Raw genomic sequence first — 284381 nt, forward strand, 5'->3', positions numbered from 1 at the left:
TTTGAATTTATAAAAGAACTGTTCTTTTAATTCCTTTGTTATTTCTTCTAAATTGTTTTTTGTACCTTTGTTTTTCATCAATATGATTGCTGCTGTTGAATCTTTTATTAAACTGTCCCTTGCCTTTTTATGTCTTACATCAAAAAGAAGCAAAAAGACAAAAGCTGTTTTGATGTTGTTCATGCATAAACAGCTAAAAACATTTGAACGATTTCATTAATTTATTTTTTATGAAATTTTTAACAAGAATTCTGATATATAAATTAATAGATTACATACCCGAGTGACACAATCGACACATTATGCTGATGTAGCGGTACTCAAACGATTTCTTTGCGTGCTCAAACGGTCATTTGTAATTTAAATTATATTAAATTTAACATAGTTGTTTACCCCGCTTCATACAAATAATCAGTATGTATTAGAACTTCAAACAATAAACATCTTTTTTATTAAATACAGCCGTGTGACCTATTTTTGCCCAGTGAATTTATAAAATTGTGCTGATCGGGATAAATTTCATTTCTTTTTTTTCAATTTCTCAAATGATAAAAAACATTAAATTTGAAATCCTTTTGGCATTAAGCGAACGTAATAACAGTATCTTATCACAACAAAATTTGATGTCATCAAGAGAACTCGAGAGGTGAGAAAAATCCATTAAAATTTATTATCATTACCATTGTCAGTTATTTCTAGCTATTTCGCATTCCCAGTGGAATCATTTGAAAAAATACTGAAAATCCCGGCAAAAAGTTACATCTGTGCGGTAAAAAAAATGTTATCAATGTTTAAAAACGCCCTCCTACGTACAACATCTACATCCTTCCATCTTCATCATCATTGTTTTAGCAATTCACATCGTAAACCAAGTCAAGCGTTATAAAGCAGATAATGATGTTTCTTGCTTTCAGAACAAAAAAAATTATGCGAAAGTTATGTGAAGTAATTTTATTCATCAAGCAATGAGATATGAAACGTGCACTGACTTTTGTCTCATCTCATTTTTATCTTCGTGATTAGCAAACATCAAAAAGGAAAATGAAATGTGGCTGATAAATAAAATGAAGGAAAATGCCACGGGCTTTTCAGTAAACATGAAGTTGACAATCTCATTTGTGTTCCTTCTTTGTTATTGTTGTAATGATGATGAAATCACATCCATTTATAATACTACATCATGCGAGCATAATAAAAGTACATGATTTTGTAGCTTTAATCTCTCTTCGAACCTGTAAGAAGCTCTTTTTCTAAGTCTAGGGAAATCATATTTCAATCAATACTATTTACTTTCAATCATGACGAAATTAGAACAAAAACAATCAAAAAAATAAAAGATGCACGCAAACGATAAAAAAAGCGTCAGTAATTTTACTAAAGCGCTGAAATTAGTTGAAATTGCCTCTATACTTAACATGATTGCGTCACATAAAGATACATAGATAGAGACAAATATATAATACAGACTTTTATGTTGTTCATTCTAGTAAGAAGCTATTTGTTAAGAGAATAAAATTAAGGGATAAAGAGGATGTATGGACATTCTGGTAGAAAAAAACATCGTTTAATATTATTTACTATTACATGCTCAAGTACGTGTAATATGTGCATCTAACTCATGACTCCATATGAGTTCATAAAAGTTGATCATCTACATTAAATTTAAATACTTATTCTAATTATTTACTCATCTTAATTGTTAATGATTCAACAAATCCTTCACTTCCAGATCAGATATACATTTACTAGTAAATAGTTTCTACCAATATGTCAAACAGATTATCTACCAATTATTCACTGCAGGGGTTGTATTAAGTACAGTGCATTGAAGGGGAAAAAAGTATTGAAAATGTTATTCTGCTTACTATTGTTCTCTGTTGAAGCAGTTCCAGTAAGGGTGAATCAATATACAATCACTGAATGTTTTTATTTAACTGAATTGTATTGTTATTTCGCTTATTATATAAAATGAATTTCAAGTGCTATGATTTTGATATACTCGCAACAGAAGCACTTATCTGTTACTGCAGTTTTTGAAAAACATTTTTAGAATATTCAGATACGTGAATAAATGGGGTGAAAGTTAAGAAATTTAGAGATAAACTTCATCATTAAATCATTAAATGATGCTAAGCAGTCAAAACAATACAATGAATATGTTTTAAGGAATCAGGCATTATTTTTTTTAATAAACTCATTATGGCTTTATGTATGTTGATTCTAATAGGAGCACGAAGCATATCCATCTTAAAACAAGGAATGCAGAAAATAATAGAAAAACAGATAACAGAGCATGTGCAAAGAATTTTATTGAGTGAGTTTGATTGAATTTGTTTGATGGACCGATAAATGGCAGCTCGAATGTCTCTACTGTATAACATGAATTCTAGTTCCAAGCAGTGATTAGTTTAATAGCTTTTCCTTTCAATCTCTTTATTCTTTCACTTTTATGATTGATTTTCGATTATCTTCTTTTATGATGCGCTCTTGATTCACTAAATCGCACCCTCTTGATATAAATTTCGTTACTGCTCTTTAATGTTAAATGTATGTAATATCTGAATTAAAGAGCAATCACAACATGTGTTTATTTGGTACCATCATCATAATTTTTAGTCTACAAGTGCAAAACTTTCCATTTCATAAAATTTAATCGATCTTAATCAAAAATCGACCCCGGGAAATTAAACATTTTGAAATTCAACACCGACCACAGATGTCAAATTATTGTTGATTGTTCGTTGGAAATAAATTAATACAGTTTATTATCAGCATAATCATTCCACGATTTTCAACATTATTTTGATAATCTAATTTTATTTAAATCTAAATATTATGAATATCATCCAGTGGATAGGACAAATTTGAATGACTTTTAGTCTCTTTCAATTAAATGCACTTTCATGATTCATTTACAGTCACAGTATTTAATCGGAAATGAATAAAATTTTCCTTTAATCATTTTAATAACATCAACATTGTCGTCAAAAAGTTTACATTCACATTGCAGAAAAAACATTAAAATTGAAGCCTTACAGAATACAACAAAAGCCGATTTATGCACATGAAAAGAGTGTATATGTGTGGAAATAAATTGATGCTCATTCATTCAATATTGAACATCAGTAAAATTGTAAAATGAATCGATTTTGGCGCTTTGTAAAAGTTCTCTAACAATGCAGTCGCAAATGTAGATGACATTTTATAAAAATCGACAATAGGATCGAGCCCAGGAATAACGAGGCGATTTATGGACATGGAAATTGTGACAAAACATGAGTTCAAAAATTTATTCTGTGTTTAACATTCATGCGAAATAAATGTTGGGAATATTTAAATAATTAATGTTGGATATCCCTTCTCACTTGTTCATTGTCCTCGTCATTCTCAAGTTTCCTATTCACGAATTAGCCTCAAAACATTTTTTTCTTAACTTTTCTTAATTTTCCTTAATTTATTTGGACAAATCACCACAGTTTATAAAGCAAGTAAAAGAATGAGGGATGAAGGAATAACGAATGGAGGGAATAAAAAATGAGAAATTTTACTTCTTTTGTACCATCTCCGATTACTCAAGAAATTTCTTTAAATGAGATTAAGATTTCCTCTGTCTCCGTTCCTTTGAAGAATTTTTTCTAAAGTTGCTTTTTCTTTTTTTTCGATCCCCAAATTGGGAAGTTTATTTTACAATTTATTTAAGTGGCATTTAGACACTTTTTCATTCATCAAATCAAGGAACAGATTTACTGGTCCTTTAAATTTTCATTCATTTCAAAAAAAAAATTATAATAATTAATTTGTTCAAAAAATGTTTTGTTGGAACCGGAAGTCAGTACTTGTTTTGTAAACACAAGAACAAAATAAGGATAAGTAAGCGTAAAATATGTAACACGTGACCATGGCAATGAGAATCTCTTCAAACATGTAATTAAATTATAGAAATGTTGCCAATGAGAATGAGCATAAGGTTGGTGCTTATGTGTTTTGACTGTTTATTTATGATGATACTTCATTTTTGAAAAGCCATTGAGAGCACGCACACTCAATAGAATCATTTTGTTCTGTATGTAGGTTAAATAAATTTATATTCCCATAGATTTCTCAGTCAAAATATTTCGAGATTTACAGTATGTTCCAAGTTCCAACAAAAAAAAAAAATCAAAAATTTAGACAAGATAAATTTACATTTTTTATGGAAACTAATCTAAAGTAAAACTTTTAGTTGTCTAATAAATCCATCACAAAAAGCCAATCCTTCTTCTATACAAATGGAATTTTTATTTAAGTTTCGTGCTTTCGAGCAATTTGTCAAGCTGAACTTTTTACTAAAATCGAGTCATTTCAAAGATGTACAAAAAAAAGCAGGAAGGAGTTGTGGTATAAAATAGATGTTAATTTTGAGTGTCCGCTTATATTTCCCCACATTTCATCCACATTGTTTCACGCATTCGTTAATGTCCATTTTAATTTTTACTATAGCTGATTCACCACTTAAATTAATAAGGCTAATTATTAATGTTGTCTCTTTTATTTTTAATGCTCTTTCTTTATTGTTTTAGTATGCTGAAAGGATATTTTTTTGAAAAGTCATTTAGTATCCATGGACTCGGCATGCGATACTTGGCATTTCCGAAAACTTACATCCGCGGCACATAGTTTGGACAACACTGCACTAGTATGTTGCAAACCTTTGAGGAGCATCGTGTAAATTTTGATCAAATCTTCACTAAATACATTGTTCCTGTTTACTGTGTCGCGTTCGAAAAAGTTTGAGAAACATGGACATTGACGACAGTCTCAAAATTGCACCTGAAAGTCATCATCAGGACTTTCTAAAACCAAAAATGCTTAAAATTGTATTTATAACAACAAATGACATGCCAAAAATTTTATATTCTAAAATAGTATTCAGAAATAAATTTTAGAAGCAATTTTCACTCAAGAATTATGAAGCGCTTATAGGATTTCAGGAAGAGTATTAAAAGTATGAAAAAATATGATAAAAACAGAAATACAAACAAACAAATTAATTTTTTAAATGCACCTGCAAAAATTCTTTTTAATCTTACTCTATGTTAGTTCTGTTCATTCTAATATAGACTCAACATATACAGAGTCAGGAGAAATCAGGATGAAAAAGTACATATTTCACTCTTTTTTGATATCGCCTCAATGGATTTGAAGTATAAAAATTGTAATGCTGTTAAAAGCCTCAGTTATGAAAGCCAACGTTATGATGCTTAAAAAGTCAGTAAGAGAAATAATAAATTTTTATGTCTGTGTTCATCTTTCTTATATATGCTTTGTGGAATACAAAAAGGGGAGATTTTATTTTCATAGAAATTTATGATATGAATGAAAATAAATGTTTATATAAACTGAACTATGAAGCATGTTAGTGTAGTAATCTTTTTGACGTGTAATGAATAAAATTTTTGTTTATTTATCCTTTCGCATATGTATGGGTAGATGAGGACATTGCATAGACATAGGTCAAATGGCAGAACTTTTATTATTTTACTTCTCGTCATAAATGTAACTTATCATTTCAGTGCACTCAGCACAGTCTATTTTTTCGTTTTTGGATGGGATGTCTAAATGATAAAGTTTAACTTATGGAATCAAGTCTCGCTCTTAACATTGGTCTTCCATTGTAACGAAACAGACATAGCACTACCAGTGTTGTACCTATACCGTTTCGTACCGTACCACTATCGAAAAAATCGGTCCAGATTTCAATGGAAGGGGTGTTTTTGGACTTTTGGAGTCCGGTCTCTAAGTATGATTTCTCAAGTTCTAGTAAAGTCTGTTAAAAATAAAATGTTAAATTTGAAATGATAAACATTTGGATTTGTGATGCTGAGAAAGTCGAGTTAAACTCAATTTTTATAGAAAAAGTTCGATGGTCAGCCTGATCATAGAGTAAAGAAAATAAATTTCAATTTTTCATAACATACAGAACATTTTTTTTGAAGAAATTATTATGTATGTAGGCAGCAAAAATTGCATAGAGCATCAAAATGAAAGAATCATAAAAATACTCATCATTCATAATCATATTTCTCTTTCATGACTGCTCATATTCATACACATTACTTTTATTCTCTTTTTAAAAATCTGCTTTAGAAATCAGGAAATTTTTAGCAAAGCCTAGGGTAGTTCCAGTCTATAATGTAAGAATGAATGTAATATCGACATTTAATTAGTGTTAATGCATCATCAATTATCTTCGTACAGTGTACTATATTTTCATCTATCTGTACCTTTACTATTATATGTATCGCATTTCGCAATGCTATCAAATTTCATGAAACTAAATAAAAGGAAATAACAATAGACTGAATAGAGGAGAGTATTTATTGTAATATATTTGAAATCAAAAACAATACTCTGTCTTACGTGTACGAACTCCTAAAAATATATTAGTAGCTCTTCCATTTGACAATTTGACTGGATCATGTAATAACATTATTAATCTTCTACGGATATTACTGGATTGCAAACTTTACTTGCTACAAGGCAAATGCGCCTTAGGCTGAATCCATACACAGATACAAAATTTTAAGCTTATGGTCAATATGATAAAGAAAAGTATGATTTATTGTTATCATTAATACAGATATTGCACATTTAACTTAAATGAACGAAGATTGCTCTATTGATGTATGCCCATATGTTATGATAAAAAAGACTCACATCTCTTAATGAGTTAATCTTGTAAAAGCTATTCCTCATGCCATTATTTTAACTACATATACTTTTTTATTAATTTCACTCTGTGGTCGATTGTGGTGAATTGTAGTTTTATGACTAAATGTCATTTAAATCGAGGGTCGAGAAACTGGTGCAATAAACACGTCAAATACCTTTAGAAATTTCGAACATATGGCGCTATTTTAGATTCTTCTTCCTAGACAACAACACATTCTAGAAAATGTGATAATTTTTTAATAAACTTTAGGGGTTGAACTTTTGGAACTAAGTGGTTTAGGATGTTTTTTGAAATTTATGTTATGATCATTAATGTTTGTTTTGAGAAAGGGCTGCTCAGTGATATAATTTTTTACCAGAATTTCCATCCCTTGTGTCTTCTCATCTATACGATCGCATTTAATTACTTGATTGCTGTTAAAAGGCTCGATACTTCCCCTCAAAACAGAATATAACACAATAGTTGAGGAGGAATTTGACATAAAAACTAGAAAAACATGTCATTTACGTTAAATTAATTTATATATTTTTTTAGCATAATTTTATTTATTCGTTCCTATCTCGTCAGCAATAAAATGTAAATAATAATTTTCTAATGTCCAAAAAATGCTTTATGCGACATAATGTTTCATTTAGAATTTAAAAAATGACAAGCATCACGCAATGAATGAATTCTTCCTCTTTTTTCAAGTGAACATTGTCAGATGTGCTAAACTTTATCTTAAATGCAAGATATTCATACCAATTCATACTACATAGGCTATGCAACACTGATGAAGATGGAAATAGGATTTAAAAACTAAATTAAAGATTGCATCAAGTTTCATTTCATCTATGTAATCCTCATTTCTTTGTCATCACATTAAGAAATCATGTTTATGGCAAACAATCGATAACATCTTTTCCTCTTCCTTTATACCTTTATTTATGTTACAAGAATTATGTTTTTAGCACTAAATTGAGGCATGACGAAGAAAGGTGTCATCATTATATTATATGTAAGAAAAACTTAAAGTGTCAGTTTTCATTTCAGGAAAAAGGTAGACACAATCTTTTGTGACAGAATATTGCATTTTGTTGAAACTCAATCATTAATTGAAATGGGATAACAGAGACACTTAAAATATTTGTATTAATAAGGACTCTATTCATAAAATTGTCTGTATTTCGATTCCTTTTCATCATTCATACTTAATTTAAAATGATGTCCATGTTTCATGTTCATTGATAATGATGAATGTAAAGTTGTTTCATTATGAGAGAAAATGCAATGTTCATCTCTTTGAGGCATAAAGAAGATCAAAAGATTTTTAATCAAAAAAAAATTTCTATGATGTCGACATTTTCCTCATTCAACTGAAACTTTTTCATCATGTCCATAAATTAGCAGTTTTTTATGTTATTTTTTTATAAATCAAAAAAAAAAAAACTTTTATGCTTGTAAATTTGAAAGCATAAATAAATTTCTCAAATTTCCTTTTTTGCAACATGAAACTCAAATCACAGTTCTTCTTTTCATTGCATTCAATTATATGCTTTGAAATTAGATTAAATTGACGGAAATTCTGTAAATTTAATTTAAAAACAATTTATCCTCTAATCCAGTGTTGTCCAAACTTTTTTCCACCACGGTACACCTTGGTGGTAAGTTTCGACGTAAACTCCATTCAGTATATGGTTTATAGCACTTCCATGTGTACACTAGTATCGCGGCACACAGCTTGATCAACACTGCTCTAAAACAGCAATTTTCATTTCATTGTTGAAATTTTATGAGGTATGATTTAAAGTATATGGTGACAAAATGCCTCAGGCAATGCTAACTGAAAGAAAAACTTAAAATTATAGTAAACGCGCTAGGTAGTCTAAATCTATTTTATAACAAAAATGGGTGGAATGGACTTGCATAACCATGCAGGATATCCTACAATTAATAAATGAAATTACATTTGGCATGTAGTAAATATATTTTGCATTATTTATTTCCATACAATCATAATGTATATAACAAGGCAATACATATAATAAAGTAAACATTTCATTTTTTTGAAAAATAAAATAAAAATGCGACCAATTTTCTCACACAGACATTAAAATATCGAATATTATTCTATTTTTAATAAATATATGATTTTTATTCATACTTCTCTTCCTAACATCTTTTAATTCCTGAAGCATTGGGATGACAAATAATGAATTTTGGAATATAATTAAAATTAGAATTTTTAAAATTATGGAAATTATGGCTTTACTTTTAATTAACATAATTATTCACTGGCTTTTAATTATTTACATAGTCATTTCTTATCTCAATTTTCTATATATTTTAGTGGTAAATTTATTTACATTTTATGTCACCTTTTGCTATAAAAAATTACGTTCATTTAATTTCAAACGATAAAGGATATCTGTCATTTCCTTAATCTAACAATTTTTAATGATTCTATACAAGAAGTCGGCTCTGAGCAATATTTTTAGTACTTGTGATTCAAAAAATCGTCAACCCGAACAGGCAATGAGAATTTTCATGAGTATACTCAAAAAACTGAGCATGCTCAATTATATCAGTATGATCGATGTCTGTTAAGGTAAGGTACTAAAAATGTTTGATCTCATCGCCACCGAATAATTTCAGCTCACAAATAGATTAAAAACAATTAAACAAAGTGATGCTCGATTCCCTACCAAGTGGACAATTAGTCATCAACTAGACAGTAACTTGCTTTTAACTGGTTATAAATAGGGTTCCAGTCCGTAAGCCTGTATTTTTTGCATTTTTGATGTACATGTTTGAAATTTTCAGGCTGCAGTTTTGGACAAACCCTAGTAATAATGTTTTTTAGTCCACTCGAGCCTAGACTGACAAATCTTATAGGATGACAAAATCTGTAAATAAACTTCCAATTTAAACCACAAAAATCTACAATTTTATAAAATTTACAAAAGCATTTAAGCCTAAATTTTTTTCGTCATTCATTGTACTAAGAACCTTAACGTTTATTTTCTTTACATTTGTTTCTATTCTCTATTTATATTTACAATAAAAGAACTAAATGTGGAAAAAAATATCCATCGCATATCATTAACTAAAGATGATACAATTGTAATTTGAACTGTATAAGACAGAAAGAGATATATGTATGTATAAAGAGAGCACATAATTAATTAATTCATTAAATGGTCAGATGTGATATGAATAGAATTTTTTACAACTCTGACTTTACATAGATGTTTCCACATCTGTCGAATATATTTTTTTTTTTCTTTTTGAGCCTTAAATTTTAATTCTTCACTATAGTCTTTAAACTTTTTTTCATAGAAATGATAATTAGAAGCCATTTAATTAGTCAAACGTTTACCAAATAACGTTTTTGCACTTTAATATATTGTTGTCCCGAGAATTGACACACGCAGAGCATGAATTTAATATTTTAAAAATGCTTAATGTTAGAGCAATTGTCATAGAAAATGTAAATTGCTGTTGTCTCGCTTATTTGCTCGTGCATACATAAGGAGTGTTAAAAATATATTTTAAAGCATTTTTTATCGTCCGAAAGTGATCAAGTACGGCCTGGGGGATAAGTTAATTTGTTGGTGACAATTATTTCGGTTTCTCCTAAACAAGCGACGGCAATTGAGGTCTCGGTGGGCTGCTGCTCCTTGAATAATTAATATAATGCGGCTGAGGTGAAACAAAGTTTTGACCTTCATGGTAGAGTACTGGAACTCTTACTAGTCTTTGTGCTGCATGTGCCATATTTGCCATATTCCTATTTATGAAAATGGAAAAATAAATTGAAAAAATTAAGAGATTTTCATAAGAAAATATTCATAAATTACTTACGCTGCTTCTAATTCGGCTGCAAGCTGCCTTTTCCATTTATTTCTTCTATTTTGAAACCTAAGATTATGTACATGAAATATTAATAATACAAAACTTAATGCATTTTCATATAAATACTTACCATATTTTTACTTGAGTCTCTGTTAGTCGTAGTGATGCTGCTAAGCCGGCTCTTTCAGAAGAACTGAGGTATCTGAAGAAGGAAAAAAGGATAAATAACATAAGGGTTAGAAAATATTTTTTATCGTTTCACTTCATGCTGTCGTCTTACCTTTTCAAATCAAATGTTGATTCCAATTGAAATACTTGAGCTCGTGAAAATACTGTTCGTGTTTTTTTCTTACGTTTATTCTGCAACGAATTCGGCGAAGCATTATCATTTGCTCGACCCTCCGTACTGTCTTCATCATCTTCTTCAATTATTTCATGCTCGTCATCTGACTCAATACTCTCTTTTTGCATAAATGCGGGATGTGGCTGAGGAGATTTCGACGATGCTGATGGAGGAGGTGTTAGTGATGGTGATGTGTTTTCTGTATTGTTTGTCAAATTCTCTGAAGGTTCAAAACGAAATAGAACGAAAAAAATCAATTTTTATGAGCACAAGAAAATATTGTGTGCAGTTTTTAAGTGCTTTGACATGACTTTGTGAAATGTCTATATCAAGTTTCTGCAATTTCATACTATATACCATTGTTTTAATCGTTTTTCATGTAAGCAATTCTAATTCTAGACACGAAATTGCATGAAGCCTTTCAAGTTCTCCATCGATGGGGAACTAATCTAATTATTGCTTAATATTGCTGATTCTATTTCTTTATTTGATTTCTTGTGCACTTTACATGAACATTTAAAATTGCAATAGACAAAGTCAGCTTAAATTGAGTGTTTATTGAAATGTAATTCAATATGCTTGAATACATATGGGGTTTTTGTGAAAATGGGATATCTGCAAGGCATTATTCCATTTTTTTTTATTGATACATGTCATTTTATATTCCTCAATAAGCTTGTGATTGAAACAAATGAATGAGAATGTAAAAAAACTTACCATTTGAAGGACTATGGAAAGGCATTCTTTGTGCTGAAGCTGATGACCATGGAAAACCAGATGGATAAAGTGCTGCTGCATATCGATTGGCAATTGCACCCCATTGTGATATAAATCCCAGTCTGAAAATAAAATGAAAAATTGTTTATCAAAAAAATTTAGTGAAATTTTCCAAATGAATTCAATTGATATAATTTAAATTGATGGTGTGAAAATTAAACCTCTTATTGAACCCTTCTTATAAGGTTATTCATTCGTAAAAAATAGCCTTGTGAGTGCTAATATTTGTATTTTGTAGTGCCTCAAATCTCAATCGATTTACGAATTTATTTTACTCAGTTTGAACTTGAGGGTTTTCTGATTGTTATTTTTGCAGGATGAAAAATTCCTTGTGAGAGAAAATTTACATCCCTTCCAAAGCATTCAATAGCTTTAAACAAATTCTCTATTAGTAATTATAATTTATAAAGATGATTAAAATGTTTTCAAGTGGAAAATAAAAATTGTGGCTTTTAATTCACAAGAGATTTGGTGAAGAATTAGAAGATTATTAAGTGCATTGAATCACAACACTTTATATTCCAGATGGTTTTCATTAAATGCTCATTTTATTGATTACTGACTATATCAGCTTATCACATTTGATCCCGATTGAATTATTCCACTTTTATCCAAACTGTGTTTCGCGGTACAGTTGTGTGGGTTGACATTTTTTAAAAATGCCATGAACAGCTACTTCAGACCATTCTGAACAGTTAAAAACGTAAATTTAGTCACAATAGATTCAAAATTAATAATTCACTATCATCCCACACTTCATTAACTACAAAGTGTGAATTTTCACATTAAATATTTCCGCTTCCAATAAAAAAGTACATCATGTTTACATAAACGATTTATGGGGTGAAACCACAGGAAGTGGACGATAAACGGAAAATTTCCGGTCATTGTCGGAAATTGTGTTTTGCTTAACATTTTGATTTTTATGCTTTTATTTAATTAATTTTTGAATCTAATTTAAAAATCAGAATAGGGGTTCAAGTATGTATATAGATAAATTATGATCCTTATTATTATAGTATATGTAACCCAAACATCACAAAGTGTTCGTTAGGATATCGTAGCATCGGTGCTTGGGTAATAAAATGATTTTTGTTAAATTGGTCGATTCTGAGTCAATAGTATTGAGTACAAAGTAGAAAAATGTTAGAAAATCCAAAAAAACTGATTTGTTCATGAAAACGGAATCCTATCAATTGTTGAAAATCAAATAATTTTAATGCATAAGACTCAAAGAAATTGATGAAAAAAATTTAATTTTCGGAAAAATTCAAGAAGCTCAAAATGAAAAGGTTTCATTTAATTCATTCTCAAGTGATTAATTTTCATCATTGCGGGTGCCGATTGATAAAATCAGGGAAAAACATTTTTTAATCATGATTAAATTGCATGTACAATTGTACACAGTTTAGTCAACACATGTTCCCTTTTTTGTTGTTATTTCTGTCTATTCAAAAATCAGATTTTTTTCTAATCTGCTCATTTTTCCTTTTGAATTATACAAAATTGAAATGAGATGTTAGGCAGCAGTGAGTGAATGAATTGATTGAGTCATGAGGATTGTGAACAATACAAAAGACGAGAAAATAATTTTCAATAATGTTATTTTAAAAAGAGAATGAAATGAATGAAAAACATAAGTGGATGAAAAGGGGATTAATGTTGCTGCACATTTTGATATAATTTTTCATTTCACAATTTGATGATGCTCGTATTTCGAAAACTACATAAAATTTATTGACTCTTTCATTTATTCATTAGAATTTAACATTAATGTAGCACGCGATCATAATTTTAATGATGATTATCTAAACCCAAAAAAATTATTACTAAAACCTATGGTTATCCAGCTAATTTTTCATTCCACTGTACTTCTAAGGATCTTATCACATTAATAAGATCTCAAAAGAGAACAGGAACACACATCGTCAAATGAATACAGAAATTAATTTTTTAGGCACTGATGCGCTTTAATGGAAAAACCAACAAACAAAGCGCAAGCACGGTATCACAATAAATTATATGCAGTTCACAACAGCAAAAGGGATCAAAAGAGAATTAAATGATTAAAAAGTGGAATAAAAGAGATAAAGAAAGGGAATAAAAAGAAGTCGGTTAATAATTACAGTTAGATGTCCATAAAATGAAACATTTACCACAACAATAAGCAATGCTCGTTATGCAATTTCACAGTTTTTCTTTCCTTCCTCTTATACTTTACGCAACATTATTTAAGGTTCTTCAAATAAATTATATTTCCACCCGTAATCCGATTATCTTGCAATAAAAATTTATTAAAATAAATTTTGGGTAGATTAAAAGGCATTAAAAATTCTATTAAGCATACAACAAAATGTAATAAAGAATATCCATTTTTAGTTTGACTGACATTTATTAGCTCTCATTTAGCACTTCAAAGCAATGTGACTGAATTCATAAGATTGAATCCATTATGGTGAATATTCTAATTTAAATAAGGACACTCCAGTTGACATTATAGTCCTTAAAATTCGGATAAAAGGTGTGTAACCTCAGGCACTTTCAAATAAAGAGACAATCCACATGGAATGAGTAAATACTGGGTAAATACTTAAGAAGATTTGAAAATCTATTATTTGTCTCCATTCACTCATTCGGCAATTCCAGAACAATTGTTTGTTGTTCTTTCATTTCACTTAAGCTAATTTGAAGTGATTTAAATCGTTCTTAGAAATTTAAGATTTTCTGGTGCTTCTTATTTTTTTATACCGTTTAATGATTTATTTATTTTTATTTGAGCTTCTTTTGTGATATTTGAGACGATTAGCAAAGATACAGAATGGGATGAAAATCGTTTTATTTATAGCCACTTTTAGAAAAACTCCGCGAGGATCAAATTTCACCGACGGTAGTAAAATAAAGGAAGAAAATCTCACCTGGAAATCATTGCAGCATCTTGAGTTCCATTCATGGGAAATGATGGGATTGGTGCAACAATTTTCTTAGCATTTGGTGAATCCTGACGACTAAGTATGCTTGATATTGAAAAACTAGTAAATCCAGAATGCGGCGTAGTTGTTGAGGGAGATAATTTATTATTTACACTATTATTGTTTGTCTCTGGTGTTCTAGGTGGACTTAATCGTCCACATTCAGATGCACTAATATGGTTTTCCTTATTATGATTACTATTAATATTATTATTGTTATTAATTAAACTATTGCTTAAATGATTATGATATTGATTATTTAATAACTGAGCACTATGATTTTGTAAGTTTTGTAACGTAGATGGTGATAAGTTTGCGGTCGTTGTGAGCAATGAGGCTGCAATCGTAGCAGCGGAGGTTGTTGAAGATATTGGAGAGCTTCTTGATGTCCGAATTTGATGATAATTTTGAAATGATTCATCATCTGTTGTGTTAGCTCTCGGGCTATGTTCTGGACTTGATACTACATCAATATCAACATCTACATCATCGTGGGAAGACATTTTTATATTTTTTTAATTTTTAATCCTTTGCAATATTTTTTTTTTTCTTCTTTAATTTCACAAACTTTGTTTCCACAAAAAGTATTTAACAATAAATTGCACAAATCAATGATAGGATTTATCTACAATGTTACAAATTGCTTTCACTACACGAAATTCCTTATCCATATTTTTTTCTTATTTTATTTTCTTCATCAGATTTTTTTATTTTATTTTAAATTTTATTCCTTGGTTTTTCTTTTATTTCCGCTCTGTTCAACGTTCAATTGCTAAATGAAAATCTGATACACAAAAAAGGCAGGAAAAATTTACAAGTCGATTGCTGTTTCAGAAAAAAAATGAAACATGATTAACCCCTCACTTGATTGTTTCGAGTGCGTTTGTTCTTTTTTCACTATCTTCTTTTTCTTCTTATTTCATCGCGCGAGTAAATATATTGTCTCTGTCCTTAAACGTCTTTGAATTCTCTTGCAACAAATAAAACAAAATTTTATCGTACAGAAAAAAATGTGAGAAAAAATATTTTTTCTGTGTGAACTGCTAAGGTATGAAAATAAAAACTTTTACTGTTTGCGTTGCGATTGTAAATGATCCTTGGAAAGACGATTGCCTGTAAAGTATGTTTATTTTCAAAAAAAAAACTTCCACTCACTAACCCCACTTAAATTTTTTTTTAACATTTCACAATGATATTAGGGGTGTGTATTTGCTATCTGCGCATATCCAATCAGCATGTAGTCTATTCCGTTTTCACCCCTCTTGAGTAAAATGCTTTTACATCTGTATTAGTGTCGATTAAAACATGATGGCTCTTCTGATATTTCTCATATATTCCAAAGTACAAAGAACCTCACCTTTTTAATCGTACTGTGTAGCGAGAGCTAGGTAAAAATTTCCCCATGTGATACTTTTATACATTCAGTGAATAAAAAGCAACAATAAAAGTTTCAGTTGAAAAAAATATGTAGAAAGCCATTAAAAAATAAAAATCGTTTTTGTTAGAGTGGTTTTAGTTGTTTTTCTCTTGTATAATCACTTTTTGCAGACAGTTTTGGGATTGTAAATTGTAATTAAATGGTGTGAGAATAATGACTACTCCCTTCGTAAATTAAAAAGGTGTAAAGGCAATTTTTTCATGTGTACAAGCAAAATAGTTTAAATAATAATTATAGTTTACACATGCATCAATTCTGTATAGCCTAATTGTTGATATTGTATATTTTCATGTGTTTTATATATTTTTGCATGAGTGAACTCAATTTGCTTATTCATAATTTGAAATTTAGTTTAATGTTATCTACTTCATTTAATAGTTTTGTTTAACCAACATTTCGTTCCCGAGCAATACAATATGTTAGCTAGGGCACCGCTAAAAGCTTAGGCAAAGTCAATTTAGGCTACACGCTAAGACGTTGCGGATGTAACGTGATAATCCGCCGGGTAGATAAAATCATAATAAAAGAAATTAAAGGACACCATTATCAAGGGTTAAGGCAGAATAGACAACATTTTGAAAATCGCAAAGAACAGGAATTTCACAAGATTCCTTCCAAAAATTTTAAGATCCTGATTTAAGATCCCGGCACCATGTCGGCCTGCAACGGATTTTGTAGTGATTATCGGCTTGTCCTTGCACAGTTTTAATTAAAAAGCTATTTTGTGATGCGAAGTAAGATATATATTATTCTGGATATGATTGATAAATAGCAATTTGAAAAGGATTCGTCAGAATTCGAAATGAGAAAAAAGCATACGAAAGAAAAAAAATTGTTCAACACTAATTAGGTTTTTTATGTCAGTTCCAATAAAAATCTGATTTATTTCATTCAAGCCAATTTTATACTTCACAAATCTTTCCTCAATGTAGATAAAAATCTTATACAATAAAAATAAAAAGGAAAACTTTTATGTACAATTCGGAAAACATAATCTCAACCTTTTTGCCTCATTTCAGTATTTCACATATACACAGATACTTTAGATACAGCGTTTAATAACATATCGAATCGATAAAATGAAAAAGTTTGACTACAACATCTACTGCTAAAAGGAAAGTTTTCTCTTTTTATTGAAAATGGAGAAAAAGTTTATCGCAAACATCGATAAAATAAACTTGTGCAAAACCCAAATGCTCTATATCGATTTATTTACCCCAACAGAATAATTTTCTCTCGAGAGAGATAACTGAAGTAAAAGATATATAAGTATGTTGGTAAATGGAAAGTGGATTAAGTTTCGAAAATTATGATCCCTTTTTGTGAAGGGTCACTTAATGCTTGCTTGCTTGTATGTAAAGAGGCTATGCATACTGACCGAAAAGGAAAGGGAATAATAATTTTTGGTACTAAATTGTTTTATTATTTTTTATCTTTTATCATTAAATTGGCATCTCAAACTGTTACAACTCATCCTCAATTTGTTCATTAGAAAATAACTTTACTTTTGTTTCGCATGATTAAATCGGCTCCAGATGCCGTTTTTAAAACCCAGACAAAAATTATGATTGATCTGCGAATTCTTTTTTTTTTTTTGCAAAAGGCCGCACAGTCTGCATTCGGTATTAAAATACAAATAACTGAAATAATTTTTATAATCTGATAATTTAAGTATTCTACTTTGTTGCAATTTTAAGTTGTATATTGCTGTACATCTAAATACCGACATTCATTTTACTTTTTATACTCTTGTCGAATATACGTGCAATAAAAATTGTTAAACCTTTCATTTTCATCATATTTATGCATTCAATATTGAGAGTTTAATTACAATTGATCGATTTATATTTTATAAAATGAGAATTTTAATAAAATACCTGATGAGAAGTAGAGTTGAATTTCCACATATTCGACCATCAATATTCATTATTTCGAAACATTGAATAAATTGTATTTTCACCAATAGCATTTTATTGCAATAAATGGAGAATGAGAATTATCATATAGATGCACATTTATTCAGATTACGAACGAGTAATTAAGAATTAAATGATGAAAATTTATTGGATTCTTCTCATTCCATTTATTTGCTTATAAAAAGGGTTGGATGTCTACTAATTCAATGTTTTTTTTATTTCATTAACAATTTATGTGAGCTATGTCCGGTATACTTATGAAATGTAAAGAAAGGATGAAAATTTCTTTGAAAAACATTTTCTTAAAAGCTAATCAGTGAAGTGGATAAATTTGAAGGAGTTTCTCAAACGATGTTCTATTTTTCTTTACACATTTATTTACATCTTATAACTTATTCATCATCTTTATTTCCATTACATGAGTAATTGTGATTTTTATCAGGATTTGAGGGAATTAGGAATGTTTGTCGGCAACATTTAGTGTGTGTGCACTTCAAAAATGTCATTTTGTTAAGAATTGTTGACACAAAAGCTACATTTGCATCTTGATGAAGTCCTTTTGAATATTCAATAATCCAAAATCAACTAGCACCTCCTAATGCGCTACTCATCTTCTATTTTGCAAAATGAAAGAATGGCACAATAAGAGTATACTTAATGGATCTGCCTTTTGTTCCATTTGACAATGTTTATATATCTTCTGTCCTTTAATTCCATTGTGCAATTCACCAAACAATAAGAGATCATGGTTCATTCGGCATCTTTCTTCCTTTACACTCACTCAGCACTCATCAATGCAAATCGATTTAAGTAACAGAAGCAAGAATTTCAATTCAAAAACTTTTACATTCATCTGCTAAGACGATTTTATGAAAAGGAAGAAATATTTGAAGCAAATTTTCTTCTATTATAACAAGAAAACAAGCAGGAGATTAAAGGATCACTTTCATTGTATGTTTTGTTTCCTAAAGTAGCTCATTGTATATCAGTAGCTCCGTCGAATCTTTCATTTTATTTTTTTAAAAAATTTATCGACAATTATTAAGAAAGCTTAACATCTTCAAAATCCTTTTAATAAAAAGAACTCTTTTAAACTTGAAGTAGTCTCAAAGTGGTTCACGATTTCTGTTTGAAAAGTGGAGAACGACCACCCTGAAATCGATATGATACAAAAGTCGCATGTATTGTTAGTATAAAAGAAAACAAATATCTTTCATCAGACTAATCAAATGAAAAAGCCTTGATTGTAAAAGCAAACATGAATCACAGAACAAAGAGAATATTCAATCATAGACAATCGGCACGCATTCGACTAGAAAATATGAAATAGTACTATTTTACTTCAGATTTTCGGCTTATCCTATTGATGATGGAAAATATAAAGAGAAATAATCGCTATTTAGGTGCCTGGTGGTATTAAATGTAACTAGTTATGGGAATTGAGGCAAAAAATGGATGAATAAAAGAAAACAAGCGGCGCAGTCAGTAGACTTTATGAAATGGTGCACGGCAGGGTGTTTAAAATATTTTTAGATCCTTAATTGTAATATATGCTCTCATGCACTTTAAAAGGAACGATTTTCACTGTTGCTATGATACATTAAATAATGAATGCTACCGATTGATGACATGCACCATTTGTTATTTTAAGCTTCTCATTTTATCATCTTCTATCATTTCCAATTAAATTTCTCATGCTACTCTATACTCTGCTATTATATAAACACAACACAAATAAAATGGCAAATGGATATAAAAAAAAGGAATCACAGAAAGATTAACGAAATTATGGTGAATGAGATGATGGAAGTGAAACGCCATGAGGGAATTTTTTTTCTCATTCTTTCATGTTTCATTCAAAATAAGTAAATTGCATTTATATTTTAGGCATTAAGTTAATGTCTTTTCATGATATCCTTTTTGTCTTTTTTGCGAATCATATTCACCCTTCTTTATTGAAGGAAATCTCGTTTACATTTACTCACTTATTTATTTATTTCTTCTTCATCTTCTTGCTTTTCTTCTTCGTTAGCAATAATATTTTAGTCCTGAATTCTATTTATAGATGGATGTCCAAGAAGAAAATAATTTTGTAGTATTATACTTCTTTTACTGTGAATAAAAACTTTGTTCTAGTCATAAGATATCTTAAATTCTCAGCAGATTCAAAATATCCAGGATGTTTTAATGTGTTTTAATTAATAAATTAGATGATGATGTTTATTTATTCGAGTTGAAAAACAAACTGACATTTTATTGGAAATGAGGTTTCAACTATGTTCAATATGTATTATTCAAATCTCAAATGAACGTTATACATAATGCGTTTCATATTGGCTTCAAATACCATTCTTAACTTTTCTATATCAGGCATATGAAAAGTTCATGTAATAACATAAATAAATCAAAACATTATCAACATATTTTGCTAAAATTGTTGTAGAAAGGAAAACTTAGAGAGGGTGAAAGCCTTTAAGGGAAAACAAAAAAAAAAAATCTGAAGATTCTTAATAGAATCATTAAATAACTCATGAAAGCATGAAACCAGAAAACGAGGCATTAAGTAGCAATAACAGAATTTTCCCTTGTTGCTATTTCCATTCATATTTCAACATTATTCGAATAAATAGGGAACAATTCCCTCGACATATAATTGGTGTGCCGTTTTTTTTTCTGACAGATTGATGATGCTTTATGTTTATTGTTAGTGTACTGTGACTCGTTTTAGTAGAGCAGTTTTCATGTAAGATAGATGAAGTCATAGTACTTAATGAACATTTCAGTTCATTTTTATGTGACGCAATCATGTCATGTTTGTCCATTTCTTCTAAATTACTGGTCCACAAAATGTAAAGAAAACATTTTCGATGTATGCTTTTCATTTCTTCAACCCGAGCAGCCAATTTTCGTGTTTTCGTCATTGAATTGACTCAGTGCTGCTCGGACAAATGTTAAAAATCTGTAAATAAAACTTAAAATTGCCTGAAATGCATCAGAATAAAAATTAATAAATGTGGGAGATACATAAGGTAAATAGGGGAGCACATCAAATGAAATGTGTTAACATCTTGATAACAATATCAGTAACACAGAGAGAAATAAATAAGATTGTCAATGGTACGTTTTTCAGAGCCTGTGGCTTTTCTCATTCAGTTCATTTACAAGTCATGTTTCATTTCTCTTTATGATGTTTAATAATGATGAAAATGAGATGAGACAAAAGTCAGTGCACGTTTCATATCTCATTGCTTGATAAATAAAATTACTTCACATAACTTTCGCATAATTTTTTTTGTTCTGTAAGCAAGAAACATCATTATCTACTTTATCACGCTTGACTTGGTTTACGATGTGAATTGCTGATACAATGATGATGAAGATGGAAGGATGTGGATGTTATACGTAGGAGGGCGTTTTTAAACATTGATAACATACTTTTTTTACCGCACAGATGTAACTTTTTGCAGGGATTTTCAGTATTTTTTCAAATGATTCCGTTGGGGATATGAATCGGGATGGTAATGATAATAAATTTTAATGGATTTTTCTCACCTTTTGAGTTCTCGTGATCCCATCAAAATCTGTTATTATAGGATTCTTCTTGTCGTAAGGATTTGGAATTTAATGACTTGTGAAATTGAAAAACATGAGAGTTTTTATTGCTATAATGTTGAATTTGAAACCACATTTGTTCTATGTATAATTGCAATGTGAAGAAGTGCAGAATTTACATATAGAATTACATTCTAGGAAGAAACTTTACGGTTTATTTATTGCTCAATCAAGTGACATGAATGTGTCATGTAATCAATAAAAAAGTGAATTCTTGCTTTTCCAGTGGTCTTTATAGTATGAAAGAAGCCCACAAATGAATTGTCTTTGTTGCTGTAGCATGTACTGTAATGTAATTCATATCGAATTACATGCGAATAAACACTCAATTTAAGCTGACTTTAACTATTGCAATTTTAAATGTGCATGTAAAGTGCACGGAAAATCAAATAGAAGAAAAATGATAATCAATACTTATGTATGTTCCTTAATGGTATTATTTCAACTTTTACTTAGTGCAAGTGTACATGTACTATTGTAGAAAAACATTACTATGGCTTTAAAATATAGCATGTCTAGAATTAAAATTTCATGTAAGTAATGCAAACGATTAAAAAGGATTAAAAAAGGGAACAAAGTGATGAGTTGAGAATTTGAAACTTGATTCGATAATTGAAAAGCCACTTAAAAAGTTATTTTCACTCAAAGTTATGACTTATGGGAATAAAAATAAATAATTTAAGGACTCTAAAACATTTACAATCAGCATTACAACTTCAAGATAAAGAAGTACACGAAAAATATAGGATTCGTTCAATTATGATGTCTTTCAGTCAGTTTTGTTAAACAAAATTTTTATAACTATCATTTGAGATTTGAATAATAAATTTTTACACATAGTTGAAAACCCCTTTTCCATAAAAAAGTTCAGTCTGTTTTGAATTTGAATGAATAAACATTTCATTTATTTGTAAATCTTTTAAGAAGTCGTTTTAATTAAACTACATTTGCACAATTACAAAATAGTTAAATCCAGTTACATTAAATAAAGGAAAATATGATTTAAAACGTCATTAATGAATATATTCCTATGAATGTCATAAAATGTTTTAAAGTGTCGATTATCTCATTCAGTTCCAATTTTTTTCAATTGTTGAACAATCAGGAAGGTTTACAAAACTTAGACAAGCAATTCTCATTCATAAATTGCATTCTAAGAAATTTGAAACTTTATCTTTAATTTAACAATAATCAGAACAACAATGACAACTATATTTTTTAAAATCCTGTTAGTATTAACATCATCGACTTAAATTTGTGAGATTGTTTGTTAGAAACATGATTTTTTAATACAATTTAGAGGAATAAATGATATCTGATTCCATGATTTAAAAAATTATGCTGCAGGCATACCAAAAACTACTTTTATAAAATTAAAGTTCAATGGGATCTTTGTATCGTCTGTCGAATAGAACTACCAATAATTTGTTTTGTATACCAGCGACATAAAAATTTTAAAATTCATCCCTTGAGTAATTTATTCACTTCAATCTTCTCTATTTTACTCACACATTTTGAAACAAATGAAATTGGATTTTTTTTTCTACTCGAATTGCGCTGCATAAAATATTCAAAGGTATAAAATAAAATTCTATGAAAACGACGAAGAGCTTTTCATGAAAATTGGAATTTTTTTTCAAACCGTAAAAAAAGTTTTCAGAAAATTTTCTCATTTAAATTCATGAGAATGTCGACAATGTGAAAATTGAGTTTTCAGAAATAAGTATATCAACGTTTTTGTTATTGGAAAAGTTTTACCTTTTCATGAAATGTGGAAAATGAGAATCATGACTATGTGTCATACAACGCCCTACAATCACATTTTATATCAATTTTGACAGCATCAAATTGGAAAATCATTGTTAGACATTCTTTGTTTATTCGTGCACTTCAGCACTAGTTGATTGGCTTTAACAAAGTGCACATTTATTCTATCATATTGTTATGTTTATCAACAATAACTTATTTTGTTTCGGTGACATCGATACATGACAACGGGTACAAATAAAAAAGAATATCATTCATTAAATAGATAAAGTTTGATAAAGTTATAAAGAACCTATGACTATTTTTTTTATAAACCATTAATTAGGTATTGAATAAAAATTTGGCGGAGTTTTACTCAAAACTTGTGAGTAAGTTGGAAGTGTTGGGTCTGATGATTCCTGATTTTCGACGGGCTCTGGTACTTCTGAAGAAGTATCATTGTTGATTGTACTTGACTCATTTTGACGGCATGTACAAGATGCACATCTTTGTGAATTTGTATTATTAACAATAACATGAGGGTTACTTTGAGGAACTGGTTCTGTAGGTACTGTATATATCCTCAATAAATCATTTGTTGATGGCTGATGAATTGCCATTCGAGTACATACTTCATCTGAAATATTTATTAGCTTAAAATTTAAAGATTCTCAAAATTTAAATTGACTTACTTTTACGAGCCTTCCGTTTTCTTAAGCCTATTTGTTTTTGTTTGAAGCAATAAACACATAATCCATAGATTAATACAATAGGGATGATCACCAGTAAGAGTAAAGAAATGAATTCTAATAATTCATCATCGTCATCCTCCTCACGTTTAAATTTATCTCTTTCACCCATTTTTAAGAACAAGAGAAGTGTTATTCATTAACTGAGAGTATAGTAGGAACTGAATAATTTTCGGAGAAAAGTTGTAGAAAAACATTTGCTTATCATGTTGTTATACGTTATCAGTTAAATTAAAAGATAGCAATTGCAGGTTGTTGTCATAATGAAAATAACTAGTACATTAATAATTGTAAGCAATTTAATGTATGATTCATGGGTTTTTGTAGAACTTTTTCTCATTTACTCAACAGACAAGGAGCATGAGTATGTCCACAAAATTGAGCACACTCAATTGTATTGACGGAGTATACTCACGAGTACGTTCATTAATGTGAGTATTTATTGTCTATTAGGGAATGAGATTATGATCTACGACTCATGAATCCTAAATAAAACTAGGACACTCAAGTGCTGAAGTGCACTTCCTAAGGCTCTTATTTAATAATTTAAATTGTGGTGAGTTCTAAACGGATATCCTAATTGATAGGAACTTATGCTTTTTAGTCACGTGTTTGTGATTTTTTTTAATAAATGGATGTGAACTGATTAAATTGATACATGTAAGAATATTGTATTCACTCCATCAAAACATATAAAGACCCTATATTTTAGATACATATTCTCATTCTCACTGTGTAACATTTCCATAATTATATTAAAAGTATGAAGTGATCATCATTACTATTCATTACTATGGACACGTGTCACATGTTTTGCGCTTGTTTGTACTTATTTTATTACTTTGTTTGGAACACAAAAATAGACTTCCGATTTCAAATATGTTTTATTTGTACGAAAATTGATCAAATTATAATTATTGAATTTTATCACGAGAAAACTTCAATCAAGTTATAGCGAACTTGAAGGATGAGAAAAAAATAAGGAACAGATTTAATTAATGAAATTAAAAAAGGAAAAAAGTGTCTAAATGCCACTTAAATAAATTGTAAAATAAACTTCCCAATTTGGGGATCGAAAAAAAAAAGAAAAAGCAACTTTAGAAAAAATTCTTCAAAGGAACGGAGACAGAAGTAATCTTAATCTCATTTAAAGAAATTTCTTGAGTAATCGGAGATGGTACAAAAGAAGTAAAATTTCTCATTTTTCATTCCCTCCATTCGTTATTCCTTCATCCCTCATTCTTTTACTTGCTTTATAAACTGTGGTGATTTGTCCAAATAAATTAAGGAAAATTAAGAAAAGTTAAGAAAAAAATGTTTTGAGGCTAATTCGTGAATAGGAAACTTGAGAATGACGAGGACAATGAACAAGTGAGAAGGGATATCCAACATTAATTATTTAAATATTCCCAACATTTATTTCGCATGAATGTTAAACACAGAATAAATTTTTGAACTCATGTTTTGTCACAATTTCCATGTCCATAAATCGCCTCATTATTCCTGGGCTCGGTCCTATTGTCGATTTTTATAAAATGTCATTTACATTTGCGATTGCATCGTTAGAGAACTTTTACAAAGCGCCAAAATCGATTCATTTTACAATTTTACTGATGTTCAATATTGAATGAATGAGCATCAATTTATTTCCACACATATACACTCTTTTCATGTGCATAAATCGGCTTTTGTTGTATTCTGTAAGGCTTCAATTTTAATGTTTTTTCTGCAATGTGAATGTAAACTTTTTGACGACAATGTTGATGTTATTAAAATGATTAAAGGAAAATTTTATTCATTTCCGATTAAATACTGTGACTGTAAATGAATTATGAAAGTGCATTTAATTGAAAGAGACTAAAAGTCATTCAAATTTGTCCTATCCAGTATGATATTCATAATATTTAGATTTAAATAAAATTAGATTATCAAAATAATGTTGAAAATCGTGGAATGATTATGCTGATAATAAACTGTATTAATTTATTTCCAACGAACAATCAACAATAATTTGACATCTGTGGTCGGTGTTGAATTTCAAAATGTTTAATTTCCCGGGGTCGATTTTTGATTAAGATCGATTAAATTTTATGAAATGGAAAGTTTTGCACTTGTAGACTAAAAATTATGATGATGGTACCAAATAAACACATGTTGTGATTGCTCTTTAATTCAGATATTACATACATTTAACATTAAAGAGCAGTAACGAAATTTATATCAAGAGGGTGCGATTTAGTGAATCAAGAGCGCATCATAAAAGAAGATAATCGAAAATCAATCATAAAAGTGAAAGAATAAAGAGATTGAAAGGAAAAGCTATTAAACTAATCACTGCTTGGAACTAGAATAAATGTTATACAGTAGAGACATTCGAGCTGCCATTTATCGGTCCATCAAACAAATTCAATCAAACTCACTCAATAAAATTCTTTGCACATGCTCTGTTATCTATTTCCATTATTCTGTTGATACTTCTGCTAATTTCTAAGTAAAAAACAAAATGATTGCATTAATTTTATGTTAATTAACAAACATATAGAGCTACAAAATCCATTTTCTCTCCTAATAATTCTACATATTTAGCTCATCAAAATAAAATCACGTATATTAAGCACAAAGAAACAAAATTACATCCCTAGATTAAAACATTATCATTTAAATAATTATCATAAAAATAAAATTCTGTTTTCACGAAACACGATACACAGTACTTCACTCAAGAGCTTTTTTATTATGCTGCACGAACCCTTTTAAAAAGTCATGAAAAAACGTTTCGGAGTTGAAGAAAATATAAATAAAATTATCATAATGATGTTAAATTCTCGTACACGCAAAAAACATCAAAATTAACTTAACGAAATAAATGTTTGTCGTATCATCGTTCATCATATAAGGCAGGATGAGTAAAGTAATCGGGAGTAATTGGAATGAGACATCAACCCCAAGATATTTTTGAATAAGCACGAAACAAGTTGGAATAAGGATGAGCTCAGTCGTTCCTCTGTAAAGGTACGTATATAGTCCTAGCTCTGGTATCATGATTACTTACTTAACGTGCATACCAAATATTATTTCTGATGATCATCAATCTTGAAATCAGGTAGTTAAGTTGACTAACTTTAAGCTGAGACAAAGTGATGAGCCGAAGAGCACTTAACAGAGGAAATAATGTGACAATTGAAAAACCTGAAAATACCATTAAAATGATGCCAGAATGTGAAGAGTAATATCTCGTTACACGTATGCGTTGACTTTTCAGATAGAAGACTTCCCTCTACACATCTTTTCAATTTCTTTGGGGAGTTTTATTGAATATAAGAAGAATTTAACCATCGAAGCTTAATGTCGATTCGCACATATGAGCTTAATAGGAGAAATATTAATTGATGCTACAAATATTCCATTTACGCTATTTGGGTGCGGCAAAAATGGAAATTACTGCGGTACGATATTAAAAGCAAACTTAAATTATAATTTATGTTACAATAAAACCTTTTCCATATTTTTTATGACTTGACAAGCATTGAGGATTATTAAAAAACATTTTGTTAAAATACTTAACTGTTGTTGAGCACGTGAGCATTAAGTATCAGAAAAGAAATGGAAAACATCAAAATTAGCAATGTAACATATAAATTGCATACTTTTTAGGCGTTTTCAAGCAATTCCACATAATGTTAGTTCCAATTTGTACATTTTTTCATTCCAATTATCTCTATTGATCTCTGAATTGAGATATGAAGAAAAGAATTTATGCATGAGCAACAAAAGACGGTTTTTGTTGTAGGAATATGATAGACATGAAATAGCAAGGGAAATGAAGTAATGAATTGTTTGTTAGTCTATAAGGAATAAAACAAAAAAGAAAAAAATATGAAAAACGATTTAGGGAAATAGTCAACAATAGACTGTCAAGTTTGGTTTTAATTCTGTGCTGTTTAAAAAAACATCTTTTCATTAAAATGAGGCAAAAAAAGACAAAATTTAAAAACAGAAGTTCACAAATGTGGAAACAATTTGCAATAAAAATGATTGTTCATCTCACAAAATGTTCATCGAGCGCAATGAATGAAAAACCATCAAGTAATTGCAGGATATGAAAAACATTTAAATTCAAGTGCAGCATAAATGTGTGTTATGAATGGCATCATTCATATTTTTACTATACTCATGATGAGCTTTGATGAGATTCCTCTTTTAATTTAAGTTCCTGATATTCCTGAAAAAACAACAAATTTTCCCAAATGAATTGGAATAAAATTGACAATGAATGCTTTAGTTCTTTCATGAATACGATACAATTCATTTTACAGATGATTGAATGATTGATCATGAGATCTTGTATTGCTCTCTATTGGAGCTCCATTACATTTTACCAGGAATACATTTCAGATATAAGAGATAGATAAAATATCAAGGCAATCAATATTAAATGTATTTTGTTGAAATACACTTATATTGCTATCATTTTCTTATTGCTCTTCTCCTTTCCACAAATTTTCTTCCTTCTTCTCCATACTCCTTAAAAAACACATTTTTATGTGTTTGAAGGCGTGGTCTAAACTTTGTATTGGAATACACATTTTTCCTCTTTGTCAGCTCAACATTCTGATTTCTTAATTGCACTGGGGAAAATATCGCTTCAATTTTAGATAGATGGAATAGCAATAATAAGAATATGAACAGAGTGGAAGATAATAAAAATCCATTAATTTTTCTTCTTACTCGAGCTCATTCTTTCCTTCAACTGTGCTTTATTTTTCTTTTTCCTCAATCTTCCAAGCCATTAAAAAGGGCGAACGCTTTGGGGAAATTTGAAGTGAACGTAAGTGGCACAAATAACAGAAGTAATTTATTGATCAATCAACTTAAATTCAAACTTTTATTCTACTTTCTTAATTAGGGTAAAGAATATAATTTTTGTGGTAATATAATTTTTGTGGTAATGACATTTTTTTGGAAATTCTATTTTACACTGCTTTTCACTTCCAGAAAGGTAAATAAATTATGAAAGAATGCTATTAAAATGATATATGTTTAGTTTTATGGAGCTTTTAGCTTACTATAACTAAGTTTTATCGATCCAAAAATTTACCCTAAAAATTCAAGTTTTTACTACAATTTTCAATTAAATATTTTCTTAAGGAATTATCACTGATTCATTTAGGAAGTGGACTGATATGATAAAACAAACCATATATTTTCACAATAATTAGTATTAAACAGTTAAAGTTAATTAGTTTAACTAAAAAAACACATTTAAAATATGTAAACATTGAATATAATTTTTGTGTAAAAAAATCTAATTTTTGTGGTATTTTTTCTAAGAAATTTTTGGTTGATTTTTATAAGGTTGATGCTCCCCTATCTCATTTAAAATTTAAAAATTCGTTAAATTTTTTTCAACTTTTTTAATTAATTTATCATTTTCCACATGCTTTGCAGACTTAAATTGAACTTAAATTAGTTGAATATAAGCCTGATAATAAATTTACCCAATCTTCTTGAAGAATTAAGCTGCAAATTCTCAATTTATTATTACCACAAAAATTATATTTTTTTACCACTAAATTATATTTCATACCACAAAAATTAAATTCACTAATAAAATCAGTTTTTCACGAAAACTGTTATTTTAGGATAAATTTTGATTAGCTTATAGTAAATTTCCTTGTTTCCTGAATATTTTGCCGAAGAAATTGTCCTAAAAGAATTAACACGTGAAAAGTTATGAACTTTTAAAATCTTGAAGATTGAAATTACCACGAAAATTATATTCTTTACCCTATTAATGCCAAGAGTTTTGAACATGCTGAATAATCCGGATTTAGTAATTTTCTGTGAAAATTTATATGGGCATAGATAGTAGATTATTAGAATCGTATCTAAAATTTTTTAAGCTTAATAATTTAAGAAATTTGAGGATATTGCTACATACATCCAGCATTTGAATACAACTTCCAATGTGTTGTTTCTTCCCGCAAATTTTTTAAACAAAAACATTCGAACAACGATTTCGAAAACATTCGATTCAACATTGAGGAATGCAATGTTTTGATTATTGTCATCTTAAAAGACACATAAATATCTTTAAAAATAAATAACAAGCTAGGCTAATTATTAAAATGGAGTTTAAAAGAATTTTCGTCACAGTTGGAACTACAGAATTTAATAATCTCATAGAAAAGTTGAGCTCAAAGGAGGTTTATGAAGTATTAAAATGCCGATTGAAATGCAAGGAACTAATAATTCAAAGAGGAAATGGAAAAGAGATTGATTTTAGTCATTTTAAGGAAATAAATGTGCAACAATTTGATTTAAAAACTTCAATTGAAAGAGATATAACAGAGGCTGACTTAGTGATTTCTCATGCTGGTGCTGGAACATGTATAGATGTATTAGGAAAAAAGAAACCTTTACTGGTGGTTGTCAATGACACGTTAATGAATAATCATCAAATTGAGTTGGCAGAGCAGCTACATAAAGACGGATACTTAGTATATTGCTTCTTATCAAATCTTGTAGAAACTTTAGAAACGTTTGATGCTTCGTCATTAAAGGAATACGAAAAAGGAAATTTAAATCAGTTTATCGAGTACCTTGATGATTTCATGGGCTTCATTTAATTTAATAAAGTTGCATGTTTGAGTTCAAAAAATTATTTTTATTTCATTTTGGGTATTATTCAACAAATTGTATGTTAATATTAATGCATATTATTGTTTACTCAATTTTGAAATCTTCATCAAAATCATAATCAGCACTTCCTGAGGGTTTCAATGAAAAACTCTCCAACACATCAGCAACATTTGAAATTTTCTTTTCATTCTTTTCGCGTTTTTTCTTCAATTTTTTGACAGCATCCTTGTTCTGTTTGTTTAAAGAAAGATTTCCTTCAAGTTTAAATACAGGATCACTTTTGATTTTTTTCGTTTGATATTCATCGTCATTTGCCTTTCTCTTTTTCTTTTTATTCTTGTCAGTCTCCATAATAACTTCTTCCTGATCATCATCATCATCGTCATCGTCTTCGATAATATCGGCATCACCATACGATTCTTTTGATTTCTTGTTCGTTTTCATGGAAACTGGACCTTTTGTATCAACTTCCATAACTGTATCATTTTCTGCAATTTCATAATGCTCATTTAATTGATTCATAAACTCATCTAAATTGTCAATGCTGAATTCTTTTTTGTCTGATGTATTCGTGACAATTGAAGCACTAAGATGAACGTCCATAGAATTATCTTTGGGTGGTTGTGTGCAATATTTAATTTTACCAGTATTCCAATCTTGAATTAAACTACGAGCTGCTGATCTGACATCAGGTACACCACCTCTTATTAATTTTCCCATTTTGATAGCTTTCTTTGATAAAAATTCTTCTGGACTACGATATTCTGTAATGTCATAAAGCTTACAAAAATACATGACTGTGGCACGTTTTAAAATATCACATGCCAAAGGAAATGGATCTTGAACTGTGTTGACATGTTGTGCATTTTTAAGTGCAAAAAATTCATCAGGTGATTCATTTTTTGGACGTTGGAAAATAATTCCAGGACTGTCAATGAGCTTAATATTTGAATCAATTTCAACTTCCTGCATTGATTTTGTGATTCCAGGCGTTGCTCCTACTTGACAAGCTCTGCGTCTCTTTAACGAGTTGATTATTGAACTTTTACCAACATTTGGAATTCCAACGATTCCAACGCGAATAGATGTTTTGATATCTTTGTTACGACAATAATTAGCAAGCAGTGACATAAGTAAATCAGCACCAACGCATGTTGACAATTGATTATTTTGAGGACGACTTTTATTAAATCGACGTCGACCAATATTCTTTTTCTGTGCCTGTGTACTTGCTTTAAATGGAACAACTGGACCGTATTTCCTCAAATACTTAATCCATTTATCGAGATTTTCACGAGGTATCAAGTCACATTTGTTTAAAATAAGAACATGCTTTTTTTGTCCGGTACTCTCACGAATTATCGTTGACACTTCATTACATCTTGTTCCTAAAATAATAATAATAAATAATTTTATATTTTTTTGAAATGTTTTAACAAACCTAAAGGATCTCTTGCATCGCAAACTTCCAAAATAACATCGGCTGCATCAACGACTTTCTTAAATTCCTTAAAATAAGATTTAAGTGAATTTTCTTTAGTTCGTTGTTGGCTGGCTTGAAGATTGTCTGCTTCATCTCCCTTTTCAACGTGACTTTCAGCTCTTTGCTCTGCATCTACAACCATAGATTCCAATGTGTGCTTTTTCTTTGCTTCTTGTCGTTCTTGCTTAAGTTTCTCAATTTTCTGTTGCTTTTCTTCCTCTCGACGTGCCTTATCAGCCTCAACTTCTTCAATAATTTTTTCTTTGAATGGACAGACATTTGGGATTTGAATAAGCTTTTGTTTGGAACTTCTTTTAGGTAACTTCTTAGCTTCTTTCTCCTTCTTTTTCTTGGATGCTGCAATCTTCTTCAAAATTTTATATCTGCGAGCTGCTGGAACTCGTCTTGACTTTCTGTCTAAAATTTTATTTGTTTGTTAATTATCATAAATTTCATATTGATTTATCTATTAGTGCTCTAACTGTAACATTTACTTACTTTTTAATCCTTTTAAAGACATATTTATCGATTTTTCAAAATATTTAATAAAACACGCGTTTCTGTTTACTAAAACCAGTTGAATTCAACGTTATTCTTTGAAAATTATGTATATTTTTTACTGAATTCAAATCTTAAAATTCCGTTAAATATTTTTCAAATAAATTAAGGTTCCTGTTTTGATGTTTCCTTTTTATAATAAGTTAAGTTTTATTTCACTTTAGGAAAAAATAAATCTAAGTTTCAAATAAAATTGATCGATAATAATTTCATTCACTAATTAAATTTTTATTTTCATATTTTTACAGCTAGCCAGAAAATTTTACAATCGTCTCTGTTTTCTGGATCTTGGAGGATTCCATGAAACTCTTGTCATATCTGTGATTGAAACAATATTCAATCCTCCCATTTGAAGACCTTTAATTGCTGACATTCGACCTGGACCGATTCCTCTGACAGTCAATCGTGCTGTTTTAATTCCTCTTTCAACTATTTTGCCGCAAAATGTGATTGCTGTTGCTTGGGCTGCAATATTTGTGCCTTTCTTGGTGTTTTTAAATCCTTCAATACCACAAGATCGAATCATTTGAATAATTCCAGTTGAATTGGTTAAGGACATTACGGTATTATTTTTAGTCACACGAATATGAACGATTGGAAGGTCTTTGAAAGGAACTCCTTGAAATAGCAAATTTGGCGTGTTTTCATCTGGAAAAATATTTCCTTTCCTAAAATTGAAGCTCGTAGTTATTTCAAAAAATTAATAAATTTTATAGCAAAAACTTACCCTTTAATCAGCTCATCTATTTCTATCGTTTTTTCACCTTCTGTTCCTTGATCTTTTTTTGGTGTTGTGGATATCAAATATTTGCGGTCATCTGCCTTGAAGCATGTTGTTGTGGTGCTTAAACTATTTGTAAAAAGCCTTAAAATATTGGAAGTTTTATTCAAGATTAAATTTTGTGTTATTTTAATCATTTTTCCTCTCTTTTCTCAATAGCTCTTTCTGCAGAAACTATTCACTTGATTTATTAGCAGTATGTCCGTTATGTATACATTTTTAACATACACTCATTTATTAATTATTAAATTATGAACTTTAATGTTTTCAAGTTGTTTTAAATTTATTTTATCAATTTTAATTAATTTTAAATAGTTAAATTACTAAAAATGCACTTTAATCATCAAGTCTCGTAATTTAATTTTTTTACTTACTTTCTGGCAGGGTTGCACAATTATTTTTGAGCTTTTTCTTTAGCAAACGAAGCTATTCTCCTAATTTTGTCTCTATGTCTGTAAACAATTTCCTCAAATTTCATAAAAATTCAAGGCTTTGCTCAAAATTTGGACTCGCCTCAAAGTAGATTTATTCTTTCTGATAGAGTGTCTTCTAGCATACATGCAATTTGGAGTTTATAAACGATATTTACAAAATGCGCCACTGTAGGCTTAAAATGAATTGAAGCTTACATGAATCGCAGTGACGAAAATCTTCTGAACAGCTACAAGATAAATTTTCACTGGCTCTGATTAATTTTTAATTTTTACATAGTTATCGGGCAGATTAAATGAAATAAAGCGTTTAATTAACTGCTTAAATACGTTACCATTAAAATTAAGATGAAGAATTAGTAAAAAATATTGTGTGAAGTGAGAAAATTCAGGAAAATAATTTTTGCAAAAAAAGTTCTATCAAATAAAGTAGTGAAGGAAAATCCCGGAAAAACAGTGGGAAAAATCAATAAAAATGTGGATTGAAAATCGTAAATGTGGAGTTGGTGAGCAATTGTCTTCTTTTTTATTATCTTTAAATTAACTATTTAAAAAATTGAGTGAAAGTTAATTGTTGTGTATATAAACTGCGTCAAAAATTGATAACGAAATTTGTTTACTATTATTGCGATAAGAAAAAAGAGGACTATGCGTAAAAATCAGACATATTGGACCGCAAATTCATTCATAACTACAAGTTTGGAATGAGATATTTTCTTCTTTATTTGCATAAAAATATTGTATGATGCACGGTATCAAAATTTTTGTAAACACTTTTATTATTCATACTTCAACCCTCCGTAATCGCTTTTCTCAGAGGATGTAAAAAAATGATAAAGATCTTTAGACTATAAGTGTCTCAGATGTCCATTATTTTATTAAACTTTTTATCATTTCAATCGTCTTTCCTTCCTTATGACAAACGTAATTTTTTCATAACTTCACATATTGTCTAAGTGTGTGTTTGCAATGTATGAATGAATGGATATTAATTGAGCATATTATAATATTAATAAATGACAATAATAAGTATAAAATGACTTAATAGTTTAATACATTGACAATAAATTCATTTTTATTTTAAATTCAATTCACGTTTTGTCAAAAATTTTGCAAAATTTTTCTGATGTAAAATTAATAGCTCTTTAATGCATAAATTGATTTTTTAATATATACAAACGAATTCGGTGAATGCTGTTTCTATATGATTTTGAATAACAGATTATAAAGGAAATATGCGTGTAGAAAATTTACAAAGAATAAGAGAGAATAAACAGAAATTAATAAAAGAGAAATATATCGAAAACAACGCTCGACTATTTCCGGTGCACATTTTGATACCAGCAAATATGTCATTTTGTAATCTTTATTCCATCACCATCACATGTTGGTGCCAACTATCAGAATGGCAAACAAAATATATAAAAGAAACCATTCATATTCTGATTGAATATTTTTTTCTCTAGTATTACTGAAAAGAACAAATAGAACCTTTGGGACATTAACTGCACATAAAATTTTATCTGTCGACAATGAAAAGTTTTATGATCCCTTCACGTCACTCATCGTTTTCTTTACACAACCATTAAATTTTCATTTGTTTAAAAAAAAGAAGTGAGAAAAAATGGATCATGAGAAAATTTAAATCATGAGGATCATATGGTTTTCTTAGTTCTATTAGTTCTAGAGACATGAAGAGAAACAATAGAAATAATTATTTATTTATTTTATGATACCACACATGAATTTCTCACGAATTTCAATTACTAATCTCATTATTTTAGATTAATCATGCATGATCTGAAAATTAAATCGTTTCCTCTCTCGAGACATATTTGCAGAAAATGTCTAGAAAATCTTAATAGATTATGTACATGTATATAGTTCAACATGTGTTTATTAAAAATGATTAATAATTTACGTAATAATTTAAAGTTATTAAATATTTACGTAGATGACACAATCTACGAATTGCTTCTTCATGAACTTTAAAACTAAAAAAAAAAATTGAATCATTAAAAAGAAATCATTGTAATCAGTGAACTCATGGAATGTTGATTTAATGAGCCATGAAAATTACACTAAATTTATTGGTGTTGTGACCCATACAAATTCTTTTTCAAATTTTATGGACAAAATTTTAATGTTTTATGTACTTTATTTATCTAATTTTTTTAAAGCAATCCATAATTGGAATGGAAAAGTTACTCATGGACTAGATCTTGATGTAGGTGATTTTGTTGAGATATTTGAAGAAAATGGAGCTTGGTGGAGAGGAAGTTGCACACGAAAACCACGTTCTGTTGGAATTTTTCCAAAAAGCTACATTCATTTAAAAGATCCATTGAAGGAAGATCCTGTGGTTGCAGAATGCACACAAGTTTTGAGAGAATGGTCAGAAATTTGGAAAAAACTGTTTGTGGTATGAATGTTTGAATTACTAGCGACATCTATTGAGGAGTAGTAAAAATAATATTTTATTTTAGGAACGTGAGACTTATAAATTTATTACTTTACGAAAAGTAATATTATCATTGCTTGAAAGTCGTCGTGGTAAGTGTTGAATAATCCTAATAATAATGCAATAATACAATAATAATTCTTTTTTATAGAACTGCTGAGTGCTACACTTACACAGGATCAAACACTTGATCTGCAAATGAATGTCATCTCAAAAATTGATTGGGGCAACAGGTGAGTTAAAAAAAAAAAACATTTTATCGACTTATTAGAATTAATCACATTTTATTCATTTGTCTTACAATTTCTTCTCTTAAAACAATTTAAACTCTCACATTACACGATGAGTCATTGTGTTTTATTATATTTTTCATTCGATTAGATTTCTTAATTTTATATTAGATTACTTAAATCTTGAGATAAGTTCGCAAAATTTTTTCGATTCAAATAAATCTTTTATTTATTTTTGATACTGCAAAATATGCGAAAAAATACACGTTTAATCTTAAGAAAATGAGATTTGTCGTTTAAAAGAGATTGTAAACTAATTATTATGGCAAAATTCGTTCTTTTATATAAATTCAAAAGTGAGCTTAAAAATCATTCATTTTGATTTTTATTGTACAGATATTTTTTTGCGAGATTTCTTTAATCTAAAAATCTTTTTTTATCACTCCTAAGACACATTAAAACTCTTCATACTCATTATTTTGTCTTTCTTAATTACTAACTTGTTAAAAAAATAGAGAAAAAAAAATATTAATTAGAATAATTTCTTCATTTTTGATTAAACGCGTAATGTAATATACGCACGCAATAATTTCCAAAAAAAAATATATATACTATATAGCTCAACATTCAGCAAATAATTTTGATCCATTCACTATTTAACCGAAACAGTCTTTTAATACATAAGAAAAAGTTCTTTTGGAAATATGTAGAAGTAGTATAAAAAAGAAAAGGAGATTACGAAAAAAAAAAAAAATATTAGAATATTTCGCGCACTTATCGCCTAATATATAAATTCTCACAATTTTGTTTATGTTTTCACTAACTGGAAAAAAGTTTTGATGATCTTTGAAATTTCACCGGCACATGCTAAATTCTAATACTTCTTTACTTAAAATGGTGGGTGGCAGTGCAAGTACCGATTCTATTCTTCTACTTTTGATAAATTAATCATAATGCACGAGATAAACTTTTTCTTTGCACTTTATGTTTCACTTTCCTTGCCATATTTGGTAATTTCGGGATAAATTGGTGCCATTTCGAGAGTTGAAGGTGCTGATGGAGTGTCTCCGTCCCCACACAAATTATGGAATAATGACGATAATATTTCACTATATGATTTAACATTAACGTTTTGTCCTAATAGATGTAATATGAGAAAATCTCCAATTTGAATGCGACGAATCAAACGCTCAATTCCATTTGGTGCTTCGCGTAAACGACGACGAAGAACTGCCTCGCGTGTTGTTGGCATCATGAGAATGACCATTGAATAAACCAAAGCTAAAACGGTTAAGGCAGCAACGAAGAGGAACCAAAACCTAAAATGAAGAACGATTTGAAAAGTTAAAATATAATTTAATTGATCGAGTTCGTTTCGTATTTGTTATGCTTACCATAAAAAGATGTAGATTTTCTCATTGAGAATGTTGAGTGCAAGAACACATATTGAGTCTGTACACAAAGAAAAGAAAATCAAAAGTTATCGATTAATAAATTATGAATTCAATTTAATTTCTTACCATGCTTCTGAATCGATCCGGATGCACCATATTTATGGAATGTACATTTGGTGATTCTTGGAAATATTTCAATCATTGGATCCGAACGATTTTCTTGATTCATATTAGAATATGATATGACATCTGTTCCATATCTCAAAAAACTTCCACCCAAAAATTTGTCTACCAGAATTATGTTAATAAACTAAACGGATATAAAAGTTTTCTCTTAGAATTTTAAATCAAATAAATCATGAATATTGTTAATTTTACACATACCACGTTACAAACGTTAAGAAATTCGCAGAAGAAATAGCCAAATGCATATGTATTATGCGTTCTCATACTGTCAACTAAATAACGTACTAAGCGGTTTTGTCGAGAACGTCTGTCTTCCTGCGACATTGTGAGGACACCTCTCAATCCATCAGTTATCATTCGCATTCTACCTTCTTCCCAGTTTTTCCAAATCCAATGAGGAATATAAAAAAGTATTCCCTAAATAAGTAAAAAAATGTTAATTATATAGTCTAAACCTTATTGATAAAGTTCAAAATAATTACTTGAAAGAACAGACAAAATGGAACCCATTGGTAGTAACTATGGAAAGTTCTCTCTTGTCCATATTCATTTCCTAATCCTGAACTTGCTACATGAGTTCCTACAGGTTGACCATGCATTCCTGGTAATGTATACGTGTACGTAATCCAACAAAAAGTATTTATTACGTGTGTTGGTATCGCTCCATCATTGATGCAGTTAATAGGATCGCCTAGTTGTTTGCCGTTATTTAAAAATATATTAAGCACGTTTTTTTGTAAATCAAGATGAAAGCTTACCGATTAAATTATTGGCAGTGACAATAATACAACAAACGAATAACAGTGCACTTGTTATTCTATAATGACACCTAAAGATACTATTGTCGATGACAGCTTTATCAACTAGGTATCGTACTTTAACGAAACCCGCGACTGCGGAAACTAGGCCGAAAACGGACATGATGCTGCTTACGCTTTGTTATTTTTGATAATTAATTTCTTCCTCTATTCTTTCCAATGTTTTATTATGATGATGATGATTTACAACAAAGTTGGATATTTGTCGTAAATCTCACTCTAAAAAAAAAAATAAAACAAACAATGAAATCAACAATATGAATAAAAAATCATCGCGTTTAATTTTTTTTTCAAAAATACAGTAAATATAAATCGTTTTTTAAAATGTCAAAATGTCAACGTAATCGTTAATTAAAACGTATCCATTGAGTGTATGCAAATACAAAAGCATCAATTGAATGAGTATGTATATTGATCATGAGAATAGCGGTTAGAAAATTAGTTCAAGAAATTGAAGCACATTCGATTTTGATTGAGTAGCTTTATCACAGTTTCATGAAAATGTATTTAATAAAAAGTATGACAGTAGCATAAAATGTCATGTTCTTGACCCTCAACTATTTGTGATGCAAGTGAATTAGTTTTTCCTCTAAACAATGATAATTCGCTACAGATTATCAAGTGCACGTTTTTTCCATTATCATATGCATTAAATCTGATAATGTATATCACTTATTCGGTTTTAAATCTTTAATAAAAATGTTTATGTTATGTCCAATCATGTGGAACACACGGGCGAGGTAGCTTTTATTAAATGATTAATTTGCATTCGTTATTGTATGCAATTTTGCATGGTATATATGTGTATTTATGGGAATTACAACAAAAGCTCATATAACCGGCTTGGGTTCACATGTGTATACAATTTATGGCAAGCGATAGTGAAAATCAAATTGCACACTTTACATCTAGATGACTTCTTATTACTTATTTAATGTTTAACTGTAATAGGAATCTGCCAAAGGCTAGTCATAACTTCTGAAGTCTTAAATTTAATATATTAGTGTTTGTCGTGTGGGTACAAAATATCAAAAGATAAAACCAAATGTTAGAATCAGAGAAATGCTAAGAAAAATAACATGACGACTCTCGAACTTGTAATATAATGCTTAACCAAATAATAATATCCATATACTGATATAGTTTATTAAGTCATAAAATATTAAAATTTTTATATCATAACTACGGTGACAAAAAGAAAATTTATATTAAGTTGTGCATTTGTGAAGTAAACTGGAAGACAGACGAGTAAAATATTTTTATTTACTGTTTGACTTTATCATATGCTTATATAAATATTTAAACTCTTTCTCACTATATCTAAGATAGCAATCTCTTCCAAAAAAATTTACTTCATTCATCGACTTGTAAGATATTCTTTCTTTTCGACTAAACTGTCTAAAAAGTTCTTCAATATTCTACGATTAATGATCAAAACTCATTAAAATTTATGACCATATTGTCATGTTTATTGTTATTGAAGAATATTTGATATGCTTTATGTATGGGCAGTATGAGAAAACTGAATAAACAATGGGAAATTTATACATAACAAAAAGTTATTTCGAAAAAATATAACAATAACTCAGTATATGCATGGAGCTGAATAATAAAACAAATAACTAAAAATATGACTTTGAAAGTATTAAACAATTTATGTACGAATCTTAAAGGAAATTGATAATGAGAAACTTAAAAAAAGTATCATATTTTCAATTGGAATACGTCATTTTTGCGCATCTCTTCTCTTCATGCGTTCAATTTTTCTGATTTTTTTCGTCGAGGATGTAGAAAAATGTGAAAAAAAAAAATGAATACATAATGATAAGCCCAAAAAATTATGTTGGTTCTAATCTTTTGCATACAAACGAAACTAAACAGAAGGAAATAAGTAAAACTGGCAACGTCGCTTTTAACATTTTCTGTTTTCTCTCGATTCTTTCTTTGAGTCATCTTCATCACATTTTTTGGTGTCGAAAAAAAAAATATTCTTTTGTGTGCTATTCCATTTTATTTTTGAGCACTTTTAAATGGTGTAAATTTTTCCTCTTTTTTCTTTCAACATGTTCATAATACTAGAGATAAAGAAATATACACATATGTAAATCTTCTCAGCAAAATTAACAGTTATATTAGAGACCCACTTGAAGCAAATGACGACTGATTGATTTCTGCACGTAGAGATTTATGTGCTGAAGAAAAAATATTTATAATCATAATTTCAGGCCTCGGAGCTTGCATATGATCATTGCATCAGTGAATATGATAATTACCATAAAGCTAGTGAAATGAGTTTCGTTCATAAAACAATGTTTACCGAGTTTTTTTTTTAAATTTAAAAAATGTTTGGTATACGCTTAAAGTAAATTGACAGCTGAACATGTATTTGCGACCCGCAGCTTTATTTATTTTCGCAATTATTTATTTTTTTTTTGTTCACATTATAAAATTAACATAAATTGATTGTGAAATGTGCTCTATAAAGAGTTGAAAAACTGATAAGCGTCGTGTGCTGGAAATTTGTTATTAGTTGTAGAAAAGAGGAAGCAATGTCGATCATGTTAAATTTGATGGCGCCAATTTTTCCGTACAAATTTCCATTCTATTTATTTTTAATTTCCAAAAAAAATGAACCATTGGTGATTCGAATGAAATACATCCGCGTACATAAAAGCATTCACTTTTTCTTTCATTTACTGCTTTGTTATTAAAAATATTGAATGAATCCAACCCCTCAGAAATAAATTCATAGAAAGGAACCATCATGAATGTTTGTTAAAACATAACAGAAATAACTATTGCAATGACGCACATATTTATGTTCTAGTATATATACTATAATGTAATGGAGAATTGAATTAATGAAATTCTTGCCCACTTATTCATACAAACATGGTCAATCAATTTATAACAAATAATTGTGAAATACCCAACAAATCTTAAATTTTTTTCTACATAAATTGGATGAATCGGACAACAAACGAGCATCAATAATGTATGAATCATTCTTCGCAATTCCCAGACTAAACAAAATACGCATGAAAAACAAATGCTCAGGTATGCTTGCGAGAAGAAAGAAAAAATAAATAAATAATTTTAAAAAAAGGTTCTTTGGCCTTCCACTGCGTGTAGATCAGTTCAAAAATTTTAACAAGAAAAAAATCATCATGATCTTGTCGCCATTTTATCATTAATACAAAAAGTTTAAAGATTTCAATTGATCATAAATCTATACAACATTTTTAATTTCATATCTTGTCACATATATTTCAACTTGTGACTAAAATGTGGAAAGCAAAGCATCAACCACATTTGGCTTTATTTAAATTTTTTTTTCTTTTTATTTCTGTCAAATATTTTTTTTCTTCTTAATTTCATAAGTAGATGCTGCGATAAGCACACTTTGAAGTTTTTTTGCTTCACATTTAATATACACTTTTTACTTGTTTAAAAAATTTATTTCTCTCTCATTTCTTCAGTTCTTTAAATCTCTTCTTCTTTCCTGCCTTTCATTGCTTCACTACTCAAACATTTCTTTTTCTTTTCTTTCTTTTCATATTCATTTTCTTCTTTGTATGTTAAAGATGCTTCTTCATTTTTTGCAGAATTTATAAAGTTAACACTGCTCTATCATTTTTATTTATTAAACGTATAACGTTTTTTTTTTAAATGCACGTTTTCCTCACCTTTAAATTTTACTTCTTATTTTGATTAATAATTTTTAATCACTCAGATATGTAATAAAATGTTTATTTTTTATCTCTTTTGTTAGAAGAAACGATAATAATATTAAAGTGAAATTAAATAATTTTAAAAGACAAAGGAAAGTAGTTATAGGCTCTATATATTTCACACTCGATGCATTGCTGCTAGTAATTTTACGTTTACGCTCTAAAGAGACACGATGGAAACTAAACGCGAGCAGTTAAAAAAATTATAAGTTGTGTCTGTTTACTCAATTCTATATTTTACATATGCTTGTGTTAGTTGTTATGGAATCAACATTAAACTGGAATAATATTGGAAGTATAATGAGAGAGTGAAAAGAAGAAAGACGTAATGTGTTCAAGATAAAAGTATGGGAGAGAGAGAGAGAAAGAAAAATTAGATGCAATTCCATACAAAAGGAAGATGTTCAAGAATTGAGATTCAAATGAAAAGGAAAGAAATTCTTGACTGTTGGTTCTTGTATGAGCAAACGATTGTTGAGAAGGATGGGAAAGAACGAAAAGAGAAAAACGAAGCGACTTCTGGGTTGTCAAACAGGTTTTCTACTCTCTTGCGCCGCTACTTAACCCCTTCATGCACGATCGTTGTTACTTTTAATAAAATATGTGTATAGTTATAATATCGATTGCATTTGAATATCAACACATATACAATAACGTTCTCATATGTACATAATAGGTATTTGTGGCTAAAAAAAAGAAATAAAGTAAAATGAAAAATCTCTTAATAATGTTCAAAGTTAAATGCCTTTAGAAATGTCGAAGAGACAGAGAGAACAAATAAGAAATGACTTGCGATCGATTTCGTAGAAAAACCAGCCTCTTGATTTTTCCTTCTTCATATTGTGGTTATTATTACTTTACTTTTTTTTATTTTATATTCACTTTGCTTTTTTTTTTTCTTGCCTTATGCTTTAGTGATGTATTCGTTGAGATAATGATGTCGTTCCTTAACTATTCGAACTACTGTATATTTAAAAATAAGCAGTAATATCTTTTTGTATTGTATATATTCTGGCCCTCACTTTTTACCTTCATTCTTGAAAATATGTTTAGTTGCTACTGCTCTCTCATACAGGTATCATTCTCATTTTCTCCTTGTATTGTTAAATAAAATATTATTATTGTTTGCGTATGATACAGATGAGCTACTTGCTTTTGATTTTCTTCTCTTTCTTCCTCTATTTTATCATCAATTAAGTTCAGTTAAGTGTCTCATGCTGGAAGCTAAAAGTTAATTTATAACACCGACTCTTATGATTTATTATTATTTTTTTTCCACTTGATTGTCGTTTAAAAAAATTTCATACATCTGAAAAAGTATTAAATGTGCATTTTTTTAGAAATTTGTTCTCGTTGCATAAATAATACCATGCTAATATTCTTTCTATAGAAATATTGAGAATAAACGGAGCAACAAAGAATAATTAAATTTCATTTAACGATTTGCACATAAAAGTCGTCGCGGCAAATTCACAATATGAAATGAAAGAGTACAAAATATATTTTATATTTCAATGCATGGAATTATTATAAAGGCAATGCATTGTTATGTTAAGTTTCTTCAAAGTTGTAACAGAGAAAATAAGAAGAAAATTTCTTCATAAAAAAAAATTGAAAGATTTATTTATTTTCACAAAACAAAAAGCGAGCAGCATAAAAGAGGAAAACCGAATGCGAGCAAGAAGGCACGGTTTCTAAGATCCCAAATGAGCAAAGAACATGAAAAAAATATATAAAAGGCAATACAAGTCAATGGCCGTTTACAGTCATCGTGGTTTTTCATTTCATATAAATATTTATTGTATATGCCTTCAATACAACACATCTATCTTTTTTACTTAACTTCAACTCTTCGAAGGAATAAAAAGCACATGATGTAAAACAAAAGTATGAGCAAAAAAATTTAAAGAGTTAGTGGGTATCTTTTGAGGTTTCATGAAATGAGCTTTCTCATATCTATACTATAGGACACCTTTGATCACGTACTTTATATATACAAGTATCTATTCTTATGTGGGACTTTAACACAATATTATTACTATGTTAATTTTTTTCATTCACATTTGAATGTTAATTAAAATTTATTAGTAAATATTTTTTTCTTCTTTGATAGATGAGAATTTTTTAAAGATTTAAGATTTAACGTCCAATTAGCTTGATTGCTTAATTTTGTGTCATTTATTTTCAAAGTGCCAAAAATTCTATTTTCCCCTTTTCAACATGTTAAACTCATTAAATCGAGCACATTTTTATTTTTTGCTAAAAAACTTCTTGTCTTGTCCATTTACGACTATCAAGTTGAGACAGGTTCAAAAATGAAAAATATGATCAAGAGAAAATATAAAGATAGATGGTAAAAAGAAGTAGCTATAAATTTAACGACGTTCACTTAATGAATAACAATTTATCAGTGAATATTATTGGGTAATCAATGACAACTTTTTATTCAGTAAATAAATAATTAGTCAATACTTAAAATAGGAAAAGATTTGAATTGGTGTGAAAGTTTACGACCTTTCACCAATATTTTAACCATACCTTTACAATGTTTGTGAAAAGTCTTTAAATTGGACACTCCATTTAATGCATAAACTCTTATTTCACCACCCAAATTTGAATTTAAGTTAATGCCTAGAACTTTTAATTTAAGTATCTGATCAAATGATCGATTTATGCTTTTGCATGGTAATAATGCTGAGAAATTTTTTCAGTTTGATCAATTGCAAACAATCAGATCAGAATGATTTATATATCATGTTTTATTTCATAAAGCATAAAAATTGTTGCTACCCATCAAGCAGCTATCATTAACGCTTTACAAGAAAGAAACGAGCAAAACGGAAAGTGCGATCAAGAAATTGAATATTTTTTTCTTCAAAATTTAATTAGACTTTGAAATGTTAAATATAGTTTGGAATGTAATGATGTTTCATTATTGCTATCGTATATTATTATATGAACTCACAGCTTCCATAAGCTATATCAAAGTTTTAACGCCAATCGTGGGAAATAATTATGAGTAATCCAATTATGCGTTATCATGATGTGCTTTAAATTTTAAAATAAATATATATTTTTCAAAAAAAAAGGAATTAAATTAATCATAGCTATAATTTTCATACAACTTCTTTTGTATCATCTTTGTTTCTAAGCAACAATTGTTTTTCATTCATCGACATTTCGTGCTGTTGTGAAACAAGAAAGATCCTTTTCGCTCATTTCTTTTATCTTTAAATTCTTTCTCATTTACTCAATTTCAAAGGCAAAGGTTAATGCGGGTCAAGTTGGCTGAAATTTTGTATATATACCAACATTGCATGTGCCGGGCGATGATATTCTCATCGTCTGAATAATCCTCATGTGGTTTAAACCTATAATAATGATTCTTCTTAATGTAAAAGTAGAGACTTCAACTACTGGTTAGTACATCATGCTTAATTAAGGAACTTAAACTTCTTTTTATTCGCTCCTTCTTTTATATTTCACAATGTTCTGTCTGGTTTTGTTTAAAATTTTGTATATTCTTCTGCTTTTTAAAAAAAAATGTGAATTTGTTATGTTCTTTAATTTATGTACATTTCAAAGAATTATGTTCTCAATTGAGAAAAGAGGAATGAAATAATGTTATGCACATAAAAATCTTACAAGCTCAAATTTCACACAAACCAAGTGTGAGGTCAACATTGAAAAATGAAATGAAAGATTCTTTTTCCCTCAAGTACAAAACAAGTTGTAGAATTTATGCACAAAAAGCCAAAAGTGGTTAACGCAATTATAATAATAATAACAATAATAATAAATGTCGTGAAGAACATAACAAAAAGCTTACATGGATATTTCGATAAATTTCAATACGTCGTGAGTGTTGTTTCTCTTGCAAAATGTTTTGGTAATGCGAAACTGTTGCGGTTACAAGATATCTTCTATGCGGTTTTCAATTCCCATTTTATATTCGATTTTATGGTTAACGAAAGAAAAAAAGTTACAGAACATAAAATAAGTGTTTGCCAATTTTTTACTTAAAATTATTACTTTAAATTGGAATAATTTAATAATGGATTGAAAACATTTTTATCAAAGGAAATATCATCTGTGAATGTTCCGCTTTAACTCATGTAAACATCAATTTTTTGAGACTAAAACAATCTTATCAGTAAAAAATTAAATACAATCGTACAATTTTCTCAAATGGATCATGATCATGCGACAAACTTTAGTATCGTAAATCTCAGTTTCATTTAGAATTTGCATCAGTAAGATATATGTGTAATTACAGTAATTAAATAATTTGAAATTAAAAAATGACGTTTTACATCAAATTAAATTGTAGACGGTAAGGTCAAAATTTTATACCTACTGTATGATCTACATTAACCTTACTTATTTGAGAAATCATCAACAGCTATATTTATTTATTACTTTGGAAATTTACTTAGTGGAAGTGAAAATATAATAACCAAATGTCATTATTTCACTTAACTGCATATGTTTTCATCATATCAGAAGAAATTCAGTAATATCTCACTTCATTTCTCTAAAGATCTCTGATGTTAACAACATATGTAGGTCATTGCATTTTATTTATTTTTTTATGAATGAAAGAAAAGTCTTATTCATTCCTTTAAATATTACTACTGCTGTTATTTCGTTTGTGGGCTGGTAATGATCATCATGCTCTGAGTATCAGTAGCAAATTTGTATCATTCTTTATTTACCTTTTCTTTGCCTGCCCGCTTTTTCATTATTATTTACCATTGCTGATCGTGAAACTTGCCTTCAAGAGAAAATTGGATTGGACAGTTTATGAACAAATAAAAGTTGGCACTTGGCAAAGTTTTTAATTTTATGGTTGATGCATTGTTGTCAGTTTTTTTCTCAGTTTCATGCAGCACTAACATGCACAATAAATGCTTAAAATTGCTGATCGATAAAATTTCACAAATATTTTAATATTCACATTCATGCTTTTAGGTATTTTTGATAATAATGAAATAAAAAACAAATTGATAAATAAAAATTCTGGGGAAGTTGTGGGACAATTCCAAGAAATATAAAAAAGAAGAAGGAGAAGATTACGATCAAGTTTCATAAGAAAAATGTCGAGCAAGAGACCAACTCTACATGTATGAACATGAGTAAAACTCATCTTTAGCGATGTTAATGGATTATAATGAGTCATGATGGCACATTTTATGAAGATGATGAAGCATAGCAAGTAAAAAAATGAGTGTTACGCTCAAAAAAATTATTGTGTTCGTTATAACTTGTTGCTGCCTGCCTGCATTGGAATTCCAATCTTTTACTTTGTTATATGCATACCAACGAAAAAAATGGAAATCAACGAAAGATTAGCAAAAAAAAGATTCCAAAATATATGCATGGAGATGATTCATACAATGATAGTCAATTTTTATGGCTGTAGAAAATTTATGAAGGCATCTAAAAATTGACTTATTTTTTATGCTAAAGATCTGTTATCATTTTATGAATTTAGGTAAATAAAAGTCCTTTTAACAATGAATTCTTATGCATTGAGAATTATTTGTGACCAATAATTTTATATAGTACTAAAAACAAATGTGGAAATATTCGATAAACGTCTAACAATAAATTCGAAAAGTTTTTTATCTCTCCTTTTTGTTAATTCTTCTACTTCTCATTTTTCTACGCCATCACATCAACTTGAATGTCTTAATTTATTAAACGGATTTATTAAACTGATTGGAGTATTCAGGAGTGCTATAATAAGATACAAGAATGAAAAAAAAGTTATTAATTGGTATGCCTCCATTGCGGCAGCACAAGTTGAAAAGAAAAAAAAAGAGAATTTCTTCACACGTCTTGTAAACTTAAACAAAAAAATTGGCTGATGAAGTCAATAAAATTTATATTTATTCTTTTTGTCTGTTTCTGCGGTTCATGATGAACTGGTTTTGCCAATGATCATAAGATTCTTTTGCGAATTGCTGAATTTCGCAAATTGATTCTTATTATTTTCTTTCTTTTCGTTTTACTATTGTCCACTGCATCCTTTAAGTGTATGTATTTAATATGTGTATCGGCATTTTGGAATTTGAATTTCGCAAATTGATTCTTATTATTTTCTTTCTTTTCGTTTTACTATTGTCCACTGCATCCTTTAAGTGTATGTATTTAATATGTGTATCGGCATGGATTGGAAAAAGAACAGAATGAGAAAATGTAGAGTGAAAGAGTAAGAGAGAGAGGGAGAGAGATATATAGAGAAGAATGTTGATGAGTCAAAAGAAGAAAACTGGAAATAATGAAGAAGATGGAAGCAATAAAAAAGATTTTCATGGGTGAACAACAGGCGAAAATAATTTATTTGAAGAAAAAAAAGAAGAGAGTTAGAAACAGCAGAGAGAAGGAAAAATTATCAGTTCTTCGGCATCTGGTATTTACTTATTTTGTTCATCCACCTCGTGGTTATTTTTCTGCAGTCTACTGTTGCCTTAACATAATGTTTTGTTTCTTCTTTTAAATTGCTGATTGGACCATAATACATTTGCTTTTTATGGGTTCTAGCAAAACATGAACTTGAGAAGCTTCTCATATGATCTAAAGCATAATCAATTATTGACCGGAGAAAAAGAAAATCGAAGCAAAAGGAATGAATAATTTATGAAATTCAAAACTGTTAATATGGCAAACGAGCAATGAATCATCACAAAATAATTTGTTGATGTTGCGAAAAAAGAAGCAGAAATTAGAATTTTGCTGATTCTAGCAACAAAAAAGTCTGCTGCTGTTGTTTGATTAATTTCAACTTTATTCCGGTAAAATAGCGTTTCGTAAAAGCAACTGCCAAAAATTAATTTGACAGAAGGAATGTTTCTTTTGAAAAAGCTTCTTAATCATCCACAACTTCTTTTGCCAGAAAATGATCTAAAATTACCATCATTGAATGCTAATAAGGTAGAATGACACACGAAATATTTTATGCTAAGTTCATTGTTCATTGAAATTTTTTTGTTGGACGAAAAAACTTTTTTTATGTCAAGCGACAATTGTAATTTATAAGGTTTGCTTTTCTTAATAAATCCGGTTTATTTTGTAAAGAACATTTTGTTAATTAGTTTATATATCGACAATTTATTGATGATCGTTACCGTTACATTTAGGAAATTATTAATTTAAGACGTAATAATGCAGAAAATTTTAAGAAACACCTGCGTTCTGCTATGGATTGAGTAGATCAAGTATAGCAAACAATCATATAAACGTAATCTGTTCAGACATCAACATCACTTAGAGTAAAAGATGAAAGAAAAAATATAAAAAAAATGTATGGAGAGTGAAACAAAAATTCCAAGAATGGGGATATAAGCTGGAAATAAATTTCTTAATGCCCAATCTGCTACTACTTTTTGCTACTGTTCATTTTATTTCCACATCTCTCCCAATCGTGCGTCGTCTCTTGGATCAAACAAAAGTTTAAGGTCCAGACAGTACAACAACAAACATTTCTTATTAAAATAATTCTCTCTTTCTCACGTTTAATACACACGAAACATTCACCAATACACGTGAAAAAGCATAGTACTTAAAAATTGAAGAAAATGTTTTTATGTCTCAAACTAAAAAAATCGCTTCATTTCATGCCATGTTCAATGTACATAGAAAAATAAATGCTGAATATGCTTACTGTGTGTAGAAATGGTATGCAAAAAGAAAAGGCATAAAAGACACAACGATGAAGATGATGATGTGAAAAAGTAAAATAAAGAAACTTTAAGAAAGAATTTATTCTGTTTTTTTCTTTGTGCAGAAATTCACTAAACGTTATGTGTATCTCACATAAGTGCTTTTAGCACACATAAAAAGGAAATAAGAAGAAATTGCGCGAATCTGTTGAGATTTAATTGAATTTTAATTGGATACGGAATTCGCTTCTGGAATTGATTTTTTAAATTCAATCATAACGCTAATTGATTATGTTTTGAGGAAAACTTACCAAGTTTCAGATTTTCATAATCCATTATGTTCATGAAGGCGTTTATCCATCAATTTAATTTACAAAGATTTAATTCTGAATGATTTATGTGTTTCATAAATGTCTAAAAATATTAATGGTTATTTTCCTTTAATTCCTTTTAATTTAGGAAACTCGGACTTGATTTGGTGCCCCGAGTTGGACCTTTGGCCGTTAGTCCTCCAGAAGTTGGAATTGTTGCTCTACATAATTTTCACTCATCAAGTGATGAAAACACAAAAAATACTTCTGTAAGTCAAGAAATTTAGTTATTCATTTAGATAATTTCAAGATTTTTCGTTTATTTTTCTAATAGAGTCGAGGAACTTTAAGAAAAAAGTCACCTAAAAAGATTCTAACTCATCATTTATATTTATGTATGCGAGACTTTAGTTATCGAGTTTGTGAGGACGCAGAAATATACTTTTATATATATGACGCCCATCCATCACGTCAAAAACAAATAACTGAACGATTTCTGGTCAGAATAACCAAAGATGGATTTTCCACATATGACGTTGATATGCCACATAGTAATTGTACAGTTTTTACAGATCTAGGTAAGTTGTCAACTGAAATATTTTGGTCAATTCTTCTTATTGTTTTACTTTCTATTTTTTTTTTTCTTCTTTATATCAATTGTAATTTAGGTGAGTCGGAGCTTAATTCCGATTTATATATAGTAGCCAATGTTATGCGAGTTGGTAAAATTCAATTCTCTGATACATCAATGAGAAAAAGTGTTGATAAAAGCGCTATGTATCAATATTATCGGCGTCCATATGGTATTGGAGTGTTACCAATAACTGATTTACGACAATTTGATTGTACCCTTGAACCCGAAGAACGTGAATCAACTTTCAAATTGTATACTTGCGATGAAAAAGATTATTACCAATTACATGAATTAATTATTAAAAAAGCAACTGGAAAATTTTCGCCAATAACGGCCACTGCTTCAAATTATGGAATCTCTGTTTCAATGAAACTGATTTATGGAGGTCTTGGTCAAGCTCAAATAGATCAACCTTTGTTATTTCAAGGAACTAATATTACACGGAAAATGGGATTTCCTGATGTCGTTTTACCCGGTGATGTACGAAATGATTTGTTCTTAACGTTAGATCATGGAGAATTTGAACGGGGTGGTAAATCTACAGCAAAAAATATTGAAGTCAGTGTTCTAGTTTGTGACTCAACAGGTGGTATATTAAGTGACTGCTTAAGTGGTGGCGCTGGAAGTGAAAACACAATGTACCACCGTTCAATGATTATTTATCACAACAATTCACCTTCTTGGAATGAAACGCTTCGATTGATGGTGCCTATTGACAAATTCGCTAATTCACATGTTCGGTTTGAATTTAGACATTGCTCAACCAGAGATAAATCAGAACCAAAAATGTTTGGGTTTAGTTTTGCTCGTCTAATGGAGCATGATGGTGCAACAATTGCTGATGGTGGACATGAACTTTTTGTATACAAGTGTGAAGATCATTCTAAATTACAAGGTGGGCATTATTTGAAACTTCCATGTTCAGTTTCCGATGAGCAAGCTTCACCAGATGTTATCCCAATGTTTGCAAGAAGTAGCAAGGAATCAGTTTTCATAAAAACACTTTTATGCTCTACAAAATTAACACAGAATGGTGATTTGCTAGCTCTACTTCAATGGCGTAATCATCCAGAAAAAATTAAAGATTCATTAGCTCGCGTTTTACGATTGAAGGATGAAGAACTTGTTAAGTTTCTTCAAGATGTTCTTGATGCTCTCTTTGAATTGTTCTCCACTGAAGATGGAAACAGTACTGAACATTCCGGTCTTGTATTTCATGTTTTAGTTAGCATCTTTAGCTTGCTAAAAAGTAACAAGTTTCAACATTTCAAACCTGTAATGGATGCGTATATAGAAAATCATTTTGCTGCTGCACTTGTCTACAAAGGACTTTTGTCATCTGTTCAACATTGTGCAGAATGGTTAACTACTTCAGACAGACCAGAGCCAATAAAAAAATGCTTCGAATCGATAGAATATGTTTTTAAGCTCATTACTCAGTCTAGAAAGCTTTTTGCGGAAGCAACTGGAGGACAATTTGAAGAATCATTCCGGCGTGATTTACAAATGGTTTTTGTATCACTCGATAATATGCTAAGTGTACCAAGTTCTGAAACAACTTTACCGACACAAGAAGCAATGCTTGATGCAGTTGGAGTTGTTATGGAACAACTAGAAAATACATTATCTCCAAATGAAATTGGAATGCTTATAAAAAATCTCATTGATGCCATCCCAAGAGATAGCAATCCAAACTTAGTAAAGGCAAAGCTAAGAGCATTAAAAGATCTTGTTAGTGGAAAATTATTTCACAGTGATGATACACGATCTATTATTCTTACTATCGCTTGTGAACATCTCTCATATCATTTGAGTAAACGTGATGAACTGAAGTTATGTTCAGAAATGCTTGGAGAAATTTTGATTCACTTGAATAATTTGAAGAATCAAAAACAAGAAAATATTGATATTGAATTATTTGAGCTGTGCAGAAACATTCTCGGTGTACTAACTGAGACAGTAATGCTAATTTTAACAACTTCATTAAACGTCCTCAGCTCTTTAATTACTGTTTTACTGGGATTGCTAGAATTGATGGAAGAAGATCATTATAAAATGGTGTTTGATGATTTGAGTGTCAATGGAGAAACCAAGGACTTTCTTCATCGTTCTTTGCTCGTATTCAAGGAACTTTTATCTCAAGATATTTTCCCAAGTGATTGGCTCGTAATGAAAATGTCTGCTAATAACATCATTAAGAAAGCTTTAGAAGAATTTGCAAAACCATTGGTTTATCGCTTTTTAGGATCCAATTCGTTCGATTCACAACTATGGTGTTCTTACTTTAGTCTTGCTGTAACTTTTCTGACACAACCAAGTCTTCAGCTAGAACAATATCACGAAGCTAAACGCCGTAAAATATTAAACACCTACGGTGACATGCGAGTTAGTATGGGTCTTCAAATACTTTCAATGTGGAGTCAACTAGGAAATCATAAACTCCATTTCATTCCGTCGATGGTTGGTCCATTTTTGGAAGTTACTTTGGTTCCAGAGCCAGCTTTAAGAAAAGCAACACTTTCAGTTTTTTATGACATGATGCAATGTGAACAAACGGCTAGAGGAAGTTTCCGTCTTGTTGAAAGTGAACTCATTGACAAATTAGATTTACTGATTAGCGAGAATAAAGGAGACGACGAGTATCGAGAACTCTTTAGTACAATGTAAGTATGAATTCAATGAAAATAAAATCTACGCTTATAATGCATAAATGTAATGAAAATGATAAAAATCAATGAAAATTCACACAATTTTAACTTTATATTATCTCAATATTCATTCCTCGACATCTCGTAACTTAATCAATAATTATTAGGGAGGATCTCAGTATTGCGTAAGTTATAACATTCCCTCAACATTCACGAGTGTTTTTGTAGATTTTGAAAGTTCCTTTCCTGCACTTTTTCTAGTTTACACAAAATATTTTTGACGTAGTAATTCCATTCACTTTTTTGCTTCAATTGCCTTGTTGATTTTGAACAATATTTTTTTCAAACATTTTTTAAATTCCTTTGTTTAAGATATTCATTGAAAAGTTTGACCCCTTTAATAGAGTTTTTATATATTTTTACCAGGTTGAATGAGCATGTTGAAGCTGAAAACCCTACATGGAGAGAAACCGGAATTGCATTTATTAATTCAGTCACACAATTATTGGAGCGTCTCCTCGATTATCGCAGCGTAATGCAGGGTAAATTTATTATTATAATATGTTAATACAATCTATTGATGCTTAATATCTAATAATAGGTGATGAAAATCGTGACAAACGTATGACATGCACTGTAAATTTGCTCAATTTTTATAAAACACTTAATCGAAAAGAAATGTATTTGAGGTAAATAGATTTTAAAATATAATAAAATTGGATTGAATTTTAATTATTACTTCTAAAAATTATTAATTAGGTATATCTACAAACTTCATGAGTTACATGTATCAAGCAGCAATTATATTGAAGCAGGCTTTACATTAAAATTGTATGCCGATATGTTGAACTGGGATAATGATACTCTAACCTTCTTACCTCATGAAAAACATGATTGCACTGGTCACCCTGAATGGAAAAGAAAAGAAAAGCTGTATCAACAAATTATTAACTATTTTGATAAAGGCAAATATTGGGAAGGAGGAGTTCCTTTATGTAAAGAACTAGCACAATTTTATGAAACGAAGCTATATGATTATAATAAATTAAGTGAAATACTCACAACGGAAGCCAAATTTTTCCAAAATATTTTAACACAAATAAGGCCGGAACCTGAATACTTTAGGGTATTTTTCATTGGAAAAGGATTTCCATTATTCGTTAGGGTAATTTAATTTTCTTAAATTTATATGACCATTAGTAAACTGATATCTAAATATTCTTTTTTCGATAGAATAAACAATTTGTGTATAGGGGATTGGAGTATGAAAGAATAGGAGCATTTACTCAACGCTTACAAACAGAGTTTTCATCAGCACAATTATATACCAAAAATTCTCCACCAGATATTTCAATAATGAATTCAAATGAACAATTATTTCAAATTAGTACAGTTCGTCCAATTAGTGATCGTAATCATCTCAAAAATGCAACAAATGTTGTCCCAGAAAAGATTTCTAGATTCTATGAAGTTAATGATGTAATAAGATTTCAACATGATCGTCCAGTAAGAATGCAATTATGAATTGACTCTTAACATTTTCTAAACTGAATATTGTATCTTTTCAGATTCACAAAGGGCAATTTGATAAGAATAATGAGTTTAAATCATTATGGATTGAACGGACAACAATTGAAGTAGCAGATCCATTACCAAATATATTACGATGGTTCGAAATTAGAAAACAAACAGTTCGTGAACTGCCGCCAGTTGAAGTTGCATGTGAAACTCTTTCAAATACTCTAAAGGAACTTGAAGATCTAATTAATCAATATAAATTGGATAATAAAAGAAATCTTAATCCATTCACTATGAGATTAAAAGGTACCATTGATGCAAACGTTCAAGGTGGTATTCCAAAATATCAGGAAGCATTCCTTTCGGAAGCATATTTAACTTCTCCCGAGGGAAAAGATCCAATTGTTCAAAAATTAAGAACTTTAATAGTAAATATAATTCAAATACTCGATAGTGCACTCGAATTGCATGGAAAATTAGCACCAACAGAGGTTCAGCCTCTTCATAAGCTTCTTGTTGAACGATTTAATCATTTCCGTGACAATTTGAATTGTTGGGGAAAGGTACGACGTCAGAAATCAGAGAGTATTATTAATACACCTCTCCCGCCTTTACCAACTTCAATTCCTCGAAGTGATTATGATCATGATGATACATATTCGCAAATTAAAAGCAGCAATTATAATGGATATGGAAGTGTAAACAGAAAATCATTAGAACTTCCTGAAATTGGATCGCAACCACCACCACGTCCATCAAAAAGCAGCTTTGAATATGTTAATAGTCCAGAAGTTCCACCCAAATTAGTTTTCAAACAAAATAATGCACCACCTTTGCCGCCTCGTTATACTCCAGACAAGAGAATGTCTAATCCACAATTTTTCGACTCTCCTGGTGACGGTCCCAATGTTCGAAGATCTCAAAAACTTCCTTACGAAATTGTCGATGTTTATGAAGACTCTTCAGAAATGGATTATGATGTGGAATCAGATATGGTGCAACGAGATTCAGGAATTTCTACAAACTCCCAAGAAGTTCAAAATCCATATTCTGCAAGTACTAATTCACTTCCTATGATAAGTGGATATCATTTACCGTTACGTGGACATCAAAAAACAAGTTCCAATCCTGAAGATTTTGTACGACAAAAACTTCGACAAGTAAATTCTACTGACTCAATAGAATCAAACCCTGCACCAGCTCTTCCTCCAAAGAATTTTATGATTCAAAATTATGAAGACAACGAGAGTTTTACTAATTCTGATTCTACATCTGAAAGTTTACCTCTTCCTCCAATTCCACCAATAAAGCAAATGCATATGTCCAACGGAAATTGTTCAACCGTGCCATGCTGCGATTATGAGATTAATCCAGAGAATTTACAGCCATGCTGTGTGCCAATTCGTGACGAAAATATTGATTGTGAGGAAGTCTGTTATTGTGACAACCCTCCACCAAATCAGCCATGCTGCTGAATTTTGACTTCAGCTTTTATTTTATAAAAACTTATATTTATTCAAAATATTCCTCAAAGACAACTTTAAATGCTTTTAAATTAAAGACTTTTAATTTTTTATCACATGATAACAAAATATATGATCTTTTTATTCCAAAAATCGTATGAGATAGGTATGAGAATTTTAAGTGTAAAAATGTTTTGAAATGAAAATAATATGAATTGTAGTGATTGAGAATGAGACATTTATGACAAGATTTATATGATATAAAAAAAAATATTTTAGTCATTTTTATATTCCAAAATATACCTTACTGTAGTTCTTTAAAATAATATAATTATAAAGTATTAAACCTTAAATGGTTGATATGGAATTTAATCTCATGTAATATTTTTATTACTCTTCCAAAAATATTATCCAAAAATTTAAGACAAGGAATGTTGTGTGATTTTCAAATTATTGTGAAAACTAGATGAATTAAAATTGATGTCTTAAAAAAAATGAAATAAATTTCTGTAGACGAACAGTAAACGTACTTTTGATATTGCAAGTGGTCTACAAAATCGATGATAATTAAATGGTTTTCACGCTACTAAACAAGTGTAAAATCGAAGTTCTTACCGTATTGTCAAAATTTCATACTTTAATTGGTAATCGCTAGTCAAAGAGTTTTGAATAAAGATGGACTTTTTAATACCAAAAAAATTAAAGCTACCCAAGTTGGGTTTTCCCAAGTTCTTACTAATTTATAAAGTTTTTATTTTTCAGTTCCGATTTGAGTTATGAATTTACTCAGTTTCTAATCGGTTGTTGATTTAAAAAGACTGTGTAATACGACAATGAAAAAAATTATTTTTTTATTTCTAAGTAAGTTCTTTGTCTATAAAAGAGAACAATAATGAAAATATTTTTTATTCTGAAATTTAGCTCTCACAATCTTAAGCCTAATTCAAGGACAAGAACAACTTCCATGTTATAAATGCACTACAGAATATAAGCCGATTTGCGGACGGTCAGTCAAAAATGGAGAATTGAAAACTTTTCAAAATATATGTATTATGAAGTCAGAAGATTGTGCAAAATATGAACCACGTAAGTTTTCTACACTTTATTACCGATTAAAGTTTCTTGTTAATGCAAATGACGTTAATTGTTTATAGAAAATGTTTTTGTTCACGATGGAGAATGTGACAGCACCAATTGATGTCGTTGATTGTTTTGTTAGTATAAGCAATCAAAAAATTCACATGTCGTAGAAGATATATGTGTGGAGTTTCATATAAATTATAAATTTCATAATCTTCGTGTTTATTTCAATCGTAGAATATTAATAATTTTACACAAATTTCTGTCAACAACAGTCTCTATATAAAGGAATTCATAAAGTTTCTAAATTTTAAGGATGAAGATTTTATTTTTATTAGCATTGGGTAAAGTTTTAAATATTCTTTAAGCTTTTGTGCTTAATTTTATCCTTTTTGTTTCCAGTATTTTCAATTGGACTAGCACAACAACTACTCCCGTGCTTTACTTGTTCTGCAGATTATGAACCTGTATGCGGGCAATCAATACATGGCGGCAAGCCAAAAACATTTCAAAATTTCTGTGAAATGAGAGCTCAAGATTGTGGATATAGTAAAGAACGTGAGTGCAAACTATTAATTAAGAAACTATGATACTTATTTCTGTATTATTTCAGAATTCGTCTTGCTTTATGAAGGGCATTGCAAGAAAAACTAATACTTTGATGATCAATGAACGACTAAGGAAATTAAATTTATATTTTTTTGATAGAGGCGTCAAGTATAAAAGAAGCTTAATAGAGATTTTGTAAATCTATTTTGGAATAAAATTAAATGATAAGGAAATTGTATAAATTAATATAGAAATAAATTAACATACTCAGTTTGTTTGTTCACAGCGTCAAGTAATCATGAAATTATTGTGCTTGATAATCTCACGTATGTAATTTTTAGTAGTATTTTTTGTTGAAATAAAAATACCTAACGGAAATATTTTTAGTAATCATAATTGTAATTGTGGATTCACAAACTTTACCACCTTACAAAGAGAGACATCCATTGCCATGTATATTATGCGCAAATGAAAATAAACCAATTTGTGCTGAGCCTTCTGCTGGTGGAAATCCTAAAACATTTCAAAGTATTTGTTTAATGCAAGCTATGGACTGTGGACATTATGAGCAACGTAATAATTTCTTAAAAATTACAATGATCATTTTCTAATCATTTTTATATTTTCTTATAGAATACAAGTTTTTATACAACGGAAAGTGTCACTGATAAATTAAAGCTAATAATTTCATGATTTATTCAACAATTCATTAAAATAATCTGGTAAAAAAGGTTTGATAACATAAATTTATGTTGGCTTGTCAAATACTGTAATTTAATGTACTTATAATTTGTTTTCTAAGCTAAGTACATAATCAATAAACTTATCCCATGAAGTTTTGAAAACTACTGCTGCATAAGTTCTTTCTTGTTGTGACATAGCACTATATTTCAAAGAATTCCATGCAAGTTGTTTAAGTACTTGAAGTCCACTATCAGCTGGAGTAAAAGCCATAAAGGCATAATAAAAGTCATAACTTAATCCCCTAGCATTCCAAAATCCTGGATCGTCATTGGCAATCTAAAAACAAGTAGATTGATTTAATTAAATTTTAAAAAATAAATTTGAAAAACTTACGACAATTGGAACATTCTCAGAAATATAAAAGGAAGCAGGATGATTTCGTAAATCTTCTACTAAATGAAGAACTTGATTTGATATTGGACTAATTTCGATGGCAATGTCTTTTTCTTTAAATGCTTCCCATAATACTGGATGCTTGTAAAGTGAATATCCATGTCCTATTCTTTTTGTGTTCATCAATATTGCGTCAATTAAGTTGACATCAGCATCAGTGTTGAACCAATTTGTTTCTAAAGTTTACATAAAGTTCAAAATTTTTAAAATAAATGAATAAATAATTTGTAGGCAATACAAACCTCCAGCATGGAAGAAGAATCTACCATTCTGTGATATTTCTTTCAACTTGTCTACATATGATGAGAGTGGTCTCCCGATATCTTCTTGACCCACTAAATCAAATCCAACAACTAAGTTTGGATACTTTTTACGCAAGTCTAAAAACCTTTCTACTTTTTGTTCAAATGACTTTTGATCAGAGTTTCTTGGAATAGCCAATATGACCTTTACACCCAAAAACAATGGATGATCTTTTTTGAAATCATCGACTAATTTTAATATAACTTCAGCCATATCTTGACTACTCAGCTTGTTTCCATTTTCGTCAATCACCTATTGAATTTATTTTTAATTAGCGAAATTATTCTAAATGTACAGGACCGTCATTCAGCAATTCAAAAAAAGATTGGCTATGAAGAAATCATACCCATCATTTCCGAATGACACCTTTGTAATTCTTTATTCTACTTACGCCACCCATTCCTGTTCTCATTTCTAGGTACATAACGTTATCTGCATATAATTCTTCTAAAATTCGTTGATGATATGCTTTATATGTTGGCAAATAATCAAAAACACCTCCAACAACATTGAACATATTTTGGAATTTTTTCCATACAGTGTTAACTGGTTGATGCAAAATAAGGAACTGTTGTAATTTTTTTATATGCGTAAAAACCCATCTTTATCTTACCGTCAGGAAATTCTATCTCAGGTTGGTGTGTATAAAGATTAATCAAGCTTTCTAATGATTTATCAAAATCCTTTTTATTAGCTGCTTCTCCTCGTAACTTATTAATTGATACAGCTTCATTGGCACAATGCTTTGATGGACTGAAATCAATTGGAATAAAGTTAAAAATAATAATTTAATATGTTTGAACTTTCTTACACAGTCAGAAACATTTTATAGCCATCATTATGATTACAAATCATGACTTCATCTCTGTATGTTAAATTCTTGATGACCCATTCACTTGATGCTCCAGCAGAGTTATGAAGATGAAGAACACCACCTTTTGGAACCTTCTGAATAATTTCAAAAATTGGATCCTGTTCTATCAAAGGTTTGGCATGGAAAAAGTGCATTGATGGTGCATAACTTCCCGAATCGATGATTCCTCTTTGAATGGCTTTCTCCTTCATACTCAAAAGAATCTTATCAGCTTCTTGTTCTTTTGGCGAAAGATAAATGTTTCCGCCAGTCCTGATACTCTCTTCAGCTGCGATGATGTTGTTTCTGACTTCTTCATAATCTTTTTAACAAGAAAACAGAAGAATGTAAATAGACATGACCAAACAAGATTTCTTAAAATAACTTTTTACTGCCTTGACAAGGATTTTGTCTATTTTATAAAGTCTTTATCTTTTTTCTATTTTTTTTTTCTTTTTTGGTTTGAACTTACTTAACTGATTGTTTAAAATTGATGCACAATTTACAATATTCAACCCCAGACACGTTAATGAAATTGTAATTGCATATACAATTTTAATGATCATCTTTACAAGATTACTCAATGAATTTTTTTTATATTTAGCGTTTTTCCCACTTAACAACGTGCTGCTTTTGTTGAATTTCCGATAGATACTGAAACAAAAATAAAAAAATATGAAAAATTCACCACAGGAGAAAAAAAAAATCTTCACAAAAAAATTATAATCAAGTTTGTTTGCGGAATGAGAATCTCGTTATTAGTTGTTTATCAATGTTAAATTTCTTGCGTTAACATAAATTTTAAATAGATGCCTCTTCCATCAAGAAAAGAGTTTAATCTATTCAACTTGATTCACCATTTGAGTTAATAAACGCTAACTGAGTTCTGTCAAGCGAGGAAAGTGAAAAATGGGATATAAATTATAATAGCACTTGTCAACTAATGTTTTTATATTAACTTTGTTGTTATAATTTACCAGAGTTGATTTCTTGAAATGAGCTTTTGTAAAATCTTTAAAAGGTTCAGGACAAAACATTCGATTTGTTTATAATGCACACCAATAAAATAAAATGCTTACTATTAAGCTCTAAAAACATACAACTTGTTAAAGATATGTTAATGACTAGTTGTAATGTTTTTATTAAGAATATGTCCGAGTGAACTAAAAATAAACTATGTATAACTTGTTAAATATAAGTTATTATCCAGTTAATGACTCGTTGTAACTTGTTTATTGAGAATATGTCAACTGCCGTTTAATATTCAAATTATATTTGCAGCTTCAATTAGTTGATTTTCCCTTTTTATAGTTGTTAACCCCTTACTATGAATATTTTAGTCGGATTTAGAACTTCATAGAATAAACATCATTTTTATCAAATCCGTAAGGAAGTTTTTGTTATTATACTTATCAATCTTGTGGTTAAGTTTTTTTTAGCTAAAATTTCAAGAATTGCCAATGGCAAATTGAAAGCTGATTTATGTTAAAACTTTTGTATCAACCCGCATCAATCATGCATGCGACAATAAACAAAAAAAAATCGAAAATATTTCCTACATATTTATTTCTGAATGTGCTTTATAGAGAACACTTTATATAATCAAAAGTTCATTGTTTTTTCAATCAATAAAACATTTTATTCGTGTCTTCTTGTTCACTTGGAAATTCACTTAATAAAATAGCTTTCAAATATTGTTTTAATTATTGAATCTTTTTTTGATTTAAAGTATAACTTTTATAATAAAAATATTTAAGATTTAAATCTCCAAAAATGTTTGATTGTGACACATTGTTTTGCAAACCAATTTATTGTTTAATATTTTAATTAATTAGTAACTTATTTACCTTGTTTACAGAAGAGCTAAACACAGAAATTAACAAGATTATTGTTCAAAGAAGAGACTTTGTAGACTAAAAACATGTCAAATTAATTTTTGAGTTGAAACTGAAGAATGTATAGATTTAAGTGTCCTTGATATTATATTATCTATCTATCTGTGATGAAAAAGCCTGTCCGTAGACTAAAAATTTTTAAAATGCGTAATATCTTTGACCAAAATATCTTTGCTATGAAGATTCCAAACAGAAAAATTGTGTCTTTAACCTTATGGATGCTAAATGTGAACTGTTCAAAAATCGTGAGAGAAATAAGACTCTTAAAAAAATAGGATTGAATTAATCGTTGATGTTTTTTCCCACAGAATTCCCAATTGTTATTACGCCAGAATTTCATTTCACTGATAAAAAGTTATTGCCATAATTAAAGAAAAATACATGACTCATTCTAAACAGCAAGTTTACATAATTATCGTTCTGCATTCTGTATCAGCATTTTATTTTCTAGCTAATTGAGCCCAAGTATCAGCTAGTGCAATAACTTGGATTTTCATTGATGTTTCAACGTTGTTGTTTCCTATATATTGTAATACATTTATGACAACAATATCAAGTATTTCATGTGCCAATGTGATCCCATTAATATTATTGATTACACCCTAAACTTTGAGCTCTTGAAGAATTTCTTGTTTTTATTAACTCTTTTTTTCTTAATTAATTTTTCTCAATCCTAATTATCATTCCTCTTTTTTAAACTTGCTGTCTTTTTTTAGCCTGTCGTAACGAGCGACTCTTATAGAGATTTATATAAAAAACATTTTCTGCACGCGTCAGGTGACCGAAGCTCAAAATGATTTTAAAAAAGTTTAGGACCTCAATTTAACTAAAACCTCCCCAACCCAGTCTTCGTTCCTGATGATTTTGTTACAAAGCGTTACAGTGGAGGAAAAGGAAGTCTGTTTTTAGCGTGAAGTAATTTCCAAGAGTTCCCTAAGATATGAATAAGCTACATTACTCACATGTTCATCGTTGATTACAGACCAAATTGATTAAAATTCTTATTTAATTTGCTTTCATGTTTGTTTGGACAATAATTCATTTTTATTGGGGGTCGTTTGCTTTTTAGGAAGTTCTCATATTATGTTAGGTTATGAACTTTATGAAAAATCTCTTTCTTTAAAAAACAGTTTCAAAATCGCAGATCCAAAATGAAAAGTTTTAAACTAGTGGTGAAGGAATGAGTGGTTTGGAATGAACGGTCCCTTATTACAATTCAATGTTTTTATTGACATAATTTATTATTAACCATATATATCCATATAGGCAAACAATGATTTTTTCATTGAATAATTGTTTAATAATAAATCAACACCCTAAAAATACGATTTCTAAGAAGCTTGACTCGATATTTACTAAATAAATTGATCTCATAAATATGTATTCGGAACCAATGTATGAAAACTATTAGAGTCCTGAGATTTTTGAATTGTCTTGGCAAATGATAAATTGCTTTCTATTTTAATACATTTTGTATGCAGGTATGTAGCCCGTGCGACACAAATGAAGAAGTATATTGCTGCCAAACTGACCCGGCTTCCATTTGGAATTAATAAAAGCTTATTGGGGTCTTCTTCATTTGTTTCGGTCGGGTAGATATTTTTCATTGTTTTTAAACACCAACTTACCCGGTTTTAATTTAAATTTTAAGGAAGGGTTATAGGATTATAGTATTAAATTTTAGGTACATAAAAATTCTTTAGAACTTGAAAATGTTAAGCCAAATAAATATCGGTAGAATGAAATATCACTTCTGTTGTAAAACTTTATAAATCAAATAAATGACCAGAAAGTTTCTATCCAATTTAGGTACTCTAATAATATTAATTCCTACACTCTGTTGACAAATTTGGTGTGAATTATTTTGTTTGAAAGATTTATTAAGGATTTATTTATTTGTAGTAAAATAGAACATACATTATGCATTCCTTATTAATCATTCATTCTTAAGTATATTTAGTGTTGTATCAATGAACGTATGAGTTTCCTGCTCTAATGGTCAGTTAATATTCAAGAAAGAGCACAATCAGAATGGTCGTGCCGAAAGTTTTTCAATGTATAATATTACTTTCAGTTCTTGTACTTTTTGTTGATACAAAATTTAATGGAATTAAAATTCAAAAGGATTATTTAGCACTGAGTGAAACAGCATTAAGTTTAATTTCATCCTTTTTTACAAAAACCGGCTATTTATCTCTTACAGTTAACGTTGCTATGTCAAATAATTCAGACTTGGATGGATCTGATATTGGAAATGAAATACTTAAGGGAATTGGAATGAATTTTAGAACTATTGTTCGTGGACATCAAAGAAAGTTTAGAGAATTTGATAAAAGACGATCACCAATTATTCTAATTTTAGACTCAATCGATTCATTTAATGCAATAAAAATCAAACTACGGAGAATATATCCAAAGTACTACCTCATTGTCCTTGCAAAAGGATTGTTTAAAGAGATCCAAGAAATTGTAAAAGAATTATGGTCAATGTCCATAGATAATGTAAATTTTTTAACAAGTAATGCGACCCATGGATTTATTTATACTTACTTTCCATATGACCATGAAAAATGTGGAACTGATTTATTGTTACATCTGATTAATATTTATGATTATAACAGTGGAAATTGGAGTAATTCAAATTTTTATCCTGAAAAAGTTCAAAATCTTAATAATTGCACATTGAAAATTGGAGTTACTGAATCGGTTCCGATGGTTATGATTAACAATGGATCAGACGGAACAAAAACATTTGATGGTATTGAAGTTCTTTTGATACAAAAACTTGCACTAGAATTTAACTTTACACCAAAATTTGACATATTCGAAAGTGTAGGAGTTGCTCGAGAAGTAAATTCATCTGGTGTTTTAGGATCTTTACATAATCGGAAATGTGATGTTGCCATAGGAAGCTTATCACTTCAAATTGATCGAACAGAATATTTAAGTGCAACTAGTATGTTTGCATCAATTCCAATAGTAGCAGTTATACCACCATCAAGTCAAATTTCAGCATTTGTAAAATTGTACCTTCCATTTGACTTTCCAACTTGGATTTTATTATTTGCTACGTTCCTCATCGGTTATAGTGTAATTTTAATTTCTAAGTTATTTTCAAAAACAGTATATAAATTTATTGTTGGACATAAAGTGAATTTTCCATTTACTAACATGATGATAGCATTTTTTGGAGGATCTCAATCAACCCTTCCTAAAGCAAATTTTTCAAGATTTTTGCTTGCTAAATTTCTCCTGTTCTGCTTAGTAATCAGAGGTCTTTATCAAGGAAAGCTATTTGACATAATGAAGAAGGACATCTTTGAAAAAACTCCATTAACATTTGATGATTTGATAGCAAAAAATTATATATTTTATACATACGAGAGTTTAAGTCGTAGAGTACGAGGATTTAAATTTGCTGATAAGTAAGTTTAAGCTTAAATCATTAGGAATCCTTTGTAAATTCTGATTAATAATTTTCAGGGTTAAAGTCATCAAAAATTCTGAAATTGAACTTTATCGACATAAAACATTAGACAGCTCATTTAATGGTATAGTTTTCAGCTATGAGCCACAAGTTATATACGCAAACTTAATCCATATGAAAGAATATTCATATTTAATATTAAAAGAAAGATTTGTCACGAACCAAATGGTATTTTATCTTCAAGAGAATCACTTTCTTTCTGATCACTTGAGTGAAAAGATTGAATGGTTTCGTGAATTTGGCATTACTAATTACATTCTGGATGAATTTGTGGATAATGATCACATTCATATCTCTACTCAAGATAGTAGTAAGCCATTAAAACTCAGCGAATTGTCTGCTATTTATACCATCTGGATTATCGGTCTAGCTGCTGCAGCGTTTACATGTCTCATAGAAATTGGAATAGGATTCAAACGTTCACTTACAAAAATATGGAATAAGGGTTCTGAAAAGAAAACTAGACTTAATGCTCATAAATCTGTAAAAACTGTAGAATGAATAATTTACAAAAATCATAAAGAGTTGTTAAAGCTCATGAATTAAAGTCTAGAATGAATTGCTGCACATAAAAGGATATATTTTATTGAAAATGTACATAATAAAGCATTGCATATTTGGCGTGAATCTATAAAAATTTTAATGCAAGACAACAATTTTCGTTCCTTAATTTTTTCTCGCAGCAAACCATCCATGAAGACATTTTGGAACTGGACCTGGTAAGTCTTTAAATTCACATCTTCCTAATTCTGTCATATTTTTTGCATCGAGTACAAGCAACCCAACATGATTTTCGTCACCTTCACCCCAAACCATTGAGGCTAAAATAACACCGTCATCTTCTGTTTGTGGGTTTGGACAAGGAACAAAAATTGGCTCGCTTGGATAAACATTTTTCTCTCCCCAAGTAATTTTGGTTTTATTGTAGACATCAACTTTTATCAATGTTCCTGGAATATCTGCATCAACATCTGAACTTATAGCATAAAAATATTGATAGTCCATGCCCAGATACTTCTCATAATGAATTCGAGGTGTTTCACACCCTAAATTACATAAGAGTTCTGGTTTGCAAAATACTGATCCATCAGGTAATGAAAATGCAGAAGCACTCGAATTTTTCAACTTGACAAGATTGTTATCAAAAGTATTAAATGTTTCAGCATCACAATTCCATGTGAAGAAATTTGACAATGATTTTGTTTTTGGAGGATATTTTAAAGGAAGAACAAATCGTAATGGACGACCTCGAAAAAGACGTGCATAGTCTGGATTACTTTGCATTTTCTTCATGCTATCAATGTACATGCAATTTAACATTTCAGGATCCTTGTAGCAACTAATATCTAAAACCACGTGATCATCTTTTTCGTATTGATTTATTATATGAAGGAAGAAGAAAGCTTCAGTTTGATATGTGTGACGCAATTCTCCAGTGCTTCTATCAACTAAATAAATGAGTGTTGGCTTATCAGGAAACCATTTTAGACATGTTATCATTGGTTCGTTCGTTAATTGTGATTTTATAATGGATGGCACGGAAACAGTTAGTGGCTGTTCAACAATAATGAAATAATTTTCTGTAATTCCAAATGTGTGCATATATGAGGGATGTAATTTCCATCTAGTGGGAATTTCAGCAACAATCTTTGCGTCATCAAAAATTCTTTCTCCTTTTGGGAAGTGGAGGACCCCATAAGCAGGTCCAGATTTTGTAATAGTCAATCCAACATTATATACACTCCCATCATTCATAACATGAGGATGTGAAGTATGATTAACAATTCCTATACGTTCATGCAAGTTCATTCTTTCAATTGTGTCTAAAGTATCAATATCGATTTTGTGTATGACTGGACTTTCAGCAAAAGCAAAATATTCATCATTGAATGGATAGATGGAAATCATTGCATTATCAGAATTGGCATCTGCTGGCTTGAAAAGCGTAGCGACTCTATTAAATTAAATTTTATTTAATTACTTTATTTCATGTGAAATTTTTATCTTAATTAATTACCTTTGAAATATACTCTGACATGGGTCAGGCGCACAAGCAGTTCCGAATTCAGAAACAACGACACGATTTGCTGCCCAATTTTTCTTATATGAATCAGTTTTGAGGAATCGACATTGATATGTTACATTTCCATTTTCAACATTAAAACGGTGAAGGAGTGCAGAACTATCAAATAGATGATTAAATGTCATTGATCCAACTTTTAAGCTTCCAGGACCATTACGAAGCAAACATCCATTTATCCAAGACGGAATCGACCCACTTAAAGTCCCATTAATTGGTTCAATAATTTCTTGTTCACATGAACGAAGCCATACATTAACATCACAATTTGGGTAGTAATTTTGCTTGAGAAGTATTGGAGAGTGACTTCTTGAACAGTTTTTATAGCGTTCATCATCATCGTCATCCAGATCAATTATTTCAATCTCATCATCGTCGTTTATAATCTTTGTTACAACAAATTTATTATCTGTGTCAGTTTTCAAATTTTTTATGGAATTTGGCTTATTAATTGCATGCAAAGAGTTGAAAGTGGTTGCGTCATTACTTCCCGTTGATGTGCGCCGTTCTTTAATACTTAATTGAATATGGGAAAATTCGTCAGAAATGGATTGCTCATAACATAAATCAGAAGCTAAACTTTTACGTCTTTGCACATCTTCAGGATTACTTAAAACAGTTTTATAGCGAACTGGAGTCGTCGCATTTGATGAATTTTCACTACAAGGGGTACTCGCGCCAGAAACTGGATAAATGGTTCCTTCGACACTTAATAAATCCAAAGATTTTAATACAGTAGTAGGTGTATGGGCTGGTGATTTATCAAAATGTGAATTTGTACAGGGTATATTTAAGGATTCAGACATTTTCACTTTTATTTGGCAATGTGTTGCCTGCACAAAAGGTAAATGTAAACTAAACAGAGCAACTGTCAATTTAATTGTATTTATACGGAATTCACGTGCTTCATTGACTTACGAAATATTGTTAATTCTTACATGAAAATGATTGAAGCAAAAATATTCTTTTGGGGATAGTTACGTGTCCTTTTTCATATATACACGAAATAGCTTTCATTCAGATTATGTGACGAAATAGTACCTTTGGGGCTTCATTGCGTTGCACCGGACTACTGACCAAAATCTTCATTTTATTAATTAAACTTTTTATGCTACCTATTTGAATGCTTCTTATCTGTACTATTGTAATACTGCTTTATTAGTCAGTAAACAATGAGTATAATTGATACCAGTAATACTTTACGTACTGGTATTTTTTACTCTCATTGACTATAATTTCAAAACTACCTGATGACATTTATATTTAATTCCAAAATTACGTCTAAGTGTCACTGACTTTTTATTCAGATATATCAATTTGAATCTAAAGTTTAGACACCTCATTAACAAACAATTCCTACCCATTCACTTGGATAATCATCACCTTTTGATATTGGACACTACTTGTTACGGCAATTTGTATCAACTCGTGCTGCCACTAATTTACATGCTTATTATTATGTGATATGTTTATTTTCACCTTTTTTATTGAGCCTGATGCCAAAAATATATCATCGATTATATCAGAAACAAGTCTTATTGGAAAATCAGCTTCGTCATCGACAAAAATTGTAAGCATTTTTGAATTTTTATTACTTCCTTTAAATTGAAGATGTAATCTTATTCAATGCAAAGATAAAGCGATACTAATCTTATAGCTGATTTAATAAAACAATTGTATTTTAAATTTCATTGATTGAACAAGATGAATAAGTTCTCATGCTGCAATATAAATTGATGTGTGAATTGTGACAATTTAATAATTAATATACGAGAACATTTTAAAATCCAATTGAATAAAATTTATTAGGTATGCAAACTTTTTTGTTTTCACAAAGAGTGCAGATTGGAACTAGAACCAAATTTTAAGTAAAGTGTATTAGGTGTTATAAGAAAGTAGTAAAATAAATAATCATATTCACACCAAATTTTGAGCATGTAGGAGTATCAGATAGCACATGTGCTTTGTTCTGATAACTAAAAAGGCTCAATTAATACCTATAAAAGATAACAAAGGCTTTTACTTATAAAGAAATAACAAAATAATATTAAATTAATAAAAAAAAAGAATAATACACAACAATAAAGGAACATTAAGTTTGAATTAAATATGTTTGCTGCAATAAACTTTAACTTTCTATCTATTAAACGATCGATTTATATTATTTTTTTTAAAAGTTCACTGGATCTTAGAAAGTACTTCCCAACTTTCATGTAAAACAAAAGACAACAGGAATAAAAATAAAATAAATTTGATTAATTTCTCTTGTACATATACGTTTTTGGTAACTGTGAAATGCTTAAATTAATTAAGGAATGGCAAATATTTTTAAAGCATACTAATTAAAATTCCTTTGGTATGCGATCGCGAAGATAAGACAAAATAGATGCTGTTCCTTTTTCAAGGATTTGTACGCGTGGACTTCTGAAGCTATTTCCATGCAAAAGTAAACTATTTATTTGAGTCATATTCCCCAAAGTTGGTGGAACTTGACTTATATTATTATTTGATAAATCCAAAGTAGCTAAACGCTTCAATGCTGCTAATCCACTATCTGACGCATCTATTGCTTCAATTTTATTGTCGCATGCAATAATAATTTCGACATGAATCAATTGATAAATGCATTTTGGGAATTCTATAAATTTGTTATTAGCAATGTTGATCTCGCGTAATGTAATTAATAATCCAACTTCATCTGGCAACGTATCAAGCTGATTACAGCTTAAATTCAGGTACTTAATGTGATCAAATTGCGAAACAAATGGCTGAACTTCAATCAATTGATTTCCATTCATATTCAACTCCGATATTTTTGAGCTTAAATGAGTTAATCCTTCTGGGAGTTGCTTTAATTTATTTTTGGAAAAATCAACTATGGAAATATCTGCCTCAACAGCATCCAAAAATACCTGATCTGGAATTTCTACAACTCCCTTTCCACACAAAGTGAGACTTCGTGTTTTCTTCAATTGATATTTATCAGGAAATGGATTTTCTGGTATTGTTGGCGAATTGATAACTTTGGGATATCCATTGCTGTTTAATCCTTTATCACGATCTTTTAATGTTTTCAAAATACGCTGTGTTCCACATGAAATTATGTCTCTTCGAATCGATTTTATTGGATTTCCATCGACTTGTAGGCTTACTAAATGCGCTAAAGTACACAATGATGTTGGCAAACTTGTTACTGAATTATTTGAAAGATCAAGCCTCATTAAATTTTGCAGCATTGAAATTTCATCGGGTAATTTGGCAATTTTGTTGTCTCGAAGATCTAGGACCTTCAAGTTGGGTAGCTTTTCAAAAAATCTCTCTGGTATTTCTGTAATGAAATTATTTGAAATATGGAGTTCTTGTAAGTGCTCACAACCGTCCAAGTCTGGCATTTTATCGATATCATTATGTTGTGCATATATAAACTCAATTTTACGTAAATCTCCCATGTATTCAGGCAGAAACTTCAAGTCATTGTGCATTATGTCCAATTTGTGAAGATCTGAAAAATCGTTATTATAAAAATGTTAAACACAATTTGATAGGCTAAAGAGCGTGAACTTACTTCTCAAATTTGTAATATCATTTGGCAAAACTTGTAACTTATTGTGATGCGCGGATAAATCTGTTAATCGTGTCAAAAATCCAATTCCACCAGGCAATGATTCTAATTTATTGTTAGACAAATCCTAGGTTGTTAAATCATATTAGTATTAATTCATTTCCGAATTATTTACATTTAAACTACTTACAAGAATTTCAAGATATACTAAATCGCTTAAATCAGCCGAAATGTCAGTTAAACAGTTATAGGATAAGTTTAGGTATTTTAATTCGCGTAGTCGGAAAAAATCGTTAGGAAGTTCGTTTATTTTGTTACGGCTAAGATTTAGCTTAGTTAATTTCTCCAATTGACCAATTTCTTTCGGAAGGGTTGTTAATGCATTATCTTGTAGCTATATTACATATTTTAATGATTAATATGTTATGTTAGTTTTAAGGACAAAATTTAACTTACATTTAAGACCGTCAAATCGATGAGATTTCTGATCTCAGGGTTAATTTCAGTTAGTACGTTCGACGAAAAATCTAAATGAGTTATATGCCTCTGATTCCACCACAAGTCATCTTCATTAGGTGTATTATTCAAGTCTACTACATTATTATTCACTTTCTCTTGATCTTGTATGTTGAACACTTTTTCAGGAACTATTAAATGAAAAGAAAATTTTATTAATTAATTTATATGACCTTGATAACTGCTCATTATTCAACTTTTTATCTTAGTGTATTTTCTTTCTGGATAAACGTTGAAATTACGTCTGAACATGTTGAACTCTTCAATTGTATAATATTAAAATGTATAAAGCTTCATGCACTGGAAGTTTAACTAACTTTTGTAATACAATGCCATCATTTGAGCGTAAAATTGAAAAATTAATAAATTCATAACAATTGAATGTCAGCACTATTCAAATGATTAATCAATAGAGCATTATTAATTCTCTGTTGAACTTGACATTAGCATTAAATATTAATCGATTTCTCAATATATCCTTACTGTATTTCAAGTTTTTTCCAACAAGTTCTATTTTTCCTGTTTTTAATGCTTGCTTTATGAGTTGTGGTGTTAAAATCTTGTCATCTTCCGTTTTGTCTTTAAAATGAAACACGGGATTTAAGTCTTCTTTCTTTATTCTTGATTTTACATTAAATTTTTTCATTTTAATGAATATTTTGAAAAATCGCAATTTTCAATTTTGTAAACAAACCAGTTAGGGTAAAAATTACACATTTAAAAATAAAAAAGTCGTTACATTCATGTAGCATCATTTCCATATAGAACGCCTCGTACACCATTTTCCTCATAATCTTGTCGCGATATACTTAAATTATCGAATTCAGGATCATTAGCCAAGAATTGTGAGCCATACCATGCATATGTAAGTGGATCATCGTCAGGAATAGAAACGCTAACTGTAAATATTTCAGGTGCCATACATCGAATATCTTTTTGCAAACGATTTCTTAAGCCAGGAAATTTGGAAGAACCTCCCATGACAATAATGTTCGAGTATAAATGCGGTCTTGTTTCTTCTGGACAAGCATTAATTGCATCAATTGTTGCTTCAGCAATTCCCATTTGATTGATTCCAAGATCAGATGGATGAAAAAGTATTTCAGGAACGCAAAATCGTTCATTATTCAAACGAATCACTTGATAGTCATCTCCTTTTTTAGCGGTTCCAGGTGTTTGCAAATATCCACGTCTTATTGTGGTACAATCTGGAAGTACGTATTCACGGACAGTTTTATTCTCGGGGTATTTTTTCCTGGCCATAGCTATGTCTGCATTGAAATCTTGTGAAACAAAACAGCTATCTTCTTTCATCTGATTAATTACAAAGGACTCGTCCATTACATTTAAAAACCTGTATGATATGATTTCTTTAAGATGATTTGTTAATAATTTGCCACCAATATCAATGCGTCTAATAGCTGATAAAACTTTCTTTCCTTTAATGAATGGGACAATATGACTAAAACTGTAACCAATATCAATTACAACACAGCACAATGGAGGTTCGTCGGGATCTTGAGTATTTGTGTATTGATATTGACAAAGATCCGGTGCAGTAGTTTTTGTTAATGAACAGCAATCGTATTCTTCAAAGAAGATTTCCACCATGGCTTCTTGTATTATTGGAAAATTAAAAAGTGGTTCAGTAATAATTAATTTTGTGTCACTAAAGTTGACTGGAAATTCTGTAGAGAATATGTAGTCATAAATGTTCTTCTGCACCTCCCAATTTGTAATGTATCCTTTTGTAAAGCCAAGGATGTAAAATATGCCTGATATATCTCTACACTCAGAAATTTGATTTCCTATAAAAGGTCTTCTCTTCTCACTTTTGGCCTTCATTATACAATTTGGAATAACTCTAAAAAGATAATTAATTAATGAAAAAATTAAAAAGCCGATTAACTTGATATTTAAGAATTAATACTTACAATGGTTTTTCATCAGTGATATTTCCTATTTTTATGTTACATGCTCCATTATCAATACAGCAAATCTTCTCCATTTGAAAGGAATTTCTGGTATTTAATTAATTTTTTAAAAATATTATTTAGAGTTTTGTTTGTTGACAGATTTTTTGGTGGTCTTCGAATTGAATAATATTGACTTAGATAGAATAAAGGGGAACAACAACTATCAAATTGGTTTTTTTTCTTCTGAGAGTCCCCTGTATAGCAGTTGTTTAAATTTGAATTTATAGCACATTTCAACGGAAAACATTTGAACTTTCATTTTCAATAAGAATAACTTTCATTGTTATTTAATTTAAATTACTGACCTATTTTGAAGATAAAAAGCATCATGTAGGTACGACGAAATAATAAAATATTTGTCTATCGTCTAATTAAAATGCTTAAAAATTAAAAAGCAATTCTTTTGATAAAATTTAATTTCTTAGTTTTTACATAATATTTGCAAAATCCATTAAGTTAATTGAAGCAAACAAATTTTCGGCATGAATAAATCGCGTTTTGTTTATTTAATTAATTTATACGATTTTCCACTCATTTAAGAATGAATGAAATTCTCAAATTGATCTTAATTGCTCATTGTGGCTCATTGATTAATTTGTATGACATCGGTAAGCGTAATCATTCATGCATGTAAGCCGCATGTTTCATGTGATGTATACAAAACATTACAATAAAATCATTTATATACAGCAAAAGTAAATAAATGTTGCATTAATGACCTAAAATAAAAAGTATTTTAAATAGTATACCGCATTGTCGGCAATAGAACAGTAATAGGTGTGTATCCCAAGTCATGTTAAAGCAGATGCTTCCTTATCTTTTCAGGCATCACTTGATCCGTCTTTTTAATACATTAGCTCACTCACTTATTAGAATAATGCTTATGATTTATTGGATGTTAAATCTCAACAGGCAATTAATTTACTATAAATAATGACTTGAACCGTCTATGACTTCAAGCATCCAAAGTTCAATCAGAAAATCGTATTACATAAGCGGATATGGAAGGTCAGAACTTTTATATCTTCAAATGTAACTCATTGCAAAAACAAATTGTAATAAAATCACACAAATAAAAGTGTTTTAATTCCAACATTTCTAACATTCCAAAAGCGACAGTTCATATTGCATAAAAAATTTCACATCAATATTATCAGTATCGTCTCTCTGTATATAATGTATGAATACGTCGTCTATTGTTCTCTCGCTTTTAATTTCAGCGGTTTAACATTACATGCAATTTAAATTAATTTTTATCATACCTTGTGGTCTTGATTGTAAATGATGTGATCCTATATTTATGCCACTTGCTAATTTTTTTTGGCAGAATCTGCAACTCGATTAGGTATCAGAAAATCAGTCATGCTTTCCAAGAATTGATATGGTAATAATCAATAAGTTTTCAATACATCCTTAATAAATTGATATATACCAGGAACTGTCAGATTTTATTAACATCTTTCCATCTTTAATTTTGATTAATATTTTTTTTTTTTTGACGTACATGAAGAACATTTCCTCCAACATCTCATAGCATCGATAATTACGCTCGGTCATAATATTGCTGTTGAGCTTAACGTAGTGTGTTTAGCATTACGCGAGTCTTATTTTCTCAGTCGTGCGCGCTACAACTGTCTGAATAGAATTCCCAAAAAAATCATCATCATCAAAATCATTATTCCGCATTTTATTAACAGACATCACGGCGATCACCTGTACAAAAATAAGTTGTTATTAAATTTAAAGGGAAAAGTCGGGAAAAGTGCAAACACGTGATTAATTGATAAATTTCTAGCCTTGACTTTGTTAGATTGTGAAAAGCAAAAGTGATTGTGGTAAAGTCATAAAAGTGCTGATTTTTTAAAAATAACTAATAATTGTTTTTACATGATAAAGGAACATGTCACTAAGCTAAAATATGACGGTGAACATTAACATTTGTTATTTAGTTGTTATAATTTTAATTAAATTTACAAATGCCAATTCGATCAGGCAATGTCCAGACTATCAAATTCAGTTTGAAAAGATTCTTGGATATCGTCCACCACAAATAGTTCTGTCCAACAATTATGGATCAGCCACTGGTGAAAAAATACTTTTAAAGTACCATGATCAAGTACCGTCTGTGATTAACTTATCGTGTATGGAACTGTGTAAAAATGATCATAATTGTGAGAGCTATGTTCTTAACTTTAATAAGTCTGAGTGTTATGGCTATACAAGCAATGAGAGACAATTGGATACACACAATTTTCGGCGATTTGATGATCATGAACTTGTAGAGGATATCAATGTTATTTATTTTGTTAAAACATGTCTAAATAGTAAGTAAATTCCCATGCATACCAACTGATTTGGTCATCGTAACTATATACCCGATTATATATTAGAATAAACAAAAACAATGATGAATTTTATTATTCTTTGACTTTTGGCTTAACGTCCTTGCTTAAACGAATTGTTAATCGTACGTGAAAATTATTTTAAGTAGATTTTTAAACATTTTCTCGTGATCGTGCGGTTCTCTACGATCATACATAAAAATGCTTCATTGTGGGAAAAAATCTGAAATAAATTTTCTGTTCCTCTATTGTATTTCTTTAACATTTGTTGCCATGATAGCTTTTTAGAATTTAATCAAATAAAGAATAAATCAAACAGAGTTTAGGGAAGCTTTTTAATTCAAGTGAAGTGATGTGAGGTCGCTAAGGTCAAAATAATGATTTGAAAGTATCAAGACTAGTATACCTAAATGAAAATGTTTTGTATCTGTAAATAATTTGATAAATTTATAACACATTGTAATCTCATTTCAGTTCCACTTAATTGCAAAAACACACTATATCCAATTTTGAGAATTCCTGGGAGTATTTTGATTGGAAAAGGATATTTGACCATAAATAAGCTTTTAACAAGGAGAGAATGTATTGAACGATGTCTATTTGAAACGACCTTTAAATGTCGATCAGTATCTTTCCAAATATCTCAACGCAATAATATTGTTCGAATGGGTCTATCCAATATTCTGAATAAAAATATTATGGGAAGATGCATAATGAGTAGGGACGATAAAAACCTTGAACCAGATTCATTCCGAGTAGCACCGATTAATGATGAATATATAGAGAACAATTGCCAAGTAGTCATGAATGGAGCTAATGAACAATTTTTAGATGACTTTTGTTCTTATGAACATTTCCCAGATAGTGCATTAACATATGCTGAACATCAATACATAGGACTTACAGATCACGAATGTCAAGAAAAATGCTATAAAGAGAAAAAGTTTTTCTGCAAAGGAATCACATATCAGCACACAGATAGAGTTGATGACTCAAGATGTTTCATACATTCCGAAGATCTTATTTCATTAGGACCACGAGCAGTAATTCCCATGTTGCGGTCATATTACCTAAAAAGAGTACAGTGTCTAAATTGTAAGTGCTACTTGAACTATCACACACTAATGATCTTTAATGAGTAATAAAATTTATTATTCTTTATTCTTATTCTTTGTATGATTATTTTAGTAAATGTAAGATGTACACATGATCAGATGATTATTCGATACAATCCACGTCAGTTCTTTCAAGGACGAATGTATACGGAAAATCATCCTGAGGAATGCGGGGTGTCTGGAACTAATTATGGACCGACTTTCTTAACAATTCCAATTGGAACAGAATTAAAAGAAAATCGATGTGGTGTTGCACGTGCTTTTGATTATGAGTCGTTAAATCGTACTTTAATCTACGTTTATGTCATAATTCAAAATAATCCTTTAGTCATGATGCAGAGTGATCGATACATTAAAGTTGGATGCATTTCCAAATTTAACAGACATGGCAATGAAGATGGTGTGCCTGATTATGTATCGTTAGAGACATCAATGGAATTCAATGGAAAGGATTATGATGGAAGCGGATCTTTAGTTATTGATAGTGGTGGTGATATACCTAAATTAAGAATTTATATCGTCGATCCTATTGATAATGTAAAGATTAAGGAAGCTCGAATTGGACAAATACTTAAATTTGTTATTTCTATGGATTCTCATTATGAAAACTATGACTTGAGAGCTGTCAATCTTACTGCCACATCTAGTTATGATAAACTAGAAATGATTTCATCAAGTGGATGTCCAACAAATGCTGCCATTTTTCCAGGATTTCAGCAAGAAATTACAGATCGATCACGTCGACTTTATTCAAAATTTAAAGCATTTAAGTTCGCATCATCAGCTCAAATAAAATTTAGTGTGTCTATACAGTTTTGCCACAAATCGTGTATGCCTGTAAATTGTGGATATGGAGTGGTATCTAATGGTCGTAAGAAAAGAGCAACCAGTGCGGGTATCGTTAATAATCCGCCACCAACAATTCCATTAAGTAGAATTATTTTTCCTGATGAAACAACTTCATCAAACAAAGAAGATTCAATGAAATTATCCACAACAACAGCAGCTCCAATGGAACCAATTAAATTTCCACAACCAGTTCCAGAAAAATTAGTAGATGGCACAATATCAGTTGATAATATTTATAAGGGTTTTAGACAAGATGCGTATGGCTATCCACAAGGAATACAAAATTATTTCGGAGGCTTAAAGGATGAAGATAATGAAGTCGAAGATGAAGACATTAGAGCTAAAATTAAAACTAAAGTCATTACAATTCCACTTGATATAACACTGAATGTGATTGAAAATGGTGTAAATGGAACTGATCGACTTGTTATTGGAGATAATGATCAAATTATTGTTGCTGGATTAGGTAAATGAATATTTGAAGTTATTTTTTTAATAGAAGTTAAATTAAATTTTTTGTTTCAGCCAATTCCAGTGGTTTTTGCTTAGATGAATCTTTAGTTATAGCAATTTTTATATTCTGGTTGATTTTTCAAATTCTAATCCTTTTTGGATGCTGTTTAATGGTTCAGAGGTACAAGAAAATGACATCTTTTGACGATGACCGATCTTTCAACAATTCCGGATATTATCCTGATTCGTTAGAAAATCGACATGTTAGATGGGCTGACAACACGATTAATTATCCACGTGAAACATATTATCAATAATACCAAAATCATTTTTTATAAGGCATAGATTTTTACTTTTTAACAAAATTAATAAAATAGTCAATCGATCAAATGTTACCAAAATAAATAATAATTTCAATCAAATGTCTAACAGTCAAATTTTATTTAAAAACATCTAGTTGATTTTCCCCTGCAGTGTGAATATAATTTTGTTCAATTGTGTACCATTTTTGTAAATATTTTGACGGACTATTTTTCTAGTAAAAAAATAAAAACAAAGAAAAAGATATTTTTTTGATTCGTGAAAATTTCATTAAATCATCAAAATGGGACGTATATTTCTAGAGCATATTAATGGAACTCAAAAGTTGTACAACTGTGCACAATGTGACACAAACTTAACAAACAAAAGTCAATTGATTTCGACAAGGTAAGCAAATTAAAAAAAATAGATTTTTTTTATGGAATTTACAGGATATTTTTTCAGATTCACTGGATCAACAGGAAGAGCTTATTTGTTTAAAAAAGTTGTTAATCTAACGTTTAGCAATGTTCAAGATAGAGTTATGCTTACAGGACGTCATATGGTGCGAGATGTTATGTGCAAAAATTGTAAGAATAAGTTGGGCTGGATGTATGAATTTGCAACAGAAGAAAGTCAGAGATACAAAGAAGGTCGAGTAATTCTAGAACATGCATTGATAACAGAATCAGAAGGATTTAGTGAGTTCCCAAGGCCAAGAAATTATGAGGAAAATTAAGCTCATCTTTTTATAAAGTAAGATTATCATTAAGCATAATTTTTAAAAAATTCATGTGTGACTACATTTCAAAATCATAAGTGATCAATGTTATAGTCGGTGAAAATTTGTCGTTAGATTCACTTAAAATTATTAATAATAAATATCTTTTGAATTTATCTCTTTAAAGCATGTAATAAAAATTTAGGCACTTTATTAAAATGACTTCTTTTAAGTGTAGGTATATTACAATAAAATTGTGTAGCAGATAGTTTAAATGCATTATTTGACTTGTCTTCCATCTACAAAAACATTAATTATGTTTCTGTCATCGCCAGTGTAAATGAATTTCTGTAGTAACTTTTCAAACTTATCAAGTGATGTTAAATGATCAGTTAAAGACTTTGGCAATTCAAACTCATCAATTGCACCAGCATATGCGTCAATTATAAGGGCATCAAAAGATTTTCCAATTTGGAAATTTCCAGTTTTATCATCCATCGCTAATGCTTGAGCACCGCCTAATGTAGCTAAAAATATGGCCTGCTTGTAATTAATTGGTTCATAGTTTAAATTTTCTTCGCTAGAAGAAACTTGTCCAGTTCCGAGAACATTTTGCTTTTTCATGAAATTTAAATGATGAGAAACATCTAAAGCAGCTCGGATTGAGTCAAGAATGCTTATCCTATTGCCGCCAGAAATATCTGTTCCAAGACCAACTTTTAATCCACCATTAATCAATCGTTTAACGTCACACAAACCAGATCGTAAATTTGTGTTAGAATTGGGACAATGTGCAACTGAAGTTTTTCGCTTAGCAAAAAGTTCAATTTCTCTGTCCTCAAGATGTACACAATGAGCCATGATGCATTTGTTGGTCAATAATCCAGCCGTATCATAAACTTCAGCGTAATTTTTATGACCCGGAAATATTTCCAGAGTAAATTTGATTTCATCAAGATTCTCTGAAATATGAGATTGAATCGGAAGATCATATTTTGATGCTAAACTTGCTAACTTTCTCATCATTTCCATGCTACATGTGATTGCAAATCTAGGCGTTATTATCGGAGTTATTAAATCAGATCCTAGGCTTTTAACATATTGAATAAACTCCTCATTATCTCTAATTGAATCTTCCAATTGTTCACTAAAATGTACGAGTAACATAGATAAGACTTGTTGATAAGATTAAGTTATTTTAAGAAATTCTAAAATTATTACATATAATGATCCGGACTATATTGATTCATTGCCACTTTCCCGACCAAAGCTCGTTGTCCTTGAGAATGTGCTTCATCTGCCAAAATTGCTGATGATGTTTTGTGAATAGTTGCAAAATAACAAGCAGTAGTTGTTCCAGAACTCAATGTTCGTTTCTGATATTTGATACAGTTATTAAAGTTCAAAACGATAAGAAAGCATGTTTAGAAAAACGAGGTAATAAATTTAATAAAAAGATGCTGCTTTTTGTTTACTTACAACAACTTTTTCATAAACATTTTTAGCAAAAGCTTTATCCTTAAATTCAGTTTCAGTTGGAAATGTGTAAGCGTTAAGCCATTCCATAAGAGGTTTGTCTAAACCCAATCCAATATTTGGCACTTGCGGAGCATGTATATGAGTGTCAATAAATCCAGGCATCAAGAATTGATTTTCCGAAAGTTGAAATTCAACAAAATCTTTTTTGTGTTCGTAATTCCATGACGTATAGTCAGCCTTACTGCCAATCGCTATTATCTGACATTCGTATTCGTATTATTAATAATATGCATAACAAGTATAGGTGTCAGATAAAATATAAAAATAATGTTTACCTTGCCATTTTCGACTGCAATGAATCCATTAAGAATTGTTTGAGATTCAGTAAATGTTAGGGAATGAAAGATGTTTCCAAAAAATACAACACGACTCATATTGTCTATTTCCTATTTAATAAAATATATTTTTTTGTAAATTATCTTTTCCAGCGGAAAAGCAAGAATAAATATGTTTACAGTAAGAGTACTGGTTCGCGACTGAAGTACATATTTGTATTTCGTTCTTGAAATTCTATTCGTACGTAATAAATAGTCAATACGTAAAACTTATGTGCGCGTAAGACCACATGTTGATTGTTTATGTTGTTTGTATATAAAAGCTGTTCATCTTACCGTATATTGCCTATTGAGAAGAAATGAAAGCATTTTTGAATTTTTTTGAATATTGTCACGCTTAAAATCAATGAATTACTAATTAGTAATATTTCCTTTACATTTTGTCATGTCCATATCTTATCTTATCGATTCCATAAAAATCTTATCTCAAAGCTATTATTTCTTAAGCTTTAAACAAATTTTATTAGGAGAAAATCCATAAATCAATACAGAACTGTGTCATATTAATAAAATTTTGGTATTTCATTCCTGACCTAGCTTAACAAAATGAAAATGAAATTTTTGATAATTAATACAGAACGACGATAAACTCATTATCATATAAATTAATTGTTATGCAAATAAAATCGTGCTTTAGTTTTTGCTTATTATGGGGTCTTTGACTTGTTATGTCTGAAAATTAGTCTGTTTTTGTGACTAAGTTGTTAGGTCTTAAAATTAAATTTGACGAAACGTGCCATCTAAAAATAAACTTTCATAAAACCTAATGACATATTCCGACATAAAATATAGATACGCTTCTGGTTAATTTAAAAGCATGCGAATGGAAACAATTCAATTACACGACAACAAACTCTTACCCCTTTATATCCTCCTTTTGTCTGAATTGAGAATACCGAGTGAAAATTGAGAAGCTACAGAATTGGGAGAGACATATAAAAATGTATCGTCTAATATGTAAGCAGCACATGGTTAAAAATTTTATGTCTTTTATAAGCATGAAGCTGAGTTAAAAAATAGATAGTGAGAGCCGATGAGTAACTCCACAAGAGAACGATTTTCCACATCGTTTATTATGAAAAACAGCAAGTAAGGAAGAAGTTTTTCATCTCATTGAACGTATGCTGATATAAAAGCACATTGTGAGACTCAAATTCCACATCATTCTCATTTTGATTTCAGTCCTGTACACTTGTTGAATATAGACTATGTAGTGATAAAGTTTGCAATAGCTTAGTGGTTACTGCTAGACAATTGATAAAAATAAACATATTTTATTGATAATTTTTCTTTCTCATATCATCATCATCATCATCAGCATCACTCTCTTATTGAGTATGGACATTTAAATTGATTAAAGTTAGCTGATTGATTAAAGACGTATTTAAGTGACAAGTGGATGCATTTTAGTTTCAATATGGATAGTGAGTTTAAGAAAAACCGTTTTGCATTGACTGCAATCATCTATGCTACATTCTTATTGGATAACATTCTATTAACAGTAATTGGTAATTTTTATAAATTTATTTCAAGTCACACACATTTATTAATAAATTTATTTAGTTCCAATTTTGCCTGATTATCTTGCATCATTTAAAAATACATCCGAAAATTCAAACATTCCACCGAGTGTTTTATACAAAAACTTTGATATGCATTACATCCCAAATACGATGTTAAATAAGCATCCTGTTGCTGGAAATACAATGAAAAATGTGAGTAAGGAAATTCAACATCAGCACTTGATCCAAGGACATGAATTTAATGTTGAAATGGAAAATGAAAGAGTTGGTTTATTACTTGCAATGAAAGCATTTATTCAATTATTCTTTAATCCAATTGTTGGCAACGTATTGGCAACAAGATTCGGTTATAAAAGTACAATTTTCTTTGGCACAATCAGCCTGCTAATGGCATCATTATGTAAGTAACAGATTAGTATCCAATATGTATGCATATAAAAAGAATAATAATTTATTTATATGCAGTTTTCGCAATGGGAGATTCCTTCATAATTTTATTAATAGCACGTGCAATTGAAGGAATCGGATCAAGCTGTGTCAACGTATGTGGAATGAGTTTAATTGCACATCTATATCCCGAAGATCATCAACGTTCGAAAGTAATGGGAATAATTTTAGGCTCAATAGCACTTGGAGTTCTTATTGGATATCCTCTTGGAGGCTTCCTCTATGATTTTGTTAGTGAATCTGCACCATTTATCATCATTTGTGGTTTCCTATTCACTGATCTTGCTTTTCAGCTAACATTCTTTGATTTAACGCGAAACGAGGTGATGATGTCCTTTTCTTTATAAACATTCTCATACTTTTTATTACCACATGCATGATAGAAAATCGATAAATTTTCTTCTCTTTTGGTATTTTAGAATGAAATCAATGACGAGGAAAATCAAGTAAAGCATGGATCTTCACAATGGATTCAATTATTATCAAACAAATTGATTTTCTGCATTGCGCTTGCGATATGGATGTCAACATCAGCCATGGCAATTTTAGAGCCGTTACTTCCTATATGGTTGATTGCACATTTGCATCCAAAAAAATGGCAACTTGGAACTGTCTTTATTCCAGACAGTATGGGCTATTTTCTTGGTACCAACTTTTTTGGAACTTTATCTTATAAAGTTGGTCAAATTAAAATGTCGGTTCTGGCGATAATGATAGTTGGAATATCATGCGTAGTTATACCAGAAGCAAAAAATGTATCAAGCTTAATAATCCCACATTTCTGTTTGGGACTTGGCATTGGAGTTTTAGATACATCTCTAGTTCCATATTTAGCTCGACTCGCAGATGCAATTTCACAAGATGAAACTAACGAAAATTTAGACATTGATGCAGCATCTAATTACGGCAGTGTTTATGCTATACAACAAACTTCTGTCAGCTTGGCTTACTCAGTTGGTAATTATTTTAAAGCTCTATTATTTTATAGTTATATCTAACTGGGTCTTGTTTATTTTAGTTCCATTTCTGGCTGGAGAAATGGTTCAAACTGTCGGATTTCCAAGTATAATGAGGCTATTGGGAGTATGCAATTTCATCTATGGACCAATTTTGTTAATTGTAACAATTAGACATAATTTGAGTGTAAGTACTGCAGCTTACTAATAATAATTTATTGCTTATATTTGTGATCTCATTGACAGAATGTAACCACTAAGCAACCTGATCTACTGTTGAAAGAAACAAATCCTTCCAATTATAGACGTTTTTATGACTCGATTGAATAAGGATTTAATTTTCATTCCAATTCGTAATCTTAAAGATGTATTGTTAAGTTAAACTCATCATGATATTATACAAATTATTGAAGCATATACATAAATAAAGTAACATCATTCTAACTAATGGGGTGAAAAACCAAGCAGCAATAAAACAAGACAAAGGTATATAACTTTTTAATATTAGTTTAATAGTTTGTGTTTTACAGACATTTATGAGTACATAAAAAAGCAAACTTACGTCAAAACAGCAATAAATTGTTTTAAGTATCGGCAGTCAAAAAGAAGCATAATTTTAAACTTTTGTGTAACACTATTTCTGCAATGAAAATACATAAGCATGTTCCTAATGAAATTAGATAAACATAAAATACTGAATACAGTTGCTGTAGAGAAATGCTTTTAAGACCATTATTTGGTACTTTGCCTTCTTTCATACGTCTTATGTAGACTAAATCATTATCAATTAAAGCTATATTCATTTGATATTTTGAAATGCCTGCTTCAAAAATTCTCATTAGTATATCATTGAAATGTTGAACGAAAGGGGATGTTTTGGGAACGGAAGTTGAGTAGTAATATTCGTAAGGAGTTTCCTCAATATGTGTAAGGATATTATTTCCATTCTTGTCATAATACCCTTTTTCCACGTGATCTATTAAATTGTCTAGAAACAGAAGTGCAAATTTTTTGGATCTAATTAAATCGCCCATGTTCTCAATATCAATGAATGCCCACTTATTTCCAATTCTTTCTAATTCTCGGGATTTTGTTACAACATGATTAATAAACTGATGAGATTTTGAAGTATTTTTGAAATTTCCTTCAAATAAAATTGCCATTGGATATGGAACCTTGACAGACAAATCACTTTCCATCAATTCTTCAATGCTTCCAATTTGCTTTAATCCTGAATTTGTGTTTAAAAATTCAATCATTTTACTTGAGTACATGTTTCCAATAACAAGCCAAATAATTATTACACTTCCAACAAGACATCTTGTTGTCCAATTTTTAGGTAATTTTATTGACACAAATGTCAATATGGCATAAAACATTAAGTAATTTGAAGTTAATGACTCAAATATACTATACTTTTCAATCCCCTGTATTTTATCAGTAATTAATATCAATGTTGGAAGTACAATGAATATTGTGAATATGCAAATTTTTAGATTGATGTCAAGGAAATTGTAAATGCTAACTAAAATGTTCACTTCATCCCAATATTTTTTAGGTACAGCAAATTTCAATTTTGTTGTTGTTGTTGGAAAAAGACACAAAGAGTTAGTTGTATTATACTCAGCAACAAGTCTTGCATTTGCTGCAAAATCTGCATGCTCATATTCTATCATACCTAAACTTCCGGTAAACGTTTTATTACTAGTTTCATATCCATGATTTATTCCATCTGTGGACTTAACAAATTGTATGCTAAAGTTCATGTATTTAGAAAGAATTTTAAGTGCTTCAGGATCTTGAAATTTTAAGGTCTCTAATATAAAATTTCCTGATGGATCCATTTCTCCTTTACATACCATTAAAAATTGAAACAGCACAACTTTTAGTGGATATCCATTTAAATTACTAAATCTTTTCAATTTAAATGTTTCTAGCTGATCTAAACCATCACCAAACATGAATGGAAACTCAATTTTAATTAACTGACTGCTAGTCTTTGCATTATCAAACAGATTGTACGAATATACGCTGAAAGGTTGAAAGAATAATTTAAATTCTTCGTCAATTATTATAAAGATGTCATGAATCCGATTTTGATTCCATCCTTTTACAAAAATCTCGTGCATAGTATCTTCTGTTACTACTCCTGTTAAAAAGATAAGAAACCTAGTTTTCGGGTTATGTTTTCCAACTTTCTTAAAGACATTCTGAATTAGATTCTCAGCAGATCCATGAAAAATAAATCCGCGTGTCATGTCGAAATCCATCATTATACTTTCCTTAACGTCTTCATGCTTTGTTGGAATGTTCCTAAATAAAATTAAATTAATTATTTTAAATTGATACCTTATATCAATGTTTCTTACTCTATATCTGTAAAATGCATCAGCGGAAGAGTGGACATACAATTAAAGTCCAAATGAGATCCAATGTCAGGTGTTGCAAGAGTTATTATTGTTTGCTTCTCCTTTTGGAATTAATAAAATACAAGATTACAAGGTTTTGTGCCTAAATTATACTCGGAATATATGGTAGATGTTCTCAAAAAAAGTATACTTAATTGTACAAAATTTTTTATACAAAAAATGACTAATACAATCAATGGAATTCGTAATAAAAGCATGTGAATTTACATGCTACATTTAAGCTTGATATTATTCGATCATGATAAATATAGCATTTACAATGCTGTTATGTTATCAGAACTCAACTTAAAATAAAATATTTTGCAAATGAAATTTCGGCAATTTTCTTTTGTAGTGTTAGTGTTTTCAAAAAATTCAAATTTTTGTCAGTTAAAAACTAACATTTTTTTTGAGGACATCTATGTATCTCCGACTATACCTTAAAAATATCAAGTATTATTTTTTCACGAATCACATCGCACATTTCGTTTTCAATAAATACAATTTCACAATGTGCAGCTAGCAGGACATACAGAATAAAAAGTTGAACAATTACAACTGAATACATCGCGAGTTTTGTACATTATGACCAAAGAATGATGTATGCATTTGTATTTTATACCTCAATGGATTAATTACTTAAAGTGCAAATGGATATTTCATGTCATTAGACGAAAATTGTGGCTTGATGCTATTTAATGATGAAATTATTTTATTAGAGAACTTTAAATATTAGCTGGAGAATGAAAAGTTAAGTACTAAGGAAATGATAAACATATTACATGATGTAATGAAAATATTGAAGTAGAAAATTTTACGAGGTTTAAAAATGCATTAGATAAAGTACGAAAATAAGAGAAGCCCCAATGTTATGATAATAATGTGAAAAAAAGTAATCGTATTTATTATGCAAACAATGCGTTAGATGATAAGATAACTGGAGATGAAAACACTTACCGACATTGTTTTAATTCAGTTTTAAGTGAGATTTTGAAGATGAAGTACGATTGGAAGCGCCCTTTTGATGATGCTAAGCATTATCCTCTGATTTATTCGGTTTTTGAAACAAGTGATGTTCCTGACAAAGTTAATTCAAATGATATTTTTCGTATCGAGGATCTAAATGTTGATCGATTTTCAGAAGCAATAGAATTAATGAAAACTCAGTTTGTGCTAGAAAATCCAATGATGAGATCCAAAAACGTCTTGGGGGATAAAATTTCTACTGAAGAAATTGAGGAATATTGGAAGAAGATTTTGGATCAAAAAATCTCAATCGCGTGTTTTAAAGATGGATCGAATGAAATAATTGGATTAATTTTATTAAATGTGACAACCGAACCTGAGTTTGATTTTAAACCTAATGGAGAACCATGGTCAGAAATTAGAAAAGTATTGAGGTTCATTAAAGACATTTTCTTTAATCCGTTTGAAAACTATGGTGTCGAAAAGATTTTAATAAGTGGAGGATATTATGTAAATGAAAATTATCAGCACTGCGGAATAGAAACTGAACTCGTTAAGGCCGTTTCAGACGTAGGAAAATTATTTGATATTCGTGTATCGTGCGAAGCATTTTGTTCAACAGCTTGGCAACAAGCAGCTGCTAAGAATGAATATGATGAGAAATTTTCAATAAGTTTTAAAAAATTACCAAAACTGATAGCTGAAGGATATTTTCCAGGAATTCAAGAAGAAAATCTCAAATTGTTCTGCAAAAAGTTCTATTAAATTAACTACCTGTAATGTTTTAGCGGTTTTCTTAGTTTTAAAATAAACATTATGTCCATAGAAAAATTTCAAAACGTTTTGCATAAATGCGCTAACAATATTTGTTTCGTTTTGGAGAATCGCAATAAATAATTTTTGTTTTAATTGAGGAAATATTTAATTTTTCATAACTTTAATTAGTTTTGGATCAGGTATACATCTAATAAATGGATAAATACTGTCTAAACGTTAACCTAGTTGATATTCATTATCGACTAGGAATAAGTCAATAATATTTTAATTAGAACGCTTTTATTTAGACTTAAGAAAAGGGAGATTTTGTTTTCAAACATTTTACTCGATGTCTTGTTAACGTTTTTCAGATTTGCTTCGAAATATTCAGTAATTGTCAAAAATTAAAATTAAAAAATAACGGTTAAAATTTGAAAAATTTCAGAATAGTTAAATGTATTAAATATAATAAAAATTCATCAATTGACTAATTTTTCGTAAAAATGAGTCATTCGCAAAAATGAGCATTTCGTAAAATTAAGATTTCGTAAAAATGAGGTTTCAATTTCTGAAAATCGTTGTTTTAATAAAATTATTTTCATTAAATTTACAAAAAATTAATGTATTAATGCTGAAATACAAGAACATATAAATATAGGTCGAAAAATTAATTACTGGATTAGACAAAATGCTAAATAAATGAAAAGTGTTGGTAATATAAAAGCGTGAAAAACACTAAAAAATAAATAATACGAAAAATATATTTTCGAGAATTTATTGGCTTATTTTATAATTTAATCACTTGTAAACATAGTATTTTTGTGCCAGATAGCAGTAGAAGTAAGCTTTTATGCTGTGATCTTATTTGTGGTTCGTTTTAACGTAATTGAGAGGAATAAAAACAAAAATCAATAAAAAGTATAAATGAATTAATTTTGCACAGTTTAGCAAATTTATATCGGAGAAATGGAGACTAGAACATTCAATTCAATAGAGGAGGAATGCCATTATTGGAAAGAGCTGTCAAAATTATACAGAAAAGAGTAAGTAATTTGAGATTTATGCTCTTAAAAAAATTTATGCTAATGTACTGTTAATTCTTTATGTCCACTTCAGAAAGCTAGACTGTCAAAAAGAATTTGAAGATTTTACAGAGGAATCGAGACAGTTAGAGCAGGAACTTGAGACGACATTAATCCAAAATGAAAAGCAACTTCGCGATGCAAATCAAACAATCGATAGTTTAAGGGATGAAAATCAATCATTAAGAGTAAGTGCGGAAATATCATATTAAAATATATATTTCAAGGATTTTGCACGACTAATGCCTAATTTTAAAAATAAACATTTAGCAAAGACTCACATCATATGAAAGAGATGCTACAGCATATGAGACAAAATTAAATCAACTCCTTGGAGAGCGTGACTCATTAAAAAATTACATCCGTGAACTTGAACAGAAAAATGACGACCTCGAAAGAACTAATCGTGTTGTAAGCGAGAGTGTTGCTGGATTTGAAGCAATGTTGAATCAAGCTTATGAGAAAAATGCAATGCTTGAAATGGAGATTGATGAAAAGGAACAATTACAAATAAATTTGCAACGATTAATGGATGAAGCAAGAGGTAACTAAGCTGAAATGAGTTAATTAATAATGAAATCTATTGCATATAACTAATTTTTCACAGATCTCAAACAAGAGCTTAAAATACGAAATATTTCATTACCGACAAAGCTTAATAATGAAGTAGTAATTGACAAAAATAAAAGTACGACAGCTTCAAAGAGTAATGTAACGGTGGAGACAAGTGTTAGTAAAATGAACGACATAAATGATAGTAGAAATAATAATAGTTTATCATTAAATGCATCAATGGATAAAACTACTTCAACATTTAACAACACTAGCTTGATGGACACAACAATTCATAACATGAGCTGTGGAACAACAACGACGACAGAATCAATATCACCGAAATCTCAAAACGATTCAGGAATTAATAAATCCACACAGAATTCGGTTTTAAAGTGTAAGTTTGCAAAGCTACTAACATGTTGGAAATGTTGACACTTTAATTAATGCTCATGCTCAATCGATTTCGCTTAAGAACAATAATGTGCCTCAAAAAAAAAAAAATTGTTTATGTGCTTAATGCTTACTATATTAATGTTTAATGTGTAATATTAACGAATAGAGTTCAAAAATTTTAAACCAATTTTTTTCTTCTTATTCCTCCTTCCTCTGCTCTCTTTCTATCTGTCTCCATACTTCTTCTTTCATCGTTACACTTTATCTTGCATATATAGATGACTGTACAATAAACAACAATCCAATAGCAGCAAGTACGAGAGTATCAGCTCTTAATATTGTGGCAGACCTTTTGAAAAAGTTGGACGTAAGTTTATTATAAATTCTCTTAAAAATAAAATCATTCACTCATATACACTTATTTAATTTTTCATAATAGAATCTCGAAGCAAAGCTAAAGTCATGGAAGACGCAAAAATCACCATCACAGAGATTTATTGAAGCAACAGCATCTTTCAATAACAATGAGAATTCATGTTCAATAGAGAATCTTGATAGAAAATAATATATGCTTTAAGAATAAGAAACAGCTCGCCTTTAAAAAAATTGTTTAATAACGCTTTCAATGGATATTGGATATGAGCATGAAACAATTTTTTTTTTCTTCATTTTTCTCTCGATTATTATGAAATAATGAATCAGAAATAGAGATGGCAAGTTAATTTACCTGATTATTGTAAAAAAATTACTTCCAACATTTAAATGCTCTTTAAGATGAACTTTTGTATAAAAAAATGAAGTAAGACAATTAGTTTTTTGAATGATAAAGAAGAATAATTTAAATTAATACAAAAGCTGCTTATGCTTTATGGAGAAAAAAAAAGCTTTTCAGAATAAAAACAATTTTTTGCTGATAGATAAAAATTGGACATAAATCATAACAAACATGTATAACAAACCATTAAAAAAAATTTTGATTAAAAGTGATTTTCAGACAAAAAAGATGTTTCGAGTTTCATGATTTCTAAATAAAAAAAATTGAAGTCCTTCTCACCATGATATGTCAATGATGATTGAATTTCACGTGTGAATGACCCTTTAAAGCAGTTAATAAATTTCAACTGAGCTGATCTTTTAAATCGTCATGGAAAAATCATGTATATAGATATAAAATATTGGGATTGTTAGTTATCATAAAAGCAATGCCAATAAATATTCGAAGTTAAATGAACCTATGAGAAATTCCACGATATTTTTATTTCATTTACGCATTTTTTCTCTCTCGCTTAATATGGTAAAAAGGTTGCATGCAATTATACAATACCATTTTTGGTGACCTCATTCTTGTTATCTGTCGGAGGGTTTTCATTCACGAAGAACTTCCTGCTTTACTTTTCACTAACCATTTATGTGTTTGGAATGCAAATTTAAGTTATAAAAAAATAAGAATGGCATTTTCCGAATTTTTGATGGTTCCATAGTTTTTCTATTCTGCATTTAATTTATTTCAGTCATTCGAAGGACTTTTGGGATGAATAATATGTATTTTCTCGGGTTCTAGGTTGTTTACTATTAGTGTTCATAATTCAAATGTGGAAGGGTATCATTCAATTGTATACCGTTAATAATTTTCATACATATTTTATTTACAGAAATCATTGGATGTCCATAATAGTAAGGATTATAACATATTTTCCATATTCATAAAAGATATCAAGAAGATATACAAAAACAGAAAGAAATCGAATTTATAATTGATGTGTAATAAACGATAAAGGTAGAAAACGACAGATAATTTATGATTAATCTACATCAGTTATTGAAAGGTAAAGGAGAGAAAGAAAAAAAAAAACACTGCGGGGTGGATATGGAAAAATTGCAATTTCCTCCGATGAAACATAAATTGGAATTTTTCTTCTTTTTTTCTTTTCTAGCTCTTTTATATTCGATTACACTCATATGTATATAGTCGCAAATAGTATGAAAGTACTATAATCTATCTGTATGTTACTACTATTCACAATGAATGAATGCACGAATGAATGTGATAGGAAATAGGGAATAAGTCATCATTCATACTATGAAGTAAATAGCGATGAGAAATTCCATTTTTTATCATTTATTCAGCATGCTCTGCAATTTATCATTATTATTTATTTATTATCCCTTCACGTTATATGAGTCACCTGAAAAGGGAAATTCTGATAGGGAATGGCAAATTGCTATAAAAAACATGCGATAATGAATCAATTGACAAAACTCAAAATTGTCACGTAAAATTTCAGCAAATAAATAGTATTGAATTTTATGCCTAATTTTTAACTCTAGCTTTTCATCATGTGTAGTCCAAGTTTTTTTTTTTGACATACGTTATAGATATTTCACATAGGTAAGTATTAATGATCCCTGAAATTGGTAAACGATAGTGCCTAGAGCTTTAGACGAAATCATGGATCAATAATGATCAGTTTGTCCGCCGAAACTGCTATAACGTTCATTTGAGATTTGAATAATATTAATTGTACTTAGTTGAAAACCCCTTTTCATACAAAGTTTAGTCCGTTTTTGAACTCGGATAAATAAACATCTCATTTATTTAAAACTGGTGAGGATGTGGTTTTTAATTACACCACAGTTACAACAATTACAAAAGAAATAATAACATGATGCTTTGACTAAGACAAAATTTAATGTTGTTAATGCAACCGATTGCTTTGAGCATACAAAATCCATCCAGAAATGTTAAATAATTCAAATAAATTCCAACAAAATCAATTAAGTTTTTGTAAAGAATTTAATGATTACCCTGAATTTACGTTATAAGCCACTACTCGTTACTAAGCCACTGGCTTAGTAAAGAAATTTGACTCTGGAAAAATTTTGTATCCGTTAATAAGCCACTCCCAAAAAGTCATTAATTAAACTAGATAAAATAAATTTTCCGATTTTAAATGACATATTCCATTATGAAAAATCTATAAGGATTAGACGAAATTAATAATTTTTAAGATTTCAATGAAAATTTACGTTTTTTCTTCATTTGTTTACATTTTTTACTAAGCCATTACTCGTTATTAAGCCTTTTTTTACGATTTTGAAAACTTTTTCTTCCGATAAGCCACTGGCTTATAACGTAAATTCAGGGTATTAGATTTTATTCGAAGCTGTTCAAAATATATCACAGCTTACAATTAAATCAGATGCACAAAAAATAAATTGCAATGAATAAAAATGGATTAAAGTTTCAATAATTGCATCAGAAGACGACATAAAAAAAATCCCTTCAATTTTCAATTGCATTTTACGGCAAGAACAGCTTTGTGTTGCTATAACAGTAATGTAAATGAAAAGTAAAAAAGAGGTTTATTTGAATCAAGTGATTTCAATTTGAATTCATTTCACTTTGTTACTCGGTAGCTAACGTAATAGCATAAATGAGTAGAATTGAGAAAAGTGTAGAATGTAATGAGATAAAAAGTCATTCATGCAGCAGTTGAAGATTTTAAAAAAATGGAAAGAAGAAAATATGAAAATTTGCTTTCTCAAGTTTTATCCGTTTAAAATACAGTACAGAATTGAAAAAAAGGAAAGAAAGAAGGCAAGAAAATCTCATTTATTTAATAAACCCTGAAGTAGCATTCTAGCTTGCTTGTTGTACACAATTACTGTTCTGAGCATTTCATTATTTCATAATGAAGGTAGATAAAGAAAGGAATGGAAATTTAATATAAAAATGCAATAAATGCAGGAAAATAAAGGAACGACATTCATGCGATGAGTTTGAAAGAGCAATTCTGTGCTCTACCCGAATCAATTTCCTTCATCCTGGCTGGACATTAAGCAATCTGCAACCATAAGCGGATTATTATTAAAAAAAAGAAATTGTCTTGACGACAAATGATAAGATGCAGTTTTTATCTATATGTAGATGATGAGAGAGACTAAGGAAACTGTTGTCATCGCTTTATGCACGAATGCTTTGCAATATTGTCATTTTCTTAGTAGATACCTGAAGTGAATTCTCCTCACTTTTTTCATTATTCGCGCTCTTGCAGAATATTAAAGAAATTGATTTTGTATAGCAATTTCTGTTTATGCTCTTGAGCGCCTCAAGTGTTTCTTAATAATACTTGAACACAAAGCGTTTTGTGAACATTCTCTGAATATTTTATGTGTACAGATGATACAATACACAAGATTTCTTCAGCAACAAAAGTGAGAAAATGATATTCAAAATTTTCAATTTTACGTATTTAATAATGCAGCTGTGCGACTGCATGCAATCTCTTTTGACAATAAAATCTTTCAAATGAGTTTAACAATCCTTTTGTAAGGAACGAAAGTAGATTTTCTCTTCAGTCAAGTCTCCTTACATTTTTTGAGCAACATTTTCGTTCAATAGGCAAACACATACTGAATATCCTTTAAAAATATACTTTCATCCCTCAAACATTTCAATATTTCCCTTCGTGTACTAAAGGAAATTTCCAATGAAATGGAATTTGAGAGAGTTTTTCTACTCAAGCACGTGTACTTCCAATTGGAATGTAAAGGGATATTTTAAATTTTTGGAAAGGGATCAATTTTCTTCTTTTAACAGTACGTTTACTATTGTTGCTGCTTCTGTTTTTATCTTAAAGAGAAAATTTCAAGGCAAATCCAGTATGAATATTCTATGTTTCGTTTATAAAAAGAGAAAAAAAATGAAGAAATGGTAAGTTTATTTTATGAAAGGAAAATTTAAAATTCTCTTAATATTATTTCCTTTATTGTGTTGGAGAAAGTTTCATGAAAATTGGTATGTTTTTATTTTGTTTGTATCTTTGATGTCATATGCAAATTTAAAAGTATATCAATATTGTATGAATATTTTTTAATAGAAAATTGTAACATTTACAGTTAAAATATTTAGAATCCTTACAAATCTGAGAACAATGCAATGGTAAGAACCGAATAAAATGAATCCTGAGAAGAATTAAATTTTATGATTTTGAAAATTATAAGTTAATAATAAAACAAAAATTAATAACAAGAAAAGAAATAAAGAACTAAAAACAATAATAAATATGACTAAAAGCTGAAATAAATTGAAAATGTTTTTGGAACTCGAAAAATTCGGATACCAAAATTTTGGAACCCGAAAAATTCAGATCCCAAAATTTTCGAATCCGATTAATCCAAATTTTTCGAGTTCCAGAATTTTGGGATACAAATTTTTCGAGTTTCACAATTTGGGATCCGAATTTTTCGAGTTCCAAAAATCCGAATCACAAAATTTTTGAACTACAAAAATTCGAATTCGAAAATTTTTGAATTCGAAAAATTCGGATCCCAAAATTTTGGAACTCGAAAAATTCGGATCCCAAAATTTGGAACTCCAAAAATTCGGATCCCTAAATTTTGGAATTCGAAAAATTCGGATACCAAAATTTTTGAACTCGAAAAAATTTCGGATCCCGAAATTTGGAACTCGAAAAAATTCGGATCCCAAAATTTTGGAACTCGAAAATTTCGGAACTCGAAAAATTCGGATCCCTAAATTTTGGAACTCGAAAAAATTCGGATCCCAAAATTTTGGAACTCGAAAAATTCGGATATTAAAATTTTGGAACTCGAAAAATTCGGATCCCAAAATTTTGGAACTCGAAAAATTCGGATCCCTAAATTTTTGAACACAAAAAATTCGGATACCAAAATTTTGGAACTAGAAAAATTCGGATACCAAAATTTTTGAACTCGAAAAAATTTCGGATCCCAAAATTTAGGAACTCGAAAAATTCGGATCCCAAAATTTAGGAACTCGAAAAATTCGGATCCCAAAATTTTCGAACACAAAAAATTCGGATCCTAAATTTTCGAACACAAAAAATTCGGATCCTAAAATTTAGGAACTCGAAAAATTCGGATCCCTAAATTTCCGAACACAAAAAATTCGGATCCCAGAATTTTTTAACTCGAAAAATTCGGATCCCAAAATTTAGGAACACAAAAAATTCGGATCCCAAAATTTAGGAACTCGAAAAATTCGGATCCCTAAATTTCCGAACACAAAAAATTCGGATACCAAAATTTTGGAATTTGAAAAATTCGGATCCCGAAAATTTCCGAACACAAAAAATTCGGATACCAAAATTTTGGAATTTGAAAAATTCGGATCCCGAAAATCTCCTAACTCGTACTTTAGAGTATTGAACCTACGAATTTTCAAAAAATTATTTACAAGAAAATTTTTATCACTCACAAAAAAATCTTATCAAAGTTAAAATTTCTGATAAAAGTCCAGTTTTCGCAAAAACTCTGGTGTGAACCGCTCTTTCTTAATGAGGAAGTTGTACCAACGGTATTACATACATGCCCCAGTACAACTATCAAAAAGGGTGTTCGGAACTCCTCGAGAGGCTACTAACGTGGCCCTACCCACTGGAAATCACAGTCTTTCATTGCCACTGGCTCTTGACGTCTTCCGCAAGCCAAACGTAGCCCTGTAATACCGACGGCATGGAGACTACGTTCATGAATGCAGACCTCACGCTATGCATTTTCTGGGCTTTTACTTAACTGTAACTCCCACTGGTCCAGAAATTTTTGTTATGATTAACACCAGGGTCAGAAATTACCGTAAAAATCAAAGAAACTGTTTTTACGATAGTGTCTGACCTTTGGATTAAGATTTTTTTGTCAGCTAAAAAAAAGACCAAGTAAACAATTTTAGGAAAAATCATATTGCTGCGGGCTACTTAGTCTACGTTAATAACGAGCAAATGAAAAGAAAAATGGAGACAAAAATAAAATATTACTCGCTTTTTTTCTTTACTTTAATTGCACTTCCTGATGCATTTGCTGTCCAAATTGATTTAATGAAACTAAAGCAATACTTGGTTGGAAGGCTTTCAAAAACAAATCAAAATGTAACTTTAACAAAAAAAATTATTTTATAATTTCTCCTAAATTCACCCAACAGCAGTCCATATACTCTTACTTACGACTAACAAAGCTAAGCCTAATTAAAACCTTACCTAATATGGCATAAAATTAAAGGTCACCCAATAGTGCCATGCAAAAAAAAAAATAGAAAAAAGAATACAAAAACTTTTAAACTTTAAAAATAAGTGTGTCGTAAGATTTCAAAAAAAAAAAGGCTAAAAGAACAAAAAAATTACTAACCAAAAAAAGAAAAGACTAATGAATTGGGTGACCTGGAACTAACTACCTCTAAATAATACACTACGACTACATTAACTAACTAATACTAAATGGCTAAAAAAAGGAGACTCACTGCTTGCCGATGTCCTTTGAAATATCCATACTTGTATTTCCCAAGCTATCATCGGTAGGAGAAAATTTATCACTTGTCTTTCTTGGAATCATGTGCAGTAGAAACGCGGCTAACAGCCTTCTTTTGAAGGCAAAAGACAATAAGATGATAATATAATCATCAAAGCTGAGGCTCTTATCCCAGTAGGTCTACTGCATGGGTATGGCTTTTTAATTTGATTTCTTGCAAATAGCCTTCATATCCAACTTGGTGAATTTTTGAGATCCGAACTGACAATGAAAAATAAAATAAATTAAATCAAAAATCGAAACAAATAAAATATTTCATTTAAAAAGACTCAATATGACTTTGATACACATGAGAACAGTTCCCGTTACGCAATAAACGAACGAAGCTTTACATTTTTTAACTACTCCCTTTTTTTGGCATTTCACAGCATATTGCCTATTCAACCAACATTTTTTGACAACATTTTGTTCATTTTCAATTAACTTATACAATATTTTTTAACTTCCTTAATTACGAAATACTTACATCTAAGCTATGATGTAAGCTTAGAAAGTTAGCCCTTAATGAAGGCAATGTTAGGTGACAATTGATGAAGCACACGATGAAAACTGTCTTGTTGCTTTGACGAAAATTTCTTGAATGATCTTGAATGTTGCCATTTCACGATCATATTTCGAAAGACTTTGATTTCTTGCGATCTTGAGATTTGCTTGCAGATGTGCCTGCACATAATTTGACTTGAGAGACTCGTGAAGAAGGTAAATTATCTCCATATACTTGCTGTTTTTGTCAAATCCAAACTGAAAATAAAAAAAATAAAATAAATTAAATCATAAAAAAAAATATTGAATTAACCTTTGAAAATGACCAGGGTGGATTAATTAATTCAAAACTCAAATTGAGTTTGCATTTTGATGTGAAGTTCAGAAATGAGTTGAAGTTTTTCAAACTCATCAGAAACTTCTTTTGATTTTCCTTGACCAGTTCCTATCCATCCAAAAAAAAAAACTCCACATATCTGGATATAAGGCTTTATGCTTTTGGAACATCATAGAAATTGTCCAGGTTCATCAGGTACCAAAGGAACCGGTCAGTTCCGAAAAAAATTTCAAACTTTTAGAAATCGTTTCTTGACGATAAAGGAACAAAAAAAATTTTTTTTGATGTAAAGGAATGACTGAGTAAGAACAAACAATTCAGAATAATTTGTAAATTTAAATGGAGAAAAACAATATTTTTTGGCATTGGAAGTGATCTGTTCCTCACATGCAAGAAACAAGCCATTCATTTAGGCAGTCAAACATGATTCAAATCAATGATGAGCGACAATTGATGGAGCACGATGAAAATGGTCTTGTTACTTTGACGAAAATTTTTTGAATGATCTTGAATGATAAAAAAATAATTTCCAATGGTCACTTGATTTTTTTTCATCGTCTTTTTACGATTAAAATTCGTAAGACTTTGATTTCTTGCGATCATGAGTTTGAGATTTGCATGCACATAATATGAATTAAAGGACTCGTGAATGAAGATTGTTAAATTATCTCCATTTCTATTGGTAAATTTGAAAAATACAAACTGAAAATAAAGATAAAGAAAAATAAATTAACATGCATGATCGTAGAATAAATTTCCTAAAATAAATTGAATTAAAAGTATTCAATTCAAATTACTTACAACTAGGCTTGCATCGTTTAGGCAGTCAAACATGATCCAAATCAATGTTGAGCGACAATTGATAGAGCACGATGAAAATGGTCTTGTTACTTTGACGAAAATTTTTGAATGATCTTGAATGATGAAAAATATTTTCCAATGGTTGCTAGATTTTTTTGGTTCGTCTTTTTACAATTAAAATCCGTAAGACTTTAATTTCTTGCGATCTTGAGTTTGAGATTTGCATGCACATAATACGAATTAAAGGACTCGTGAATGAAGATTGTTAAATTATCTCCATTTCTATTGGTAAATTTGAAAAATACAAACTGAAAATAAAGATAAAGAAAAATAAATTAACATGCATGATCGTAGAATAAATTTCCTAAAATAAATTGAATTAAAAGTATTCAATTCAAATTACTTACAACTAGGCTTGCATCGTTTAGGCAGTCAAACATGATTCAAATCAATGATGAGCGACAATTGATGGAGCACGATGAAAATGGTCTTGTTACTTTGACGAAAATTTTTTGAATGATCTTGAATGATAAAAAAATAATTTCCAATGGTCACTTGATTTTTTTGGTTCGTCTTTTTACAATTAAAATCCGTAAGACTTTAATTTCTTGCGATCTTGAGTTTGAGATTTGCATGCACATAATACGAATTAAAGGACTCGTGAATGAAGATTGTTAAATTATCTCCATTTCTATTGGTAAATTTGAAAAATACAAACTGAAAATAAAGATAAAGAAAAATAAATTAACATGCATGATCGTAGAATAAATTTCCTAAAATAAATTGAATTAAAAGTATTTAATTCAAATTACTTACATCTAGGCTTGCATCGTTTATGCAGTCAAACATGATTCAAATCAATGTTGAGCGACAATTGAAAGAGCACGATGAAAATAACCTTGCTACTTTGACGAAACTTTTTTGAATGATCTTGAATGATGAAAAATAATTTTCAATGTTTACTTGATTTTCATTTTGTGTACTTATAATGGTTTTTTTCTCTTGCAAAGTTTTAACATTTGATAATGGCAATTTTCTTTTTGATAATCAGAAATTAGTTAAAATATCCTAAGCACTGTTAATGAATATTTGTAAATAAATCTAAGGTTGAGTGTCTTTTTTCTAGATTGTAAGCGAATTTCAGCAATTTTTTTTGGAACCTTTACAGCCGATTAATATTAGTGAGTGAAAAGTGATTCATCATATAAACCACATTTAATTAACGCGATTAATTAATCAGACGCCCAGATTATGGCATAATATTATTGAAGCAGTGAATTTGTAGACAAGCAGTTTCATACAATACTCATGGAATTAATAGATTGAGACAGTTTTGTAACAGTTGAATCAGTCTTTCATTTAACTTCAATTCGTTGTTTTTGGGAATTCCTAATTACGGCTTAAATATTGGTGTTCTTTGACCTTTTGTAAAGATTGCTTACCAAATATCATATACTTAGATTCATTCAGAGTAATTAATAAAATTTTATTGGAAAGTTTGATACGTAAATTAAGGCAGCATTTGAATATTTTGGAAATGGCTTATTTATAGCATTGGAAAAGGGTAGTTTTTTTCTGAACGAAACTTATACGCTTTTGTGTGGAAGTTAAAATCTTTTATAAAATAGTAAAAACATTCAAAAAGAGATTTGGATGGTATCTCACTTAGAAAATGGAAAAATGTTTTTATTTGAAGAAGTATAAAATAAAGCTTACAAGAGAGGCAAAGCAGCAATTTTTTTCCTTTCAAATGTTATTATTGAAGTATTTCCTGATAAGACCAAAAAAAGGCTAAAGAAAGAAGGAAAAAAAAAACTTTGAAAATTTTTTGTTTCGGTTTTTTATTACACTTTTTCTTTCATATTCTTCGTTAGAATATTCTCAGTAGCTACGTAGCTTTATATTTATACAAAGTTATAATGCGAAAGAAAGGAAAAAAAAGGATTCGACAGAGATTTGTGAATAGAGATAGGGAATGAACAGAAAGAGAGGAGAAAATCGCTTTTATGCAAGCAAACCATCAGAAAATGGAAAAGTGTACAGTTTTATATTTGAATTCACATGGATTGTAGAAAAGAATAGACGAGTAAAGGAAAAGAGGCGAGACATTGCAAGAATGTTGGGAAAAAGTATTAAAGCACTTTGACACTTTTCACAAAAATGCTTCAATGATTTCATGGCTTCGAGAGGCTCTTACCATATCTTTTTTCCTGATATTTCTAGCATATATGTACTTGAATATGTACACATGGATATGTAGAAGATAAATATATTGGAAAATATATGCATTGTGGAAAATTTCAAAAAATCTTGATAAAACACAATAAAACAACAAAATTTGTATGAACACATTTACGTCCTACATACATAGTCTACAGTTTATTTACAGTTTTAAGATTAATAAATAAAATGGATGTGAATCAAACGTGGAAGTTCGTTACTTTCTACATAAGCTGTGAAGAAACATTTGCATGCAAAATTTTAACTGAAACCAGAAATAACTGAAATTAGGGATAGTTTATAAGTGACATCCCTTAAAAAGTTTCTTTATTTTAAAGCCTTACATTCCTATCGGCATGCCTTCTGATTAGAATGTATTCTGTATCAGATCATCACTCAACGTTATATTTTAAAGGATTAACATCATTTACGCAAATTTAAGACCACTTTCATTTACATCTTTCGTCTTTGTTAGTCAGAGCATCATCATATATTTTTGATGTGATATCGCTAATCTATGATATGTCCTCATGATGATTGTGGCTCTCGAGTAAAATAGTGTAGTTCATTAATAACGAAATAAAAACTCAAAATGTGTTCATACAACTCAATATATGATTTTATTAGTCAATAACTGACAGTGATGGATTGAATGCCTTCAAAATTCAGAAGCGATAATAAAGGAATTGACTTTAAGGCAGTTTAAGGCAATAAACATAGTTTATGTTTATCTTAATTTGAAAATATCATGATTGCATGACAACAACAGAATTATTCAATCAACATATATAAAGCTTGCTTGACTCAAATATAAACGTAGAATGTGATGTACAAAACAACAAGGTATATTTGAACGATAAGTTTGATTGTCAAAGTTTTTATCTATTTTCACCTTTTCTCTCTTCTTTCCTCTTTTTTCTTTCACTGTGCATGATATCAGTTTATGTATCGAGAAACTTTAATTGAATGACGAAATAATTTCAAATTCGACAGCACGAGGAGACACGAAATGCTGATTAAAACCAAATAAAATTGCTGATGAAATCTAATCGAATTACGAAATGACACAAATTTTGTAGCTTTTCATGATATAATTGGAAAAACTTTTTTTTTCCTTAGTTTTCATTGTTTGCCGCTCCTCGAAATTTTTTTTTCGCAAAATACACTTTGGATATCTTCTTATTCTTAACATGCTATTTTAACTTAATCAATTGTTTTGTGCTTGTTCTGATGGATAAAGTATTATTCGATAATAAATCAATTTATCACTAAGCCACTCGTATTTTTTATTGCTTAACACTATTTTAATTGATCTTTAATCAATAGCGCTTTAGTCCTAGAAAAATGGAATTAATTTCTTACCATTTTGGAAAAATTATTTTTCATTGATTGGGAGGAAAGCGGGAGCGATAGAGAATGGAATCAATTGAAATGCATGTATACATAGTTTGCATCAAACAAAAGTGATTGATTCATAGCCAAGCAGGTGTGATGATGAATAAATTTTATTTCACATGCAATGTGTGCATACATAGACACTCTACAACTTTCACCTACATGAATTGGACAGAAATGAAATATCAGCATTAAACTTTTATGATTTAATTGTGATATAAATTCTTTTCAGTAAATCAGAGTTTAAAATTTCTTTGTCCTGGATTATTACTAAATGGAACAATGTAAATTTGATGAATTGTGGAAAGAAAACCTTCAAACTTTGATTTTAAATTCAAAATTTCTGCTTTGATTTAATTTATATTTAAAGTAGTATGCGAAACTCAATCCAGAACTATTTTACATTGTGCTGTTTTCATAAACAATGGACCATTTTTTTTAATTTTAAAGCAACTAGATATGTCAATGTAATATGAGTCTTTCAACTTGTTCAAACATATTCAATTCCTGAAAATAATTATAATTGTGATGCAGTTATTCTCAAACACTTTTTTAGGGTTTGAGCAGTATATCAATCAAAAAAGAGAAATTTTGACAACCACAGTTGTGTGGCATCCATATGAATTTAATCGTTAAGATTCCATTACGTAATCATCGCGTCCTAGTGAGCATGGAGTGTTATTCTGGAGCTCCATCAAGAACAAATTCATTAATACCATAGATTGGCTGAAAGATAGGTTCCAACACACTTGTCTCGCGAATCATAGTTTGTGAATCACTGTTTAAAAGTATTGCTTACAGATTCATGCAAATGAATTTCACATTTATAGTTTCAACATCAAAATATTCTTGTGCATTGAAAATTCAATTAATACTTGTCAAAAGATTTATTTTATTTTTTTTTTTACTTTACAGTATTCACATTTCAGGAGTATTATGCAATTGATTCCTTTTTAATACTATACACGTATGATTAATTTTTTTTAATTAATACCTATAGAATCTATTGAATATATTGGAGGATATAAGGAAAAATTAATCATACATTCTACATATTTACATGGATAATTGAAATGTGAATGTGTCACATGATGAAAGGAATCATTTTGAGGAAACGTGTGAAACATTCATGCCTTTTCATACTGTAAATTGAATAAGCAAAGCATTCAACATAAATAGGATGAAGCATACATTGACATATTGAAATTTTCCATAATAACTGAAATATGAATTTTCCTCTTTTATACAAGAGCTAGCACTTTGAAATGCCTACACATGTAAAGTCACACTAGATATACGAATATATCTATGGATGAAAAGAGAGAAAAATATATGAATCGCATTTTATTTTTCCTATCAGTCGCATATGGTGCTAAGAGGCACTCACGAGCTTTTTTACATTGTACTATATATGTATATATTGTTGTGATATATTCAAAAGCTTTTTATTTTATGCTTTGTGTTTATTCCTCTTTTGTTGTTTAGTTATGCGAGAAAATCCATGCAACATACATAAAAGTCTGAAAAATGAGAGAGATATAAAAAAAAAATCAACACTCAACAGTTTTTTTTTAGTTTCATTAAAGCAGCCAGCAATGGCAATAGTTTGAACGCAAAAGTGGATGTATAAACAAATAAATTTTAGGTTTTTCTCAGTGATTTTGATAATTTGAGATTTCTAGTTACCGTACTCTTTCAATGTAAATTTATATTGTATCGTATTTAACAGTGATAGACTACCTGAGTGCTATGGCACCCATAGCTTTTTGAGTTTTTAGGGATAGATTTTGAAATATAAACTCAACAATATTCACTTAAACTCAATAGCATGTTTCGATATGGTATGCTGTAAAATATTTTCAAAATCTGAAGAGTGGGAAGTGACATAAAGAAGGTTGCCAACTACTGGTATATAGTAACTCAAAGTATGTATGTATGCATATTGCAAAGTTAAAAACGGTCACGTAAGGAAAATTGCATGCCTATGCGATTCATGCTTAGTCAGTGTTTGCCTGTGTTTATGTATCAACCCTGAAATTCAAACTTTTTTGCAAGGAAGGACAATGGAACACAAAAGGTTATTGTTTAGATTTTAATTTATTTATATTCATTAATATTCGTTCTATTTAATCATCTACAAGTCATAAATTCACAATTAAATTTTGAAATTTATTTTACACTTAGTTTATGGTTTATATAATAGAAGCAATCCTATTCTAAGTTATCACACTGAGTAAGAATGCTGAAAGGAATTGACAACATATGATGATGAAGATGAACTTTCTTCTGTAAACAACGGTTCCACTGCTTGTCATTGAAATTGAATTTATGATAAAGTCCATATTCTCGTTCACGTATCCATAGCTTCTTGTATGAAATTGATGTATGTCACTGACCTATTGTTGATAGTATTAGTACATGTATTAGTGATTTTATCATGATGGGAAGAAAAAACGGGAAATGAAAATTTTCCGATAAGGATTGTGAAAAGGAAATAGTATATGAAAGGAATTATCAAGATTGGGAATGATGGTTAAAGTGCAAGGAGAAAAAAATAATTAAAAATTCATAGGGAAAAATTCTAGGATCATGAAACTACTTAGAAAGTCATTTATGTAGACTAGTATAAAAATAATAATAACATGAGAAAAGAATTTGCAACTCCAGGAGGAAAATTCTTCTTTGAATTATTTATGCTGTTAATAAATTCGCTTGACAACATAATAAATCGCGCGCTTGCATATCACACGAGAAACTTTCTTGCTTTCTTCTTTCATGCTTTTAGAACATTCTTTCAATGTTCTGTTGTTCATTCTCTTCCCCAAGAGTTGGTGAGTTAATTGCAACGAAGAGAAGGAAAACAGGAGAAAAAAATAAAGTAAAAGAGCATAAATTTGTTTCATTGTACCTCATTCCATCCATAACGGTTTTTTGCTTGCACCATCACCTCATATACAGAATTATGCTCCAACTTCGTTATAATATATGACATAACAAAGTGACGTGAGTCATATCGCGAAACAGATGGATATAATACCAGTTCATTCCAATTTCCAGGTCGTTGATATGTTTCATTAATCTACATAAATATACCAATAGAAAGTTGTGGAAAGAGTAAAAAAAGAGAGACATAAATTGATTGTGAGTGCCAAAAGTTGTCAATTTGATTCAGAAAATGTATGTTCATTTAATTGATTAATTATTTAAATAGACTTTTTAATAGTGAGAAAAAGAAATGCTTAATTGTCATAATTTAGCATGAAAATTTCAGCATCATTGCCATTTTTATCAATTAAATACATTTCCTCACGTCAAGTTATATATGTTAAAATGGAATAATTTCATATCGCCATCAGCAACAATACCATCAATTTTCTGTATAGCAATTTAATCTCATCTAAATCGGGCAGCGATTCAATTTTAAATGTCAAATTGTATCGATCCAAATGACTGCTATATTGCGATGATAGAAATTCCGTTGGACCCGGTCTGCCTGATACCTCGATATATTTTTTTGTTCTCCCCAATGAATTGTCAGCAACACAACTATTTCGAGATTGGATTGAAAAATAAAAAAAAAGAGTATGTACATCAATAAATAAAATAAAATAAATATATGTAAGTGTATTTATGTGTGCTTTACCATCGTAGGCATTGAAAGCAAGTCATGAATTAATATGAAAACAAACCATGTTGAATGAGACAGAATGAATGAATGGACAATATTGTGCAAAGAAGATGAATAAATATATGAATAAAAATAGTTAATCAAACTGATTAATGGACCAAATCCCAGTCCGTCATCCAGCCAACCAACTCTTTTCGTATTTTTCTCCCATTCATCGACAATTAATTATACGGAATCAGATAATTTATCTTAATAAAAAATCACACAAAAATGAATTTAATTTTCCATTTTATATATATATATATATATATATATGAAGAAGATGGATATATTAAAGATACAGTGTGAAGGAAATATCGAGAATGCAATTAATAATGATATGAAAAATAATGGGATCTGAAAATTTGTATTCTGTGAATTCCATGATAATAAATGTACTTTCAGCAAGTGTTTAATAGTGAACATATTAGAACAATAAAATAGCACGAACCTGTAGTTACCGAAATCTGTTGTGCGAAAATTTACTATACTAAGAATGTACTTATTTCCTCGTGAATACATTGTACGACGATCTGTTGGCTCGAGCATGAATGAGTTTTGATACCATGAAACCTGCATGGTGAATAGACAAAAATACACATAAACATTATTCTCACTGTTACTGAAAAAAAAGAGTAAGGATTGTTTAAAAGTTGAAGCCACTTTAACTTTTTTTTTCCCAACTCATGTTTCCCCGTTTGGCGTATTTTTTTGTATGTGTTTCTTTTGGAGATACTCAAACATGAAAAAAATTCCCTTTTTGCATTTTGATAATAAATTACAAAGTTTTTCGGGTGAAACATTGTTGGCAACATGTATCTTGTTTTAAAATTTCTCTTCTATATCTATACACCTTTTAAAAATTATTTGTATGTAAATATTATGAGGATGCATGCTTTCTTCTAACATCTTTATATTCTTTTAATAATCTTATGTATGCTTAAATTCTTGGAATACATATTATTTGTTTTTTATGCCTGAATAACCAAATTATATTAATTTAAGAGGGTATCTCATGAATAACACAAATCGGTTAATCGACCTGATAGTCCGGCATAACTCTGACTTGCTGCCGAGTTCGTTTTAAATCAGAAAATTACGCAATCTTGGAGCCAGATTACCAATTCGTGCTTATACTTCAAAAAATTCAGCAGGATCAATTTTTTAGTTTTTAGCACTTTAAATCTTTTTTACATTAAAAGTTAAGCACTTTTAAATTGCGATTTAAAAATGTTTCATACATAAATTGATTAGATCATGTTGAATATGTAAGCACGATAAAGTTTTAATAGTGCATAGATATTTTTTTGTTGCAAAGTATATTGATTATGATATATTGGAAAAGTTTTGCCTTGATTGCATATCTATTGATCTATTAAATTTTAGACAACAATTTTTACACTTCCTATGAGTAAATCAAGAAATAATTACTTCTGTATTCATGTCACTCTGCAAAGTACACACGATCTCAATCTCACAACTCTCTGAAGCATGTATCCATTGTCGTTCTGTGCTTAGCTCTGGTGGTGCTGTAAAATAGAAAATAAAGAAAAAAAAAATGTTTTAATGACAAAAAAGAACTTTTTTTGTTTCTTCATGTCGCTTATGTAAAAAAGATGCCCAAACATAGTTTTCTAATTTATTCATGTCATCAAAAATAGTAGTAGAAAAAGTTCGATATGAAATAGGAGTCGTATGATGAAAAAAGAGGCAAAAGTTTTTATATGTTTAACCACATCATCAAACGAAAGAGTTGCCTTTAGAGTGCCTTGCTGACCGCACTTTATACTGACACAACAGGAGAGTAGGTAAAACTAGAAGTGATGGGTATGAGGTAAAAAAAGATGGGAGACGAGAAAGGGGTTGAAAAATAACTTTAGAAAAAAAGATGAGGAAATCTACATGAAAAAAAAGTTTTACTTTGAGTCTGGGCTTCAGCATATATAATATAAAAAAAATACATGGCATATAGAAATCGTTCTGCAGCTTCCCAGTAAAATGGTAAAATCGTATGCTCGATGATGCATTAAAATTAGAAAAAAAAGTTTCATTCCAGAGTTTTTTGCTACAAATTAAATTATTCATACCGGATTTTAAATGCAATTTTTAACAAGCTCAACAAGCTCCAATGTAGGAAAAAAACTTACACAAAACTTTTAAATTTACATCCGCATAAGCAGCTTCCCGTACACCATTTTCCGCTTTACATTGGTATGTGCCTGAATGCTGTCTACCCACTTGTTCTAATATCAAAACGGGTCCCTCGCCAAGCGGCATTGATGAATGCTTTGCCGTCTGTTATGAAAAAAGAAGAAAAACACTATGAACATGTGCATAGCATAAAAGAAAAATTGTTTTTGTGCATGATGTTGTATTGCATAAGAGATTTTTAATTAATAGTGAAAAAAATTTTTTTGGATGAACAAAAGCTCTTTTGTTGGTTCATTGCTGTTTTTAGCGTTAACAAAAATGTAACTTGAATACAAATTTTTTATGCTGAAAATTAATAAGCATCAATTGATGTTAATGAAAAAAAAAAGCCTTTCAGAATATTTGATCAATAATGAATTTCCATACCTTTCGAAACCAGTATATGTGAGGTGTCGGATTGCCGCTAGCTTTGCATTCTAGTGTTGCAGTTCCACCTTGACGCGCTGATATAATTCCGTGGTCGGGAACTGATCGAACTGATGGTGGTACAAGTATTTCTAACGTATGAACTTGGTCACGTGGTTCAACATCTCCTATTTGACATACATAATCTCCAGCATCAGTTATTTTAACGTTTGATATTTGCAAATTGTAGCCATCGATTATTTTAAAACGAGCATCTCTAGTGACCATTAAATTTTGTGCAGTCAACACCGCTGCACCACGTCGCCATAACAAAACATATGATCCTAAATTTTTTACTTTGCATGGCAGAACAATTGTGTCTCCAACCACCGCTCTATATAAATGACCCTTCGTTATAAATTGTGGTTCATCTGTCCCGATATCTCCATAGTGATGTTGTTGTTGGTGCTGTTCTTGTTGTGGATGTGAATGGAAGCTTTCAGCAAAATTTTGACACAATCCTTAGTCATTTTAGATGATGAAATGAAAATAAGATGAGAGAAAAATGTCAGAATATTTTCGGTAAGAGAATTGATGGACTCAAATTCCCATTTGAGTGTTTACAGTGAAACATTAAATAGAGCTGTCTTTTCGTACTCAAATTTTGTAGGATAAAGTGAGAAAGAGAAGATTATTTTATTTTATAGCACATGATTGCAGTTCAGAATGAATGTTAATATGCAAACTAGTTAAATACTATTGTTTAGCACTTAGATGATCAATTTTACGAGGCATTCACATCGAAATTCATACTATGCTCTTTTTTTTCGCTCATGCTTGTATAATATTAATAGCATTTAAATGAATTTCAATATTGATTTTCAATTTTCTATGACTAATAAATACTTTAATACCCGAGCGATACAAATGACAAAATGATGTGCAGTCATATATACGCCAAATTTAGGCGACTTCCATTTGGTTTTAATGAAGGAGGTTCAGCAGATACTTAAAACTTCTTTGGTGGACATTTTTTCATTTGTGTCGGTCGGGATATGATTCTTTAAAACAGAGCTGATTCCACTTTCATGTTCGAATGAATGATACTTAATTGTATGCAATAATGTGTGAGGCAAATGTAACGAATACATAGACAGATTACGTACTCTGTTAATTTATGTATAATTAAAATTTGAATTTTGAATGATTTTAGATTTCAATTAAATATTTTATTGAAAATTTGTTTAGAGATGAAAAATTAAGCGATAAAAAATTCAATTCAATAGACCTTTCAAAAAATTTTCATTTAAATTTTAATGCATTGGGAACTGGTACGCATAGACGTGTTTATATCTTCTTCTCGTCAAGAGTAAACATCAGAAAAAAGTATAAAATATGTTAATGCAGCAACACTTGGTCTCACGAGAGTTCTTAAAAACTCAAAAAGTTTATTTGCTAAAAAAAATTATAACATTTTTTTCTGGCAGGTAAGTACACTTGTGCTGTTTTCAAGAACATCGCTATCTTACAGAGAATAAAAATTTAATCAAGATCTAATGTTTCAATCCTATACTGTCGTGTAGGTTGTGTGATTTCTTGAGAATAAATTTTATGGTCAGGGAAATGTGCGTGAGTCTGACCTATGGGTGATTAAAGGCTTCATCATGTGATGAAATCATAAGGAAGTCAACCTTTTCAACTAAAGTTTTCAGGAAATGTACAGAATTTATTCAAAATCATATTCCAAAAATAAAGTGTGTATTAATGAAGTATAAAATAAATTTTCAACCCTATAACATAACATTTTGGACATATCCTTACACATTCAGAGATTTACTTCATTGTAAGAACATAAACATTGTGACAACATATAGAAGAGAATGAAGTAGAACAATGAATTGAGTGAATAAAGCGATGAAAGGCATGAGAACCCGGAAAAAGTATTTCTATTGTTATTAAAACTTCTTTATTACATATATTTTTCTCTTCGTTAATGTGTAGAAGGTGGTGGGACATAAATATACACACACTCTTTTGCCTTGGATATTACAGATGGAAAGGCGACATTTATTTAATAGATTTATGTTGTTGTCTTACTGCATCTTACATTCAATTAAATTTATTTCGTGTTTATTGTGCTTAGCTTTCCTTTAGAAAACATGACTGAATGTTACTTTTGCATAATATTTTCTCTTTTATTATTTGACGAATTTCATTGTAAAGCTACAAAATGTTAGCATAAAATAATGGGCATATAGAATGGTATAATTAAACATAATACAATGAAGAAATGTTGAGAAGGAAAGATATACTCAGCGTATGTATAGGAACTAAAAGAGAAAGGAAATTTCAGGTATACAACAAATTGCATTCAGTCACGCAAATAATCAATTTATGATTTTTCACTATTCATTTGCGTTTCACACTTGATTCTGTTCTGTGGTTTATGCGGTATATGTTTGCATGAATATTTTAAAAGGAGAACATGTTATAAATTAATTGTACATCAGTATAGGACTCATTGTCAGAAGTTAAATGAATGGAACTATCTTTAAATCAATTAGATCACTTGCTAAGAATATTTCATTGCTAAAGATAGAAACGCGAAATAAATAGTCCAAAAAATAAGGGTGCAGTAAAAGTGGTAACACATGGCGGAAGTTGACTAAATAACAAAATAATGTAAAGCGTCATTCTTTTGTTCTTATGGCGTTAAAAAAATTACGGAAATAATAGCTAGAAAAAAATTAATGGTTGAAGAGAAAAAAGGATGCCAGCCTGCTGTTGATACTATTAATACCAGTTGGATAGAAGAGGGGGGGATTTGAATAATTACTATTGGGTTTTAACATAATATTTATTTTATTTTGTAATAATTACAGAGACCCTGCGGGACATAATTCTTTCTGTGCTTTCTCATTGTTACAATGTCTATACATTTGTAGAATCCCATTGCGTAGAAATTGAGAAAAGTTGGAAAGAGAAATACGAAAATCTTTAAAATTTCTAGATGAATGGGTGAATGGAAGAAAAATTGTAGCGAATCTGGGGAAAAGGGATAAGGAATTTATGGATTATTGTTTTGTAATTAAAGAACGAGAGAAAAGGGAAAAAAATATATTCAAGTTTGTTTCAATTTTATAAAATTAAGTCGAGGACTTCTTATTTTTATTTGCCTTTATTGATAAAAGGTCACATTGAATAATAGCGGAATTGCCTCTCGTTCCATATTCTTTTATTCTTTTTCTCATTTTTAGCTCTTAATGTTGGAGAAATATAATCAACAGAAGCGATAGAAATTTATTGACATAATGGATTTCTTCTAAATCATTGAACCTTAATTTAATAAATACCAAGAGATTTTTTACTTAAGACTCAAACATCATTGTTGCTTGAGGATTAACAGAATTGTCGGACAAACGATTTTCTCTTCATAACATGTTCGCACCTTCTGTGAAAGGCTGATCAAACTACTTCTTCTATATATAGCAAATTGATATTTTAGCAAATATATGCTTTAGCTTCATTCGGTTTCTCTGGATCTCAATGAGAGCTTGTCATTTAGTGAAATCAATGATGGAGTAAGTAAAGGACAACAGTTCTGGTCGATTTATGCAAACGGATACAAATTTTCATTCAAAATGGATAAGCTTCAAAGAAAGAGACGCTAAATTCCGAATACTGACTGGACTTTTTTATTAAATTTTTAGGACAAATAAATTTGAATTTTAAATTATGGTTAGAATTTTTTGTGCTTCATTCACCACAAGGACACTTCATTTCTATTAAATCGACTTCTTAAGGCATTTGACAAGCAAGAAAAATTGTGCAAGATAAGATTAAATTTACATTAAAAGAGAAACAGAAAAATAAAAATTCGTGCCTTAAGGCATATTGTGTGTATATATTTTACAAATATTACTATGCTCAGTGGCATAAAATAAGGAAGATAAAAAGAGGGAAATTTCTGTATCCAACAGTCAGATACCGATTACGATTGCGAATACGCGCATTCATGCGTCAAAGTATTATAAGGCGAAAAATGAATATCAATGATAAGAAGCTTTCAATCAATCTTTTTGAACGGAAATTGTCATGTGAAATGGGATTTCTTCCTCAACATACATATATATGTTTGGCGAATATGTAATTTTTATGTTCATTTTGCTCTGTTAAGCTTCACAAGGAACGACAGTTTATTATTATATTTTTTCTTCCTTCCTTTATTTCTGCATATCTCATTTTGACTTTTTATTTTATTTTCTTTTAGGTATTTTACGGAAAACAAAATCTTTCATTTTACATGCAATAAAAATTTTTCTGTTCATCTTCCATTTCATCCCTTTTTCTTTTACTTATTGACGATTCAAATGTTTTATTCAAAAGCCTTTCGAGAAGCTTTCACATTAAGCTTCTAAATTGATTTTTAAAACGACAATTCCTTTCCTAAGGCCTCCTCCAAATATAAATTTAAAGATTAAATTGAAAGTTCAAGAAAATCCTTCCCTTATTCAGTTTTATGGGAGTTTAATTTCATGTGACTTTACTCGTTCCTCTCATTTCTAAAATGCGTATATTCATTCAAAATGATGAAAAAATTGTGTCAATATTTGAATATATGTGGTATAATTTGAGGGAAATAAAATGTTGCATTAAGATGGAATATTCAAATATATTAGACATGCTTATCGATCCAGTTTAATTGAATACTGATTTTTTATAGCTTTTTCAAATCTCATCAACTTTTTGAGGCTTGCTACTTTTTTTAAAATTTTTTGAATGAAGTGAATGAACAAAACAAAAGAATAAATCAGGAGCTTAATAAATTTTCGACACAATACTTAAGGTAAAACGCGAACTTGTAACGGTTGTAACTATTTTAAGGGATATTCCATTTTACAATTAGGAATCAGTCCTGGAATCAGTGAAGAACATTTAGTTATTTTTTGACTTTTTACCACATGGAAGCATCTTGATTATAGAATATCATTTGATCGCTAAAATGTCTTGAACCATGTGCATAGGAAAATAATTTTTTCTGGAATTATTAAAAATCATTGACACAAATTCATTAATATCAATCAGTATAAAAGATGCGCCTAAGTTTAGGAATTTTCTGAAGAGACTATGCTTTTTTATTTGGTTAACTCATTAAATTTAATTAAAAGTTAAAATTATGTACCAACATTGTGGTGAGAGAAATTTTAGTCTTCGTAATCCCATCATTGTACTTAATAATAAGGAAATATTCTTATAGATAAACAAGGTTTAAGGCATAACGGAAAACTTTTTTTACAGTCTTGAATTCTATGAATGTAGCCTTTGGCTGCGTAAAAGCCACAGCACAACAACCTTGAAAGTTGATTAACAAAAGTAATTATTTATTTCTGATAATCCAGTCGAACTGTTGTTCATTTAATAGAAAACGGAAGCAAAAAAAAAAAAAAAGATGTGAAAGGAGGCAGTAAAAGGAATAAAAACATTCGAAGAAGAAAAAGTTATAGTAATGAATAGATTAATGAATAGATAGATACATTGAGGGAAATAAAGAGTCTGTTTCGAAGTAAATGTTGTAGAAATAATGATAACCAATTAACTAAAATCTCATTCTCATTCAATCATATTTCATTCTGTATGTATATCCATAGAACAAATAGAAAAAGAGACTGATAAAGCATTTTGGCAATAATAAATCTTCTTAATATCATACTTCATTTCTCTTGTATCATTTCATTATTATTTCTCCTTCTCTTAATTTTCGTTTTTATTCTCCGCAAAGTCACGAGAAGGAATATGAAGTAAAGGATCATAACCAGTATTATCATAATAAAATGAAGGATTTTTTGTATAACAAAAAACAAAGAAAAAGGGTAGATTAATTATGTTAATTGAATGTCAAAAATCCGTTCTTACCATTGCGTCTTATGATCAGCAATAAAAACATCAGAATTGAGCTCCATAGCTTTTCCATTGTGCTTCTGAGATCTTCCTCGTATTGTCTCTACTAATCTTCTTCTTACTGGAAATGTTACTGCGACAATTTTATGGCACTGATGAGCAAAACAAAATAAATTTTATTAAAATAAAAAGAAAAGGCATTGGAGGATGTTTTTGTGTTTACGCATCGGATAAGGAATGACATGTAAATAATTAATTATAATTAATGTGAATAAGCTGCTCTTAAAGATATTAAAGCACATAATATTATGCATTGGATTGAAAACATCTTTTGACAAGCGACTTTAACCTAAAATTCAGGCTTTGACTTTAATAAATTAAATTTTGTTTCTGTGTGACATTTTGAAGCTAGTAGAGTTATTTTATAGTTTCCATACCTTAAAATCCTAATGAAATTTTTCACCACAAAATCCCCAAAAATTAAAGATTTCTCATCTAATTTCCATTTAGCCAAAAAAGTCTTAAACTTGTTTGTTTTTTCCTTTTTTCCTTATTTGTGGCTTCTGATTAAATTTTTGCTTTCAAGTTTCTTTTTGTACAGATTTATTTATAGCTATTGAAAAAAGATATCGATGTAGACTAAGAGAAAAATCCTTCATATGTATGCATGGATGTATGTTAAAGATTAAAAGTAATTTTACGGTAGAATTAGCAGAAAATTAATTTAATTGAAAACTTTTCTTCTTATTTTTAGTCGCTTTTTCTTGGAAATTAAGGGAATGAATCTCATGCTTCATATTGGTTGCCTCTACATTTGACACTTAATCCAAGTTAGGGGCTAGGATCAAAATCTGTCAAAATTTAGATGAGGTTGATCACCAAATACATCTGTCATTTTGAGATTTTGTCTTTTTAAATCTTAATAAATGAATGTAGAGGCGGAGCCAGATTAAAGTATAACCTCAAACTCATTTTTTAAAATCCAAATTATAGAGTCCTGACTTCATCCCTGTCCTCAAATGAATGCGTTCCTAAACCTTAATTACTTTTAATGTAAATGGATCTTAATACAAAAAAGCTAAAATTGTACAATAATTTAAAAGTGATTAATATCTACTTTTGCGGTTTAATTAAAATTTTAGGTGTGAATAAATTTAATTGTGGCATTTTTATTCGGAACTGTCAGCCTTAATTCAGAAATTGTTGTTATTTCTATAATTTGCTTGAAAGAAATCAACAAAGGAGAACAAATGTATTTTAATTACTCCTTTATCTCAGTCCTACGCGTAGCAGTTTGCTTAAAAATGTATTCCTGCCTTTCGGCATTACAATCATTAAATTTGATGAAAAAATTTATTCTTGTATTCTGGAAAATTGAAAATTTCGTGAAATTGTACTTTTCTTGATTGTGAATCCTTTCATTTTCCTTAAGGCGAGGAGCATAAAAAAAGGGACACAAAAAGTTTGTATTAACTTAGCTTTTTGCTCATTTCTATGTTCAGTTCTTGTCTCATTTTATTCTCATTATTTGAATGAAAATTTTGTGAAATAAAATTTAATGAACAATGCGAAAATCAGTTTTGTACTAATTAAAAACTTCCATTTAATTGCTACCTTATGGATTTTTCGTTCCTCTTACACTATGAATATGAATAGATACAAGTATTCACCAATTAATATGCCCTTTCAGGCAAATGAATAATTTCGCTGAACAATTAGGTTCAAAATATACATTTTGATACACAAGGTGATGAAAAATGGGAGTAAAGGAGTGAGAATTTCTCTCCTTTTGATGATGAATATTGAATTTAAATACTTTTATGATATGAAAATTTTCACAGTAATTATTTATATATTAGATAAAGGAAATAATGCGGCGTCTTTATGCCTCGAAGGAATAAGAAGAATAAAAAAGTGATAAAAAAACGTAAATAAGGGAGAAAATGACGATGATGACGAGAAAATAGGAAGAAAGAAAATGTCACGAATGTATACATCTTGCGAGTGATTACTTCACAATTACGTTTTGCAATCAAAAAGTGATAAAATCTATGTGAATGAGGAGCACAATGCATTGTTCTCATTTTCTTAAAAAGATATTCAAGTACCTAAAAGTTTATTTTAAGGATAATAAAATTAGAAGCAGAACGCTACTTTTAATGCAAGGGAGGTCATCAAGCATATCGCGATTTAAAGCAAGACAAGAAGAAAAAAAGTTTGGCAATGTTTGGCTCCCCAAAGACACATAAAATTTCTCACAGAGCAATTGATAGAAGCCTATTGGTACATTCTTAAAGCATTCGAAAATGGGGAAAAAGTCAAATGAAGCATAAAATAATTTTTCGCTCTTTATCACCTTGCTTCTTTTTTAAATACCACCTTCATTAACCTCCTATACATTCACATTTCATTTGTTGTCGCTGAACACCTTAATGCAGTCTCTCACCCCACTCTAATAATATATTAGGTATTCTCATAAAAAACATTGTCCTTTCCATTTTCATTTTCGACAATTTTCGTTTTGCTGTGCTAACAAATTTAAACAAAATTAGAGAACGAGATAATTTTCTATGCGGGTGGTGTACATTGCAAACACTACCAACACAAAATTGTACACGCTATAGGAATATGAAAAAAAAAAAATATTATATATGTTGATGATGATAAGAGCTCATGAACTATTTTTCCTTTCTTTTTCCATTTCTCGGTCTGTGTGTTATGATATTTGCACTTACGAAGCTTTTTTTTTCGTCTGAAGGAAAAATCTAATCGAAAAAAATTGAAATAAAAAGTTAATTAGGGCATGTGAAAGCTTCAAGCATTCTCGGATACGCAAATAAAATGTTATGAAAAATGGACTGAAAAAAGTTATTTAATAGCTGTGAATAAATAAATTTTTAGGTTTTCCTACACATTTGAAAATGCAAACTTTCAACACATAATAATTAAAAAAGGTCCCAAATTATAATGACACTTTCATTGAGTATAAAAGCATACTAATTACTTAGGATTTGTTGCCATTTTATAAAATAAAGTTTTGAAATGTTTAGAGTAGGAGGAATATTAAATAGAATATTGGATCCACAATATTGCACATAAAGTTTTAATAGACTTTGGTCTTTAACGAATTTTTGATTACCGTTGAGTATGCTAGAGCTTAAACTTCTTCATATGTTCACCTTCATCACAATTAAATACATTTCATCTTATGCCCCACACAATTTCTTATTCTCAGATCAATAAGAAAATCTCAATTGGAAAAGATTAACACCATTCACATAACATCTACTGATTATAAATGACCATCAAATCGATGCTGATAGAATGAAGATAATCAATCAAGATCCCTTGAAATTGGGTTAAATACCTACTTCATCTTTAATAATGAGACATAATGATATTTCCACACGAGTAAAACTTGAAGTTTTAAAGCTTTTGAAAGCTCTGAAATGTTTTGTATTTTGAGGATTTTAAGAAATGGAATTGAATTTTTAACTTTAATGTACCGCCAACACAATAGAATCACAATTCAGTAGACTAAGCAAAAGTAATGAAATATTTAGAAAAGCTCTTGTAATGTCCCATTTTAAAGTGATACAGCATTGAAGAAAAGATACATTAAATGCTAAAGAACAGTGGTTAGCAACCTTATTGGTAATCATAGACCAAAACCGCACTCAGAAAATGGTTCATGACATTTCCAAAATTTTGGATATGTCGTGGTAGACAGGTTACCCGCCACTGCTATAGAACAATACCTTCCACTATTTTAGCCTCAAAATTCCTCTTCAATTGTCTGTAACATCATCAAAAATTAATCAATTTATTTCACGGGCTTCATGAATAATAATAAAGAAAGGTTCGTTACACAAAGGTAAGTAAAACTTTCCGAGTGTTTGAATAGCGAAAGCATATAGTAATTGTATACATAGAAAATTTCATGTTTCCTTTATAAGAATAAAAAAAAATACACCGTAAAGTATGTTTTTTTCATCATCATCACAAATTTCATTTCACAGCATGTATGAAGCATATATAAGAATCACGAAAATCACTCGCAGCATGAAATTTTAAATCTTATATTCTACACACATACACGCGTGCTTCCCCTTTTTATTCGTTTATGTATCTTAAATTTCGCATCAAGTTTATCAGACAAACGAGAGGTCTGATAAAGCTTCGGAAGAAAAGGAAATCTTTTCTATCATACATATGCATATACGTATATACGATATTAAATTGCCTCAATCCAATTGTTACACAATAATAGACATGAATCCATGTTTGATCTAAAACCACAAGACAATGAGGATGTAAATGGATGGAAAAGGAAGATGTAAAGAGATTTGTGTGTATTTAGGCTTTTCAGGCTTCACCGTAAATAAGAATAATTCACATTCAATCGATTATTGATTGATTTATTGAATAATACATTTGTAACATTTTACCAAAATTTAATAAAATGCACACATTCATTTTTTTTTGCTGCTGTTGTATTTTGTGAGTGAGTGAGATGTATATATGTATAAAAGTTAAAGATATAACAATGTGCCTGCTTAATTTTCACAATGTGAATGAAATAATGAATGATGGTTGTATAAATGAATAGATGGATGGATGGATAGATAGATGGATGGATGGATGGAAGTATAAAATTAATATTGATGATATTGATCATAATACCAATAGTCATCCGTATGGGAAATAAGTCGAATAAATCAGAATTATATTAGCAAGCAAAGCAAGTTGTGAATCACAATGAAATGTAAATTAGCAGATTGAATAAATTTAAAAAATTTTCGTTACAACTTGAGCTCACTGTTACGCGAAATCAAGTTTTAATTTATTTCCTTTTTTTTACTTTCTGTGCATGTATGAAAAACCATTTTTCACTCAAACGAGCTTCGCATTAAAAGATTTATTGATTTTTTTTATATATTTGAAAATTCCTGATTGTAAATTTGTAATAACCATATTTTTACACGAATTACCGTGACAAAATTTCAATTCTACTCTCTAGCTAATTCTTTTCTGACTCTTACAATTGCTACATCAACATCTGTGTCCGAATAACATGTAAGATTTCTAAGCGATAAGCTTAAATGAAATCTAACATAAAATAAACAAAACCTAGCCCAAAGAAATGTGTTGATTCATGCATATAAATCTGTTACTTGACACATTCTATAATTTATTTCTAAGGAAAATTTTCTGTTCTACCAAATTTTTATGGATAATATTTGGACTAGGTACCATAAACATTTTTGATGCTCTAATGAGATTCTTTGATATTTGTTGGATTTAATATTATTATTAATGTTTTATTCTTTAGTTTCTGATTTTGTGCTTTAAAGCTATATGGTATGAGGAATTGTGCGTATTTTTTAAAAGCTTTAGATAAGCTTTAAGGGAATGTATACATGCAAAAAAATTGATAAAATGTATCCATAAACATTTAATTGATTTCAAATGAACTAGATATTTGTTCGAATTTAACTTTCAAAAAATTGCATTTTGTGCTTTAAAGCTTTAATGGTATGAGGAATTGTCCGTAACAGAAAGCTTTGGACTAAGCTTTAAGGGAATTTTGTGTACATGCAAATAAAATTTTTCATTAAAATCAGGAAAAATGATTGTAATTTTTCAAAGAACCAGATAAATCGCGTTCGAAACTTGCAAAAAATTGCATAGCGTCGAGTCAAATCCCGTCGAATTTTCCAAACAGAATCCGAGTCGGCTTCGAGCTCTGAGACAAAGAGACCGCTTTTAGGTACTACAGTAATATTTTTGTACCAAAAATTGCATGAGAAAAACTGAGCAAAGAACGAACTTTTTGTGTTGAAACAAATTATTTTTGAGTGATTAAGCAATGAGGAACACAAAATTTAGTGTTATGCATTCATAATTTGTTCATATTTTATTCAAAATTCAAATTTTATTTAAAATTTCTGACTTGTTAAAAACGGGACATCTTAATATTTCGTCGGAAGACATCTGCAAGGAAGCCTAATTTTGTATCAAATGGTATTTTCTAAATTTGTATCTCTGACATATGAGTTGTATACTCGAACGTTTCTCTAACCAAACATTTTTATTTTGAGATGATTAGGCTTAATCATAAGGTTGCAATTTATTATCCTTCCAGCGCTAAAAAGGACAAGAAATATTTGTCATTCTAACATTGTTCCGGATATGCTGTTGAACATTTTTTAAGAAAGGATCGTCAAGAAATTCTTCTATAAATTTTTCCATAAATGTTTCCACCGTCGCTGTCACAGGAATCATAGTGAATAAAATTAAACTTTAAATTCACTAGGTAGTTTGATTAAATTTCAAAGCCTGAGCAAATTAATCCAAAAGTGATTTTCTCTTAGTACATTTTCCATTTGTAGCCCTTTTTCACGATTTAATCTTTCACATACAGCATTATAGAAGGTTTAAAAGCAAACAGTACAAAAAGCCACACGTTTATTGGAGTTAATTTGCCACTTGTGCCGCACGTGAATTTCTACCATAAAAATATTTTTTTTACCCATTGAAAACACAAAAGAACAGAAGAGAATGAAAAAAAAATGTAAGGGAAACAAAAAGAAAATTATGCAAGTGTATATTCGGTATATGTGGAAAAACCTCACATAGAAAAACAGATAATTATAATATGTATGTACACACAGAGAAGAGATGAAAATTTTTCTGGCAACTTTAATTTTCCTTCTGCTACTTTTATAATGGTTTTTGAGAACGAGTTCACATGTTCGTTAATTAAGGGTATTTTCTTTATCTTTTGTTTACTTTTTTCCGCCACTTTTGAAAGCACATCAAAAATTATTTTTTATGCTTCTTATTATCATATTAAAATATTTTATTTTTAATTTAGCTTAGGGTATCTAAATCTGAATTTGATTATTCTCTTGACTTAATTTGTTCATAAATTTTTTAAATTGCTGTTTTTTATCATGATTAAAAACTGTCAACGTCCTCTTGAATTTAAAAACTGCTTATTTGAATAAAATAAAGAGCACATCCACTAATCATCACAGTATCACACTCATTCCTTATATTCTATTATTTCCACTATGCTCAGCTTATTTCGAACTTGAATACCGGACAGCTGAAACGAGACTAATTTTTGGCGCATAGTGAAGTTGATAAAATAACATAAAAAAAAAGAAAAAAAAAAGAAACTTTTCCTGCCGTTCGCCTCTTGACGTTCCTCTCTGGTTTCATATTAAGGCAAAAATGTGAGATTCAGGCTACATTTTCTCCCGGAGCAGAGAATAACATGTCAAAATATTTTCCGATAGCATTCAAACATGTAGGGATGGAAAAAAAAAACTTTTGATTCAATCACAAGCTATAAAGTTTTTCTCAAACACATTTTTTTTCCTTCTCTTGTTGCTCTTATCAGCCTCATTCTCAGTTATGGCTGTTGCATTTTCTTTGATTTCACTCTCTCGTTTTTCGATTGAGAGTGAAAATTCTGGCACAGACACTGACTGATTATAATGATGTCACGGATGAGTAAGAAAGAAATTTGTAACATTTTCATTCATAAGAATAAAATCAAATAGAATTTCCGATGGATTGAGCTTAACTTATGGAACCATGTTACGGACATTGATGATTAAATTTTCAAAAACTTTTCGTCTATAGAAAATAAAAAAAAAAATTAAGGAAGAGAGTAAAATTAAATAGGAAATTGCAACATTTCTACTTCATAAAACTCAATTTCCGTTAAATGTTTCCGAACTATCAATTGAGGTAAAGCATTACTATCGATATTGAATAAAATGAATTGACTCATATTTACCGTTCTCCTTTCAGTATGCCTTTCACGTATTATTAAAAGCATGTATGATGTATTCATGAACCTACATATTCATACATGAAATGACATTTATACACAAAATGTGTAAAACCAAAGAACATGAATCACATCACGTGTCAGTTTTCAATTAACCTAATAGTTATGTACTTATGAAATCTTTATGACTGAATGGTAAAATTGTTTCTTTTTTTTACCTTTACACTTCGTCTTTGACGTCCTGGTTTAGCAATTATTTTAGCAACTCATATTGTTTTTACCTTAATTTCTCTCAAGGGATGGGCAATTTTCATGCATATCAAACATTTTAGGGTAATCAGAGAATAATTAGCATATGTTCAGACGTTCTGAGTGTTTTTAATTTATTTATACATTTCTAAAATCCTTTAAAAATTGATGCCATGACAGAATCCATCCATTTCTCTAATAAAATATAATTTGTCCTCAATGCCGTCAACAATAGCTCAAAAACGAAGGCGTTTATGATCATAAAATAATGTTTGCATGTTGTAAGTAAACTCACACGTTATGGATTAGTTGTAAAGTAGGGAAAATAAGTAAAGCTAAGTGAAATTGAACAAAAAAAATGGGAAAATTGAAATTGAAAATGAAATTGAAGCAACTATAATTAATAAACATAAAAAAGGTACGAGAAGGAGGAGGAATGACTGAGTCCATAAATGACTAAAAATGCTGAAATTGAATAAAATCACGCAAATAATCAATTAAATATTCGCACTCATGTTATGTTGAGGAAGTCGAGTGAAAATATTGAGAGAAAAAGGAAAAGAAAAAATACAGTCGGAAGGCAGGTAATGATATGGTATTGTAAAAATAAACCATGTTTACTAGCTTTTCCGATAATTAAAGGATATTTTTCTTATGATCACAAATATACAATAAACCACGACATGCATTTCTTATTGTAATTAACGTTTACATTGCGTCTCATGTTTTTAATGTTCACTCCTTTCGTGCTCGTTTGATTCATTAAGTGTCGTTAAATTATAGACCGTAAATACATTGGCCAGACTTTGTTCATAATTTACTATTTCTGCATCCAATTTATGCTTGATATAAATGGAATTGTGATTTCTTTACCGCCTCACTTCACCTCACTCATCAATTCTCCATTTTTATTCGACATTCATCATAAAAAGCAGGAAAATTGTTAATTTTTTTTACATTTTTTATTAGATTATCTGATAAGCACTTTTTCTATAACAATATGCAAATGGACACAACTCAACCCGTTAATTAATTCGGCCAAAGGGTGTTTTAATGAATTTTAGTCATGTGGTGTGCTATACGCTTTCCATTAACTTTCTACTCAGTATGTCGTTTGACGTTACGGTTTTAGAATTCTTTTCTCGTCTACATGCTGTTTGTGAGTCTTTATCAACTCATTCTAATAATGTTTAAATATCGTCACATTCCATGTGTTTTAATGTTATCACTTGGTTGTACTTTCATATCATCCTGAATTTGTATGTGTGTGTATATTGTGTGCGGTTTTTCATTTTAGGGACAAGTTTTGACAAATTTAGTAACACTTTGTGGTTGAAGCAATGAAAATTTCATTTTACTGATACTTTCATCACATTCCATAGAGTATATATTTGATAAAGGTTTTACCCCGAAACATGTGTACTTAAAAAAGAATTATTTTTATTGCCTACTGAATTTGGAGCATAAAATTCATTTTTCTTGAAATTTAATGAAATTCTCAATCATTCAATTCCAATTCTATGGTATGAAATTTACAAGCTGGAAATCATTTATCGTATAATTGAATATAATACCATGCCTAATATATTTTATTCCTTTATTAAAGTTTAAAATTGAATCATAGGCTCATCAGGGATCTGATTGTAGCTGACATATTGAAGTCGCATAAAAAATCGAATAAATCAACAAAAATAAATGAAAATCAATCTTAACAGAAGTTAGGAAAAGATAGGATAAGGAGAAAGGAATGTTATGTGCTTGAGGATGAAGAAGAATGAAGATTCGATAATAATAAAAAAAATCTCAGAAAGTAAATAAATTCAGCCAGTAAGAATGAGAGATATGAATTGAAGTGGATAAAAAGTTTTCTAAAGAAACTTGTCAAGCGTGTGGATGATTGAAGGGTCGTCCCCGAAAATCTAGTTAAAATACAATTTAAAATAGAATAAAAAAAATTCCTTTCAGGCACATTTTTTTCCTTCCCTCACTGCTCTATATCTATAATAATATTTGATTGTACTGATGATAGGCAAAGAGCAAATATTGATCTGGGGAAATGAGAAAAATAAGGAAGCTATTTATTAATGTTGAAATAACATTTGCCTTTCTCCTTCTTTCTTCCCTTCACATCATTTCATTTTCATTTTAAACATATATATATATGCATCATGCCGCAATAAAAAATCAATTTTTAAAGTTTTCCCTTTCGTTCATTTCATATTTATTTTCGATTTAAATCTCATTCCAAGATAAATGAAATGGGAAATTAATTTCTTATTTTTCCTTTGAGATGAAGACCTGGATGAGGATTTGAGAATTATACTTAATCTTTTAGAGCATTTTTATTTGAATTAGAGTTTAAGATGTTTACTTTAGGTCAGTGATGAGCATTCTTTTAATTTTTTGGCACACCTTGGTGGTTAGCCTCGAATGAAACTACATCCGGCATACTTGTCAAAACAGGTGCCCACCACTGCTCTAGGTACAATTTTTCTATTTAAATTTCGTTAAATTATACAATTTGCAAGGAAGTAAGCAAGCAAATTCAATTAATGCATTGCTATTTTCATTTTTTTAATGCAGACATTGGTCACTACCCCAACATTTTATATGACAAGCTATAACATGTTAATGATAATCAAGAATAGAATCGAACATGTTATTAAATAAAGACCATGTTTATGAAGATTACTAGAATGAATATAAAAATAAGAAAATATGGCAGTAAAATAATTTATTGTCCATCAACAAATCAATTTTATGACCAAAAAAACAATATAATTTATATTTGCTCAATGAGCAGAATTTACTAGCTAATAAAGACACTCAAGTTTGCTGAAAAAATTGTTAAAAATTTATCCTAATTTGGTCATGAGTCTTAAAACTTTCATATCATTAAACTTATCAATTTCTAAGTGGACATAAATCGATCAAAAAAGAATCAAAAGAAAAACATGAAATTATATCTGTCAAAATAATGTTGATGTCAACATCACGTCACTTAAGTGCAATTTATTAATTCAATTTAACTTTAATCAGAACAGACAAGTTGCATGTTCATTAATATGCTCATAAAATTAGGCATGCTCAATTATACTAATTCATGCGAAAGTACGGCGGATAGCTCACACACTTTGGAAGTGTAATACAGAAGAAATTGTCAATATGTGGGAATAAATACAAGGTTTTTTAACACCCAAGGATGGAATGCACAAGGGAAAAAACACCATGAAACTCCAAAAGCAACATGGCGTAGGATGGTTCTAAGAGAATGTCAATTAATTTCGAAAATGGAAAATTTTGCAAACTTTGCAATAAGGCCAGCAATAGAGTCATGTGGAAAGCCTTTTGTACCAACTTGTTAATAAGAACAAATGGTTTATTATCAACCTTTAAACCTTAAAGTCATCACTAGTTAATAAACTTTTTAAGAAAAGATGACTTTAACATCATTTTGGTGATTCCTCACGTCTTTAAAATTTTTCCAAAAATTAATTTAATTATCTTTATTTCAAAGGCTCAATATAGCTTCCAGATATTTCGTGAATTACTTTGATCTTTTTTTTTTAAATTGTTCATTTTTCTTGCTGGAACTAGATTTAAAATCACTAATATCTAAAAATCACTTCATACTTGCTTGTATTCGTTTTTAATATTTTCCAGCAAAAGTTAATTTGATTCAATTTCCTTCCTTTTACTGCGTTTTCCTCATAAAAAAATTGAATTTTTCTTTTCCTTCTTCTACCCTCTGCATCCTCACATCACTTTACCTACTTATATATATTTTTTATCAAGTGAAAACATTTTTTTTCTTCTTGAAATCTAATAATAAAAAAAAATGAATAGAATTAAATTTTATAAAAATGCCCGATCAGAAAATTTGAAGAACCTTGAGATAATTTCCATTTTTATATACATAAAGAAAAATATTAGGGTGGAGGAGGAAAGAATACGAAAAAGAAAAAAAAAATCCTTTTTATACAACCTTCATATACATTCATCCCCTTATCTTTGACTTTGATGGCCTATTAATATACATTATTATTGCTACGCATTTTTCAACTTTTCTTCTCTTTCATTATTGTGTAAGTGACGATTTTCTTCCTTTTTGTATCCAATTTTTTTATTCTTTTCTTTAAACTGCGATGATTGAAAAATTTCTTAATATTTTTTTCATACTTAATAGAAATCGATAAGTTTCTTCATTATGGTAGTTCATTTTATTAGATTTAATTTAGTTTCAGACTTATTATCCAACTGTATATTATAACATAAACTTTGTCTTATTATAAAGTTGAAATATAATAGGTATTTTTACTAAACAACAAAGACGAAAATTTTATGATTATTACTTGGATATTGTTCGCATAATCCGTGACGCTCAATTAAGAAATCCTCATTTTGGACCCCTCATAACTTAAAAAAAGAAATCGATTGGATCTTATAAAAAGTTAAATCAAAAAGTAAGCCGCAGACGGCATAAATCACGAATCGTTGAAGGGCTCAATTTCGAGGATCTTGGATGGAAAAGTCGACTTTAGTAGCCTCAATATAATTCTACTTGGATTAAAATACAAAAAACACTTAAATGCATCGAAACTTGTACAAACTAAAAATGGAAATATGTAAAGAATTATCTAAGTTTAGTCAAATTTGGTTTTTTCAGTAAATGACAATCATTAAGTTTACTGCCATCTCGTCACCGTGTTAATAATATTTCAATATGTGCTGAACGAATAAAAAAATATAATTTAAATATAATTCTTAAATTCTACTTAGGGAGTTACAGTTTAAACTTATTTCGATTCGTTAACAATCCTATTTACTTAGATCTATATTGACACACAACTTGTTTAGTATCTAACTCAAAACACTTAAAGTGTTAACGATGAATAGAAATCTGTGAAACGAAATGTTTTTGCCAATACAATGGAAATCTGTTCAAGTGTGAACAAGACAAGAATGAAGGAACTTAATCAAAAATAATACGAGAAAGTTGTTATTTTGTATGGTAAAAGTAGAAATGATGTTAATAATAAAATCCTCATTTTCCGATCGAATGGAAAATGGGAAGAGGAAAAAAAATTACATAAGTAATTTCAAAAGAGATGTGGAACTTATTATAAGTTTATTGAAAGTTTGCTCGTTTATTGTAACAATTTCATGGGAAGATTTAAAATGAAATTGTAACTGTATATTGCTGAAACTTTGTAAACGACTTCTAAGAATTTACTTCTCTTATTTTTCTTTCTATCCAAAAAACTTTAAGCAGCTTAAAAAGAACACGAGCAAATATTTCATATCTTATAACATGATTTTGTATTGAAGCTTTTTGTGAATCTTCTCTAAATATTGTTTTGAGTTGTAACTCGATCCTTTTCTGTTGACTTGAGGCGTTCAATGAAAAATCATCATCGTTTTTGCTGTCAATATGAGAAAAACGAAGACAGTAACATAAAGAAGAAGAAGAAGAAGAGCAATCGCCTGTTGCCTCATACGGTATAAATTTCTATAAAGCAATTTTCTTAATTTCTTCTTTCTTTTTCTTTAATTAAATTTAATTTTGTAATTTATAATAATTTTCCCGTCATTATATCATGCGAGACAAGATATAATGATGGTAATGAGGATCAGAAAATACACACATCGTGATGACATATATTCATTACATGCGATTAAATTTTACTGTTCCACAGATTAATATTATCGTATTTTTTCCTTTTTGATATCAAAAAATTGTCTCTGCGTGGGAATCTCAGCTGCAAATATTATTGATACTCTTAAAAATCTCGACTCTCTCACTCTCTGTAATATGAAATTATTCTCTTCAAAATCTGGCATTGAATATGCGCACAGCATAAAGAGAGTATGAAAATCCTTTAATCCTATACAATAAACATAATATAAAATGAGAATTTTTGTCAAAATTTTCTTCAGTCATTTCTTGTCGCTTTAAAAGTGAAAATGTCGAGACACAATTTTCGTTCGAGCGCGATACCTCGAAAACTTCATTTACTTAATTGTCATAATCATTGATTTCCTGGATTATAATTCTTCTCTTCTTCTTATCACCTAAAAGAAAATATATCATAATTTATCAAATATTATATGGTGTGGAACGTCATGCAAAAATAACATTATATCCAAACAAACAAAGGAACTGTGAGAAGAAGTAGAGAAAAAAAATTAAAGTGATACGTGCGTATGTCGTGAATAAAAAACATTTTCTTCCTTTTGCTTCTTTTTCTCACGTTATATTCGCCTTTAAAGGCCTCATTTCATGCTGAAAAATTTCAAAAAAGAAGAAATAAATAAGAATAAAAAGAAAGAAGAGAAAAAAGGCATTTCCGTACATACATTTATGTTTCATTGAGTGAAAAGAAAAAAGATACATTTACAGCCATAATATTTATTCAAGGTTATTTGCTTATCGGCTTAAATGAAAAATGGCTTGTTTATAGATAAATAAAGAGTGCTTGACTCGCTTTTCACCCTCTAAACATTTCATTCTGTGGTTACATTTGCAGTAAACATTTTAATGTAAGTGTAAAGAAATTTCTGTTTTTCCCCGGCAGTCATTGGAAAGTTACGGTGTTGAAAATAATTTGCTTAATTAGCGCATATTTTACTCAATCCTTGTGAAGAAATTGTTTAAATTTTTCATCATATTAAAGCTAATTTGATAATGTTTCTAACCAAAATGATAAATGATTCAAGTTTCATACATGAAGAATGTAATGACAAATTCGTAAAACATTAATTAATTCCTTTCCCTTCATTAATGAGCCTATATATCAATTTCATTTCGAAAGAAAATGAAATTTTTAATTATGTTGATAGGTTTTTCTTGTAATTAGAGGAAGAAGAGTTTGGAAATTTCTTTAAAAATTATTAAACATTTAAATAATAATTGTGAGTTGAAGTAGATTTGTGGCGCAGTGGTTTAATACTTCGAAACATAATTGTTGTGACGCCGGCAAAGTTATGGATTTGTTAATTGGTACGGAAACTTATCGGGTTAAGTTTTTGAGTTCTGGAACATTTCAAGTATACAGTCTTTAAACTCTCATTTCTCAGTTTCTAAGTTTTATTGAAACTTTCCCGAGTCGTACACAATTAAGATGTGGCTTTGGTGTTAATGAAATAGATTTAGCAGAAGTTCCTTCATGAATTCTTAAATATATGAGATGTTTATTTTTCCGAGTTCAAAAACAAACTGAACTTTTGTATGAAAAAGGGGTTTCAACTATGCACAATCTATATTTTTCAAATCACAAATGAACGTTAAATCATAAATAGCTTAAGATTAACTCAATGCATAAGAAAAAGAGATAAAATTTAATGATTCTGATGAGAAAATATGCGCTAATAATGAAAATCCAATTGTGAATAGCGAAGTGAAAACAAACAACATTTAAACTGTGTCAACTCTTGTGGAAGAACAACGAATATAAAAAAAAAGTAAAATAGATGTGAAAGGCAGGAAAGAAGAAAGGAAGGGAAAAGAAGTGGAAGCGAGAACGGAAAATTAATTTACGGGAAAAAGTGTAATTATTTACTCTTTGTGTGTATCATAAGAACCCACCAACGACATTGGTAAAGAGTAGCAAGGAAAAGGACGAGAGCAAGCAACAAAAACTCTTCGAAAAGAAATTTTTCTCTTACTCCTTCTGCTAACAATTTTTTTCATCATAAGTTTCTCCTTCGTACCCTTCAGCCTACTCGATTTGGGTTGAAACAACAAGGGAACAAAAATATTATAAACAGCATAACATACCTAAGAAGAAACATACATTTATGATAAGCGAAGCGAGACCTCATCTCATAGTTTTGTGGGAGAAAAATGCCATTAAAACCACATCAAATATAATAATTTATAGCACATTTGCCTTTTTCTGTTGTATTTTGGCAGAGTAAGAAAAAAAAGAATAACGGAAAAATTTAATGTGGCAGAAAGGAAGTGTATCGAGAGGCAAGAAACAAAAATCTTTTTATGTGTTTGATTCCGCTATAGTGCTACAAATGTACTTTATACTTTAATAGATCTATTATTATATACATGAGCAAATTAAGGAAGAAAAGGAGAGAAAAAGAATACAGTGAAAGTACGATTGTATACATACATACTAATTGAGGCGTATAGGAAGCCTTAATGCGAGGAAAATTGTGATTAGTCTGCAAGAAAATTATAATATACATAATAAACAAATTATTATTATAATAATACACATATAAATACGTAAATAAGGAGAAATTGAGTTGTAGAACAAAACATTAAGTGCTGAAAGCATATAGACATTTAGTTTGTTTAAAAAAGAACCGGTGAAAGAACAATATTCTGTTAATTAACGCTTTTAAATGGCAATTTTCATGTTACCAGATCGTATTTTATGAATAAAACGCTTTTTCACATTCTCTTCTGCATGTCTATATCGTTAGTGTTGCTTTTCATGTGGTGCTAAGTGAAAAATTAAAATCTCATTGTTTGAGCAACTTGATACACAATATTTACGAAATATGAAATTCTCGAACAATTACTATAGTGGATATTTGTGAATGACCGTTCTAAATTTTCTAAATAATTCTCTAAGAGACCAGGAACTCTGTAAATAGAAATAGAGAATTTAATCGTACACAACAAACATTTCATTTCATTAACGATAGTTCTCATTTGACTGTTGGTAAGTATTATTATGCGATAGCTACAATATGATTAAGAATCTGTCTCTACCCGACCGGCACATATTAAAATATTGTCACCACTTCGACGAGGCAGCAACATATTTGCTTTTGGCATCAAATTTTAGTTTTTTACGCAAATGACGAGACATCAAGGTTTAATACTTAAAACTAGCTTAGAACTAAATAGTAGCCAATTGATACACATTTTGCCTAAGGTTCTGAGTAAACAGCTGTCTCGACATCGCGGTGACAACATTTAAATAAATGACAATCGGGCTAGTCGGACCAAAATAAATCAGATGCAACATTCGTTTCAAAATAACGCTATGATGCCTTAATATATCAAAGTCACTTGAAAGTGTAATTTTAGTTAGTTTAAAGACGAATTTCGAATCACGATTTATAGTTGGTTCTCACAACATTCCATCAAATAAAAGCTTTCATTTTAGTTTATTTTTAAAAGAATTAAAGCACTTACACATCATGTTGCCATTTTTTCAACATTTCGAATTATAATTTAAAAAAAAGTCCTGAAAAAGTAGTTAATTTACATTTAAAAACACCATATTTAAAAACAATTTGAATATTTAATTTTTCTCTGCTTAGATATATAAAGCCACTGATCATTAAATTTATAATTATAAAATTAATTAATATTGTTCAATTCATCATTTGAACTATAAACAAAATAGAGGAAAGAAAAAAACTTGAATTCAATTACTATAATTCATCGAATTTACGTCGTTTCCAAGCTATTACCGTTGAATAATATTAATAAGTCATTAATAATGGAAAATGTTAATAACTTGGAAATAATTGAAAAACCAATGAATAATTATTGGGCAAATGAAAACATTTACATAATCCACCATATCATATCGTTATTTAAATGCGATAACTTTCATAGTATTCACCTATTTTCTAGTTTATGATAACTTTTAGACGTCGCCGCGATGTAAATAAAAACAATTAATTTTAAGTTGATTATTTTATAACGTCCATTTGAGATTAGAATAATATTTAAATTTAGTTGGAAACCCCTTTTCGTATAAAATGTTCAGTCTGTTTTTGAACTCTGACATCTCTTGAAATATTAAACTACATTTGCCACAATTACAAAAGCTAATGCGCTAATAAGAGCTGAAACTCTACCATGAGAAACAGCACTATCAAGTTTGAAATCTATAAAAACAAGAATTTAGCAAAAATTTCAATTTTTGAACTATGAAAAAAACCTAATAAAATTAAGGAATTTAAAATATGTTGCAAACAATTCAAATGAAAATTCAAAACTGTTCCAGTTTTATAGAAAAATAATCATGAATGCATCAAGCTTTTTTATGTTCATCAAGTTCATGAAGAGATCCTCATAGAACAAAACTTCAATAATGAAAATTCTTTCATTCTAAGAGGATGCTTTTAGAATTCAACCCTATTAAGCATTCATGCAAATATTATGCAAAATTAAACTCTCTGTTATGAAAAACTAGATCTAGTTCTCTTTTTTGATATGCTTGAATATGAATGTGAATGTGGTTTTTCAAAAAACTAGAGATAAAAATGTTTTTTTTTTTCCTACTCAAAAATGTATAATGAAACAATTATTTAAGGATGAATATATCTTCTGTATAAAAAGCATAAAATAACAAACTCATTTCAAGTTCATTTCTCATAGATATTTTGTACTTATGTTGACCTATTGCTCAATAAAAGTTCTTCTTTAATTTCCGTTTTCCAAATTTCCTTCGTCATTTTCTTTCTGAACTGTTAATTAGACGATGACCTTTTTCTTCGAGCAACCATTTAAGGAGACATGTTGAATGTAGAGAAAAATGTAAATAAATTTATGTAGGCATAGACATTTAAGTAAAGTACTTTTGAATTTGTGCTGTAGTTCAAAACAACGATAAGAGCTGTGCAATGAGAACTGGGTAGAGAAAGAAGTTTTAAGAATGCTTTGTCCCACGCTCCCTAACAACCCCCTGTAGCTTTGTGGTATAAGATCGTAGGACGTGAGCACGAGTCCCACACGCGCTATGTTGTGGGGAAGTATAGTTTTTCCTAGAAGAAAAATAGTAAGGTTCCGAAAAGTTAGTAATTGAATTCAAAATGTACAATTTTAACAATTCAAGTATGACTGATTCCTTTCAAACCCTTTAAATCAGTCTTGACTTGAATGATTCATCGTACTATACAATTTGATTGATTGACTTTTTAGCCAACAAAATTGAATTCAACACATTTTTTCAAAACTTGTATTAGTACTAAAAGAAGGCAGTAAAAAACATAGACATCAGTTTTTGTTTCATGTCGCAAATTTACATATGCAAAAAAACGTCCGGATTTTAGTTTATTTTATAAGGAAGCCATCACTACCGTTTTGAAAATAAATGAAAAACAAGAAATGATATGGTGTGTAAAAGGCGACGAGAAATTATGCAGAACTTGTGCAAAAAGGTTAAGTTTGAAGGTTTAGCTTTCATTGAGTCTCGAAGAAACAACCATCATATGAACGTAAATATAGAGGGTGGAATGAGTGAATAAATAGATGTGAAACGATAAAAAGCTAAACATAGTGAGAAAGGAACTAACTAAAGTCATCTTCACCGTCTTTATGTTCCTTTTAAAGTTATGTGTATAAAGATATCCATGTACGTGTATTCAACATTATCATCAAATGGAATGACAGAGAAAAAAGGATAGAAAGGTTGATGAAAATGTTTTGTTTAATTTATTATGAGATTAAGGGGTTGCCAGGGGAAAATAGATTAACATTAATTAAAATCTAAACTTATGTTTGTGATGATGGCGGTAACAATGGGAAGAAAGAGTAGCAGTAACAATAATATGAAGTCGAGGCAATCTCAAAGTTTACAGGACGAATAGGTGTGAATAGTTTTATGATGAATTATCTAAGAACTTTCACATCCATAATGTTGAAATGTTTAAGCATTTTGGAATGTATATATACAGGAAATCTCCGCTTATCATTTTAGTTGATTCTCCTATTCTTATTTTATTTCCCTCCAGCATTCATGTCAGTTATTCTCTTTCTTTCTTCACTTCATCATGAATGGATAAAAGCGTCATGAATTATAATCTTCTTGTGTCCTATTTTATTCCAAATGTTCCCAATTCGGATTACGTCTTCCTCGTTCATTTTTTGTATGTAATGTCTCACAGCATGACGTGGATACATGAAGAGTTTATGAAAAAATTACATTGATGTGGCAGTTGTATACTAAAATTTGAGAAGATTAATTTTACTCTTCCTTGACTCAGTTTGACTAAATCAAAAAAACAACAAGGATATGTAAAATTCTCAATGTGAAATTTTTGAAATTAGATTTATTACCAGCCATTGATCAAAATTTAACTTGACCTAAATTCATGTCGAGTTCATCTTGATCATTATGAATGATAATCAAATTAATGTATTGCTGTTAGAAAGAAAAAGCTATGCATTAAAAATGTTTCTTATAAGATCCAACATCAAACAAAGTGACAGTACAAAGTTCCTAGAATTTTCATTCCAGAACAGCACAAGCCACTGAATTTGATTTTTCGCCGTTAAAATTGACTGAAAACAGTGACCACGTGCTGTCAAGACAACCTCACGTCTTGCAGTTACGTAGCATCGTCAGAAATGCATTACACAATGAAATGATCAAGCATAGATATTGAATACCAAGTAGTGTAAGAAGTTCTATTGAGAATAAATTCTCTAAGGCACTTCGTCATCTCAATCGATATTATTTCTCTATCAAAATGTATATAACCTAGAACTATATGTCTATATACATATTTACCATATCTCTTTCTCATTTGTCGACCTAATAATAATTGAAATTTGTGCAACAACACCATATGAAGATAGTAGTTCATTTAAAGAATTTCTCTTTGGCACTAAGCTACAAATGTATGAGCACCATACAAATTTATATGATGAGAAGAGCTTAAAGGAAAATATATCTCTCTCATCGTCTACGCATCATGCATGTTTTTCAGAGCTAAAATGCAGAAAAAAAAATTCTCCTGCCGTATGTCTATTCATATCCTAGTATCATATTATGATATGGCAGAAAATCATTTAAAAAGTGTCGTATATGAAAATTAAACAAGCATTAAACCTCCCTTCTGAATGAAAAGAATAAGATTGGCAAAATCCAGAAAAACATGTCTAAAAGTCACGGATGTAGTGTAAATGCAGCGCATTCCTCAATTGTCCTTGTTAATTTTTGAAATAATTTCCACCTCCTTTAATGGAAGGTACACGTGTTTTACATCAAATATATTGAAAACATCAAATTTTATGATTTTTATTTTGAAGAGTCTACTTAGCACTGGCACTTGACAAAGCAATAAACTTAGTTCCATGAAAATATGCTTATAAAAGAAGGATGATTTTTTATAAGAAAGATTTTTTTCATCGTGAAAAATAAAAAAAAATTGGATGTGAGTCAGAGGGGGGATTTTATAAAAATATATTATACGTGATACGTTTTCTGTGCTTTTGTGCCTTCATACATGATAGATAATTTCTAGAATGAGCTTGTGTATACATCAGAATTGTGATTATTTAATACGCTTTTTTGTTAAGCAAATTTTTTTTTGTTTATTTTTCCACCATTGCTTCTCAAATTTCAAAAACAGCTTAAGGCATAAAAATGTGCTTGTATCCATGTATGAGGTTTTTTGAATTTTCGCTTCTTAAAGTACATGCTTAGGCGAATATAATTATGTTTTTTTGCTATCTTGTAATTTACCCGAATAGCACAAGTCGTTTAATCGATCCAATAAAAACAATCAATCCAATTTAATAATCATAAAAACTGATAGACATCGTATCTTTGGCAAAATGGATACAAAGCATGCAAAATTATGTAATTTCTTGCTCTCAGCTTACTTTGCTCTATTGAGCACGATCATAGTCTGCTAGGAAAGATCCCGATAGTTTCCGATCTTCCGTTAATTTTTTTTTTTTTTGATAGAAGTCAGTTCTTTGATTGTTAAGGGTCCTGCCTCTGATTTCCATCAACGAAAATGTTGTTTTCTAAGCCATTCACTTAACGATAATTTCATAATGTCCCAGTCATAATGAACGAACATGTTAGAGACAAACATATCGAAGGTTGTTATGGCTAGTTGATCTGCTGTCTCATTTCCTACAGTACCGTTATGTACGATGATAATTTATTGAAAATCTTATTATCATGGTTGGATAGCTTTCAGGTAACTTCAAGAAATCAATTCTACTCTCTAAGAACATATAGTTAGCTCTTCCATGTCAGAGTTCTTAGATTAAATTAAAATTTATCATTAAAAGTTTTAAATTAAAACTAAATCCAAACTAACCTTTTTTATAAATTATAGAAAGATGAAAGAATTTCTCTTCAATCTTATTAGTAAAGCGGAAAATCAAATTAAAACTCAATGGAATTATAACGAAATGCCATTTTACTGAAATTTTATGTACACAAAAAGCAACGGATTAAAACTTTTTTTTTTGAGTTATCTCTACAATGATAGAAGCTCATACTGTAATATCTTTACATTCGAAAGAAATTTGCATAGCTTTTAGAGTCCAGATCCCTTTCAAAAAGTTTTAAATCTCAATAAAATTTTAATTGGCATTTTATGATGAATAAGTAGAAGAGGAAGAGAAAATATTCTCGCTTAATTGAAAAAAAAAGAAATGGAAGAAGTTGTCTAGGGTGATGAGTTGTTCATCATCAGTTATAAAAAAGCCCTTCCAATGAGTTTTGCATTTAAACGAATATGATTATTATTCATCAGAAACGAGCACTTCAATAATTTATAAATTGAAAATCATTTGTGACTTTCGTATTGGTTCGAAGATTTTTTCTTCTTGTTCATTCATCAATATTAATTATAAATGGTGCTGCTGATTATAAATGTTTATAATGATGATGATGATGATGATGGAAAAAAAGGTCAAAGAGAAAATTTATATTCTCAGAGATAAAAAAGAGGAGAATTTCATTTCAATGCTTTGAATATTTATAGAGTTCAAAATTAAGCATTATTGTATGATTTCAACTAATTAGGATTCGATGAGATATGCTGATGAGAATGTTAATGAATTCATTTTTTTTCTTTCTTTTACTGGATGCAAATTTTTTTCCAATGATGTTGGATGGGTGATATTCTCGCATACATATATATTTAAATAAATTGATAAAATTAAAATATACTTTAAATTAAATAAATCAGGGCTAGGGCTTTACACCTACTCATAGCTACTCAGTTTTTACGAGTGACCAACATAATAATGTACATTTTGTCAAATATCTGGAACCTAGTGGAACTAAAATCGAAATATTACTAATTCTTGAAATTCTTGACCAATTTTGAAACTAGAGTTAGGGTCTAGAAGTAATCAAAGCTTATTTGATTGATCAGTTCCAACCACTTGAGCAAGACTTATTTTCTGATTGAAACAGACTGTTATCGTGGCCAAGGTTTTCCGGTTTTCATACTTTCAAAAATGCTAATTAAAAATTAAACTCCTAAACCTTCATTTATAGTAGAATTTGAATCACACCTGAACAGCACAACGTATTTGCAAATGGGAAACTTACGTTATCATGTTGACGGTTAGCAAAAGACAATACCGTGACATCTGATTGCGTTGTACTGCTAGGAACAATTTTAATGAGATTTATGTCTGTAGTTTATGAATGGACATTGTATAAAATCAACAAGTGAGAAAAATTCACTTACTGAGTTTTGAACCTATGATCGTTTTTCTTGACACAGCAATTAAGTACCGAAACATGTAGCTAGTAATTCAAGAATCCACTTCAAAATTCCTAAGGAATTATTAATTGTAGAAATTTTAAATCAGACGAGTAAAACAAACATTAAAACTTAATTAAATTGCTGAGAACAGAATATAAGTCTGCATGACTGCATTCAATAAGGAGCTTTGGAAGTGTTTTTACATTCATTCCTTAACCAACAAGAATGTTCACTTTCAACTAAAATGATGAAAATGTTTTTAAGGCAAATGGAAAGATTAGCAAAAATTTTAATTAGTTTTACTTGCTTTCTCCTAAGTACCTGCTCCTTTTGGTATTAGTCAGAGATGTACTTATTGCTTTAAAACTTAACTTTACGTTCCACACTAATTCCGTTAACATTTCAACAGACACATCATCCATTATAATCAACAAATTTCTGTTCATGACGTTGAAACTCATTTGCTTAATTTCTCATCTTTTCTGTCTAAGCTTTAAGATTAATATTATTATTGTCATTATTATTATTATTATTATCATCATCCTCATCACTGCTAGATGAGATGAAAAAGTAAAATTAAATAATAAGAAGTAGATGCGTGCTTATGTAATGAAATATTACTTAAATAGAAATTTTAAAAGCTATGGAATATGTGCTATATCATGTCTAAAAATTTGTCTACTCTGCTAACAAAAAAATTTATTTTTATTTTCAGCAAATAAACTTGACAACTGTAAAATGAATTTTCTTCGCGACTATTTTATTTTCCTCCTGCTCTGCATTGAGAAATATGGTGAGTTATTTCATGCATACATTTGCTTAAGCATTTTTATACTTACACAAATATATATATAAGACATACATTTTCACGATTGTTTGTTCACCGAAAGAAACAAGAAGAGAAAAGAGCGGTCGGTATTTGAATAAATCCTTAAATTTCATCTATATTTGCATAAAAGCGCCATTTCGGGTTAAAAGGCTCTCTCACTCTCTACACTTATACAAATGGGCTCAGCAGCAACCGAGTATTGTGTATTTAGAGGAAATATAAAATAAAAACTAAAAGCGTGAGGCAACTCACAATGATTTATGTCCAAAAATTTTTCACTTTCATTCAAAATAAAAACTGAAAACTTCAGTCAGTATTAAAGTACAAAGAATGAATTTAAAGGGGAGCAACGAGCGTAAAAAAGCGATCAGAAAAAGGAAAATGGAAAACTTTCACTTTATTTTATTCACTGTGATTAAATTCGCCAGATACAAATTTGAACGTCATTCTATAACACACAAAAGTATTTTAATTTAATACTTGGCGCTTATCTTTTTGTTTTCATCTTTCCAGAATTGTTTTTTATTTTATTTTTACGTCTTCTTCCTTCTCCTGTTCATTTTTTTAGCATAAATTTTTATTTCCCATTTTCACCTAATGTGAATTGAATAATTCTCATTTTGTCTACATTTAAATGTGTAAAGCTCTCATTCTAATTTGATTTTCATTAAAAATATATTACACATTAATAGGATTTTGATATTTAAATAATTTAACTCGCAATAGCTCATTTTCATTTATTTTATTCTGGGAAATTTCAATTTTTGAATAATTTTCGATAGAATTTATTTTAAATTTTAGAAAAATAATCGCACAGCTATTTTGTAAATTGTTTGAATTCTAGAAATGTGAGATCCAGTAAGGTTCTAGGTACGATATTGTATAGGTACACCACTCTTACGGTATAATGATACACCTGGTATGACAAAACGGCATTCCTATACCGTCCCAATGATATACCAGTGTCGAACCAAAGGTACACCGGTGATACAATGTAGTGGTGTAATATTGATACACAAATGGTACATTACAGGTGCACCGGTGGTACAGAAAAATAGTTCGGGATTGGTAGACCTAAGAAGAGATATACATAGAGGGATAATAAAATCATGACATACAAAATCCAAGTCGTAAGTTATCTTATGGATTGTTAGAAAACTCCAGACTGTCCATTCTAATTTTGCATGTATGCTCCATGTATGTACAACAACTCTGAGAAGAAATGCGCTTTCAAATTAATTTGCAGCGTTAAATTCTTCTTTTTATGAAGCTTTCATTGCGTTCACTCCTCGACATTATATTCTGTGTATATAATTTTCTTTTATGTTACCCGAGGAAATTCCATAATTTGTTCTCATCTCTCTTATTTTCTCCTGTCTCTGCGTTTCTTTAAAGAAGAGAAAAAAAGACGGCATGTGTATAAATACAAGAGGGATGTGAGAGAGATGTTTAATCAAGGATGGGGGACAAATAGAGAAGAAGATATGCCTGGGAAAATAGATTTTGAAATGAAATCCACGAATTTTTCGTAGAGCGCATCGAATTTTTTATATTTCTAAGTAGGTATAGATGCGGGACATTGAAGTAAGAATCCAAAATTAATTTTTTATCTGACGCACTTCTGCCTTATCCTCATCTTTCTTTCTCTTATTATTACTATGCTCCCTACTTGCCTTTACGCACTTTTCTTATTTGATAATATAATTCTTCTTTCATATTCTTGTTCTTGTTGTTGTATCGTACGGGACTTGATATTTTTTATTTCTTCAAGTTCTTTTTATATCTTACTTTACTTGCTGGTCGTTATTCGTTCGTATATCTCCCCATCGCGAGCATTAGGAAACTTTTAATTGTCTTTGAAAAAATCTCGTCCTTAAGAGAGTAGCAAGCAAAAAATCGGACATAAAAATCAAGTTCTTTTCATCTCAAAAGCTGAAAAAAAGAGAGAAAAATTTGCCTTAAAAAAATTAGAAATGTAAATGAATTGTTGCTGATAAGGCATATATTTTAAATATTTTCTACTGATTAACTGACAGAGTGGAAAAAAGTTTTACTCCAAATTTCCGCATTCTTAATTGTTACGAACAAGAAAGAGGCACAAAGAATAAAATTATCTTTTTAATGCATTCTGCGGCATATTTCCTCACAGAAAAGAATTATTTATACAATACAATTTGCATTTTATCTTTTTTGGCACTTTGAGTTCCTCTTTGAGTCTCTTTTTTCGTTGTGGATTTTAATTATAATAGTTTTCTATTCAGCATCAGTTGCGCTTCTTTTTATTACTTTTCATTTCTTCCTTCCTTCTTTCATCCTTTTTTGGTTAGAAAATTTAAATTTTCTGCCAGTAACCATGATAAGAAGCTCATTATATTTCCAAAGTAATGTAAGAATGGATTTTATTGTTCTCATGGGAATTACTTTTGAAATTTTCGTTTCAGTCTCACCCTTCCGAATATTCACTGATGCCGAAAATTTCAATGCTACTAAATTAATTTGATTTTCTTTATATTATTCATAAAATATGTTTCTTCTTACTTTCGGTATTTTTTTGGAATTTTTGAGTAGGGGTCTTTTGTAAATTATGTCTATCAAGAGTATGAGTATGGAATGTATCAAGAGTGAATGTGTCCGCATTCATTGAGTTTAAGCTTTCGATTCCATGTGTACCTAACGTTGGCGCAGAAAGCACACGGTTTAAACATTGCCGAAAATCTGGGTCCAGTGCAACTTGACCCTGACATGATATCGGATTTCATCGAATATGGTCTTTGACAAAAGTCACTCTAGCCAGAGACCGGTAATTTTGTACACCACTTTTCTGCATCATGTAGCTTTTGGAGCTCCTGGTTCCGTCTCACTCGTGGATTAAATCGCAGCAAACTTGTGCTTCTCTCCCAGCAATTACATTTGCTCTTGAGTTTTTCTAAAGTGTAAGCCCTTTTCAACCGTATTTTATCTATATATGATGTATTGAAGACCTGCTTTTTGCATAAACTTCTTATTTGAAGGCCACATATTCTTGATATAAATATAAATACAAATATTAATCATAAAACATGCTAAAATGAGTTTGTCTATGAACGAAGTCAGTCAATTATGATTCGTCTAATGAAATATTAATAATTGAAATTTTCAGTATGAAGAAGCCATTCATGAGATGAAATAGCATTATGTTCTCAGATTTATAATTTATATCCCACAATATTGTCATTTTTTTCCATTCTTAATTCTTAAGATGAATTTATTGATTTTTCATTAAATATTCTATTTTCTCAAATTATCAATGAAAATAATGTATTATTGGAAGTCATACAATAACAATTATTATATACTAGAACATGAAAGGAAGCTTAGAAGAAATGAAAGTCTACTGATAGCTTATAAATAAAATTCTTTTATCCGGCATACATACGTACGTATATATACATATGATGAATAAAAGAGAGAAAAAAAAATCATGAAGAAGGTAATCTTTTGTAATTGCTCTTTTCATAGTGAATAGAATAATAAAATAAAGGAAGAATAGAAAGATATTTACGAGTCCGGAAAATTACAGTATCAGAAGAGCAAACAATAGAAGGCAATAGCAAAACACATAATTATTTTTTGAGTATAATTCAATTTCAATCAAAAATCATTTAAGGCATCAGTATGTGTGCAATATATGTTGTGAATAGTATGTAAGGTCCTTCAGTGTATAACAAAAGGCAAGAGAGTATTAAGGAAAATAAGAAAAGAAGGCAATTACTGGCTAACAAAAAATACCAAGAAACAAGAAAAAGGATATAACAAAAGAAAAAAGAAATTACGGTGACTATGCGTAATGTTTTTGATAACTTCAAGCTCTTCTACCTCTCTTTCATTGAAATTTTTATTGTGATGATGATGTGAATACACAACGTCCATTAAAGCGAACCATTCATATCCACCTTAACGCTTCAATGTTGTAAAAAAGCGAGAAACTGAATGTAATTTTTCCAGCTCTTTTTTGTGAGCTATTTTTTGATATTTTCTTCCATCATACAATAGAGATAGCCTAAAGGCTTTCATTCATGAGATGGATATCTGAAATTTTTTATTTTGTTTCTGTACAAAAGCGCCTGTGGTACAAGCAAAGGAAACAAAATGATCAACGAAAAATGAGCCAATTTTATTATTCGTACAAGAAAGTTTTGGCATTTTGAATGACATGGGCGGATTATGGAATTGAAATAATAAAACTCTTGGTCTGATATTTTTATTAAAGTATTTCAATTTTTTTGTCACTTAAATGAAATTCTTGCGGAAAGACTTCTTTTTTCTTTTAAAGCTTCAGACGAAATTTTTTAAAAATTTATTAACATTTCCGGCATAAGTCTGAACAATTTTCTGGAAGTTGTACATATAAAAGAATCTTTTAAATAAGGGATGATGAGTGATGAGACATAATGTTAATATCGGAATTGCTTATATAGTTTGTAACTATTTGTTGTGTCTGAGCAGAGTTCAATGAGGGTTATCAAGCCATATAATGTAACCAGAATAGACAACTAGACATAACGTTTAATTAGTAACTAGACCTGTCATAAATCCTCCGTTGGTGTACATATTATCCAGTTAATAAGTCCTACGGACGACTCATGAGTCATGACATCGAACAGGTTAAGTCGACCGTAGGTCAAGTTATCACTTTGTCATTTCTGGAAGGCAAAACTAAGTATAAATACTGCCAGTAAAGGGCAACGGTTCATGGCATTTTCAAACATTTTGGCGGTTTAAAATACCGATGCACAGGTTGCCCACCACTGGTCTAGATAAAGGGAATTCCCAGCCAAAGATAAACACTATTACCTTGGTAAGTCAAAAGCTACCATGATAAAGCTAGAGAGCTTTCTAAAAGCATCTGACAAATCTGTTCATGACATTACACGCATTATAAAAGTTGAACGTAATCGCTTTAAATAAGTCATTTAATTATGAAAACAAAAAACATATTATCAGGAATTATAAATCAGTATAGAAATCACAAATATAGTTCCACAAATACCGCAGAAATAATATTGATTTGCGTTAATAATTATCGCAAATTGTAATTGATTTAGATCTAATAAATTAAAAAAAATTGTTCAATAAAATGAAAATTAATATAATTATTAATAATCATAACATAAATAAAATTTGAATACAGCTATTGTTTTCTTTATTTGATTCATATTTATATTCATATTCATATCTCTCGTATTTTCTGTGGGGGAAATCTAGTGACTTTATAGTTTAATTCAATTTTTTGGTGAACGACAATCACGATAGATAATTATTAATCCGATTTTATAGATTGAAAATTTAATTTTATCTCTAATAACCACACATGGCTATATGAATGTATGTATGTTTCTTTCATTAATATAACAGGATTATGTCAGAGCAATAATGGCGGAATGTATACATCTAGTGATATTCCCACACCGGCACCCAAATTTATAACAAAAGGACACTTATATAAGGCTGTTATTGGTGATACAATCATTTTACCATGCAAAGTAAAGGATTTAGGTGAGACATAAGCTATTGTGGATTATTTTTATACAAAAATTACTCTTATCTCTTTGTGCACTTGCCAATTTGCATCTATTGAATCGTACAATGTTAATTCGTTATTATTTGTATGGAATCTATAATCCTTTAATCGCATTTTCAAAGAGAAAGCTTTTTTAATCGTCCACAGCGCTCTTTTCATGTTACATTTTTGTGCTATGCTAGTCAAAAATAGAATAAGAACCTTTGAGAGATTTGTCTCGTCCGAAATAAAATGAAATAAAGCAACACAATGACCTTTTCCCAGTATATAACTGGAGATGATCTACATTCAGCAGAATAGAATGAAATAAAAAAAAAGTTGAAAAATTCTCGTGAGCCATGACGCAAATTACTGACAATGAAAAAAAAAGAGAAGACAATCAGTGGCACATTTCGATAGCGATGGAAACAAAAACATCACAAATTGCCATCCTAATTGCTTTTGCCGAATGAAATGCCTGTAAATCATGAAGCTTGACATTTGATGTTCAATTGAGTTTTTTTGTATGCTTAACATTAAAAAATTTCATTTTGGTTGAATCTTGGAAACTTTACATAAATTGGCAGTTAATTTATTCTGACTGTGTTAAAATAAGATTGGCAATAAAATAGCAAATTTCAGACTAAGAAAATTTAAAACTTGATTGACACGAATGAAGATTAATCTTTAAATAAATGATAACAACTCAGTGATTCTCGCTGAAAGTTTTCAACTGTATTAAGCTTTGCGGTACATAAAATATATTTAAATGCAGTTCCGAAATAAAATGTCATGAATTCCAAAAAAGAAATATAAACTTTATTGCTCATAAAAATCCAGAACCTCCTTTGTACAATTTCATAAAATCCTTCTTTTTTAAATGGAAGCAATAAATTTTCTTTTATCTGTAAATTAATTATTTTTTATTTATTAATGTCATTAATAATCGGCGCATAAATGTCTCCCCGAGCTACACAAATCAAAATGGCTTCGTCACGTAATCTCTTATGTTTGGAAGTCATATGAATGTCAAGCGGCTTTCATTTGGTGAATCCCTAAAAGGTCCGTCGGTTAGCTTTCTTCATTTGTGTCCCTCGAACTCATATGATCTAACTTATTGCTTCCCCAATCGGCACAAATTATTCATTATATCCAAATGGCTACAATATGGCGTCCAAGTGGAAAATCTCACGTTAACTGCCATTAAACCTGCCACTTACATGTCATGTGGTCTTGATCAACTCCAATGAAAGACGTGTGTCGATCGGCTTTGACTGATATTTTAAACGAAATGTCAAATTTCAATTTAATCAGAATGTTCAACATGACTTTCAAGTCATTACAAATAATTCAATTTGAACTTTGCTTTAAATATCTTTAACAATTTTCAAAATCTTCAAACTGAATCTCCATTGGATTTCTTTAGTAACTAAGATACATTAAAGACAATTACAATATCTGTTTAGTCAGCCCAGTGGACATTTGACTACTAAGAATCTCTAAGAATAAATACAAAACGTTAACATTTCCAATGTAATTTGCAGGTTCGTATATACTTTTATGGCGTAGGGGCACGTCTGTTCTCACGGCTGCAAATCTAATGGTGACAAGAGACACACGATTCAAATTAGTTGATGGCTATAATCTGCAAATCGCAAATGTGAGAATTCAAGACGCAGGTACATTTATTTTTAATTAGCTAATTAATTTTAAATCTAAGCAATTAATTTATATTGTATGTAGGCGACTATGTCTGTCAAATAGGTGATAGTGAAGAAGCAAAAGATCAAGTGCATACAGTTGAAATATTAGTGCCGCCATCGGTACGTCCAGTTCCACAGAATGGACAAATAACTGCACGCAAAGGCAGTTCTGTAACATTAGAATGTAAAGCAAGCGGTAATCCCGTCCCAAATATTTATTTTTATAAAAAGGTAAGAATTTTTTTTTATCAATAGCATGCGAACTGCATAAAGTAGTTTATAGCTCCCCTTATTAATCTTATCGTTACATCTTATATGACGAAATTCAATTATAAATGGCAAGAGGGAAGAAAAATATTTATGAAGCATGCAAAGGCGGTAAAAAATTCAAGTTTCAAATTCAATTTTCCTCATTTTTTGCCATTAAAATTAACAATGTTAGCGACATGAAAATTATAGACCTTTTGTAATATTTAGTTAGATTTATGGTCTGCCATTATCGTATGATGAAAGGGGATGAAAAAAATAAAGAAGAATTATAAAAAATGACACGCTAGCAGTTTTGCATTTACTTGAAACGTGACAGGAACGTACTCGCATGCATTTACTTTTTATTATTCATAAACTTTAATGTTGCGTACCCAACCCACTTTCCAAAGGAAAAAAAAATTGTGAAATTGCTATTATATGAACTTACTTACTTACTTATATGAGAGAATAACAATGTTTCCATTCAACTTTTATAGAATTCACATTCACAATATCATCTAAGTGAAGGTTCAACATTAACACTTGAACGAGTCGATCGAAATCATGCTGGTATATATCAATGTATGGCTGATAATTCAGTACGGGAGCCTGCTTATTCGGATATTGAACTAACAGTTTTGTGTAAGTACAAAAAGAGGCCCATGGGTGTAATTTACATATATCTCACTCTCCAACCACTACCACCTCCTCATTTTAACTTTTTTTTTTGCTTCATTCGTTCATGTCTCCAAGTCTTTTAAATTCCATAGAAAAAACTAATAAAAATATAAAGGAAAGAAAAAACGTAAATGTACTTTTTTATGCTTTTGTTATATCGAATCGATTCGTGCACATTCATACACATTTATATTTCCATTTTTACCCTATGTGCTCCAAGTTGCTTTCTCTTCAAATATGAATCACAAAATACAAAAGAAATGAAAGGAAAAAAGAGGAAAATGAATTCCGGGTTAGAGATTGTGTATATGAACGTGTGTTCCTCCGATGACGAAAGTAAATTCAAGTTTCGGTCATTGTTATGCATACTTATATGCAATATACCTGGACTGCACATCATGTTTGCTAAGGCACAGCTACGTCGTCGTATTTACAGTTAGACTCGAAGTTGAACTGAAGGCAGCGTGACGAAATCCATCCCAAATAAGCATAGAGCGTGCTCACAAAAGTTTGCCTTAAATATACTAAACGAGCATGTTCGTGAACATTGTGCTCATCTAACTTTGCTCTTGGCCTTTTGGGACATTTTTACGTCGAAAAACACAGTTTACCGCATTGTATCGTTCGGATGGATTTTCCAACTTCTTAAATTTCCATCATCAGCTATTTATATACTTTTATAAAAAGAAAGAAGAATTTTCCGAACGACGTGGTTAACAGATTGATTATGTCGTTGGTGACACGTGAAGAATTTTAAAAGAACGAATCAGTTAAGCCAAAATTGGAAATGATAATCCAAAAGCCAATTGTAACATTCCGAATCGGGTTACTTCTATTTATTTCTTGATTTCCATTCCTTTCTTTTGAAACTAGATTGAATGATAAAAAAAAACTATGTGCTCATGAAGGAAACGGCACACTCCATTTCAGACTTAATATTTTTTATTTTCTTTGTTTTTGTGGATAAATGTTTGCTGATTTGAGCTACATTTTGTCTATGGTAATAAATATCGTCAACAAGCAATCTTAATCGTCTACTTTAGGATGTCGGTTTTTTTATTTTGTCTGTTGTCGGCAACAGCGTTTGGCGTGGTTTTCATTATGATTTTCACATACATTTTTAAATCAAATTCAAACAGCTAGGGAAACTTTCTGTTTTTATAATGAAAGTTTTCAGCCTTAACTCTTAATTAAAATAAATTAGCATTTTTTTCGAATAATGTGATTTTAATTTGCTCAAAGTAATTCAGATAAGATTAAATTAAGGCTTATACAATTCATATGAAATGCGCTAACATCAGGCTTTGTATGTTGAGATTTTTCACATACTTTTTTCCTTTACATTCACTGTTTGTTTCCACCTCTAAAAAAACAACGGCAGAAATTGTTGACAATAAAAAGTGCATTACAGCGAATGTCACGAAACGACATAGCATTAACTTTTACATGCTTAACATCATATGACAAACTTTTTACTTTTCTCCTTTTGAAATATGCATGAATGGGAAGCTTCCTTCAAATGTGCTCGCAATAAATGTATAGTATGAGAATGGAAATAAAATTCCTTAAAGTAAACATTTCTGGTTTGTTGAGGAACAACAAGAACTATCTTCTACTACTATGTTGACATTTTTATTTCCTTTTTAAATATGCTTAATAAGTTTAATTGCATATATTGTGTTTCATGCATTTACATAATTGTATGTATATAATAGCAAATTGAATGATGTGGATGCATATAGTAAATAAATCATTGCACTGTTTCTCATTAAAGTTTGTCAAAGAAAATGAAGCAAGTCAATAATAAGGTAGAGAATTTAATTACTCTACTATCTTTGTGAACTTAATTTAGATTTTGGTAAATGCATTAATAATGAGATGTATTCCTTTATCATGATGTGATGAATTTTTGAGCACTAACTGAAGCTTTTTACCCAGAGGTCGAAGTTGGTGAAGCGAAGTCGATGTCACTTCACTTCACTTCGCTAAAATTTCAATCGGTTTCAAGTCAGCTCGAGTGAACACGAAAAAAACGTGTTCACTTTAACCGAGAAACCGAATCCGTTTTTCGTGTTCACTTTAGTCGAGGCGGAACCGAATTGATTTTTTCGTGTTCACTTTAGTCGATGCGAAACCGAATTGATTTTTTTGACTTCACAGGTCGAAAGAGTCGATTCAAGTGAAGTGAAGTGAGTCGAGTCGACTCGACTTCACTTCATTTCATAAAAAAATATTTTACCATAGAAAGTCATTTCTGATTGCGTTTGTGAAGTATATAATTTCATACAAAATTTTATCAAAAATCCTTTTTTTGCTCATTTTTGTAATGTAAAAAATTTATATTGTAAAAAAACTTAAAAATATCTATTGAACAATTATGATTTTATGTGAAACTACATGCAGCAGGACTATAGATTGCAGTCAAACCTTAGTTTCTTCATTATTTATCAAAAATGAGTAAAAAAGTATTTTTGACAAAATTTTGTATGAAATTATATACTTCACAAACGCAATCAGAAATGACTTTCTATGGTAAAATATTTTTTTCTATGAAATGAAGTGAAGTCGAGTCGACTCGACTTCACATATCGACTCGGTTTCGAGTCGACTAAAGTGAAGTCAAAAAAATCAATTCGGTTTCGCATCGACTAAAGTGAACACGAAAAAATCATTTCGGTTCCGCATCGACTAAAGTGAACACGAAAAAATCATTTCGGTTTCGCATCGACTAAAGTGAACACGAAAAAACGGATTCGGTTTCGCCTCGGTTAAAGTGAACACGTTTTTTTCGTGTTCACTCGAGCTGACTTGAAACCGATTGAAATTTTAGCGAAGTGAAGTGAACTTTTCGCAACGACTTCGACCTCTGTTTTTACCTTTAATTGATGATATCAGAATGAATCATAAAGGAATGTAGGTTATAAAAAATAAAGCAGGTCAAAGATCATGAATCCTTTCCTTCCTAATTTCCCAGAATGACTACAAAAGTTCACTTTTCACCTTCAACAGCCATTATTTTCCTAGGATCACCCATTAAGAACCTCCAATCATTCATACCTTCATTCCCGATCGACACATATGCAAAAGACTCCGCAACGGAGCATTTAAGACTTTGCTGAACCTCATTTATTAGCATTATATAGAATCCGCCTATTCGTGGAATCCAAATCCAAGTCCTTTGCAAAGTGATAGCCTACTTCATTTAATTCGCTCGGGATTCATACTATCCCATTGTAAATAGATAAGTTTTTGATATCTTCACTAAGTAATTCTGATAACTTAAGCACATCCAATGCTCCCATATTTTGTAAAGCATTAATAATGATGATTCATCATCAGAATGATTAAGCAAATAGCATTATGCCCGCACATTGCTTAACATTATAACCTCTTCCTACTCAATCATACTTTTTCCTACACTTTTATTCACATGGAAAGGAAAAAAAAAGTTGATTTTTACATCATTAGCGGCGCAAAATTAAGAGCTTTATGGAGTATACGTGGTTGAAGAGGCTTAAATTACTTTTTTCGCTTCGTCTTACACACAAAATTAATGAGTTAAAGCGCGTAATAAGATTTTAATTGCCGCAAAATTGTGAAATATATGACGATGCTAAATAAGGCTCATGCCTTTATAGCAACATCATCACCACTTGAGCTTCTTTATTTTCGTGGTTTTCACATCTACATATAATAATATGTAAAAGAAGAAAAAGTTTTTTTTCGTGTCTTAATTATAATTTTAAAAGCAAATTTTTTATATTATTATGATGGAAGTCTTATTCTTTTTCATAAAATGAAGGGTTGTCTTGTACCACACATCATATTCATTCAATGCTAGTAGAACATAATCTCCTTTTATAATGATTAAAAAGTTAGACATGAATATATTTAAACGCAATTTGACGATTTACCTTTTTCTTCTTTTAATTACGTGGTTTTATTTCTTTTTTCTTACTTTTTTTTATTATGCCGATAACAGCACCACCAGAAATAATTGCAGAAAAAACGTGGATACATGCAGCAGAGGATTGCGATATTCAATTAGTGTGTACACTGCATGGTGATATTAATTCAGAGGTAGGATTTTTTTTTTATAAATTCATTAAAAAAGATTACGTGTGTAATGATTTAATTTTTCATACACCTACGTTCTTTATAAAATGATAAAGTACTGATAATATGAACGTAGGTGTGGAAATGAGACTCGTCGTTGGATTAAACCCGCTGAAAAATTTAAAATTCAAATATCCGTTAAGTGAAAAGTAATAAAGTGTATTTAATATTGATAATTGAAATTCTGTGAAGTTTTTAGCAATATTTTGAGCTTACTAATCAAGTTTCGCTAAGTAGCTAATAACAAGCAGCATAAAAGAGTCTCGAGAGTTGAATTTACTTTAAAATTTATGTAACGTTTAAATCAATTTCAAATATTTTCATCTGTCGAAAAATGTTTAAATTAATTAAAAAAATATTTAACGGCATATTTCAAAAATTAACGGTGATCGTTCTCATGTCCACACCTAGATATGATTAAGTTATCAAATTACAATATTGTATAATCATATTATCTTATTTTGAGAAGTTAATTTATTTATTGTTGCTCACGATACAAACTTAAATTGATACAGCTGGATACAGCAATTAAAACAATTTTATATTTTTTTGTGTGAAATCTACAGCCAAAAAGTGTGTCTGGCATTCATTTACATTTTATGTTGATTTGTTTGAATTCCTTTTTTTCCAGATGATGTGGTATTTAAATTCATTCTTACTTGATCCAACTGATAGAAGGTCTATGTACTCGAAAGGAGATAAATACATTCTGAACATCACGAACTTCCAGCAGAGTGATTTTGGTAACTATAGGTGAGAATCCCTTTGAATTGCAAATTATGTCAAAAAAGGAAAATTTCAATTTCCGAGCATGGATGTTTTTTATTTAATTATAAGTTGAAGGTCGCTGAAGCATTTTCATACCTTTTTCATACTCAGAAAGTTATGTTAACTACAAGAAACAAAGCCAAATTCCATTGAATTCACGAATTGTTGAATGATTTAATTACGAATGTCTCTTAAAATTTGAATAATTTGATCAATTGACCTGAAGCGTGATGCTGAAATTTTTTATCATCAATTCCATTAATCAACAATTCAACAGAGCCATTTTAACAACGCTTTACTGTAGGCTATTAATCATGCTAATTTATATCTTTTTTCCTTGTTCTCCCATTGCTGTTGTGTCTGTTCATTTCAACCAGTTGTGTTGCCGATAATTCATTGGGACGCACGAAAAAATATATTGAGGTGTCTGGACGACCTGGCCCAGCTGAATTTCTTTCGCCAACATATAGTGGCCATTTAGATCGTTATAATCTTACATTTAAGATTGAATCAATTCCCGTCCTTGAGGAAATCAAACTTCTCTATCGAAAATTAATGGTAATTGAGAATCGAATTCATTTTTCTTCATTCATTATATCATCTTAATGCTCAACATTTTCTATTTCCTTGTCTACAGATGAATGAGACATATCAACATCCTGGGAAATGGCATGATCAGATATTACATCCATCGGTACAACGATATGATTCAAGAACGTTCATCATGTCATATATCATAATTGCATTAGAACATAATTCCGTTTATGAAGTAATGGTGCAAGCAAAAAATGTATACGGATGGAATGAGGTAAGAAACCATCAAATCTGCTTGAATATTAATGTGTGATATTTTGACTAGAAATTAAAAACCAAATTATTTTGAAATAATGACACAGAATTTAACATTGAATGAAAGTCACAGCACAAAAAAAAATCAGAAATTTACAGCCTTAATCATTTCCACCCATGCTTTTCTTATATCATATGACAATATATATATTACGCCTTTTACAACGAAGCTGTGTGGAGGGTAAAGTAGATGAAATTGTATTAACAAGCTTGAAATGCATACATAGCTCAAAAAGGTAAATGTCATAAAAATGCTTTAGGAGCCATAAATGTTTTCACCTGTGTCAAAACCTTCTTATTGATTAAAATATATTCCCAAGCTCCTGTCATTTTACCATTAATATGTGGAAAATTCATATAACATTTTGAAAAAAAAAAACGAGGTGATTGCGCCGAAACATTCATATATGGCGCAAATCAGATTGGGGAAGAAGACGAAGAAGAAATTCAAGGCGACGTTACATAAAACAATAAATTACACGAAAATTTACAAACAATAAACTTAATTAAATTTTCAAAATTGAGCAATATATCATTGCGATGTAAATTATGCATGTTCTCTTTAAAAAAAAAAAGTTTATCGGCAGCAGAATAAAAATATCACATTTTGCAATTTTATTCCCGAAAATCATTTTCCTACACTCTTATTCCTCATTCTCTTCGCATTTTCATTATATTCCATCGTAAATATTATTGCAAACAATTACTTTGTAAAATAAATTTTTGTTTTCTTCGGTTTTCTCCCGACCTACACAATTTATTCATGGCAGCCAAATGGTTGCCAAATTACGTCCAAGTGGGATATTTCATGTTAACCATCATAAAAATTGCCACATGATGAGCACATTTGGTTGCCATGAAAAACGTGTGTCGATCGGGTCTTCTTACTCACTCTCACCCACTTATGCTCTAACCCTGTAAGAGATAATTTCATTCATTTTTCATGATGTGTCTGAAACCATTTCTCAATGGGAATAATGCAACGATAATAATATAGCACAAAAAAATAGCATAATCACATCCATGAGAATCATATAAAATATTTATTTCAGAATGTAGTGGTTGTTCTGTGGTGTAACTTTTTAAAGGCAATGGTTGCTACCCATGAAAAGAAAGTTTATGAAAATTATTCAATTATCCTGTTTTACATTTTCGGATCATTCGTATTTTATATATGATAAGTTTGTTGATGGTCATGTATGTGTTTATGTTATTTCATCTCTCCTCTTTTTTTTTAGCAAACTAATTTAGCATAAAAGCATTTTCGATGCATAAGAGATAGCTTACGTGCTGTGGCTAGCTGTATAATTTTTGAAACTTTTTATCCGAATGGACTTACCTAAAAATACAAAACTTTCTGATAGAACGAAAAGTTAATAAAATAATTTTGAATAAATTTCTCCAAATTGGTCAGTCTTAAACTGATTTTATCATTGATACTGCACAGTATCTGGTTCGTATTCGGTATTTTTAATTCAATTGTAAAAATGTTTATTAACTTAAAATTATAATTTACCCACTCTATCGTTGTTATTTTTCTGGATGACCCAAATAATGAAGGCTCCACCGCAGACACCAGGCTACCCAGAGTACCTAACGAAGTCAGCTTTCATTTTGTGTTGATAAATCCTAATAGCAAAAGTTAGTTAAGTCAATTTCCAATGCCAAGTGCAACACTATCTCTATCAACAGCTTCTTTCCAAGTTTCTTTGTTCGTCCACGAACTCTTTTACTATCTATATTTGAAAACCTTACTTAAAGGAGATTTCACAGCGTTTCCTTCCAAGGTTTGACCATTCAAAATTGTTGAAATTTAATTTCATATCTCAAAAATAAGCCCGACACGATTTAATCCCTCAAATTGCTATCTTCGAAAATATTAAAAATGTGGTTACGATATATCAAGACCCCAATTTATTTAGGTCAATTAGCGAAGCGATTTTCATCATCATTTGTCAAAAATTATTTTCATCTCATCAACATAAATGTCACTTCACCTCTCTCATTTGATGAAAAATTGTTAAATTGAATGCGAAATTTTTTCAGTCAAATAAGCATATATGTATATGTATCAGCAAAATATCACACAGTTACTCATATGCAAACCCATATCCACTCTACATCCATTGACATAATCCGATAATTTAATTTTCTTCATCATTTAACAGGTGAGCGACATACACCAATTTTACACGAGAAGTTATGAAATCAGTATGGAGGATCTGGAATATGTAATGAGCTCTATATCGTTAGCAACGAGAACAGCATCATATGGCGATAAATTTTTGATTATCCTAAACGTTCTCATGGTCGTATGCCTCATGATGAAGAGGTGACCGTATTCATCACGATAATCAGTAAATTTACCATGCGAAAATTTCTCATGAAGGATGAGAAGTTTTTAGTTTTCATCTAATAAGTATGAATGAGAAATGTTTACATAAAGGGAAGAAAAAGATGAAAGTAAATCCGATTGAAATGAAAAACATTTATAACATAAAACTGTAAATGATAAGATGAACATTTCCCTTCTTTGACTGAATAAAAGCAGCAATGGAAATGGATAATTATATTGAAATGAGAATCCAATTGCTGCATTTTTTATGAAAATATATCAATATTAAATAGTATAAGGATTAGAATCACTGTAAGTCGTAATAATAATGAAATTAAATAGAATAAAGCAGATTAAATACCTACAACTGTTAAAAAACATTAAATGTATGTGGAAAGTTACTTTAATTATTTCAAAGCAATTGTTAAAAAATTTTATTTTTAATTCATTATGAAAGGAATTGAAATTTAATTCGAATTGAACTGATTCACTATGTTGATATTGATGGTTATAAGCTGATTACATTTTTCATTGAAAAAAATGAACATAATTGGAATTCAATCTTGTACTAAACCTATCCCATAAAGTCTTTTGATTGAACATTTGGTTCGCAGAATATGTATTTGAGTTTTGATACTTTTAATGTCTCGCTGATAAATTTACTGTAGGTACTAACAAGGAGCAGAGATTAACGAAGCTTAAACTATAATTTCCAAGTCTATACAAATTTAAGTTAAGTCATGCACAATACAAAACTACAACTGCAGTTTTGATTAAACCCCGAGTAGCACAATGCGGCGATTCAGATTTTTCGCTGTAAAAGTTGATCGAAATCAACTGTCACAGAACCTTCAGTTCAACATTGCATTTCTATCCTTACCATCACAAAGTGTTCGCTAGAGCACCGTCGTACCAACGATAAGACGTAAAGTTGTCCTTAAGGCACCATGTCAGCTAATTTATTTCAATGAATAAATGCAATTTATCACAATGTGCTGCTCGGATAAAGAACTCCCTAAAACAGAATTAACCATAGAAAGTCGATAAAAATTATGTAAAATGCAGCATAAATAGACTTGTCTTACTTTCATTTCATAAATTTTGCACACTTTCATCCGTCTAATTGAACCTTTCCAAAATTGCATCAGAAGAGATTCTTTTCTGTTGATATCATTCGTTGTTCTCTAATGAAAACGATGATGATAATGATGTCTCTAGAGAGCTATATTAGAGGGTGGTATGACGATCCTTTTTATTCTTATTTCATTTAGGAGGGGTGATATACTTACATATAATAGTACTAACATACGAAATTACATGTAAACGGTAAAATGAAATGGAAATAATGCTCCTCATTTCTTTTTTTTTTTTTGTAATTAGATTCTCATTCTTAGCACTTTAAGATTTGAACATTTTCAAACAATTGTAATTTTATAAAAACGTGCAAAATAAAAAAAATTAAGAAAAAACACGAAGAAAAAAATGAAAATGATAATAAAGAAGAAGAAAAGAAAATCTAGAAGAAAAATGTTCGATAATTTTATTTCTATTCATTTCCATTTCTCATTCAGTACTATATCCTTGTATGTTATTCTTTCTTTCCCTTTTTGTCAATCCGATTTCAGATTCAGTCATTTTTATAAGACCACCTCGACACGTCACTATACAAATAAAAAATGGAAAAAAAGTTCATCGAGTTGATGCCAATTGGAGATTTATAGACACTTTCTGTAGCAGGCACATGTTTCTTTTCATTATGTTTTGAAACTATTAAGGATAACGGAAGACATCGGAAGCAGAAATGGAAATATTTTGAGAAAAAACGTACCTTTAAGATTACCATAGAAAAGTAATGGCTGAGAGTGAACTTTCTCCTTCACATCATCTCCTTTTCAATTGCCTTTTGACACCTTCAGGAAATTGTAGGTTTTTCTTCTTCCTTTTTTCGAAACGTTTACAGAATATTGTGAAGAAAAAAATCAGAACGGATATTGTGAAATAATTTTTTAACCTTTTTATGTTAGTTTCCGGAAGCTTTAAGGCACAACAATAGTAGCGGAAAATCAAATTTGAGTAGATCGAAAAACGAGGAACTGAAATAAAGAGGAAACGAACAACGAAAGATTTTCTATTTTAATGAATGTTTTTCTTCATACACCATTAAGAAGCATTAAGGAAGTTTCTTTTACTTACTTATACAACGTTATTGAGAGTCGAAGTCAACTTGAGTTTACTCCGGTTCGCTAAAAGCCAATTAAATATCTGCATGGATTTTTTTCTATGTAGCTGGTGTTTGTTATTTTTAACGCAACCTTTGGCTATATTTACAGCTACCTTTGACTGACTGTGTAAAAATATTATTTGTAAGTATGGAGGCGATGATAAACATGCTTATGTGATGTTGGAATCGTATGATATATTCCATCTTAAAAATAAACATATTTGTGTGCAAACATGTCATTATTTGCTTCCTTCATCATCATATCTATTTCATCATTTTCCACATTAAATTGAAAAGTCTGAAAATTAATTTCCTCAAGTTTAACAGTGCATTAAGGAAACAATAACCTTCAAGAAGAATTAACTTGAAATATGATTTTATGGATTTTCATGAAATGTTTTGCAAAAACCACACATGCTCATGCTTCTTTAAATTCATTTCAGAAAGCACACGACGTAGAAATGACCGGATCCATGCCACAGTCAAGTCGTCGTGTGCTCACCGGACATTCTACGTAGGTAGTTTATTATTTCATTTACTGTAAATGTATACATGTGTCACTACAGAGACATTCACAAAAGGACTTAACTTATTTTTTTGTGAGCAAAATAAAATGCTTGAAGAATTATTAGGAATCATTTTTCTCTTTATGACCTTTCGCATCATTCAAGTATAACGTCCGACAATATGTACGCCTTACATTTAAAAAGTGATTTGCAGGGTGTTTGGGTGACACGTGATATATTATAAATAATTACCCGAACAGCATTATGTGTTCGAAATGGCACCGCTACGACAACGTATTACTTAGGTCCTGAAGGCACTGTGACGGTTGATTTAGACCTATTTTGACTGCAAAAAAGGCACTTCACTGTATTGTGTAAACATTGTGTCTAGCGTATCTAGTATGTCTAGACAAAAAATGGTATTTAGCTTTACATGAACGTCACTTCGAAATGATTCCCTTAAGATTAGGTTGGGTGAAAGGTCATCATTTTACTACAGTACCATCGACAGTTGATGTGAAGAAAACATGAATAAAAAAAATGTTTTTCTGAATTATTCCACAATAATCTTTTTCATTTACTTACAACGTCATTTTCTTCTGTTCATCACCTGTCTACAATACTCAAATTTCACTTCATACATTTTTTATTAAAACATTTCACTTTCTTTCCTTTTCGTTTGCCCTTTTTTTTATTTTTTATTCATCTTGAATAAATTTTTTACTTCACATATGAATAAGTGTGCATATTTGTCGCCATGGATGTACCTTAAATGGAGATGAGAATGAATAAAAAGATGTAAAAGCTAAAAAGAAACAAACAAGGTTGGATAATTAAGGAATGATATGGAAACAGTGACGCATTTTTAAATTTGATCCTATTTTGGTCTGCCTACCATTAAAAATTTTGGCAACCCAAGTTTTGCAAGAAAGGGTTGTTATTAATTCACTATTTTGGTAATTAGTAAGCATAAAATATCCTGAGTAGAATTAGCTGTGATGAGTTTGTATTTTTAGTGTAGACATAAGATCGAATAATTGAGTTCCGACTTCTTATTGTGTCTGCATTTATACCATGTAGCCGAGCGACACAAATGTAAAAGGCTCTGACGCGGTCTAAATTATTATTTAGCTTCGCTAAATTCTTTTTATTAACACCAGATGTGGCTTAAGAGATCAGCAACAGAGATTGATTCACCCAGCTACTTTATGTCGCTCGGGACTTAATCGAAACATAAGCCGCATAAATTTTGCATACTATCATTCCTTTTCTCTGATCAACAGGATGAAAATGATTTGAATTCAAGTTCCTTTTTTGTAGCATATATGCCTCTCAATACTTTACCATGTATTATATTTGTAAACTAGTTTCCCTTCCAATCTATACTCTCAATTCCAATATTGTTTTTAATGCCTCTGAATGGATCCAAAAAAGATCTCTTCCCTCAAATTCATATACAACATTTCTCTTTCTATTACTTTTTCATCTCCTTTACCTTCTTTTTGTTTGCAATCTTTCGATATAATAACAGAAGCAGGCAAAAAGATTAGGAGGAGGAATGGAAAGTATAAGGAAATTCAGCATTCATTTCGCAAGAGTTGATATGAATAATGCCAGTTCAATATATTTCATTCTTCGGAAGCATATACAGAAGCGAATGGAAAATTAGATTTTAATGCAAATTGGGTTTTTAAAATGTGTACAATGATGAATTTCATTCCAAGCTTTTTGCGTCTCCTTTCCTTCCTATTTTTTTCCTATTATTTTTATCTTCTTTTACAAAACGATGAAATTTCAGCACATTTTTTGGTATTGTACAAATTCTCTATGTATTTGTAAATTGTGGGTCTGTAGAGTAACAAGACAAGATGAAAAGCAGAAAAAAGCTCTTATCATCCTCAAAACCTAATTTCATTGTTCTATAAATGAGCCTCTTTTTCTGTACGTTAGATAATGGAGAAAATTTTTCATTGCTGTTTTTACCAATTCGAAAAGTTTTATGATGAAGGAAAATTGGAAGGTCAAATGTATCATTTTCATTAGGAATTACTGGTTTGCCTTTTTTTTACGGTAAATGAAAAATTGTGTCACTAATAAGATGTCTACTATGTTGTCGTTCATTTATATTTGGCTTCCAAGACAAATACAACTTAACACAATTTGTTGTTAATTAATTTATGGCCAATGATTATTAATTTTGTTAATTAATTCAATTACCGATTAACCATTAAATCGATAATGTGTAATTTCTTCGGAATTGTCTTATTTTGTAATGAATGTATTGATGTAGACGATTCAATATCCTTATAGATTACTTCATTCAGTTAAATATAGAATCAAGGATATTATTGAAGTTTCTGGACTAATTTTCCCCCCATTTGTTTTGTAACCCCGAGCAGAACAACGTGATTGTTAGGTTGCCCTGACGAGATGGTAACGACTGATTTTACGGTGAAAATGCTGTTCGTCACATTGTTGTACTCGGGAATTGATTATTAATTTCCGATGTTTTAAAAATACTATTAGCCCGAGCAGGATAATACAGATCCGAGACATCACCATATCACCACACTACTTAGCCCAAGCTCGAGCACACGTCATACAATTTCAGGTCGCATGCTCCTATCACTGAGCTAACGGGTTTTTCAGGAAGAATAGCACAAAGCACACTTAATCCTTCTTTCTGTATCCAGTGCTCATTCTATAGCTCCTATCCTTGTATTGGAACCAACACAAAATGACTTTTTTTAATTAGCTGCATCGTGTTGCTCGGGTAGAAACAATGAATTTTTCAACATCACTCATTCAATTTTTGTTGTTTCATCGTCTTCGTCATCAAATTTGTGAATCATGTTCTGATAAAAAGAAATGTGGAAAGCCAGCAAGAATTATTTAAATAGTTGACACAATTGATGATTGAAGGCATCAAAATATTATAACAATGTTCATTTTGTTTTCAAATCCTCCTTCCACTTTTTCATTTTATTGTTTGCATCTCTGCTATAACAATAATAATTGTGATTTGGAAAAGCTTATGCCTTAAGCGTGTAAAAGGAACAAAAATATATATAAGGGAAGTAGGAAAAAATGTCTGCGAGAGATATAAAAAATGAAAATATTGCGAAAGCTGTCAGGGACGCAGGTGAATGTAGCACATTTAATAGACTCGGAAATGTGTGTGTATATACATAAAATATGTAGAACAAGCATCCATCTTTTACAGCAGAAATGCCTTTTCATCAGCAACCTTTCATATGTGAACTATCACAATCGACACTCGTAAATCATCAGCACTACATACTACATACTTTGAAGCTATAAAAGACTCATCAAACTTCTAGTTGTCTAGCAAAATAAGGAAGGAGTGGAAAAAGTTCAGAATCACAATCTGATTAATTTTTTTTTTATTCTCCATCTCCTCTTGTAAAGCTAAGGGTAATTTTATAAATTGTTATCAATTTATCAAGACCACAAGATTTTTTCTTGATTCTTTTTTTATCCCTTCCATATATAAACATCCTCATTTCTTTTCTATCCACAAGCGCTTTAAGTGATGTCAGATGAGGCGAAAAAAATATTTTTATTCATGCTTATTAAAGAGTATTTTCCGGAATGTGGAAATTCTGAAATAAATCAACAACTCTTTAAGATTCTTCTCTAGGAATTCTTTATTTCCTTATCCTTTAGACTTTTATTTCTCATGAAATTAGCTTGCTGCTGATATGACAACCCCGAACGACACAAGTGAAGAAGATTCCGTCACGGAGCTTGAAAAGCTCTGCTAAATGTTCTTTTAAGCGCTTCCATGTAGCGTCCGAAAAGGTCCCATTTGGCATCTACGTGGATTTGGATGCAGCATGAAGGCGGCTTCCATTTGATTTTAGCAAAAGTGCTTTAGCTTTCGTGATAGAGCCTTCTGAATTTTTGTGTGTACTCACTTACTGTAGCCATGTTCCTATGTGCACCTTAGATTAAAAAAGGCTTTCCATCTGACACTGTCTTCTGGTTTGTACAAATTCTTCGTCCGCACATTAAACTGACATTATTTTATCACTGTTCTGAGTTAAGTTGCTTAAGAAGCTTCTGATGTTTGTAACCAACATGTGATTCTGTCTCAACAATGACATTTTTCTTCATTTGTGTCGCTCGGGGTTAAGTATATGTTTTATACAAAACGATTGTTTTATTATGCTGTACGTGAATTTCTGTTTACTTTACGATTCCTCTTCAATTTATTATTACGTTTTATTAGATTACAGCAAATCTCTTTTTATAAAGAATTCTGTTCTCAACGATTTTTCAAAATCGGAATCCAATTTTAGATTCCAAATAGCAATTATTTTAATTAAAGAAATCAAACATTTGCTGTATATTCTGAACATGATAAAGTAGGTTAAAATAATGACATTGACATTGTTGAGTAAATTCTGTTTCCATCTCCTTTTACAAAACGATTCAATAATGTGATGAATATTGCTTTACTCACTCAAGCAAAAATTTATCTGAACATGTTTTGCTTCATATCAGCTATGGTGTAAAGATTAGATGATAGATAAAATGGAAATAAAAAGTAGAAGTAATAAAATTTGGGTCAAGGGCACTTGAAATATAAATTTAATCCTCACTTGTACAATTCAAGAATTTTTGCTTAACAGCATAAATGTGTTCATCTAAAAAAGAAAAGGAACTAGATAGATCAACATTCATAAAAACAGAGAAAAAATGTTGTTGACTGCATGTGTGTATATTTTAACGATGGTAATTTTTTCTCATGATATTTCCTCAGAGAAAATTCACTAAAGTAACGTAACAGTAATAGAAGCAACAAAAGGAGAAAGAAAAGCTGTAACTTTGCTTTTTATGAATGTCGCTACTTTGCCCTTTTCCTCCTATGCTTTACTCTTCCTTTTTTATATTTATCTTCTTTTTTTCTAACTTTTCACGAGTTATCAACTTGAAATGTTAAAACAGAAAGGAATGAGCAGCCATGGTGTGGGGAAAATAAATGAGGAAATGAAAGAGGAAACATCATAAAAATTATTCTTTAATGTTCGCCACCTTTCCACCTTTATATTGTGAAATACAATTGTTCACATTTTTTCGCCAATGACGGTAATAAAGCAGACAAAGTACTGGAAACACAAAGAAAAAAATCTTTTCATGCTCACAAACAAGGTCATTGTTTCATTATTTTCATTATCATGGACAGTAAAATATTAGTGGAAGTAAATTTTTTATTAAATTAAGCTCAACAAAGACGATCATTTTTGTTAGCAACACTGAACCACGCTAGGCCAGCAACAAGTGATTTATCACGCTTGATTGTTCAATAGCGTTGTTGTTTTGTGTAACAATCTAGGACGTTCCCATGTGAATCATCGATCAAACGAATTCCCTTATTCGCAGTCAAAAACGTAGCCAAAAACTTTACATTATACCAGTCAGTTCAACAAATGATTTTCTAGTGAGAACATTGCATATCCCAAAAGAGCAAAAACTGGAAGTAAAGTTTTTGTTCCTCTTGTAGGAAAAAAAATGAAATTTAATTTATTTAATTGTAAGGCTTTACGAAAGAAAAAGCATGTTGCTCAAGGTGGTGCTATTTTGGATCAAGTCATCTCCGAGTCGTGCTCACCAAATAATAAAGTTTTGCTTTATAAGCTAGCCAACTATAAATTGGGTAATGTTAAATTACGTAATATAATTTTTATACACTTCAGTTTTAATCCTTAAATTTGAGCATTACTAATGAAAATTCACAAGTATCCATAATGTTACGCTATTTATTCATAACGAACATTCCCCACAGGTGGCGATTTAATTGATGCATTTAACATTGGCGGACAACATGCTGTTGAGGAATTAATTCGAGAACAATTTGGTGTGTTCATGTACAAGGGTGGTAAAGGACAAATCATCAACCGTGCTGAATATTTACGATGGAAGTATATGGAAAATGCAGAAGTTTCAATTCCAATAGAAGCTTCACTTTCATCACATGATCCGCTTGGTAAATGGGTTGATCATAAGGCATGCTGGCAAATGCAGTATCGTGGAGCGCTTGGTGAAAGCCTCCTTCACGTTCTCATAATTTGCGATACAAAACTTCACACCAAGTAAGAATTTATTCCTTCCTTCTTTTTATGGCACCATATTTTTATACACTTTGCATTGTTTTATACTTTTATGATTTAATCTTAGTTCCATTCTGATTGCTTGCTCTCATTCCTACATAAACTTTCACTTTTTGATGTGAAGATTAGATATTTTTCTCATCATGTCCTGAACAAAATTAAGGTCATGAAAACATTTGTCAATCATCTCTCAAATATACATAACAAGAAGATCCTTATAAATCATTTAGTATTTACTATTTTCCCTTCATGTTTGTAGTCTCATCATCATTATCATCACTGGTAGCAACAAAAAAAGCTATTGCCGATTTGTTGTATTGTATTAACCTTGACCGAGCTATGTATGGCACACCGAAAAAAACGTTCAAGCGAATATATATTGATTTTCGTTTAATCCCAAAACAGAAGTAATCCAAAATTGTTCTTTCTTTCTATTTAACTCGCACACATTTTTTGTCCAATGTTGATTCATGGGTTAATGTCTATCTGCACATTTATTCGTATACCATTTTTATTCACTAGATAAATTTTCATACGTTTTACTACTTATGCTCTCGTTTTTTACAGGCTGGCACGTTTACTGACTCGAGTTTTTCCAGAATTGGCAATAGATGTGATGGAGGGCGAGGAATATTTAGGAGCAAGTGCTCTTCATCTAGCAATTGCATATTCGAATAACGAGCTTGTAAACGACTTGATAGATGCTGGTGCTGATGTTCATCAACGAGCAATTGGAAGATTTTTTCTACCACGAGATCAACAAAGCAACAATCCGGCAAAGCAAACAGACTATGAAGGTTTAGCATATTTTGGAGAATATCCATTGGCATGGGCTGCATGTGTCAATAATGAATCGGTATATAATTTACTGTAAGTGCCATTTCAGGGGAATTGTGGTGAAATATTAATGAAAAAAAATGAATCAAAGTGATAATTGATATATATTCGTTAATGGATTTATGGTCGTGGTATGAAAATTGAAAAATAATGACATGTTATATCCAATGGACAAAAAACATGTTGAAATGTGATAAACAAATTTATACAGAAATTCATCTTCCAGTCCCAAAAAAAAAAAAAATGATCAAATTAATCAAGGAAGTTTTTAAAAAAATAATTTAGTTATTGACTCTATCTCAATCAATGGATTTATTTTTTCCGGAATTAAATAGACAGAAAGAATTATCCTTTCTGTGTGAAATGAAATCCGAAAATCCAACATATTGACTATATATACATCAATTTATCATGATTAAACTTTTACTGATATACACATATATTAAATCTCTTTTTTACTACAACAGATTGGAGATTGGTAGCGATCCCGATGCGCAGGATTCTTTTGGGAACACAATTTTACATATGGTTGTTGTTAACGATAAATTGGAAATGTTCGGTTATGCTCTCAGGTTCTTGTTATTTTTATTATGTTGCTATCTTAAATAATAAGAAGCTTCACAGCTCTATGCATGCAGCTAAGAATCAAGAAAAATGTGCTGAAATTTTTTTCACTTTCTAGACATCCAAAAGTACCAGCAAAGAATGGTATTGTGAATAAAGCTGGTCTTACCCCATTAACATTAGCTTGCAAACTTGGTCGCAGTGAAGTGTTTCGTGAGATGTTGGAATTGAGTTGTCGTGAGTTTTGGCGTTACAGTAACATCACTTGTAGCGCGTATCCACTCAATGCTTTAGATACAATACAACCGGATGGAAGTACAAGTAAGTAACAAACAATTTCTTTTTTTATATCAAATTTCAGTAAGTGAGTCAAAGAGAAAATATATATGTAATCAAATAATAGCGCTGAACTTGCTATGATGATCTCAAGTGAAGTAAATTCCACCACTCAATCCACTTATTCACTTTGTTCTTTCATGTTTTCCTTTTATTCCTTCATCATCTTCATCCGTTCACTTCTCTTTAATCAACTTGAGTTTTTTTTTTCTTTCTTTTTAGTTGGAAACTTTTTCCTCCACTCACTCCGTCCTTCTCCTCTGTTACCACTGATGCCACTTTTTCTTTACTTTTATCCTAAAAATAATATTGCCATCATTTTCTTTCAATGTTTGGCCCAGATGGTGAAATGTAATCGCGTAGCTTAAAATGTGATTTAAAGTGACAATTGGACAACTAAGGGAGGGATATGAGTGTATGAATGAGATGGAAAGAAGAAGTTGATGAATAATAGGAAATAAAAAGGATGAAAATTCTTCTCATTTGCCATTAATACTTCCTGTATCCTTAAAGCTTTCAAGATGACATTAAAATGTCATTAGATAATGGTTAATGAGTGATACGGGATAGAAATAGATAAAAATGAATAGACTATTCTTATATTTAATGAAAATTGAAAGGACGAGTTCCTTTTGAGTGGATCAAGATGATATTGGGTAACATTGAACTGAAAATGTTTTCGAATGTTGTGAAATTAATTTTCGAAAAGCTTTTAAGTCTATTCAATTTTGTATGAAAATTAACTTAATGCCCTTCATAATAAATCCAATCTTCTATACAAAATTTAAAAAGAGAAATAAGCTTTTAGACTAAAACTCATTATGCAAAAAGTATACCAATAGTTTACTATTGTAAACAAGCTTTGATTCCAATTTAATCATGAAATTATATAGAAATTCGGCTTAAATGTTGTTTACTGCAGACTGGATTAAGAACACATCTACCCATTGGGTTCGAAAACTTGTAATACTTTCTATACGACATCTAACTTTTTTTTATATCATAATCACCACCACCTCACTCAACCTGTCGTTATTCATTTACTGCTCGCTGTTTTGACTCCTACTCCTTTTATGTTCTTTAAGATAGTAAATAAAACTTGTTAAAGAGTTAGATATGCTCGAAGAGATTAATTAAGCGCATATCAAACAAAAATTTATTTTTAACCCGATCTGCATAATTTATTTATGGCAACCAAATAGATGCCATATGACTTGCATGTTGCAATTTTACTGTTAATCCTACCAGGTAAAGAGACCGCTTTTTAGTACTGCGGTGGCCCTTCTATACCATGAAATCACGGCCTTTACCTATTATGGATGATTGCAACTTATATGCCATGTGACAGTCAGCTGGCTGCTATGAAAAACTTGTGTCGGTCGGGTAATAATTAAAGATCACATTAACTTGACAACTGGACAGTTAGACTGGTAATCTAGATGTTATTGACTCTATTTATAACTTGTATTAACTAAACAAATCACAAACAAATCATTCAGTTGTCCATTTAATGTCATCAACGAAGAATTATCATTTAATGCCAAAATGTCATAGTAAAGTTAAATGCGCACATGCTTTCGAAAAATTAACGAACATATTTTCCTTTCCTATCTTGTGAAAGTTTTTCTAAAGCACTCTCGCATATTGATTACAAATTGAAATTCCAAACAAACAATCTTTCGTTGATTCTTTAAAAGGAAACTTTTCTTTTATCTAGATTGGAACGCTGCGCTTATTTTAATTTTAAACGGAACAAAGCCTGAGCATTTGGATATGTTGGATGGAGGAATAATTGAGAGATTGTTGGAGGAGAAATGGAAAACATTTGCACAGCAACAATTTCTGAAGCGTCTTTTGATTTTATTCATACACTTATTTTTTATGTCAATATCCGTTTACACGCGACCTAGACGTGTAAACTCACATGATGATGATAATGATGGTGATGGAAGTGGAACTGATAGTGAATTGTTATCTGAAGCATTAACAATGGAGGAAGGATTAGATTTTCAAACAATTGTTCGATATACATGCGAATGTGCCACAATTGCTGGTGTTATAAGCTTTGTTGTTTTTCAGCAAGGCGATGAGCTCAAAAATCAAGGGCTTTCAGCATTTATGAAGCAATTAAAGCAAGCGCCAGCCAAAGCCATTTTTCTCTTTTCCAATTTGTTGATATTATCGTGCATACCATGCCGCATTATGGGAAATACTGAAATGGAAGAAAAACTGTTATGTTTTGCTGTACCAGGCAGTTGGTTCTTATTGATGTTCTTTGCCGGGTGAGTAATTAGGATTTAGATGTGACACAGTTAGGCATTTTATGCCACAATGTCAGATTATATAAATCATGTCACACCCAATTTACTTTTTATGTGTATATATGTGTCAAGACTTATGTGCACAAAAAGAGTGTCCCATAAAAATCGAAAAGAAATTGTGGCATTTAGCATGCTTATTTCTAATTTTTGGGGAGAGATTGAACTGTGTTTTATAAAATAAATTAGTCGTGACATGATTTATATTTAAACCCTTTTGAATGGGCTCAATTTTTTATTTCTATTTCTCTCGCTTACTAAGTGTCGGTCCGTTCTATTGCTTGGTTTTAAAAATCGAAATTCATAAAAGCACAAAAAATAGGGGAGATTTGAAATAAACCATAAAATGTGAAGCGTGAAAAAACAATTTTTTGGTTCTGTTTATTTTTAATTTCTATAAATTCTATAGATAATATTGAAATTCAATTATGTCAGTCTAGCTGTAGGATAACTATATTCTAAAAACAAACAAAAAAACATTGAAATAATTGAATTTTTTTTTCTTTTTCCTTCAACATTAATTGCTAATTTATTATCGTTAGTCATTACCACAAATCTCTCGTTTCAGTGCTATTCGGTTAACTGGTCCTTTTGTTACAATGATCTACTCGATGATTACTGGTGACATGTTCACATTCTCGATAATTTATATTATCGTTCTTTTCGGATTCTCTCAAGCATATTTCTTTCTATATAAAGGCCATGAGAATGTCGAAGAAACACCATACTACTCTTACTTTAGCACGTGGATGGGGTTGTTTCAAACGACATTAGGTGATTACGATGTAAGTATCAAAATAGACAAATCTGTACAATTTCAAATATCAAATTAGCTGATTCCAATTGATTTCACCAATTACCTGATATGTCATGAGGCAGTTTATGTTGGCAATATTTATGTTGGAAGCCTTTATAGAAACCACATTTATTAACCAAATTTTATAATTCAATGACATAAAGCTGATCTCTTTACGTTTACAGTACGCACAACTGAACGAAGTCTCGTATCCGAATTTAGCAAAGACGGTTTTCATCATGTTTATGATATTTGTTCCAATTCTATTGCTCAACATGTTGATTGCTATGATGGGTATGTACATATATACTGTTTTATTAAGCATGTTAAACATGAATGTATCGAGCATGATACAAATTGAAAAAGGATGAAAAAGTAAAATTGAATTGTTTTAGGTAACACTTATGCATACGTTATTGAGCAATCGGAAAAGGAGTTTATGAAGCAATGGGCCAAAATTGTAGTTACATTAGAACGAGCCGTTCCACAAGCCGACGCACAAAAGTTTTTAGAAGAATATTCAATTGGACTTGGGCCATCAGATGATCCACGTTACGAGCAGCGAGGTGTAATGGTAATCAAAACAAAAAGTAAAACTCGTGCACGGCAGCGTAAAGGAGCTGTCAGCAATTGGAAATGGGTGTTAAAAGTAACACTCGGAGAATTGAAAAAACGTAGTATGACTGGCGAAGAAATGAGGCGTTTGATGTGGGGTCGTACTTCGATAACAAGCCCCAAAAAGGTTTTAACAAAGTAAGTATGTACGCTTGTATATGTGTGAATTTGTATATGTAGTATTTACTAATGATGGTAATCAATTTTCATCACCCTCATAATCTGCTTTCGTGCACTTTCTTATTCCTAATCTTCCCTTCGCCTTTAGCAGATTTTTGAGAGCTTAATAGATTTACTCTTATTTTGTCTCAATGATTGGCCATGCTAATTTATTATACAATTCTGTCGATTCCTCTATTTGAAAGCATTAAGCGTGAAGATTCAAAATTGATATTAATTTTTTCGCTTCCATTTTTCTTTCTTCCTTTTCATGTTTAAAATTATCTAAATAATGTAGAAAAAAACGTGGTTGTATTGATGAAGATGATCCATTTGGTCTGACAGCTGCTTTAGATCAAATGGCATTTGCACAAGATATTGTAATGATTGATACTGATGTTGCAAAAGGAACGACGAGTATAAAAATGACAAGTACGACTGTTGTAGGATCAGAAACTCAACAGTTTGAAGAAATTTCAACACTGCCTGATTACGATTCTGTCGTGAGTTCAACAACAATACAAGCTGGAACAACAGCACAAGTAGCGTCAGGTGAAACAAGTGTCACGCAACCAGTTCCGTCGGCATCTACTCAACCCACACCACCATCAACATGCAAAACTTCTCGAGCTCCCACTGCGACAACAACACCTGCAAAAGGAATCCCAGAAAAAACATTTACAGATCCGCTGCGAGACTTGATACTCTTATCTGAAGCCATTTTGATTGATGACGAAGAGGAATTTTTACGAAATGTTAAGTCATTAGCTGAAGAAAGCTCATGTCTGGATTACGTGTTGGAAGTGAAAAGCACGGATAGTTATAATCAGCTTCAACAGCGGAAGCAAGATTTAATGAAATCGACGACGCTTGAGCAAGGCATAGTGCTATTTCAAAATCCAAAGGAAATGGTCGATCCAATAAAGGAAGCAGAATTTTTAAAAACACTCGAAGCTCTTGAGGATACGGATGACAGTGATGCGGTCGAAAAGCCAGTTTTAGGTAAAATATCGCTCGTGAGAAGGGCAAAGTCAGCTGCAACCAGAACGTCATCTGATAAAAGAAAAAGCGACGAAAATCCATTATTTCATGTGGCATGGGAAGACGTTGAGGTAAGTTGATGACATGACAAGCTCGAAATGTTAATTTATCATTTAAACTCAGAGTTTCGTGTTGTTAGTGGTAGTGGAAGATAAAGTGAACGGTTCTATCTATTTGATGGATAAATACATTGTGATTTATTTTAGACAATTGCGAATAGTTTCGAAATTATCTATGATTCTCATCTTCATTCCAAAAATAGTTTCTGTCACAAAATCATTCCCATTCCTCACGATTTTCAAATATCAAAAGCACATTAACAAATCATCATTTTGAGCGTGCCTTTGATAGTTATTAATTCATGCATGATAAACTATACATAAAAAATTCACTCATATATGTTTTATGAAGTATAACATTCAATTTCTATACAGCAGGGTGATGAAAATAGCATAATTAATTGGATATATGATGGCGACAGATTGAAGACAGGCGACGCTGATGATGAAATCGTGACTGTAGAAGACGTTAAACGTAAAATGGAAATGTTTCATCTTAACCGGTAAGACAGACATTAAGTGACAGATTTAATATAATGGAAAATTTCAAGGTGTGAATAGTGACATACTTGTCAATACTCGACTAAGTCTTGGAGTTTTTTTTATGGAAATTAGCATTAAGGAACATCCAAGTATGTGCTCTTCCCTTGAAATATAATCAAAATAAGAAAAAAATTTCTTGTCCGCAAATTTTTGGACGCTACTGTATGTTTTATGAAGTATAACATTCAATTTCTATACAGCAGGGTGATGAAAATAGCATAATTAATTGGATATATGATGGCGACAGATTGAAGACAGGCGACGCTGATGATGAAATCGTGACTGTAGAAGACGTTAAACGTAAAATGGAAATGTTTCATCTTAACCGGTAAGACAGACATTAAGTGACAGATTTAATATAATGGAAAATTTCAAGGTGTGAATAGTGACATACTTGTCAATACTCGACTAAGTCTTGGAGTTTTTTTTATGGAAATTAGCATTAAGGAACATCCAAGTATGTGCTCTTCCCTTGAAATAAAACAATAATCATGATTTATAAGACTCATTTTATCCTACGAAATTGTTTTTTTCATCTTTCCTATAGGAAAAGCTCGGCTGATAGTGAGTCGACATCAGAACACGCAAGATCAAAGAAAAAAACAAAGAGAGGTTATCGTGGACGAAACAATAAGTAATAATAAAGAGGAATTTTCAAATTAAAAACTTGTCATCTTCACAATATTGTGGATGATGATAAAAGCATTTGAAAAAAAAATATCCACAAAAGCATTTTTTCATGTCTTCCTTCTATTTTTTGCCAGAATATCCCCGGAAGAATCTCGTGACGATGACACTGCAATGTCAAAGAGAAGAGGTAAATCTGCACCGAGTGCAGGAACAGAAATATCACGTCATATCATGGAAAAAGTTTCACCCGATGGCGGTGTACAATCGCCTCCTGATCCACTGGAACCGTGGAGCACAAGAGACATTAAAAGCATCAACAACATACTTGATAATTCCGACCGAGAATAATTTTTTTTTTATTTCTTCTTTTTCTTCTCTTCCTCTTTTCTTTTGTAAACGCTAGATTTATAATTGAGATTCAAATTTATATTGATTCCTATACGTACCAAATTCATGTTATTTTAAGGTTTATTTATGAATTGTTATAGAAATTCATGCATTTTCCTTAGTCTTTCATGAATACAAAATGCAATTGAATGAGCAAAAACAGAAGCACTTAGAAAACTTTTTTTGTGTCATGAATTAGTTAAAGTAGTAAATCCCCTTATAAACTTGAGCAACATGGAACTATTTAATATTTCTAATGGATTATTGATTCCCTTTAACCTTGAAAATAAAATAATAACCTTAATACATACGAAATGTACAAATGTTATTTAATTTCGTGAAAAGCTTTTCTACAGTTTTCATTTTGGAATGGTATGGAAAACTCGACTCAAATCTACTCGACTCCATATAAATTTGAGTCATATTCGAGCTTTGCTTTGCAGATGTATTCAATTACAGATCCAATCGGCACAAGTTTTTCATGGCAGCTAGATGGCGGTTAAATTTCATCTATGTAGCAATTTTTATGACAGTTATCATGCAAATTGGTACTTACACTTCATATGTCAGCCACTTCGCTGCCATTAACCATTTGTGCTGATCAGATTTTTGCAAGATATTGGACGATTTTTTTTTCGGAGAATTTTTACATATGTATTCATTTGAACCAGATTATGCCGTCCATTTTTTTACTAGATTAACTAGAAGTAGAGATTTCGGTGTCTCGTTATTAAATTATCTTGATTTTAAACCCAAAATGATTTGATTATTTCATATCTTAAAATTCAATTTAAAAAGTTGTTGGTCATCAATTGAAACCAGCTCTTTAAAGTTACGTCTTTGACTAAGTTATGCTTTCAGAGGATATCAGTTGGGAATTTTACTATGCAGAGTTGTAAAATGTATGTAAGGTATTTGAATATTTTAAAAAAACATAAAACAAAGACTTTAACAACTCTGATAAAGATTAGAACGCAAATTGATTTTTAATAACCTTTAAATTCAGATCTGAAATTGAAACTTTCAGCACAGATTTACTCTTGAAAAATATTTTAAACTCATTGCCCGAGTTACACACATGAATAAGGCTTCACCACGTTGTCCCTTGTTGCTTTCATAAGGCTTCCAAACAAAGAGAACTTCCATTTGGTGTTATTAAGCTTTGTTTAGTAGCTTCATGACAGTGCCTTCTTCATTTGCATAGCTCGGGAATCGACAACTACAAGCACATAATTGCAACTCTCTTAATTCAAAGCATCATGAAAAATTTTAAAACGGAAGCTTCAAAACTTTGACTTTATATTGAAAAGTTTCACTCCTTCCAATCGATTGCACACAAAAGTTCAATTTTATGCTCCATAAATGGCTTTTTTTTATTGTGCGATATGAAAAAAAATATATTTTCTGATATTCCTTATGCTTCACTTAAGTTTATCAAAAAAAAAAACTTTTTTTTTTATTGTTCACTTCCGCAAATTCTACATCAATGAAAAAATAATATTAAAAAAATCTAGGATAAGAGAAACTCTACAGAGAGCTTAGCACAAAAAGAATTATTGAGTGAAATGGTTTTTATGAGCGAAAATATGGCAAAAGAGATTATTTCTTGTGTGCTGCTAATATATGAAAATAAATTTTTAGGATAAAAACTTTTTATGAGAGCATTAAATTATGATGACATCAATTAAATATCAATTTAGATTCCTTTATTGAAGAATATATGGAGCTATGATATTCTTTTTATATTTAAGTGAATATATTATCAAGGTAGTTGAATAACTTTTGTGGCTGGAGTAAGTTGTGTCGTATTAATATGATCTATTCATAAGCATGAATCCTTTGAAGGAATTAATATTTTGATCCTGATTTAAGACACGGTAATATAATTTTTATTATGGATATAGATTTTCGATATAGATTATCTGGATGTTATTAGAAGACCTCCAAAAGCTCCATTAAATAAAGTCTTTAAATCCAAATTTGTAGATGGTACATGATCACGTGTACAGCCAAAGAATTGTTGATAGAGACAATATTGTAATTGTTATTGAAAATTGACAGACGATAGCCAGTAGTTAAGCTAGCTTTATGCGCCATCTCAGGGAGGACATGGATCACAATTGACCAATATATTGACGATAAAAAGCCATAGATTAAAATTTCATGACTAATGGCAGTTTTGCTGTATCCTCACTAGCTCAACCTCAAAATTACATGCAGTAGTAGATAATCACTATATACATGGCATTTCAAAATTGCCTTTACAAATCTCAAAGCTCATTGCTTCATGATAAATTCCTGATCCGAATTATTAAACTGACTGTTTTAACCTTCATTTAAGATTTAAATAATATTTATTGTACTTTCATAGTTGAAAACCCCTTTTTATACAAAACTTCAGTCTGTTTTTGAACTCGGAAGAATAAACATCATTGTACTATTAAAAATCCATTTAAAGTCGTTTTGATTAAACTACATCTATGCAATTACTAAACTCACAATATTTTACATACAGGAGCTAATTGATAGTATTAAAATTCTTTTAAAACTATTCAGAGTTTTATTTTGTGTTTCTGGATCATTCAATTTGATAAAATATTAAATAAATTGGAACCAAACTCAATTAAATGCACTCATGTCTTTTTTATCCTCATTTTCTCTAACTTAATTTGTTATCAATAATGCATGAAAATGGTCAAAAATACAAAGCTCAATAATGTGAGTGAGAGGGATAAAGGGAGAGGAATGAAATTAACGATGATCAATAGCACTCCATTAGCATATTGTTCTACACAAATAAATACGCACATTTATATGAAAATTCATTAATTAAATGTTATACACAATTATATGAATGAGGAGAAAAGTCTCTAGTTAATTAATTTACATATTTAATGGACTCAAATAAATTTGAAATGAGACAGCAGCTATTAGGGTTCCGCTTCATTTTTATTTTAACATTTATATTAGTTTCATACAGAGTGTGTCGTATTGTAATCATTTTCCGTCATTTTTGCATAAATTTGCAATAAAGTATCCAATGGAATCAAGAGAGCTTAAAACAAAAGCAATCCTGCTTACGTTGAAAGAACATTTTGATTTTTTTTCCATCCATCGTCATCAATTGAATGAAAATAAAATGCATGCATCAAGGATTGAACAAACTTTATTACAGTTGATGGAATTTTTTTTGCAGCATGGAGTTATGACTGCGTGAATTCCATTCAACCATTTCATAACAAAAAACGAGAGATATTCAATAAATATAGCAACATGCATTTAACCAGCAAGGCTAGCCATAAAATATTATTTTGGCTTTGAGGTTTATGAAATCAAAAATGCGTTGCCTTGTGACAAAACACAGGACTTGATTCATTCAATTAGTGACTGAACTCAATAAATTTTTTTTTTTTTTCAATGTATCAAGAGCAAAAAATCACATCAGAGGAAAAAAATTTCATTAAATTTTCCACGAATGAAACTTTTTCATTTTAAAAACTACTCAGAGTACAAAAGTACAGTTTTGCAATCGATTTGATGAAACTTTTTAATTTCCGGTGTATCCTTGGGAAAAGATTATTTTTTTTTAGCGAAACTTTATTGCATTGTCAAGAAAATGAATCCTGTGGCTTGTATATGGTTGCTTTAATTTTACGTACCTTATTTGATGGTGAAGATTCACTGAATTGAAAATATTTTTGAAAACTTTCTCTTATGACTTGGGAGGAACTAAAATGCAATCGAATATTTGTAATTGAGTCAAAAAATAGTTGATTGCATGATGTAGTAAGAAACAGAAAACCATGAAAAGCATTTTCTTTACTTCCAATTACACAGGAAAAATTAAATATGTGGCGTATTATTATATCATTAATCAAGGCCTGATAAGCAGTGAATTTAGAAAGTGAATCATGAAACTGACAAAAATAAGATATATCTATCTTATCAGTTAATGCATTAAGAATTTAGATAAAGATTTTCGTGACAAACAATTTGACTGATGGATTTGTTCATAAATTACGTCTAACTTTTAAAAACATGTGTTCTAGACCAGTGTTGGACAACCTGTGTGCCGCAAACATTTTTTAGAAATTTTGTGAATCTTATGCCCTGTGCGGTTTTAGTCGAGTCTGACCACCAATGTGTGAAATGAAAAATAAATAGTTGACCACAACTGTTCTAGACTCTAGAGCTATGTTTTAGTCTATACATGCTAAGGAATCGTCGTATGCGGTAAGACGCAAAGTTGCTCATGACGACACCGTGACGGCTGGTTTTGACCCATTTTTACGGCTCGAGAACAAATGAGAGAAAAGTTTTATAAAATCAAATTTTGGGACGTCATTCGTGACTAACTCCTAAACGCTATATTTTTTTGAGGTTTAAATCAAAATTTTATCTCCAGAATATTTTTGATATCGCTTGACGTCAATAGTTTTACCTGATGAATCAGATTTCTCTACATTTAAACTTATGAATGTACTTACTTACCTACTTATTTACTTACTTGATTGCACAGATCATCAGTGAACCTAGACGACTTTATCACCAGCTGGCGTCTGTGTGGGACTTTAAAGTGTGTAGGAACTTGTAAAGAACTTATTAATTTGGATCAAGAGTTCAAGGAAAAGTTTGAGAAATGAATGATGTTTATGAAGCATAGAAACAAAATATTCTCTTGTATGCCAATGATTCATGCAAAATAAATGTTTATGATGTCATGAAAATCATACCTCCGCAATAAAAACTTAAGAGAATTTTTAAATAGGTATTCATAAATTTTTTATTAATTTAGCTTCGTCTTTGTACCATTTTTAAAGATGAAAGTTTCATTGCCATCGTAAATTTTCAAGTACATAAATTAAATTCATAAGATGGTGCGAAATGATAAAATGTAATGAAGGATCATTGGTCGGTAAAAAATCAAATAAATAAGTCAGAGTTAATGAGCTGAGTATTAGAAATTTTATTTCGTTGCTTTATAAAAAAAAAAAGATATAACTGTGCATCTTAATCGCTATCACTAGAACTCTTTTCAGCAGAGAAGAAGCTTTTCTTCTGACTTACAAGAGCTTCATAGTGTGGACATGAAACCTCAGCACCGCCAAACGGAATATATAAAACACCATGAGATGGATGGATTTTTCCGACTGTAAGAGAACCTTCATGGAATGCGCGACCAACGAATAATTGTTCATCTCCATCTTGACCAGCTGGAATTGCTCCGGTAGGAACCACTCCTAAATAAGACGATAAATATGAAGTCATAAATGAATTAACTTTATGAATTTATCTTACCATTTGATGCTGGTACCCAATTAAAATGCTTGGCTTTTCCGGTAAGAACTTCAACATCAAAGACAGGAACCTCTACACCATCATAGCCTTAAAGATTAAGATGATTATCAAAAACTCAATTTTCATTGTCATTGAATTTACTTACAAACATAGGCACTTCCATTAGCAGGAATGATTTTAGCAGGTAACATAACACCATTATGCATAGCACGTCCAACAAACATTGGTTCCCCTCCAACATCCGTTCCACCTTGAACTGCCTTTCTCGGCGGATCAGAAACATCACATTGCTTCCACTTGAATGCTATAAAGAAAAAGTTTTCAATTAAATTATGTTGTGTCGGCAGAAAGTAAAGGAAATATTGTCTCTTTCGGTTCCAATTTTTTTTTTCCATGCTGTTTATTATTTGATTAGTAAACTTTTCTCTCTTACACATTTTATACTTTTTTGTTTACAGTAAATCTGTAAAATTGAGTGATTGCTTCTTATATGTACAATAAGCTTCTCAACTTTAACACAGTATAAGTGAATCTTTTGTTTGCTTATATTTCACAAAGTCTCACAAAATTGAGGAGTGCTTTCTCTGAAAGCAATCAGAAGTGAATGAATGAATTGAAACAGTGCTGTTATCGATGTATACTTTTTGTTTGCTATCTTATCAAAGATGCGGCAGGCATTTCCGATAAAATAAATAATGGATGTATTGGATGTGTACATATACATACATAAATCACATTGAAGACATCAAATTTTATGGCTGTGATTTTTTATGTCATATCGATAATATTTTTGGAGAAAATTACTTTATTTTGGGGAAATTGAATTTCTATTTGGGTGTGGGATGATTTTATTAACCCCTATGGCAGTGCTTCCTAATGAAAAGTTATTTTCGGTGTTTTATAATTTTATTTCCTGTAAAATTTAGGTTTATATGATGCGCTTCAGAAGATATCATCTTAGTTCCTAATTCGAATGTTAATATGAATATTTCTACCTGCTGAATCAGTAGTTGTCAACCTTTTGGTTTTCACGGTACACCTTCCCTAGTAGACAAAGAGCATACTCTCAAAATTAGAGCAACGTTCATCAACATGGCCATCTATTATTAAGGTTTGACCAAAATCACATACTGCATTTCCAAACATTTTCGACAGCACACAGGTTGCTAACCTCTGGCCAGATGTATATTATTAATTTACATATATTGGATTTTATATCTATATCAGTTAATAAAGCAAATTTAAAATTCTTTAACATGTTTTACAGATATTCTACTGGAAGTTTGTTGAAAGGATAATGTAATATGGAAAGGCTTCTTTTATCAATTATAATTGTGACCAAATTCACAAAAGATATTGACGAAACATCTCACGTTTCCCTACCTCATTTTCTCATCATCAATATAGAGATAATATGAAAAGAGAAGCAACAAGCATCGAATCAAAAATTTATAATTCGGAGATACAATGTAATCATGAAAGTTTCATCGTTATCGTAGGGTATGAAAATCAATATTGACTAAGGGATTTCATACATTTGAGCATTAATGTAATTTATAAGGAAAATAAAATGAAACCCTTCCATCCAACCTTTTTGATTCAATAACGAAAGCCATATGAAAATAATAATAATATTTTAGAATAATCAATGTCAATAATAAACTTATCAATTTTCTTTATGTAATTGTTTATTAATCAAGAGAATTATCGTTTTTGGATCTATTTTCGTACAGTAAAATATCAATCATTAATGAGCCCCGAACAGCACGATGCAGTGAATATCAATTTTGACCAATGTCAGTGCCATAAACAGTCATCATGTTATCATATAGGCATCCTTACGTCTTGCTCTTAACGCGGCAATGTAGAGACAGCCAGCACCTAAATTGTTCTAGTCGGGATCCTCACTGGATATTTTCGTAGGCTGAGTTTGGAGAAAGACAATTGAAGAGTTTTGATTACTCAATACATGTGAAATTTCAATCCTTAAATCCTTCGCCATAATTAGCAGATAGAATCGTATCTAGACTAGACTAGACAAGACTGAAAAGGGCCAGCAAAGTAATCTTTTTGTTCCATCTCACCCCGTCATTCATTTATAACACTGGCACTATCTGATAAGGATCTCTTGAAACGTTTTCCACACCATTTAATTCTACATACGTAACATGCTTCGTTAGACTATATTTGCATGAATGCTGATTTCCCTTTAGATTGTGTTACTACAAATTTATAGAAAAATGTTGATTAATGAAAAGTTTCACTTTCTCCTATTTTTTAAATCACGCATTTGTTGACAAATGGTATGCACCTATGTACTTAAATAGTTTTATATAGGTCAGTGGTTGATGTGTCATGAAAAAGTTGTCTGTTGAAATGGAAATTACTGATAAGTTCATAAAATAATTATTATTCAAAGAAATCGATTTGGAAGTAAGGCTGAAATGATTCATAAATTTATGTTACTTATTCAGTTACTTTAAAGCTTAAAAATTTTAAAACCGATTAAGCTATAAAGAGAATTATAGCATGATGATGACGAAGAAGTTCATGCTTACCTGAACCTTTACTACCATCTACTGCCATTTCAGATTTCTCAATCATAAAGTCTCAAGAGGTATCATTTTCGATTCCATATTCAGTGCATGCATTCGATAATCTAAAACCCCATAACGTAAACTTTCAATGCTTGCTTCTCATTCGGTTTATCTCCCTTTTTTATTTAAAAAAATCCACTTCATATGTAGTTTAATATCAAATTTTCTTGCATCCCCTTATCATATGTAGCAAGTAAATCGATTCCTTCAACTTACACAATTGAGTGAATTTACTGATGTAAATTTTTTCAGTGTTTGTAAAATTGCGTTGCAACTTTTCGTCCATGACTTTATTGCTCCCATGAGAAAATTGTAAAACAACCGATGATGACCTGTAATTTCCGTACTTATTTTTCCTATCATTTCACCCCCGAATTTTTATTTTACGTATTTTTTGCACACTTAAAAAAATTTCACTTCCATTTTTACGGTAGTAAAAATTGCCCGGTCAATTACCCCAAACTCTAAAAACATTTTCAGCTCCAATATGATGCAGATCCTCTTATTAAAAGAAAATGCTTGTATTTGAAAAGAGAGAGAAGAAGAAACTTTTTATTTTCGGTCAACACAAGTCGCCCAACCAATATAAATTACACATCGGTTACTCCCATGAGAACATTTTTGATGATGGTAAGCGAGATGCTTATATGTGCCAATAACGTCTATGACTTTTACTCGTAATTTGTTAAATAATTTTTTTTTCGTACATTTTTAATGAACTGCTTTTTTGGCTACATAAAATTGAAATGGAACCATTTAGTAGGGTGTGTATAGAATTTCGATTCTTAAATTTTTGATTAGAATTTGAAGGAATTTTTAGGAAATTATTATGTTCAAAATTCTACTTTTGTAAACTTATAAATCCAGCTTGTGAATTAATTATGCAACAGCTTTACACAGGATAGTTTTTTTAGGGCTTTAATATATCAGAATGTATGTATTTAAAGGAAATTATAATTTTAATATCAGGAGTTTCGTATTCAACAAATCTTTTTGCTTACAATATTCTGTTACCCTTTGGGAATTTTTGATGCTGAATAAATTACCAATCTTAAAGATTTCCCAATGTAACCAAGTTGTACTTCTTTAGAAAAATTAGAATAATCATGAATTTAATTGTAATATTCAAATCATTCTGATTTATGATTCAAATATGATAAATTCATCAAAGTAATGACATCTTAGGCTTGTTTAAAGGACGATGGAAATTTATGCTGTAAACATCTTTGAATTAAATTTTATAAAATGTAAACATCGCATTTAGTAGAGTTAATTTGTCATACAGTCCTTAGTTGAATCTGCAAAGCGAAATGATGCCTTGGTGCACCAACAGCTACATAGTGCAGAATAGTGACGAAACGTAGACAGTTTTACCTATGGAAAGAGAATTTTCACAAACTAGGTGACAGAGCCAACAACAGAGTCAGATGGAAAGCATATCTTAGTAGCCTAAGTTACACATAAAAACATGATTACAATAAGTAACTAAATATCCATCTTTATCGACACAATTGAAGAAGGCTGCATTTAAGACTCTTTTACTTACAATGTAGTTACAGTGTGGCATCCATATGCAGTCGGCTTCCAATTAGTTCTAATAAAATAGCTTTAGTCAAGGCTTGAAAGCTCCGTAGTGAAGTCATTTGGGTCGCTTGGAATATTCAGAGTTATTTTGACATAATTCTATTTCTCATTATTTACCCGACGACTAATGGTCTAATGGATAATCATGGTTTTAGTGTCAGAATAATAATTTCTTATTTAATGTATTTCCTAGGATTGTCTTAAGTTGTCAAGTAATCTATAACATCCTCGGTTTAGAAATTTCTGCCAAGCTTTCATAAAAAGCTTCTAAATATAAAGTTGACAACTCTGGAAAAGTTATGTCTAATCCCGTGAACGTTTAAACCATGACACAATAACAAAGTGTGCTGGTTTCCAAAGCATGAAATTGTATATTTTTTATTTATTACATAAACGCGCTCATAATCAGACATCAAATCATGTTAAACGAATTTTGATCGCTTGTTGAATTTTCTTTTGAAAATATTTTATGAAATTTTAATTTGGATTTTTTTCCTTTCTATCAATCAAAGGAATTTTGAGCACGTATCATTTTTTTCTTTGAAATTTGCTCTCGTGTAAAATTTTCACTTTAATACTCAATTTATAGAATTGTGAGAGAATGTCATAACATGCGCATGTTCTATGCCATAAAGAGAATTAACAATTTTTTATGAGAGAATGAAGTTCTCATTATATTTAGATACAACCATATACATAAATGTGAATCCTTGAATTGTCCACATAAGGCAGGGAAGGATGCTTGAATTTAAATTTATATGAAAATACTTAAGACATGTTGATATAACAAATTTTCCTACTTTAAGATGATGGGAAAAATTCTTTTCTTTTTTCCCTCTTATAAAAAATGTTTTAACGATCTTGTACATACTGCATGAGGGATATAGCATGACGTAGGAGATGAAAATTCGCATAACACTTTTCATTATTTGGATGTTTTCATCAGTTTTCATATTTACATCTAGGTGTGGATAATTTTTGAAATATACCGTTGAACAAATTCAAATATTTTTTGACAGTTTAAATTTATTTGACCGTTACATAAATCAAAGCTATCGATACTCTTTCATAAAATTTTAATTCGTCTCGTGTCCATTCCTTGATTCACACAGTATTATACGAAAAATGCATCTCTTGTTTACTTTCTCTCACATTTTTCTACTCTATTTCACAATCAACAAAATATTCAAACTTCCTTTAGTGCCACCGCTATTTCAGAAATGATATAATTTCCTTCCGATACAAATATTTTTTTGCGCTTACGAAATTTCTTCCTGATTTTTTTTTTTTTTTTTCCTTCAAAACGATAATTTCCTTTTCGTCTTATAGTAAACAACAGTTTCTCGTACGTGAATGAATTTTGTAATGAATGGATGGAAAATTGCACACGGCATCTTGATATACATACATAAAATACATATTTATTTCCATCGACAATTGCTCTTTCTTATTTTTGTTCACTCTCGTTTGCTTTTTCGTTTCCTTTTTCCTTATTCTTGTAGCAAATATGATTGTAAGTGGATTGAAATGGCAACAAGCAAAGAATACCTGGTAGAGTATCCGAATTTGATTTCTTTTCTCTTATTCTCAAAGCGTGCGTATGCATTGCGTATACATAAATTTTTAGAAATAGAACTTTTTCTCTATTTCTTATAAAATGTGCTTACATCCTTACTTCCTATTTTTTATGTGACAATTCTGTGCACATATAAAGGGTGTTTATAGTTTTACATTTCTGTTGACAGTAGAAATGTATTGTTTATATTGTATTTCGCCTTGTGATTTTCTGTAATGAGATGAGTTCTATTTATTCTGTGTATAAGTAAATAAATTCCGACATTGGCCGCAATTTTATCTCTTCTTGCCTCTGAGAAATGAAAATGGTCCTTATAACATGATTCTTCTTGTTTTTTAAGCTTTATATTTATTTTTGCTGAGCTACGCATAAAGGTAATTGTGAAAGTCTTAAAGACAAAAAAAAAGGAAATAAATATGATAAGGTAGCCTCAAAATATATTAATTCTCTTTCATATTATACATATAAAATCAAAATTGAATTTTGATACTTCTCAGAAATATCCCATAATATTTTTATATTCAAACTTCTCAGAAGTACACATGTAAAAGTAATTTGTCAAAATTTCCCAATATATTTCCATTCGTTAAATTGGTCATCAAATGAGAACTACTCACAGAAAGGATGATGTTAAGGAGTTACAGATGATATACATTAAGCCCAATATAATAAGGTCCAGTTGACATTCGCACACATTATGTACGTCTAATTTAATAAGGTCTTGTTGACATCTGTAGATTTGATGTATTTTGAAAGGAAATCACTGAAAATTTGATTGCTGTCCGAGCAACACAAATGAAGAAGGCTAAGGCACGTAGATCTGTGTGCCTCATACATGCTGGCAAATAGAGGCAGTTTCCATGAATAGTGTAATTTAATATTAATTTTAAAGCATTAACAGAGCCTTGAAATTACATAGCAAATCTTCTACATATATTTGTGTCGCTCGGGTTGGTATTCAGGAATATATCACAAATGAACTTCATAAGTAATTTTGGGATCCAATTATCTTCCTTTTTTCACGAAGAAATATTTACGAATCTCAATAATTATGACAAAATCATCTCTGATTAAATACTATAGTTAACAATATTTTGGCAAAAAGAATCCAGAAAGACTATAATTTTCAATCCAAAATTAATATTAAAATATTATATCCAATACTATTGAGTTTCATTAATCTAAATGATTTACAATATTTAATTAAAATTAACAATTTGATCCACAAATATAGTAATGAATAAATAATAACCTTTTTAGTGAATTTCATAATAGACTCATTATACTTTTAATCACTCCAACATCACCCATGAACCAATTTGTAATTAAGTTTAATAATTTTATTTTGTTGATTAATTTCTATATTTCGTTATTCGGTTGAGCGCCCTTTACCCCATCCAAAAAAATATAATTTAAAAAGAGGACATACACACAAAAATGAATAAATGAAAAGATGTGAAAAATTGATAGGAGGAACAAAAATAAATAATAGTGAAAAAATATATATATTGTGGCATAAGCGATTAAATATGGAATTAATGTTGATATTATGTAAATCTTCTCTCGATTTTAATGTTTAAAATGATTATATTTCATTTTAATTGATGAATTCATCCGGGATAAAATATTAAGTTATCATGTAAATCTCTTCATTGGGAAAAGATTAATTAATTCCGGTAACATTCAATTTTTATAGGAGGAAAAAGAATGGAACGTTAATTTCTAGAATGTTCCTTTGCCAACTTAAAAAACCTTTAGCTATTCAGATCATTGAGATCCAGAGCTGCGATAGGAAGTTTTCCAGGAAGCTCATGACCGTTAGGTAGGTATCACAACAATTAGGTACAGAACTACGAAACCGTTCCGTCATCGAGCCACCTCGACTCACACTTTTGCCAACTTATCAAAATTAAATTCTTAAAGCTGCTTAGAAAGTCACATGTATTCCTTTCATACTTTTCATTTATTTGTTTTATTATTTCACTGCTCTTGTCAACATTTTACATTATATATGCTCGGATGAAAGCTTCTTACATCTTCCCCTCCATCTCTATTCCTTGAACTGCTGCACAAACTACGGGTTTTTGTTTGCTTATGCTCACTTTTAACGTCAACGTCAACTTTATTGAAAATTATTTTTTGATGTTTTTAATGAAAATGAAACAAAGTTGATGCTTTTGATGACAACAAGAATGGAGAAATTTTTATTTTTGTGCTTTTCAGAAGAGCTGAATTTAACATCGCGTCTGTTTATCACTTTTATACATCTGTATCTTTCAAATGAGAATAATAAAAAAAATATATATAGCACAACTAGAATAAAACCTCAACAAACATGGTGGGATGATTTTAATTTAACGGTTATCCGGGCTCCCACGGGGATTTATATAGGTATTAACTGTGAATTTCAAAATTAAAATACAAACAGAACATCTGAGATTCTCAGAACTTGTTTACAGGTATACAAAAATAAATCTGAAAAACCTTCACAATTCTGCTAAAAACTTTTTCTTAAGGGAACTTGGAGCTTGCAAAAAGAGGGCGGAACTTAAAAAGCGGAATTACAAGACTGAAAAATACAAATGACCTAAATTATATTTATATAATGGATGTACGTTTAAGTAAATTTAAACTTGATCTGAACTATTTATGAGCCATCGAGACCATGATGACATTTCTTATTTCGACATAACTATAGAATATGCTATAATTTGCATTATTAAATCTCAAATTCATTAGTTTAGTTAAGTTTATGTAAAAACTCTGTAGCGGAGCCTTCTAAAAGATCTTTAATTTGATGAACAAAATCCAGTTAAATACTTCGGTGTGTGGGCAGGCAAACATGCTGAGATTAAAATTACGACCAAGATTGTTTTAAGACCTTCAGTTTTAGGAATTATTCATTTAACGTAGGAAGATCATTAAATGTTGTTTGAAAAAGCGATAAAATCGAAAATGTAATAAGGAGTCGTTCACTTATTACGTAGCACTCTAAAAGGGGATCTCAAGATTTTGTTATCCTTAAAAACAGAATTTTGCTTTTGCATTTCCAAAACTTTTAAGAATTTGATGATTTAGAGTTTGAAGAAAACTTTTCAACATTTAAAATAAATCTCATCAAGTTTAAAATGAGTCAATGTTCTGAACATTCTTATCTACTGAAATAAAGCTTCTTAAAATAAAAATCAAGCATATATAAAGTCAAAAGGAAAATCTCAGCAAATTATCGATTTCATTGTAATTCTAAAGAAAAACAATCTTCTCAACAAAAACTTGCAGAAACAACAATATTATATTTAGTTCTATATTTGTATCTGAATCAGACAACAGAGAAATGTTATCAGTACTTCTTTCATTTTAAATGACAACCTCAATAGCCACAAAAAGTACTTATTGATATCTTGTTAATTCTTTTTTTCTTTTGAGTGAGATAAACCGCAAGAATTGCAAAGCTTTTGCTCAATTGCATGTACTGCTGATTCAATTCAATATCAGAGACTGAAAACATTGATTGCTAATAAAAGTTTCAATATATCCATTGTGTCTTAGTATTGTGGATTAACTAACTTATAACCTATAAATTTTTAAAAACATTAAACAAAAGCTCACAATTTTTTTGGTCTAAATGAAATTTCGGTTTATGCATTTCAATTGCATGATGACTGTCACATCGCATTGACGCTACTAAATTGGTAAATTTAAATAGATATCCTATAAAATCAACGAAAAAAAAATTTATTTGTGCTATATCAAATTGCTCGGAACGATGCACTTTGCATTATTCATTCTTGTGAATATAAATTTCATACTGTATAGCAGTCTCAAATATAGCAACGCCATAAATAAATTCGTTGTATTTAGTTATAGCTACAAAGGAAATATAGTATGAGGAGGAGAGATAGCGACAGAGAGATAAAATTCGAAATTTGTCATTTGCATGCATAGCGAAAGTTGTGGAAAATCAAAGAAAAAGGAAAAAATTCAAATTTATAAAGAGGAATGAAGCAATGTTCGATATCAAATGAGAATGGGACGAGACAAAAAAGGAAGGAGGAATGAAATCAGTGTAGTCGTTTATATTGTGAGTTGTATATATATATGTATATACAGTAGAATTAAGTAGTGGCTGACTGTAAAACGGAAAAGATGTGCCATTGATAATTTTATTTATAGGATAATTGACTTTTAATGGGATATTGCCATTATTAGCTTGAGCTGCATTTATCCAACAGCCACAATGACATTGCAGATTGTTGGTATAATGTAGTCAATAACGTGTAGAATGGATAAATAACTGAATAGCTGTAAAATGCAGAAAGAGGAAAAACCAGGAATGAATAGTGAAAATTAGAAAATGGAAAATTATCAATTTAGAGTAAATAACCATAATTTCGCGTTATGATATTACAATGTGTTCTCCATTTTCGGGGAAAAAAGGATAGAGTTAGTGGTTAACAATACAGTATTAGTGCCGTTATTCAACAAAAAGGTAGAGTACGGTTGCAGTCAATAGCTTTGGGATTCAACCTAATTCAAACGTGGAAGTTCAAAGTTCACGTCGTGTTTTACTTTATTTTAACAAATTCATCAACTTTTGAGGAAAATCAGGCACAAGATGAGTGAAAAGGGATGAGAAAATATTTTAATGCTGTGACTTGTATATTTTTGTAGCTATTGTAAGATCTCTTTCTTCTCGCTTGATCTTTATTTAGAAAAGCTTAGACTGACAGATGCAGACATATTCTACATGTTGTGAGGATTAGTATTATTATTTTTTGAAGCGCGCCACATGAATAAGTCTACTTTATCTGGCCTTTTCTCTCCTTCTAATGATGATGGGCTCGGCTATCTACAGCATGATAGCTATTTTATTATAATCACCAAAACGTGCAACATTTTCCTTATTTAACTGACATTGAGATTATAAGACCTTTCACAACAACACTACAGATTTAGTACTTCTCCTTTACTTAAACGTTTTGTTTCTTTTTTGGAGCTATGTGAAAGGGATCAAAGAAAAGATTGAGATGTCTAAAAAAAAGTCAGCTGTCTAATACTTTTGCCTTATTATACTTTCGACAAAACATTTTTAGTCTTCTTTAATTTTTCCGCCTTTTCTTCTTCTTTTATCAAAAGGAAATTGTTGGAAATTTGTAGTTTATTAATAAGTCGAAAATGTTATTTTCAGAGTTAAAATGATTTTCTTAGTATTGTGCACTTCTAGTTCAAGGTTTTACATTCTTGGCTATTGGATACCCATGTAACCAAAATGTTCTATTACATTGATATTCCTTAGGAACGTGGACATAGAATGTTTAGTTACTTGGATAGTTTAACAAATGAAGATTCGCCAGATCTCCGACAGGTGGGATCCGAAAAACTTCTTTGACTGCATTACTGTCTGTAACCTTCAAAAAGAAACTGTGAGCCGTGTTTCTGCTCCATATGATTTGACAGAGCACAAGAGAAGAATAATTCAAAAATTGCCTAAAACTTAAAGATCATGATGTAAAGGACTGTTATTTACACAGAATTAAATGTGTTGGTAATTTACGTAAAAAAGCACTTCGGAGGATAAATAAGAAAATACTGATAAATTTATTCAAAAACCCCACAATCAATCTCAATTTAAATCCATGAGATCGAAAATCTTCTTTATTGATTTCCACATGAAATTATGCAATGAAAAGAAACACCAGAATTATCTCATAAAATTAAATATTTACAGACTAGACAATTTTTCTGGGAATATTTACATCTCGAAGCGGTGACTTCCGGTTGAGGTAAATTTCAATTTTTTATTCATCTTCTATTTTCGAATTTTGTCTCTTTTCCTCTTTAGATCATGAATATAAATCGAACAAATCGAGCATACTTTTGAATTTAAGAACATACCATGACTACCCCAATATTTTTCCCTCCCATGTTGTAAATAAATAAGATCAAAATAAGATGATTCCTCAATTTCGTAAAATTTTCGACATCATTTAAGAACGTGCTTTTTGTAAAATTTCATGAAAAGCGATTCCGATTTGGAGGTTTTTATCAATTGAATTGAAATTTGTTTGATTTAATGATCCACTCCTCATCTAAATTCTATTGAATTTACAAAATGACTTTAATGATGTTGACAAGTTTTATTCTTTAAAAATTTGCGTCAGCAATTGCTATTCCTTGTTCTTGCTATCTTTATTAATGCGATTAAATTTTGATTTTGAATTAATCTTCATGTACATCAATTTTTATATCCTCAAATCCCATTAAAACAACAAGTTAATAATGATAGAATTAAGTTGCTATTAAGCTCAACTCGTAATTCACGCATTCCAGGGGTTGTCTTATAAAAATAAAAGAGAGATTAATAGCGTAGTAAAATTCTATCAAAAAAGTAAGCGATAAATTTCAAAGTCATGAAACATAAATTCACGGCAATACGTGCCAATAAAATTCGGATCTCATGCAATGTGATCCAATGCCCTCCTTACCTCTTCTTATGACCTTCTTTCATGCCTACTCTATTCTTACAACATTACGTACAACAGCGTCTGCTTTTATTACTGAAACGCCTCAGTTAACAAGTCATTTATTTCAAGTAGATGAGCATGAATGAGGATGTTGAGAGAGAAAAAAAAAAGAAAAAGGTAAATCGATTTTGAGTTAGATAAGATGTGGAGGGTGAAGGTCAATGAACATAAATACAAAATTGCCATAACATTAAAATTACTGTAATAAAATCGACTTTCTTCTTTTCATGTTTATTTTTAAAAGTGATCTAAAAATGTTTTTCATAGCTGATCCTAATTTTTCCAGCTTTTTTATTGAACTTTACAGACAACTTTATCAATTTTATCATCACTCAAACATTTTATGTTATAAAATTCAATTATGTTATTATAGAGGTGTGCTGATTAAATATACAATAAAACAAGCTATCATTCTTTACAGTCATGTTTTAGTTACATCCAACCAATCATTAGGTGTCATCAAATTTTGCAGGACTCTATTCTGGAAGAGTCTCAACTGCAATCAAGTCGTGAATTCACTATATTGGAATCCAGAAGAATTCAAGAATTTGAAGAATTTTTCTCAAAAATGTGGTAATTTTGTCCATAAAACCGCATCTCCCAAATACGCCCTGACTAATGTATTGATCGACTGCATTTTTACTTTAAAGGCATGACATAGCTGCTGAATAATTGATTCGTTAATGGATGAGGTTTGAAACATGATCTTTAAAACATTGCGTAAATATAACATAAGATTGTGTTGCCAACAATTATCTAACAGCATACACGGCAAACTTAATTTAATTAAAACAAAAATTAATCTTATATCTGAAGAAGCAAACGGAGTAAATTTTGAACTTTAAATGTAGCATAACAATAAATTAGCGATAACAAATTGCTGAAATAAATTTCTAAAATGTTTAATGTTCAAGAGTTGAATGCCAGAACAAATAATTAAAGCAATTTGTATATCTAAATTTAATCATTTCGCAAAAAACATCTCGGCTATATTTGGTAAATTGCGGTTAAAGTTTAAAGGTTTTATAAGTATTATATCATGTCGTTGTTGTTGGTTTTGTTTTATAAATGTGGGTAAAAACATGACATGCCGACATTCCGAACTTTCACATGAGATTTTTTACAGCATTTTCATAATTTTCTTGATGAGGGTTTTGACTGTTTACAGTTTTTTTTCCTTCTGCTCTCCATTCTTCTTGTAGACTGAGAACCATTATAAAAAAATTCTAAAACAAAAAAAAAGATTAACAATAACAAATGGTCATTGTGCAAAATTATCGCCTTTGGGAAGTTTTTTTAAACATGGCAAAAATTTTACTTACTTTACATGCTTTCTAAAAAAACTGAATAAAGTCCAAAGATTTTTTTATTATTAGATTCTATCGTAAAAATATCTGAATTGAAAAAAGGTTCTGGAACTGGAAACTTTTGAATACAAACAGTTTTTATTGCCATGAAACACGATGTTAAAATAACCATGTTCCGAGATATTTTAAATTATTAAACACCAAGTATAAATTCAATGAATAAATTCTTTATTTGTATGCAGTCATACATATTGTTACAGAAATTGAAAAGTTTACAAAAGTTCATTCAAAACTCAATTTAAAATTTATAAATTTTTTGAACGAATCCTGAAATATCAAATGCTGCACTTGAGTTACACAAAACCATAGAAAATACTTGTCACTTTCATTCTCCTTTTTGAATTTCAGGAACAGAAAGCTTTTTGACTTAATTAAAGCAATATAGTAAGATTAGCACACATTTATATGTTGTCACCAAGGCGACAGCCACCGCAAAACATACCCTAACAGACAATGAGCATCATCTCATGTAAATGAGCGTGTTTAAAAGTATGCCCAATGAATTTAATTAAATTTTTCATAATTTTGTGGACATGCTCATAAGCATGCTGTTTGTCTTACCGGGAAATGTCGTAGAAATTGCCTAAAATCCAACCCTAGACCCCTTTGACTCTGGCTCGGGATTCTGCACTGAATTTTCGGCTATTCTTACGACATGTTTGATTACAAGTTTACTGGATTTAAGAATTAAGAGGAGCATACTCAATTATATTAATTAAGTGAGCACGCTCGTTTAAGTGACTATGTTCATTATCTATTAGGGTCGTCTTGGTGTCATGGCTACGAAATTTAAATTTTGGTTAATAAGCGCTGATTAAATAAGATAAAAGTAATGTCAATCAAAATTATGTAAAAATCAAATTTTGTCTTAATAAAATAGTTAATTCCTGTCAACGAGGATTATTTCTTCTCTTTTTAAAATCACAATGCCGTTGAAAAAAATCTCTTTTATCATCATCCAGCCTAAATAAAAGCTCAAATAAATAATTGCATGCCATTCGCAGTTTTCACAAAAGCATAAAAGAGGGAAAAAATAAAAATTTTATTGAATTTAATATGGGTGTTGAGCAATTTCATTGAACGTGTTGCTTCACATGCAATAATTGAATAGTTGATTGCCATATGCCTTTGACTGTGCGGTTCTACAAGCGCATAATTGATTATTTGCATGATTTTATTATATGGCTTACTCCCTCTTACTCTTAATTACTACTTGTGACTTCACCTCCTCATACTCATATTATGTCAGGACATGGCCTGTTTCCGTGTTCTGCGTGAACACATAATATCAAAATATTGGTTATTGCAAACATACATGTAAGCTGTCCATTGTACTAACACTTTTTTAACTAATTTTTTAAAAAATTTAATTTATTAAATTTTGTACATGTTTCATTATTTTTCTATGCATGCATTTCATGTTTAATTCTATTCAAAAAATATATTCAATATTCATTCCCATACCATTATGACCAAACGAACCACCCATTTTGATAGACGAGCATGCAATAATTTCACACTAAACTAGAAACAATAAAAACGAACATTACACTATATATTACATCACTACAAATTTATGACGATGAGTGCTCTAATTGAAAAGTTTCATGTTAGCTAGAAAAGGAAGTAGGAGGTGGTTCTAAAAAGTATGAAACAATTTTTTTTAAAGCTTTCTTGTGTCTATCCATTAAAAGTCATGTATATAAGTTTTTGTTGCATGTAGAATAATTGAAAATTGTTAAGTAAACTTGAGCAGAGCATTAATAACATGTGGTTTAAACTTGACATAACTTTTGATGACTGTTCAAGGTATTATTGATTTAAGATTGTTTGCATTTTCCGAGAAAGTTTTTTTGCCTGTATGAAATTCTTTTCAATTTATCTTCTTACCTCGAAAAAGTAAATAAGATCAAAAGTTTGAATAAACAGGAAAAAAAAAGTTTAAAATGCTTTCTTGTTAGGTAAAAAATAAGAAGAAAAGTGAAAAGCAATTCAAGTTTCATATTCTCTAGTTTGACATGTTTATTCCTTTGACATAAACCGCTTTTTGAGGAGCAGCTCATATTTTGGATTATCCTGAATAGAAAAAGTTTCTCATTTCTTTTTAAAAAATCCAACATAAGACAAATTAGAATTTTAAACTTATCAGTTTGTCTAGCATGTTCCTTACAAATATTTTCATCATCATGTGTCATAAGTAGTGAGACGAAGTGGCTCGATGACGTAATGGTTTCGGTCTTTGAGTAATTTTTCACTTGCCTTTTCATCGAATTATGTACATGAACTGGAACACTGCTCACAGCTTCCCTTTGTATACTAACATTGGTGCTGTCTAAAAAATAGACCGATTCTCCTTTAAGGCGCTGAATACCCTAATCAGCGTATTCACCTAAGTGAGCATATACTCGAGTATAATCAATCAAAAAGCATACTCAATTTTGTAAGCATACTCATAGCATAGTGCATGTCTGTTTAATATGTAAATTAAATATTTGACAATTTCTATTGTGTAAAGCAATAGGTACCTATCCGTACCTATCTTAATAAAATTGGTTTTGGAAAATTTAAATTAATTAAATATTTACAGCATATATAAGTTCAAGTCAAAGGAATGCGCTGTGACCAAAAATTTTCAAAGTATTTTTTAAATGTCTGCTGATTCATGAATTTCCATCTCATACATACACACATCGAGGAAGTTTTTGTTTTTTCCTTCTTCTAAAAATCTTCTGCTTCTCCTCACATTTTTCGCAAACGTAAAGCTCTTTGATCCATTTCCCTTACGTACTATAAAATTTTATCATATATATAAAAATGATAGGAGAAAAAAAGTACAAAATAGTAAAAATGGCAATTTGTCAATTTTTGTAATTGAGTTTTTTATTTCTTTTCAAGACGAAAAAGTTGAAAAGGGAACTTTCGAGTAATGCAATGCTATTTTTATGTTGTAACATAAAGGCAATTGTGCTGAATTAGGATATGAGAATGTTTATATCTGTACGTGTTTATATTAGGCCACGACTTATTCTATCATTTATAATAGCTGGAAGTCATCACATTTAAAAGAAGCACCTCTTTGAATATGTTCTAAGAAGGTATGATGACTTTTTAGGGGGAATTTTGGGAGCCGAAGTCTAACTCCGATGTTGACCAAACAGTTAAGTGTATACCGTCTCGACGCAGGGCTATAGTAAGTAAGTGCATATGCTGACTTGAATTTTTGAAAAACTACAATTTCCTAAAGCAGTGGTGTGCCCACTAGTGTGAAACAGAACAATACCTTAAAGAATTCAATAAAATCCACAAATGAAACCATACCGACGAAATTCATTCATAGATTCTGATGTGAAAACTAGCGTAAATTATTGCATCGTTAAACTCTTACAAAAATTTCATTTTAGTGATAAGAAGAAAATGCAATAATATTTTTTACAAAGCACTTGTTGGATGAAAAGTTCTTTCAATTTCATTCAATTATACTCGTATGTCGCATCATGAGGAAAATCTCTTTTGCTTTATATATGAGGATTTTGTAATCGAAATTTCAGCCATGAATTCTCCCCTCTATCACTATAGAGATATTTTATTTTTATTCAACTTAAAATGGGAAATTTATTTGGTTGAGGTAAGAAAAAATATGTAGCATATAGCACGAGAGAGAGAGGAAAATTTGAAAAGATTTCACAATTTTCATTCAGATCGATCGAAAAATGTATTTTCGTGTGGGTTAAATTTCTTTGCATGTAGTCTAGGGACTTAAAATTAAGGATATCTGTGAATATATATGAGTTTACTTCTTTTACTAGATTACATTGCTTTACTCTTTATGAATTTTAGGTAGGAGATGAATTTTGTCGAAGATACTAAAATGAAGAAAAGATTGAGGATGAACAGTTTTTATGCAAATTAAGTAAACGAAAAAATGAAGTAATTTTGGGAACCATAAGGTAAATTAACATATTCTTCCCAAGATGTAATATTTAAATTTAAGCTTAGACAAGTTATTTGTATATTGATTACTTAAAATACTTTTAAGAGCAATAGCTTTTAGATATTCTACAAAAGTGTTATAATACACATTTTACACTATCAATTTCACAAACATGATTAAATGTGGAAAATATTTATGAACAGGTTATTTGGACAGAATTTGGTAAGGAAGTTGCTATAGAGACAGTATTTCATACAAAAAAGGAAAATTTCAAATTTTTATATGCTCGTTCAATCCATGTTTATTTTTTCAACAATTTCACATCAAGTAATTTTCATATTCACACCGTATCACGATATGATCGTCAAGATTTTTTGCAATTTAACTAAACTGCATCCTCACATAGAGCTTCTTTCAAACTTTAGCTTATGCTCACATTGCTTTACTTCATAAAATTTTGAATTAGATGTCTTCAAGGTATACAAATGTGCATTATCACATTCAAGCAAAGCTTATTATACTTGCAAGACTTTTTATGGTACGATGTGGATATATCCGCATTAGGATTCTACCCAACATACATTTTATAGTTGAAATGATAAAATTGCTCTCAATCTTTCAAAATCAATAAAATTCTACGAAGAAACTTTTTTTTTGTTTCATTACTTTTCAGAGGACAGCTGGATGGTTATGCTATCCATTCATGTTAGTAAATCGTAACATTTTAAAAACCCTCAATAATGTCATTTTGAAGTCTGGTCGTCAGCATGGCGGCAAAGCTGTGTCCTAGCAACTCATCTGAAATTATAATCATGTTTTTATCCAAGATTCTTAGGATGAACAAAACTTTGTTATGGACATCACTTGAGAACTCCCCTAAACAATTCATAAAACTTGTTGTTTGTTAAATTGACTTGTTAGCATGAATGCAAAACAAATATACTAAAATTGCAAAAAAAAACAAGATTTTATTCCTTATTTCTATGGCACACTTTGACATTCTTAAAATTATTTTTCTACAAAAACCCCTTCTGTTAAAATTTAAAAGAATTTAAACAAAAGATATAAAAAGCAAAAGTTTACAACAATCACAAAAAACAACAAAATAAGACATAAGAAGTTTTTTTTTTGAAGGAAAAGAAAAACTTGAAAAAACTTATTTTATAAAATGGTTTATAAGAATGAGCATACATGCATTTATACATGCATAAAGATAACAAAACATAGCATAAGTGCAAATATTTTCATTTCTTTTAAAAAAAATTTCCCTCAAATATAAAAACATGACAAATATAAGAATCGTGCATGAGATGAAGAGTAATGAATTGTCTAGCTAAAATGGATAAAAATCTGAAGATAAAAGAAAACAATCGTAACAGCAACAGTATCATCACCTCAACTCTATTCTTTTTCTTTTTTTCTGTATGAGGATGATTTTATCTCACACAAAAGGAAGCTGAAAGGAATCAAAATAAATCACATCTGTTTTGGTTAAATAAACAAATTGAAAATGAAAATAGAAAAAGAAACTAGCTTAATGTTCTGATATGTGCTTCCAATGAGCGCATTCATCTTGTATTGAAGATACATATTGTCTAAACCTGTGGGACTAAACTTGTTTTGTTCAATGGCACAACACCACATGGTAAGCACATGGCATGCGGTTGATGACATTTTTAGAAAAATTAAGCCGCGCCACACAGGTTGATCATCACTGATCTAAACTTTAAACAATCCTAAAAAGCACAAGTCGATTAATCGTCTTGTAAAGGCTGATCCCAGGCTGATGTGACTCTGACTCGGTGCTGGATTTGAATTTAAGCTGTTGAATCTTAAAGATTTTTTTTATGTTCAAGTCTCTAAGTTCATTGACATTTTCATTCCATTACTAAATTGACTCAAATAGACTTAAAGACAAAATATGAATGACAACATAACCTAAATAAAATAGCAACAAACATAAAATAGAAAAAGTGTGCGATAAAAAAGAGAAAAAGATATATAAAACATTCTTTGAACTCACGACTCAACTCTCGAGAAATAATCAGTCAAAATGTATATATGAAAAATTGCTCTATAAATTCACGTCAACTTTGTATAATTTTTTGCAGGCGCCCTATGGATGCAAGCTGCTATTTTTGTTGAAGTGATCAAGAGAAAATATGTGAGAAATAAATGAATGTTGCAGAAAGTTGGATATAGGAGAGAGTGCATTGAAGAAGAATGAAGTTAAGTTATCACTTTGGAAAGTGGAATGAATGTGCTTTTTGAATTTATATATAACTTTAGCTTAACACTTGACTCATGCATTTTCAATTTAATCAGCAATGAAAAAACATGTTAAGTAATAATTTGTAATCATCCCTGACTTAATGACTTGTTTTAATAAATTCTTATGACATAATTCATAAAAATTGAATAAAAAAGTGCTCTACCGACAAATATGTTTATCGCGACAGAGCAACAAAAGTTCATACTGCATAAAATAATTTTTATCCTCATACTCCTCCAGTTTCTGTTCAGCTGTGCTGCGCTGTTGCAAGTGCAAATAAATGTTTGTTGTGCAAACAAAATATTTTTTTCTGCAAAAAAAAATCATCTTTTTTCATTTATTCACTCTGTGCCACCATAAAATTTCCACTACATTGATTGCTTTTCAAACCATTCTTCATTTTTTCCCCACTCATTCGTTCTCAATCGTTGATGGCTTTTTCCATCTTCTTCTCTTTCTATCGACATTTATAAATTGTATGTATATATACATATACAATAATTTCACCCAGCTCCAATTTCTTTCAATTGTGACTTATTCTACTTCCAAATGCACATTCACAAACGGAAGTTGGAAAAATGCACATTGACGATTTTTAATTTATGCAAAACACATTATAGCTTTGGCGTTTTTTTGTACCACTGCTGCTGCTGCTGCTGTATGATTGCAATTTTTCGCAATTTATCAGGAAAGTTGCGCCATTAAAAAATCAATTTGAATATCAACACACAAATACACACACAAAAAAAAATCTTTTCAATAATTTCTATTTAACTTCATGCATTGTATGTAGTTTTTTCCTCCAATTGTTGTATTGTAGAAATTTGATTGAAAATAGGAAAAATAAAAAAACATTTTCAAATTGCGACATACGGCAGTAAATAATTTTTGTTATTTTTTTGCAGCCAGCAAGCAGAAAAAGGTTTGCCCTTAAAATGTCACGTTTTTTATAAATTTTTAACTCTCGTGCTTTAAATTGAAAAACTGTTTCAGAGTGTCAGTGTTGTTGTCGAAGATGACCATGTCTAGTTAAAAAATTTTAGACCCAATTAATATTGTAAAATCTGAAGTTTAGTACTTTCATGTCTAGAAGTCAATTTCTTCGGTGATGGTAAACAGTAAGTTACACATACACCACTGGTACGATGCTGTGGTACATCAGGTATGGCAAAGTGGTATTCCTGAGCCTTCCCAATGGAGCACCTGTGGTGTATTATGTCAAGTTGTCCACTCGGATGTATCCATATGCAGCCACATATCACCACTGAATTGAAACTGGACTAAAATACAAATTAACATGTATCAATAAAACCTTCACTGTATCAATAAATGAAGTAAAGCACTCAAAGCAATTAACTCTGTAAATGCAATTATTGCGTATGAATAAAAACTATCTCATTTATTTTTATTAAAAAGGAAATGCAGTATAGTATTTAAAAGAGATAAAGTACTAAGTAAAAGAGAAAAAAAAAATTAATCCTTTTTACAATGTGATTACACTGAAAGCGGATTTTCACAAGTAAAGTCCATTAGATTATTTAATTTATGGACGTAAAATGATTCATCTTTTTTACATTTGGTCGATCATATAAATTAAGTCAAGGATTAAGTATAAAGCTTAATCAAACGTTTTCTTTCTGTAAAAAGTTTTCTTTTTTCATGTGTAAATTTCATCAGATTCTTCTACGATCATTCGTTCTTCTGAAGTCAATGGCATTTAATGTTTTGCAGACACCAGTGTGGCTTTCCATGACTTTGTCGTATTTTATAACCGACAATGAGCATGATCACATAAATGAGCGTACTCATGATTATACATAATCAAAATAATTGCTCATAAGCATGCTCTTTGTCAGTTCGGGAATACTGCCCTAAATTTTAAAATAAATTACATTGTGCTGTAATGATATTCTTACACAATTATGGATTTATACGAAGAATAAGAACTACAAAAAATGGTATAAATTTCTTTAAAGCAAAATTTATTGCATTCTTGCGTTGAAATGGTACTTTTCCGACTGTCATACGTAAAGCATTTTATTCTCTACATGAAATGGATCTGCAAATTACTTTTTTAATAAAATGAGGAAGTAATTTATTAAATAATTTGATGAGTGACTCATTGATATTTTATAATTTGGAATATTAAGGTACAACAGTCCATATTCTTGTAGATCACGAATTGTAAGTCGTTATGTATGCAACAAGTCAAACAACAAAAGTTGAAAAGGACTTCTTTGTTCTTGGGGATATAAGCGAGCAGTACTAGTTCTAAAGAGGCATTAGGATGATCCAACAGATCGATAGTGCGAATTAACTCTAACCAAACCAAACCCAATATTTTATTATATTGTAAGGATCATTACATCCCTTTACATTTTCATACATGATCACTTTCAGTGTTACGTGATATTTGGTTGGTACCTTAACTATTAAACATGACATATAAATAAGATTTAGTTATCGCACAGCACACTCAACATATATCATAAATTTTAATTCGCTTTTATTATATTGAAAATTTAAAACTTTAAGCTGCAGACTGCATGCATTCATCGCGTTTATAAAATCATACGTGCTTTAGTTCTGTGGATTTCACCCATTCCCTTCTCACATACTAACATCCTCTCATTCAGTTACTCTCTATTATAGAAATATTTAAGATGCTTAGCTTTAATTACGATGAAATTTAATTCTTCCTTCTCGATTACTTTCCTTAAATGAAGTTCATGAGCATCGGGGAAACGTTCAAATTCTCAACATCATAAAGTTTAATTATTCTCACGTTTCCATTATTATTTGGCAAGGAGATCATAGAAAAAAAAACTGGTTTAAAGTAAAATAATCGTGCATTTATATATTTACATATAAAACGTACATACAGTTAGTCTCATGACAACTACGTTGAGATGAAGTGCTTCTGGCTGTATTAGGAAAAAAACTCAATTTTCGTTTTCATTTCAGAAATAAAAGCGATTTGAATTGTAAGTGCAAATTATTATTTTCAATTTAATCTAATGACTTTTTGGTTATTCTTGTTCTTATTAAACTTCAAAAGTGATTTTCACAAAGTTTCTTAAAGAAATAGAACACTGGACGTTTACTGCAAATTCTAATGCTTATTCAAGCTTTCACAAGTTATCCCAGAGAGATTTCATTTCCGAGGAGCACAGTGCAATGAACAATATTGCCATAATCAGTCGTTGCAAGACCTGATGTACAATGCAATGTTCATAGTTACAATTCGTGTGCGCTAGGTTTTGTGAAAAAAAAAATATCCAGAAACTACATATATTCAACATTGGAGACACATTGTGTGTCGAACTGCACCCTGAACCTTTGGGTCGTAAGGCCAACGCTTTACAATTTTTGCCACTGATGGCATTTCATCTTGCATGGTAACGTAGCCGTGCACCAGTGAACTTGCTGTGCTGTTCGGGATTGTTATATCCTATGGATATTATATCCTGCTGTATTTAGTAATTATGAAAAGTTGATAAATATTAAACTTAATTTTAGACATCCCACGACTTGGGTATTTGAGATATAATGAGTTGAAAGCTTTATTAGAAGTGATTCGGAGGATTAAGCGTTATTGTCTAAGTACCTTAAAATAGGGTGCACTAACTTTTTGCATTTTTCGCTCGCAAAATAGACTCCCAACTGTATTTTTATTTTATTTATATAGCTTCTCTTTTTTGGTTAGCAACAGGAAACGAAGTAAAAAAGTAGAAGAAATAAAATAAATACTTTGCACGTTTGAAAGTTTTTCAGGATAATGGTAAATTAAATCATAAAATTTTATGGCTTTAATTAAAAGTGATTTCTTGATAGAGGCAAATACACGAATTCGTTTAGAATGAGCCAAAGGAAAAAAAAGTACCTAAAAGAATTCCATAGAGCAAAAGAGTGGAAGTTTGCTAAAAAAGCAATTTTTTTCATTTATGGGGGGGAAAACAACAATTTTTAATCTTCCTTTATGTAGATAAATTCATTTTTGCTTGCTGCTTTCCTGCTGCGCCTTTCCTATCCAATTTCCTCTTTTATCTCTTCTCATTCTATTTTTTAATTTTATTTTTTTCCAGCTTGCCACCAAAGTGGCTAGAAATGTCTTTAAATATAGCAGGAAACAATATTATAGAGAATAGCAAGAAAGGTAGATTGTTATCCCGACTAACATGAACTTATAAATCATAGCAAAATCTTCTTCCCCAATTTTTTTTTCTTCTTCCCTTTTGTTTTTGCTTCTTTCCGATGCAATAAATCTGGACAATGGACGAGAAGAAAATTGTTCAAATGAATTTTTTTTTTCTCCTTCCTTCCTAAAAGTATAAAAAATTGAAAGTGATTTTAATTGGTTTGCATCCGTTAGCATTATTTATCACATTATATTCAATCCAGTGAATTTGATTGTGCTTGTGCTGCAACATTTTGTTGCATAAAAGCAAACATATTCTTACACCAGCGGATATTATGGATATTATGGAACAACATCTAAGAGAATTGAAAGCAAGTGTAAGCTATATTATGGTTGGCTTGTGACTAAATGTATAATCATTAAATATCCTTTAAGGAACTCTTCCCGAAGTGTTAGTTTGGATGAATTCTCCAAAATCGAGACCGGGACCGAGATTGTAGCCTAGAACACAAGGGAATTCTTCGAAGTCGAGATTTGTCGAGACCGAGACTGATGAAAAATTAAAAAAGACTGATAAGTCTTTTGAGAAGCCTTAATTTCCATGTAGCCGAGTTATCGATATGTTAAAAAATCAAGAATAAAGTTAACGTCTGAAGCATCGTTGATTGAATCGAACGGTGTATCAAATTTCTATGTAAATTGAACAATAAAGTCCGAGCGGTACTGAAATGAGAAATGCTTCGCCATGGAGCTTTAAAATCTCTGCCAATAACCTTTTATCTAGCCATATGGACGGTTTCTATTTGATGTTAATTAATTAGCTTTGACGTATCCATCAATGAGCTTTGGATTAATTATGGAAATTTATAAATGCATACATGTGACATAAAGCTTAAATCATTAAAAAAAATTGATACTGCGTACCTGTTTAAAAATTTGGAATATTACTGTCGAATGCAATCATGAAATTCTTTGTGCTGAAATAAAGCTTGAATATTTTACACGAACGAATGAACAAAAGAGAAAAATTTCTTTTCCACCACTCCTTTAGCGATTAAGCAGAGAAAAGTTTTTGCAATCAACTCATCTAACTAATTGTGTAGGTGGAGTAGCACTTTAGCACATTTCACTTTCTTTTCACGAAAGACATAATTGATATTTCTTTTTAGTTAATTAAAGTATCATACAATGGCATTGAATCAAATGTCGTTTGTTTAACGAGCTACCTCTCTCACTTCCTATACTGCTTAAGTAGAACATTTTTAACCTTCTTAAGAAATATATATTTCACGCCCATAAAAATGAAAATAGCGGCACTAATTGATAGAGATATAAAATTTTTGCTTGAAATTTTTTTCTTTTCCTTCAGAATACATATTTACCTTATCTTATTCCATTTTTTATGTTAGCTATTTATACTAATGATACGAAAGAATGGCTATTCCTCTAAGAAATATAACAAATTATTTACATTTTTGCATTAGAAAAATAATTAATTGTTTAGATGTTTATAGAACATTAAGTGACAAACAACATATAAATTATACTCAAAGTGTGTGACTCATACATACTTGACATTTGATGTATGTACATATTTGCATATGAATCATAAATAATTTTCCAAAAATTAGGAATTTAAGGGTTTGAGAAGTGTTTTGTAATTTAGTATCAATTCATCACAAAAATATTTTCCTGTTCCTTATTTTAAAAATCCATAGCAGGGCAACAGATTAATGATTTCTACTTAGAAAAAAAAATTGTGAAAATTTTTATTAGGATTCACCAAGCCAAAACACTCAAACCCAGACCTACAGTTCACAGTCTAGTTTAAACTAATACATTGACAACATTACTGTCATTAGGTTACAAAGTTGTGCATTGCATCGAACCCATGAACATTGTATCTGTGTGTAGTCTCGTAGAAGTAAATGTCACCGCTCCAAATTCACTTGTGATTTGCATAGTTCGACTCACTCATTACAACAAAGCACAAGTAAATCCATAATACATCTTGGGTTTTTTAACGAATGGCTTAACAAACGAGAGTCAATAGTGTCTGACCCTTGTTGACAACATTACTGTCATTAGGTTACAAAGTTGTGCATTGCATCGAACCCATGAACATTGTATCTGTGTGTAGTCTCGTAGAAGTAAATGTCACCGCTCCAAATTCACTTGTGATTTGCATAGTTCGACTCACTCATTACAACAAAGCACAAGTAAATCCTTAATGCATCTTGGGTTTTTTTTAACGAATGGCTTAACAAACGAGCGTAGTTACAGGATTTAGAGGTCAAAAGTTTCCACCATAAGATCTCACGAGATTAATCGTATTCATGCATCATTGTAACTTAACGGAGTATTAAGGCTCCGTGGTAGAAACTTCCGGATAGGACCTACTTACTTCTTCATACATAATTTCTAAAAATACTATCCCTGGCGACATAAATAAAGAAAGCTCCGTTAAAGCTCTTTTATTAACACCAAATGGAATCTCAGATATAGCGTAATAAAATTATTAAAAAATACCAAAAGAAAAGAAAATCTTACAGTTTGTTAAAGACTAAGTATGTCCATTTAATTTGCAACAATAACAGAACTAAAACAACAAAATAAAACAGTCTGAAAAATTTGTAAATGAAAAGAACTTTACTAATTCAAATGAAACTTTTTATTTTGTTTTTTTATTGGAATAAGATGCTCGTAACTATCATTCATAATAATTTCCACTCATATTCCATAGGAATATACATAGTGGGCACTGAAGGAAGAAGAAAGAGAAAATCATTGCAATAAAAAAATGTGATAATGAGCTTTGTAATATCATAACAAATAATGTTCCTCATTATTATGATTTTTGCTCGGCATATTACAATCTTGCTCAGTTCTCCATCTTTTAACGCGATAAAATGCCAACTGCAAACTTTTCCTCTTTTTTTCTTCTTATGTTTCTTCATTTTTTCATTCATTCTACTTCGTTTTATGGCAATCATTAGCTTTTTTCTTATGATGAAAAAAAAAGTACAGACATTCACAAATGAAAGTAAGTAAAATGCTCTTATTCTTTTTTTTATAAGCATTTGCAAGTTCCTCTTTTAAAGAAACAAGGGGATTTTCTTTCTTCATGAACAAGAATAATAATGGAAATTCAACAACTGCATTCAATCGCTTTTAGAGCTTTCTGCTTTCTTAAAAACTTTTTCTCATTCTTTGTCGCAAATCTCTCTTATTACAAAATGGATATAAGGATTTAAATCGTTTTCATTATCATCACACTTACATACGCTTATGTAACTATAACGCAATATCAAAATACTTGACTGCATGCTTTCATTTCTATACGACATCTCCGATTCACACAAGAGACATTTTTCCATGCTCTTCAACATAATAACCTAATTAATTGAATTACCCAACGACAACAAACATACACTTAAGAGTGACAGAAAATTATACGAAATCTTTGAGATGCAATGCCTCTCATTATTCATCCTTAGTGCCTAGTATTTGACAATTTTCATTAGCATTCAAAACACATCATCATTGTAACGCAAAAGTTTGTATTTTCTTCTTTCTTCTACTTTTCCTTACCCTTAAGTGCTCATCTTAATGTCTTTCTGCATTCCCTTTTCCATTCTATTTAAATATACAACCAAATTCTATCTATAGAAATTCTCACACAAGTATTGGCTTCATTATGTCAGATTAAAATTAATCTTTCTAGAAAGGAGTTTAGTCAATTTCATTTTCGGAACCAAACTAAGTGAAATCAAACATTTAGTAAAAATAAAATCAGTTTGGAATCAACAAAATAGTTGATAAATGTAAGCTTTGCTCAATAGCACATCACATGAAGAGTTCAATGATATTTTATACAAAACAAAATCGACAAACTATATCCATTCAGTCATGGCAAATTCCCATTCAACAATCAGAATGTTCAATTCTGTTATGATCACCACATTGTATTTCGCATTTCCGAATCAATTATGGAAGAGATAAATAGCCGTACTTTTAACCTCATATCCTGACAACCGTACGCACTATACACAATAGTTGCCGAAATTGATGAACATTTTCATGAGATAAACAATTTTGCAATCAATTAATCAAGAAATATGGAGGAATGAGTAGACTGTACATACTTTTGATTTACATAAACATCAATGCTTCCTATGGATTTCAATCCTAGAAGTGCAACTTTAAGTCATTTGCCATAGTTTTTTCATGAAATTTATCATTTAGATATAAGTTTTCATGTGGATAAGAGAACTACACAAACTAGTCTGTTTCTATTTTTAGTATCAGTGACAAAACTAACTGAAAAAGTTTCAGCATGCATATAAATAGGACACGACTTTTCTATGTACGAAAAAAAAAACAGCAACAAATTTGGCGACAAAAGCGATTAACGTGCACAGAATATGTAATGAATACGTTTAGATCCATAATTGCTGTTCATACATGAATAGCCACAAAGTGGCATTCTATGTTTGGTACCAAATAGTTCATAATTTATTAAAGCACTTTTCGATGTGGACACCAAAAAACATTTTCAAGTTGAGTCCACTACACCTTTTTCCATAAGTGTCACATTTTTCTCGTAAAATACATCATGTCAATTATCTCTGTGTGCCAATGAAAATAAAGTGGAATCTTGTTAATGAGATGTACCATCTGTGTATCACAATCAAAAATGAATAACATAAAAAATCATGTACGACCAGTTGATTATTATGATTGTTATTTCAATCAAACAATGTTTGAGTGCTTATGGAATTTGTGTCATCGAACAGAATTAATTATGGGCAATTTTATATAGTTTCTTGCCCGAGCAGCAAAATTGCGTCTAACAACATTTTTCAACTGAAAAATTTGTCGAAATCAGCAGTCACGGAGCCAGCAGCAAAATTGCGTCTTACTGTTAGCAGGACAATGTAGCGATTCTCTAGCAATAAAGTTATGCTGTTCGGATAGAACTCGATATAGCTTGGGAAGAATTTCGTAAAAATTTAGAAAAATTTCATTAAACAAATCCATTTGATTGCATTCATTGCCATTCATTGGATTATTTAGTTAACAGTAAAGAATTTCAATCTAACCATTTGGGATATTGGTAAGACATAAAAAGAATCTGCATCATTTTGTCAACATATGTACATTAAAACTTATGTTTATCTGGTCATTTGATATAAATTACATAGACACTATTCTCTACCATGTCTACATACTTCAATATGAAGTGTCGACCACATTTTCGCAAACTATATTCTCTCACTTTGCATGCATTGAACTAAAACTTTTTTTTTTCAGCTCAATGTAAACATGCTTTGATAGCCTTTTCACTATTTATATGTATATTATGCATAAAAGGAGACGAGCAGATAAGAGAAAATATGTAGTGGATACTGAGAAAAAGCTGAATATAAAGCATCCAGAGATACATTTACACACAAAAAGCTACTTTACACTCATAATATTATTGAGGTTTTATGTAATGCTTTCTCCCATTCATCTTTTATCTTGTACAATATTTCGCAATATTGTTGCCTCACATTGACTTATTTTACGACTCTATTCATATTCATACCGTTTCATATATTGAAACTGCTGTTTTGGAAAAAAAAAATCCGTTTTTCTCATTTTCAACATGAAAAGTGAAAAACTTCCTGAAACAAAAATTGTAGCTGAAATTATCCACAAATTCCAAAACTGCATTAAGAATGACTGAGCCGTTGTCGCACATTAGTCTTCTTAATATCTCTTTAACGAGAACGAACTAAGACTTATTTAAGTTCATCTGTGAACCTTGCAAGTCAGTTTATAGTATTGAATCAATAGTAAGTCGAACTGTCTCGCCCTCGATGGCGTCGTATGCTTTAAGACTTGATCATTGCACACCGACGAAGTGATCATCATCTGTTCGAGACTCGGCATGGAAAATTTTTCCAAAACTTTAAGCGCTTCTTCATGCCATTTCCATGCTGCATATCAACTTTCTTAATAAATTTCTATTCGTTATTATTCAACGTTCCACAGTTTCAAGCACTATTTATTCGATTTCTTGTCTATTGGTTCGACGGTAATAAAAAGCACCATAAATTTTATACATCTGGATGATGTTTTTATGCTATATAATATTGTGTGTATAAGCCTTCATCTTTCCTCTTCATTTTCATTCACATGTATATATACATGTAGACTATAGTGCATACATAAAAAATCAGTTTCTCAATTCACTACCGCGTGCTCTCAATAGAAAGGGAAATAACGATGTACAGATAGAAATGAAGTGAGTGTGAGGAAAAGAAAAGAGCAAAGGAAGAGCAGTGGAAGCAGCAATATTCGATTTGATTCCTCCAGAGATTTTTATCGTTAAATATCGTATTTCAATGCAAATTTCTCGACTCTTTGCCATGCTCTGGATTTTTTTATTTTTTTGCATATTGCAAAAGTCTAGTACCGGTAACCGATGAACAAAAACATATAATAAAAAATAGAAAAAGAAATGTGAAAGGAGGAAAACACAAAACCGGAGGAGTGAAAATATGAAAAAAGTTTGAAAATTTATGAACTTCCTTTTTTCTTCTTTCATTTCAGTCTTTTTTATTTCTTGGCGCATAGAACACAAAAAAATCTCTAAAGAGAATGAGAAAAAAAGGCTTTGATTAAAAACCTCACTTGCATTCCCGACTTTTTCAACTATACTTGCTCACTCTTTTGAGGCACACAAATATAAAGACTTTATTGGATAGTAGCAGAAAAGCGACGTCTTTTATTATGATTCCCATCTCATTTTATGAATATTTCTGACTATAGAACTCACAAAAATTGGATAGATTCATATCAAGGTCCGTCTGGATCATTGGAGTCTTATAGATTTGACCAATATATGCATATGATATGCCATCATACAAAATTGTGTGCTAGTGCTAATAAATTTAGCTTTCAATTTATCGTAACAAGTCAGATCAAGTTAAGATAATAATTATGGATCAAATGCTTAATTAAACCTTTTCTAAGAGCTCTCTCAGTGATATTTTTAAGAAAATTATTGCGCTTTTGCATTAACTTTGCTTAATTTTTATGCTGGTCTCTGTTCTTTTACTTTTTTTATTTTCTAAAGAAGCCAGAACTTTATGTTAAAACTTTTATTCCCTCCTTTACAATATTTTTTGAACGATGAGAAAATTTACCCACAAATTTCATGTAAAAAGTTCTTTAAATGAACTGAGAAGACAGAAGATGTAAATGAAATGAAAACCACGGAATTTAGAGCATTCAGAAGTAAATTAAGTAAAGGGTATTTGATTTTATAAAATCATTTAGGTACAGGAAATGAAACTCAAAGTCAAACTTATGAAAATAAATTCTTTGAACTTCTTCAAAACTATTTATTACAAATGTATCTAGAAATTTCTTATTGAGTGTTCAAGAATTTGTTCCGGACTGATAATATTTTTGTAATTGAATAATTGTAGTTTAATTAATACGACTTCCTTACGGATTTATAAATTAACAATAATGTTTATTCATCGGAGTTCAAATACAGACTGACATTTTATAAGAAAGGGGTTTTCAACTATGTAATATATATTTATTTAATTTGAATTGCAAATGAACGTTATAATAAATGACTCCCTGCTAGTAAGAGACACAATTGAAGATTTTATTTACAAGTTGAAGATCAAAATCACCACACTATTACTGATGTCCCCGATCTCTAAAGTTTTTGCAAAAAAAAAAAAATGAATGAAATTCGTAATTAAATTGCATTTTTTTCTATTTGCCTTGATGAATAGAGGAAAATCAGACATCAGATAAAACAATAAAGAGTGGATTGATGTATAAAATATAATAAAAGAAAAATTTCATTCACTTTTTATTGTATTTTATGTCTCCGTTTGTGCTTTATTTTTTATTTTTGTTCTCTTGTGTCGAATATCCACAACAACAATCAATAAGACAATATACGATAGAAATTTTCCCATAGCTTGTTGCTGTAATCTTATCAAATTAAAACGAAATATAAAAAATGTATGACGATATGACATGTGAGAAAAAAAGAATGTATAGAACGCGCTTTATTTGCCTTTTTAAACAGCTCCCCGAAGCATCACAACCCACCATACATGATGAGCGAAAAATGTCATAAAATCATACAAACAGTACAAGTAAACATTCAAACATTCATCTGATATGGAAACAGAATGGAAAAGGAAGAAAAATGAATGAATGGATGGAAAAGAAGAACAAATAAAATGAAGAACACTGAAATAAAATAAAATAATAAAAAATTGCGATGTAGCTTTAAGCTCAATTCCCTCATTTTTATTTGCTTCCTACTTTATTTTTATTGTATACACATATACATGTAATATGGATGTTATATCATACACCGAATGTGTTTATCGAATTAAAAAGTTTTATACGTCGCGCTTTCTTTATTTTTTTGCCTTTTCACCTTCTCCTCACCTCCTGTGTCTCCTTTTCTTTTATAGTATTACTAGAATATTACCCCGTCAAGCACAGTGGAATGACATTAAATTAAGGGCTATCCGTATCTCTATGTGGCCATTCACTTATTACGCCACGCATAACATTTATTTTTTAACCTTCCTCTTCCACCTCCTCCGTAACAAAGTCTAAAACAAATCCACTTCCCTTCCTTTCATTAAGCATTCAAGGTGCATTAATAGGGATTGATCTTTACGGCGAATGGGGAGATTACAAAAAGTCAAATAAACAAAATTATATTACTAAATTATTCAATCGAAATATACAAAAGGTATTTCTGAATGTATGTGCACATAAAAATAAGTAAGATGTCACAGACGTTTTGTTTGAACTCCTTCATATTCATCCATTTATTCTAACAGCCTTTTTATTTTTATATTATCTTCCTTTTTTAAGCTTTGAGATTGATTTTTGCCTCGAGAATCAGCAACTGACACTTTATTCATTTTATATACATTTAGAACTTAACAAACAATGCCTTTTCTCTTTCATTTCCATTTCAGTGAATATTGACGTGTTTTTCGCTGAAAAATCATTCATATTGATAATCAATAGCAATAAATAAGGAGGCGATTTTAATGCTCTTAGCAGTTTGATAAACTGGAAAATCCTAAGCCCTAAAGCGGAACGAGGAAAATATTCAGTATAAAGTGATCAAATATTGATAGGAAATATTTAGCAAGGTTAGATGGGTTTTCATCATATTTTTCAGCAAATGATTTATTATCCGCTTGTAACTGTGGACATAGACATATTTTTTGAGGTATGTTAAGGTGAATTGAGATGAAACGGATTTGACTCATTATTTAAGAATATGCAGGAGGTATTCAGGGGGGTTTTTGAAACCAAAATCCCAATACCCCCTTTGGTTTCGTACTCCATCTAACTTAAAAAATTTCTGGCTACGCCCCTGGGCAAATGAAGTACTAATGCTCATTAACATATGATATCTGAAATATTATGTCAAAATACAGATATCGATACCTCATCAAGTTACAAATTTCATTTAAATGGTGTTGCTTTCATGAGAATATAACAAGAAAAATGTGATTTACTATTCAATAAGATTTAACGAGCAATCTTTCCGTACTCAAAGTTTTATTGGAAACTTTACAATAAAAAGAATAAAGCGATGTATCAGAAAACTTTATTTTCAATTGTTAATACCATGAAAAGATCGCTCAAAGCATAAGAAAGATACATTTAAAGTTTTCAACCATTTCTACTTTATTTCTTTAATTTTAGATTCACATATGCTTTGTAGTGCACTTTTATATTAGTTCCTATAACAATGTTTGTTGAAAGTAGAAATTGAGTTTGTTCCTTATAGTTTTTGTTTTATTTTGTTATTTTAGGTTTTCTTCTGTTTGATTTTAAGTATTTTACTTTTCGTAAGTAGGAATTACTAAAACAATTGAACTTTTATTTTATCTCAATAGTCGTACCGTCGATATCGTCCTGTAAGCATATTCAGGTAGATGTAAATAACATTTTTGCATTTCATTTAGCTGTTGACAACTACCTTTATTTTACTACAAACCATAATTTAGTTTGATAAAAAAAAAGCGGACAAGAGTTTTTCATAAACATTTTTATGCTGCATGTTTGTAAAGCAAAAAAAATATTTTTCACATCAAAGTGAAAGCAATGATTTTTTCAGAAATATGTAAAAGCTCATATTGCGGCATTTTTTTCTTTGATTATAAAGAATGCACATAGTATGTTATGTTCTTGACATTTAAAGTGGATATAAATAAAATTTATTGTGCAACATGTGCTGAAGAAAATAACGGTTTAATGAATTTCAAATTTTGGCGCCATTTTTTAAGGATTTCCAAGATTATTTAGTGTTATTTATCTGTGAATCATGTCAATAAAATTACAATTAACAAAAGATCAGTTAGATAGTGAGGAAGAATTAAAAGTACATTATATACCCGCAGCAGTTAACAATAATGGAGTCATAAAGATTGATGAATATTTCAATAACTACACAATTGAAGAGAATGGAGTTTTTATGAATGCACTTCGTGGATTTCCTATAAAAGGCAAGTTCCTTACTATTTTATTATGTATGAAAATCATCTTAACATTAATATTTATAGGCATTGAAAGTAAAGTACCGGAAAATATGCAAGGATTGATTTTTCGAGAAAATGAGAAATTGCAAATTGATGATGCTGAAAGATTATTAAAACTCAATGGAAAGTTTGAAAAATTTATGTATTGGAATTACGATAAGAATCCATCAGAAAACGATGCTTTTAAAAAAGCTTTTCATTATTTAAAACTCGCTGAAGATGTAAGTCATTTAGGGATATAACTTTTCTGTCAATTAATATGTTTTTAATTATTTTTTATCCACAGCTCCATTCCGAAGTAAAATCTCTAGACGAAGCATAAGTCATTTTTAACCGTATCATAATTTTTAAATCTTTTTTCTGTTCCCTTTCTACAAAAATCATCTGTTCAGTTTGGTTAATAAAAATATCAGTTGACATAAGAATATAAGAAATAATAATTTTAAGAAACATGCCAAATATTCAAGTTGAAATTTCGAGTAAATCTGAAGGATGCAAGAAGATTACAACTGAAATTCATTCAAATTCATTGCCAGATCTCATCGCATCGCTGAAAAAAGCTAAAACCGAAACAAATTCTGTGTTGACAGAAATTGTAGAGAAAAGGAAATCTTTAAATATACGAGAGGATATCAAACGATCAACAAATGATGAGGAAGAAAGTGACGAAAATGATGAAGATGATGATTCAAGTGCCGCAAATAAGAAGCAAAAGACATGAATTGAAAGGTTAAAGTTGAGTGTTTATTGTATTATCATAAAAAAATCATATAATTTAGATTTATCTTTCATTTACATTAAATCGATGTCTATCAATAAAGTCGAGAAGCATTTCCTTCGTAACAGGCTCTTTGATCGATTTACAAACAGCTAGAATGATATGACAAATTAGACAATTTCAGATTTTTCTTCATAATAAACTTACCCATTGCCGTAGTGTAAGCATTTGGATATGACTTGTCAGTTCTTTCTCGCATAAATTTCCATTCATTATTTTCAAATTTGCACTCAATTATTTTGCCATTCATATCTTTAATTTCTTTCGTATATTTCATAGTACTAAATGCTGTTGATAATCCACCAACAAACAACATGCCTCTTTTCTTTGTCAACATTCTGAAAAAAAAATCAAAATTATTTATTAAAGATTCAAAGAACTTATTAAAATAACTTACCCAAGACCACTATCCTCAACAATTCTAAGCTGAAAGTCAACGGAATTTTGCTCGCTGGGCTTCCATTTAAGGACTTCATCACATCGACCACAAACGTATGGCTCTTGTTCAGGTTGAAAAATAAGTCCATCAGGCTCATGTGATAATTGTCTGGCAAACTTTTCACTTAACAATGACTTTGCTTGTGTTACATCCCAAAAATCTTTCAAACGAACACTGAATGGTTCTTGCTCACGAACAATAACACCTCGTCGCATTAATTCAATTCTAGGCTTAATTATATGATCTGAAATGAGCTTCATTCTCTCAGAAAAGGACTTTCTTCCAACACTTGTGCCATCTAAACAAACTATATCATAAACCAAATATCGTGCCGTACTCTGTCCATTATATTTATCTATCACCATTTCGCCATCAACTAATGTATTTTGTAAATTATCATTAAGATCTCTTCGGAAGAACTTTAGATTTTCCACCTTGAAGCATGAATTGTCACGATCAAAAAAATAAATTTCATTTTGATCTTTAATGAGCATCATATAACGTGTTCCGTCAGCTTTCCATGAAACTTTGTACGGTTTCATATGCAATAATCGTAAATTTTGACGATCCATTGAAATTGGTTGACAACCTGGAAAACCACTTCCTCCAAATTCACACATGTCCTGAATCATATTTCTCAAAGGATTGACAACTTGTATATCAGTCATTAAAGAAACTCCAGAAACACCAGGCATAAAAGTAGCTTCAAATTTGATAGTTTCTGTTCGTCTTTTCTTGACTTTTGCTGCAGTATGTCCTTCATTATCGTCATTATCATCATCATGGTTATTTCTTCGTTTATTTGATGTGTCTGGTTGTTGTTGATATTCTTGTTGAGGATAATAATCATCTGGCGTTTCTTCTTCTTCATAGCACCAATCTGGTAAATGTGGTGCTTGTAATGGATCATCTTCGTCACCGTATCTTTTAAATAATTCATTTATATAATCCTGTTTATAGATTCCTGGAGGACGAGCATTAGCAAATTCCTGAATAGCTGCTGCTACATCATAATCATGTTTCTCAACCAAATATGATACAATTAAAAATCCAGTTCTATTAAAACCGTGTGTACAATGAACTCCAATTATATCAAGAGGACGATTAGCAAGAAAGTCATCGACTAGTTCTATAAATGATCTAACTTGCTCTGGAGATGGAGTTTCGCTAAATCCTCTGCATTGAAGCTTTACATATTGACAGTCCTTGTTCTCAACATCGCTTCTGTTATAAAATCGATTTGTATTTGTCAAATCTATCCACAATCCCAATTTTTTCTGCAACATCAACAGTACAAAGAGAAAGTTACATATTGAACATTCAACAAAAAAAAATAATCACATCTCAAAATCTAAGGATATTCTTACCTTATAGATATTTTTCACCAGATCAAACAGCATATTAGGATAAAATGAGTAGGCATCACCAGTTTGATGGTCAAATTTTTTATCCAAAGGAGTCTTAAACGCTATAAATTTTTCTCCAATAAATGAGTCTGATCTAATTGGGCACTTCAGCCATCGATTTGGAATCGGTCCTGGATAGTTGTCTTTTCGATTGCTCATGATTAAAACTATATTACAATTAGATTTAGAAAATAAAAATAAATTTTTAACACGGAGAAAATTCTAAATGAAGTTACTTTTCTCAATAAAAAAGTAAGTTTCAAACTTTCACCAGGTAAAGTTTCTAAAGCGCTTTACCTACGAAAATAGTTTATTACTGTTTTTATTTAAAGTAATGTTTATATTTTGGATTGTAATGTTTACAATCTAAAAAATATATCATTTATAGCCATTTAAAGAACTATTGATTTAACAATAGTACGACTAATTGCCGTTGACAGTCAGACAAAATGTGAAACTTAGCTCATTTATATCTATAAAATAATGTATGTGAAAATTCTGTCATCTCGGTAATAGAATTTAATATAAATGTAAATATTTTGAGATTTCTGAACAAAAAAAAACATACAGTATAAGTATACTATGAATCGATTTGAATTTTGCACAGCATCTTTAATTGAAGGCGAAACTGTAGTGACAAAGCATGATTCTGTCAAAATATATGATGGACATGAAAAAGTATAAAATTTTAGATGAAGAAAAAACTTAAAAATTATTTAAAAAATTTCTTTAATTAGACGATATTTGAAGACGGAGAGTTGACTTTGACAACTCATAGGATATTTTGGGGAAAGTCCGGAGAGTTTTCAAGAGGATCCAACATAATTCAATTGAGACTGCAGTATGTAAAATCGCTCGATGAAGAAATTGGATCTTCAATGTTTTTCGGCAAGAAGAAGAGATTAGTTGTGCGATTAAATGAATCCACTCCTGGTAAAAATCCTGGTCCTATGGAGTATAGTAAATCCTCATTTATAAAATTTTCTGGTCCAAATGGAATAGCTTCAAATTTCATTCAGGCACTAAATGAGACTCTGTTAGCAAGAGTTTTTGAAATTAGTGAGACAGTTTCTTCACCGTCCAATACTCCGCGAATTAAACAACGATCAGGAATTGGAGGCATTGAAAAAAGTATTCAAGAGAAGCAGAAACAAACTGATGAGAATATTTCAGCTGCCTTTCAAGATTTGAACAAGTTGATGGGATATGCTAAGGAAATGGTTAATATATCGAAAAGTATAAGTCAAAAAATTCGTGATAGACAATCGGAAGCCTCAGAAGATGAAACGTTGAAGTTTAAAAGTTTATTGATGAGTTTGGGTATTGATGATCCCGTCACTAAAGAAAATTTCACAAATAATGCAGAATACTTAAAAAGCTTAGGGAATGAAATTTGTCAATCATTACTGGACATAATGACTGTAAGTAAAGAAAAAAAAATTAATAATGATTAATTTAATTTTATTAAAATCAATTTAAAGGAACAAGGAGGTATGATGACAATCACTGAAGTTTATTGTCGAATTAATAGAGCACGAGGTTTAGAGCTTGTTTCTCCTGATGATGTTTTAAATGCATGCAAACTGTTGAACGGTCCAATGAAATTGCGTCAATATCCATCAGGTGCTATGATATTGCAGCTCGAAAATCACAATGATGAGCAAGTGGCTGAAGAAATTGCGAAACTTTTACAACAAAAAGGATCATTGTCAATTGAAGAATGTGCCAGAGAAAATAATTTGAGCGTATTTTTAACGCACGAACGTTTCCTCATTGCTGAGCGTGCTGGAAAAGTGTGTCGAGATGAATCAGTTGAAGGTCTTCGCTTTTATCCAAATTTATTCTTATTGAAATAAAATGCGTATTGTCAATATTTTATTAATAATCAAAATTCAGCAAATGTATTGCATTGTCTGTTGATACATAAAGATGTCTTTCGTCTGATTTAATATTTCTACAAATAGCTGGTGTGTCTAGATGAAATACTCTTTCAAATGTCCGAGGCATTCTTAAATCGCATAAAACCATCATTCCAAGCAAAGTACCATAAATTATGCCATTATTTCCATCATAATCCACTGATGTTGCAGTAAAGTTTCCACATGAAAATTCTTGTCTTTTAAAATCTATTCTGGTGTCGATTAAAGATAGTGGATTACTGTATGAAGTAAATACAAATGTATTATTGTTTAGCCATTTAGTATTATAGATTTGTGATCTATGTAGAAAGCTGTTTGTTACTAATGTCTTGACAGGCTCAATGATGTGCAGGGAATCTGATTTTGCTCCTAAAATCTTTTCACATGATGGATTTATAGCAATTGATTGAAATCCAATATTTAAATTTTTACTGAAATCGAATATTTGCATTCCTAGTTCGGAACTTAATTTATGAAATACTGTTTCACTTCTTGATACTGTCACAAAAAAGTCACCAACAAAATCTAAATCTAATAAAGGATCACATGAATCTCTCACAAATTCTTCGTTGTACTCGTTTTCATCGTCAAATGTGAATACCGTGCCACTAAGTCTACATCCAGCTATCATATTATCCCTTCGTTTTAAACTAGAAATTTTTGAATCATTTGTATGTCCAATTGATAAAATTGGATCAATGTCAATGCCATCCTTGTGTCTTCTCTTAAATATATTGAATTGTCCTAGTGCTGTCGAATAGAGGAAATTGCTGTCTAATTCCAAAAGAGATTCATAATTTTCACGATGTTGAAAAAATACAATTTGACGGCAGGTTCCATAAAGCCAATTCTGATATATCCTTAATCTTTCAGAGTACTTCATATAGCCATTTAAAGTCCGTTCAAAGACTTCTGGATGATTTTTCATGTGACTAACCATCAATGAATTCCGACATTTCCTTTCGTAGAAATTTTCCTCAATGATTTTTTCAAACAAAATACACGTTCTCACTAACTGTTTATGGTCACTTTCTGTACAATATGAAAATATAATTATTAACTCGTCGTCATTCAAGTCTGTCATCAACATTGTCTATCCGCAAAATACACTTTTTATATTTTAAAAACAAATAAAATTTTTCGTCAATATACCTTGAAAATTCTAAAATAGGTCAAAATTTCTGATGTTTACAACAAATACACAGACATATTTTTCCTTCAAAAGTTCTATTTTATTATTATACATACTTCACTAACACATTTACACTCATATTATTCACTTATTATTTTTCGGGCTCATAAATTATGCTTGGATCATTGAATTTATGAATTGAGTCTTCGTAAATGTCCTCTGGAAGTTTTGATTCATCTCCTAAAAATGTTGGCAATGGAAGAGGCTCTTTTGGTTGTCTCAGTGGGAGAATTGTATCGTAAATGTAGACAAGATCGCCTGGATTTCCAGCAATAGAATATCCAGAAACCCACATAGTATTTGTTTTTGTATTAATACGCCAAATTTTTAATCCTTTTAATATTCTCCAGCAGTTTCCCATATCACCAGGCATTTTCTTGCCCTTCCAAATTCTTGACTTGATGCCTGATGACAGAGATCCAGGACGTCTGTGAGTTTTAGTATTACCGTGAGTGGCAGGGCCTCCTTTAAATCCCCATCGTCTTACAACTCCTTGGAAACCACGATGAATTCTACAAATAAACTAATTAGTGCATTGCCTTGATATAGAAAGCCAAGTGATATATTTCATCTTCGTATACATATTAGCTTATTCAAGTTAATTGTTATTCAGACAGTAACTTACGTCTTTCCACGAACATCTACATAATCTCCAACTCGGAAGTGTGAGACATTTAGAGGAGTGCCAGCAGGAAGTGCAGCAACATCATCTACTACAAATCTGAACATATGTTTTGTAGGCATCACGCCACTTCCTTTGAATAAACCCATATAATTTGCTGTCAATGTGTTGGGATCGACTGATTCAGCACCAACTAATATACAGCCTTTTTTATTATAGCTTTTGAGAGGCCTTCGTTCTTTTGGATCAAATTCGTTTGGAGGTATGTATTTAATTACGTGATTATCAGCTATTTGAAGGACTGTTGTACAAATTCTAGTTCCATCTTTTTTCCAAAGAGGATAATGTCCTAATTTTTTTGCTATGACACCACATCTGATGGTTCCTTTTGTCCATGTTTTTGGTTCTAATTCCGGAACTTTTAATAATGATTTACTTTCATAAGTTTCTACGCCTTTATGGACAACTTGCTTGCCGAAATCACGCTCAACGATTTCTTTGATAAATTTTTGATTTTCAGATGTTAAATTATCATCCTTAACTTTTCTTTCTACTCTAAAACGCCATTCTGGAATCCTTAATTTTGGAACACTGCGAAATCGGTGAAAGCAAACTTGTGTATATCTATGAAAGAAATGTTACATTTTTTTGGTTAATTACTTAAAACGATTTATTGCTTTAATTATGGTGTAATTTTATTTACCTTATATCATTTATTACAGGTTGATTCAACAATGACTTAAATACTCTATTTAAAAGCATTTCCAATGCTTATTTTATGAAGAAAATAATAAAATTTATTTTTCTAATTTTTTTATTATTATTCTCAGGGCTTTATAAGTTCTAATTTTTAATTGGTTTATTATTCAATTTTTTTAAAATTCGTATGACCGTTATACAATTTCTCTTATGGCACTATAAATTATTGTTGTTTATTTCTGGTTAATATGTTCGATCGTTAAAAGCTGTTCGCGCTTCATGCACGCTGTTGAATGTACCGTCGTCACGTTGCTGTAATGTAATATTTGAATTATATTTTGAGTTTGACTCTGTGCGCCAATTAAATTCTTCGCTTACATCAATTACAGAGTCTCTAGAAACTCTACGAACGTTGCTAACATGGAGATAAATGAGACATTGATTTATTACTTTAAAAAAAGATAATAAAAAGACCTAGTAAAATTAAACTTACTTTGGTCTTGTCGAATCCTTATTTACTTTACGCTTCATGCTTCGATCATCTTGTCTAATTATATCAATCGATTGAAGCGATTGAGGCTCAGGAGTATGCATTGTATATCGTCTATTTAATTCATCATCAATATCCGCTGCACTATTTACAATTCCGCTGTCAAATTTTCTGCATTATCCCCCAAAAACATAATTAAAGAATAATTAATAATAGAAGAAAACAAAATGATGACACAACAAGGCTATAAATTGCCACAATACCTGAGATAAGAATTTTCATTTCGTTCCTCAGAAATTTTCTTGTAAAGTTTTATCACATAGTAAATTAATAAAGAATTTGATAGAATTAATGCAGCAATAAAGAATGATCCAATTCCTAACATCAAATATATTTGAAGTTGTAACTCCATAATATATTTATTTTTTATTCCAATGCACGTCCTCTCTCAAACTAAAATAATTATCAACTAATTTGTTGTATTAAGGTATATTGCTAATTGTAAGTATTTGATATTATTTTTTTTATCTTTCACTGATAACGATAAAAAAATAGTAACAGAACATAATTGTGTACAACGGTTGATGCCATGTGACTGAAATTTTTTGAATTCTGAAATTCGATCATCTCGGATGTTTTTAAATCTGCATAACATTTAAAACTGAATTTACGGTTAATTATGAAATAAGTATCAATTCTAGAATCATTATTCAATTTGTTTTCTTTAAATTAATCAATTAATTATTATTGAAGGTTGCAAAAAAAAAATGAAGAAAAAACGGATAGATATTTTTTGAATACTCATAATCTTTCTGAACATACCCAATTCAAATTATACACATATAAAAACAATTTCTGAACATAAAAATATTAATGTAAAAAGTAGTGAATAATGCTGTTAACTAGTCTTTGGATAAGTCTTGCATAAAGTAGATGTTAAAAAATGTTACTGTTGAATATTGTTAGTGCTTTAAAAGCAGAACATACCAAGTTTTGAGATGAATCTCACATAAAGTGTCAATAATTAAAAATACGAAAAATTGGAAAAAAGAAATAAGAAAATCCAAGTGAAAAAACTGAAAATTCGAGAAATTTTCTCACACATAAAAATTGCATAAATAACATTCTTATCAGTGCTTAGAATTTGAACATTTCGTAATAGAACGTGATACCTTCTAATCAGGTAATTAAAAATTATTGTTAAAATTTGCGATTTAGTGCAGTTAATGCTGAAAAAAAAGTGATTTCTCATTTCGTAACTTAACTTTTTATTTTTTCATGAAAAATGAAAACTTTCTCTTGGCTGATTACGAAAATTTTAGGGTCAAAGACGTAAATTCGGAATAAGCTTTTTGATCATCTATAAAAGTGTTAAACATAAATTTTTTATTAGCTCTGGATCAGAAATAAAGAAAATAACTTAGTTCTCTGATAATACTAGATTAAGAGAAAAAGTAATGGTGATAAAAAAAATGTAGCACAGCACAAAATCAATTATCCTCAAATGCGGATTTTCTTTGGATTCATTTACAAAAAAAAAATCATCTGTTCCGTTTAGTAAAATTTCATAAGTTACAAATTAATTACATATACTTTGCTGAATATCTTTAAATTATAAAAATGGTTGAAAACGCAAGTTATTGGTTTACGTTGTAAATATATATGTGGTTTTATGATGCGGACAAGAAAAAGTCTGAATGAAATAAATAGTCGTAGCTTGAGTTACACGTCTCGTTTGTGAATTAAATTGAATTGCTTGAAATGTAGGTAAACAGTTTTGTTTTCTTCTCTGCTTTACGGTTTTCACTTCTTTTGCATTTTACCATCCCATTATTTTTCATCTCGCTCATTCATTCTCCCATCCAAGCTTTCGATGAGACTTTGTGTATAAGATTTTTCATTTACGACTACACCAGACTTTTTGAAGAAAAGAATATAAAATACACATTATTATATGCTCGCTTAAACACATTTTTAACGTAAATATCCAAAAACTGTAATCACTTCTTGCTAGACCTCACCAAGTTGATGAATTTGTACGCATTTAACCTTTTCTAAAACTTTAAGCTCTTAACATGATCATTAAATACAATAGTTCCATTGTATTATAAGTACTTCTTCAAATCAATAGATTCACACATTTCCTATGCAAAAAAAATTGTCTAAAGCAAACCTCAAGTGTGTTCCATTTAAAAAAGCTAACGAAATATATTATTTGTATAACATGACATTGAATGACGATTCGCTGAATGATGACTGTGGTAGACAGAAGGATATATCGTATGCGCTTTTCTAAATTTATGTTATTTTTATCTGGTTTTAAATTTCCTTCATAGTGCTGAGTATGATTTTGAAACTGTGATAATTTAATTAAATATTCAAAAAAAAAAAAAATCCATCCAATTGTCAGCATTTGATTGCGGCAAAACTAATTTACATTTTTGTTGGCTTACGTATAATAAAATAACTTTGTGTTGATGAGTAAATGATGATCTTGAAGGACGGACTCATGCGTTGAAGTTCAATCACACGGTTACATATGATGACATTGTTTTTTACCGGATTTAACGCATCATAGCAAGGGTGATTGTATAAAGCTAATTATAAAAGGAAGAGATGTAAATCGCCTGAAAATATGATGAAATTCCAAGAGAAATTTCTTCCTAAAAGTGTTTTTAACAATGAACGAAGTGAAATTTCTTTATTTAATTTGCTTGTACATATTTCTTTCTTTCGTTTTCTTCATTTTTAAACGTATTGAATGATCGCTGTAAAGAGAAATGAAGTGAGTAAAATTTTGCTGAATTCCAATTAAACTGGCAAGTTTACTCAAATGCTTTTGCGGGCTTTTGCAACCGATTAATGTTGTAAAATAATTTTGACACTTTTTCAAAGTTATTAAGAAAATATAATTAAATTTATCTCAAAATTTGGGGTCTTCCTATTATCAGTCATAAAGACTAAAGACAGATAATTCCTTCTACTATGTGTTGTATAAGTTTAAAAACCTTTATTTTTTTTTTCTTTTTGAAAAAGAAGAAACAATTTAAAGATTTATGATTTCAACATTCAGCCAATGTTTTTTGAGGACAGATGAGTGCAAAAAATGCTAGAAACTTTTTCTTTCATTCAAAAAACTGGGATTGTTTTTCACTTATTTCATTAATTTCTTTTTCCTCTTTCGCTTCTTACATGTATGTTTTACACACTTAGCGCTGTTATGTAATCTTGACGTACCCTTTTTTTCATGTATTAATTTGGTATGAAAAATGCACAGCTAAGCCAAAAGCTAGTCATATTGATTGAGTCAATATAATATGTAAATTTGATTGAAGAGTTTTTGCGCATCATTTATTTCATACAATCCTTAAAAGGCAATATTTGACCCAAAATTTATACTTGGCTACAAATTTATGGAAATACATTCGCGGATATATATACTTCCTCTTTATATTCACAAAGATTCTGTTTATTAGCATTAATATCTAATAGGTGTGATAATAGCTTTCCGAAAAAAAAAATCTATAAAACTGCATCCGCAGTGTAAAAATAAAACATCTATTGTACCTATTAATAGTTGTCGACATCTAACCTTTGAATGTCAAGAATATTTTAAGAACGTACCGTTAATTTTCATATATGATAAATAGATTCAATTTCAAGGATGAGAGTAATAATCAATCAAATTTATCAACGGTAGTAGCAGTCCACTAGATGGAGTAAGAGTATACTCTTTTGCAAGAGGTATCTGGTTTTACCAACAATCTTATTGTTGTTATTATTACTTAACTGCCTCACTAGATGTTAACTTTCAAGGATGTCAACACACGATTTCGTGGCTTTTTTTTATCGACATTCGTATTTTCCATAACAACATCATCTTCTTTATCTTCTTATTGATTTTACTAATGATGCTTTTCTGCTTCACACACGAGTTGTATTATAATAGTGACGATAATAACTGATAGATTTCTTCAATGAATTCCTATGAATGGATAGAGCATACTACTTATTTCGTTGTATTCATGTATGCATTGATATATAGCAATACATCATATGTGAGCAAGTAGGAAGGGAACATCATTGATCACCTCAGTGTGTTGAGTGATTGAATGGCAAATGTAAAAATCAATTGATATTTGCTCAATTTTTATCTCATCTGTTTAAATATGCTAATTGACGGAACAATCTTCATCGTCCATGACTGTTGCTGCCTATGAAATTATTCATTGATTTCATTATTCTCATTGCTTAAAATAAAATCTTTGAGAATGATTGCAATATGGATAACGAAATATGATTTAAGTCAACAACATTGCCACTTCTTCTTTTTTCGCTAGCTTTATAAAAACTCATACTTTATTAAGGCTGATTATACAATCGTATGTTCGATAGAGATGAATGGAACATGTATAAGTCATTTTGAAGACACCTGCGCATATAAAAGAATATGATGAACCGAAATTTATTCTGACTAGATAAATAAATTAATAGAAAAAAATTCTTAGTTCTTGATTCTTGTAGAAATCAGTATAAGCTAGATAGAACCAATTATGCATAGAGTTGTTAACAAATGACGTTTTTTCTACATAATTATGATGAAATCCTCAAAAAAAAATTATCTCTCTGGTAATTATATAAATTAACTGAAATTAACAAGAAAATCTTGACAATCGATTAGAAACATTTAATGGTCATCGACTTGTTGATTGTTAATGCGAAATTCCCAATTTTTTTCTATTTGCTATAAATACCCAAAATGCGGAATTGACAATCAATTGAGAAATGATATAAAACGTTAGGATCTTGGGAATATTTTTGTGTGTCAATAACGTGAGACATCTTGTATAATAAAATAAATTTGAATGTCTGCTGAGTAAAGAAACGTGATTACATCTTTAAATAAATATAATAAAAATTCTTTTTGGATGCTTCAAGAAATGAAAGGGAAAATTTTATTCAAGAAGCTCTTGCTATTCGAACTTGAGAGTCAAATATTTTATAATGTCTTCTCCTTTAACTATTCCAAAAGTAAGGCAATTGCTTCTGCCTCAAGATATCTAGTTTGTCTTAAAAATCATCAAGAATTTTAGCGGTAAAAAACATAGAGCGGTTTTATGAATACGAATGAATACATAATAAGAACTTTATCTTAATGAAGATGGTCAAACAACTTGCGTTTTATTTTTCTGCCATAAGACACGTGTTAAAGATTCTTGAGGATGGTTGATGTGTCGCGTGATGCGATGCGAGTCGTTCTATGTTAATCGCAGTTTCTTGTCTTCATCTCGTTAAACAGGATTTATAAAATCACGAGAATTTTATGGGCATTTGCTGGTAAAGTCTTCTTCTCTGGGTTTTTTTTGCATAAAGTTCTCTACCTTATTCAAATATTTGAGAAATTCCATTTTCATCACACACCTGATCACCAAACATTTTATATATTTCTCTCAAAATTCTCACATCTTTTCTCAATTTTTAATTAAATATTCGATGTTTAAGGCCGAGAAACGAGTTGAGTAAGGAAGAAGAACTGATTAGAGTGCCATCAGCTTCATGGCCTCAGAATGTCTAACTTTAAATCAGTCGTTGAATCCCACTCATGCGGATCGGACTTAAGAAAAACATTTTTTTCTTGAAATTCTTTAAAACGTTTTTTTTAATTAATTATTAAATATTTTGTAATATAATTAATTAGTTTACAAGTATCACTAATTGCTCTAAGAGCTCTTCTTTTACATAGTTAATTATCGAATACACTAAAAGAAGGTACTGATTTTTTCTTGTTAGTTACTCTGCGTGCATAAACAGCATTGTATAATTCGCAAAATTATTAAATAATAATAAATTTACGGACATGCTAATAATAGTGATTTTATAATTTATTGTTTCGTTACAGAAAGAAGCAACAAGTAAAGTGAAAGAGTAGTTCTCTTAGCATATTTGTTTTTATAAAGAATAATTTTGTATCAAAATGGTGAAAACAGGACATTTGTTTAGAGCACATGGAGAATTTTGTGCATCACATCCATGGGAAGTAATAGTGGCATTGATTACTTTTACAGCATGTATGTTTAGTGTTGATAAAGGAAGTTCAAATACAAATGATCCTCTCATATCAAATGATCCAAATGTAAAGCCTATTCATTTACGACAACAGTGTCATGGTTGGAGAGACTCATGTGACGGCTTTGAAGCTCAATATATTGCAGCAGATGTTATTCTGATGACTATTGTAAGATGCTCAGCAGTTCTTTATTGCTATTATCAATTTTGTAATCTTCATAAACTAGGATCAAAATATATACTTGGTGAGTACATGACGCATTATTAATATTATGAAATAGCAACGTAAATAACTTGAATAGCTACTTATTCTTCATAATAAATATTTGAAATTATTTGGAAATGCATAATAATAAGTTTTATAAACAATGAGTTTGTACGAACTCTGAATGATTATATATAGATATTCTTGAACCATAATGTTATGATATTGAAAAAAAAATGAGAAAATAGGATTTTCGCAATAACATTGATTATTCATTCAGTAAGCCGGAAAATTCTTCCAGAAATAAACATATCCAGCTATGATTAGTGAAAATTGCACGAAAAATAGACGATGATTCTTCCCACCGTCATCCTTATTTTCTTCGGAGTGATAATTTATCTTTACTAACTGTAATTATTTTTTTCACAAATAAACATTTTGCAAAAACAGACAGCTGGTCGAAATCTTTCAACAAACCTCCTTACTGCTTCAGTTTAATAAAAGATTTATGATGCGATATTCTTGTAAACAGAAAAAAAAATTCAATCGAGTGCAGTTAGTGTTTTTGATTCTTTTCAAATTTACTTCAAAGCTCTTAAGCATCTTATCACAATCAATTCCGTTATGTGCTGACAGATACTCGAAAAAAAAAACTAGTTTTGATGTCATTATTTTATTAGACCAGAGATTTTTTATTTTTTTTTTGAACAAAACAATGGCAAATTTTAAGATTTATCACGTGAAAATGCTTAACTGAATTGCCAAAATAAGTTGTTGAATATATTTTAAAAACTCTATTTTTAAAGTACAAAAAAAATCTTTTGCAATGATAAATCTTAGATACTTCTAAAGACAATTCATTTCCGGGATTGTTTATCTCACTTGTGATTTTTGCGCTGTTGGATTCTTGATTTAATGAGAATAACTTAAGATGAAAGAATTGGCATGAAAAAGCTTAATAGAGTTATTTTTTTAATGGTTTGATGAATTAATGCGGCATTGTCATGTGATCATACCGAATATGAAATAAACTAAATGTAAGGAAGTGCTATATGATTCCTGTGAAGATCAGTTTTTGTATTTTTGGTAAAGAATTAAAGTTCATAATTTTCAAAAGTTTTATTAAGTGATGCAATGGACGAGGTCGAATTGATCGTGATTTTAAAATTATTCTCTAAAATTAGACCCAAACTTAATGTTTTAAAAAAGTCACGTTTTAAATCATTTTCTCATATTGGAAATATTATTATCTTTTATCACTTAACACAAGCTTATTCTTAAATTTTTTGTACATACATATGAATGAAACTTATTATAATTCAATTTGCTATTGAACTTGAACTTTTGTGATGAGGATAAGCTGAAGTCATCTATATTTAAATTGGGATTTTACTGAATAATTTCGTAAACTGCAAATAACTCGTTCGAATTTGTATATATGGAGAGCATAAAAATTCACTGAAAAAAGAATGAATCTCTTTTTCACATCCATTTTAATTGCGTCATTAACACTTTCTCACTTCTTAAAAAAAAAACGTGTGTTTACTTATTAACTGAACACAGCCTGTGTGGCTTGTCAATGACGTTTTCTTCAATCATATTTTTGGACATTTTTTATTTTATTTTCTTCTCCTTTTCGCACATGCGATCGTAAAATCTAAGATAAAGCTATGTATGTTAAAACAAACAGGATATGACAATATCCACAGCTGTAAGCTTAAATGCTTTTGTTAGTAAACGTAAAAAAAGATCAGACTTCACAAATAAATAATCAGAGATCGCAAGTCTTTGATTCCAAAAAAAGAATCTTAACAATGGAATTCACATACCTATTTCCTTTGCTGAACTAAACGAAACAAGATTATAAATATATTTTAGAAAGTTTTTCAACAACTTCTCACTTTGTGATTTTTTTTTCTTCATTGTTGTTATTAGCTTCTTTTTTCTGTTTTCATTTTGATGTAAAAATTGGCGGATACTGAAGTTATTTAGTGCAGCTTGATCTTGCAAAAGGACACATTTAAATTCCTTCTAAATTTTTGTTTTTTAGTACGTGTTTCCAATAACATTTTTTAAGTAAATTTGATCCTTTCCTAACATTATAAAATTCAATTAAGCAAATAAAGAAATAAATCATTTCCATAAGTCATCGATGATAAATGGACATGACTAATGTCAAATAATGAAACAAGCCATTCAATGATTGGCAGAAAATAAGGAAAATCCAGAATAATTTGATTAAATTTATTGAAGTGAGCATCACCTTTCATCCTGTATGTAAATATCTCCATAAAATAAATCTTAAACATTTATCAAAATATATTAGTGAAGTCTAAAGGTTTTATGCCAAACAAACAAAACCTGCCCTCTGATATTAATGTTAACAATCCAATATATTATAATGGAATGATACTCAATAACTTTATGGTACCCGGTGAATTTTTGACCATCACATACTTTTCTTTAATGTTACCTAATGCATATCAAAGATACACATAACGAAATTCATTCATAATAGTCGGTAGAGCAAAAGTAAATGTATGAAACAAAAGGAAAATAAAATCGAAAGCTCAACCCGTGATGACATAACTCATAAAAATTAAAAGAAAAGGTTTCTTTGAATCAAAATTTATTACTATTTTAACTGACAACATTTATATGAGTGACAAGACAGAATCTCTTGTATTAACTACTGTAAATGGAATTCCTTTGTAATTAAATTAATGGAAATTTTTCTTAAATATTCATAAATGCATAACTTTTGATTTGGTCAAAAAGGTATAAAAAAATTATAATCTTTCGAAAAATAATATCCATAAAGCGATATTGAAAGTGAAAATCTTGCCAAACGATTGCCTCAGAGTTTTGTTGCCAATTTATCATAAAATTCAGGAAATGTAAATTCACATATTGTTGTAATAATCACCAGTTTTATTTAATGCAATTAAGCTTTACTTTACTTTACTTTGTCTTCAATCTTCAATCAACTCTTATTGGAATTAATCTTTAAAGCCTAATTAATTTATAATTGATCCAAAGCTCCAGTACTCTCAAATGGATTTATTTTACTTAAACCAAATGTATAGTTTCTTAAATCACCTTCATAACGACTATCGGTACCAAACCAATAGGTTCAGTTCTTAAATAAATGATTGTTTACTTCTTGAGAATGATTTGGCTATTGACTATTTTAATTCAATTTACTGCTAATAAAGGCATGCAATTAGCTCATGTACAAATCCGCAAAAATGTCAGAAACCGTTAATTATTAATATTTCAATAAAAATTAAGCGAATACAAAATAAAATTATTAGGTATTCAACAGATGTGAATTAGCTTCACCTTTTCTAAAATTTGGTTGATTTTTAGGAAGTACTTCACTTCCATGTTCCAATCAGTCAATGATTGAATTTTCGTTGCGCGATTTTATTGCTCTGAATTCTCATTTTTACTTACGATTATATTAAGCATTGGCAGTGAGTTTCGAATGAAGCATTACATTAGAAAACCGTTCACTTACCTACAAAATTGTCTGTATGGAAAATAAAATTAACAAAAGTATGTCAATTGACATTAGTCGGCAGGCCACTTCAGCGTTAATGAATAGCATACACAAGGCACATATTTATCAAAAAAAAAAAAAAATACCAGGAATTAATCTGTTTTGCAATACATCTTTCGATGTGCATTTGAATTATGCATTCTGAAAACACGGTTATGATCATGAAAGGAATCGATAAATAAATAAAAGTAGGAAGTTTTAAATTAAACAAAAAATTGCCGAGGTAATAAATATGTTCATATTAAAATAGCATTGAAAAAGCATTCAGTGTTCTAATTTAATTTAACCAATGTTCAAATTACTTTAATGATATTTTTTTCTCCACTAAATCACTCCAGCAAATTTATATTCTTATTTCAAGTTGTGTCCATGTAAACATTTTAGCTAAATTGTGCTGAAAAAAAAAATCTAAGCCAAGGACCAATTAAATATTTTTCGGTGATGTCCAACATTTTAAAAAAATATGAAAATTGATTGGATTAATAAAAACTTTTATTGGCATTTATATTTGAGCAACCTCTAATCACGTTTTCAGATCATTCTTCTGATTTTAATTATATGGACTTTACTAAATCGGGGAATTTTGATTCGGTCTATGAGCATGTGATAATTCATCCGATGGTTGTGAGATTTCAAAGTGTGAAGTTTTTGAAGAATTCAGCTTATAACCTCAAAGTTTACTTTACATATCTTCTTAGAAATAATTCCATAATAACATGTAGCATGGAGACATAAGGAACTTGAATGAAAGTGAAATGAACTTGAAATTGACTTTATGTATGCGGTAGCATTTATACAATGAACAACTCAATTTGAATTGATTGAAATGTTTTAAAAACAAGCACCATAAATTATGATGATCACAATGATGATGATGATGAATTTACACAAAACATGCATTATTTCTGCTAGGGTTTGATAACCTTGAAATGGTTTTTTTTTTTCGCGAGACATTGAAAAAAGTTTACCATCGAATTGAGTAAATAAAGTCAGTAAATAGTACGATAGCCTCTTCAATATCTGACCAGATAATTTTGAACCACTCTCAAATTTTGTCGCTATGAAGAGAGATGTCATGGACATATTTTATCCCAAATCTCACCAATAATGTGTTAAAAATGTATGACGTATGTCAGTAAATGTAATTACGTCAGAAACATGTCTTAAGTCAATCGACAATGCTTCTCATTCATAATATTATTTGAAGATAAGAATGTATTATCTCTTACGCGTAACCGACGAGCTTCAATAATAATAAATAAATTATTAACCACATTCTACTTAATAAATACTTTTGTGTATTAAATATAAATATAAATTTTATCACTAATTTAGAAGCTTCTAAAAAAAGCAAATAAAATGCTTATTTACGAGGAAGACAATTATATTGTCTGTATGCACAAATTTATTCTAATGAGGAATTTGTGATTTTAAAGAACAGAGCAATTTAAAGAAGATATGTTAAAAAATTATTGAAAACATTCACGTATTTGTGAATGGATGAAACTGACGTGCCAATATTTGTCTGTCCTTCAAAGGCATTTTACAGTCAGATCAAATATTCCGGTATAAGTTAGTGAATTATGACGATTGATATGAATGACTTTTATTACATTCGTGCAAAAATATGTGAACTTCATTAATATTTCCAAAAATGCATTCTCTATGGGATACTGTTCATTGAGATGATCTTAAGATATCCACAAAAACCGGGGATTGTTATTATTTTGAAATGAATTGCCAAACTAATCCTGTTTTTACGATTGCATATTTTAAGAATGAATGTCTTAATCTAAGTATTTTTATTAAAAAAATATCATGTGACTGTTCGACAACATGGTTGGTTTTTAAATTCAACCAGTTCTTCGGGAATATATGTGAATAAGAATCCAAATCATAAGACAAACATTTTTTGCACAAATTTTGTTTGCTAATTTAAGAGTTGAGAGATGTCCGGATTGCTTGGTGAACGAGATTTTCAAGGATATCGACTTTATTGCATGCATTAACCAATATTGTGAAAATGGTTTCTTTTCATCTGGGGGTAAAGACACATGATGTTGTAAAAAAATTTATTTCGGAACTTTGAACTGAGTCTGATGCGATCAAGTTTTATTTAATGAGCATTTCTAAAAGACAACAGTAATTATATCATATGAAACCATGTTATTCTCTCAGTAAAATCGAAAAAAAAAAAAATACTTGCCAAACTTGCTTAACATTCGGACGATTTGGTTGTTTCAGCTGGTTAACTGGTCATGTAACAAGACGATAAAATGTTGCAAAAAAATGTATTTGAACTTCATTCATAGTTTCCATTCATTCATGTGTGATACGCATAGTCGTCAACTCTTCTGATTTTACTATATTACCGATACAGAGGTGAATTTTTTTACATCTTGGTATGGTCTATCGTAATGTCATGTGTGACGCGTGTTCGCATTTTCAAATTATTAATGCTGATATGTTTGACACCAAAAAAACTTGTTTTAATTTTGCTAGAGCGCTTACCGTGGGATCATTCATAAATTAAGTCTCTCGGAAAATGTTGTTTTTTATTCCTTTATACAGGCTGTATTAACTTTAATAATTATTTGCCTTTTGACACTTAGAGTGTCACTAAGGTTAAGGCTTCTTCATCACTTCAATAATTGCTTTAAAAGTATAAAAGTTATTGTCTGTTTTGTGTTTCGGTTTGAGAATCTACCATTACAAAGCATAGCTAAAGAGTAGAAATTTCCCAATTCATTTAGCAAGTGTTGGATATTCTCAACATGTGAAAGAACTAAAAAACACCATAAATGTTTGGTCAGCAACAGCTGTAAAACTTTTATAAGAAAAAAACACGTGTATGAATAAATTTGCAATGACTTTGAATCACTCAATGGATGTGTTTTCTTCTTTCTGCTTATCAATGTTTTCGTATGTGACTTCTATCACATATCTATATTGATTTCAAAATAGTATAATATTAATAATCTGTGCGGCGTATTAGAAATGTTTTACGAACATATCAGAATTAAGCTTTTTATCACTTTTTTCACCTTGACCATTTGTATTTCGTTACTCAGTTTTACCGACTGTCCGAATGACTAAATGTGAGAAATTTCAAGTCTGATTTACTATTTTCACCTTTTCGACGAATCTGCGATGAATTTTTTATTAATCTTTGCAAATATTTGGAAATGGAAATCAATGAATCAAATTTTTGGCATTTAAAGCAGTGCTCCACACCTATGAAAAATTTATTGATCCTAGTTAGATTTTTGACTTTAGTCAGAAATTTGCAGTGAACTTGCAGAACGAAATTTTATATCTCAATATCTCTTCACAGCGTGGAAGAGAATAATTCTTCTTCGTGTATAGTTACCATGACCCGAAATGTGATCCATGATTTATTCAATCGCGTGAGAGATTTGAATTTGAAGATGCGTAATAATCGAAGATCAAAATTTACGCTAGATTCTTGCGAGATTTTTTTTTTGAAAATTTATTCACAATAGTTGTTGGATGGCTTAAGTCATACATAAATTTGCATTCCTTAAATTTTGCGACCATTAATAAGCAGGTATGGGATAGACAAAAAAGCGATGCCATTGATCTTTCCATGGGCATGGATTTTTTGAGTATATAATAACGATTTTTGTATATAAGATCACTTTCGTATCTTCTTTCTCTGTCCATCTCATACATTTGCTTTAATGACCTATTTATTATGCATTTCATTTCACTTTATATTTACAAATATTTTCATATAAAGAAATATGAAGGAAAAGAAGTTTCTCAAGCGTAAAGTTAAGTAGGAAATGTTAACACAATTTTCTCTTTCTACAGGCATTGCTGGTTTATTTACGGTGTTTTCAAGCTTCATTTTTACATCGAGTATAATGAATTTTTTGGAAAGTGACATATCTGATTTAAAGTAAGTTGTAATTATTATCGGATCTCTTTTGTGATTTAAGGAAGTTGCGTAACACGTGATCTTTTTTTCTCTCTCATTTGTATTACATAGGGACGCACTATTCTTCTTTTTATTATTAATTGACTTGTCAAAAGCCGGAATACTTGCAAAACTAGCACTAAGTGGGTCTGATTCAAATGAAGTTACACAAAATATTGCACGTGGCATGGAAATACTTGGACCGGCAATATCATGTAAGTATAATTATTAGATTTGAATCGTCCAATTAATAATTTAAACATTTAATTACAGTGGATACAATGGTTGAAGCGTTAGTAATTGGTGTTGGAACTCTTTCGGGTGTTCAACGTTTAGAAGTGCTCAGTGGATTTGCAGTAATGTCAGTAATAGTCAATTATGTTGTCTTTATGACCTTCTACCCAGCCTGCTTGTCATTAACATTGGATTTGTCACGCAATTGTAGTGGAAATATAAATAATTCAATTAGCACATCAACAAGTGCAAATAACATCAACAATAATAATAATAATGTTAATAGTAACAATAGCGTGGAGGGAGGACAAAAAATTAGAGATCCGTCGCTTATTCGAGCACTAAGCGAAGAGGACCAAAAACAAAATCCAATAATTCAACGTGTCAAACTAATCATGTCCAGTGGCTTAATGATTGTACATGCTCACAGCCGTTTAACGTTCTCTGACACCGATGATGTGGAGGATCCACATGTTAATGCAAATCCCGGTGCTGATGCTAAAAACCTTAATATGGCACAGCAAATGAATAAGACAGAATCCAGTGATATATCTGACTATATAATGAAGTGGCTTTCAATTAGCACAGAACAAATCTTTATTTTAATTTTATTGCTGACACTTTGCATTAAATTTATCTTCTTTGACCGTGATGATCTTACCAACCAAATTCAACAGGATTTAGCTAGACAAATTGAAGAGGAAGAACGCAAAAAGCGTGAAAAAGAGAAGGAAATACAAATGCAAGAGGTTAGAAAAATTATGGCACCACCACCGACCATTCAATTACCACCAAGAGAATCATCGCCACCAGGGCGTCGTGCCTTATTTTCGATTTGCGAAGAAGATCCAATGACAAGAGATATTGAAGTTCAGACAGATCTTACTGCTTTCGATGTCTTTGGAGATTCTGATGAAGACAATCCTGAATTTATCGAGTCTGCATTAGTTCCAGTTCGTCCACCACGATCAATTGAAGAATGTGTCAAAATCATGATGTCTGACGCAGGTGCTAAATCATTGACTGACGAAGAAATCACTATGCTTGTTAATGCTGGTGGAAATTATTTACCATTACACAAGATTGAAACAATTATTGAAGATGCTGAACGTGGTGTTAAAATTCGTCGTCAAATTATTTCTAATCGTATGGGCTTCAAAAATGGCAATGAACCATTGTCAACTTTAAGTTATCGCACTTATGATTATAGCAAAGTAATGAATGCATGTTGTGAGAATGTTCTTGGATTTGTAGAAATACCAGTTGGATATGCTGGTCCATTGATACTTGATGGAAAAAAATATTATGTACCAATGGCTACAACAGAAGGTGCTTTAGTTGCTTCAACAAATCGTGGTTGCAAAGCATTGTCTTATTATGGAGTACGTAGTATTGTGGAAGATGTAGGAATGACTCGTGCACCATGTGTGAAATTCCCAGATGTTATTAGTGCAGCTCAAGCAAAACGTTGGATGGAAACAGCTGAAAATTTCACTACAATCAAACAAGCTTTCGATTCTACAAGTCGCTTTGCTCGATTACAGGAACTTCTTATTACAATTGATGGTCCACAGCTTTATATTCGATTCAGAGCATTCACAGGCGATGCTATGGGTATGAATATGGTCTCAAAAGGAGCCGAAAATGCCTTAAGAATTGTTGCACATGCATTCCCACAAATGCAAATTATAAGTTTGAGTGGAAACTTTTGTTCAGATAAGAAACCAGCTGCCATTAATTGGATTAAAGGACGTGGAAAGCGTGTAGTGTGTGAATCAAGAGTTAGTGAAGAAGTGTTAAGGACATTACTGAAAACAGATGCAAAGACATTAATACAGTGTAATAAACTTAAAAATATGGCAGGATCAGCTATGGCTGGAAGTATAGGTGGTAATAATGCACATGCTGCAAACATGGTGACGGCAATTTTCATTGCTACTGGACAAGATCCAGCTCAAAATATTACAAGTAGTAACTGTTCCACAAATATGGAATTCCATGGTGATAATCAAAACGATTTATACATTACATGCACAATGCCTTCACTTGAAGTCGGGACAGTTGGAGGCGGAACAGTTTTGCCTGGACAAAGTGCCTGTTTAGAAATTCTCGGAGTAAGGGGAGCACATCAGACTCATCCTGCTGAAAATAGTAAACAATTAGCAAGAGTGATTTGTGCCACAGTAATGGCCGGTGAACTCTCATTAATGGCAGCCTTAGTCAATAGTGATCTAGTCAAAAGTCACATGAAACATAACAGGTAAGAGCTTTTACTCAAATCAAACATGATATCATGATATTAATGTTCTGTTCCTTTGTTTCAGATCTTCCGTGGTTGTCAATTCATTTTCTACCTCAAATCGACCATCGACGGTATCAATTCCAAAAATTTAACATCAACTTAACAGCAGTAAAAAAATTCTCATGCGTCGTTATTTAAAAAATATGTCGATATCATTTCCTTAGAAGCAGAAATAGTGAAATAAACTATATGCGAATGTCCAAATTTATGTCTAAATTTTTACTTTTTTTAGATAAAGTAAAAAAGGATTCCTCTATTATTATTAATTATAGATTTAAATTTTTCCTCTTATCCAACAACAACAACTTATGACATTTGCGCATTAATAATTCTATGTATTGAGTTAATTACCGTTTAAGAGTGAATAGAAAATTTAAGTTTTTAGTTTTCTTCTTTTTCTAAAATTGTCGAGTGAAAGATTCTTAATTAATGTATAAATAATTTTTTTATATACTTACTTTGAATGACAAATTGTGATGGGAAATAGTTGTTTTTTATAATGTAATTTTAGAAAAAGAAAGGAAATGAAACGATCAAAATGTGTAAATGGATAGAAACTTCAGCCGCAACTTAATTTCAAGGAAGATAAAAACGAGCTCCTTGAAACTTAATCGATATACTCCTTAATGAAGAAGAATTCGATCGATCACAGATCTGTTTTAATTTTTCATTTCATAATTTCCTCAAAATCATAAGAATGCTTTGTTTCTGTGATAATTTTGATCGGTTCTTCCTGATGCGCAAAACTCTTGTTTTTTGTTGCTATTTATATTTAGTTGTATTGTTCATTTATGTGCAGTATTTTGTGATGCTGTAAAAAAAAGGAACTGTGTCAGACACTCGAGATACATTTGACAAGCACCAAAGGAATTTATCTTATTACTAAATATTCAAATAATGACTATTCCGTGATGGACGATGTCGAGCTAGACAAATGTTTATTGGAAATGTATTTCCACTGCTGTTGTAGGACTGATGAGAGTAATTTAATTAATTAGTGAACTTTATTCTAGTTTCATGGCATAAATTATTAGAAATTGAAACAACATTAGAAAAAGTTATCGCAGTCTTGCATGAATAAGAATAATACTTGTGCATTAAATCTTGTCACCCGTTATTAAAAGAAATTTTTTATTCATTTATTATTTTATTTTTATTATAATTATTATTATTATTATGATGTTTTTTTAAAAGAAATGTTTCTTAGTGAGTAGTAACTCGAAGCAAATTTTAACATTCGAAGTTTTCAAAGATTTAAAACTAATTCTCAGATGATGAAATATTTTATTATAAAAATTGTTTTCATATAAAATCAAATAAAAAGTAATTTGAGTAAGAGAAATTTATAAAAATAGAAAGGATACACGCATTTTTACTTTAATGTCTATTTTCATTTTCCAGGGATAATTTACAAAAGATATCTATCAAAAAAACAATAAACAACCATTGGAAAACTTCAAACCTGCTAAACATAGATATGTACTGTATTTAAAACAACATCTAACTCTAATATACAAGCATATGCTCAATGACAATATTACGGTACCTATTAAGTATGCTAATTGTCCTAACATGCTCACCTACAGGAGATCATGCAATTAGCATGCTCACTAGATATCGTATTGGTAAGGGAGCCAGTTTGGGCAATTAGTATGCTCGTATATTAGGGTAAAATAATAACTAGACCTAAAGGACATAAAGCTTATAAATTGAACGTCATTATGAATTTCAAGAAAAGAAGTCTCATTTAATAAAGTATTTTAAGGCAGCTGCAAGGCGTGTTTTGGTAACTAATAACTAAAGCACTTGAGAAGTCAATCAAAAATGAGCACCACTTCTTTTTAAAGTCTATACTTATTATTATTACAATTCTGCACAATTAATGAATGTATGGCTTTTTTAATGTTTTCGTATACAAATGGATTGAGAACTTCCTGTACTTTCAGCAAACTCTGAATTCCTTGAGGCATGGACGTAAATATTTTCGAAGGACGTGATGGAAAGTTCTTTGCTATTGAAAAATCTTCAAAAACTCGTTCTCGAATAAATATGAATGGTCGAATTATTCTCAAATCACCGTCACTGAAAATATATAAACATGATTAATGACTTAGCAATTATTTGATTTTAATGCAATGCATTACCTTGATTTGACACATGACAAATTAACATTAACTTTTCCTTTATAGAATATGGAAGTTAAAAATTCATCTGCAATTTTGTCAAGTGTAGTTCCCATTGCCATCACATTGAAGCTTTTCCTTTTAGCTACTAACGACAATTTTTGTCTCATTTCAGTATCAAGACTGATATCACTTTCATATACGAATTTAACATCCAGATCACGCATATAGAGCATCAAAATACGCGGATCAACAGCAGTATTTTCATCCGAAACAGTCAGCACTGTCAGATCAACATGGAGTCCTCGTGCTCGACTGAACTGTCTAATTAAATGAATCAGACAAACAGAACTGCTGCTTCCGGAAATACACACTAATATTTTATCTCCATCACGAATAAGATCAAATTCGTCTATTGTCTGTGAATACAGTTAATTAATGAGTTTATAAATAATATTTCATTGTAAACATTAAAAGAAAATAAGCTGAACAAAATTAGGTGCACAAGTACAAAGAAAAGATATACAAAAAGAAAGAAAAAAAAACTTGTGACTCGATATGTGAACTATGAGGTACTTTTATTTCGAAATACCGCAAATTGGAAATTTCCAATACGTCATAATTCACATATTGATCAATACATTTATTTACATTTCTAAGCTTACTTAGATTTGGTTTGTTAATTAGCTATTTAAAGAATATAATGAATAAATAATTTGGAATTTTAAGAACCATTATTACGGGGTCGCTTGGATATAACGAAGTCCTCTGCAGCTTATCAAACCAAACACTCTTCAATATGATACATACCATCCAAACGACCCCAAATCAGCATTTACCAATTAATAATAAAATAAAGCAATAGATAATAGCTCAAATGTTAATTTATAAAGCAGTATCCAATACCTGTATAGTTTTATCCAATTTTCATCGATCCCTGAAACACATTTTTGCATTGACTGCCATCACCTATTTATTTCATTTAAGTGCAAACTTTTCAACCTTAAATGTGCAGCTTTTAGCATTTTTGAATTTAAGGAACATTTTTATAAATTAAAAGATTCTTTCGACGTTCTTAAATACTCTTGCTATATATTCATTCATTTTTATTTACAGCCTTTAATTTCATTTTCTTTTTTTGTCAGATTTAATGGCCCACAATTTACTCTTAACTAATGTTCTACGACCTGTATCACCAAAGGAAACAAATCTCATTCGAAATTTTTTAGTTATTTACTCTTGAACATTTCAAACACGAAACTCAAGGTTAATGATTATTTAAAAGGATTACAAAATTTTCCTTAAAATTTTCTTCACTGACTGACAGGTCATGAAAAAATCAATGAATGCAAAAAAGTCAGTACTTTTGTAAAGCAACAAATTTTCAGGAGCACTTTATAACTACACATATAATTTTTAACTGTTTTTCCTTGGATATAATAAAATTTTATTTATTGTTAGCTATTGCATTTTCCTCGTATTACTGCGATCAAGGTTAGAAATCTGAATGGTTGGATTCCGAAGGCTCGTACAACGTGTTTGCTAGGGCTCCGCAACGTCGCCGTATTAACGGTGTGACACGGATTTGCCCATGACACCGAAACACATGTGATTCGTCGCGTTGCGTTACTCGGGTAACTTGATTAAATTTTTTTTAAATTTTAAATCGAGTTGATTAATTTACTAAAATATACAAGGAATATGCACAGATGTTCTCAAAATATTCTATTCTATAAACTCTTAAAAATGCTCAAAATTTCGAAGCTTTCTTTGAAGTCACTCAAAAATGATGTATTCTATTTCTATGAATTATTGCAAAATTTCAGGTATAGAGCTCAAAATAGTCAACAAATCCTCACAGACAATGAACATAATCACTTTAATGAACTTGCTTATGAGTATCCTCAATTCATATAATTTCTTATTCTCAATTTTCTGAAAGGTTTGACGAAATCGTGTCAACTTCAAGCTCTATTTGAGAAATTTTGCTTGTCATTAATTTTTGAGCATCAATTGTAAGTGACTCCTTAAAGAATTATAAGGAAAACTTGTTACTAATATTCTAAATTTGGCATGTAATCCAAAGTATTATTTATAGGACATAATTTTAGCAAATTCATTCTTTCACTTAATAACTGTTAAATATGTCAATTCTCATCTTAAATCTATCTCAAATCATCATTCAATCACCAGCAAACAGTTTCATCATCATCACATAATTCATTAATAAAATAGATCTTATAATTTATATTTTTTAATGTATCAAACCGTGCAGTAATTAATAAGTTTATAAAAATAAATTTTCATTGTTCACAAGTATAAAAATAAATTTTTTCCGTCAAGATTTCCATTTATCCATTCCTTTTTTTATCATTTCTGTCCCATTAGTTTGTTTTGGAACAGATAAACAAAATGATTAAGGAACTAAAAACAAATCTTTGGATTCTATCATATTTTTTAATCATTTTAAGAAACGACAAATCGAACAAATCTTGGCAAAATGATTTAAGTATAGTATCATTATCATCTTAGTCATCACATATAGTATTTTACTTAGATATTTGGGATAAATATGTATAGGTATATAAAGATATAATTAATATTAATCAATCAATCAATCAGCAACATTCATGCAATTTCCAAAATAAAAAAGAAAAGCTTTCTCCTTATTTTTTGGTGTATAGAAAGAGAAGAAACTTCAGAATTCCAAAATAAATTGTTTACAATAAGTATATTGAGTTTAAAAGTAGTAGTCAAGTTAATTATATGGAATAAAATTTTAGAGAAATTTTTCCACAAAATCATTAATTTTGATTATTAACCTCGGCAGCTTGTTTCCATATTTCCTTTGGTAGGTTCTGCCACGTTACTTGCTCATCTATATCAGTTGAAGATGCCTTCAATAAATGCGCTTGACGCCTTAGTTTTGGAGTCGAACTAATCATATCGTCGCTTGATTGCTGCCGAGAAACTGATGAAGATGATTCTGATTTATTGTCATCGTTTTCATCAAATAAGAATTTGTTGTTCCTATAAAGACAATTTATTGCATGACCTTCTGTCCATATTCTATCATTCACAGATAACGTTCATTAAGTATTACATAGCTTCATACTATTTGACCTAAATAGTGAGCGTTATGAGCAAATGGATCCATACTCACTTTTCAATAGAATTCCTATTTCGCCTTCGTTCATCCTCATGAAAACTTAAATTAATTCCTGAATCTGTCGAGGATAAAACATCTTGAGTTCTTATTTTGGAAATTGCACCAGTGTATTTCATTTGTTCTGGATCCGGAAGTGATTCCGATCGTTGTTTAGGCTGTTCGTCATTTGAATTAGATCTGAGGACAGCATCATATGAGGTATCGCTATATCGTTGTCTCATATTTCTACAAAAAGGTAAAATTAGAATCTAGAATATGTTGGATGTTGAAATCTTTAACAATTGTACAATTTCGTATTCCTCTTATCGCAAGACTCTTTCATAGCTCCAGCATTATCAGGCGTTGCAATGAATTCATCAACTGCATTTGCTGCTTCTCGAATTTCCGTAGTCACTTCACTGGTCAAATCTTTTGAAAATTCCTTGAGAAACTCAACAATATCGCCTGCTGAGACTGAATCATTCTTAATATCTTCTGCACTGTAAATGTATATTGGACAATTATTATTTATGAGTTTTCCGAATGAAACCATGTCCATGACATACCAATTAATATTAGCCATAACTGAATGAAGGTCAACAGCTTCAGAGTTTTCTAAAACATCCTCAACTTGCGAGATGACTTCACGAATTTCAGACTTAATTTCAGCTGTTATTTCTTTCGTGACTTCCTTCACATAAGCTTGAATGTCCTGTTCTGTATCACTGCAACTGCTAGATATAATCATCATGGAAAGTAAAATAAATATTTAATAATAAAAACAGAATTTCCTGTGCACGGAACAAACTTAAATTAAACATTAAATGTAGGTAGCATTACGACCAAGGGGAGTATCCGAGAAAGTCGAGTGAGCTGTTCGGAGAACAATTCTTTTAATTTGAAAATACATAAACATCAAAAATTATTCGATACGCCCCTGGTTAAGACTCAAAATATTAATAAGGATCGTATGTGCATCGCATGATGAGAACAGAAAGAAACAATAGAAATATTCCAATTTGTGCAAAATGTTACACGGTCAGAAATCATAAATGAGCATTTTAAAGATGAGCAGCGCATAATATACATTCATATTAAGCTCTAAATTAACTAATAAATTGAGATGAATGGAATTAATGACTGTGAATGATGATGTTTTATGCAACATGTGTGTAATTATTGATTGGTTCATCATCTAACCTCCCAAATCGTATTCTAATTTCAGGAGTCTCCACTGGACTTATTCGCAAATCAGTTTGACTGCTTACACTATGCGATACTACTCTCTTTGGTTTCAATTTCGGGTTAAATATTTTCATTGGAGCTGTAATTTGTGATGCGCTCCAACTATAGCATCTAGTATGATGAATTTGATTGATTTGATTAATTTAAGTAAATGTCATTTTGGTCGAAATAAAAAAAATTATTAGAATTTAGGATAGGAATTTTGAAAATAAAATTATTAAATGAGATACTAATGAATAGGAAAGGAAGTAGGTATCACAAATAATAAATTAAATTACCTATTTCGACTAGGAATTGAATCGTTAGCTCCCAAGCTACTTGGCGAGAAACTCGTCATGGCACACTTTACTTCTCCACCTTATTAAATAAACATTTACATTCAATAGCAATAAAAGACATATTGGAAATTGATCATACTGCATACCTAATGTAAATCTCACTATTGGTGATGGAGGCGATGAATATTCAACAGACGGTCCCAATGGAATTGGACTTGAGCATTTTGGAGGAGAAATTGATATTTTTGTAAGTTGTGGCGTGTCTGGAAGACTTCGACTTTTTTGATATCTTTTAACGTCAAGAGCAGATAAACTATTTGTGCGATGATATAAGAGATTAATGAAAGATGGTGGATCACATAATTTATTAGGGTCGAAAGGAACTGTATGTTTCACATTTTGTGAATGCCCTAATAATAATTCATGAGCTTCTCTCTGTAGCATATACCATCTTAATTTCTCAGCATGTTCATTTGGTAACTTCATGTAAAGATTCTCATCAACATTCGACCTTTGTGCTGTTTTACGTGCACGATTAAATAGATTACGTGCAGTTTGAAGACAGTCAGGGAAGTTTTGAGGAAAGCCGCCTGGAGCTGAGATACGACGATCATTAAATAGCATTTTTCCATCATTATATCGAATTGAATGTAACCATTTACGTTCCTTTGCGAGAGAATTTGATAGATGCCGCCATTCTCCAGTTTTAAAGTCTACTTCATACTGTGGTAAAAGCTTCCATGCTTCAGTTGCGACCATTTTCAACGCTTCAAGGATATATGCAATTTCATTATCATTCATAAAAAATGGAAGAGTTATTCGAATGAAGCCTGGACGAAGATTTTCTACACATTCCTCGTCTAAAATTTTTTCATATTCAATTTGTAGCTGATTATTGATTCCTAATGCTTGATGAATTAGATTATTGGCTGTTGATTGAATACCAAATACATCATTTAAGACAGCAACAACAAAACGATGATGTAGAAATGCCCCACGCTGATGTCTAATTAGAAAACTCATTGTTGGAATTCTTCTTGATGTTGTTGATGTCGGACTTAATAGAATAATTTCCGGTATTGTACGAATGTGTGAAAGCATCTGCTTACATATTTTTTCATGTCGATTCATTATATGACTGCCTAAAGCTTCCTTCAATTGCATAACAAGACCACATCGAACAACACTTACAGTATCAACCATTTCCATTTGAATGGAGGAGAAATTTTCGATAAATGATTTTTTTATCACAAGAACTGAAGGTGCTTGAAGTCCTCCAATCATTTTGTTACAGCTAAAGAATAATGCATCTTTTGATGAGCCTTGTATCGCTGAATTCATATTCGCTTGAGCGCTAGAAATTGCCGCTGTAAAGTCCCATATTGAAATTGCATTATATTGATGCAAAAGTATAGTTGTTGCCACATCATCTGCTAGAATTCCTGATAATCTAGAAACACCGGAGAATAATCCAATCAGCTTGTAATCTGTGTCGGCATACTTGCTCAATTTCTTTTCTAGATCAACTAGATCTAAAAATCCATCTCTATTCTTTGCAATTCTCTCAATCTGTGCTCCCGCATCAATCCACGATTTAATATTGTCGATCGGTTCAAGCTGACTAACAAATAGAATGACTTGCTTCTCATTGTTCTCATCTTGATGTATGTGTACTGATGAAACAGACGAGATATCACTTTCTGTTAAATCTTTTGTCTGATTAGTATTTAATTTATGTGCGACTCGTGTTCGCACTAAACTGCTCGCAAACAAGTGAGCAAGACGATCTGATGGATTATTGCAAAATATTATTTCATCCTCTGATGATGCATTTATAGCTTGCTTTATTATATCTCTGCTTTCAATTCTAGACATTAAAATAAAACATATTTAATGACTATTTGAAATATTATTCAATATTGAGGAAGAGAAACGATAAATACTTTAAATATTGGCGTCTGGCAGATTTAACGTAGTTCAAAACTTACTAGAACTTACTTGAAAGGCACACAGCGTAGAAAAGGAGAGAAATAGTGTTATGTAATTCGACTCCACGTCGGCTTTGGGATACATTTTTATATGCCATGTGCATTTCAAGTTAGCTGCTTTTATGAAATCAGCCTATGTACAGTTCTATCAGTTTAAGGATGCTTAAATGTGTCAGAGACACCTAGTCTATGATTGAAACTTACTCATATAAATGTGTTTGAAGGCCAGTTACAGCCGAACTGCAGCTATTGTCTCCGAATGCAGGAAGTACTTCCTTATTAATATAGTCCTCCAAAAATTGAAGTGATCTTCCAGAGGATGCATAGTCTGCGTAAACAACTAAAATGAAATAAATAAAAGAAAGTCACAAATTGTGAATAATTGGAACTTTATCAATTTAATTATGCGGAAATCAAATTCATTATCATAAGCCGCATTTTGTATAAACACACAACTGATTATAAATTGCAATATATTTTGCTCACATTTGCTAAATCAGGTCATTATTTATATGAAGAATAATATAAGCTATTGCATTCACGAGGACATAATGTCTGTCATGTGTCTTCATAGTGGACAATATAATTTTACAGCTGAGTAATATTTCAAAATGTAAATCACTTGAATATGACATGAACTTGTATATTAATGAGGAAATGATTGACGAGCGATTGTCAAAAAATAAGACCAAGAAAGCTAAATGAATAGCAGCAGCATCATATAATTGAAAGGAATAATTTCAAGTCTTAGTATGTGGGTGGATATGTAAATTAAAAAGTTTCAAGCACATCAATTACATGTGCTTAGAAAATCAAACAAAGGAAGAACAACAATACTCCACGTGCGAGTAAAGTGCAATATTACGAGTACTGTATAAATAATGAATTAATAAAAGAAGTATTCACATATAATTAATAATTATTTTTATTCTTTCCACTTGCTATTTGAAAACTATTTGCATTATAGAATCCAAACAAGCAACCTTAGAATAAACATCTGAGATTTTTCGTTTTACATGTAACCCGAGCAACACAACAAAGAAAGCTTCGCCATGAAGACTTTCCTAACCTCTTTTGTTAACACCAAATGGAAGCCGTGTCTTAATGACAGTCATGCCGTGGCGGATTCTTCTTCATATGTGTCGCTCGGGTTGTTGGCAATAATATTTTACTCATATGTATACACTCAATCTTACAAAATAATTCAAGTGTAATGAAGTACACTGAAATTACGTGCTCAACTGCATTTCTCCCTCGCAGACATTTAATCACAATTTAAATGCTTAATTAAATATTACAAGAGAGATTTGACATTTTCACTTGATTAGGTTGCTAATATTCAATTTTGTAATAACTGCATGACGTGAATATTACTTTATTTATCAAATGCATTCATGCACTTGTTCTCATGCAATAATAAACTGCTATATTATTACTTTAATAGAATTGTATTCCATCCAATCAATCCAATTATCACCCATATATAATTTTGATATGTATAAATGTGCACTACTCAATTTCTCTTTGCTTAAAAAAAATAGGATCGTCATTCAAACTTTTCCGCTTCTAGTCTTACAAACTAATTAATATGTCATCATTTGTGGGAAGAGAAATGAAATGAAAATATGAGAATGCTCACAACATTCTTAAGTGATCGTTAAAAGATGATTCATACTTGTTTTTTGCATATAGTCCTGAGGCTTTTAAGGCAATAATTAAGACGTTTTTACAACGATGAAATATGAAAAGCTATAAACCTATTATGTCTAATATTTAAGAACAGGAACAATGTGTGACAGGATGTCTATATGATTTCCGAGTGGACAAAAATAAGCTACAATTACTTTTTCAACGTGGAATCACGAACTTTCTATTGCAGTCAAGAAGCAACAACTAGTTGATGGCATGTTAATATCTATTTCCAACACATTTTACCTTTCAGAACCCAATTCACACAAAATTCTAGGAAAAGTACGTTTAATCAAACTTTAACGTACAGTCTTTCGAAGAACCTTTTTGAGCGGCACAATCCAGTGAACCGCATTTTTCACAATTAAAATGTGTTGCCGCCATGGTGTGGCCTACCGAATACATTGTGTTGTTTGGGTTCTTAAATAAATGTGCAACTGCGAAAAAAATCACATGATAATACGTTTTTTGATAAACGTCAACTGTAAATTATCCTTTAAGTTGCAAAAATTGAATGTATGCCATAAAAATCAAAAGTCAGCTTTATGGGTGACATAGAAATGAGAAGTAAAATGATTTAATTTCAATGTGAAGACGATATTTGTAATGATGTACACAGTAAATAGGAAGCAAAAATATCATCGTTTAATTTTACGAGAGAAAATCAGAAAACAACAACAAAAACCATTAATAGATTTGTTTCTGTGCGCTAAAATGATCATGAACTCAATGAATCAAAGACGGGCAATAAATAATATGCAAACAAAAAAATCTAAAAATAAGATAGGAATGAGCGATGATAAACTATTTCTGGCACTACTGCCATGTCTTGTAAAATATTTCTGTTTGTCATTTTATGAAATAATTAAGTGAGAATAGGGTTTTGACACAATGTTAAATTAGCTATAATATATGAAGAAGCTACTCCTTCCTCTTGTTTAAAATTTCATTTACGATCATGTAAAATGAATGAAGTGAGACGTCTGTGCCAATAAAAGCATCACACAACTATTTTTCTGACATCTGACGATGACCAGTAAAACAACTAAATGACTCTTTGAGGAATAGATTAGTCCCTGACACTCAGCACTCAAATTTCTGAATTTCATTAAGTCAAATGAGCTCCGAAAGGGCCTGCTAATGAAACTTGATACTTAATCATTGCCTTCAAGTTTTTTTAAACAGCATTTCAATGCAAAATTACTAAATTATAAAGTCACAACGCACTATTTACATTGAACACTAAATTAGAGGCATAGTAAATGCTGATTAATTCATCAAGAAGCTTATTAGCATTTTACAGTGTTTAACAATTAATCATTGAGGTAGATATTTGCATGTTAAACTGTTAGACATTTAGTCGCCATTCCCAGCTATACTCTCACGAACGAAATAATTGTTTGTTATATGGGAAACTAAATGGTAAAGAGAATAAGTTCTAAGAAATTTCCGGATGAGCAAATAGCGGTGATGTAAAAAAAATGCATCTTAGATGTTAGAGGCATGAAAAGCTAAACAAAAACAACTTTTTTCTGAGAATTGAAGAGAAAAAGTAGAGCGCAAGTAGTACAAGTTTACAGCACTTGGCACACAAACAGCTTTTCTTTAATTACATTTTACGCAAAATTACATACAGAAAAATAGTTTTGAATAATGAAAAGTGCGATTAGGAAATGACCTGCAAATTACTAACTCACATGAGTGAGTGTCATTGACTTGAAATTATGCAAAATAAATAAAATTGTGTCATTTTCATTAAATTGTGTGCATTTTTGTTTTCTTTTAACATCAAACGATTAAGATGGTCATAAATTATCTGTCATTTAATAAGCGACTGCCAATTTTATAATTAACGGTACCCTTAAAAATTTATATGATTATTGCTTCATACATCAACATCCGAATTTTGTCATTTGATGAATATAATTGTCATTACATTCGTCACTTGAAATAATGAGGAACTTACTTAATGGAATGAAATATACGACGTGCCTACACATTTTAAAAACGGGATTGTTCTCAGGTACTTTTGAAGTATAGAACTTGAACTTGAAGGTTGTTGAACACAATCTTACATGTTAATACTTTCGAACAGTGGAACTTAGAATTTTATTAATAATTAATGCATACCCTATCGGCACAACCTTTTCATGGTAGTCATATAAAAAACAAACATGAAAATTGCCACTTCAACTTCTATTTCATGCCATGATTAATTTGTGCCTGTTGAGCGAGCGACATAAATGAAGTAGGGTCCACAAAAGCTGTCTTAATTTGGCAGCTATATGGCATTTACCATTAGATGCTTACAAAAGAGCTTTGGCAGAGCCTTAAAAGCTTTCTTCACTTGTGTCGCTCGGGTAAATTCTTGCTACTGTGGAAGTCTAGAAGTTCCACTTTCTTTGTAGTGTTCTATTTTCAAATAGTCAATTTGCTTGTTCTATAGATGCTCAAATGATTTAAAAACACTCAAGTGAAATGTCTTGCTTCCAAAAATGTATCCAATATAATAAATTATGACAAATGTTATTGAAAGAGGATATTGGCACCAAAACATTTATATTTCTTATAAAATATTCAAAAACAAAGCCAACAAACTTCTACAAAAATGATTAGTTAACGCTTTAAATTAACATTCATTTAATAATCGAGTTTTTTGTTGTGTGAATATGTTTTGCAAAGCATTTCTGTATAACAAACATTTTTTTGCGACTGTCAACTAAATGATGTGACATTTATCATATTTTTAGAACTCCATTCAAACAAGTAAAGAAGAAAATGGAACTTTGACAATAGAAATGGGATATATACATGTTTGCGCGCTCATTTGACCACTTTATGGTATTTACATTTGCTTTCAACTTGAAACATGATCCAATTTAGAATAAATACTATAGGGCTGGCCACAAAATGTCTAGCGGGAGAGAAATATCAAAATATTATTGCTACAAATGTCAAAATAATTCAAATTTAAATAAAACAAAATGATTCAAAACAAATTTGTGGTAAGCGGTTGCACTACAATGACCTGGCATTTTAAAAGTGATTGATGATTGTTAATGAACGATCTTTCTTGAAGTCACCTTGAATATTAAAAATTACATCTTAGTGTAAAACTTTTAAAATATCAGGTTTATTAAGCTAAGTGTGTTAATGAACCTATTAATGAAATTCTCAGACACTTTATTATCTCATATAAGCACAGAATAATGCTGTATGAATTAATACTTAAGGGTAAGCAAGCATATGTAATCAAGTTATGAGAACCATGTGTGAGATTGTAAATTTTAAATATAATTAATTGAACTGAATAATAATCACGTGTGTATAAATGTGTACGATTCACAGACACAATCGAATATAATCTTTTAACGCAGTAATTAAATGTGAAAGTAATCGCCAGCATGTCTAGCACGAAAAGGAATAGCACAGCATTGATTTATAAATAAATTATATTTCTACGTACGCATTAATGTGTTTTTAAATTATTATTTTCAATTTCTTACGTGACAGCTTACTCTTTCCTTAAATTTCACAAATGTAAGTGAAATGGTTTTGAAAAAAATTATAGGAAGTACTAAATTTAGTCACATTTATATTCAGTTAAGAAAATTTAGTGCACGCTGTGTACTTAAATAAATGTAACGATATGAGCATATTATTTACACTAAGCTCTGTGCAATAGAAGATGGGAAGAACTAATCTACGTGATGCTTCTTGATTACGAAATACATAAAAACACTTTCATTTTATTGTCGAGTTACAAATTGAAGTTCGTCATGAAATATGTTCTGTAATTTCAATTTAAGGTAATGCGATGCTCATTTATGACTTGGTGAAATTTTCAGTGCCACTTACGAAAAGATTATTTAAAGGTCAGTCACAATATACTCATATCCTATACAAAATTTAGTCATCAATCCATCACATGACATAAGTGAAAGTTTTTATGTCAAAAAAACAAAATTCCGTGCAGTTCTAGAATTTCCTTAAAATTTTTGAAATTGAAACAAAAATCAGACTACAATACCCGGACAACACAACGTGTCATCAAGGGCACACCTTAGTAGGCAAAAAGATCGCTTTTAAGTGCCATGGTGGTCTATTTGTACTATGATAGTATGCTTTTTGTCAGCTAGGGATTGCTTCATTGCTGTGTAACGGCAAGACGCGCGTAACGTCAGATTTGGACCCGAAAATGTGGTTTACCGCATAGTGCCTCTCGAGATATCGATGACAAATGTCCCAAAATTAAAAGCTTATGCTGACAAATGAACAAATGAAAACTTTGAATAAAGTTTAATGCTCATCGTATCTTCAGCATGAATGCGCAATATTTTAATCAAAGTTCAAAAAGAATTTTTCGAAAATCTGAATAGAAAAACTTTTTCCTATTCAATTTAATGTATAGAAACTTTAGATATGAGGGAGGAATTGTGTGTACCTTGAATTGTGATTTTTGTTATCTCTTGAGATAACTGAAAAGTATTAAATCCATTTAATTAGAAAAGAAGAAGTCTTAGTCATTGCACAGAGTCTTGCGTGAAGCTAAAAACCTTATCATTATCTTTTTCAATTTCTCGGTTACAAATTTGTTTACAAAGCTACTATGAACTTGACTGCATTTTTATATCGGTGACGTAATCCATATAAATATTGTTGTAAACTTTTCAGTATTCACATTTAAAAACCAAAACAACACTCGAGGAATTGCTTTTGTATTTTTTTATTTTTAATATGTACAAGTTTTTTTTTACGAGATTTTAGCAGATTTTGTCACATCAGCGAAGCTGTAAAACAAAGAAATTAATTTTTCGCTCATCAAATTTTTCCATTCCTTAAACTGACCGCATACCGAGCAAGCTTTAATGACAAGAATAATATTTTGGAGCTATAAATTCAGAATTCTTCATAGAATTTAAATCCTGAACAGACAAGGAGCATGTTCATGAGTTTTATATTAATTGAGTATACTCATTTAAGCAAGGTCATATTCTGTTAAGAAATGCTTGACGTTATTTGTGGCCGATCCATGTAATATCCCATGAATTATTTCATATTACTTATTCATAGGATTTCTAGTCAGATGTAAAGAAAGAGCCTTTATTGTTGATCTATATATGAGGATAAATAAATAAAATTCATTCTAATCGATTGAACGATTTGTATATCCAACTCACTTTGAAATGCTAATTTACTTTCAGCACGAGAACTGAATTTAAATTTGTCAAAAGGAAAATCTTTGTAATGTGAATTAAATATGGAATATGTGTGATCTGAAGGTCTTGAATCTAATTACATTACGTCATCTGAACAGAATGCATATCAATCAGCAGTTTACTGCATTTCACACTTTGTTCATTTAGAACTCTACTTGACAAGAAAAACAAGTCGAACTGGCTGATGACAAACTGAATGTTTATATTCATATTTTTGCAAGGCGTTAAAGTCATAAAAGTTTCCATTTTAGTTTATTGGCAATAATTTTTTAATTTTTTTTAAACATTTCATTTTATTTTATATTAATCAAGGATAGTTCCCTTATTGCGTTACAAAATACCTAGAGAATAATGAAAAATCTATTGTTTAAATAACATATTGAAATGTTGCCACTACGGCGACAAGGGACATAGAACCAAAGGCTTGCATTTTCTGCTATTCAGATGCAAAGGACTGCAGTTTCGTGCTGAATCTTAAATTAGGCCTGCAGTTATGGACAATTTCTTCTTTGAATTGAACAACTAATCACTTGACCAAAATAACTAAATTTTCCAATTGACTGGGACTTGGCTTGGCCGTGATGACAGCCATTTAAATATGTGCCGATCGGGTTAGGATTAAATTAATTGATATCTGAAAGCTTATTATTCGTGTTCACGGTCTAGGTGATGTAAGGGATGATAAACTTATTTTTATTCAGGATATGAAGCACACTCATGACTTACTTTCGGTAGATAATCATAGGATTAATTTCACGACAAAATATAAACATTTCTCTTCAAAATATTGATAAGATTAATACTTCAAATGATAAACTTAGTAGTAAATGAAGTAAATGATTCGTAGTGCAAATGCTTTTAGATATACATTTTAAAAATAATATTCATTATTATCTATGCATGAATTTTTACACCACAATTTATAGTTTATAGCTCTACGAGTCTTATATTTTTGCAATATTCATAAAATGCGCAGTTATGCAATTTTTAAGAACTTGAACTTGAAAAATTGAGAAAGCATTAAACTTACCCTTCCTACGGCCATAAGGGCCGAGAAATAAGACTCCTTTTCCAATTATATTATCATCAATGTACTTAAAAATCTTTTGTGTATCTTCTAATTTTTGTGTTTTTTTAATTCTTGGTGCCCGTGGAAAAATGAAATCATCTTGGCTTAAAGATAATGATTTTGTTTTACTTGCTTTCTTTAATGCACTGTTGCTGCTCATTTTATATTTTTGAACGAATGATGCAACAAAGAATTTATAAATTATAGTCACTTTATTAGGCTGTATATTGTATTTTTCATGAGCAAATGCATACAATAAAGTGTCTAGTTAGGGATATTAGTTAAATTTATTTTTATGGCACTTTAGTTTTTGATGATCACTTAAACAAGAATTTTTTTTCCTTTTTTAAACTTTTGAATTTTCACTCTTTTGTTTTTTTTTTTTCTCATAAAAAATTTTCCGCTTTAATTGTTCAATGTAAAACTATAAACATCGAATTTCAAAGTAAGACTGGGTATATAGTACAAAGTGTACACAGAAAATGTGCAGAGAGAAAAGTGATCAGAAAATGTGAGAGTAAGTTCAGAGAATAAACTATTTCAAAAGAGAATTTGATTACGTTTCTTTCTCATTTTTTATACGACACAATTCAATTCATGAAAAAATTTTCCCTTCAGCACTTGAAATGACACGCGAAGTGTCAGGCACATCTTGGAAATCCGAGATTATCTTATTCCTTACACAGATGTTTACTAAGTATGACAATTTGTTGATACAATTAATTGAATATTGTTAATGTCGCTCATAAACAATGGAACTTAAATTAATTAATTTCCAACTCACATCCTTAAATTGTGGAATTATTTCCTACAGATTAAACTGCTCTATTTATGTAAATCATATGCAACACTTAATTATTTAGTTGTTGGGACATTATATAAAATACACGTAAGCTCATGTAGGCACTTAATATTATGGCATATGCTTGATTTGTTGATGTCCCTCAGTAGTTAATTCTGTATCAACTGTACTACCTTTTCAGTGCATTTATATCGTAATATTTTTTTTATTCCTTTCAACTATTCCGATACACTACATGTAACTGATACTTCTTTCTTAATCGTCGATTCTTTCTGTAAGCTTTGATACCCTCATTAATTACTTTCAATGAAATTGCTATTGAAACATTTTCCTTATTTTTTCTCTCAAGTACAGAAAGTGCTTGATTTACTTTTAATATTTCATTAACAAACTCAAAGTTGTTTTTACCGATATCATATTGTTTTGCTCCTGTTTGTCATTATCTGTCCAGAAAGAATTTGATAAATTTGATATATATATCGCTGTCTTGTTTTTCTTTTCGGCTACGTCAATTTCCGTGTTCAATGCTTTACATTACATTTATTATTGAAAAGTAATGATAAGTTTGGTATTATTTAATCAATGACGGACAATTTACAGGATCTGATCTGTTCACACCAGAGTGGACAAAAATACGATATAATTAGTTAATGTCTAGTTCTGACGTATTTTTGCCCACTCGGGACACCTTCAATCTAAGATTTCATGTACAAAACTTTAAGATCCTTGAAGGGGTTCTTGATTTTGGTATAGAAATTTCCCGAAGAACTAAGCTATTGTAAATAATTTTCCCACATTAATATACAGCACGAGAAATTTTATTTTAATTTATTCTTCAATTATAACAAAGCTCTGATTTATTCAATTAATTTCTAATAAACGTTTCCTTGAGAGATGAGAATCAACAGAAAATGATACAGCGTAAGTGATTAATTTTCTACCCTGAAAGATTATGATGCATGCTTGCATGCTCAATTTCTTTCATAAATTAAATAATAAAATGATTTACGTTTTAAGAATAAATAAATGAATGAAAATGTAAGTGAATGCAAAATTGACTTAGCTTTGATCGGAACCTCGAAGAAGAATTAAAGCAGAAAGGGAAATGAAGAAAATTTTACTTTCGTTTGGCAAAAAAATGGTAAATTTATAATGAGAAAATGTTTCATTATCGGAATGTTCACGAAAACAATTTTTTGACACAATTATGTCTATACAAGAGACATGATGACGCTTTCATAAACACATGTGGCGATACTGAAGCTTCAAATTTCGCATTTTCAAATGTTTTTTTTTTTTCACTGAAACGTGAGTAGAACTTCCTTAATTCTTACCAAAGTCTTAATTGACTTACGAAATGTTTGAAATAGAACGAGTAGTAAAATATTAAGTAAGAAGTTACGCACATTTCTATAAATATTTTGTATTTTAAGACACATATTAAAAATAAAAGTAGTAAGTTCAACGAACGAATGTAATCACAAAAGTTGAGAATAATACGAGCAGAGTAAATGATTGAAAAGGACATGAGATGAAGTAATGGGAAAGATCGCATTTATCATCCGTTTATGAATTATAAATCATTGAAGGTCTTCTCATATTATTGTTCTATGTATTCGAATGAATGATGATGATTTCGTGTATGTACAGCACAGAAAGAAATTAAAAAACAATCATGTGAATGAGCTCATTGCAGAAAATACGTAAGCCTCTTCAATAAGCATTGTATGTCTTTTTAAACGTGGCGAAATGTTTAAAAGAAAGCATAAAAGATTGACCAAAAATGTTTGAGGATTTAGTCTGTCATGTTTGGCATCGTTAAAAGTGATTTGGACTCATGGACTGGAGAGTTTATAATGATTTATATAGCCAGTATATTCAAAATAAAAATTAAAGAAGAAAATGTCAGGAGATATTCACAAATGACGCCTAATAAATAAATAAATTTAAGTTATAGGCTTGCCTTATATCACTTAATGCCAGAGAAATTGTCAACCAACTTTTGACCACAAATTAGATAATATTTGGGATAATAATGATCAAGTATTGAATTAAATCCACATTAATCTTTTGCCTCATCGTTAATCTTGACATGTTTTCATCTCGATTTTCGTACCTTATAACCTTCAATTGAACATAAAAGATTTTTCATAAATTTATTAAGTGCTGATGAAAATAAAACTAGCCAAAAGTAAAAGTTTTGTAAACATGTGAAGCATGCGTCTGTGGCAATAATAAAATGGCAAATTGCAAAATTATTTTTCTTTTCGCAGACGAAAGATGCCTCATCATTTTTAGATTTTATGATAAATATATAGGATCGAAATGTGAAAAATTAAAGACTTCTTACTAAGTTATATCGCATGACACATAAAGAAGTATTTATTTTTAGAATTCCATAAAAAGACGTCCATATTTACACTTGAAAGTATTCTCGTCTTAAATAATATCAATACACACACTCTAGAGTGAAATACTTGAGCTTGCATAATTACAGTAATTTTGCATTGACAACATTACAACTTGTTGAGATGAAAGAGTGCTTTGAAATTGTTTTGAAAAGCACTTCCGTCTCAAAGTGTTATTAATCGCAAAATTTTGGATTCTGTTCAAAAATCTTTCTATTTAGTATTTATCATGCATCCATTCAAATATGAAATCTTAAATCAATAAACTATTTACATCAACTCATTTATTAAAGGAATTAGAATGGGATGTTACTCATTCTGTGTTGTGTTTAAAAACAAATTTATTCAAATTTCTTCGCCCACTTTTACAGAAAATCGTCTAATTCAGACATGAGATTTGCGTCGCTTCGCTAAAGAAAATACCTCATGACTGTGAAAGAAAGAAGAGTAATGATTTGCGGAAAAATTTAATATAATAAATTTTATTCTTTTTTCAAACATCACGGAACAGCGCCAACAATCTAAAGTATTTAGTAAAGTATTAATTCACGTGTTAAAAGTGATGTTACTTTAAATCCTTTGTGATCTCATTCATCAAAAGTCATCACAAAATTTTAATGATTGAGTACATTCTTTTTACATTCAAAATTTTAATTAAATTTAGGATGATCACCCAAACAGCACATCGTGCTCGTTTGAGTAACGCTACGAAGTCATATTAACGGTAAGATGCAAAGTTGCCCTGAAGGCACCGTGACGTCTGATTTTGACTTTTTTACTACAATCGCTCTCCTGTGTCGCTGGCGTTAAAAGTCGTCTAAAATGATGTCTATTAAGTTTATCAAAAATAATTTTTAAAGCACATCTGAAATGCGCCTTGCACTGCCTCATGAAGAATTTTCTACACTTTTCATTGTGTAAATTTAATTAAATTTACGTTGTGCTATGAGTGCATCGATGTAGTACCGATTTGATTTTATAATATATTTTTCATCAAGTAAGAAAATTATTCTTATTTGTTCCTAAAATACCAGAAAATTTTCGAATAAAATGTACAAAAATAGTTACAGCAAATTGTTCTAATCAAGAGATATTTTTTGCGTCATTTAAATTAATACAAATTGATTTCAATCTAGTCAAAACAGGCTGATCAAATATATGTATCTTTCCTGAGCGGTACAGTCTCATTTTCGGTCTAAAACAACCGTCTGCATAATTTCATATCTAAACGTTTATAAGACGTCGTTACCGTGACCTAGCATTCAAATTGTGCTGATCGGGACTATATATTCATTAACATTCATTATTCAAGAGCAAAGATGTCCATTTGATAAAAAAATTATGCAAATTTTACTTTGCTAGACTAGAGAATTATGCGAGCAAAAAGAATGCAGGAGAAAGTAAGATGAGTTGAGACAGGTCAGTGTACTTATCAAAGACGACATTAAGAATAATAAAGGTTTATTATACTTTTTAAAAACGTGTTTAATTCAATTACGACTACTTTTAATTAAGAAATCATGATATGAATAGGATGAAGAAAAGCATGAAGGTAGTGTCTCTTTTTGCTTAGTTGTCATCCATGTGAGGTCGTTTGAAATAGGCTATACGGATTATAAATATGATAGCTGAAAATTTTGTCTCAAGTATTATGTGTTAAATTAATTGGACAATTATGAATGCTAAATTTTGTTCAAATTGCTCAAATCATATCATTTATGAGATAGAAAGGTCTTTGAGCATGTCATTAGATATATTTTTTCTCTCATGAAAGTTGACATAAATCGGATGTTGTGATAAATGCCAAAGCAAAACTAACATTCGAAATAAAATCGCCAATAAGTCTAGAGGTATAATGTAAGTATTTTCACTAAGTCTAATGTGGGTCAACAATGAGAAGAAGAAATGAATTAGCGTAAGAAATGAAGCGTGTATAGGCAGTGCGTATGTGGCATTTTATCTCTATCAAAGCTACAAATCATTAATATGACAAATTGATTTACATGATGTAGCGATAAAGATTATGTGGAAAAGTTTGTTTCGTTTACGACCAAATAAAAGTATATTGATTAAGGATATTCTGCATAACAGAAACGACCAGACATGTGACATTTTTCGTTTGAAAATTCTTTACAAAAAAGGATTATAGGAAGGATTTACATGTAGGTTTAAATAATTACTTTTGTTATTATTTTCCGATTTTTGTAGTGATTATTCAATATATAGCTCAGTAAGCAAAAAAGATAACAAGCACAAATATTTGATCATTATGCATAGTAAGGAATATTAAAATAATGATAATGACAAATAATTTTCGCGAACCAACTGGCAATTATTTAAATTTTTAAAAAGATTTTTTTGACTAAGTTATGCGCCAATTCAAGGACAACGCTTCAAATTGGAGTAAAATTATGTGATATATGCGACTTGCTGACACCAGAGATTTGCATTTTATGGCTGCTTTTAGTATCGAAAATCATCGTAAAAAGTTATTTTTGACAGACATAAGAACTGTGTATTAAATGTCATTAAGAATTGCCTGTCGCCTGTGATTAAATATTACTGGAAACATCCAGATATAAATTTAATTTAATTAATTAATCACTCACCCTTTCTGCGACCATAAGGACCGAGAAATAAGACTCCTTTTCCAATTATATTATCATCAATGTACTTGAAAATCTTTTGTGTATCTTCTAATTTTTGTGTTTTTCTAATTCTTGGTGCCCGTGGAAAAATAAAATCATCTTGACTTAACGATAATGATTTTGTTTTACTTGCTTTCTTCAATGCACTGTTGCTGTTCATTATATTTTTTAGGACTGAATGATATAATCACAAAAATCAAATGTCTTACAAAAAAATCTCTTAATTACACTTTTTTCACTATTAAATATTAATAAAATATATCAAGTATTTTTTTCTGTAGTCTATCAAATTACATTCTTACACTTTGAAGTCTGAAAACAAACTAAAAAGTACATTTAGCGAATATATTGAGAAAGAAAATTCAAAGAGAGTTTGTTTACTTGTGTGAAATTAATTGTAATATTTATGTATTTGATGGATTATCTCATTTTCCTATTCTTTGGATAATATATATATAGATAACATGATATTAACAAGAAGTCAAATTAAATTTTCTCATGACTCACATTGAAATTAGCTATAATATAGTCAGTTACAGCATACAAAATTACTCAACATCAAAATTGTTGCTAACTTCACACAAAAAACAAAGAGAGAATATTTTTTTTGGAGAGTACGATATACTCTCTCGAGAGAGTTCATTTGAAAGCTCTTTCAATAATAAGAAAGCTTATCTGATCACGTGTAGTTTGGATTAAGGAATTAAGGAAAATCCTGGTCTGAAATACAAACATTAATAGATCCTTTATTTAATATAACGTTGTATAAATTTATTTTGAGTTTAAATTTTGTAAAGAACTAAAAAGCTATAGTTTTCGATGACTTGAATTCTTGCTGAAGTTAGAAGAGAAGGGACTATCGAAGTTTTTATAGTCTGTTCTTCTATTTTTAAACATTTTTGGCGAAAGCGGGAGTAATTTTCTTTTGGCAGGTCCTTTTTGTAATACTTTATCTCTAGTGCTGTGATTATTATTGTTATCATTTTCTTCGTCGTCTGTCACATTAATTGTTTCAATATCTATGAAATTTGAGACACTTTGCGGAGTACTTCTTTCAGTTAGTCGATATGCAGACGGAGAATTGTAAGTAACCAGACTATCAATACGGTTTTGAAAAATGCTCAGCTTTTTTGGTTCTTGTTTATTTATTTTCGATTCCATTGATGAGTTGTGGATAGAAGGACGGGAACTTGGACCATTATAAGATTTTCTTGGAATTTTATAGTCCTTGTCTAAGCACCCCAAGTCTTTATAATCTTTAAATGAGGACATCAATGTACTCATACCGTCTACTTTTTTAGATTTTTCCCATTTCACTACTTCATCGTCGTTGAACAAATTGCTCTTTATTTTTGTAGTTGCTTTATATCCGCCCAATGTCATTCTCTTTGTCGATAGATGTTTTACTTTATCGTTTTTTCTTTGTGTTAAATTAAATTTTCCTAAAGAGTCAGGAACTGACACAGCACTAACAAATTGTATGTCTTCATCACTTTTTGACCGTTTCAATTTTCCAACAACAACAACATCCGGTTCATCAGCTGATTCTGGATTTTCATCCCAAACTGGTCTAGGTTTATCGATTTCTTTTTGTAACACGCAATCTAAAAATTTTGACATTATTTTTTCATCGTAATTATTATTCTTAGAATCAGTTCTTTCATCCCATCCTTCTACAAGGCCTTTAATATCTGGATCATAATAGTGGCTAAGTGGAAGATCAGATTCCATAATTTCACTTGTATTGATATCGTAGAATGTTTCATGTTCTGACTTTTCACCATCTTCATCTTCATTACTCAACCCAGTTGTTAGATCAATTACACCCATCTGCTTACTTTCAGTGCTGTCCTCAGGACATATTGGCTTATTTAACAGATCCACTAAATTTCGAACGGCAAAATCAACAATCTTTTTTAATATTTGGTGATCAGAACTATTCACTTTTCCAATAAAGGATATATTTTCAAGATGTTCCGAAGCATTAATCATTTCTACATATAATGTATTAACCGCAGCTGAATTATTTGAGCCTGATGTAAATAAAAATCTAGCTAAACGTTCATCAAGATTTCCAGGCCGTGCAAAAAAATATAATTGTGCCTCATAGACTGGCATAAGCAGCTCGAAAATCATAATCTTCTTCAATCCAGTATATTCACAGACTTTTTCATAAAGTGTATCGCAGCTAAAGAGACGACAAAATTATTTTAATACAAATATTTTAGAAAATTAGAAGAACCTACCTTTTAGTTTCATATAAAGGACAATCATTTGGAAGCATTAAATCACAGACTTTGATAGAGGCATGGATATTTAGCAGCGAATTTTTTTTAATATTATAAATTAATTCTCGTAAAAAGTCATTTTTGGATTCAAAAAAATCCTTTTGTATTAAAATTATTGATCTTTCTCTACAAAGTAAGAATAATTTATTAATTGAGTATTAGAACTAACTAATATGCTAGTTGCAAAGTAACTTACGAATTCCATTCTATGATAACAACACCTTCATCTTCCCAGTCTATTGTTATTGTTGTTAAATTTTCAATTGAATAATTATCCAGAAATGTTTGTAGCTTATCAAGAACTTCAGCGACAGTTCCAAGATTCATCATTATTTCAAATATATTAGTGTCATTATACTCTAATTAATTATAGTTATAAAACAGAATTTAATTTTTTTCAAGACTGAATATTTTTTAAGCTACAATTTTTTTGTTTTTACCGAGATGACTGAAAAATTCAAGGTGTGGAAACTTGAAAATAAAAATTAAAAAAATAGCAGTTTAATTTTTTTTAAGCATTTAATTTTATTATGTTAATGATCACGCAACGTTATGAATAATACATGTATTTTAAACTTAAAAATATTTAAATAAATTTTTCTTAACATTTTCTTTAAAAACGAACTATTTTATGATTATGTAAACAAGTAAATGTGATATCGACATGCATAACTTTTAATTTATTATTTGTTGTAATCCTGTATTTAACAAAAGAATCTTGTAAATGCAAACTTTTGGTGAATTGTATTTAGAATTTAATGCTGCAAAACTGCTAATATTTTATTACCGATTTCTAATAACGATGCAACATTTTACTTGCATAATTTTCTTAAGTTCTATCTAACCAACATAAATAACGCTTTTCGGTAATTAATTATGGATGACACATATGTCGAGGATCAAAACAAAAATTTGAGCATTAAAAATAATAATTTTATTAAAAATGGATATAAAACCATTTAAAAATTGGATAGTCAATATTTATCAATCTTAAATTTACTTGCACAAAAGCAGTATAATAGCTGAAGTAGAATAGAATTAGACACATGATTAAAATTATTTATGAATCTTGGGGATATCATATAAGACTTGAAGAATGATTATTTATGTAGGTATATTAAGCAATATCATTTAGTTCCTTTTGTGTGTGTATCAATGTGGAATGAGAAGGAATGTATGAAAATGAACATGGATATATCTTTATCAGTTTTCTTTCTTTTTTTTTATATTATTAATAAACGACTTAAACCATTAAACATAATATTTTTAAGTAGGATAGTCAATAGTGCATACTGTCAGATTTATTCATGAGCTTCAGATTCCTGTTGAACGAGCTTAAATCTTCTTGGAGATTTTATGCTTCCGCTATTTAGTTTTCCCAATCGACCTTGCTGTGCAAGGCGCTTCTTAATAAAACGTGAAACGAGAATTTGTGGACGTTTTTGCCATTCTAACATTACTTCTTTTGGAGCACATACTTGGTCACCATTTAAACGATTAAGCAATGCAACGCAAACTATTGCTGCTTTAATACCGGCATGATGAGTCAAAGCACTGAAAATTGTTGACTCCATTTCGATATTCACAACTCCAAAATCTCTGCATTTTTCCAAATAATCCATTTTGTCTTTTTCTGAAAAATCACAGAAGGCTCCATCAAGTCGACCTTGTCCTGTAACATAACAAGAATAAAAAATTATTTGATTATCTATTACTTCCAAAACAGTTGCGCAATATACCTTCATAAAAATCATTTGTGCACATAGTTTTGCCACAGACTGTTTCATAAGCATCTTGTGTTGGATCAACTAACGACATGAACTCTCTTACCAACTTTTGGTCTAATTTTGCTGGTCTGTAAACCTGTTTTCCGAGGATGGTCTGTAAAGATTTTCCAAAAAAATTTGATTTTCATTCTTGACATGACAGTAAGTAAATCCATTACTCACCATTTCATGGACACTTCTTAGTTGTCCATCAACGCCTTCGTTTGAGACAATAACGGTTCCGCCTTCAATTCCGATTCCACCACATGTTCCGATTCGAATAAATACTGGATCTTTACATTTGGCATGATACATGAGTTTTATAATCTCATGTAATAAGATTCCAAGAGAAGGTACTCCCATTCCGTGTGAAATGGACAATACAGGACCGACCTAAAGTTTTTTTTTATGATTAATTTGAATTCAGCAATAAATGTTAGAAATGTTTATTTTACCTTATACATAGAATAACGATAAGAAAAAGCACTTATATCTTGCAATTGCGTCCCTGGAGGTATTTTGTATCCTATCTCATCCATAATAAAGTGTGCAAAATCTTCCATTCTATTTTATATGTAATTAAAATAAAGAAATTTGATATAGATATAAGAAATTCTTATAAAAGATCACATTTCTTACCTTTTTGGAGTTCCACCCATGCAAACAAACTGTAATTAAGAATTTACTAATCAAAAAATTTCTTTAAGTAACAAGAGAATCGACATACCTTGACATCACCGAACATTTCCTCCAAGTCGTGGCTTCCGCTACCTAAAGCTAGATGATAAAGTATATCCTGAAAAACAAACACTTATTGAGATATTTTGAATAGGATTAAAATTATCTTTCAAACCTGGTCCATTAATTCAATATTGGGATTGCGCAATTTGACGGTTCCATCGTTATATCTGTTTTGTAGACATAAAAAATAAATTAATTTAAGTGTGTTCCTGACCTTCACTGAAAGTCATCAAAATTATTACTGAACCAAAATTCTTCAGGATTTTATAACTTGAGGTATATCATACAATTCTACATTAAACAGGAGTATTTACATTATGATTGCTCTTCTTACTTTTGTTTACTGTCTCTTTTATTAGCTTGTATGTTCAATTCATAAAAATATCATTACTGTCGCAATAAATTTCATTTTGTGAAAAAAAAATTTGTTTTATTTAAATTGTGCCTTAATGAAAGTACACACAGCACAGTATGAAACTCAATAATGAGCTGTTTACATAATAGAAAGATCATTCCAGATGACCACTTTGCAAATTTATTTACGCACATTAGAGTCTTATTATGTTAGCTGTAAATAATAAGACGACATAAACCGTACGTACGCCTCTGAAAAATTCAGCTTTAAGACAAGTGTTGTGATAAATGTAATCATGTAGTCTAGTTGAGTACTGAGGTGTTTACTTTGACATTGATATTTAATGAAAATTATTTAAATACATTTTAAAGTGATAAGCCTTAATTAATGATTCAATAAGAAAATAATAGTTGATTTATTAGATGAGATGTCAAAGATCATTTCTTAATATTTAAAACGAAATTTCTGGTTGTGGAAAGTTCCATGATAAGATTATTAAAGTGTTATTTCCCAACTAAAGTGCGTGCTCATAATTTATATGAAGCCTTTGTAAAGTATTTTGTTACCTTGTCTTAATCTCTAAAATATCACCATTATCCTCATTATCATCAGTTTTCGATTCACTGGTTGAGATTATATCCTCGTCACCGCTTGATGTGGATGCAAAAGATGAAGTACTTCCGTTTTGTGTTTTTTGTAATACATTTCCATTTGCATCGATTTTATTTATTTTAATTGAATCAGTCAAGTCTTCAGTGATTCCATTGTTATTAAGTGTTGATATATAAATAGACTGTAGCGATGACATTTCCCTTAATTCTTCTATACTCTAAATTATCATACGAAATAAAAAATGTTAAGATTTTTGGCGTCTATTTCTTTGTTCTTCTGTGTTCTCCTTCAAAAGGTTAAAAGAAAAACTAGTCGTTTCTTCTTAACAATATTCAAATTGTGACAAGCGATAGAAGGTATTATGTAATGCCAAAATTTTTAACTTCCCAATGCACAGACTGGTTTGATTCGGTTTTGGAGAATCCTTCAAACATTTTGTGGCGTATTAAATTAGTTCTGTTTTATTTTTAGAAATTGGACTAAAACTGTAGTAAGCCTAAATAGATTAGAATAAGACACAATTCCGATTATTCGGTGCTTCCAGACTGAAAATGATTGATCACTTGCGAAATTGATATGAACAAAAACAGAACACACAGCAGTGACATCAACATCCCGTTAAAAATAATGGAATATTATGCAAACGAAACAACAATTGCTATAAATATTTGAATAATGCAGACACGAGTCACAGTCATTTTATTATTATTATATAATTTAATTTCGCATCATCTCCAGTATCTGAATTTGGAAGAAACCGGTAAGAATAACGATTTGTTTACTTTGTGATGATGACATTTTGGAATGAATGAGTACTAATCTTTATTAAAGTATTGACTTAAGGCTTAAGTCTTAAGGTATAAAAAAAATTGAATCGGATTTTTGTGGATCTAAAATTTAATAATTAAATGATAAGACACAAAAAAGGAGGTACGTATATCATATGATTAAGAGGTGACTAAAATTTTAATTCTGTTATCAATATTGGAAGGCTTGTATGATGATGACTTCATTTATATCAGTAAGAAAAAATATATAAATCGTGTGGCATGATGATTTACTTTATTTTTCGTCCATACATTTCTAATTAACTGATGAAGATTAAGTGTTATGCTTATAGTAATGAGTAACTGCGCATTTACGTCGTGATATATTAACAAAAATAAAAACAAATAATTTAAATTTCCTGATTCATTCACATTTTTTTTGTGAATTGCATGACGTAAAGGAACGAATGAAGAAAAAAAAAACTTGGAGGCTCGTCATGTATTTGACCTTGATTTACTGTACATATACAGAAAGAATGCGAAAAATTACACGTAGCAATGAAAACAAAATTATTAATATCATGTGTCTGTTATTACTATTGTAGTATCATTATCATTTCCTTTCGAGTCAACTTCGGGACACAAATTGTCACGACTTTAAATTATTAGATACTGCAGTGGAGGCTCGTTCATTAATAATGTCTAAAGGTTTTGATGCAGAAAGGGTCTAAAAATTCTATAGATTGATGTACGTAACTTGTTAATGACCTCAAAGAAATGATTTTGAAATTTTGATCACGTTATTCCTTATTTTATAAAATAATCAATGATTTACTAGTAGCTGACAGGGTTAAAAGGGTTAGAATTATTATTGAACTAATTTCATGCACGAGATAAACATGCATCTTTTTTAAATAAGGAATGCTTTATATTTTCCGTCTTATTATTTCTTTAATCTTGGCCTTAACTGACTTCATTACCAGCTATAGCTATTTATACAGCTTTTTTTGAAAATGTGACATAGAGGAAATTTGTATTATTTTAATGGAATATTTTGTCAGTTGTTTCTGGGAATTGTCGCAAAAATTTATATTGATACTTATCGTGCATGAGAACTTATTTTTTAAATAATAATTAGTTATTGCATCATGTTAAAATTGGAACTAATGGCAGAAAATTTCTTTTTAATTTTTGTAATACCTTGCTACAGTTGCTAATACATTATGACGGTTATCTTGAAATAAATGTAATGTCAAACAACATAACAAGGTTAAGAATAATGTTTTGCTTATTAATGACCATATGATAGAATTTATTGGAAATACCAACAAATATTTTAAAGTAGTCAGACTAGTTTTTCTTAAAGAATTTAATTATTAATATTCAAATTAGATTTTAACCTCAAATATTTTCACAATATTCTACACTTTTAATTTAAGAAATTAAAAAAACTTAAAAACTTCTGTTGAAATAAAAAACGAAATGAACTTCACGAGATACTACAGAACACTGAATGATTTCAGAGAAGTCGTCGAAATTTATTTAAAAAACATACGGCACTGTTGAATGTGTGTGTATTAATAAAAAGAAAAATATGAGATAGACGGGAAAACATGTATTTGGCTACATGCCATATAGCTCTATGCATACGCATGAGAGAAGAAAATCATTTGTTTCATGAGAGCTTTTTGTTTGCCACAATACTCAATTTTTTATTGTTTCTTTTTTATTTTCTCTATTGATATCAAAATAATAGATATTTGAAGCTTATACATAGATGTGTGCCTGTAGAAATAGAATTATTAAATTATGAATACTATCCGCCTCAGAATCAAATTTCGGGTCCCCTTGTCGATATGCAACAGATTATTGTTAAACATTTTGGAAAACTAATCTATATTGTGCTCGGCAATGGGATACATTTATGCAGGAAAGGAAAAAAAGCGTGATTAATCGTGATTTTCCAGTTTGAATCTTTTAATTGAAACTTAATAATTATTGCATATTCGTAAATAGGGTCGAAATCAGTGATGACAGTTTCGTCAGGATCACTTTCCGTCTTGTCATTAATACAATTAGCTAGCCAGTTCTTGTGTAGATTTGTCCATTAAGTTGTGATCATCGAACTATATTAATACGTAGTTTTTAACACGAAAAATTTAATTAGACAATAAAAATTTGAATAATTATCAGAAATTACAATTTTCAATTAAATCATAGAGCCTGCTGAATGTTTTGAATTAATTAACACTCAGCTCTGAGACATTGTTGTCTATAACGCGTAGCATGCTATGAAAAAAAATAGTTTGATAAGCATCAATTGATATCAACATATTTAATTGATCACACTCGGAATCACACAAAAAGTAAATTGTCAACAATTTAGTTGATAAATAGAAGCATCAATCTCAAGGCTATTTGATTTTTAGTTTTCAAGAGTTTGTAAATATTGCCAAAATTAATCTTTGGCTAGTTTAACGATTGCTTTCTTATATTTCAATGTCAATGAACTCAACAAACGCTTTTGTTTCTTTCTTTTTCATGATAGAAATTTCATGTTGAAGATAATGGAGGAATATAATAAGAGTACATGTACATGATTGGCATTCTGCAGAATCCAAAAAAGAAGTAAATTTCAGAACAGAACGAGTTATGAAATTGACATCGCTATGCTACTCTATATAATTATGTTTACATACTTCACTTAATGTTTGCAGAAGAGAATACACAAGAAGCATGCTTGGTTCAGTAATATTTGATGAATTTTTTGTTAATATTAAATCAATTTTTCATGATTCAAAAGGTACCGATTTAATTTAAGGGCACCCATCAAGAATTTTTATGACATAAGAAAATTGTGTACTTACTCATCTCGCTCCTCGTCAGATAAAGAAGGACTTCCACTTAATGCTGACATTTTTTCACCAACAATTTATTTAACTTGTCACTTTTTTGTTTTAAACTAAGTTATATGATACTTTGCTGCTGCTTGTTTGTTTGCTTGTTCTCTATGTGAAGAAAGAAATGGCAATAGCATTAATTCTCGTGTTGTTTAAGTTCTGCGAAGATTTTCGGATCTTTTTTTTTTCTTTCACATGTTCTTAGACGAAAAGTTTTTTAAGTTGCTACAAGGCAATATGTATTATAACTGGCAAAACTACTCAAAATACTTTTGATATAAATTTATAGTCATTCGAGAAAAATATACTAAAAATTCTAAGGGTTCGTGCGTATGAATTATTAATTTTATATCGACTTTTTATATTTATACCTAAACCATGTGAATTTTTACTTACTTTATGTAATTTCTTATTAATAAATTTTTTTTACACAAGGCTTTAAATATAATATTATTTTAAATTTAATCTAGATATCCTTATTGACTCAGCAGATTTTTCTTTTGTCAAATAATACAGTCCTATTGTTGATGCAAATATTGATTTTTACTAAATGTTTGTTCAAACGAGTTATTTATTGAACTTAAATAATGAATATATCCTCACAAAAATCAGCAAAAATTGCTGCACTGATTTGTCACTGAAATTTAATAATTAAATAATTCCTTTACGACTAGTTTTAATTTTCACGAATATAAACTTAATTTAATATCTATTTGAAACTAGTCAGTAAAGAAGGATACTAATTTTATTAAATAGGTATTTGATAAAACAGATTTGAAGTCAATTAATGTCTATCGATTGCGAGCATCTAAATGACTAAAAGAATGAAAGCTTGGAATATATTTTTTCCCTTTCATAGACATTAACTTTTCCCGATTTTGCGCAAAGCATGGCCCATTGCAAAACATTATTTTCCATTCATATCATGCTATTGTTTGAATCACGCGTTAACTTTAAGGTATTTCTCGGCTTTAACTTTTCCTTTTCTCGTCATATTCCAATAATATTCGTTTCATTTAAAATGCAGGATTTTTAGGAATTCATGATTTTCATTGCAGGATGTCTTTTCTTCTGTAGCTCACTAATTACATAAATGGAATGATTATGATCAACTACATTAATAATGGTATTGCTATCTAAGTGGTTCTAAAGTTCGATACACCAACCCTAAAGTATGTCGTGAGGTGAATAAATATTAAGCTCGTCTGAGCTCTTCAGCAAAGTTAGTCAAACTCAATTTCTTAAACCTACATGCAATTTAGAGTGTCTATGACGATTTTTTGAATACACTGAACTTTAAGTTAACAAATGATATTGTCAACAAACGAATTATACTTTTCAAGAATCATTAAAATCATATTACAAACAAAATTAACCATATTAATAACACTTCAAACAATAAAATCTCTTCTATCTACGCAAAGTGACAGAAATCGGGTTAAAACTGCCTGAAATGTAATAAACATAATCTTTTATATTTAAGTTAAACATTTAATCGTGTTTTTATTCCATTGAGCCTTTATTACACATCAAACATCGAACATTCATTGACATTATGTTTTATCATCATAATTGGAGCCTTAAATAATAAACACATAAAATTCATAAAAAGCGTACGATAAATGCACAATATAGGTAGTCATGTAAATTTACTTAAAACGTAATCTTGCAATTAAATTAATCTTTTTTTTTTTATTTTACGATTTATTTGAGGATTCAAGTCATTAATAATTATGGAAATAAAGAAAAATATAATAAGCTACTATTAAAGTCAATATGGTAAATTTAGTCATATGTTTTATATCCTATAGTTGCCAATTTTTAAATTTCGAGTGACAGAGATAGTAATTTACATATAAATATTAAAATATATTTTGTTTGGTCTGCATCTAATCTAACATCTAATAAATCCAGTCCGTTTCGTTTATTCCTTGTTCTTCATATAATTAATCTCAAAAAAATTCTTGCTTTTCAATGATTATTGTTATAGGTTTTTTTTATTATTAATGTGTAATTTATGCAAATATATGTATGAAGACTAGATGAAGTAATCATTACTTTCTAATATTTAATTAGAAAAAGCATCTTTTGCCATTTACGTATTCGAAGCAGTGAAGGTTTAACCGATAAATCTAAAGAGCAGAGATCAATAGTGGCTATGGTTTAGATGATTTTCTTTATCACAAATCAGATCCAGATTGGCATAGATCAATTTAAGTTTTACGAGATGTTTGAATCCAAAATTTTTCTCTATGATAGAAGAAAATCTTTTAGCGATACTCGTAATTCACTGTTGGAAAGACAGCACGTATGGGAAGATCAAAAGGATTCCGTTGATTTCGGAATCTTTTTGTAATAATGATAGCGATGAGCTGGGAAATGTAATTGGAAATTAATTAATTTTATATAATATAATGATGTACAAGTTTATTGACATAAAAAAACGATATTTTAAATCATAATTAAAATGCACCATCAGCATGAAACGTGACAAGCAGAAATTATGTATAGCCACGAGAAAACAAATTAAATTACAATGCAAAAAGAAAAAAGTATGGAAAATGTGAGATGTGTTAAGGACAAACCTTATTAAAGAATCGCTTCGCTTTGTTAGTAGTTAATTATTTATAAAAATGCACTATTATGCAAGTTCTTTTGATTACGATAGCGAACCGTTAAAATAACTCCCAAAAGCTATGTAGTTAAGAATTCAAATGTTAGTATGACTTATCATATACTCATAAATTTTTGTTGACATACCTCTGTAAAACTGAAGAATAATCCAATTGATCCACTAACTCTAAATGCAGAGTCTATTAAATCCTTGAGTTTTGGTAAGCATGGCGAGCACGCACAATCATCAGCTGGTTTCGATTGGCAGCAAATTTTGTTAATTGCATCACATGATGGGTGGTCATTGATTACGCTTGAATTGAAACCACAGCATGTGAATGTTGTCTGGACTTCTTCTTTTAAATTGTCTGGAATATTATTCCAACCCTCTTCTGCAAACGAAATTTGTTTCTTTTGGTCTACAGCCAAACATGAGCATGCAATCGCAAATTGGACAATGAACAGACAAAACAGGATAATCATATAGAAAAATAGCGAAACTTGATGATGTTTAGCTGCACCGTAAAGTCCCAATATTGACAATCCAATCAATACGATTCCGCAGCCAACAATCGAGGGTAAAATTGGCAAATCAGTATAACGATTCCCATATATTCCGCTTGCAATAAGAAGACTTCCAACAACCTGATAAGAAGAAACATAATCAGTGTTGTTAAATCATATGTCTAGGCAATTATTATAAATCGGTTTATTTTAGTATTCATATATCTACACTCGATTTTGTCTATAACATATAAAACAGTCAGATAACATGACTACGATTTGTAGTTTTTTCCTTTATGTGACGCAATATTGATGTATTGATTAGAATTTTTTCTAGAAATTCTTATACTTACAATGTACATTAAATTGAGGCATATCAATGAATTCCTTGAGCAATAAAATCCTCCACACATTTTTGACACTTTTCTTTTAATTAATTTACTTAGAAAATTGAGAAAAAAGGAATTTGTCTGGAACTTATTTGAGATTTTTCTCGTTCTTTTGTTTTTATTTTTTTAGAAGAAAAAATTCCGAGACGACTAAATTTTTTGTTCAAAAAATTCTAAAAGCGCTTTTAAAAATTGCAAAACGCTTTTTTAACTTTCTCTTTTTTGAAATAGTTGGCACATTGAATTGTTGAATTTCGGTATGTATTAATTTTATTGATAATTAATGATTTTATATCTTAAAATGATAAAAAATCTTATAACAAATTAATTCAGCGATGTAAAATTGCTCAAATTTATGTGTTTAAACTTAAATTTAAGATGGAATTTGGAGATAAAATTATTTACGTCAAAGCTGAAATTTTATTAAAAAAGTATCAATTACAATGTAATTAATTGCGTCTCAATTTTATATATTACTAAACAGGAAGGACCATGTTGCTTTACACTTATCCAGAGAATTTCCGTGCTTTTAAAGCACTTATTGCAGCTCAATTTTCAGGAGTTAATGTCCAAGTTGCTCCAAATTTCGTCATGGGAGAGACCAATAAAACCGAGGCTTTCCTTAAGAAATTTCCACTTGGAAAGGTAAGTCATATGCTAATTTAGATAAAAAGTGCATAGTTTTAAACTAATTTGCAATTTGAAAATATTTTGTAAAAATGAGGTTAGACATTTTAATTCCTGTATATTTTCTATCCGAACAACTGATCTTATGATGACGTTTACAGGCTATTTTTAAATCCCCCTCTAGATATGTTGTACATGATGTCATATATTTATCTTTTAAATTTGTTAAAGAACATTTGTCTAAACTTCCAATTGTACTTTTCAGGTTCCGGCTTTAGAAACTGATGACGGTCAATATTTGTTCGAATCGAATTCAATCGCATATTACTTGTCAAATGCTCAATTGCGCGGAGGAAGTGATCTTGAGAAAGCCCAAGTATTGCAATGGCTTAGCTTTGCAGACAGCGAACTCGGACCAGCTTCAGCAGCTTGGGTCTTTCCGATCTTAGGAATCATGCAATTCAACAAAAATACAAATGAACGTGCAAAGCAGGATATTGTTAAAGCTCTTGAAACTTTACAAACACGTTTAGTCAGCAGTACTTTCCTTGTTGGCGAGCGTATCACATTAGCTGATATCGTTGTATTTTGCGGTCTTCTTCAACTCTTCCAACATGTTGCAGATCCAAATTTCCGTAAACCATTCTTTGCTGTCAACCGTTGGTTTAATACCATTTTAAATCAACCACAAACAAAAGCCGTTGTTAAGAACTTTACATTCTGTGAAAAGGAAGCTGCTTTTGATCCCAAGAAATATCAAGAATGGCAAGCAAAATTCGGAGGTGCTCCACAACAACCCAAGAAAGAGAAGGAAAAGAAAGAGAAACAACCAGCAGCTGAAAAACCAGCCAAGAAGAAGGAAGAAGAACCACAAGAATTGGATGCTGCCGATGAAGCTTTATTGTTGGAACCAAAATCAAAGGATCCATTCGATTTACTCCCGAAAGGAACATTCAACTTTGATGATTTTAAGAGAGTTTATAGCAACGAAGAAGAAGCCAAGTCTATTCCATACTTTTTCGAGAAATTCGATAAGGAAAACTATTCAATCTGGTTTGGTGAATATAAATATCCAGAAGAACTTACAAAAGTGTTCATGAGCTGCAATTTGATCACTGGTATGTTCCAACGTTTAGATAAGATGAGAAAGCAGGCATTCGCATCATGCTGCTTGTTTGGTGAAGACAATAACAGCACCATTTCCGGAGTTTGGGTATGGCGTGGACAAGAATTGGCATTCCCACTTTCACCAGATTGGCAGATTGATTACGAATCTTACGACTGGAAAAAATTAGATCCCGACAGTGAAGAAACAAAGAAATTAGTGACAAACTACTTCTCATGGACAGGAACAGATAAGGATGGCCGTAAATTCAACCAAGGCAAAATTTTCAAGTAAATTTTTGCCAGCACATCTAATTTATGTATGCTGTCATCAAGCTTAATGAATGTCCTTTTCCTCTCGTACGTTTTATATAATTCTTGAAATTATCTTCATTACATAACATTTAAAGCATTTTGTCCAGTGCAGAGACAAGTCCTGTAAAAACAAAAGTAATGCTGTCACGAAAATAAAGTGAAAATCTAATTAATAAAAAGTTTAATACAGTGTTTTTATTTCTATTTCTTTTTCATTGCCTGACTTTCAATTCTAGCCTTTTTTCGGTCGGTGTACTGTTTCAAGTTGTCAAACCTTCCGGTATTCTTAAACAGTAAGGACACATCAAAAGGCTTTGTGATTTTCAAACTTGAATCAGTTACTAAGTTTAAGTTTGTATAGATGTCTTGTAATGCTACAAATGTTGCATTTTTGTTCTCAATCTGGATTTTATCAATAGAAAGTTTTTTGACGCCATTTACGTCCTCAATATTTTCAATGTAGAAGTTTCCTTTGAGGATTGCTATTTCTATATCGCTGCTATACTGCTTCTCACCCAATAAATGCAGTTTCAAAGCATTATTGTCTATTAATTGATATTCATAAACTTTAATGTGAAAATCGGTAGTTGCAATACACAGTATGCCTTCACTTGACGATTGTGGAAAATTTTTGAACAGAATTGGAACGAATGAAAATTTTGTAAAATCGAGTTGTTTTCCACTAAGATAATTCCAAAGCCTTAAAGTTCCATCTCCAGAAATTGACATCAAGAGCTCGTTATTTAGTGGTATTAATGATGATACAAATTCCTTATGTCCCAAGCAAAACATTTCAATTTCATGATAATTTGGTGAATTTGTTACACGTATCTTTTCATCTCGATCGGTCGTCAAAATGTATTTGGAACTAAAAATATAAATTATTAGAGACCAATAAAATCACATTATAAAATTACTTACTCAGTCGAAACTTTTAAGTCGAGGATTTGAGATATATGTCCAAAAATCCATTTTCCAGGAGTGTTGAAATTATTTTCATCACACGAGTATTCAAATACGTCTCCAGTTTTATCAGCTAGAAACAAACTTTTGCCACAGTTTGAAAATCTAATACAACTGGATGTTCGTAAAAAGTATCGCCGGCTCAAAGTTTTAATCGACGATTCTTCAATTTTACACAAAAATAATGATTTGTCATTTGATGTGAATGCAATCAAGTCATTTGTTTCGTTGATGGCAATGTTAATAATGGATTTTTCTGTATCTTCCTTGTTAGCATTTTGTTTACTTTCCTCGTCGTTCGTTAAGTCCAAAAACATTTTCAATTTTTCATTGTTAACTGGAAAACTCCAATCTATATCAACTGTAAAGCTGTTTTTTGCATTTTGTGTAGATAAAAATGCGATTTTGGTTTGATGATCAGGTGAAAATACGAGAAATTCTTTATAACTTTCCATTTTAATAAATTTAATTAATTTTGAGCACGTTTACCAAGCAGGCAAGTTTTTAAAAAAATTTATCATCTCAGAAAAATTGTGATTCTTAAATTTTGTTTATGTTTTTGACAAGTTATTAAAATAATGAATATCATATAATTAAATTATTAGACTAAACTAAGTGAAAGAAATTATTTATTTTTAATTAATTAAGTAAACCATGAGCAATATTTGTAGATTGTGTTATGAGGAAAAAAGTTCATTAGATTTTACAGTAGAATTAAATGATACAGCGCCGAACTATAATCAAACGTATCAGGATCTTGTTGAATATTATTCAAGAATTGAATTAAATCCATCGAAGCTGTTGCCACAATTTATATGCGATGAATGCAGACAAACAATCGAAAAATTTGTAGAACTGTCTAAAAAGACAGAAGATGTTCAAAATAGATTAATATCCTTAGTAGCAACTAATGAAGAGATAATTCAATATATTGATGAAACTAAATTTAATGTAAGTGAATATTTAACAATCATGTTCAATTAACTAAATTATTATGTCTTTTAGGATTTGGACACTTATGACAATGAAAGGATAATAGATGATAAGATACAGTCAAGCAGACGATCAAAGCGAATAAGCTCAAAAACAAGCAACAAATCAGTATTAGAACAGTATAAATTATTGAGTAATCAAGATAATTATGAATGTAAAGCAATTAAAAGTAAAAAACAAGACAGAAGAAAGACAGAAAAGAACGAAGTATTCAGTGACAACACAGACAACCTTGAGGAACTTTTTTCAGATGTAACAAATGGAACTTCTCCTTTCACACCCTCGCTTCATATTAATATTAATCAAGGTTTTAAGACAACTGCTGAAATTTTTGAAGAAATAGCACTTAGAGAAGGCTTACCACAATTGAGATGGAAGGATCTCCTTTGCTGTGGTCTATGTTACACAGAATTTGATAATATTGTTGAACTCAATAATCACATTGAAAGAATTCATGGTACACGAAATAAAGCGTACGGTTGTAAAGGCTGCGAAATAGAATATGCTGCTTTATTTGATTCTTCTTTAGTAAATCATCATATTGAACGACATTACAGAGAGCATTTAAGATTTTGCTGTTTGGTTTGTTCAAAACTGTTTTTTGACATTCCATCATTAGTAAAGCATTATAAGGATCATAGTAATGTTTATGAAATTATGATTTGCTATATTTGCGGATTTTATGCGAAAAATTTCAACGAATTAAAAGATCATAAAGCATATCATATTCAAGTGGAAATATCTAAACCTGAGAATCAAATATTATGTGAAGCAGTTTTGGAAAAGTATTTGAGCGGAGAGGAAGCAAATATTTTAAATACAGAAATTGAACTGAATGAACGGAATCCTGATGGAACTGTATTTTCTGAATGTCAAACAAAATTCAAAGTAGACTGGAGTTTTTTGAAACAATCTTGCCCAATTGACACATGCAAAAAACAAACATCAAGACCCTTTGAAACCTTCGTTCATTTGAGATTAAAACATCCAAAAGAATCTGATCAGGTCAAAAAAATTTACTCCTGCAATATATGTACTGAGAAAAAGGACTTTAGTGGCATGCATTATTTTTACAACCACATGGCTGAGCATCATTTTTCCTCTTTAAAATTTACCTGCATCGTGTGCAATCGTCTTTTTTGGAACCTTTTATCTTTAGCACTTCATTATAAAAATGTTCATTCATCATTCACTTCAGGTAACATTTTTCTTATCTCTCAATCCACACTCTGCAAAATTATCAATATGAACTCTTTTAAATAACCAGTATTTTGCTGTCATTGTGGAAAGATTTATCATTCGATTACATCAGCCGCAATACATTACAAGAAAGTCATGATTTTAATGAACGATGATGAGAAGAAAATGATTAAAGAAGGAAAAGTAGACATTGAGCCGTCTCATATCTGCCACGTTTGTGGAAAAGCGTGCAAAAATTACTACACTTTAGTAAAACATCTGACCACTCATGAAGCTGCTGATCCAACAAAAATGATTCAGTGCCACATCTGCAGTAAACTGTAAATTAAATTCAATTTATTCAGGAATATTCAAAAACAAGTCTCAAATCTCATTTTATTGCAGTTTCAACAGCAAAAATAAACTTACTCAGCACATGGTAGGACATAATAATCAGAGAAAATGGAAATGCTCAGTATGCGGAATGTCATTTAATTTTAAAAAATTGTTGCAAATGCACACTCGAGCTGTGCATGAATTTGAGAGAACTTTTCTTTGTAATTTCTGTGATAAGCGGTTCTTTAAAAAATACGACTTGACAGTTCACGGTAAATTGCATTTACATGACGTGGTCCGTAATTAAATTATCTTTAATCTTATTATAGTTCGTCTGCATACAGGATTTTTTCCCTACTCCTGTCCCATTGAAGACTGTGATGCAAAATATCCAGCGTGGAGTAATCTTTTCAAACATTGTCAATCGCGCCATAAACTGGACATACGATCTGAGGGATACAAAAAGCTTCGAGCTTCAGAAAAACTCCTAAATAATACGAACTGTACATCTGATTAATGTTAAATTAACAAGACTGAAAATGAAAATTTTGGATGAGTTTGCTTCCTCGACTATTTATAAAACAGTATTTTAATAAAGAGGATATTTATAAACATGTAACAAGGTCGTTTAATTTCGAGTTATGGAAATTTATACTAACTCGCCAAAATCTAAATAGTCTACACACTTATTTTCGCAAAAAATACAAAACGATTGTAGATTCAAACAGGTTGCTGACTTCTGTCTCTTAATCTATATTACCTGAATTATTGAGAACATTTCATCCTATGATCAATTTTCCTGTATCGTGTCCAAAGATTTAAAAATTTAAAGCTGCCGAAAGCTTCCGAAATCATTGCTGAAAAATTAAATATTTTTGTTAGAAGATGTGAGTAAGTTTTCGAAGTCCTTGACATCAAAACTCAAAATAATGCGTTCATGAAAATTGCTGTAAAGTAGAAAATTGCTAAAAATAAAGTCGAAACTAAATGAAGGTTTAGGTTTTTGAAATATTTTGTATTTATTTTTCTCAAAAATTTAACTTGTTTAGGTATATTAATTAAAAAAATCAGCTAAGTAGCTTTAAATAAAAATCCATTACTTTATCAACAAGAAAATCTTTTCCAATCATTGTATGAAAAAAATTTTATTCTTTTTTTGACATTTCGTTATTCGAAACATCACACGTAAAAAAATATGTTAATTACAATGTCTTCCTAAATGTCTAACCACAAAATCCATTTAATTCAATATGTAAAAGAAATGAAAGAGAACTGAATCTCGCCGATTTATATGTACACAGAAAGAAGTTAGATGGAGATTAAAATTAAAACAAGAAAAAAATTGCATTTAAAAAAAGGATCAATCATGGAGAGAAAATTTTAAAGTCTTTGTAAAATAAAAACTCTTAAAATTATTACAATTATCATCATTATAATTCTTATGCTATTTTCATCAATATAAATTGATTTTATATCTTTCACGTAGTGTTTATAATTAATTCTAATGAAAACCTTTTTGTATGTATCATGTCATCATCATTATTATTATTATTAATCAGTGATGGGAAATACACCTCATCCCTCATAAAATCACTACATTTAGATAGATGCTTAAGAAAGAATTGAAAAAAAAAAAATAATTTTCAAAAGTCCATCCAACATTATTCTTTAGTTCTTTCATCAATTTCTTTAACTTTTTTTTTCTATGATCTAATTAACTAAGCGAGATTTTGAACCTGTCTAAGGTATACATATTTTCATTGATTTTTCTCATAACACTAGCGCATTTTCGGCAGGGGGAAATGTATTAGTTTTGTTTTGGTGCCAAAATGAAGCCAGAAACTCTAAGTTTAGCAAAAATGAGAACTAGCCGTTATTTTTTTTTAATTTAGGTATTTAACGGTTATTTTTCAAACATATATTATTTGACCGTTAATTTTTAAATTTATATTTGTCGTTATTTTACAAATTTCCAAAACGTGTCCAGAGAAAATGCGCTTTTCTTACTGGTTTTTCTTGTCTTAAAGTTCTAACTACCGGAAAAACGAAGGAAAGTATGATGCAATAAGTAAATTATATTATGAATTACTAATCAGTAAAATAAAAAATAATTTAATGATAAGAAACATGTGTTCGAACAATTCCTCCTTAATTACTTGAATAGCTTCTGTTATTTAAAAAAACAAATTTTTTTTTATGCAGAAATAATAAAAAACTGACAACAAAAAAATTGACTTTGTTTTTAATAAAAATAAAATAATAATAATAATAGTAATAATTGATAAGTTCTTTCTTTTTCTCAAACATAAAGGTAGTTGATGATATAATAAAATATAATAGTATTATGTTATAAAGTTAGGAAAATTTCATATTAAATTCATAAAAATTAAATCAGTTCTAGGGTATGTTCTTCATTTTACATGTTTTTCAATTATTTTAAAAAAGAAGGGGGATAATTAACTTAAAAGATCACTTAAGAAATCTTTGTTTGATTCCAGTTCAAAAAGTTTTTGAATTTTTCTTCTTTTATCATAACTTATGATGAGTCTACTAATTCAATGTTTGTTGTGTATTTATATATATATGCAATTATATGAGCTAAACCATATATTTTCTTCTTATACCTGCTGTTGTTCCTCATTGGGAATCCAGTCTGCTAGTTTTCTAGCACATAATTCTTGATTTATAAACAATACATTCTGTGAAATAAATGAAAAAAGGTCTTAGAAGTGATATAATTCAATTAAAGGTTAAAGTACTTACATCCTTGGAAATAGATACAAATAGAAGAACTTCAGGAACGTCATCTTGAGTGTAGCCTGCAACCTGTGCTTGTAAGATGACACCGCTTGTGAAGCTTGTGATAGTATCGATTGATTCCTTTGACCATTCAATACTATTATTTGGAGGACGAATGTTACTAAGAACGCATTCGATGGCTTGGAAAGGTAGTGTCATAAAGTCAGCATGAATTTGACGGAGTTCTGATGCATTTACATTTGTATAGCCGCCAAAATCCAAATATTTAACTACACACACCTTTGTTTCGGGATTATGAGAGATAATTTGAACACGATACCAATTATCTTGTATGAAATATGCACAAATGGCATTGTCAATAACTTCTGGTAATGCTGGAGCAGCTGTCATAGAATACCAGTGATTCATTCGATGTTGAAGAGGTGCCAACGATGGATATGTTGGATGTAATGGCTGTTGTACGAAAATATGTCCGCCAGACACTATAGCACTAACAGATACATCATTATTGATTCCTTCTATTAATTGTAATTGTAATGATGAAATATTAAATGTCGGTACAAGCTTATTATCAGGTGTTATGAATATTCTCTCCATATTCATACTAAAATTCCTTTTATCTGGCACCAATGAGCGTATCATTTTCAATGCAGCATCGATTTCTGATTGAGTGCCTTCAACTGAGCAAACCTTTTGTCGTTTTGTACCATAAAAGCCTTTACGAATAATCACACTAGCGCCAGTCTTCTCCTTTATTCTTGCGACTGATTTACCACGATTTCCTATTATAAACCCAACACATGAATTTGCTACAAGAAAATCGTAAGTTATTGTTGGCGCTCCAATTGATTGTGGTGGACTTGATCCCTGTCCAGAATCTCCTGAATGCATACTGCAAATGGACAGGGATGGACTTGCAATTTGTGGTTGTGTTGGCGTTGAACTCTTGTTATTAATTGCTGCTATATCTGAATTCTTATTTGCTTCTGTAATTTCTACGTCATCATCTTGCATTATACAACCATTATCATTGCTATTATTTGATGTCTCATCATTTACATGTACCTTTACCATATTATCTTCTTCTTTATTAATCTTATCAGATTCAGACTCATTTAAGCGACTCGAATCGTCGCTTTCGGTCTGTGTATATTTACGTTCACGAAATGAACTTTCAGGCGATATTTTCGCTTCCATTGTTCCTTTTATGACAATTGGCTCTACAACAGGTTGTTGAGTACGATTTATTTCGAAACGTGAACGATATGGTGGTGAATCAACAGATAGAGGTGTATCGTCTAAAGAATCTGGATCTTCAATATAGCGCAAATTTTTAATATCAGACTCTTGTGGTTTTAATTTTAATATTTCACAGTCAATTTCTTGCTCTGTAATGCGTTTTGGTGGTGAACGCGGATTTGGTGCTATATCGATCGGTGCTGATCGACTTGACAATGATGAAGATGATGAACCGGCACTTCCGGGACTTTGGCTTTGTTGTCTATTGACCTCACGTGAGTTTCCTTCTACCTTATCTGTTGTTGATGATAATCCCAACTTTTTCTTTTGAATCTGTTGTGGAGTTCCTACTGTGACTGGCAAACTAATTTGTTGTTGACTAAACTGATTTACTGATGAGTATGGATGATTACCGTTGCTACTAATTAAATCTTGTTTATCACCTAATTTTGCTTCATCTAATAATTTACAATTTTTATTCTTAATATTCTGTTCAACGCTACTACTTCCTTTGTCACAACTCTCGCGATCGTTTCTTTTGCGGCGATACCAAATGTAGCCGATAAGGATGACTAAACTGGGAACAATTGTATAATAAATAGGACGCTTTGCAATCATTACGTAGAGCCAGATTGATGATTCTAAAAGGCAACAGAAAAATTCATTCATTTGATTTTCGATACAATAAAATTTTAAACTCCGATAAAAAGTCGCTAAACTAGTGACCTTTTAACTAGTTTATTGAATATTTTATATTTTCATGTCATTCAAGATTTTGGCTTTATGTCCATGGAATCTTCCTGTATATTTCAAGAAGACTCTCGATCCTTTAAATATTTTAATATCGGAGATTGGTTAAGCGAAGCCACATTTACAAAATGAATCGCTCCTGAAACCTCCTTAATAGATTTATTTTTATCATGTTAACATCAATGGATATTAACATAATACAAAAACAAGCATGTCAGAAACAGCTGTTTATACAAGAAAAATAAATATCTATTACATACATTATGAAATCGACTCGACTTAGCTCATAATACATTCAAATCGAAATTCAAAATAATGTGGATAGATGGCATTAGTGATATATATTTAACAGCATTGTCGGCAATGAAAAGACGATAAGAAGAAACCGCATGGAGGAACTTTTAAAAAAAAAAAAATGTGTAGTAAGAAAAAAAAAATTACTTCATATACGCTATATATAAAATATATATATTTTTTCCTCTGTTGAAAGTAAAACGAAAATAAGTTTTTGTAGACGTGTTATATACTCAGGTTGATATATGTTCGTATGAAATCTATTTGGACATGATGTATGTATCAATGCTTCATTTCAATTTTTTGTATGATAATTTACAAAAAAATGAGTAAATAATCTCATAATAAGAGATAAGTAATAAGAATATTTAATGATTATGATAATTATCAGCAGCTTCATAGTTGGCAAATAAATGTAATTCAAGTTTCTGGAAAAATGTGCTGTACACGTGTCTTATCAAGTCACTTTATATAATAAAATTTGTTCATATTGTTACTACACACACATTGATTATCAATTCGACATTTAAAAAATCGTTTCGTATTAGCAGAAATAGAAGTTAGTGATTATTGATAAGCTTGTTAACCGTGTATTTCAATATTGAGGGTTATCAACAATGCTATATGCTGTTCATTTGGGCATGCTTTATAACAAATTAACATGAATAAGATTGCCTTTAAAATATTTCATCTCTTGACTGTTGTTGTTGCGGGTTCTTTTTTCAGGAAGAAATCGCAAAACCGGTATAATTCTACTATTGAAAAATTTCTTTTAGCATGCTCTTTTCATATTTTCGTATTAATTCTTATGCTACTCTCTTCACATAACATTCTGAACTTATTTTTACCGCTCAGGTATGTATTAGTAGATTGTTTTTTTCCTTCTTTCTTTA

General features: G+C 30.1%; 36 protein-coding genes and 1 long non-coding RNA gene across 56 annotated transcripts in view; 15 read left to right on the forward strand and 22 right to left on the reverse strand.

Moving 5' to 3' along the window:
• Nucleotides 1-8963: 8963 nt before the first annotated feature.
• On the reverse strand, nt 8964-15340 carry Hmx (H6 family homeobox). The gene is made up of 6 exons (XM_070638019.1): nt 14582-15340; nt 11607-11728; nt 10827-11109; nt 10677-10748; nt 10556-10612; nt 8964-10481 (listed from the first exon to the last, which is right to left on the reverse strand). The coding sequence occupies exons 1-6, from the start codon at nt 15136-15138 to the stop codon at nt 10328-10330; spliced, it is 1245 nt and encodes a 414-aa protein (XP_070494120.1). The 5' UTR covers nt 15139-15340; the 3' UTR covers nt 8964-10327.
• Nucleotides 15341-22809: 7469 nt separating this feature from the next.
• LOC139088724 (uncharacterized) lies at nt 22810-24263 on the reverse strand. The gene is made up of 2 exons (XM_070637992.1): nt 24040-24263; nt 22810-23984 (listed from the first exon to the last, which is right to left on the reverse strand). The coding sequence occupies exons 1-2, from the start codon at nt 24206-24208 to the stop codon at nt 23686-23688; spliced, it is 468 nt and encodes a 155-aa protein (XP_070494093.1). The 5' UTR covers nt 24209-24263; the 3' UTR covers nt 22810-23685.
• Nucleotides 24264-30134: 5871 nt separating this feature from the next.
• Nucleotides 30135-30757, forward strand: Alg13 (Alg13 UDP-N-acetylglucosaminyltransferase subunit). Its single transcript, XM_070638043.1, has one exon. The coding sequence runs from the start codon at nt 30225-30227 to the stop codon at nt 30723-30725; it is 501 nt and encodes a 166-aa protein (XP_070494144.1). The 5' UTR covers nt 30135-30224; the 3' UTR covers nt 30726-30757.
• Nucleotides 30743-32803, reverse strand: Ns1 (Nucleostemin 1). Its single transcript, XM_070638041.1, has 3 exons — nt 32720-32803; nt 32180-32638; nt 30743-32126 (listed from the first exon to the last, which is right to left on the reverse strand). The coding sequence occupies exons 1-3, from the start codon at nt 32739-32741 to the stop codon at nt 30823-30825; spliced, it is 1785 nt and encodes a 594-aa protein (XP_070494142.1). The 5' UTR covers nt 32742-32803; the 3' UTR covers nt 30743-30822.
• Nucleotides 32804-32986: 183 nt separating this feature from the next.
• On the reverse strand, nt 32987-33720 carry mRpS11 (mitochondrial ribosomal protein S11). The gene is made up of 2 exons (XM_070638012.1): nt 33507-33720; nt 32987-33447 (listed from the first exon to the last, which is right to left on the reverse strand). The coding sequence occupies exons 1-2, from the start codon at nt 33695-33697 to the stop codon at nt 33042-33044; spliced, it is 597 nt and encodes a 198-aa protein (XP_070494113.1). The 5' UTR covers nt 33698-33720; the 3' UTR covers nt 32987-33041.
• Nucleotides 33721-34214: 494 nt separating this feature from the next.
• On the forward strand, nt 34215-59526 carry spg (dedicator of cytokinesis spg). 2 transcript variants are annotated; one of them, XM_070638096.1, is made up of 19 exons: nt 34215-34497; nt 36172-36413; nt 36478-36544; nt 36604-36685; nt 50935-51055; nt 51121-51364; nt 51455-54083; nt 54236-54253; nt 54495-54610; nt 54670-54757; nt 54828-55233; nt 55302-55574; nt 55637-57910; nt 57971-58135; nt 58204-58473; nt 58532-58687; nt 58743-59004; nt 59066-59251; nt 59312-59526. In XM_070638096.1, exons 1-13 carry the CDS (start codon nt 34467-34469, stop codon nt 57059-57061), a joined length of 5742 nt encoding a protein of 1913 aa, XP_070494197.1. In that variant the 5' UTR covers nt 34215-34466; the 3' UTR covers nt 57062-57910; nt 57971-58135; nt 58204-58473; nt 58532-58687; nt 58743-59004; nt 59066-59251; nt 59312-59526. The 2 variants fall into 2 exon arrangements, with proteins under 2 accessions (XP_070494197.1, XP_070494198.1); XM_070638097.1 differs by lacking the exon at nt 54236-54253.
• Inx3 (innexin 3) lies at nt 36717-43076 on the reverse strand. Its single transcript, XM_070638060.1, has 7 exons — nt 42767-43076; nt 39021-39299; nt 38745-38953; nt 38461-38679; nt 38203-38386; nt 38077-38134; nt 36717-38001 (listed from the first exon to the last, which is right to left on the reverse strand). Exons 2-7 carry the CDS (start codon nt 39181-39183, stop codon nt 37665-37667), a joined length of 1170 nt encoding a protein of 389 aa, XP_070494161.1. The 5' UTR covers nt 39184-39299; nt 42767-43076; the 3' UTR covers nt 36717-37664.
• Nucleotides 57968-63101, reverse strand: LOC139088804 (adenosine deaminase 2-like). The gene is made up of 8 exons (XM_070638098.1): nt 62819-63101; nt 61444-61625; nt 60930-61293; nt 60732-60871; nt 60510-60664; nt 60058-60370; nt 59756-59991; nt 57968-59698 (listed from the first exon to the last, which is right to left on the reverse strand). The coding sequence occupies exons 2-8, from the start codon at nt 61535-61537 to the stop codon at nt 59462-59464; spliced, it is 1539 nt and encodes a 512-aa protein (XP_070494199.1). The 5' UTR covers nt 61538-61625; nt 62819-63101; the 3' UTR covers nt 57968-59461.
• Nucleotides 63102-65998: 2897 nt separating this feature from the next.
• Nucleotides 65999-66996, forward strand: LOC139088774 (uncharacterized). The gene is made up of 2 exons (XR_011544249.1): nt 65999-66291; nt 66350-66996. It is a non-coding gene; the product is annotated as an uncharacterized lncRNA (long non-coding RNA).
• Nucleotides 66909-70052, reverse strand: LOC139088773 (carotenoid isomerooxygenase-like). Of its 2 annotated transcripts, XM_070638059.1 has the most exons (3): nt 69913-70052; nt 68371-68819; nt 66909-68307 (listed from the first exon to the last, which is right to left on the reverse strand). In XM_070638059.1, the coding sequence occupies exons 1-3, from the start codon at nt 70009-70011 to the stop codon at nt 67020-67022; spliced, it is 1836 nt and encodes a 611-aa protein (XP_070494160.1). In that variant the 5' UTR covers nt 70012-70052; the 3' UTR covers nt 66909-67019. The 2 variants fall into 2 exon arrangements, with proteins under 2 accessions (XP_070494160.1, XP_070494159.1); XM_070638058.1 differs by lacking the exon at nt 69913-70052 and having other exon boundaries at nt 68371-69863.
• A 159-nt stretch (nt 70053-70211) lies between these two features.
• LOC139088748 (leucine-rich repeat-containing protein 40-like) lies at nt 70212-73157 on the reverse strand. Its single transcript, XM_070638022.1, has 5 exons — nt 72995-73157; nt 72452-72642; nt 72186-72389; nt 71999-72122; nt 70212-71935 (listed from the first exon to the last, which is right to left on the reverse strand). The coding sequence occupies exons 1-5, from the start codon at nt 73155-73157 to the stop codon at nt 70776-70778; spliced, it is 1842 nt and encodes a 613-aa protein (XP_070494123.1). The 3' UTR covers nt 70212-70775.
• On the reverse strand, nt 73111-74591 carry Arp6 (Actin-related protein 6). Its single transcript, XM_070638023.1, has 2 exons — nt 74446-74591; nt 73111-74375 (listed from the first exon to the last, which is right to left on the reverse strand). The coding sequence occupies exons 1-2, from the start codon at nt 74517-74519 to the stop codon at nt 73253-73255; spliced, it is 1197 nt and encodes a 398-aa protein (XP_070494124.1). The 5' UTR covers nt 74520-74591; the 3' UTR covers nt 73111-73252.
• A 1570-nt stretch (nt 74592-76161) lies between these two features.
• On the forward strand, nt 76162-79646 carry LOC139088772 (uncharacterized). 2 transcript variants are annotated; one of them, XM_070638056.1, is made up of 4 exons: nt 76162-76811; nt 77304-77924; nt 78018-79259; nt 79319-79646. In XM_070638056.1, the coding sequence occupies exons 1-4, from the start codon at nt 76406-76408 to the stop codon at nt 79561-79563; spliced, it is 2514 nt and encodes an 837-aa protein (XP_070494157.1). In that variant the 5' UTR covers nt 76162-76405; the 3' UTR covers nt 79564-79646. The 2 variants fall into 2 exon arrangements, with proteins under 2 accessions (XP_070494157.1, XP_070494158.1); XM_070638057.1 differs by having other exon boundaries at nt 77691-77924.
• A 204-nt stretch (nt 79647-79850) lies between these two features.
• Nucleotides 79851-80285, forward strand: Ype (yippee zinc finger protein). The gene is made up of 2 exons (XM_070637937.1): nt 79851-79954; nt 80072-80285. Exons 1-2 carry the CDS (start codon nt 79851-79853, stop codon nt 80283-80285), a joined length of 318 nt encoding a protein of 105 aa, XP_070494038.1.
• Nucleotides 80286-80439: 154 nt separating this feature from the next.
• DhpD (guanine deaminase) lies at nt 80440-82477 on the reverse strand. Its single transcript, XM_070637946.1, has 5 exons — nt 82418-82477; nt 82082-82192; nt 81747-82004; nt 81489-81643; nt 80440-81414 (listed from the first exon to the last, which is right to left on the reverse strand). The coding sequence occupies exons 1-5, from the start codon at nt 82448-82450 to the stop codon at nt 80547-80549; spliced, it is 1425 nt and encodes a 474-aa protein (XP_070494047.1). The 5' UTR covers nt 82451-82477; the 3' UTR covers nt 80440-80546.
• A 627-nt stretch (nt 82478-83104) lies between these two features.
• On the forward strand, nt 83105-85546 carry prt (putative mushroom body vesicular transporter portabella). 2 transcript variants are annotated; one of them, XM_070638039.1, is made up of 7 exons: nt 83105-83230; nt 83460-83649; nt 83705-84064; nt 84130-84434; nt 84531-85068; nt 85130-85254; nt 85314-85546. In XM_070638039.1, the coding sequence occupies exons 2-7, from the start codon at nt 83541-83543 to the stop codon at nt 85395-85397; spliced, it is 1521 nt and encodes a 506-aa protein (XP_070494140.1). In that variant the 5' UTR covers nt 83105-83230; nt 83460-83540; the 3' UTR covers nt 85398-85546. The 2 variants fall into 2 exon arrangements, with proteins under 2 accessions (XP_070494140.1, XP_070494139.1); XM_070638038.1 differs by lacking the exon at nt 83105-83230 and having other exon boundaries at nt 83324-83649.
• Nucleotides 85534-88995, reverse strand: LOC139088758 (uncharacterized). Of its 3 annotated transcripts, XM_070638036.1 has the most exons (5): nt 88818-88995; nt 88433-88697; nt 87915-87994; nt 87437-87537; nt 85534-87380 (listed from the first exon to the last, which is right to left on the reverse strand). In XM_070638036.1, the coding sequence occupies exons 3-5, from the start codon at nt 87957-87959 to the stop codon at nt 85652-85654; spliced, it is 1875 nt and encodes a 624-aa protein (XP_070494137.1). In that variant the 5' UTR covers nt 87960-87994; nt 88433-88697; nt 88818-88995; the 3' UTR covers nt 85534-85651. The 3 variants fall into 3 exon arrangements, with proteins under 3 accessions (XP_070494137.1, XP_070494138.1, XP_070494136.1); XM_070638037.1 differs by lacking the exon at nt 87915-87994 and having other exon boundaries at nt 88433-88995; XM_070638035.1 differs by lacking the exons at nt 88433-88697; nt 88818-88995 and having other exon boundaries at nt 87915-88083.
• Nucleotides 88996-89916: 921 nt separating this feature from the next.
• nudE (Nuclear distribution protein nudE) lies at nt 89917-92469 on the forward strand. The gene is made up of 7 exons (XM_070638040.1): nt 89917-90067; nt 90141-90240; nt 90314-90467; nt 90550-90823; nt 90887-91228; nt 91506-91594; nt 91667-92469. Exons 2-7 carry the CDS (start codon nt 90164-90166, stop codon nt 91790-91792), a joined length of 1062 nt encoding a protein of 353 aa, XP_070494141.1. The 5' UTR covers nt 89917-90067; nt 90141-90163; the 3' UTR covers nt 91793-92469.
• A 13477-nt stretch (nt 92470-105946) lies between these two features.
• Nucleotides 105947-123034, reverse strand: LOC139088743 (limbic system-associated membrane protein-like). 3 transcript variants are annotated; one of them, XM_070638014.1, is made up of 9 exons: nt 122601-123034; nt 115944-116080; nt 110052-110551; nt 109622-109769; nt 108906-109003; nt 107926-108047; nt 107173-107353; nt 106716-106886; nt 105947-106203 (listed from the first exon to the last, which is right to left on the reverse strand). In XM_070638014.1, the coding sequence occupies exons 2-9, from the start codon at nt 115999-116001 to the stop codon at nt 106024-106026; spliced, it is 1458 nt and encodes a 485-aa protein (XP_070494115.1). In that variant the 5' UTR covers nt 116002-116080; nt 122601-123034; the 3' UTR covers nt 105947-106023. The 3 variants fall into 3 exon arrangements, with proteins under 3 accessions (XP_070494115.1, XP_070494116.1, XP_070494114.1); XM_070638015.1 differs by having other exon boundaries at nt 122597-123034; XM_070638013.1 differs by having other exon boundaries at nt 122564-123034.
• Nucleotides 123035-129945: 6911 nt separating this feature from the next.
• Nucleotides 129946-157242, forward strand: LOC139088778 (limbic system-associated membrane protein-like). Its single transcript, XM_070638062.1, has 12 exons — nt 129946-130521; nt 131375-132662; nt 140141-140218; nt 145649-145789; nt 147338-147472; nt 147537-147727; nt 148243-148387; nt 152406-152503; nt 153171-153292; nt 153685-153865; nt 153945-154115; nt 156325-157242. The coding sequence occupies exons 3-12, from the start codon at nt 140164-140166 to the stop codon at nt 156490-156492; spliced, it is 1407 nt and encodes a 468-aa protein (XP_070494163.1). The 5' UTR covers nt 129946-130521; nt 131375-132662; nt 140141-140163; the 3' UTR covers nt 156493-157242.
• A 7511-nt stretch (nt 157243-164753) lies between these two features.
• On the forward strand, nt 164754-172168 carry iav (transient receptor potential cation channel subfamily V iav). Its single transcript, XM_070638089.1, has 10 exons — nt 164754-164898; nt 165028-165334; nt 165920-166222; nt 166657-166761; nt 166872-167074; nt 168807-169371; nt 169976-170192; nt 170389-170497; nt 170599-170956; nt 171276-172168. The coding sequence occupies exons 1-10, from the start codon at nt 164754-164756 to the stop codon at nt 172096-172098; spliced, it is 3135 nt and encodes a 1044-aa protein (XP_070494190.1). The 3' UTR covers nt 172099-172168.
• A 664-nt stretch (nt 172169-172832) lies between these two features.
• Nucleotides 172833-173946, forward strand: LOC139088795 (uncharacterized). The gene is made up of 3 exons (XM_070638091.1): nt 172833-172948; nt 173168-173254; nt 173385-173946. Exons 1-3 carry the CDS (start codon nt 172926-172928, stop codon nt 173596-173598), a joined length of 324 nt encoding a protein of 107 aa, XP_070494192.1. The 5' UTR covers nt 172833-172925; the 3' UTR covers nt 173599-173946.
• Nucleotides 173947-178579: 4633 nt separating this feature from the next.
• LOC139088720 (uncharacterized) lies at nt 178580-179544 on the reverse strand. Its single transcript, XM_070637982.1, has 4 exons — nt 179369-179544; nt 179081-179239; nt 178936-179022; nt 178580-178877 (listed from the first exon to the last, which is right to left on the reverse strand). The coding sequence occupies exons 1-4, from the start codon at nt 179370-179372 to the stop codon at nt 178648-178650; spliced, it is 480 nt and encodes a 159-aa protein (XP_070494083.1). The 5' UTR covers nt 179373-179544; the 3' UTR covers nt 178580-178647.
• Nucleotides 179545-213284: 33740 nt separating this feature from the next.
• On the forward strand, nt 213285-214365 carry LOC139088701 (uncharacterized). The gene is made up of 3 exons (XM_070637965.1): nt 213285-213489; nt 213547-213743; nt 213809-214365. The coding sequence occupies exons 1-3, from the start codon at nt 213309-213311 to the stop codon at nt 213842-213844; spliced, it is 414 nt and encodes a 137-aa protein (XP_070494066.1). The 5' UTR covers nt 213285-213308; the 3' UTR covers nt 213845-214365.
• Nucleotides 214245-216382, reverse strand: mRNA-cap (mRNA capping enzyme). Its single transcript, XM_070637962.1, has 4 exons — nt 216107-216382; nt 214698-216016; nt 214448-214638; nt 214245-214392 (listed from the first exon to the last, which is right to left on the reverse strand). The coding sequence occupies exons 1-4, from the start codon at nt 216302-216304 to the stop codon at nt 214304-214306; spliced, it is 1797 nt and encodes a 598-aa protein (XP_070494063.1). The 5' UTR covers nt 216305-216382; the 3' UTR covers nt 214245-214303.
• Nucleotides 216383-216656: 274 nt separating this feature from the next.
• On the forward strand, nt 216657-218444 carry Vps36 (vacuolar protein sorting 36). Its single transcript, XM_070637964.1, has 3 exons — nt 216657-216823; nt 216883-217566; nt 217627-218444. The coding sequence occupies exons 1-3, from the start codon at nt 216728-216730 to the stop codon at nt 217999-218001; spliced, it is 1155 nt and encodes a 384-aa protein (XP_070494065.1). The 5' UTR covers nt 216657-216727; the 3' UTR covers nt 218002-218444.
• Nucleotides 218024-218992, reverse strand: LOC139088683 (uncharacterized). Its single transcript, XM_070637940.1, has one exon. The coding sequence runs from the start codon at nt 218990-218992 to the stop codon at nt 218024-218026; it is 969 nt and encodes a 322-aa protein (XP_070494041.1).
• A 280-nt stretch (nt 218993-219272) lies between these two features.
• Nucleotides 219273-221541, reverse strand: mRpL3 (mitochondrial ribosomal protein L3). 3 transcript variants are annotated; one of them, XM_070637950.1, is made up of 6 exons: nt 221331-221541; nt 221071-221238; nt 220956-220992; nt 220582-220889; nt 219882-220502; nt 219273-219768 (listed from the first exon to the last, which is right to left on the reverse strand). In XM_070637950.1, the coding sequence occupies exons 4-6, from the start codon at nt 220638-220640 to the stop codon at nt 219348-219350; spliced, it is 1101 nt and encodes a 366-aa protein (XP_070494051.1). In that variant the 5' UTR covers nt 220641-220889; nt 220956-220992; nt 221071-221238; nt 221331-221541; the 3' UTR covers nt 219273-219347. The 3 variants fall into 3 exon arrangements, with proteins under 3 accessions (XP_070494051.1, XP_070494053.1, XP_070494050.1); XM_070637952.1 differs by having other exon boundaries at nt 220956-221026; XM_070637949.1 differs by having other exon boundaries at nt 220582-220992.
• Nucleotides 221542-221939: 398 nt separating this feature from the next.
• Hmgcr (HMG coenzyme A reductase) lies at nt 221940-238737 on the forward strand. 2 transcript variants are annotated; one of them, XM_070638121.1, is made up of 6 exons: nt 221940-222250; nt 226967-227378; nt 234735-234822; nt 234913-235055; nt 235114-237334; nt 237399-238737. In XM_070638121.1, the coding sequence occupies exons 2-6, from the start codon at nt 227042-227044 to the stop codon at nt 237466-237468; spliced, it is 2859 nt and encodes a 952-aa protein (XP_070494222.1). In that variant the 5' UTR covers nt 221940-222250; nt 226967-227041; the 3' UTR covers nt 237469-238737. The 2 variants fall into 2 exon arrangements, with proteins under 2 accessions (XP_070494222.1, XP_070494224.1); XM_070638123.1 differs by lacking the exon at nt 221940-222250 and adding an exon at nt 226677-226836.
• A 299-nt stretch (nt 238738-239036) lies between these two features.
• LOC139088816 (uncharacterized) lies at nt 239037-260289 on the reverse strand. Of its 5 annotated transcripts, none has more exons than XM_070638117.1 (11): nt 259955-260289; nt 246363-246498; nt 244317-246037; nt 244171-244249; nt 243848-244003; nt 243214-243381; nt 242956-243147; nt 242663-242893; nt 242322-242529; nt 239521-239918; nt 239037-239458 (listed from the first exon to the last, which is right to left on the reverse strand). In XM_070638117.1, exons 1-11 carry the CDS (start codon nt 260151-260153, stop codon nt 239218-239220), a joined length of 3729 nt encoding a protein of 1242 aa, XP_070494218.1. In that variant the 5' UTR covers nt 260154-260289; the 3' UTR covers nt 239037-239217. The 5 variants fall into 5 exon arrangements, with proteins under 5 accessions (XP_070494218.1, XP_070494219.1, XP_070494217.1 ...); XM_070638118.1 differs by lacking the exon at nt 259955-260289 and adding an exon at nt 254097-254537 and having other exon boundaries at nt 243214-243378; XM_070638116.1 differs by lacking the exon at nt 259955-260289 and adding an exon at nt 254097-254537.
• Nucleotides 260290-260738: 449 nt separating this feature from the next.
• LOC139088708 (uncharacterized) lies at nt 260739-262712 on the reverse strand. Its single transcript, XM_070637971.1, has 3 exons — nt 262478-262712; nt 262240-262407; nt 260739-262181 (listed from the first exon to the last, which is right to left on the reverse strand). Exons 1-3 carry the CDS (start codon nt 262609-262611, stop codon nt 260801-260803), a joined length of 1683 nt encoding a protein of 560 aa, XP_070494072.1. The 5' UTR covers nt 262612-262712; the 3' UTR covers nt 260739-260800.
• A 480-nt stretch (nt 262713-263192) lies between these two features.
• Nucleotides 263193-269537, reverse strand: LOC139088780 (uridine phosphorylase 1). 2 transcript variants are annotated; one of them, XM_070638064.1, is made up of 9 exons: nt 267923-268053; nt 265710-265972; nt 264901-264955; nt 264775-264843; nt 264687-264715; nt 264503-264611; nt 264231-264440; nt 264021-264162; nt 263193-263953 (listed from the first exon to the last, which is right to left on the reverse strand). In XM_070638064.1, the coding sequence occupies exons 2-9, from the start codon at nt 265949-265951 to the stop codon at nt 263583-263585; spliced, it is 1227 nt and encodes a 408-aa protein (XP_070494165.1). In that variant the 5' UTR covers nt 265952-265972; nt 267923-268053; the 3' UTR covers nt 263193-263582. The 2 variants fall into 2 exon arrangements, with proteins under 2 accessions (XP_070494165.1, XP_070494167.1); XM_070638066.1 differs by lacking the exons at nt 265710-265972; nt 267923-268053 and adding an exon at nt 269390-269537.
• A 1383-nt stretch (nt 269538-270920) lies between these two features.
• On the reverse strand, nt 270921-273065 carry Tsp97E (Tetraspanin 97E). 2 transcript variants are annotated; one of them, XM_070638069.1, is made up of 4 exons: nt 272893-273065; nt 272183-272680; nt 272008-272116; nt 270921-271794 (listed from the first exon to the last, which is right to left on the reverse strand). In XM_070638069.1, the coding sequence occupies exons 1-3, from the start codon at nt 272950-272952 to the stop codon at nt 272048-272050; spliced, it is 627 nt and encodes a 208-aa protein (XP_070494170.1). In that variant the 5' UTR covers nt 272953-273065; the 3' UTR covers nt 270921-271794; nt 272008-272047. The 2 variants fall into 2 exon arrangements, with proteins under 2 accessions (XP_070494170.1, XP_070494169.1); XM_070638068.1 differs by lacking the exon at nt 272008-272116.
• eEF1gamma (elongation factor 1-gamma) lies at nt 273049-275159 on the forward strand. Its single transcript, XM_070638063.1, has 3 exons — nt 273049-273185; nt 273413-273573; nt 273821-275159. The coding sequence occupies exons 2-3, from the start codon at nt 273421-273423 to the stop codon at nt 274952-274954; spliced, it is 1287 nt and encodes a 428-aa protein (XP_070494164.1). The 5' UTR covers nt 273049-273185; nt 273413-273420; the 3' UTR covers nt 274955-275159.
• Nucleotides 275160-275169: 10 nt separating this feature from the next.
• Nucleotides 275170-276425, reverse strand: wuho (tRNA (guanine-N(7)-)-methyltransferase non-catalytic subunit wuho). Its single transcript, XM_070638067.1, has 2 exons — nt 275896-276425; nt 275170-275842 (listed from the first exon to the last, which is right to left on the reverse strand). The coding sequence occupies exons 1-2, from the start codon at nt 276390-276392 to the stop codon at nt 275176-275178; spliced, it is 1164 nt and encodes a 387-aa protein (XP_070494168.1). The 5' UTR covers nt 276393-276425; the 3' UTR covers nt 275170-275175.
• Nucleotides 276426-276576: 151 nt separating this feature from the next.
• Nucleotides 276577-279037, forward strand: LOC139088746 (zinc finger protein ZFP2-like). Its single transcript, XM_070638020.1, has 5 exons — nt 276577-276888; nt 276943-278128; nt 278198-278450; nt 278515-278717; nt 278775-279037. Exons 1-5 carry the CDS (start codon nt 276592-276594, stop codon nt 278960-278962), a joined length of 2127 nt encoding a protein of 708 aa, XP_070494121.1. The 5' UTR covers nt 276577-276591; the 3' UTR covers nt 278963-279037.
• A 1779-nt stretch (nt 279038-280816) lies between these two features.
• spoon (A-kinase anchor protein spoonbill) overlaps nt 280817-284381 on the reverse strand; it is a 6169-nt gene continuing 2604 nt past the window's right edge. For all 3 annotated transcript variants that reach the window (XM_070638130.1, XM_070638128.1, XM_070638129.1), the window contains exons 2-3: nt 281209-283085; nt 280817-281144 (exon numbers count right to left, since the gene is read on the reverse strand). In XM_070638130.1, the coding sequence (XP_070494231.1) occupies nt 281064-281144; nt 281209-283062 (1935 nt within the window). In that variant the 5' untranslated portion in view covers nt 283063-283085 and the 3' untranslated portion in view covers nt 280817-281063. The remainder of the gene's footprint in view (nt 281145-281208; nt 283086-284381) is intronic.

The sequence above is a fragment of the Chironomus tepperi genome, unplaced genomic scaffold (assembly GCF_022539635.2).
Source record: "Chironomus tepperi strain 1889 unplaced genomic scaffold, CSIRO-AGI_Ctep_v1 contig_170, whole genome shotgun sequence".
Classification (NCBI taxonomy): domain Eukaryota; kingdom Metazoa; phylum Arthropoda; class Insecta; order Diptera; family Chironomidae; genus Chironomus; species Chironomus tepperi.

Excerpts from the sequence above, each read along its gene's own strand:
- Hmx (XM_070638019.1), bottom strand. The coding sequence starts at position 15,138 with ATGTCTTCCCACGATGATGTAGATGTTGATATTGATGTAGTATCAAGT. Across the intron at positions 10,613-10,676 it reads GAGACTCAAGTAAAAATATG|GTTTCAAAATAGAAGAAATA; the intron begins GTAAGTATTTAT and ends ACATAATCTTAG. Across the intron at positions 10,482-10,555 it reads GCAGCCGAATTAGAAGCAGC|GAATATGGCAAATATGGCAC; the intron begins GTAAGTAATTTA and ends TTTCATAAATAG.
- LOC139088724 (XM_070637992.1), bottom strand. The coding sequence starts at position 24,208 with ATGGGTGAAAGAGATAAATTTAAACGTGAGGAGGATGACGATGATGAA. Across the intron at positions 23,985-24,039 it reads AAAACGGAAGGCTCGTAAAA|ATGAAGTATGTACTCGAATG; the intron begins GTAAGTCAATTT and ends TAAATATTTCAG.
- Alg13 (XM_070638043.1), top strand. The coding sequence starts at position 30,225 with ATGGAGTTTAAAAGAATTTTCGTCACAGTTGGAACTACAGAATTTAAT.
- Ns1 (XM_070638041.1), bottom strand. The coding sequence starts at position 32,741 with ATGTCTTTAAAAGGATTAAAAA. Across the intron at positions 32,639-32,719 it reads GTCTTTAAAAGGATTAAAAA|ACAGAAAGTCAAGACGAGTT; the intron begins GTAAGTAAATGT and ends ATAAAATTTTAG. Across the intron at positions 32,127-32,179 it reads CGATGCAAGAGATCCTTTAG|GAACAAGATGTAATGAAGTG; the intron begins GTTTGTTAAAAC and ends TTATTATTTTAG.
- mRpS11 (XM_070638012.1), bottom strand. The coding sequence starts at position 33,697 with ATGATTAAAATAACACAAAATTTAATCTTGAATAAAACTTCCAATATT. Across the intron at positions 33,448-33,506 it reads ATAGATGAGCTGATTAAAGG|GAAAGGAAATATTTTTCCAG; the intron begins GTAAGTTTTTGC and ends CTTCAATTTTAG.
- spg (XM_070638096.1), top strand. The coding sequence starts at position 34,467 with ATGTGGATTGAAAATCGTAAATGTGGAGTTG. Across the intron at positions 51,365-51,454 it reads TACAGTTTTTACAGATCTAG|GTGAGTCGGAGCTTAATTCC; the intron begins GTAAGTTGTCAA and ends ATTGTAATTTAG. Across the intron at positions 54,611-54,669 it reads TTATCGCAGCGTAATGCAGG|GTGATGAAAATCGTGACAAA; the intron begins GTAAATTTATTA and ends ATCTAATAATAG.
- Inx3 (XM_070638060.1), bottom strand. The coding sequence starts at position 39,183 with ATGTCCGTTTTCGGCCTAGTTTCCGCAGTCGCGGGTTTCGTTAAAGTA. Across the intron at positions 38,954-39,020 it reads CACTGCCAATAATTTAATCG|GCGATCCTATTAACTGCATC; the intron begins GTAAGCTTTCAT and ends GCAAACAACTAG. Across the intron at positions 38,135-38,202 it reads CGGATCGATTCAGAAGCATG|ACTCAATATGTGTTCTTGCA; the intron begins GTAAGAAATTAA and ends CTTTGTGTACAG.
- LOC139088804 (XM_070638098.1), bottom strand. The coding sequence starts at position 61,537 with ATGATCATTAAAATTGTATATGCAATTACAATTTCATTAACGTGTCTG. Across the intron at positions 60,665-60,731 it reads TGAGATAGAATTTCCTGACG|TTAACACTGTATGGAAAAAA; the intron begins GTAAGATAAAGA and ends TGCATCAACCAG. Across the intron at positions 59,992-60,057 it reads ATTCTTCTTCCATGCTGGAG|AAACAAATTGGTTCAACACT; the intron begins GTTTGTATTGCC and ends TGTAAACTTTAG.
- LOC139088773 (XM_070638058.1), bottom strand. The coding sequence starts at position 69,239 with ATGTCTGAATCCTTAAATATACCCTGTACAAATTCACATTTTGATAAA. Across the intron at positions 68,308-68,370 it reads TGTCAGAGTATATTTCAAAG|AGTCGCTACGCTTTTCAAGC; the intron begins GTAATTAATTAA and ends TTAATTTAATAG.
- LOC139088748 (XM_070638022.1), bottom strand. The coding sequence starts at position 73,157 with ATGAAAAAATTTAATGTAAAATCAAGAATAAAGAAAGAAGACTTAAAT. Across the intron at positions 72,643-72,994 it reads TGGAAAAAACTTGAAATACA|TTCCTGAAAAAGTGTTCAAC; the intron begins GTAAGGATATAT and ends TTCATTTAATAG. Across the intron at positions 72,123-72,185 it reads TAGTATATCTTGAAATTCTT|GATTTGTCTAACAATAAATT; the intron begins GTAAGTAGTTTA and ends TTAACAACCTAG.
- Arp6 (XM_070638023.1), bottom strand. The coding sequence starts at position 74,519 with ATGGAGAAGATTTGCTGTATTGATAATGGAGCATGTAACATAAAAATA. Across the intron at positions 74,376-74,445 it reads ATCACTGATGAAAAACCATT|AGTTATTCCAAATTGTATAA; the intron begins GTAAGTATTAAT and ends TTATCTTTTTAG.
- LOC139088772 (XM_070638056.1), top strand. The coding sequence starts at position 76,406 with ATGACGGTGAACATTAACATTTGTTATTTAGTTGTTATAATTTTAATT. Across the intron at positions 76,812-77,303 it reads TGTTAAAACATGTCTAAATA|TTCCACTTAATTGCAAAAAC; the intron begins GTAAGTAAATTC and ends ATCTCATTTCAG. Across the intron at positions 79,260-79,318 it reads AATTATTGTTGCTGGATTAG|CCAATTCCAGTGGTTTTTGC; the intron begins GTAAATGAATAT and ends TTTTTGTTTCAG.
- Ype (XM_070637937.1), top strand. The coding sequence starts at position 79,851 with ATGGGACGTATATTTCTAGAGCATATTAATGGAACTCAAAAGTTGTAC. Across the intron at positions 79,955-80,071 it reads AGTCAATTGATTTCGACAAG|CAATGTTCAAGATAGAGTTA; the intron begins GTAAGCAAATTA and ends TCTAACGTTTAG.
- DhpD (XM_070637946.1), bottom strand. The coding sequence starts at position 82,450 with ATGCTTTCATTTCTTCTCAATAGGCAATATACG. Across the intron at positions 82,193-82,417 it reads TTCTCAATAGGCAATATACG|GAAATAGACAATATGAGTCG; the intron begins GTAAGATGAACA and ends TTTATTAAATAG. Across the intron at positions 81,415-81,488 it reads TATAGTCCGGATCATTATAT|TGAACAATTGGAAGATTCAA; the intron begins GTAATAATTTTA and ends CGTACATTTTAG.
- prt (XM_070638039.1), top strand. The coding sequence starts at position 83,541 with ATGCATTTTAGTTTCAATATGGATAGTGAGTTTAAGAAAAACCGTTTT. Across the intron at positions 84,435-84,530 it reads TTGATTTAACGCGAAACGAG|AATGAAATCAATGACGAGGA; the intron begins GTGATGATGTCC and ends TTGGTATTTTAG. Across the intron at positions 85,069-85,129 it reads CAGCTTGGCTTACTCAGTTG|TTCCATTTCTGGCTGGAGAA; the intron begins GTAATTATTTTA and ends TGTTTATTTTAG.
- LOC139088758 (XM_070638035.1), bottom strand. The coding sequence starts at position 88,043 with ATGTATTCAGTTGTAATTGTTCAACTTTTTATTCTGTATGTCCTGCTA. Across the intron at positions 87,538-87,914 it reads TAATACTTGATATTTTTAAG|GAGAAGCAAACAATAATAAC; the intron begins GTATAGTCGGAG and ends TAATTCCAAAAG. Across the intron at positions 87,381-87,436 it reads ATGCATTTTACAGATATAGA|GAACATTCCAACAAAGCATG; the intron begins GTAAGAAACATT and ends AATTTTATTTAG.
- nudE (XM_070638040.1), top strand. The coding sequence starts at position 90,164 with ATGGAGACTAGAACATTCAATTCAATAGAGGAGGAATGCCATTATTGG. Across the intron at positions 90,468-90,549 it reads ATGAAAATCAATCATTAAGA|CAAAGACTCACATCATATGA; the intron begins GTAAGTGCGGAA and ends ATAAACATTTAG. Across the intron at positions 91,595-91,666 it reads ACCTTTTGAAAAAGTTGGAC|AATCTCGAAGCAAAGCTAAA; the intron begins GTAAGTTTATTA and ends TTTTCATAATAG.
- LOC139088743 (XM_070638014.1), bottom strand. The coding sequence starts at position 116,001 with ATGGAAAAGCTATGGAGCTCAATTCTGATGTTTTTATTGCTGATCATA. Across the intron at positions 106,887-107,172 it reads TGCTATACAGAAAATTGATG|ATTAATGAAACATATCAACG; the intron begins GTATTGTTGCTG and ends ATATTTATGTAG. Across the intron at positions 106,204-106,715 it reads ACCGTTATGGATGGAATGAG|GTCAGTGACATACATCAATT; the intron begins GTACAATGAAAC and ends TATCAACAATAG.
- LOC139088778 (XM_070638062.1), top strand. The coding sequence starts at position 140,164 with ATGAATTTTCTTCGCGACTATTTTATTTTCCTCCTGCTCTGCATTGAG. Across the intron at positions 147,473-147,536 it reads TGTGAGAATTCAAGACGCAG|GCGACTATGTCTGTCAAATA; the intron begins GTACATTTATTT and ends TATTGTATGTAG. Across the intron at positions 154,116-156,324 it reads ATGTATACGGATGGAATGAG|GTGAGCGACATACACCAATT; the intron begins GTAAGAAACCAT and ends ATCATTTAACAG.
- iav (XM_070638089.1), top strand. The coding sequence starts at position 164,754 with ATGAAATTTAATTTATTTAATTGTAAGGCTTTACGAAAGAAAAAGCAT. Across the intron at positions 165,335-165,919 it reads GATACAAAACTTCACACCAA|GCTGGCACGTTTACTGACTC; the intron begins GTAAGAATTTAT and ends CGTTTTTTACAG. Across the intron at positions 167,075-168,806 it reads ACAACCGGATGGAAGTACAA|ATTGGAACGCTGCGCTTATT; the intron begins GTAAGTAACAAA and ends TCTTTTATCTAG.
- LOC139088795 (XM_070638091.1), top strand. The coding sequence starts at position 172,926 with ATGGAAATGTTTCATCTTAACCG. Across the intron at positions 172,949-173,167 it reads GAAATGTTTCATCTTAACCG|GAAAAGCTCGGCTGATAGTG; the intron begins GTAAGACAGACA and ends TCTTTCCTATAG. Across the intron at positions 173,255-173,384 it reads TATCGTGGACGAAACAATAA|AATATCCCCGGAAGAATCTC; the intron begins GTAATAATAAAG and ends ATTTTTTGCCAG.
- LOC139088720 (XM_070637982.1), bottom strand. Across the intron at positions 179,023-179,080 it reads TAATGGAAGTGCCTATGTTT|GCTATGATGGTGTAGAGGTT; the intron begins GTAAGTAAATTC and ends TTAATCTTTAAG. Across the intron at positions 178,878-178,935 it reads TTGGGTACCAGCATCAAATG|GAGTGGTTCCTACCGGAGCA; the intron begins GTAAGATAAATT and ends CGTCTTATTTAG.
- LOC139088701 (XM_070637965.1), top strand. The coding sequence starts at position 213,309 with ATGTCAATAAAATTACAATTAACAAAAGATCAGTTAGATAGTGAGGAA. Across the intron at positions 213,490-213,546 it reads TCGTGGATTTCCTATAAAAG|GCATTGAAAGTAAAGTACCG; the intron begins GCAAGTTCCTTA and ends TAATATTTATAG. Across the intron at positions 213,744-213,808 it reads ATTTAAAACTCGCTGAAGAT|CTCCATTCCGAAGTAAAATC; the intron begins GTAAGTCATTTA and ends TTTTATCCACAG.
- mRNA-cap (XM_070637962.1), bottom strand. The coding sequence starts at position 216,304 with ATGAGCAATCGAAAAGACAACTATCCAGGACCGATTCCAAATCGATGG. Across the intron at positions 216,017-216,106 it reads TGGTGAAAAATATCTATAAG|AAAAAATTGGGATTGTGGAT; the intron begins GTAAGAATATCC and ends TTGATGTTGCAG. Across the intron at positions 214,393-214,447 it reads TGCTTACACTACGGCAATGG|CTGTTTGTAAATCGATCAAA; the intron begins GTAAGTTTATTA and ends ATATCATTCTAG.
- Vps36 (XM_070637964.1), top strand. The coding sequence starts at position 216,728 with ATGAATCGATTTGAATTTTGCACAGCATCTTTAATTGAAGGCGAAACT. Across the intron at positions 216,824-216,882 it reads TATATGATGGACATGAAAAA|ACGATATTTGAAGACGGAGA; the intron begins GTATAAAATTTT and ends TTCTTTAATTAG. Across the intron at positions 217,567-217,626 it reads CATTACTGGACATAATGACT|GAACAAGGAGGTATGATGAC; the intron begins GTAAGTAAAGAA and ends ATCAATTTAAAG.
- LOC139088683 (XM_070637940.1), bottom strand. The coding sequence starts at position 218,992 with ATGAAAAATCATCCAGAAGTCTTTGAACGGACTTTAAATGGCTATATG.
- mRpL3 (XM_070637950.1), bottom strand. The coding sequence starts at position 220,640 with ATGCTTTTAAATAGAGTATTTAAGTCATTGTTGAATCAACCTGTAATA. Across the intron at positions 220,503-220,581 it reads CCTGTAATAAATGATATAAG|ATATACACAAGTTTGCTTTC; the intron begins GTAAATAAAATT and ends TTTCTTTCATAG. Across the intron at positions 219,769-219,881 it reads GTAGATGTTCGTGGAAAGAC|AATTCATCGTGGTTTCCAAG; the intron begins GTAAGTTACTGT and ends GTTTATTTGTAG.
- Hmgcr (XM_070638121.1), top strand. The coding sequence starts at position 227,042 with ATGGTGAAAACAGGACATTTGTTTAGAGCACATGGAGAATTTTGTGCA. Across the intron at positions 227,379-234,734 it reads AGGATCAAAATATATACTTG|GCATTGCTGGTTTATTTACG; the intron begins GTGAGTACATGA and ends CTCTTTCTACAG. Across the intron at positions 235,056-235,113 it reads ACTTGGACCGGCAATATCAT|TGGATACAATGGTTGAAGCG; the intron begins GTAAGTATAATT and ends ATTTAATTACAG.
- LOC139088816 (XM_070638117.1), bottom strand. The coding sequence starts at position 260,153 with ATGAACAGCAACAGTGCATTGAAGAAAGCAAGTAAAACAAAATCATTA. Across the intron at positions 242,530-242,662 it reads AATAGGAATTCTATTGAAAA|GAACAACAAATTCTTATTTG; the intron begins GTGAGTATGGAT and ends TTGTCTTTATAG. Across the intron at positions 239,919-242,321 it reads TATGGAAACAAGCTGCCGAG|ACAATAGACGAATTTGATCT; the intron begins GTTAATAATCAA and ends CTGTATTCACAG.
- LOC139088708 (XM_070637971.1), bottom strand. The coding sequence starts at position 262,611 with ATGATGAATCTTGGAACTGTCGCTGAAGTTCTTGATAAGCTACAAACA. Across the intron at positions 262,408-262,477 it reads GTTATCATAGAATGGAATTC|AGAAAGATCAATAATTTTAA; the intron begins GTAAGTTACTTT and ends CTTACTTTGTAG. Across the intron at positions 262,182-262,239 it reads CCTTTATATGAAACTAAAAG|CTGCGATACACTTTATGAAA; the intron begins GTAGGTTCTTCT and ends TCGTCTCTTTAG.
- LOC139088780 (XM_070638064.1), bottom strand. The coding sequence starts at position 265,951 with ATGTCATCGCTACAGTCTATTTATATATCAACACTTAATAACAATGGA. Across the intron at positions 264,716-264,774 it reads AAATGTTCGGTGATGTCAAG|TTTGTTTGCATGGGTGGAAC; the intron begins GTATGTCGATTC and ends TCTTAATTACAG. Across the intron at positions 263,954-264,020 it reads CACAAATGATTTTTATGAAG|GACAAGGTCGACTTGATGGA; the intron begins GTATATTGCGCA and ends GTTATGTTACAG.
- Tsp97E (XM_070638068.1), bottom strand. The coding sequence starts at position 272,952 with ATGTGTGGAGGATTTTATTGCTCAAGGAATTCATTGATATGCCTCAAT. Across the intron at positions 272,681-272,892 it reads GCCTCAATTTAATGTACATT|GTTGTTGGAAGTCTTCTTAT; the intron begins GTAAGTATAAGA and ends TCTTCTTATCAG. Across the intron at positions 271,795-272,182 it reads TATTCTTCAGTTTTACAGAG|CTCATCGCTATCATTATTAC; the intron begins GTATGTCAACAA and ends TACATTTCCCAG.
- eEF1gamma (XM_070638063.1), top strand. The coding sequence starts at position 273,421 with ATGTTGCTTTACACTTATCCAGAGAATTTCCGTGCTTTTAAAGCACTT. Across the intron at positions 273,574-273,820 it reads AGAAATTTCCACTTGGAAAG|GTTCCGGCTTTAGAAACTGA; the intron begins GTAAGTCATATG and ends TGTACTTTTCAG.
- wuho (XM_070638067.1), bottom strand. The coding sequence starts at position 276,392 with ATGGAAAGTTATAAAGAATTTCTCGTATTTTCACCTGATCATCAAACC. Across the intron at positions 275,843-275,895 it reads GACTTAAAAGTTTCGACTGA|TTCCAAATACATTTTGACGA; the intron begins GTAAGTAATTTT and ends TTATATTTTTAG.
- LOC139088746 (XM_070638020.1), top strand. The coding sequence starts at position 276,592 with ATGAGCAATATTTGTAGATTGTGTTATGAGGAAAAAAGTTCATTAGAT. Across the intron at positions 276,889-276,942 it reads TTGATGAAACTAAATTTAAT|GATTTGGACACTTATGACAA; the intron begins GTAAGTGAATAT and ends TATGTCTTTTAG. Across the intron at positions 278,129-278,197 it reads TCATTCATCATTCACTTCAG|TATTTTGCTGTCATTGTGGA; the intron begins GTAACATTTTTC and ends TTAAATAACCAG.